This window comes from Bufo gargarizans, chromosome 4 (assembly GCF_014858855.1).
Source record: "Bufo gargarizans isolate SCDJY-AF-19 chromosome 4, ASM1485885v1, whole genome shotgun sequence".
In the NCBI taxonomy this organism is placed as follows: domain Eukaryota; kingdom Metazoa; phylum Chordata; class Amphibia; order Anura; family Bufonidae; genus Bufo; species Bufo gargarizans.
This window is the reverse complement of record NC_058083.1, coordinates 297,016,768-297,229,690: the sequence shown is the minus strand read 5'-3', so window position 1 is coordinate 297,229,690 and position 212,923 is coordinate 297,016,768. Positions and strand designations below refer to the sequence as shown.

At 45.8% G+C, this 212,923-nt stretch overlaps 2 protein-coding genes across 3 annotated transcripts; one reads left to right on the top strand and one right to left on the bottom strand.

Annotated features, from left to right (window-relative positions):
• The first annotated feature begins 33,770 nt into the window (after positions 1–33,770).
• On the top strand, positions 33,771–172,528 carry LOC122936196 (amine sulfotransferase-like). Of its 2 annotated transcripts, XM_044292284.1 has the most exons (7): positions 33,792–33,899; positions 33,981–34,144; positions 45,291–45,499; positions 93,808–93,934; positions 118,148–118,242; positions 158,858–159,038; positions 171,977–172,528. In XM_044292284.1, exons 2-7 carry the CDS (start codon positions 33,997–33,999, stop codon positions 172,108–172,110), a joined length of 894 nt encoding a protein of 297 aa, XP_044148219.1. In that variant the 5' UTR covers positions 33,792–33,899; positions 33,981–33,996; the 3' UTR covers positions 172,111–172,528. The 2 variants fall into 2 exon arrangements, with proteins under 2 accessions (XP_044148220.1, XP_044148219.1); XM_044292285.1 differs by lacking the exon at positions 33,981–34,144 and having other exon boundaries at positions 33,771–33,899.
• Positions 38,297–43,798, bottom strand: LOC122936197. Its single transcript, XM_044292286.1, has 3 exons — positions 42,085–43,798; positions 39,974–40,059; positions 38,297–39,027 (listed from the first exon to the last, which is right to left on the bottom strand). Exons 1-2 carry the CDS (start codon positions 42,715–42,717, stop codon positions 39,991–39,993), a joined length of 702 nt encoding a protein of 233 aa, XP_044148221.1. The 5' UTR covers positions 42,718–43,798; the 3' UTR covers positions 38,297–39,027; positions 39,974–39,990.
• Positions 172,529–212,923: the final 40,395 nt, after the last annotated feature.

Genomic DNA, 212,923 nt, shown 5'->3' with positions numbered 1-212,923 from the left:
GGGGATCTGCGGATGACACACTGTTCTGGGGGATCTGCGGATGACACACTGTTCTGGGGGATCTGCGGATGACACACTGTTCTGGGGGATCTGCGGATGACACACTGTTCTGGGGGATCTGCGGATGACACACTGTTCTGGGGGATCTGCGGATGACACACTGTTCTGGGGGATCTGCGGATGACACACTGTTCTGGGGGATCTGCGGATGACACACTGTTATGAGGGGGATCTGCGGATGACACACTGTTATGAGGGGTGTCTGCGGATGACACACTGTTATGAGGGGTGTCTGCGGATGACGGTCTGTTATGAGGGGTGTCTGCGGATGACGGTCTGTTATGAGGGGTGTCTGCGGATGACGGTCTGTTATGAGGGGTGTCTGCGGATGACGGTCTGTTATGAGGGGTGTCTGCGGATGACGGTCTGTTATGAGGGGTGTCTGCGGATGACGGTCTGTTATGAGGGGTGTCTGCGGATGACGGTCTGTTATGCGAGGGATCTAACAAATAAACAAGAGTTGCATACAATCTTATATGTTGCTAAAAAAACAAGTCCAAGTACCGTAAGTCCTTCTGAAACAGACTGAATATTGAACAAATTAGAACAATAAAGCCTGGACCTGGAGCAGTTTTCTTTGATTAAATACAGTTAGGTTCATATACATTTGGACAGAGACAAAATGTTTCTAATTCTTGTTCTGTACATTACCACAATAGATTTTGAACAAAACAATTGAGATGCAGTTGAAGTTCAGACTTTCAGCTTTAATTCAGTGGGTTGAACAAAATGATTGCATAAAAATGTGCAAAACTAAAGCATTTTTTAAACTCAATCCCTTCATTTCAGGGGCTCAAAAGTAAATAAAATGTTAATTTCTAATACTTGGTTGAAAAGCCTTTGTTGGCAATGGTTGCCTGAAGTCTTGAACTAATGGACGTCACCAGACGCTGTGTTTCCTCCTTTTTAATGCTCTGCCAGGCCTTTGCTGCAGCGGTTTTTAGTTGCTGTTTGTTTGTGATCCTTTCTGTCTGAAGTTTAGTCTTTAACAAGTAAAATGCATGCTCTATTGGGTTCAGATTAGGTGACTGACTAGGCCATTTAAGAATATTCCCCTTCTTTGCTTTAATAAACTCTTGGGTTGCTTTGGGTCATTGTCCATCTGTATTATGAAACGCAGAGCAATCGGTTTGGCTGCATTTAGCTGGATTTGAGCACACAGTATGTCTCTAAAAACCCCAGAGTTCATCTGGCTGCTTCTGTCATGTGTCACATCAATAAACACTAGGGACCCAGTGCCACTGGCAGCCATGCATGCCCAAGCCATCACACTGCCTCTGCCGTGTTTTACAGATGATGTGGAATGCTTTGGATCATGAGCTGTACCATGCCTTCACCATACTTTTGTCTTTCCATCATTCTGGTAGAGGTTGATCTTGGTTTCATCTGTCCAAAGAATGTTCTTTCAGAAGTGTGCTGTTTTTTAAAGATTTTTTTTTAGCAAAGTCCAATCTAGCCTTCTTATTTTTGAGGCTTATGAGTAGGGTTGAGCGAACCTGAACTTTACGATTTTGGGACCCCGAACTTTTCCATAAAGGTTCGGTGTTCGGCGCTTTCTTGGTGCTTTTTGATAGGCTGCACAGCAGCCAATCAACAAGCGTCATGCTACTTGCCCAAAGAGGCCATCACAGCCATGTCTACTAATGGCATGGCTGTGATTGGCCAGAGCAGCATGTGACCCAGCCTCTATATAAGCTTGAGTCACGTAGCGCTGCCTGTCACTCTGCTGTTACAAGTGTAGGGAGAGGATGCTGCTGGACTTGTGATTTCAGGGAGAGCATAGGAGAAAATCTAACTCAGCGATCTACAGACAAATAGTTGTGTGGGTGCAGGGCACTATCATTTTACCCTGCCCTGAGCTCATTGACCAAAAAATACTAACTTTTAGAATTCTGTTAGGTGGGTGGCGGCAGTGGCCATTTTATGCATGCTCAGTGCACCAGCACTGCATCTGAGCTTTTGGGACCTTGCAAATCACCATTTTTGGGGGGCAAACTACAACATCTGTATTAGTCAGTGTGCAATTTAAGGTAGAAATACACCCATCATTTTCTGGAGTTTGAAAAACACACTCTTTTGACAAAAAAAAATATTTTCAGGCCTTGCAGCATCAGCACTTGTGAAATTACAGGCTTATATACTGCTGTCAAATTCAGTTTTTAAACAAACACTCATTTGGGCACAAAAAAAGTACCGTATTTTTCGCCCCATAAGACGCACTTTTTCTTCCCCCAAAACGGGGGAGAAATGCCCCTGCGTCTTATGGGGCGAATGCTTGCCGTTTTACATCGCAAGCTGCGATGTAGATGCGAGCTGGGACTCGGGGAGGGACTGGGAGGAGGAGCTAGGGCCGGCAATAGCGGCGGGGCGGTGCAGTCAGTGTGGTATCTCCGCCCCGCCGCTCCGGTATAGTAATATAAGATGTCATTATCATTTATTGGTTATTAAACATGCCCCCTCAGTCGTATTACTACCTTATATCCTAATCGCATCTGTAGAATTCATGCAGGCCGGGCGGGCAGCAGCAAGTCTTGTCATGTGCCTGCGCCGCCTACTTTATGAATGAAGCAGGCGGCGCAGGCAAGTGACGTCACTGAGGGACGCTCCGGCCGCCCGCCCGCCCGGCCTGCATGAATTCTACAGATGCGATTAGGATATAAGGTAGTAATAGGACTGAGGGGGCATGTTTAATAACCAATAAATCAATATAACATCTTATATTTGTATACTGGCGGCGGCTGTGATCTGTGGATGGCACAGTTATGGGCTGGGGGGGGTCTGTGGATGTCACTGTTATGGGCTGGGGGGGTCTGTGGATGGCACATATATAACAGTGCCAGCCACAGATCCCCCCCCCCTGTAACAGTGTCCGTCATCCACAGATCCCCCTGTAACAGTGTCCGTCATCCACAGATCCCCCCGTAACAGTGTCCGTCATCCACAGATCCCCCCGTAACAGTGTCCGTCATCCACAGATCCCCCCCCGTAACAGTGTCCGTCATCCACAGATCCCCCCCCGTAACAGTGTCCGTCATCCACAGATCCCCCCCCGTAACAGTGTCCGTCATCCACAGATCCCCCCCCGTAACAGTGTCCGTCATCCACAGATCCCCCCCGTAACAGTGTCCGTCATCCACAGATCCCCCCCCGTAACAGTGTCCGTCATCCACAGATCCCCCCCGTAACAGTGTCCGTCATCCACAGATCCCCCCCCTTAACAGTGTCCGTCATCCACAGATCCCCCCCCATAACAGTGTCCGTCATCCACAGATCCCCCCCCATAACAGTGTCCGTCATCCACAGATCCCCCCCCATAACAGTGTCCGTCATCCACAGATCCCCCCCATAACAGTGTCCGTCATCCACAGATCCCCCCCCATAACAGTGTCCGTCATCCACAGATCCCCAGTAATAGTGCCATCCACAGACCACCATTAGTTCCAAACACACAGCACACCTTTTTGGTTAAAAATATTTTTTTTCTTATTTTCCTCCCCAAAAACCCAGGTGCGTCTTATGGGCCGGTGCGTCTTATAGGGCGAAAAATACGGTAGTTGGCAGCCTTTGATGCAGATGTCATTGTGAGATACACCCTTAATACATTTGGGTTACATTCAGGAATTTTAAATACTGCCATTTTGTGCACCAATATTGAATTCAGGCCTACACTGGTTCAGGCCCTGTGAGATACCCCCTCTACATACAGGGGTTTGAATTAGGCATTTGAAATTTAGCCATTTTGTGCAAAGATATATTTACTTCAGGCCTACACTGATTCAGGGCGTGTGTGTTCCCCCTATACATACAGGGGTTTGATTTAGGCATTTAAAATGCAGCCATTTTGTGCAAAGATATATTTACTGCAGACCTACACTTATTCAGGGCGTGTGTGTTCCCCGCTATACATACAGGGGTTTGAATTAGGCATTTGAAATACAGCCATTTTGTGCAAAGATATCTTTACTTCAGGCCTACACTGGTTCAGGGCGTGTGTGATCCCTCCTATACATACAGGGGTTTGAATTAGGCAGTTGAAATACAGCCATTTTGTGCAAAGAAATATTTACTTCAAGCCTACACTGGTTCAGGGCGTGTGTGATCCCCCCTATACATACGGGGGTTTGAATTAGGCATTTGAAATACAGCCATTTTGTGCGAAATATAGATGAAAGAAAGCCAGCAGCACACCATGGATTTCAACGGAAAACGTGTAGTTTATTCACCCAGAGTCAGCAGCGATGTTTCAACAGCTTGTTGCTGTCTTTCTCAAGCTATGTGCACATGTGTTACAATCATGCAATTTAAAGGTGCATCAATTGAAAATACAATTAAAATTCATATGATCCATGGTTCATCATACTACACAAAATACATGAAGTGTGTCCCAAAGTTACAGAATACAGTACAAACATTAAGTGTCCAATAAAAGTACATATAGGGCAAGTACTGTAAATACCCCTAATTGGTGCAGGTGTGTTATACATAGTCATCACATTAAAAACTCACAGTCAGCTGATGTTCAGTCTAGAGCTGGTATCATGATCCCAGCGGCGTCCCTGTTCAGTCTCTGCGCATGCGCGAGAAATTCAAATCGCGCGATACTACATGCGCAGAGAAACTGACCAAAATCCACAGCAAAGATGGCCGAATCTGTCCCCCGGCCAGTGTGCGCATGTCCATGTGTAAGTATCGGCCTCCCATCGATGGTCATGTGATACAAATCACATGATCGGATGTCAACTGGTACATAAACTGTATTAAGAAATCCACATATTGGAATCTAGGTCTGGACCACTGTATACCCTGGCCCCCCACAACAGAACAAATGCGGGAATCCAGGACCCAGTGTCCTGTCAACCTAATCACTGGTCACACTGACACCCTAACGTGCGCATATTGAGAAGGACTGGCGTCCAGCGGCAGCGATTGTCGCTATCAGCGAACCAATCACTGTCGAGCTAAGGAGGTGGTGACGTCGCAAGGGGCCTCCCTGCGAACCGTCGCCCACTCCAATGGATCACCCCCAAAAAACGCACAGGGTGTGAATGCCAGAACTGGATAAATAGGAGATAAAATAAACATTAACATTTTATAGGGAAGACCATATAGATATAATATATGGGTAGGTTCCGAACTGTCATGGATCATGCTCCGGAGCTGCAGTCGGGCCATCATGCACGCGGATGAGGTCAAAAAAAACTGTGGGTATTTACTGCAGACCTACACTGATTGAGGGCGTGTGTGTTACCCCTATACATACAGCGGTTTGAATTAGGCATTTGAAATACAGCCATTATGTGCAAAGATATATTTACTTCTGGCCTACACTGGTTCAGGGCGTGTGTGATTCCTCCCCCTATACATACAGGGGTTTGAATTAGGCATTTGAAATACAGCCATTTGAAATACAGCCATTTTGTGCAAAGATATATTTACTGCAGGCCTACACTGATTCAGGGCGGGTGTGAGTCCCCATATACATACAGGGGTTTGAATTAGGCATTTGAAATTTAGCCATTTTGTGCAAAGATATATTTACTGCAGGCCTACAGAGGTTCAGGGTGTGTGTGATCCCCCCTATACATACAGGGGTTTGAATCAGGCATTTGAAATACAGCTATTTTGTGCAAAGATATATTTACTGCAGGCCTACACTGATTCAGGGCGTGTGTGATCCCCTCTATACATACAGGGGTTTGAATTAGGCATTTGAAATACAGCCATTTTGTGCAAAGATATATTTACTTCAGGCCTACACTGGTTCAGGGCGTGTGTGATCCCCCTATGCATACAGGGGTTTGATTTAGGCATTTAAAATGCAGCCATTTTGTGCAAAGATATATTTACTGCAGACCTACATTGGTTCAGGGCGTGTGTGATCCCCCTATACATACAGGGGTTTGATTTAGGCATTTAAAATGCAGCCATTTTGTGCAAAGATATATTTACTGCAGACCTACACTGGTTCAGGGCGTGTGTGATTCCCCCTATACATACAGGGGTTTGAATTAGGCATTTGAAATACAGCTATTTTGTGCAAAGATATCTTTACTTCAGGCCTACACTGGTTCAGGGCGTGTGTGATCCCCCCTATACATACAGGGGTTTGAATTAGGCAGTTGAAATACAGCCATTTTGTGCAAAATATAGATGAAAGAAGGCCAGCAGCACACCATGTATTTAAACGGAAAACGTGTAGTTTATTCACCCAGAATCAGCAGCGACGTTTCAACAGCTTGTTGCTGTCTTTCTCAAGCTATGTGCACATGTGTTACAATCATGCAATTTAAAGGTGCATCAATTGAAAATACAATTAAAACTATTTATCCATACAAGGGAAAAATTCATAAGATCCATGGTTCATCATACTACACAAAATACATGAAGTGTGTCCCAAAGTTACAGAATACAGTACAAACATTAAGTGTCCAATAAAAGTACATAGTGTTCATAATATAGGGCAAGTACTGTAAATACCCCTAATTGGTGCAGGTGTGTTATACATAGTCATCACATTAAAAACTCACAGTCAGCTGATGTTCAGTCTAGAGCTGGTATCATGATCCCAGCGGCGTCCCTGTTCAGTCTCTGCGCATGCGCAAGAAATTCAAATCGCGCGATACTACATGCGCAGAGAAACTGACCAAAATCCACAGCAAAGATGGCCGAATCTGTCCCCCGGCCGGTGTGCGCATGTCCATGTGTAAGTATCGGCCTCCCATCGATGGTCATGTGATACAAATCACATGATTGGATGTCAAATGGTACATAAACTGTATTAAGAAATCCACATATTGGAATCTAGGTCTGGACCACTGTATACCCTGGCCCCCCACAACAGAACAAATGCGGGAATCCAGGACCCAGTGTCCTGTCAACCTAATCACTGGCCACACTGACACCCTAACGTGCGCATATTGAGAAGGACTGGCGTCCAGCGGCAGCAATTGTCGCTATCAGCGAACCAATCACTGTCAAGCTAAGGAGGTGGTGACGTCGCAAGGGGCCTCCCTGCGAACCGTCGCCCACTCCAATGGATCACCCCCAAAAAACGCACAGGGTGTGAATGCCAGAACTGGATAAATAGGAGATAAAATAAACATTAACATTTTATAGGGAAGACCATATAGATATAATATATGGGTAGGTTCCGAACTGTCATGGATCATGCTCCGGAGCTGCAGTCGGGCCATCATGCACGCGGATGAGGTCAAAAAGAACTGTGGGTATTTACTGCAGACCTACACTGATTCAGGGCGGGTGTGAGTCCCCATATACATACAGGGGTTTGAATTAGGCATTTGAAATACCGCCATTTTGTGCAAAGATATATTTACTGCAGGCCTACACTGATTCAGGGTGTGTGTGATCCCCCCTATACATACAGGGGTTTGAATCAGGCATTTGAAATACAGCCATTTTGTGCAAAGATATATTTACTTCAGGCCTACACTGGTTCAGGGCGTGTGATCTCCCCTATACATACAGGGGTTTGAATTATGCATTTGAAATACAGCCATTTTGTGCAAAGATATATTTACTGCAGGCCTACACTGATTCAGGGCGTGTGTGATCCCCCTATACATACAGGGGTTTGAATTAGGCATTTGAAATACAGCCATTTTGTGCAAAGATATATTTACTTCAGGCCTACAGAGGTTCAGACCGTGTGAGATACCCCCCTACATACAGGGGTTTGAATCAGGCATTTGAAATACAGCCTTTTTGTGCAAAGATATATTTACTTCAGGCCGACATACGGTTCAGACCGTGTGAGATACCCCCCTATATACAGGGGTTTGAATCAGGCATTTGAAATACAGCCTTTTTGTGCAAAGATATCTTTACTTAAGGACTACACTGACTCAGGGCGTGTGTGATCCCACCTATACATACAGGGGTTTGAATTAGGCATTTGAAATACATCCCTTTGAAATACAGCCATTTTGTACAAAGATATATTTACTTCAGGCCTGCACTGATTCAGGGCGTGTGTGATCCCCCCTATACATACAGGGGTTTGAATTAGGCATTTGAAATACAGCCATTTTGTGCTAAGAAATCTTTAATTGAGGCCTAGTCTGGTTCAGGCCGTGTGAGATACACCCTTTACATACTGTCGTTCTTTTCTACTATTAAACACCCATTTAGGGCAAGATCCTAAATTAAAAAAATATGAGGAGAGTGTCAAATAAGGGACGTGGCTCAGGTCATGGTGCTGTTGGTGGAGCGCCTGTTGCAGGGAGAGGACGTGGTCGATCTGTGCCAGCTACACGCACAAGTGAAACCCCTTCCTCAGGTGTGAGTAGGCGACAAAACCTGCAGCGGTATTTGGTCGTGCCTAATGCTGCTCTACGAATGGTGAGGCCTGAACAAGTACAGGCGATAGTAGATTGTGTTACTGATAGTGGATCCAGTTCCTTCACATTGTCTCCCACCCAGTCTCCTGCTGAAAGACCACAGTTGACACCTGCAGCCGATGTCCATCAGTCTTTCACCTCACCCCCTTGCAAATCAGCCAAGCAGTCTGAGCCCCAAGTCATACAACAGTCTCTTCTGCTTTTTGATGACTCTGTTAGCAGGGTTTCCCAGGGCCATCCACCTAGCCCTGCCCCAGAAGTGGAAAAGATTGAGTGCACCGATGCCCAACCACTTATTTTTCAAGATGAGTACATGGGAGGACCATCGCAGCACGTCTCGGATGATGACGAAACACAGGTGCCAACTGCTGGGGCTTTCGAAAGTGTGCAGACCGACAAGGAAGTCAAGGGTGAAGACTGGGTGGAAGATGATGTGGAGGGTGATGAGGTCCTCGACCCCACATGGAATCAATGTCATGGGAGTGACCAATGTAGTTCGGAGGAAGAGGCGGTGGTCGCACAGAGCCACCAGCACAGCAGAAGAGGGAGCAGGGTGCAAAAGCGGACGGCCGTCCTCTAGACAGTACACTTCCTACTGCCCACCGCAGCAAGGGACCGAGCACACCAAAACCAGCTCCAAGGAGTTCCCTGGCATGGCAGTTCTTCAGACAATGTGCTGATGACAAGACACGAGTGGTTTGCAAGCTCTGCAATCAGAGCCTGAAGCGAGGCATAAACGTTCTCAACCTCTGCATAACCAGGTATTTAAGTGCAAAGCACAAGCTGCAGAAAATTCTCTGGCTCCTCCTGCTTCCTCTTCTGCTGCAGTCGCGGCCTCTTCATCCTCCTCTGGAGTGACAGTGCCACCTGGCACCCCACAGAGGATCTGCCAGCAAAAACCAACACTTGGGTCACCAAGCATCTCCACAATGTCCCACGGAAGCGTTCAGCTCTGCATATCCCAAACGATGGAAAGGATGAGGAAGTACCCCCCTACTCACCCGCGATCCCTAGCCCTGAATGCCAGCATTTCTAAATTACTTGCCTTTGAAATGCTGTAATTCCGTCTGGTGGAGACGGATAGTTTTAAAAGCCTTATGGCGGTGGCTGTCCCACAGTACGTTGTGCCCAGCCGCCACTACTTTTCAAGGCGAGCCGTCCCTTCCCTTCACAACCAAGTAGGGGACAAAATCAGATGTGCACTGCGCAACACTATCTGTGGCAAGGTGCACCTGACTACGGATACGTGGACCAATAAGCACGGTCAGGGCCGTTATATCTCCATAACAGAACACTGGGTAAATGCTGTGGCGGCCGGCCCTGAGGCGGATAGCAGTTTGGCGCATGTCCTTCCACCACCGAGGATTGCAGGGTGCTTCAGTTTGCCTCCTGTTGCTTCCTCCTCCTACTCTGCTTCCTCATCCCCTACCAGCAACTCATCCGGTCAGTGTAACACCTTCACCACCAACTTCAGCACAGCTAGGGGTAAACAACAGCAGGCAGTTTTAAAACTTATCTGTTTGGGGGTCAAACCCCACACCGCGCAGGAGCTGTGGACGGGCCTTGAACAACAGACCGATGAGTGGTTTGTGCCAGTCAGCCTCAAGCCCGGCCTGGTGGTGCGCGATAATGGTCGAAATCTCGTAACAGCTCTGGGACTAGCCGGTTTAACGCACATCCCTTGCCTGGCGCATGTGCTGAATTTGGTGGTGCAGAGATTCCTTAAAAATCCCCCGATATGTCAGAGCTGCTGCATAAAGTGCGGGCTGTCTGAGCGTGCTTTCGGCGTTCTCATCCTGCTGCTGCTCGCCTGTCAGCGCTGCTGCGTAACTTCGGCCTTCCCGCTCACCGCCTTATATGCGACGTGCCCACTAGGTGGAACTCCACCTTGCACATGCTGGCCAGACTGTGCGAGCAGCAGCAGGTGATAGTGGAATTTCAGCTGCAGCACGCACGGGTGAGTTGCTCGGCGGTACAGCACCACTTCACCACCAATGACTGGGCCTCTATGCGAGACCTGTGTTCCTTGTTGCGCTGTTTCGAGTACTCCACCAACATGGCCAGTGCCGATAACGCCATTCTCAGCGATTACATGCTGCAGTGTGTCCTCAACGACCGCTGAGTTACCCTCATTCTAACTTGTGCTGATTACTGGGTGACCACGCTGCTGGATTTTAGTTACAAGGACAATATACCATCCTGGTGGGATCTGGGATCCCTGGTGTTGTCCGTGGCTGGGGGGGAAGAGACCGAGGATGACATTCTCCTGGGTGATGAGCAGGAGCCAGGGAGCTCCACCGCTTCCAATTTAGTGTGAATGGGGGCCTTCGTGCTCCAGTGTTTGAAGAGAAACCCCTGTATAAAAAGCATAAAGGTCAAAGACCTGTACTGGGTGGCAGCGTACTTAGTCCCCCGGTACAAAAACAAAATGGCGGACATGTTACCAGCATCACAGAGGGCTGTCAGAATGCAGCATTTCCAGGCCTTGCTGCAAGAGATACTGCATTCTGCTGTTGCGGGCACTGGCAGAGGAATTTCCACCTACAGCGAAACAGGTACCAATCCTACCGCGCCTGCAAAAATAGAGTGGTTTGAAGATGTGTTGGTCACTTCGGATATGAGATCATTCTTGCAGACAACCCATTGACAGCCGTCCTCCGGATCCAGCCTCAGGGAACGCCTAGACCGACAGGTGTCCGATTACATCGGGTTAACGGCCGATGTGGACGCTCTGAGAAGCGAGGAACCCCTTGACTACTGGGTGTGCAGGCTTGACCTGTGGCCAGAGCTGGCACAATTTGCCATGGAACTCTTGGCTTGCCCCTCGTCAAGTGTTCTGTCCAAAAGGATGTTCAGCACAGCAGGGGGATCATGACCGATAAATGCACTTGCCTAGCTCACGACAGTGTGGACTGCCTCACATTTTTAAAAATAAATGAGGCATGGAATTCAACACCTGTGATGACCATGTGAAATTTAATTTCCTCATGCCAGCCCACACATATCCGCCACCACCCAGAACAAAGAATGGCCCTTGCCTTATGTATATACAGCGGAATAAAGGGCCTTTATATCAGGTGAATACCTAATTTTTGGGGCCTGTACTGGACAACAGTTACATATTTATCCTGTGACCGCCTAATGTACTTCCAGCAACAGAATCCAAAGTTCTTTGCTGTCAGGTGAATGCCTATTGCCTAATTTTTGGGGCCTGTACTGGCCTACAGTTACATTTTTAATCTCCAGCCACATAATCGCACCCTAGTCTCACTCCTCTGCCTCTCATTATGGTGGCGTATGAACCGCATTCACCATAAGGACCTTCAAATGTTACAGGGTCATATAACTGTGCCCCTCACCCCGTACTGTGCCCCCTTATACCCTGCATTTTGCCCTCTTACCACACCACGTGCAGTGCCCCTAGTCAATCTCTTGTACTGTGCCCTCTTATACCCTTTTTATTCGGTCACGGTATGGCAGTGTTATCTGGTCACTGTACAAAGGTGTTATCCGGTCAATGTATGGCGGTGGTATCCAATAACTGGATGGCCATAACTGTATCCCTTTCCCTGGCCACGTTATCCTTTTTTAGACCTGGCATGAGCGGGAAAAATATGCAGATTGTGGTGCTTAAGGACCTTTGCACCACAATCTGAGTCAAAAATACGCTATACTGTGCCCTGTATTTCCCAGTAGAAAATGATCCTTGGGAAACACAGTGCTCATTCCTGACCACCAGGACCAGGTAGCGCTCTGTCAGTACATGACGGCCTTACCTCTCCGCCACGCTGCTCCGCTGTGTACTGGTTCTTATTCTGACACTAGGGCTGGGTTCACATCCTATTTTTGCCATTCATTTAATGCATACCAAAAATGTATGTGTTAACAGATGCTTCAGACCGATGCCGTACAGTGGTATCCATTCACCATACAGTTCCATGGTAGAAAAAAAAATTACGTTAACGTATGCATTTTTTTAATGGACTCTGCAGGATACAAAAACGTGGAGTGCTGCACATTTGTATACATCAATCCGATAGGAAATAAAAAAAAAAATGTGGGCTCCATCAGGGCACATTTTTGAGAGTTTCCCTTTAAGATGCATAAAAATGGCCCCTGATTAAAATACATATTTTTTGTGGGAATTTTTGCCAATGACCCCCCTATGGTATATCACTGTCCATATTGTGGGACTATTTGTGTACTTCTAGTAAGTGTTTGCTGGCTGCAAATATGACCTTTTTCAGGTCCGCCTGCCATTAAAGTTAATGGGGCCCGCCATGAATGCGCGGTTCGCGAACATTTGATCGCGAATGCGCATTCTCGAATCGTCCTGGCCGATGTTTGTCTATCACTAATTATTTTGCTGTGCTTCCTGGTTTTATAAACACCCTACATGTAATCTTTTGCCTGATCATACAACTGGGCTCAGGAGTAAAACAGCAAAAACAGCACCATGCGGATTTAAAGAGGACCTTTCACCCCTCCTGACATGTCCGTTTTAATAGCTCCACTTATTACCCATGTAATAACAATTATGGAGTGTCTATTCTTATGGCTCTATGTTGTGCCATTCCTTTATTAAAGTTATGAATGAATTGCTATTAGCCTTCAGTAAGGGTACAGAGGGGAGGTAACCAGTTGGGGGGGGGGGGGTGTACCTGCACAGACTGACTCTATCCAATCAGTGCTGCCATTGTCAGACTGTGTAGGTACACACCCCCAACTAGTTACCTCCCCTCTGTACCTTTACTGAAGGCTAATAGCAATTCATTCATAACTTCTAGTAGAAATAATAAAGGAATGGCACAACATACAGACATAAGACCAGATGTTCCAGAATAGTTATTACATGGGGAATGCAAGATGCTATTAAAACAGGCATCTCAGGAGAGGTGAAAGGTCCTCTTTAAGCCCAATGTGATTTACGCATCTTGTGCTGACAACTGTAGAGACTCTGGGGTGACATAATAAATGGAACCCCCTGAGAAGTGACCCCATATCAGAAAATACACTCCTAAAGGTATTTATTGAGGAGTGGAGTAAGCATTTTGATGCCTCAGATATTTTGCAGAAGTTAATGCCCAAATGCAAATTGAACATTTTCCACATATATGGCATTTCAGTGCCCAATATGCTGTGCCCAGATTGTGCCATCTGAGACCCACACCACACCCTTTAATTGTTAGGCGGGTACTGCTGGATATTGAAATGCCATATATGTGGATGTAAACTGCTGTTTGTTTATGCTCAGGGTTCAGACGGGAAATATCACCTTTTGGCTTTTGCAGTACAGAATTTAGTGCATTGTTTTACGGGTGCCATGTTGCAATCGAACAACCTCTGGGTACCAGTACTTCCATTTTCTGACAACCATACATTTTTCCATTTTAATTTTTCTCTCAACAGAGCTGTGTTAGGACGTAATTGTTGCAGGATGAGTTGCCATTATCATTAGTACTATTTTGGGATACATACGACTTTTTGATCACTTTTTATTTAGCTTTTTGGGGAGCAGGATAAAGTAAAGGCAGCAGCTATTCCATTGCTTTTTTTTGTTTTGTTATTGTGGCGAACACCATGTGGGAAAAATAACATGTTATCTTTATTCTGCTGGTCAATATGATTACAGAGATACCAATTTTATATATTTTCTTTTACGTTTTACCACTTTTACATAAAGCATTTTTGAAAAAAATAACAGTTTTTGTGTCACTATTTTCTAAGATGTTTTTTTTTATTTTTCTGCCAATCGTCTTGTGTAGGAACTCATTTTTTGCGTGATGAGTTGAAGTTTTCATTGGTACCATTTTGGGGTACATATTACTTTTTAATCGCTTGCAATTATGCTTTTAAAGGCAAGGAGTCAAAAAATGACATTTTTTTTTTTTTACCTGACAAAATAGATCATATGATATTTTTATATAGCCGAATATTTTTTTTAAAAATTTTTAGGCCGAATGTGAGCGGTCCGTGGTATCCCGGCCTGGCATCCAGCTGAGAGCAGGAGCGCACGGCGTCATTGGTTGCTATGAAGCCGTGCGCTTCGTGCCGCGGCTGCAGTACAGTAATACACTCCTATGATCTATACGAGTGTATTACTGTACTGCAGCTGCGGCAAGAAACGCACAGCGTCATAGCAACCAGTGACGCCGTGCACTCCTGCTCTCAGCAGGATGCCTCGACGGAATACCACGGACCGCTCACGTCCGTGTGCATTTGGCCTTATTTGCAGTATTATGCCTCATTCACAAGTCAGTGTTTTGGTCAGTGATTTCCATCAGTGATTGTGAGCCAAAACCAGGATTGGAGCCTCCACAGACATAAGGTATAAGGGAAAGATCTGCACCTGTTCTGTGTTTAGAGCAGCACCTGGTTCTAGCTCAAAATCACTGATGGAAATCACTGACCAAAACACTGACGTGTGAATGAGGCATTACACAATAAAATAATTTTGGTGTTTGTGTTGGCATTTTCCGGGAGGCATATTTTTTTTAATGTCCTGTCAATAGTCTTGTGTAGGGTCTCGTTTTTGTGGGTTGAGGTGATGTTTTCATTGGTACCATTTTGGGATACATAATACTTTTTGATTGCTCGCTGCTACACTTTTTGTAAGGCAAAGCTACCAAAACATGGCTATTTTGGCACCTTTTTTTTTTTTTGCATAGTTCTTCTGATGGGCTAGATCATGTGATATTTTTTATACAGTCGATTGTTATAGACGCATGATACCTAATATGTCTATTTTTTATTGTATATGGCTTGATGAGGCTTTTTTTTACATGAAACCTTTTTTTATTTTTTTACTTTTATTTTTGTCCCACTATGGGACTTCAACTTTTGGGGATCTGATCCCCTCTACAATGCATTACAATACATCATGTATTGTAATGCCTTGCCTGACAAATTTTTCACTGGCAAAGTGCCTATGAGACCTAACCTGGGCACAGGGCCTCATAGGCTTCCATAGCTGGCAGGCTATGTCTGTTTATGGCTTTGGGCTGCTATAGCAGGAGCCCCACCATTCGCGATCACCATAGTTGTTGCGATCGGATTTGACCACGCATCTAATGGGTTAATGCGCCGGCATCTATGCATTTATGTATTTACCAATGCCGGCAGATGCAGCAGGAGCTTGGCTGTCAGTAACAGCCGGGCCCCTGCTGCTGATTAAGTGGGCGCAGTTTCTTCTTCTGACCGATCAGAGCACCGTAATTTACGACGGCTGTTGGGAAGTCACTTCCCCGGCGCTGTACATGTACAGTGGATGTCGGGAAGGGGTTAGTGGTACATATTTTGGTTTCTAATAGCACATAAATCACAGAAGAAATGCACCAAACGGATATGCCACTGACTATACTGGCTAGTCATAAATGCAGATATTAAAAGCTGAGACTTTCGCCAATATATTCCTGTCAGGAAGATATCGGAGCCCAACATGCACCACGTCACAGTTCTCAGCATGGCAAGGGGTCCTACCACTAAGCTACCTATGGTGTGAACAAGGTCTGAAGGTGATGTAATCCAGCTCACAGCCAAGCTTCCACACAACCGCCTAGCAGGACAACTAGTGCAATGTGAACAAAGCCAGACTGTAAGCCACACCCATATCAGACCATGTGATGGAGGTTACCAGGTGCAAAGGAGAGTGTTTGAATGCCAGTTAACCACTTGCCGCCGCGCTAACGCCGAAAGGCATCATTGCGGCGGCTCTCCCAGGCTACGCTAACGCCAATAGGCGTCATCTCGCGTGAGCCGAGATTTCCTGTGAACGCGCGCGCGCTCACAGGAACAGAAGGTAAGCGAATGGATCTCCAGCCTGCCAGCAGCGATCGCTCGCTGGCAGGCTGGAGATGTGATTTTTTTTAACCCCTAACAGGTATATTAGACGCTGTTTTGATAACAGCGTCTAATATACCTGCTACCTGGTCCTCTGGTGGTCCCTTTTGTTAGGATCGACCACCAGAGGACTCAGGCAGCTCACTAAAGTAGCACCAAACACCACTACACTACACTACACCCCCCCCGTCACTTATTAACCCTTTATAAACCACTGATCAGCCCATATAGACTCCCTGATCACCCCCCTGTCATTGATCACCCCCCTGTCATTGATCACCCCCCTGTCATTGATCACCCCCCTGTAAGGCTCCATTCAGAGGTCCGTATGATTTTTACGGATCCACGGATACATGGATCGGATCCGCAAAACGCATACGGACGTCTGAATGGAGCCTTACAGGGGGGTGATCAATGACAAGGGGGTGATCACGCATATAGACTTCCTGATCACTTCCCTGTCATTGATCACCCCCCTGTCATTGATCACCCCCCTGTCATTTTTTTTAATCAAATCGTTTTTATTAAACCCCTAAAGACAGTAGTTTACAAATCAATACAGTGCATTTTCTTACTCCATCCACATTACAGAATCAGTGTACATCAGTATCATATCAGTACCAACACACTTACAAAACTAGTATCTGCATGAACTATATACTCCTAAGAACACAATAGACACCAGGAATTTATATATGTCCAAACCCTCCCAGAACCCCTCCCACCCCCCCCCCCCCTGTAAACTAGTCTTGTATCTGTCTGAGCCTATATGACCACATGGGTATGAGATAACCAATCACTCCACAGTTTATCAAACTTCTGAGGACACCCTCTTTTCACAAACACCCCTTTCTCTAATATCAACATATCATGCACCTTCCTCTCAAACTCCTCCAATGTAGGCGGACTCCCCTGGATCCATCTCATAGCCACCAGCTTCCTGGCCACATACAACAACCTTCCCACTGCCACCTTGACAGAGTCATTCCCTCCAATCTCAGATACATAACCCAATACGCACACCTTAGGGTCATTTTGAATTCCCAACGTCATTTTACCATTAATCATATTCCTTACAGCATCCCAATATTTCCCAATCACCGGACAAGACCACAACATATGCAACAAGTCCGCACCATCTTCCATACATTTCGGACATCTGTCATCAGATCTTACTCCCACTTTTTTTAGGAATACCGGTGTTTTGTATACTCTATGTATGATAAATAGTTGGGACAATTTACCCTGTTCACTCAAGGACACCCTGGGGACACCTTCCAGAATATCCTCCCACTCATCCTTAGACATATCACCCAAGTCAGCCTCCCATTTCTTCATTCTTGAGAGCGGAAACCCCTCTAAGAATTTACCAAGTAAAAGAGCGTATACCTGCGATATCAGCCCTCTCTTCCCCCCCCCTGTCCGAAGGACAAGCTTGTGAATTACCTCCATTTGGGCTATCACACATCCTTTCCGCAACGTAACCTCAAGAGCATGCCTCACCTGAAGATATTTATAAAACCATCCCTTAGGGATATTAAATTCCTGCTGCAGGGTCTGAAACGACTTACATAACTTGCCCTCAATCAATTGGCCAATTCTCATCACTCCCTGAGTTTCCCAACTTCCAAGTCCAGACATGTTAAAGAATTCAGGCAATAGGTGATTATTTCTAATAGGAGAGAGCTCACTGATTCCACCTACCCCTCTCAGTTGCTTCACCCTCGCCCAAATCTTTTTCATGAGGTCGATAAGAGGAAGTTTTCCCCTCTCAGCATGCATACCTGACCCTTCCAGAATACCCATGAGGTCCCGACTACCCAACCAATGCTGCAAAATCTGTCCCGTCATATCCGGCACCTGGAAACTAATCCATCCCTTGAAATGCTGACACTGGGAAGCCAAAAAGTAAATCAATGCATTAGGAACAGCCAGGCCTCCTTCAGACTTAGCGTACTGCAATGTTTCCAATTTAATCCTAGCCTGACCGTACTTCCAAATAAGATCCCTAAATATAGAGTGAATTTTCTTAAATCTATCTAGGGGGATCCATACGGGAGCATTATTCAATACGTAGAGCAGCTGAGGCATCATAACCATTTTTAACAGGTTCACTCTACCTACCACAGAGAGAAAGAGCCTACACCATGACCTCACCTTAAGCCTGAAAGTAGCCAGCAACGGGGACAGATTGAGGACCTCAAAATCCGTTATTCTAGGTGTTATAAACAGTCCCAAGTATTTAAATTTATCCACCCAAGGAACCAAACTATCTGCTTGTCTTCCTGTCAGGGCCTGCCCATCAATTGGCATCAAGGAGGATTTTTGCCAATTTATCCGCAGACCAGAAAAGCCACCAAATCTATCAATCAATGCCATGGCCGCATCCAGGGACGCCTCAGTATCACCCATAAAAAGCAGAGTGTCGTCTGCGTACATAGCCACTTTGTTGTGTAGCCCACCATATTTAAATCCCTGTATATTCGTTGATAAACGAATGTGTGCCGCAAGTGGCTCTATTGCAAGAGCAAATAATAAGGGCGACAAAGGGCATCCCTGTCTGGTGCCCCTGGTCAGGGCAAAACGGTCCGACAACCCTCCATTGGCTCTGATTCTCGCCTTGGGACTAGAATACAGGACCTTAACCCACCGAATGAACCGCTCTCCAAAGCCCATGATTCTCAAGACCCCCCACAGGTAACTCCACTCCACACTATCAAACGCCTTGGCGGCGTCTAGAGCAAGCAAAGCCCTATCTCCACTATTATCTGCCGGAATACTCAAACTAGTATATAACCTACGGAGATTAATAGCTGTCGATTTCCCAGGCATAAACCCCGTCTGGTCCGGATGCACAATAGTCAGGATCACCTTGGACAACCTGTTCGCCAACACCTTCGCCAGGAGCTTAACATCAGCCGTAAGAAGCGAGATCGGTCTGTAGGAATCCGGAACTTTAGGATCCTTCCCAGGTTTAGGTATAACCACAATTATAGCTTCCTGCATCGAATGTGGTAGCGAACCTGCCTCCAATGAGTGCTCAAGCACCTTAAGTAATTCAGGAAGTAGTATCCCCTGCAACTTTTTATACACCTCTACTGGGAGTCCATCAGCTCCAGGCGCCTTACCGTTCGCCATATCCCCAAGCGCGGCTTCCAGTTCCTCAAGTGTAATTGGCTCCTCCAGCCTTTCTCTATCCTCCTCTGACAGCGCCGCTAACTGTGCCTCCCCTAGAAAATCAGTCAGTGCCTCTTCAGAGCCAAAACCAGTGGAAGTATACAGAGATACATAAAAACTTTTCAGAATATCTAATATTCCTTCTGTGTCCTGCCTACTATTCCCAAAGTTATCTTTCAATTCCTGAATACATGAGGAGCCTCTCTGGGCCTGGGAAACCACCGACAACAGATGTCCCACCCTCTCACCCTCTTCAAAGGACCTCTGACGATAAAAACTCCTCTTTCTCTCTGCGGCCTGCACTAAATGACACCTCAGCTGCTCCTGGGCTACCGCCAGCGCCTCACTGTTAATCAGGGTGGGGGATCTACTAAACACTCTCTCAGCCTCCACCACCAGGACATGCGCCTTAACATCCGCCTCCCCAGACCTAGATTTGTGCTTGCTAATTTCCTTCATCAAGACTCCCCTCAGGAAAGCTTTCATGGCGTCCCAGACCCCGGGTACCGAAGCCGTCCCTGTGTTAATAGCAAAAAATTATTTAATCTCCAGAGAGATCCCAGACAAATCGCCCAACACATTCAGCCAATGTGAATTACATTTCCACAGCCTAGGTCCCTGTCTGAGCACCCCCAGGCACAAGTCAATCTGCACCAGAGAGTGGTCAGACAGCGACCGAGGATGATAGAGAACATCCTTAACCAGTGGCAGCATAGCATCGTTAACAAGGGCCATATCAATACGCGATAACGAGTGATGTGTGGCTGATCTACACGAGAATTCCAGCTTATCAGGGTTACGCAATCTCCAAACATCATGTATCCCTACTTCACACATAATATTCCTGAGAGCCCTGCTCCCCGGTAAACCTCCTGCACCGTCCACCCGACATCTATCCAGGGAGTCATCTAGCGTGCAATTGAAGTCCCCAACCAGTAGCCACGGCAACCCAGGGAAGTCCGCCACAAAGTCCATAACCTCTCTCATCAATGGGGAAGCAAATGGTGGGGGCACGTACACGGACACAAGCACCACTTGTATTCCATCCAACTTACACACCACACACACATACCTGCCATCAGCGTCCACACAGTCCTGCAAGTGTTAATACCTTATGCTACTATGCACAATCATGCTTACACCTCTAGAGTAAGAGGAATGAGTTGAATGTAGCGCATGGATCACCCAATTTTTACCCATCCAGTGTAAATTATCTCCAGTCAGATGCGTTTCCTGAAGGCAGCATATAGCCGGCTGAAACCGCCCTAAGTATTGAAAAACACACTGTCTCTTCCGCGCATCTGCCATCCCCCTCACATTCCAACTTAAGACTCTAATCACCTGTGACATGATAAAACTTCAGACCATACTTGAATCTCACAACCCACTCAGACTTCCTCTGCGCACAGTTCAAGACCATAACCCTTCCCCCCAACTGCCCATCCACCCCCCCATCCCCCTCCCCCCCTCTCATAACCAGTTTGCTGTAACTAGGGAATGCTATCCCTTTGGTATCATCCTCACATGTTAAAACAGGGCAATCCGAGAGCACTTTGCCCCTCAGCATATAACAATCAAAACAGATTATAACACAGTTCCTCAGGTAGAGAATCCTCCCCACATCTGAGAAAAACATTTTCCTCCCTTATCTACCAACTCCCTCCACAGGATCTACCTAATGGTAGCATTACATAATACACTTCTTAACTGGTGCAACCTGTATAGCAACCTTAGAATGCAAATGCAGATAAAAATTGAACATAAGAAACAATCTCTTAGCCTCCTTCAAGTATTCAGGGTCCCACTTCTCAGTTGTCGCTCGTGGACGTCCAGCCACTGCGCCGCCTCCTCCGGATCTTCAAAAAACCTGGTGGATCCCAATGCCACCACACGCAATTTAGCAGGAAACAACATAGCATATTGAACTTGTAGATTTCTCAACCTTTTCTTTATGTCCATAAATCTGCTCCTCCTCCGTTGTACTTCATTGGAATAGTCCGGAAATATGGACACTTTCACCCCATTCAGGACCATCTCCTCATTGTCCCTTGATTGCCGCAGGATAGTGTCCCGGTCTTTAAAATGCAGGATCTTCGCCAGTATAGGCCGAGGCGGTCTGCCGGGCGGAAGCGGCCTCATGGGGACTCTGTGCGCCCCACCCCCCTGTCATTGATCACCCCCCTGTAAGGCTCCATTCAGACGTCCGTATGATTTTTACGGATCCACTGATACATGGATCGGATCCGCAAAACACATGCGGACGTCTGAATGGAGCCTTACAGGGGGGTGGTCAATGACAGAGGAGTGATCACCAATATAGACTCCCTGATCACCTCCGTCATTGATCACCCCCCTGTAAGGCTCCATTCAGACGTCCGTATGATTTTTACAGATCCACGGATACATGGATCGGATCCGCAAAACACATACGGACGTCTGAATGGAGCCTTACAGGGGGGAATCAATGACAGGCGGGTGATCACCCATATACACTCCCTGATCACCCCCTGTCATTGATCACCCCACTGTAAGGCTCCATTCAGATGTCCGTATGTGTTTTACGGATCCACGCATCTATGAATCGGATCCGCAAAACACATACGGACGTCTGAATGGAGCCTTACAGAGGGGTGATCAGTGACAGGGGGGTGATCACCCCATATAGACTTCCTGATCACCCCCCTGTCATTGATCACCCCCCTGTCATTGATCACCCCCCTGTCATTGATCACCCCCCTGTCATTGATCACCCCCCTGTAAGGCTCCATTCAGACGTCTGCATGTGTTTTACGGATCCACGCATCCATGGATCGGATCCGTAAAACGCATACGGACGTCTGAATGGAGCCTTACAGGGGGGTGATCAGTGACAGGGGGGTGATCACCTCATATACACTCCCTGATCGCCCCCTGTCATTGATCACCCCCCTGTCATTGATCACCCCCCTGTCAGGCTCCATTCAGACGTCTGCATGTGTTTTACGGATCCACGCATCCATGGATCGGATCCGCAAAACGCATACGGACGTCTGAATGGAGCCTTACAGGGGGGTGATCAGTGACAGGGGGGTGATCACCTCATATACACTCCCTGATCACCCCCTGTCATTGATCACCCCCCTGTCAGGCTCCATTCAGACGTCTGCATGTGTTTTACGGATCCACTCATCCATGGATCGGATCCGCAAAACGCATACGGACGTCTGAATGGAGCCTTACAGGGGGGTGATCAATGACATGGGGGTGATCACCCGATATACACTCCCTGATCACCCCCCTGTCATTGATCACCCCCATGTAAGGCTCCATTCAGACGTCCGTATGTGTTTTGCGGTTCCGATCTATGTATCCGTGGATCCTTAAAAAACATATGGACGTCTGAATGGAGCCTTACAGGGGGGTGATCAATGACAGAGGGGTGATCAGTGACAGGGGGGGTGATCACCCCATATACACTCCCTGATCACCCCCCTGTCATTGATCGCCCCCCTGTAAGGCTCCATTCAGACATTTTTTTGGCCCAAGTTAGCGGAAATATATATATTTTTTTGTTTGTTTTTTCTTACAAAGTCTCATATTCCACTAACTTGTGTCAAAAAATAAAATCTCACATGAACTCACCATACCCCTCACGGAATCCAAATGCGTAACATTTTTTAGACATTTATATTCCAGACTTCTTCTCACTCTTTAGGGCCCCTAAAAAGCCAGGGCAGTATAAATACCCCACATGTGACCCCATTTCGGAAAGAAGACACCCCAAGGTATTCCGTGAGGGGCATATTGAGTCCATGAAAGATTGACATTTTTGTCCCAAGTTAGCGGAAAGGGAGACTTTGTGAGAAAAAAAATAAATAAATAAATTTCCGCTAACTTGTGCCCAAAAAAAAAATTTCTATGAACTCGCCATGCCCCTCATTGAATACCTTGGGGTGTGTTCTTTCCAAAATGGGGTTACATGTGGGGTATTTATACTGCCCTGGCATTTTAGGGGCCTGAAACCGTGAGAAGAAGTCTGGGATCCAAATGTCTAAAAATGCCCCCCTAAAAGGAATTTGGGCCCCTTTGCGCATCTAGGCTGCAAAAAAGTGTCACACATCTGGTATCGCCGTACTCAGGAGAAGTTGGGGAATGTGTTTTGGGGTGTCATTTTACATATACCCATGCTGGGTGAGAGAAATATCTTGGTCAAATGCCAACTTTGTATAAAAAAAATGGGAAAAGTTGTCTTTTGCAGAGATATTTCTCTCACCCAGCATGGTTATATGTAAAATGACACCCCAAAACACATTCCCCAACTTCTCCTGAGTACGGCGATACCAGATGTGTGACACTTTTTTGCCGCCTAGGTGGGCAAAGGGGCACACATTCCAAAGAGCACCTTTCGGATTTCACAGGTCATTTTTTACACATTTTGATTTCAAACTACTTACCACACATTAGGGCCCCTAGAATGCCAGGGCAGTATAACTACGCCACAAGTGACCCCATTTTGGAAAGAAGACACCCCAAGGTATTCCGTGAGGGGCATGGCGAGTTCCTATAATTTTTTATTTTTTGTCACAAGTTAGCGGAAAATGATGATTTTTATTTTTTTATTTTTTTTTCTTACAAAGTCTCATATGCCACTAACTTGTGACAAAAAATTAAAAATTCCAGGAACTCGCCATGCCCCTCACGGAATACCTTGGGGTGTCTTCTTTCCAAAATGGGGTCACTTGTGGGGTAGTTATACTGCCCTGGCAATTTAGGGGCCCTAATGTGTGCGAAGTAGTTTGAAATCAAAATCTGTAAAAAATGGCCGGTGAAATCCTAAAGGTGCATTTTGGAATATGTGCCCCTTTGCCCACCTAGGCTGCAAAAAAGTGTGACACATCTGGTATCGCCGTACTCAGGAGAAGTTGGGCAATGTGTTTTGGGGTGTCATTTTACATATACCCTTGCTGGGTGAGATAAATATCTTGGTCAAATGCCAACTTTGTATAAAAAAAATGGGAAAAGTTGTCTTTTGCCAAGATATTTCTCTCACCCAGCATGGGTATATGTAAAATGACACCCCAAAACACATTCCCCAACTTCTCCTGAGTACGGCGATACCAGATGTGTGTCACTTTTTTGCCGCCTAGGTGGGCAAAGGGGCACACATTCCAAAGTGCACCTTTCGGATTTCACAGGCCATTTTTTTACACATTTTGATTGCAAACTACTTCTCACACATTTGGGCCCCTAAATTGCCAGGGCAGTATAACTTCCCCACAAGTGACCCCATTTTGGAAAGAAGACACCCCAAGGTATTTCGTGATGGGCATAGTGAGTTCATGGAAGTTTTTATTTGTCACAAGTTAGTGGAATATGAGACTTTGTAAGAAAAAAAAAAAAAAAAATAAAAATCATCATTTTCCGCTAACTTGTGACAAAAAATAAAAAGTTCTATGAACTCACTATGCCCATCAGTGAATACCTTAGGGTGTCTACTTTCCGAAATGGGGTAATTTGTGGGGTTTTTCTACTGTCTGGGCATTGTAGAACCTCAGGAAACATGACAGGTGCTCAGAAAGTCAGAGCTGCTTCAAAAAGCGGAAATTCACATTTTTGTACCATAGTTTGTAAACGCTATAACTTTTACCCCAACCATTTTTTTTTTACCCAAACATTTTTTTTTAATCAAAGACATGTAGAACAATAAATTTTGCGAAAAATTTATATATGTATGTCGTTTTTTTTGCAAAAATTTTACAACTGAAAGTGAAAAATTTCATTTTTTTGCAAAAAAATCGTTAAATTTCGATTAATAACAAAAAAAGTAAAAATGTCAGCAGCAATGAAATACCACCAAATGAAAGCTCTATTAGTGAGAAGAAAAGGAGGTAAAATTAATTTGGGTGGTAAGTTGCATGACCGAGCAATAAACCGCTAAAGTTGTGGAGTGCCGATTTGTAAAAAAGGGCCTGGTCACTAGGGGGGTATAAACCTGTGGTCCTTAAGTGGTTAAAGGCACATACACTACATATAAAACAAGACAAAAACACAGAAATATAGTGGCAAATCTGGGGGAGCTGCTCAACCCCTAACACTGTAGCATGTTTTTCATTGGGGGAGCAGCCCCACCGCATGTGGACCGCAGCAACCGACTATCCCCAGCAAAAAAATTTTTGCATACGGTGGAGGATGACGGCGCGGTCCACATGCACCACAAAGGCATCCTACACAAAACGCAGCATTGTGCGGATGAAAGTATAATCATAAATCACAGAAGAAATGCACCAAACGGATATGCCACTGACTATACTGGCTAGTCATAAATGCAGATATTAAAAGCTGAGACTTTTGCCAATATATTCCTGCCAGGAAGATATCGGAGCCCAACATGCACCACGTCACGGTTCTCAGCATGGCAAGGGGTCCTACCACTAAGCTACCTATGGTGTGAACAAGGTCTGAAGGTGATGTAATCCAGCTCACAGCCAAGCTTCCACACAACCGCCTAGCAGGACAACTAGTGCAATGTGAACAAAGCCAGACTGTAAGCCACACCCATATCAGACCATGTGATGGAGGCTACCAGGTGCACAGGAGAGTGTTTGAATGCCAGTTAAAGGCACATACACTACATATAAAACAAGACAAAAACACAGAAATATAGTGGCAAATCTGGGGGAGCTGCTCAACCCCTAACACTGTAGCATGTTTTTCATTGGGGGAGCAGCCCCACCGCATGTGGACCGCAGCAACCGACTATCCCCAGCAAAAAAATTTCATCCGCACAATGCTCCGTTTTGTGTAGGATGCCTTTGTGGTGCATGTGGACCGCGCCGTCATCCTCCACCGTATGCAAAAATTTTTTTGCTGGGGATAGTCGGTTGCTGCGGTCCACATGCGGTGGGGCTGCTCCCCCAATGAAAAACATGCTACAGTGTTAGGGGTTGAGCAGCTCCCCCAGATTTGCCACTATATTTCTGTGTTTTTGTCTTGTTTTATATGTAGTGTATGTGCCTTTAACTGGCATTCAAACACTCTCCTTTGCACCTGGTAGCCTCCATCACATGGTCTGATATGGGTGTGGCTTACAGTCTGGCTTTGTTCACATTGCACTAGTTGTCCTGCTAGGCGGTTGTGTGGAAGCTTGGCTGTGAGCTGGATTACATCACCTTCAGACCTTGTTCACACCATAGGTAGCTTAGTGGTAGGACCCCTTGCCATGCTAAGAACCGTGACGTGGTGCATGTTGGGCTCCGATATCTTCCTGACAGGAATATATTGGCAAAAGTCTCAGCTTTTAATATCTGCATTTATGACTAGCCAGTATAGTCAGTGGCATATCCGTTTGGTGCATTTTTTCTGTGATTTATATGATTATATTTTCATCCGCACAATGCTCCGTTTTGTGTAGGATGCCTTTGTGGTGCATGTGGACCGCGCCGTCATCCTCCACCGTATGCAAACATTTTTTTGCTGGGGATAGTCGGTTGCTGCGGTCCACATGCGGTGGGGCTGCTCCCCCAATGAAAAACATGCTACAGTGTTAGGGGTTGAGCAGCTCCCCCAGATTTGCCACTATATTTCTGTGTTTTTTTCTAATAGCACAACCACATGTGACTGGTCTGGTTTTCCACAGCAGAAAATCTGTATCAGATCTAATTGAATTCTTCTGCCACAAAATGAGTTGTATTTTTTGAAGTGGTATTCTGCTGCTTTCAAAGTTTGCATTAGGGCTCATTCACATGGCCATTGCCCCTCCGTTGCTGTATTGCGGCCCGCATACGGCGGGTCTACAATACACGGGGCCCGGCTGTGTGCATTCCGCATCATGGATGCGGACCCATTCACTTGAATTGGTCCGGAGATGCGGTGCGGAACGGAATGGAACCACGGAACAGAACCCTACGGAAGCACTACGTAGTGCTTCCGTGGGTTCCGTTTCGTGCCTCCACACCGAACAAGCAGTCTTTCAAATGAACATGCGGTACCACAGAATGGGTAATCTGTTCCTTAGCGCTCATCAGCACTCCTGGCAGACATCCTCTGACTCCTGAGCAGCAGTACTCCTCTTTCTGGATGAGATCCGGGTCCTGGACATGATCAGCTTCACTTGGTTGCAGTCCTGATCGCAAAAGGGTGAATCCACGCTAGGATGGATTTCTTCTCTCACACACTTTTCCAGTCTGCAACTAAGATGGACGCCAGCTTCCTTCCTTTAGACACACAGCTCTACCTCCTATGAATATTTTAATCTGAGCAGTCTGTTTAGCTGTGTGGGGAAACAGCGGCCTCTTGTGGCCAAACAACTAAAAAACAGTGTTCATGCAATAAGAGCTGTTTCACAATCTCACATATACTAACTTTTGCATTAGCATTTTTTTTGCCAGCTCCAGATGTTCGCTGAAAATCTATGGGAAATATGAAATGCATAACACATGCATTTTTTTGTTAGCGGCTTTGTTTCAATTTAGCGGCTTTTTGACTATGATGTCTTTAATTTTATATATTTTTTAAAGCACAGAATGTTGAAGCCAGGGGCATAACTACCATAGCGGCAGACCATGCGACTGCTGAAGGGCCCAGGGCAAGAGCGGCCCAGTCTTAGTTGGGATTATCTCCTCTTCTACTGGAGGTGAAAACTTGGTCAGGACTCTACCCTCTTAAGGAACAACTTTTAGCAGTGGAAAAATGTCCCAATGGTCATTGAAAATGGTTTAGGCAGAAACCCTTCTGTTCTATGGGGGGGGGGGGGGGGGGCCTGGTTTGATCCTTGCTATGGGGCCCTTACTTCTCTATGTACGCCACTGGTTGAAGAAATGTTTTTTTTATACATTTTTCACCCTCTTCTCTATAGGGAAAAAGCGGCTGAATAAATTCCATTCAGACATGTCAAAAGAGGAAAATGTCACTAAACAACATGATAAAAAAAATTATTGTGACATGCAAAGAAAAACATATAGTTTGGCACAAAAATTTGTGTGTGAAGGGAGCCTAAAACCCCTGACAAATGAAGGGAATAACATTGATAATCCTGTGATAATGGCACCCATCAAGTGGTGGGATATATCAGGCAGGAAATGATCAGTTCTTGAAGTTCAAGTGTTGGAATTAGGAAAACTTAGCATGTGTATGAGGGACTTTGTTGATAGCCAAATTGTGATGGCTAGATGACTGGCATCTACAAAACGACAAGCCTAATGAAGTGTTCCCAATATGCATTGGCTCGTACATACCAAAAAGTGGTCTAAGAAAGGCTAACTGGTGAACCAGCAAAAGGATCATGTGCACCCAAAAGTCATTGATTTGTGTGGAAAGCAAAGACTAGCCAGCCTATCCCACAGAAGAGCTACTAGAACACAAATTGCTATAAAAGTTAATTCTGGATATGAATTTAACAAGCTCTGCGCTACAGAATTCTTGTTTCAAAAAGTCACAAAATAGGCCTTTGCAACTGTTTGGACTTAATTGTGGAAATACTTTGTGACATTTGCATTTTAACACCTCTCTAACTCCAGTATTAAGAGTGGGGGCAATGTGGCCCTGGTTAGTAATGTCAAAGGGGTTGTGTCATCTCATACATCGATGTTATATCACTAGGCTATGCCCCTAGTGTCTGATAGGTGCGGGTCCCACCTAGAATGGAGACTGCAAAGTGAAGGAGTGTGCACTGTACATTTGCGTCTGCCCTCCATTCATTTCTGTGGGACTGCCGAAAATAATGACTCTCTTGGCTATTTTCCAAACTCCCACTGAAATGAATTTGAAGTGCACCACGCAAGCGCGGCCACCACCCCATTCACTTTTATGGGACTGACAGAAATTGCTGAGCCAGTGCTAAACTATTCTTGGCAATCCCATAGAATTTAATAGAGGCAGCCGCGCATGCACAATGCGCCCTCCTTCACTTTGCGGGCTCCATTCTAAAGATATGTGCAGGTGCCAGAGGTGGGACCGGCACCTATCAGACACTAAGGGGCATATCCTAGCAATATGTTCCCAATGTATGAGATCACACAAACCCTTTGGAGACTATGTACATCTTCTGAGGAAATTTTTATTATGATTGCATTTTACTCATTTGGGTCTGAAAATCATTTCCAGTTGGTCTTTATTAAAAGGGTTGGCAGTTTTTCTAACTGTGTGACTGGTACTTTCACTGCCACTTTGTGCCAGTCACCTAATAACCCTTATCTCTAAATTACTAAGAGGGCATAAACACTTATTTAAGCCACATTCTTGTCAGTAAGATAAGGATTGAGCTTTGATGAGTGTTTATAAGGTCTGAGAGCAGAGATAAGTCATCTCCCTGCTTGATGTAAAAGAGAGAAAATACAGATCCTGTTAAAAGAGCATTTCAGCTCTGTACAGAGAAAAAAAACCTCCATATTTTGAATAAATACAAATTGGAAAACGTATTTTTAGCTCATTTATAAAAAAAAAATCCCCCAAAGGTGTACATAGCCTTTAACCTTCTCCCGACTGCCTAACGCAGGGATGCCTCCTGCAGGCGGCCGGGTTATTCCTCATGGACGCATTGGCGCGTCATCTCGCGAGAGCCGAGATTTTGCGTTAACGCGCGCGAGCATGAGTGTGCGCGCACAGCGACGCGCGGCTGAGAAGTTAATCTACAGCCTGCCAGCAGCGATCATTCGCTGGCAGGCTGTAGATGCGATTTTTTTAACCCTAAAAAAGTATATGAGACGCTGTTTTGTTAACAGCGTCTAATATACCTGCTACCTGGTCCTGAATCGACCACCAGAGGACACAGGTAGCTCTGTAAGTAGCACTAATCACCACACTACACTACACCCCCCCTGTCACTTATTAACCCCTGATCACCCCATATAGACTCCCTGATCACCCCCCTGTCATTGATCACCCCCCTGTAAGGCTCCATTCAGACGTCCCTATGTGTTTTGCGGATCCGCGGATCCGCAAAACACGGACACCGGCAATGTGCTTTCCGCATTTTGCGGATCCGCACATTGCCAGAACTATATAGAAAATGCCTTTTCTTGTCCGCAATTGCAGACAAGAATAGGACATGTTCTATAGGCTCTACAAAAAACGCAGTGTTCGCCCGATCAGGCCTGATCTTGTGCGCACACTTGCGTTCAGTCCGCCCCACCGCAGTGACAGACATTTTTTTTTCTGATCACTGCAAAAACACTGTAAAATCGTTGCGGCGCTATAAAGATCATTTTTGAGGGGCATGGCGAGTTCATAGAAGATTTATTTATTTTTGGCACAAGTTAGCGGAATTATTTTATTTTTTTTATTTTTTTCTTACAAAGTCTCATATTCCAATAACTTGTGACAAAAAATAAAATCTTACATGAACTCACCGTACCCCTCACGGAATCCAAATGCGTAAAAATGCCCTGTGAAATCCTAAAGGTACTCATTGGAACTTGGGCCCCTTTGCGCATCTTGGCTGCAAAAAAGTGTCACACATGTGGTATCGCCGTACTCAGGAGAAGTAGGGCAATGTGTTTTGGGGTGTATTTTTACATATATCCATGCTGGGTGAGAGAAATATCTCAGTAAATTGACAACTTTGTATAAAAAAAATTTAAAATGTTTTCATTTACAGAGATATTTCTCACACACAGTATGGGTATATGTAAAAATACACCCCAAAACACATTGCCCTACTTCTCCTGAGTACGGCGATACCACATTTGTGACACTTTTTTGCAGCCTAGGTGCGCAAAGGGGCCCAAATTCCAATGAGTACCTTTTAGGAGGGCATTTTTAGACATTTGGATTCCAGACTTCTTCTCACGCTTTAGGGCCCCTAAAATGCCAGGGCAGTATAAATACCCCATTTTGGAAACAAGACACCCCAAGGTATTTGGTGAGGGGCATGGCGAGTTCATGTAAAATTTAATTTTTTTGTCACAAGTTAGTGGAATATGAGACTTTGTAAGAAAAATAAAAAATAAATTCCATTTCCGCTAACTTGTGACAAAAAAGAAAAACTTCCATGAACTCACTATGCCCATCAGCGAATACCTTAGGGTGTCTACTTTCCAAAATGGGGTCATTTGTGGGGTGTTTTTACTGTCTGGGCATTGTAGAACCTCAGGAATCATGACAGGTGCTCAGAAAGTCAAAGTGTGTAAATTAATTTTTTTGCACCATAGTTTGTAAACGCTATGACTTTTACCCAAACCAATAAATATACACTTATTGCATTTTTTTTATCAAAGACATGTAGAACAATACATTTAGAGAAAAATTTATATAGAAATGGAGTTTTAGTTGAAAAATGTCAGCAACAATGAAATACCACCAAATGAAAGCTCTATTAGTGAGAAGAAAAGGAGGTAAAATTCATTTGGATGGTAAGTTGTATGACCGAGCAATAAACCGTGAAAGTAGTGTAGTGCCGAAGTGTAAAAAGTGGTCTGGTCATTAAGGGGGTTTAAGCTAGGGGGGCTGAAGTGGTTAATTAACTTCAGATTTATCACTGTAACTTTTTAAAAAGTCACAAGAAATTCCAAATTTACCCACAGTTTTGGTGTGGCATAGAAAAACTGGAGTAACATATCTAGACAAAAGGTACCTTAAATGTATTTGCCATAAATTACCCCCACTGTGTAGTGCGACTTGCTGCTTAGCCACAGACCTGTCTGAGTGTCCTGATGACCACATGCATAATGTGACTACAATGGAGTATGGCAACTGGCTGGGTTTAAATTGCATACCTGGGGAAGAGAAAAAACCACTACACACTTTGAGAAGAAGGCAAGCTAAAGGAGGTAATGCTCTGGGCAAGGTTTGGATGGGAAACATTTGGTCCTGACATTAATGTGGATGTAACTGCTAGTGTCTTGCTGCCACATTTCACAGGACACCTTCAGGAGTCTAGAACAGTTCATGCCTGAATGGGTTACAGCTGTTTTGGAGGTACAAGAGGGCCTAATAAAACATGATTATGATAATTATCATTAGTTCATCTAAAATACTAAAGATGAAAAGTCTGATAAATTATATGGCATGTACTGCAAAGCATTCAGAAGTTTTTGATGATAAAAGCAACCCTCCAGTTCAAGAAAAAACATTCACATTAACCGGGAAACAAACAGAAACTTACATTGAGACCTGCTTTCCATCTTTTAGCTGGAGATCCACTGATCGGATGCACACTGAGTATCGTTAGCCCAAGACACTTGCCACTTCTACAGTGGCTCTTGGATTGGCCAGCACTGTTCACATGTTCAGTCCTGGTCAATCCAAGGGCAGAAGGAAGTGTCTTGGGCTACCAAATACAAAGTATGCATAAGCCTGTGTGAGAAGAGGAGCCCAAAAATTGTGGACCTGCAGCTAAAAAGTTAAAAAGAAGGTCACCAGGTAAGTATTCAGTTTTTTCCCCAGTAAGGGTCCATTCACACGTCCGTTGTTTCTTTCCTGATCTGTTCCGTTTTTTGCGGAACAGATCAGGACCAGTTCTGGACCCATTCATTTTCAATGGGTCCTGGAAAAAATCGGACAACACAATTTGTGCTGTCCGTTTCCGTTGTTCCGTTCTGCGTGTCCAATTAAATATAAAACTTGTCCTATTCTTTTCCGCAAAAATCGGATCCTGGTACAATACAAAGTCAATGGTTCCGCAAAAAATGGATGACATTCGTATGTCATTACGTATGTCATCCGTTTTATGCGGAATCCGTTCCTGGAAATTAAATCCTGCCCACAGAAATCACTTATTCCCTTTTTTTTTTTTTAAATTTCAAAGAAATCCAAACAACTTTATTTGCTTTGTGAAATTTATACATGTTTCCGTTTTTTGCGGATCCGCAAAAAACGGGTGACATACGGATGACATACGGAAACATTTTCAGGAACAACGGATCTGCAAAAAACGGACCAAAATTCGGGATATAGAAAAATACTGATGTGTGAATGTAGCCTTAGGGTCCATTCACACGTCCGTTGTTTCTTTCCTGATCTGTTCTGTTTTTTGCGGAACAGATCTGGACCAGATCTGGACCCATTCATTTTCAATGGGTCCTGAAAAAAATCGGACAGCACAATGTTTGAATTTTTTTCAGGACCCATTGAAAATGAATGGGTCGAGATCTGTTCCGCAAAAAACGGAACAGATCAGGAAAGAAACAACGGACGTGTGAATGGACCCTGAATGTGAATTTTTATTTTTCTTGAACCGGAGTATCACATTAAATCAAGTGAGTGCAGAACAGCAAAGAATACTAAGGCAGCAAAAGAGTTAAACCACTAGAATTAATTTTGCTCTCTAAAAGTTTGACTCAATTCTAGTCTGATTAATGATTCACAAATGTCTTTTATTCTATTGATTTCTGAGTTCCTTCTGGTTCAAAACATCAAAGTAAAAGGGCAGGAAAAAAAAATATTTTCCAGAGAATCAACAGTTCAGTTTAATATAAATGGATATTACTCTGGCTTTTGCATCTATTGCCACAGTTAACAAGCAGAAAAACCCCAATAGTAAGGACAAAGGTAATGCCTTCTTAACAAATTATTGCTGCCTTAGCTATCAGGAAATATTTTAACAAATTTGTGCAAATTATACATTTCTAGATTTCAGAAAGTTGCAATGGCCCACCAGGCACTAGAGTCTTTAATATTTAAACATAAGGGCATATACTTCATGAAAGACTTGGCAACTCCCGAAGTTGTAGATTCTATTGAACATATGAAGGTTCGGGACAGTGACGTATTTCTTGTCACCTACCCAAAATCTGGTAAGTTCGACTGATAAAACATTTATTGAATGTTGACTATAAGAAATCCAGAGATGCAGTATTTAGTCGCTTTATATGGTATTTTATGTAGGTGTCATCTTTGGTGCATTTACATAAGAGTTTAATTTTAATTTTTCCAAAAATGCAGGGGAAAAAATTCAGCAGTTTTTATTTATTCATTTCTGCAAGGAGAACATTGATCCTCCTAAACAATGTTAAAAATTTAAGTATACTTTGTTATGTTTTAGAACTTATATTTTCAATGTTATATTTAGCTCATAAACAATATACAATAAATATCATAATATCCCCCCACCCCTTTGGCTCAGTCATGGAGAGAATAAAAAAAATATACCCCTATCATGTTATAACCAAAACTCCTATATCTTAAGAGAATTTATCAATTTGATTATTTGTTAGAAAATTCTTTCATAGTCATATTTCTTCACCAAATTATATAAATTTTCCAAACGCAGGGCCAAACCTCTAGATCAACGACACACACACACACAAAAAAAAGCATTTCATAAGAGATATCCATATCTTGGAGTCAATTACTATTCTTGTGTGTTTTTATTTCAACATTACTTTGTTTTATTCATCTGCTTTTTCTCATTCCCATAGAGGGACATTTCATTTAGATTTTTTACTATAATGTACAGGCATATATCTGTTTATGAGTACATTAGCTTGTGTACTAAAAGTTGTTAGGGCATAAAACTGAGAATTATGGTCAGACAACTCTGGGACCCTTCAGCCCTATAATGGACTCTGGATGTCTACCTATACTAGAAATGAGCCTCAGTCACCTCAAATGTATTCACTGTCCCCCAGTTAATGCATTAATTAGCATTCAAAGGCTAGAATGGGCACCTGACTCACTGACCATGTATTCATACAGATTCGGTCAGGAAAATTATACTGGTTGAGACCTGAGAACCTTGACAACTGTAATTGTAATTTGTGAAGGGAAGATGGTACATCTATTTGGTCTGCTGTAGGGCTGAAATGATTGCTGAATTGAATCGAGTAACTTGACACAAAAGAATCCTTGATGCAAATTTTTGGCATCAAGGATTGACTTGTGTCATGTGACCATGGAGCGTGAGTGAAGCACTTGCTGTTACTCACGCTCCATGGTCCCCCGCCGGCCCGCACTGCACTAGAAGCTGACATACACACATCTTCAGCACATAGTGCACCTAAGCGCGCACTATGACCTGATGCTGTGTGACGTCAGGTCCCAGTGCAGCGTGTGAAGGAAAGGTAAGTATTTATTTCACTGGCACTGGGGACATGGCTAGGAGGGGGAGATGGTGGAACTGGGGGGGGGGGTGGCCTGATGGCACTAGGGGGGAAGCTGATGGTACTGAAGGGGCAGCTGATGGCACTGAGGAGGCAACTGATAACACTGAGGGGGCAGCTGATGGAACTGGGGGGCAGCTGATGGCACTGGGGGGAAGCTTATGGCACTGGGGGAGAATCTAATGGTACTGCGGAGAACCTGATGGCACTGGTGGGAGCAGCTGATGGCACTGGTGGGAGCAGCTAATGGCAATGGAGGGGCATCTAATGGCACTGGGGGGAACCTGATAGCACTGGGGGGAGCCTGGTGGAACTGGTGGGGGGGGGGGCTGATGGCACTGGAGGTCAGCTGTTGGCACTGGGGGGAGCCTGATGATACTGGGGGGCAGCTGATGGCACTGGGGGGAGCCTGATGATACTGGGGGGCAGCTGATGGCACTGGGGGGAGCTTAATGGCACTGTTGGGGCAGCTGATGGCACTGGGTGGCAGCTGATGGCACTAAGGGGGGAGCTTGATGGCATAGGGGTAAGCTGATGGCACCGGGGGGGGGGGGCAGCTGATGGCACGGGGGAAAGCTGATGGCACTGAGGGGGGGGAGCTGATGGTACAGGGGGCTGATGAGTTTTGAAATAGAAATATTAATATTTGAAATCCGCTCTCATCAGGCTTTGTGTAAGGAAAGGTAAAAATCCCTCAACCGCAGTCAGTCAGACACAGGTGTTACCATCTTGAATTCTTGCTGAGCACTCCTCCTCCTCCACAGTCTGCTCACCTTTTATTTAGTCACAGTAACAATAGAAAAGCGGTTGGCCCATTACCCGACCACTTACTTCATGTAACAAGGATGCAGGAAGTGATGACATACAGAAAGTGATGACATAGGAAGACAAGACACCATCATTTAGAATAACATAGCCAGCTAACAAACACATGTATCCTATAACCACTGGAGCAAACTTTATCCAGCCTTGTTCAGTGATCAATGCCAAATAAAGTTACTATGATCCTCATGCATGTTTATTTACAGAACAACGTCATTATCTCCAGCTGCTGATCAGGCGCAGTAGAGACAACAAACGCACGTTCCTTTCATATATTGTTCTCTTAACGAATGCATCCACGCCAAACCAATAAATCCGCATCTTGCGTGGGGGCCCTAGCCGGCGTCCATACATCAGCCAACAAAACACTGCTCTGCTGAACACATCAGTCTCCCCCAGCCCACAGCCCAGTGCTTAGCACATGGACCATTCACCGACGGAGACCTCTGCGCCCAGCAGCTGTGACAGGACATACATAGGAAGATATCCACTCCAATGGTTTACCCTGACACTGAGAGACATGATGACAATACACAATATATTAAAAACACATCCTAATAAAATTTCCACAACAGTCCCTCCTCTTTGTCATATGCTCCCCAGTATCCCTCGACGAATCTCAATCTTCTTCTTTGAAAAAAACTGTCTTGTCTACGAAAAGTGTTAAATCTATAAAACAAAACAGATGATGGAAAACAGAAAGTCAATCTTGACACGTAGCTCAAAAACAAATCTTGACTCAGAGATTCTTTTCTTCGGGAGCTGACTCAGGAGGTGGTGTTTCGTGCTGGTTGCCGGCTGGTTTGAAATCCTCTGCATCTGGTCCATGGTTTGGTCTTTAGGGCATCTTGTCTGTTCGGGCTTCAGTAACTCAGTCGATTAGACATCAGGAACATCTCACTCCAGCGTATAGAAGGAATGGAAACAAAAAACCATAAGTACATGTCCTATTTCCTTTCGCCCGGATCCAATGGAAAACCAGTGAGCCCCAAGACCTCCCAAAGCTTTAAAAAGGATTCCAACCCTCACTAGTCATAGCTCCGCCACTGCCCTGCTCCTGTCAGTATGGGCCTGACCCTTGTCAATGGTGTCTGCTAGCCAGGCATAACCATCATCTAATTCACAGAAACCCTCCTCTGGATGCTCTACTGATGTTTCTGGGGTGATCTCTCTCACTGCCTCAACGGTTTCATTGAACATCTCATCCACTATGGATGAGAAATTGTTCAATCGCTTCATAAGTCCAACTCCCCATCCCATCCAGCCAGAAAACAAATCCCTTCTTGTTCTCCCTTCCCTTCTTACCTCCTTCCACACCATCACTTTCTCCCAATTGGCTGCAATGCAAGATACAGGGACAAGCTTCACCAGGACCCATGAACCTCTGGCATTAGGGGTAATTACCTTATAAGTGGCTAACCCGCTTAGGAAATAGTATGGACCCGTCAACTCCACACAAGAACTTCTGACGGTCATGGGCCTCCAGTAATAACTGTAAAGACTGAGGGATCGCTCCCTGAGTCTGAATGTCACACCCTTCTTTCCAGCAGATATAATCTGCTCTATGGGTGTTATTAAAGAGATCGGGGGTTTCATTAGTAAGGTTGACCGTTATACTTTCCTCACAACTGGAGGATCCCACACAATTATGTCCTTTACCACATCTACGGGCCGCCTAGCTGCCCAGACATCCATACAGGATTAACAAGCAAGGAGCAGGAGCCAGAGCTATTATTAAACCTATAGCTGATATTACCCTCTAGGAATGTAAAACCAGTGCTATCAACAAATGTCTTCCTGTGGCCCTGGCTAGTTTGAGGTGCGTTTCCCTCCCTAAACATTAAACTAAACAAATAAACAAAAATGATACTCTTCATTCTTTGACGTAGTTGAGCAGCTTCTTGCAGTGACCCGTGTGGATCCAGTTGTCTCGTCCCTCTAACTTCAGAGAGGTTGGCGTCATCAGCAGCACCTGGAATGGCCCAAGATATCTTGGCTCTAGTCCCGTCCTCTGATGTTTCTTTAGCACGACCCAATCACCTCGTTGACTAGAATGAACACTGGTTATTGAGTCTGGGTCCGGGAGAAACTCCCGAACCCGGTGGTGGACATCGGGTGATAACCCGTGGGGCTGCCTGTGGGCATATCTGATGGAATAAAGGGTTACAGCGGAACATTCAGGCCATGGATCGGACGTGATTTTTATTACCTTCTATGCAAAAATCTGACCTAAGTACTGTCATAGAAAAGGCAGTTGTGATGGTTCTCAACGTAATTCTCTACTAGGTTAGAAAAATTATTGACATTTGAGAGGTTAGAATGGTTAGTAAAAATTTTGAAGATCTTTGTTTTCGGCACCACTTTCCCCCCTGCTCATCGTCCTTAAAACCAGGATGAAGAGAAGCTGGATTCAGCATGTTGCATCATCTCAAGGTTAGATCGAGAGATGAGAGAGGGATGAGAGAGAGAGAGAGATAGAGAAAAAGAAAAGTGACCCTGTCAGTAGTGGAGGTGGAAGTGACAGTTAGGGACTCACTTACCTCGGGTACTGGTTGTTTCAGTAGGCCCAGGTTTAGTGGATCCGGCCTGTTTCAGCAAAGTCAGCCCAGATAGAGCCTCCTCTGCTTCCTGCATCGGATCCCTAAACTCAGTTTACCCCTCTGGCCAGGCGCACATCACTCGGTTCTTCCGGATTAAAATTGGGTTCTGTACGCCCTGCTTCATTACCATGATTTTTGCAGACACAATTGCGCTACCTAACTTCCAGAGGGATACTCCAATTAGTTAAATACATAAAGGTAAAAGAGGAGAGAATATTTAAAAGAAGAAAAATTGCTACAAGAGGACATAGTTTTAAATTAGAGGGGCAAAGGTTTAAAAGTAATATCAGGAAGTATTACTTTACTGAGAGAGTAGTGGATGCATGGATTAGCCTTCCTGCAGAGGTGGTAGCTGCAAATACAGTGAAGGAGTTTAAGCATGCATGGGATAGGCATAAGGCCATCCTTCATATAAGATAGGGCCAGGGTTATTCATAGTATTCAGTATATTGGGCAGACTAGATGGGCCAAACGGTTCTTATCTGCCGACACATTCTATGTTTCTATGTTTCCCTTGGACCACCTACTCCATTCTTTAAGGGGCTTTGTGGCCTTCACCCCATAACTAGATCTCATGTCCTGAGCAGCCATCTGACCCCACGAGGGGACTATTTCTCCCCCCCCCGAACATGGATCTACCACAACCCATCCTTGGTTAACCAAGCCTTGCCAGTGTTGCCTGCGTCCAGGGACACGCTTTTGACCGTACACGGAGGGTACCGCCCGGCTCATTCTTACGGTACGTCTGTCTGACCCTGACTTTTACACAGCCTTCTGTACAGACCTTCTGTACAAAGTTTGGACACACCTTCTCATTCAAAGAGTTTTCTTTATTTTCATGACTATGAAAATTGTAGATTCACACTGAAGGCATCAAAACTATGAATTAACACATGTGGAATTATATACATAATAAAAAAGTGTGAAACAACTGAAAATATGTCATATTCTAGGTTCTTCAAAGTAGCCACCTTTTGCTTTGATTACTGCTTTGCACACTCTTGGCATTCTCCTCATGAGCTTCAAGAGGTCATATGTACAGCGCTATGGAATGAATGGCGCTTAAATAATAAATAAATAATAATAATAAAGAGGTAGTCACCTGAAATGATTTTCACTTCACAGGTGTGCCCTGTCAGGTTTAATAAGTGGGATTTCTTGCCTTATAAATGGGGTTGGGATCTCCTGCTGATAAAATAAAAATAAATACAGGGTTAACCTCTGGTTGTTAAAGAGAGAAGAGTCCTGGAGTGTATAACCGTCACTTGGAAAAGAGAAATAGAAGGAAAAAAGTATGCTAAGATTGAATATAGAACTGCAGAAAAATGTAAATATAAATTAATCAAAACCCAATACCCAAACAAAAATAGACTAAAATAACTGAAAATAAAACCAAAAAAGATGCCAAAATATGAAAAAGGAAAAACTTGATTATAACAATAAAACCTAAAAATAAAAATGGATTAGTACAAGAAGACCTGTAAAAAGGAGAGAAAAAAAACAACATAGAAAACTTCAGTTACAGAAAGTCTTGCTATATACACTCACCTAAAGAATTATTAGGAACACCTGTTCTATTTCTCATTAATGCGATTATCTAGTCAACCAATCACATGGCAGTTGCTTCAATGCATGTAGGGTTGTGGTCCTGGTCAAGACAATCTCCTGAACTCCAAACTGAATGTCAGAATGGGAAAGAAAGGTGGGCTACAACAGCAGAAGACCCCACCGGGTACCACTCATCTCCACTACAAATAGGAAAAAGAGGCTACAATTTGCACGAGCTCACCAAAATTGGACTGTTGAAGACTGGAAAAATGTTGACTGGTCTGATGAGTCTCGATTTCTGTTCAGACATTCAAATGGTAGAGCCCGAATTTGGCGTAAACAGAATGAGAACATGTATCCATCATGCCTTGTTACCACTGTGCAGGCTGATGGTGGTGGTGTAATGGTGTGGGGGATGTTTTCTGGGCACACTTTAGGCCCCTTAGTGCCAATTGGCCATCGTTTAAATGCCACGGGCTACCCGAGCATTGTTTCTGACCATGTCCATCCCTTCATGACCACCATGTACCCATCCTCTGATGGCTACTTCTAGCAGGATAATGCACCATGTCACAAAGCTCGAATCATTTCAAATTGGTTTCTTGAACATGACAATGAGTTCACTGTACTAAAATGGCCCCCAAAGTCAACAGATCTCAACCCAATAGAGCATCTTTGGGATGTGGTGGAACGGGAGCTTCGTGCCCTGGATGTGCATCCCTCAAATCTCCATCAACTGTAAGATGCTATCCTATCAATATGGGCCAACATTTCTAAAGAATGCTATCAGCACCTTGTTGAATCAATGCCACGTAGAATTAAGGCAGTTCTGAAGGCAAAAGGGGGTCCAACACCGTATTAGTATGGTGTTCCTAATAATTCTTTAGGTGAGTGTACATTGAGATTCAGTAAAAAGTAAATTTTAACTTAAAAACTGAAACTCAAATATGAAAACAAAAGCCTTTTGGAAAACATACAACTGTATAGGACTGAATTAACAAATCAATGTCTTGGAGGGTTCAAACCGTACAGGAGAATTTCTACCCACCCAGTCATTGAAATGCTAATTTGCCAGCCCCAAACCAAGAAGCAGGATGTAACATTACAAGGTCCCAAAGCCGTTTTTTTTTTTTTTTAGGGGAAGGGAAAAATCTATTTAAATTAGGTCTCAGAGTTCCTCCATTTTCTTTAAATACAAACAGTAAAATGGTTTACAAAAACCTTAATTTACCCTTCTCTGGCACACAAAAATTAGAAACTCTACTGAACTCCAGGAACCGATCTCTTACCTCTCTGAGTTTCACATTTTCACATTTTAACAGTTCATATTGTGATTTTAAATCTGTTTCATTGATCGAAGACCTTGGCTGTCCCTGGCTTCTATGCCTTTGCAAAGAACCGTGTCTGGGACCATTACTCCACCTTGCTGAATAAACCACTTTACTTCTAGGTGTGGTTCTGGGGTACTTAACATACCTGTGTGTTGCCATTAGCAACATCACAATATTGTGCAATGTGCCCGTATTCCCTGCATGCAAAACAACGAATAGCTTGCCTCCCTGCACAATACCTTGTCTGGGCACATGGTGATTTGACTTGGTGAACAACATTAACCATCCTAGCATGACTAGATCCCACACTACTATCTGTATTGAGTCCACTTACCACTGACTCATCTGAGGAATCTTCTGGCATTGTGTTGATACTTCCAACTCCAGGATCAGACACATTGCCCATCTCCATCCGTGAGTCGGATCCACTATCTGAACCACAGTCCTCCATGTTTACAGCCCATACATTTCCTATAATCCTAGACACATTATTCATTAACGGTTGCTTCAATGACTCCGGCTGCACTAAGCACCGAGAATGCTCATCCTCTGTCCTCCTGCAGAGAGCAGACAACTCCTCAACAGCACCCTGTGCGTGTGTCAGGCTTTCAGACAACCATTCATTCTCCTTGCGCAGCTCAGTATCACACCTCGCAGTACATTCGTAATTAGCGCTAGCTTCAGCTGCCTGCTGGACAAGAGTTCTCAATTTAACAATTTCCACTTTTAAATCTTCCACTTCTTCCAAACTCAGCTTCAGCCTACAAGACTCCTGATATTTATCCGCTATCCACCCAGCAGCAAAACTCAGAGCATACTTGCCTTTCCTTTTGCGCCATTTTCTGGTACTGATCAGGTTTGCCACACAATTCTGAGCCTGCAGCCATGGATCAGTAGATCCCTGCATAGCTTGAAGAATGGCCGCCGTGTCCTTCAACTTTGCAACTTCTTTAAAAATGCTTTCCATTGCACAGCAAAACAAATACCACAATGGTTGCTACAAAAAATACACTGCTATCGATCTCTAGGAGTTGTCCCAATACATTTGGCACAGAACTACAAGCACCTCCTTTCTACACTATAGTGCCCGTATTAATTATGCCAAACAAGTCTACAATTCAGTGTAACAGCCACAGATATACAAACATTAAGCAGAATCAACTATAGGACAATTTCACCGCTATACTGCCACTAATGTTCACACAATGATTCCCCTATCAGACTGTTCACTGAGCTATAACATAACCAAACACTCAACTGATATCCAGCACAAAACTTATCAACACAAAATCAGACTGTCCATAGAAAGGTTAAAAAAAGACAAGATAACTATTCTGGACAAAACTAACATTTCAGGCAAAAACAACCAAATCGCTTTCCATAGACACCAAAACTAAAAATGAACCAGCTCAAACTTAAATTAATTCCTTGTTAAAACCTACAGCACTAACTCACCAAGATGTCTGCCAAAGCCACATGTTCTTCACACAAAGGAGATTAAAGATGGCCGACAAACCCACGTGGCTTGACACAAAAGAAATCAAGATAGTGTCTACAAAATCCAACAATAGGAAGACCAAACGAAACAAAATGCTGTCTCTAATGTACAAACACTAAAACCAATTGCTGCCTCTATAAACCTTTACAAAATCACAGTAATATAAAAGTTAAGAAGTTACAACAACAAAAAAAACACAATACCCTGTACTGCAAACACATCACTATCTCATCATACAATCTCTGTACAATCAACTCAGATCCACCAAAAACTACACAACAGAAAAACACTTACCTTATCCTTACACAAATAGAGCGAAAAATGTTCTTTTAACAAGCAGAAATTTTCTCTGGCGCAGCAGACAAAACTACAGTTTACATTTCTCTCCCATTTTACCTGCTGTGCAGAGAAAAACACGTTTAATCCTTCCAAGCTCGCCATCTGAAATAGAAATATTAATATTTGAAACCGCTCTCATCAGGCTTTGTGTAAGGAAAGGTAAAAATCCCTCAACCGCAGTCCGAGTCAGACACAGGTGTTACCATCTTGAATTCTTGCTGAGCACTCCTCCTCCACAGTCTGCTCACTTTTTATTTAGTCACAGTAACAATAGAAAAGGGGCTGGCCCATCCCCTGACTTACTTCATGTAACAAGGATGCAGGAAGTGATGACATACAGGAAGTGATGACATAGGAAGACAATTTAGAATAACATAGCCAGCTAACAAACACATGTATCCTATAACCACTGTAGCGAACTTTGTCCAGCCTTGTTCAGTGATCAATGCCAGATAAAGTTACTATGATCCACATGCATGTTTATTTACAGGACAATGTCATTATCTCCAGCGGCTGATCAGGCGCAGTAGAGACAACAAACGCACGTTCCTTTCATATATTGTTCTCTTAATGAATGCATCCACGCCAAACCAATAAATCCGCATCTTGCGTGGGGGCCCTAGCCGGCGTCCATACATCAGCCAACAAAACACTGCTCTGCTGAACACATCAGTCTCCCCCGACACATAGCCCAGTGCTTAGCACATGGACCATTCGCCAACTGAGACTTCTGCGCCCAGCAGCTGTGACAGGACATACATAGGAAGATATCCACTCCAATGGTTTACCCTGACACTGAGAGACATGATGACAATACACAATATATTAAAAACACATCCTAATAAAATTTCCACAACAGTTTTTATATAGGAAAACTTATTTTAATTAGTTTTTTGTTATTAGAGCACTCGATTAATCCTTGGATTAATCGGTAGAATACTCGATTACAAAAATAGTCGATAGCTGCAGTCCTAGTCTGCTGATACCCAACCCACTTATGATATGTTGTAGCTTCAGTAAATATTTGATATCAAAGTCAGTAAAGGGAAATGTGTATGCAACTAGCCTCTGCGTGGTTAGTAAATACAGTACATGTCTTGTTGTACAGAGGAACACAAAGTCCATGCAGTTCTGAACCACAATATCGTAGGTGATGTGTTTGGCACTGTCTTGTATAAATAGGCTCAGTAATATGTAAAATCTCAAATAAAACTAAAGCAACATTGAGCACGCTGCTGATTTTCAAATTTAAACTGTTTTTTTTTTCTGATCCACGGACCATAACACAATTCCATGACGGAATGTATAATGGAATGCCTTTAGAGGCATTCCGTTATTCATTCCTTCATAATAGAAGTTTATGGCCTGCATAATGGATCCGTCCTGTTTCCGTTATGCAGGAGAGGACTCCAGCATAACAAAAACCAGATGGATCCGTTATGCAGCCCATAGACTTCTATTATGACGGAATGAATAACGGAATGCCTCTAAAGGAATTCCGTTATGCATTCAGTCATGGAATTGCGTTCTGGTCCATGGTAATGGAATCCATAACACAATTCACTAAATTTTAAAAAACAGGCTGCAAACAAATTTCAAAATATGAAATTCGCTCATCTCTACACATGACCTAATGGGACATTCAGGTCGCTGACTTTTTATTTTTTTAACCATATTAATTCTTGATAATAACTATTTTGCAGGCACAATTTGGGCACAGCAAATTTTGAGCCTAATATTAAATGAAGGCCATCGTAATGAAACAGAAAATATTGATAATATAGAAAGAGCGCCATGGATTGAATACAACATTTACAACGCTGACTTTAGCAGCCGACCATCTCCTCGTCTTTTCTCATCTCATCTGCCTTATTATCTACTGCCAAGAGATCTGAGGTCCAGGATTGGAAAAGTAAATCTCATAAGTATTGTTTTACAATCATATTTACATAGTTACAGTCATATTACTTTTTAACTATAATTGATAACTAATAGATGATTTTATAATGCATGCTGGACTTTTTACTTTGTGGTGCGTAATGTAGTCTTGAACCGAGACAGAAATATATCGTTATAACTCAGAAGCAAACACAGGCAGCTTAGGGCCTCGGTTCAAGAATAGTATACAGAGTCCTTGGTCTTGAATAGTCAACATTCCACCAGTAATTGTGAGTCATGATTAGAGATGAGTGAATTTAAAAAAAAATTGATTCGCCTGTTTGCCGAATGTTTTGGGAAAAATTTGGTTCAATCCAAATATATTCGCGGCGAATTGAGTTAAAAAACAGTTATTTCCTGGCTGCAGAGAGCCTCTATAGTGGTGTAGAACACTGTGCCTTGCAGTAACACTGCTGTGGTAGTGAAATAATACTGTGAGTCAGTATGACATGCAGATGACAGGCGTCGCTCTTAGAATCACTGCACAGTGCACACTTCACTTATTTGGGCAGTTACGGTGCTGACCAAATAACTCAAGTATGAACTCAGCCTTACAGGTTGATGTTAGTGCCAAGAATAAGCAAAATCCTTTTGCACCATCATCAGCGGATTCCACATAGATGTCTACAGAACCTGTTCTATTAAACGCTTATACAAGTAGAGCCCCCTGATAGAGTGGAGAGGGTGTCAGCAGTAAGTTTGTGTTGGCATCACTGATTATTTAGCCCTTCCTCTGATCCATTAGAACAATAACTGAATGAACCGAATTCCATTATCCTTTCATTGGTGAAATTCTTTTGTGAAACAGGTTTTTTTTGGGGGAAAATTGATGGGTGATTGTAGACCTCATTTCGCTATATGGACCGAGTTGCGTAGTGGTGAAATTTTTTGGGTGAATCAGGCTTTTTGTGAAAATTTATGGGTGATTGTAGACCTACTTTTGTTGTATGGATCATCATGGTCCTGCAGTAAACATAATGAAGATGCTGATGACAACACCAGCAGACTTTGCCTTTACCATCTATTCACAATTAAATCAAGCAACTTCAGTAAGTTGAAAATATTCATGTGTTTTTATCTGCTCCGTCTGCATTCAATCTCCACAGCACACAAGACATGACAGGAGAACCTCTGATTTAGAGTCCAAGTCCAGTTTCTTAAGATCAGGAGTTCCATCAGAATTGTGCATAACATTCTTGCTCCCTGTGCAAAGACATAACAAAAGGACTCCTTGGGCATACACATCAGAGGAAGCTGAAGCTGGTTGCCCCAATTTTAATTCAGGAGCAGTAAACAGCGGGAAGCAAATAGAGGTGGCTGAAATCCACTGCTCTGTATTTCTTGTGAAGTCAATGTCTCCAACTATGCCCCTCTCGCCATTTACAGCAAATACATTATTTTATGTACAGATCCAAAAATTATGTTGGAGGCATGTAGTGTATGCAAGCCATGTGCGACCCATCACTGTCACGCTGTTCTGCACCTGGTTTGCCTGGGAAAACAGAGTCAAACTAAAGGCTACACTACACTAAAGGCTTTTCAGCACATAACATCGGTTCATACAGAACAAAGTCTACAATCACCCATCAATTTTCCCCAAAAAAGCCTGTTTCACATAAAAAATTTAACCACTACGTAATTCGGTCCAAACCGCAAAAAGGACTTTAGAACATATAACTGCACCGCTGAACGGCAATTGGGTGCAGTTATAGGCAAATACAGTTGCAAGAAAAAGTATGTGAACCCTTTGGAATTATATGGATCTGTGCACAAATTGGTCATAAAATGTGATCTGATTTTCATCTAAGTCACAACAATAGACAATCACAGTCTGCTTAAACTAATAACACACAAAGACACCAGATTTTATAATATTACATTATTATATAAAGAAAAAAAAAATGAAGCCCCTTTGTCACCCGGATCCCAAGTGCGATCAGTTACATCATCATCATCGAGTACTGTCTGCACATCACTGATGTCCTCCTTAACTGTCTCTGGGTCAGGAGCCTGACCGCTTGCAACACCAGCTCCCATGCCATTCTCCTCATCCCTACTTGCCCGCCTAGTGGAGGAAGTGGCAGATGTCTCCTCCACATCTTGGCTTGCCAGTAGCTGCTGACTGTCTTCAAGTAGCTCGTCCTCACTGTATAATGGAGCTGAGCTCACAGCATACAATACTTCTCTGGCTGAGGGAACAGAAAAGGACAGAGGCAGGTTGAGGACAGGTGAGGGCACAGGGACTGCTCCCGGGCCATGCCAACTAAGGGTTGTATCTTACGAACCCACAGACTCTTGGCTTGGGGGTGTCTGATGTCACTTGCGACGAAGTCGAAGATCGAGTCAACCATTCAAGAACCGCTGGGTTGCTGGTCAAGACACGACTGCTAGCTGACACTGGGAGCTCAGGCCTCTTGAAGTGACCCCCTGCTGCCATGGCCCCTTACTCTGCATTTAGGCTTCTGCTGCGACATGTGCCTGCACCAGAAACATTTAGGCTTCTGCCACTCCCCTGTGCAGGGCCTGGCACTTCTCTGTCTGACATACTGTTAGAAAAAAAACCTGCAATTTTCTCACTTCAGCACACAACGGCTAATAAGCCCCCTTTTTTTTTTACCTCTAATACATGCCAAAAAAGGGTTGTAGTTTTCTCACTTCACCACACAACGGAAAATACTTTTTTGTGCCAGTAACACGCCAAAAAGCGCTTTAGGACATATAACTGCAGCAGTGAGCGGCAAATATATTTTTTATTTTTACAGTAATACATGCCACAAAAGGCTTCCAATCATATGACTGCACAGCTGAGCGGCAAATATATTTTTGGTTTGCCACTAATACATGCCAAAATTGGCTTTAAAACAGATAACTGCACCTCTGAGTGGCAAATATATTTTGTCTTTTTCCGCTAATACACGTCACAAAAGGCTTTACCACAGATAACTGGACTGCTGAATGGCAAATATATATATATATATATATATATATATTTTCTTTTTACAGTAATACACGCCAGAAAACGCTTTAAAAGATATACGGTAACTACACCACTACACAGCAAATATATTTTGGTTTTGCCACTAATACACGGCAAAAATGGCTTTAGAACAGATAACGGCACAGCTGAATGGCAAATATATTTTTGGTTTGCCACTAATCACTAATACACAGTAAAAAATGGCTTTAAAACAGATAACTGCACCGCTGACCGGCAAGTATATATATATTTTTTTATGGTAATACACGCCACAAAAGGCTTTAAAACATATACGGTAACTGCACCGCTAATCAGCAAATATATTTAGGTTTTGCCTCTAATAAAAAGCAAAAATAGCTTTAGAACAGATAGCTGCACCGCTGACCGACAAATATATTTTACTTTTGCCATTAATACCGTACATGGCAAAAATGGCTTTAGATCAGATAATTGCACCGCCGACCGGCAAATATATTTTACTTTTGCCCCTAATACACGACAAAAAGGGCTGTAATTTTAGCACTTCACCACTCAACAGCTAATAAGCCGTTTTCTTCCCACTAATAAAAGCCCAAAAATGCTTTAGAACATATAACTGCACCGCACAAGGGAAATAAGATGTAGAAATATTTCCTTGTAATAAACCCTTTTAATGGCTGTTTCCCAGGCTGTAACCTCCCCTACTGAACCATTTTCAACATAAAAGCTGTGGAATGATTCCTCCCTATCCTTTCCCTACACCTTCAATTATCTTTCCCTGCACTGGTAAATTGCTTTTTCTGCACTATTAAATAGTTTTTTCTAACACTGTCCCTAGTGCCTGCAGACGTCTCTCCCTGCATTCAATACACTGGTAAATGGCTGAATCTAAGATGGCTGCCGCTATTTATAGGGCTATGACATAACAGGGCTGGCTGGCTGGCTGCTGATTGGTTGCATGCATGTCAATCTGGGTGATCCCACCTTACCAGAGTTCCTTTCTCCATGTCCTCACACGTGCAGCAGCCATTTTAGAAAATATGCATTTAGTTACCACTAAGCGCGAGGAAATTCGGTATCAGTGCGAATCAAATTTTTCCAAAAATTCAGATCAAATTCCACTTCGTCAGCTTTGATTCGCTCATCTCTAGTCATGATATTCATTGGCTCAGTCCATCATTTGCAATCTAACCGACATTAGGAAGCTGCCCTTAGGCTGACTTCACACATGACTGATTAGCTGCAGATTTTTCTATTATATTCTATTTTCTTTTCTGTTCTATTAGGGGCTGGCCTTCTGTAAAATGCGGAACGCACAAAGCCAGTATCTGTGTTTTGCGGAACTGCAATTTGCAGACTGCAAAACAGCCAATGGTTATGTGCATGAGCCCTTAACCTCTTCAGGACCTCAGCCGTACATTTATGGCGGAAGTCTGGTCTTTAAACATTGCGCCCGCTGGCACATGCAGTGGGCGCTAGAGCTTCCGGGTTTCTGCTATTTCAAATAGTAGAGACCCGTGGCATATGTATGCGATCAGCCATAAGGTTGATCGCAAACATTTTCCCCTTCAGATGCCGTGGTCAAATGTGACATCATCAGAGCAGTCCAGAAGTGGAAGTGGAAGCCACGCGCTTCCGCTCCGGTAACAGCGTTCCCCAGCTGACATCGGTCAACCTCTTACTTTGCTCTAACAGACCGAAGCCTCAAGCAGGCTTCAGAGTCTAATAGAGGAATATACCAAGACAGGCTAGGTGGCAGCACTGTATTGTTATATTGAAAATTAAGTGTTCAATGATGGCTATATAGCCATCAATGAAGACAATGGGCAGTCTAATGATTGCCAGTTATAGTCGGCCAGGGTGACTTAAAAAAAGTTTTAAAAAATAATAATTTTTTACAAATATAATTTTTTTTTTTACAATATATAGGTTCAAATCACCCCCTTTCCTTAAAATAAAAATACTTAACCCATTAAAAAAATAAACATCTCCGTGTGCAAAAATGCCCATAAAATTAAAATATAACGATATTTATGGCATACGGCAAATGGCTTAATGAAAAAAAAAAATAAAATGCCAATTCGCCATTTTTTGTCACTTTAACTCCCCAATATTTTTTTTTTATAAAAAGCGATCAAAAAGTCGCACACACTTCAAATTGGTATCTCTGAAAATTACAGATTGTCCCGCAAAAAATTTGCCCTCACACAGCCCCATACACATAACTACAAAAAAGTTATAGGGGTCAGAATATGGTGATAATTTTTTTTCTCTCAAAGGTTATAATTTTTTTCAGTATTAAAACGCAAGAAAAATGATACAAGTGTTGTATCGTTGTAACCGTACTCCCCTGGAGAATGAAGATAACAGGTCATAGTGTACAGTGTAAAAAAATTAAATAAAAACCTTTGTCAAAATTGTGTTTTTTCCCAATTCTAGCCCATTTGGAATTTTTTTCAGCTTCCCACTACATGGTATGCAACCGTAAATCGTGTCATTAGAAAGTACAACTCCGCAAAAAATAAGCCCTCATAAGGCTATGTGAACGGAAAAATAAAAAAGTTAGGACTATGATAAGGCGGGGAGTGAAAAATGGAAAATAGCAGGGTCCTTTAAGTGTTAAGGTTTCAGTGGGCCCCCATACCTGCTGGGCCTCTATATCAAAGCACAGGTTGTACATATGGAATGTCTGCTGCTGGCATGCCTTAAAGGAGTTGTCCTCTTTTTTTATATTAATGACCTATCCTCAGGATAGGTCATCAATATGAGATCAGTGGGGGGCCAACTCCCGGCACCCCCACGATCAGCTGTTTGATTTTCCATCTTAAGTAAATAGCTAATGAAGTAATATTATTTTAGATATTTACTGTAGGTAGCATAGACATCAATGCAAATACACAAGACTCTCTGGTGGGTTTGCTCCTGGTGAGTGTATTGTGACAAGTGCAGAGAGACAGTTTTAAAAATTGCAGTACTTGGAGAAAGTGAGTAAGGCAATATTAAGCTGTATTGATTGTAGATAGGAACAGACGATGACAGTAAGTCCCTGAACTAGAGCCACTGCTGCGTCAGTTTTGCGGACAAGACTAGTCAGTTATATCAATGGCTGTCCGTGCAGTTCTGCAAATTGACAGAGGGAAAAGAAGAAGTATGGACAAGGACAGACTGTTCACACTTACGCTCTCCTAATTGCCAGTCAGTTCAGATAGCTAGGCACATAACTTGCCTAGGAACCCTGGAGGCCCAATCTTTCAGAACTCAGCAATATTCGTCTACCAGCCATCTGCCTTGATGCAAGGAGAGGAGTGCAAAAAATAAACAGTCAACAGGATAAAGCTCAGGGGAATTGGGTGGAAATGAGAACACCTCACTCCTGGGGGTCACCTTGCAACAAAGACATAACGATACTGACTCTCTGTGCTTCAGTACCCGAGGAGTGAGGTCTCAAATGAAAATAAACTTTTCTCCCTGAAAGTTGCAAAACCCTTACGGTAACTAGAGAAGCACAAAAACAGAAACCAAAAAAATCCAATTTATTTTAGCTTGTTTAATTTGGTTGTTACTAAAGTTGTGTGTTTTTGTTTTGGTTGTTGTTATTCTCTGATTAGTTGCTCATTGAACAGGTTGTAGCTGTTAGTTCTAGACATGGTGTGGGTTGAATACGGTGTGACCTCATTAACATAAGAATTAAGCTAGCATAGGTCATTTGCCTAAATCAGCTGTACCTGTATTTAAAGAAGGTCCTAGCTCTGGAGAGTTTACTCTTATGAGTTACTCCTGGTGAGTGCATTGCAATATAAGGACAGGGACACAGAAGACACAGAAGTGCTTGTAGTTGTAAAAACTGCAGTACTTGGAGAAGCTAAGTAAGGGAATATTAAGCATTTTACTTTTATTGCTTTAAAAAACTTTTTTTAGCATGTTTAATTTGCTTATTACTGCTAAAGTTGTGTGTTTTTATTTTGGTTGTTGTTTATTTTGGCTTTAGTTTAACCTCTTCAACCACAGTGATGTAGCCGTATGTCACTGTGGTTGAGGGAATTTATGGAGCGGGCTGCTGCAGTGAGCCGCAATGACAGGCAACAGCAATCCCGCCAAACTTTGTCATTTAAACCCTCATGTGCTGTGATCAACACCGATCGCGTACGTGTGAGGCAAGGCAGAGGGAATCAGCTCTACCCATTGTATCTAGATTGCATTCGATTTTTACGCTCGTGAAGAAAACCTGAGGAATCTACATCTCCTAGCAACCATCAATGAAAAACACATAGCATCTGGATGCTTTCTGTTTTTCACGCAATCCCAATTCACTTCTATGGAGCCATAGCTGTGTGAAAAACGCACAATATTGAATATACTGCAATTTTTCGTGAACACAAAGAAGATGCTACACGTATTGCATCTGGACAGAAAAAACTTGCTTATGTGAAAAAGCCCTTAGGCCAGAAACAGACAATCGAGTTCAGTTTTGGGAAACTCGCTAGCGTGAGTTGTCATTCTGTACTCTGCTCCTCTGACAGGATTGCATGACATTACATTGATTTATAATGCTGTGTGACCCTGAGAGACCTGGAATATACGGAATTACGAGTCAGCATTATGTCAGTATAATTTAATAGATTCCAGGTCTCACATACAGCATTATAAATAATTGTAAAGCCGTGCGATCCTGTCAGAGGAGCAGAGTTCAGAATGGGAACTCGCCCTTCCACACACAACGAGTTTCTCGTGATTAACTCACTCATGGGGGATTTCTACTAACCAGATATAGACTGGAAAACTGAAAGCTGTAGATCTCATAAAGGAAACAGTTTCTTGGCAATAACCAAAGACAGTTACCTTTCCCAACTGGTTCAGGAAACGACTAGAGGGACATCCACACTGGACTTAAAATTAACCAATACACCTGACAGAACAACAGATGTGCAGGTTAGGGGACACCTGGGAAATAGTGACCACAAAACAATAATCTTCCAATTGTCAATCAAGAGAGTGTTTCCTCAGGGAAGCAGAAAAATGCCAAACTTAAAAAAAAAGCTAAATTTCACCAGCTAAGAGAGACCATTGGCCTCACTAACTGGGACACTGTCCTCAAAAGTAAAAAGTCAGCCACAAAATAGGATATTTTTAAAACCATCCTAAACTCTAATTGTGAAAGGTATATACCTTATTGGAATAAAAGGGTGAGGAACAAGAGAAAAACAATGTGGATAAATAGAAATATAAAGGAAGGATAGCAAGGAAGTGTTGAAAAATGTGAATATGTAAAAGACAAATATAAGCAGCAAAACTGGAGACAGAGAGATAAATTGCCAAAAAGAATAAAACTAACTCTAAAATGTTCTTCAATTTAGAGAATGAGGAGGAGGGAGTTGCAGACAGTGAGGAGGAGAAAGCAAAGCTATTAAATATTTTCTCCACTGTATTCACTGATACACTGTCAGATGACCTGCAGAGTGTAAAAGTTGATTCCTCATTCAAAGTGGCCTGTCTAACCCAGGAAGAAGTGCAGCAGCGTGTTGAAAAGATTAGTAGATAAATCACCGGCACCAGATGGCATACACCCCCGTATCCTAAGAGAATTAAGTAATTTCATAAACAGACCCTTATTTTTGATCTATAAGGACTCTAAACTGACAGCATTTAGGAGCATTCCACAGGATTGGCACCTGGCAAAAGTGGTGCCAGTCTTCAAAAAGTGGTCAAAAACATAGGCCAGTAAGTTTAACATCTGTTGTGGGTAAACTGAACTGATTTTCTAAGAGATGCTATCTTGAAGTACCTCAATGAAAATAAGCGATAAATGCCATATCAGCACGGCATCATGATTAGTGTTGATCGAGCACCATAGTGCTTGGGGGCTTGGGCCGAACACATTTATGGAAGTCAATGGAAGAACCTGAGCATTAAACCAGGCACCCCCTGCTCTGAAAAGGGGAGGGTGCCTGGTTCATAGGAAAAGGTCAGAAATTGATGAAAACACCACCAAAATGGTTCGGGAACCGCATGGGGAGGATGTCTGGATGCATCTTGGACTCCCAGGTCGCTGCTGGGAACGATGTTGTCCGAGTAGTACACCACTTTTACAGACTGACAATAATACGCACAAAACCGTAGATAAAATCAATTTTAGAGGAAAAATTGTTAGGAAACATTCTTTCCTGTATATTTACTTGTATATAAAGGGCAAGTGCTGCCAAAAATTAAAGAGGGACTCTGATATAACCTGTATATCACATAAAGGAGGGCCTAATTCACATTGTGGTACAATTGTTCATGTAGTGGGCCTCCTACACTCATAAAGCCTATGCACTAAGTGAAAGGGCTGCCAAAAACTACAAGAAACCGGCACTACAATACACTCTTTGTTATACATAAAGGAGGGCATCATACACAGCCTTAAAAAATATGATTAATGGTCTGCTGGTGACCCTCAAAAAAATTTGGAGCAAGGGCCTGCTGATCTGACCATCTAAAACATTATATGAGAGGGCCTGCTGCCACTTTGGTGACTCTAGATAACCTGGGGCCGAGCGCACGTCCCTGTGACGGTGACGATCCATTCGGATGTCTGGCCTATCAACTTTCGATGTTGTTGTCAGCGCAAACCATGGTGACTACGGGTAACGGGGAATCAAGGTTCGATTCCGGAGAGGGAGCCTGAGAAACAGCAATGGCTACCACATCCAAGCAAGGCAGCATGTGCGCAAATTACCTATTAGGTATAATTAGGTGAGGGCCTACAGGTGAGCTGATCCTGTGAAAGATTTTAGGTGCGGGCCTGCAGGTGAGCTGACCCTGTAAAAGATTTTAGGTGCGGGTCTGCTGGTGAGCTGACCCTCTAAAATATTATATGCGAGGGCTTGCTGGTGAGCTGACCCTCTAAAAAATTATATGTGAGGGCCTGCTAGTGAGCTGACCCTGTAAAACATTATATACGAGGGCCTGCTGGTGAGCTGACCCTCTAAAAAATTATATGCAAGGGCCTGCTGGGAAGCTGACCCTTTAAAAAATTATATGCGAGGGCCTGCAGCTGAGCTGACACTGTAAAACATTATATGCAAAGGGCATATATGCGAGGGCATTATATGCGACAAATAAGCATGTGTTGATATGACGGAAGAGGAGAAGGAGCGTGAGAAAAGGAAGATTCAACCATATACCCTTGTTTGTGGTGGAAGAGGTGCATGGGAATACAGTGTATTCAGTAGATTATAAACAACACATTTAAAGTGTCTTTATGTTCATCAACTTTCCTCTGGTGGAGTCGAGAAGTCATGGTCAATCCAGACCTTGTTCATTTTTATAAGAGTCAACCTGTCAGCATTTTCAGTTGACAGGTGGATACGCTTATCTGTTATAATGCCACCAGCAGCACAAAATACCTGCGCCTCCAAGGCGTAGAGCGCCAGTTCGTGCCACTTGTCCAGCTTGGACACCCAGTAGTTGTAAGGCACTGAGGGATCATTAAGGACACTGACAAGGTCTGCTATGTACTCCTTCACCATCTTCCCAAATTTTTCCCTTCTTGTGACAGTAGGCCGCGCATCAGGGTGAGGGTGCTGCGGGCCATCATGAAACTGTCCCAGGCTTTGGAGAGTGTTGCCCTGCCTCTGTATGAACTGCTGTGTGTTCCCCTTGTCTCCCCTCCTCGGTTGACCAAGGAACTACGGACTCTGCCGCCAGCGTTGTCAGATGGAAATTTTTGAAGCTATTTTTCAACAAGGATCTTTTGCTATTGCACTGTTTTGCTCGTCCTCTCCGCCACAGGAATGAGAGATGAGAAGTTCTCTTTGTAGCAGGGGTCGAGAAGGGTGAACAACCAATAATCCGTGTTGTTTAAAATGTGTATAACGCGCGGGTCGCGGGAAAGGCAGCCTAACATGAAGTCAGCCATGTGTGCTAGAGTACCAACAGTCAAGACTTTGCTGTCGTCATCAGGAGGATCACTCTCAATCTCCTCATCCTCTTCTGCCCACCCATGCTGAACAGATGGAATTAAACTTCCATGGGTACTACCCTCTGTAGCGGAGGCAACCGTCTCCTGCTCCTCCACCTCCTCCTCTTCATCGTTCAATTCGCTCTGAGAAGACGAACTGAGGGTGGTCTGGCTATCACTCTGTGTAATGTCTTCCCCCATTTCCACCACTTCCACATGCAAAGCGTCGTCCTTAATTGTGAGCAGCGATCGTTTGAGTGGACACAGAAGTGGGATAGTTACGCTGATAATAGTATCATCACCGCTCACCATCTGTGTTGATTCCTCAAAGTTTCTTAAAACCTCACAGAGGTCAGACATCCATGCCCACTCCTCGCTTGTGAATAGCGGAAGCTGACTGGAAAGGCAACGACCATGTTGCAGCTGGTATTCCACTACTGACCTCTGCTGCTCACAAAGCCTGGCCAACATGTGGAACGTGGCGTTCCAGCGCATGCTCATGTCGCACAACAGCCGGTGAGCTGGCAATTTCAAGCGCTGCTGCAGCGTTGACAGAGCGGCTGAAGCTGTCGATGACTTGCGGAAATGTGCACACGATGCACACCTTAATCAGTAGCTCAGGCAAATTGGGGTAGGTTTCGAGAAACCGTTGAACCACTATGTTTAAGACGTGGGCTAGGCATGGGATGTGCGTGAGCTTGCCGAGCATCAAAGCCGCCACCAAGTTACGGCCTTTATCAGACACAACCATGCCTGGTTCTAGGTTGAGTGACGAGAGCCACAGCTCAGTCTGGTCTTTTATCCCCTGCCACAGCTCTGCGGCGGTGTGCTGTTTGTCCCCTAAGCATATCAGCAAGGCCTGTGGCCGCTACCCCACTGCAGTGCTACACTGCCTCCAGCTACCGACTGATGACTGACTGGTGCTGCATGCGGATAAATCGGAGGTGGAAGTGGAGGAGGAGGCTGAGGAGGAGAAGTGGGGGTTAGAGCCACTAATGTAGGTGCTGGCGGAAACCCTGATCGACGTAGGGCCTGCAATACTTGGCGTTGGTAGCACCTGTGCCATCCCAGGGTACGACTCGCTCCTGGCATCCACAACATTCACCTAGTGTGCCATCAGGGAAATGTAGCGCCCTGGCCAAATGCACTTGTTCATGTGTCCATGGTTAAGCAGGCCTTCCCTGTAACTGCGTTGGTCAGGGCACATGTGATGTTACGGGACACATGTTGGTGTAAGGCACAGCACACCTTGAAAAATAGTGGAGGCTGGGGAATGCATAACGCTGGACGGCCGCCCACATCAGGCTGTGGAAGTCCTCAGTGTCCACAAGCCTAAATGGCAACATTTCCAGGGCCAGTAATTTGGAAAGCTGCGCATTTAGTGCTATGGCTTGTGTGTGGATGGCTGGGTATTTTCGCTTGCATTCAAAGGCCTGGGATAAGGACATTTGGACGCTGTGCTGGGACATGGAAGTGGATGTGGTCGCTGATGGTGCTTGCGAAGGTCCAGGTGCAGGGCGGGAGGCATCCGGGCCTGCGCCTTCGACAGGGGATTGGCCAGCACGTAACATAGGGGAAGAGGAGGCAGTGGTGTGACCCGAAGACACAGATTCATCCCACTTATTACGGTGCTTGGATGCCATGTGGCGGATCATGCTGGTGGTGGTGAGATTGTTAGTAAACAGTACAATAAAGGTCAGTCCTGTGTCCCAGTGAGGACAAGTACTTGCGCTGCTGCAGGCTCCGTGGTAGTGTGGTAGGTATTCACACTCAATGCAGTTAATAAAAAGGGGGTTGGAGCCGCGCTGCTCTAGATTAGGTTCCCCGGTCAGTGATGAATAGTATTGGGCTCCACACGCCTTTTCTCTGTCACTCTAACAGGGTCCGATCTTCCAAACACAGTAGCCTCTGTGAGGTTCAAAGGACAGGCAAAATAGTGAAGTACCCTTTACCAGATGGTATAAAAAGGTTTTAATCTACTCACAACAAAGTTGTTCAACAAAGGCATATAGTAATTCCACTTTACAACGTCTCGTTCCTGCCCGACCCGGGTTTCGCTGCCTCGCTTCTTCAGGGGCGAACTGCGCATATGCGCAATCAGGCTCCTTAAGTAGCCCAGCTGCCTCATTACATTCAATGTTTCACCGGATCGTATCCGGGAAATACAAATCAAACTTTCGTCTTATACACTTACAAAACAGCATTACTTTCATCTTAATTACTCTCATCAGTTTTGTCATAAATCATGACCGCACGTCTCTTATATTACAATATCATTATAGTCAGCCTAATCATAATCCATTATTACATTTGTCTAATACATCAATTCCCGCTAATAGCCGCACTTTAAACACATTTTCTAAGAATTGTTACACATTTTCCTTCTCGTAGTTTTGTCCATCATCTCCTTTCATCTATCAGTCATCATGACGTCGTCATTTCGCCCCACCCTCTCCTTTTTTTGTGAGATTGTTAGTGTTCATTTTCGTATGGCACAGGTTGCAAACTACTATTCTTTTGTCATCTGCACTTTCCTAAAAAAGTGCCATACTGCGGAGCACATACCCCTTCGCAATTCCGCAAGGGGGTGCTCTTTGGAACAGTTGTGGTCCTGTTTGGTGTGGCCCGCCTTCTCCCTTTTGCCACCCCACTTCTTATTCCAGCCTGTTGCGGTGCTGCAAATCTCTCCCCCTCTGTACTGCTGTCCTCGCTCGGCTTTCCACCTTCATCGTCCATCACCTCCTCTTTCACTTCCTCACTCTGATCATCCTCCTGATTTGTTTACCTAACCACAACCTCAGTGATTGACAACTGTGTCTCATCCTCTTCATCAACCTCTTGAGACCGTAATTGCGGTTGACTCATTGGCAACTGTGTCTCATCATCATCCACCTCATTAAACACTAATTGCCGTTCCCCACCGTCATGTTCTTGTGACTGTGGATGCTCAAGAGTTTGGGAATCAGGGCACAAGATCTCATGTCTCTCTTCAAGTGTGCTTGGCGAGAGGGCCAAATCAAGTAATGGCGTTGAAAAAGAGGTCCTCGGAATATCAGAGTGTCGGATGACTTGTTTGGCCAGAATGTACATGGTGGGAGGAAGGAGAATCAGGGTGAGGATTGTGTTGACCAGACTCCTGGCTACTGAGACTGGACTTGGTGGAAGACAGGGTGGTGCTTAACTGACTGGAAGCATTATCTGCTGCAATTCAACCGACCACCTGGTTGCACTGGTCTGACTTCAAGAGTGGTGTCCTGTGCCGCCCTGCAAACTGGGACATGAAGCTAGGTATCGTGGATGATTGTTTTTCTTGTGCTCTGGCAGCAGGCACAGTTTCTCTATGCCCAGGGCCACGGCCTCTGCGTGCACCAACAGCATCACGGCCACTTCCCCGTCCTTACTGCTTGCCTTCTTCATTTTAAATGTGATATATGCTTGAAAGTATGTCACACGTACAGTAGCGTAGGATTTGGAAGTGTATGCGCAAAAAAATTTACAAAGGTATTTGCGATTAGGAAACGTTATACTGGACAGGTACCACAGGTAATGTCACGGTTTGTAGTGTCTACGGAAAAAGGTGCACTGGATGTCACTGATATTTCAGGGATGCGCACACTTTACACAGGAGATGTGGCGCGGATAATTTAACTGTCCGCAGCGGACCCCGTCTACGGAATAAAGTACACTGGATGTCACTGATATTTTAGGGATGCGCACACTTTACACAGGAGATGTGGCGCAAATAATTTAGCTGTCCGCAGGATGCGCTATAAATATATTTTGCTGCTGTCACACATAATAGTCCTTAAAAGGACTTTTGGGTCTCTGAAAAGTTTTTTGTATAAAAATCTTTGTATTACACTCCCTACACTGTCTGTCCCTTCCTATGCACAACTCTCCCTAACACTGAGCAATTTAGCGCAGGTTGTGCTACAAACATATATTGCTGCTGTCACACACAATAGTCCTTACAAGGACTTTTGGGTTTCTGAAATGTTTTTGTACAAAAAAATATTCAATTACACTCCCTACACTCTGTGTCCCTTCCTATGCTCAGCTCTCCCTGACTACGAACGAGCCTAACATGCACCCGATGACACGTTCAAGCCAGTCAATCACTGTAATGCCAGTAGCTAACATGCAGCACTTAGATGCACGTTTAGTGGCTGCATAGCAGCCGAGAAACATGCGGGGAGGAGACTCGAGCATGGCGCTCGAGCACACGGCCAAGTACCGCCATATGCCGAGCATCGAGCATGCTCGATCATCACTACTCGTGATGGATCGGTCATGTCAAACTAATTTAATCAGTTTCTATAAGGAGAGTTCTAGACCTGATGACTGAGGTGTGTTAATGGATGTCGTATATCTTGACTTCTCCAAAGCATTTGACACTGAACCGCATGAAAGGTTAGTATATAAAATGATAATGCTTGGACTGGGAGAAAATGTCTGTATGTGGGTAAGTAACTGCCTCAGTGATAGAAAACAGAGGGTGGTAATCATCGGTACGTACTCAGATTGGGTCACCGTCACTAGTGGGTACCACAGGGGTCAGTATTGGGCCCTATTCTCTTCAATATATTTATTATTGATCTTGTAGAAGGCTTGCACAGTAAAAAAAAAATCAATTTTTGCAGATGACACTAAACTGTGTAAAGTAATTAATAGTGATGAGCGAATGTCTAAAAATTTTGATTCGGACACTTCGCCGAATTTCCCAAAAAGAATTTCCCAGAAACATGCATAGGGAGTCCGCTGTGACAGGCGTCATTCTTAGAATCACATCACACTTCACTAATTTGGTCAGTGACGGGGCCAAAACTGACCAAATAACTCAAGTGTGAACTCAACCTTACAGGTCAATGTTAGCATTGGGTATAAAGAACTGTGCAGTGGCCCAAGATTCTACTATAGAGTGAAATTGCACTCCTTTTACACAGTCGTCACTGATTCCACATAGTGATGAGCGGGAGGTGCCATATTCGATTTCGACGAAATTTGCGAATATTCGCTAGAATATTCGTCTCCTATTCGTCGAAATCGAATATTCGTCATTATTCTAGTTATCGCGATTAAAATAATCGCGTATTGCGATTTTAACTTAAGGCAACTTTCCTATTGGTTTGATATCTAGAATTAGCGAAGATGATGAATATGACGAATGTATTCGTCATATTCCTCAAAACGAAGATAACAAAATATTCTCCATCTTCGTTTTAGCTCCATATTCGTCAACTTCGCTAATTCTAGCAATCAAATAGGAAAGTTGACCATAGAGACAGCTGTGTTTAATTCGCTATGCGATAATATTACTTTGCTTTTTTTTTATAAATAGAATAATTATAACACTTGATAATTATTATAATTATTCTATTTATAAAAAAAAAAAAAGCAAAGTAATATAATCACATAGCGAATTAAACACAGCTGTCTCTATAGTCAACTTTCCTATTTGATTGCTAGAATTAGGTAAGTTGACGAATATGGAGCTAAAATGAAGATGGAGAATATTTCGTTATCTTCGTTTTGAGAAATATGACGAATACATTCGTCATATTTGTCATCTTTGCTAATTCTACCAAGCCAACCATAGTAAACCAGGTCTAAGTTGAAATCGCAATGCGATTACTTCAAGTTATATTATTCGCATTGCAATTTCAACTTAGAGCTGTGTTTCTAATGGGTCAGCTTGCTAGAATTAACGAAGTTAACAAATATGGACTATAGCAGTGCTAAGTGCTAATTTTAATTGCGAATTAAACTTAGAGCTGGGTTCCTAATGGTTGTTGCTAGAATTGACGAAGATCACGTCATATTCGTTAATTCTAGATAGCCAGGGGCGGTCACTCTTAAAGGGGTGGTCAAAGTCACTTTTAAAATGGCAGTCACCGTTAAAGCGGCGGCCATAGTGAAAGTCACAGTTATTTTAAAATAAAATTACAATAAATAAATACCCAAGCAACGTCGGGTCATCAGCTAGGAGATGGACAAAAAGCACCGTAAAGGGATGCAGAAAATGGAGGAGCTACTTTCCCAACTTACAATGTTGCCATAGAGGCCTTTTTTTATTTTGTTAATAAATTTCATTTTTTAAAATAATGTTATGTTATGGTGTAATTCTTACTGATAACGTTATTGTAAGGCCCCTTTAGTCCAGTGAAGCAAAGCCATGTGTAGGCCTTGAACTACAATGGAAACTTACCATCTGCCTGCTGCTGCTGTTGTCCTGATTTTTGAGAGTTATGTGTAGGCCTTATACTCCACTATTACCAATAACTGCTGCAATTATCCTGACCACTATGAGTTCTGCATAGGCCTTATACTCCACCGTTAACAAAGACTGCTGCTATTATCCTCACCACTATGAGTTCTGTGTAGGCCTTATACTACCCAATTTAAATGTACCTGTGGCTGCTGTATGTCATGATACTGATGAGTTTCGGCTGAAAAAAATGTGCCTTAATGTAATCAGAGTAAAACAGAAAACCAAAAATGATTTAAAACAAAACCACACTTTATAAATAAAATATAATTTTTTTTTTTAACAAACAGAAAATAAAAAAGAAATAAAACTAAGGCAAGGCTTTCACGACATCATGCTGGTTGAGCAGCTCCGCTATGGCCTTCTGATGCCACTCCTCCATGGCCTTCATTTCTTGACTAAACTTCAGCCTGACAGCCCTCATCCGCCTGGAGTGCTCCCGCTGCAGCATAATAGTTTTTTTTTTTCATTTCGTACTGTACTTTTAGTACTGTCCCAAAAAAATAAATTATTGACAATCAGATTAAATAACTTTTATTGATTAGTGTATAAAGTAGCTGGCCAATAAAATCGCAATCAGTTATATAGTACTTTACTTAGGAATATTTGAATAGAGTATTTTTTTAATTTTTTTTTGTGGGATGAGTTGACTGTTTGATTGGTACTATTTGTGGGGGCAGACATCTTTTCTATTGCTTGGTGTTGCTATTTTTGATATGTAAGCTGACCCAAAAATGACGCATTTTTTGGGGCGCTGTTTTATTTTTTATTTTTTTCAGTGTTTAACAGAGGGGTCATGTGATAATTTTTAATGAGCACGTTAATAGGGACGCGGCAATTCCATAATATATCTACTTTTTTAATATTTAACTTTTGCACAATAACAACAGTTTAGAGGCCCTGAAAAACTGATTTTACTGTCTCCATTGTCTGAGAGTCATATTTTCTTTTCATATTGTCTCAAGTAGTGTATCATTTATTGCTGGATGAGGTGACTGTTTGATTGCTACTATTTTGGGGTGCATATGCCTTTTTGATCGATTGGGGTTTGAATTTATGTCATGGAACGTTACAAAATAGGTCTATAAAATATGTCTGTTTTTGACACTTTTTTTTATAATTTTTGTATGGGATTTGCCAAAGGGGTAGTTTTTACGGATGCGGCTATACCAATTATGTGTACTTTCATTATTTATGTAATTTTTAGATTACATAAATGAATATATATGAGAAAATACCATTTCTAATTTATTTTTCTTTTAAATTTATGACTTTTTTATATATATATATATATATATATATATATATATATATATATATATTTTTTTTTTTTATCAAGACCCATCTGGATCCTGAAGATCCATTGGGTCTGATCACTACACAGTGCATTGCAATAGTCATCTATTGTAATAAACTGTATAGTCAGTGCTACACTAACACTAAGGCTGATCAGACCTCAGGGTCTGATCAGCCTTAGGTAAATGGCAACTAGGACGCCTTTGTAAGGCGTCCGGGTGCCATGGCAACCATCTTGACGTTGCGGCAGCAGTGACGGCAAGATGGAAGAGAGAGGGAGCTCCCTCCCTCTCAACCACATCCATGTCGCTGGATGAAACAGGCTTTTTTTTTTAAAGTGCTGCACTGCGATTGGTTAGTCTGAAGAGACAAAATAATTGGAGAGCTTACTAGCAAGGGAACACTCTGATTGTTCCTTTGCCGGCTTACCATGTGTGTCTGCTTCTGGGGAGAGCGGAGACTCCGGGGCTGTGACACTTTATAGTGTCACAGCCCCGGGAAGCAGTTTGGGCGTGGCCGTACGTTGAAATGCAGCAAGTCACTTGTTATTTGGTCGTACAGTTATGTCAGAAAGCATGAAGGGGTTAAAGGATAAAGATTTAACATGTTTATTATTGTTTGCTGGAGTTAAAACACCCACAACACATATTAGTTACCCTCCTGGCGGGGGTGGTCACCAGCTCCTCCTCCTCATTCTCCTCATGAGAACCGGGGTGGTCTGGGGGTCCGGCATCCTCATGCCGTGGGGTAGGATCAGAGGGTCCGGCCTGCTTCTGCTCCTCCTCCTCCTCCACCACCACTGCCTTTTTTGAAGGCCTGCAGCGGACCGAGGGGACGGGATCACCTATAATGACCAAATTTTCATAAGTTATAAAAACCTCATAAAGCATATCTGTACATATATATTACAGAGTGTTGGTGAAAGATACAAAAGTTATGTAAGCATTGTACCTGGGGAGATTTTGTTTCGGATCTCAGTGATCCGATCCTGGTGTCTCCGCTTCAGGTCGGACCACTTTTTAACCCTTTCATGACCAAGTGTCATTAACAGATTGGCTAACACACTAGACCAGTTCCCAAACCACTGTTCTAGCCTTGAAGTAAATGGGTTGTTGATTCCAGAGTTTTCCTCTAGTTCATTTGATAAAGCAGTCAGTCCTTTCAAAGCCTTTGTGATGCTTCCGTCAGGGGCAGTGTTGTTCGGAATAAAGGTGCAGCAGGAATTTCCAATCATCTTGCAGATGTCTCCTTTTTCCGCTAGGATCATGTCGCGGGCCAGTCGATTTTGTAACGCCATCACCGATGAAACGCTCAGTTGTTCCGCTATTCCTTTTACTGCATCTTGGGTATAATTTACAAATCTCTGTTGATTATAGTACAAATAGTTAATCCAGCCTACATTTTTATTTGCGCCAATTATGGGAAATATTGATTCAAAACCAGCAGCTATCTGGTTTCTAGCCTTGAATTCATCAGGAACTCCTCTAGGGACTCCTATAGCATCTATGTATACATGAGAATCAAAAGATGTAGGGAGTGACCTCTTTAGCCGTGACCGTACACTGGTTTGCCTATTGACTTGATCCCACTCAAGAGTCGAAAATAGAACAAATGGCATCAGCACCTTAATCAAGGTACATTGGCCAATCCATTCCATTCGTATACTGGGTCGGAGCTTCATGTCTCCACACAACCACCAGATATCTCAATGTTGATAATCTTGGTGGACAAACCATTTGTCAGGGTAAGCATCAGAGTCACTACTTGTCTCATTTAAATAGATGTTATAGGAACAATATCCTGTAGGGAAAACACCAATGTCTTTGCCTGTACTGTTACGATTGAAACAGGTAAAATTTTCGGGGTATGGCGTTATACTGAAACCCATATGATCTTTATCATGAACAATAGTATAAAGTAATTCTAATGTTCTACAGCGGGAGGTGTCATTACTAGGAATGGTTTCAGTGTACATCTTAAGGATGCACTTGAAACCCTCAGAATCGGTAACCTCACTCAAAGGGAAAGGTACTGTACCCAAATGAGGTCGAGCTGCAGCACATGCTATGCAGTTGGATCACTTCTGGGAAAGAACCGTATAGCGGATCCACTCTAGCCATACATTTGTGTCTGAAAACCCTGTCTCTAAGGCCATTTTGTCAATCATGGGTGAAGCTGTAGGAGATACAAATGCAATTACACTCTGATTCCCTTGTATTAATATTGCTCTAAATACGGAATTTGGCACTTGATCTGACTGTGCATTTTCCCCTGTACAATATAAAATGAACAGTAAGACATGCAAAAATATTACGGCCCTTGCAGTCATTCCAGCACTTGAGGTTCTGGTACTTTTTTGCAGTGAGATGCGTGGACCCAATTAGGCTTTCCTTCCAACTTGACAGCAGTGGCGGTGGTTAACAGTACTTGATGTGGACCTTCAAATCGTGGTTCTAGGACTTTCCGCACGTGTCGTTTCACCACTACCCAATCTCCTGGTTGTAGAGAATAAGTCGCCTCTATGCTGTCTGGATCTGGAAGAGAGGCAAAAACTTGGGAATAGACATTAGACAGTCCGTTTGTAAGACAGATAAGGTACTTTGAAAGACTATTATGCTGCATCTGGAGTTGTGGAAAATAGAGTCCTAATCCAGGGGCATTCCCAAAGAGTACTTCATATGGACTCAGGCCTGTCTTCCGGTTAGGTGTATACCGGATGGAGAAAAGTGCCAAAAGGGAGACACTCTGTCCATGGCTTATTCAGTTCAGCCATGGCCTTCTGTATTTTTGATTTAATTGTGCCGTTGAGTTGTTCTACTCTACCGCTGCTTTGTGGGTGATACGCAGTATGGAAGGTTTGTTCAATATCCAGGGCTCACATAATTTCATGCATGACCTCCCCTGTAAAGTGAGAACCTCGGTCACTCTCAATTGTCTCTGGGACCCCATACCGGCACACTAGCTCATTCAGAAGTTTCTTGGCTGTGTTTTGTGCAGTGGCTTTGGCCACAGGATAGGCTTCTGGCCACCCTGAAAACATATCTACACATACCAAGATGTATTCTAGGGTCCCCACTTTGGGTAGTTGGATGTAATCTATTTGCAGTCTTTGGAAGGGGAAATCGGGCCTGGGAGTGTGCCTCAAAGGTGTTTTTACCGTCCTTCCTATGTTGTGATGGGCACAAATCATACAAGCCTGAGTGAATTTGGCTGCAGTTACACTGAATCCTGGGGCATACCAGTGATTATTAATAAGAGCAGTCATCGCAGTTTTGGACAGGTGAGTATTTCCATGAGTGGCCTGGACTGTGACTGGGAACAAGGCACGGGGCAAACACAGCTTTCCTATAAGTTCCCATGTTCCTTTTGGGGTCATCACAGCTCCTTTCTCTAGCCATACTGCTTTTTCCTCTTTGGTTGCTTGAGACTGTAAGGTTTTAAATGTTTCATAGTTTACTGGCAGGGAGATTTGCTGTTGTTACAAACTAAAAAGACAGGGTGGCATTAGCAGGAGGTGCTCAAACCCACATGCAGTCGTGCATATATACAGGGGAGCAAATCCTGCACTTGTGGCCCGTTGCTAATGGCGATCCCCAGCAAAATGCATATGGTGGAGGATGCCCGCAGCGAACCACAAGTACCACAATAGACATCTCACACAAGGTAACAAGTGCGTATGTCATAATCAATATAACAAAACAATAACAAATACAGGTGCACTCTGCAGTCTCACTAAACCCTCAAACTGATTTTAAAATTGAGAGATTAGTCAACATGTCCTACGGTGTAGAACATGTCTAAGCCCGGGCACCACGTCAAGGTTTCTCAAGTAGCCCAGGACCTAACACTCTCCTACCTGAGCCGTATGGGCGATACCAGGAGCCAGTGGGCAAATTACAGGAGCATGAGGCCGACTCACAAACAGCCCACCAGTTACCCCCAGCATGTAACCATGCTTACAATGGGAGGAGGGAGGAGTCTGTGAGTCCCACTCAAGACTGACTGATATGGCCCAGGCCTCACAGGTGCACCTAAATGTGGCCTGTAGATGGAAAACAGGCACATTTAAATTGGAGTTTATACACCTCCAGGAATCTATAAATACAAACTAAAAAGACAGGGTGGCATTAGCAGGAGGTGCTCAAACCCACATGCAGTCGTGCATATATACAGGGGAGCAAATCCTGCACTTGTGGCCCGTTGCTAATGGCGATCCTCAGCAAAATGCATACGGTGGAGGATGCCCGCAGCGAACCACAAGTACCACAATAGACATCTCACACAAGGTAACAAGTGCGTATGTCATAATCAATATAACAATATAACAAAACAATAACAAATACAGGTGCACTCTGCAGTCTCACTAAACCCTCAAACTGATTTTAAAATTGAGAGATTAGTCAACATGTCCTACGGTGTAGAACATGTCTAAGCCCGGGCACCACGTCAAGGTTTCTCAAGTAGCCCGAGACCTAACACTCTCCTACCTGAGCCGTATGGGCGATACCAGGAGCCAGTGGGCAAATTACAGGAGCATGAGGCCGACTCACAAACAGCTCACCAGTTACCTCCAGCATGTAACCATGCTTACAATGGGAGGAGGGAGGAGTCTGTGAGTCCCACTCAAGACTGACTGATATGGCCCAGGCCTCACAGGTGCACCTAAATGTGGCCTGTAGATGGAAAACAGGCACATTTAAATTGGAGTTTATACACCTTCAGGAATCTATAAATACAAACTAAAAAGACAGGGTGGCATTAGCAGGAGGTGCTCAAACCCACATGCAGTCGTGCATATATACAGGGGAGCAAATCCTGCACTTGTGGCCCATTGCTAATGGCGATCCCCAGCAAAATGCATACGGTGGAGGATGCCCGCAGCGAACCACAAAATTTGCTGTTGTACTTCAAGGGATTTTCCTGACGAATGGCCTTTAATTTCCATAATGGCCACCCTCGTTGGCAACAGCAGAGCGTCCATTAGGGCTTTCACCCCTTTGCCATTTTTAATTGGCTTGCCATCTGCTGTAAGGAAGTCTCGAGCCTTCCAAATTGGACCATAATCATGGGTGATCCCAAAAGCATACCTGGAATCCGTATAGATGTTTGTAGTTTTTCCCTCCGTATACCTGCAGGCCTCTTCCAAAGCCTTAAGTTCAGCTTCCTGTGCAGACATGTGAGAGGGCAATGATTCTGCTTTGATTGTATCGTGCCGAGTGACAACTGCATACCCAGTATAAAACTTCCCCTGGACACCATACCACGATCCATCCACAAAGAGCTCTAAATCTGGGTTTTCTAAGGGAGTATCTACCACGTGATCAAACCCTGCTGTCTCTTGGGACATTAATTGGAGACAGTCGTGTTTATCTTCCAGGTCAGGAAGATATTCAGCTAGATGACTCATACTACTACTACTCCCTCCCCCCTCCAGAGGCAGCAGAGTAGCTGGATTCAAAGTTGTGCACCTTTTGATGGTGACATTTGGTGGCATAAGTAGTGCACATTCTAGTCTAAGGTGTCTGGCAGTGGACAGGTATTTAGGCTGTACTTGTGTGAGAATGGCCGAGATGTCATGAGGGACAAAAACAGTAATTGGATAATTGAGCACAATCTCAGAGCTTTTGTCAAGCATGAGTTGTACGGCCACTACCGCACGGACACAAGATGGCGCTCCTCTAGCCACTGGATCAAGTCTGGCAGAGTAATACGCCACTGGACGCTGTTGGCCAGCCCTAGCTTGTGTGAGCACAGCTGAAGCATGGCCAAGACAATCAGTGCAATAAAGTCTGAAATCTTTATTGTAGTCTGGTAGACCCAATGCTGGTGTGGAACTGATGACTAGTTTTAATGTATGAAAGTTCTCCACGGCCTTATCTGTCAATGAAAAAGGAAGAGCGGTGAGACAATCATACAAAGGTTGCAAAAGAGCAGAGGCATTTCTGATCCAAGGCCTACAGTATGAGACTAGACCCAAATAGATTCTCAAAGCCCCCACTGTAGTAGGCAAAGGAATTTGTTTGATTGCACTTATACGGTCTGGGGTGAGATGTCTATTTCCAGCAGATATACAGTGCCCTAGAAAGGTGACAGTAGTACAACAACATTGAAGCTTCTTGCGGGAAGCTTTACAGCAATTTGCAGCCAGGAAGGTGAGAAGAGACACCGAAGTTTGTTTACACACCTCCTCTCCCGGACAGCAAAGAAGTAAGTCATCTATACAGGTCCTTCTCAAAAAATTAGCATATTGTGATAAAGTTCATTATTTTCTGTAATGTACTGATAAACATTAGACTTTTATATATTTTAGATTCATTACACACCAACTGAAGTAGTTCAAGCCTTTTATTGTTTTAATATTGATGATTTTGGCATACAGCTCATGAAAACCCCAAATTCCTATCTAAAAAAATTAGCATATCATGAAAAGGTTCTCTAAACGAGCTATTAACCTAATCATCTGAATCAACTAATTAACTCTAAACACCTGCAAAAGATTCCTGAGGCTTTTAAAAACTCCCAGCCTGGTTCATTACTCAAAACCGCAATCATGGGTAAGACTGCCGACCTGACTGCTGTCCAGAAGACCATCATTGACACCCTCAAGCAAGAGGGTAAGACACAGAAAGACATTTCTGAACGAATAGGCTGTTCCCAGAGTGCTGTATCAAGGCACCTCAGTGGGAAGTCTGTGGGAAGGAAAAAGTGTGGCAGAAAAGGCTGCACAACGAGAAGATTGTGGAGAAGGACCGATTCCAGTCCTTGGGGGACCTGCGGAAGCAGTGGACTGAGTCTGGAGTAAAAACATCCAGAGCCACCGTGTACAGGCGTGTGCAGGAAATGGGCTACAGGTGCCGCATTCCCCAGGTCAAGCCACTTTTAAACCAGAAACAGCGGCAGAAGCGCCTGACCTGGGCTACAGAGAAGCAGCACTGGACTGTTGCTCAGTGGTCCAAAGTACTTTTTTCGGATGAAAGCAAATTTTGCATGTCATTCGGAAATCAAGGTGCCAGAGTCTGGAGGAAGACTGGGGAGAGGGAAATGCCAAAATGCCTGAAGTCCAGTGTCAAGTACCCACAGTCAGTGATGGTCTGGGGTGCCATGTCAGCTGCTGGTGTTGGTCCACTGTGTTTTATCAAGGGCAGGGTCAATGCAGCTAGCTATCAGGAGATTTTGGAGCACTTCATGCTTCCATCTGCTGAAAAGCTTTATGGAGATGAAGATTTCATTTTTCAGCACGACCTGGCACCTGCTCACAGTGCCAAAACCACTGGTAAATGGTTTACTGACCATGGTATTACTGTGCTCAATTGGCCTGCCAACTCTCCTGACCTGAACCCCATAGAGAATCTGTGGGATAGTGGGAAGAGAAAGTTGAGAGACGCAAGACCCAACACTCTGGATGAGCTTAAGGCCGCTATCGAAGCATCCTGGGCCTCCATAACACCTCAGCAGTGCCACAGGCTGATTGCCTCCATGCCACGCCGCAGTGGCGTAGGGATCGCCATAGCAACCATAGCAGTGGCTATGGGGCCCTACGCCACTGGGGGCCCGTCCAGACTGCATCATTTTTTTAAATTTTTTTTATTAATACACTCACACAGGCAGACAGGCCCGACCGCCCGCCCAGTGTAGTGGGCGGGGCGCGGGCGGTCCGCGGCTCGGGCCTGGCTGGGGGGAAGGCGGAAGCTAAGGAAGGAGGAGAGGACAGTGAGTGGACTGTAGAACTGTGGCACTAGCACTGCCGGCTGCCGCACAACTTAAGGAGTGTCTGGAGAACATGAGGTAGGCGGACGCGGTGGAGGGGGCCGGAACGGGGGCGTAGCGGAGGCGGAGCCAGGCTGGCGCAAGCGCCGCAGACCGCACTGCACTTGCCTCTGTGGAAATTGAAGAGAAGCGCCGTAATCTCGCACAGGCGCACTGGCAGAGGCATGCACTGTCTTCCTGGCCTCTGCCAGTGCGCCTGCGCGAGATTACGGCGCTTCTCTTCAATTTCCACAGAGGCAAGTGCAGTTAATAAATTAGGTAGGAAGCGGCTCTTGGTGGGGGGGATATCTGTGGAGGACACTGAAGGGGGGGGGGAGATATCTGTGGAGGACACTGAAGGGGGGGGGGATCTGTGGAGGACACTGAAGGGGGGGGATCTGTGGAGGACACTGAAGGGGGGATCTGTGGAGGACACTGAAGGGGGGATCTGTGGAGGACACTGAAGGGGGGGATCTGTGGAGGACACTGAAGGGGGGGATCTGTGGAGGACACTGAAGGGGGGGATCTGTGGAGGACACTGAAGGGGGGGGATCTGTGGAGGACACTGAAGGGGGGGATCTGTGGAGGACACTGAAGGGGGGGATCTGTGGAGGACACTGAAGGGGGGGATCTGTGGAGGACACTGAAGGGGGGGATCTGTGGAGGACACTGAAGGGGGGGATCTGTGGAGGACACTGAAGGGGGGGATCTGTGGAGGACACTGAAGGGGGGGATCTGTGGAGGACACTGAAGGGGGGGATCTGTGGAGGACACTGAAGGGGGGATCTGTGGAGGACACTGAAGGGGGGGATCTGTGGAGGACACTGAAGGGGGGATCTGTGGAGGACACTGAAGGGGGATCTGTGGAGGACACTGAAGGGGGAATCTGTGGAGGACACTGAAGGGGGGAATCTGTGGAGGACACTGAAGGGGGGATCTGTGGAGGACACTGAAGGGGGATCTGTGGAGGACACTGAAGGGGGGATCTGTGGAGGACACTGAAGGGGGGATCTGTGGAGGACACTGAAGGGGGGATCTGTGGAGGACACTGAAGGGGGATCTGTGGAGGACACTGAAGGGGGGATCTGTGGAGGACACTGAAGGGGGGGTCTGTGGACGACACTGAAGGGGGGGTCTGTGGACGACACTGAAGGGGGGATCTATTGGACGACACTTAGGGGGGGATCTGTGGACGACACTTAGGGGGGGGATCTGTGGACGACACTTAGGGGGGGGATCTGTGGACGACACTTAGGGGGGGGGGATCTGTGGACGACACTTAGGGGGATGTTCGGGTGGGAGGTCCTGGAGGGGTGTTTGGATGGGAGCTCTGGAAGGGGTGGGAGGTCCGATAGGTATGTGGGGGTGGGAGATCCGGGAGGGGGGGCCCATAATTTTTTTGCTATGGGGCCCAGTCATTTCTAGCTACGCCCCTGCCACGCCGCATTGAAGCAGTCATTTCTGCAAAAGGATTCCGACCAAGTATTGAGTGCATAACTGAACATAATTATTTGAAGGTTGACTTTTTTTGTATTAAAAACACTTTTTTTTATTGGTCGGATGAAATATGCTAAATTTTTTAGATAGGAAATTTGGGTTTTCATGAGCTGTATGCCAAAATCATCAATATTAATACAATAAAAGGCTTGAACTACTTCAGTTGGTGTGTAATGAATCTAAAATATATGAAAGTCTAATGTTTATCAGTACATTACAGAAAATAATGAACTTTATCACAATATGCTAATTTTTTTAGAAGGACCTGTATATTGAAGTAAGACAACTCCTTCAGATGGAATGGGCCAATCTGCTAAAACCTGGGCTAAGGCAGTACTGTACATACTGGGGGAATTATGTGCACCTTGTGGTAAGACCATCCAGGTGTATTGCTTCCTGTCATGTGTGAAAGCAAAAAGATATCTGCAATCTGGATGTAATGGAACTGAGAAAAATGCATTTGCAAGATCCACCAAAGTGAAATGGGTAGCACTATGGGGAGCCTGTGCCAACAATGTATGTGGGTTTGGTACCACAGGGGTATTAAAAACTGTAGCTTCATTACCAGCCCTAAGATCATGTACCATTCCATACTGCACTGGCTGACCTTTTTCCCCCCTTTTCTTAATGGGGTACAAGGGAGTGTTACATGGAGAGGTGGTTTCAATTAGTACCCCATTACTGACAAAATCATGTACTATTTTGGTAGTGGCATCCGTTTGTTGTATACTGAGGGGATACTGCGCCTTTCGAGGTAAAGGAGCACCAGGTTTACGTTTTACTATCATTGGAGCGACAGATAAATGGCCAACATCTGTAGGTCCGGAGGCCCATAGATGTGCAGGTACTGCAGAGTGTAGACACGTACATGTGGAATGGATTATAATCACAGGCCGCTAAGAGACATATATCCTCTTCTCCTAGTTTGCCTTGCAACTTCACAGTGCAATCAGGAAGAAATGTTATCTGCGCATATATTCTCTGCAACAAATCTGCTCCTAGCAAATTAACAGGGGCGGTGTCACTGACTAAGAGACGACTTAGCATTTGTTGGTTTGGGGCAAATGCAATGTGTATTGGCTTTGTGAGAGGAGTAGGAACCTCATTACCATCTACTCCTACACATGGAATACTATCCTTAGACATGAGGGATCTTTTTACATATTTGCTGCGAATAACTGTTTTGACTGCTTCAGTGTCAATCAAAAAGGGGATGGGCTCCCCCCCATTGATTGCCAAGGAGACAACTGGGGCAGGCCCTATGGTTTGAATTTTTAATAGGGGCACAGCATTTGACTTTGAACCCTATGGGCGTCGCACTTGAGGGGGCTGAGCATTCTCCTCTTCTTCCTCTTCCCATGGATTAGGAGATTGGCAATCCCACATAAAGTGCACCACCCTGCCGCAGTTATAACATCTTAAGAGATACCTTGGTTATCTTCACCCTTTTTGGGGAGAGGGCTGGTAAGCGGCCACACCCGCCTTAGGTCTTTTGTTCAATTCAGCTTCTACCCCCTTTGCTACTTGTAAGAAAATGTAGGGCTGCATAGTTCTCCATTCGGGCCTAGCTGATACCAGACCCTTGCAAATGCTTTCCCTAAGACCATCCGCAAAAGCAGCACTCAAAATTCTCTCATGCATGTCTGAGGTATACTCAAAGCCCAAATCCACCCATCTTTGCTGGAGTCTAGTGTAAAATTTCTCCACACTTTCCATTTTATCCTGATGCATATCCGACAACGTAATAGACTGATTGCCTAATCGCTTTCTTCCCCATTCCATGAGCTTTACTATGTATTGCTCACCGGAAAACAAAGTAGTATCATCTCCCTCATAAGATACCACTGCAGAGGCTATAATATGAGAGAAGGAGTCACCAGCTTTACACTGGACTAAATCTTCTAAATCCCTCCAGCAACATGAGAAAGCTTTCAGTATCTTTGCTAGCTCTCTACAGAACGGCATGGGTAAATCCTCTGGATTGGGGATTCTACTCATGGCCAGCATCTCACTAGGGGACCAAGGGCGATACACAGGCTCATCAGGGATGTCATTTGGACCTCTGAGAGGAGCAGCTCCAGGGGTTAGGTGCCTGGGCGAAGGATAGGGTAGATTTGGTCGGGGTGGATTTGGTGTAGATGAGATAACAGGGTAAACTGGGTGCATCAGATTTTGCATATCCAACAATTATGTTGGATAGCCCATACTTTCCTGTGATTGAAATCCACTCAAGTCTGAAATCGGACTTAAAGTGGGTGCATTCCTAGATTGAGTAGACTGGTCTGGAATATTTCTAGTAGGCATCATAGGGGCAATTACTGCAGGTACATTTTTAACTGCTGGGACATACAATTGGGAAGGGTTATTTGCAGACATCACTGGATATAATCCAGTGCTGGGAACTATGATAGGAATCGTGCCCTGTCTTTGAGATCTACAAACAACACACATGTTACTCGTTTCAGCATTTTTGTGTCTGCACACACACTCCGATCCCCCATAAGGAGGAGGTTGGTGTTCTAAGGAGGGAGTTTCGAGGGATGGGGAAGGGATGGAAGGAGCAGAAGGCACAGTGGGAGGTGCTGATAAGCATATTCCAGAACATGGTGTAGAGGAGGAGCTGACAGAAGAAGCAATAGTATTGTTTGGTGAACCACAAGACCCAGGATTACTTTTTAAAGTTATAACAGATGTGGTGGGGGAAGGGATGCCACATGGCAGACTCTCCTGTTCATTGTTCCCTACCACACCCAAATCCTCCATCTTACTATACCAATATTGTCCATTCTTCTCAATTTCTTTCAACTTTCCATCAGTCACATCTGCAGACAACTTCCACCATAATTCAGTCTATTATTATCTCTCAACCAACTTTTCTTTTCCTGCAATATATTTTTCCATAAACTTTCATCTAATCTTGCAGTTTCAGGCATAGCAATTGCCTGCATGAACGATTTTAACTTAGGCCTCTTTCACACTTGCGTTGTCCGGATCTGGCGTGTACTCCACTTGCCGGAATTACACGCCGGATCCGGAAAAACGCAAGTGAACTGAAAGCATTTGAAAATGGATCCATCCTCAAAATGCTTTCAGTGTTACTATGGCAGCCAGGACGCTATTAAAGTCCTGGTTGCCATAGTAGTAGTGGGGAGCGGGGGAGCAGTATACTTACATTCCGTGCGGCTCCCGGGGCGCTCCAGAATGACGTCAGAGCGCCCCTTGCGCATGGATGACGTGCCATGCGATCACGTGATCCATGCGCTTGGGGCGCCCTGACGTCACTCTGGAGCGCCCCGGGAGCCGCACGGATGGTAAGTATGCTGCTCCCCCGCTCCACACTACACTTTACCATGGCTGCCAGGACTTTAGCGTCCTGGCAGCCATGGTAACCATTCAGAAAAAGCTAAACGTCGGATCCGGCAATGCGCTGAAACGACGTTTAGCTTAAGGCCGGATCCGGATCAATGCCTTTCAATGGGCATTAATTCCGGATCCGGCCTTGCGGCAAGTGTTCAGGATTTTACAGCAGCATGCTGCGGTATTTTCTCCGGCCAAAAAACGTTCCGGTCCGGAACTGAAGACATCCTGATGCATCCTGAATGGATTTCTCTCCATTCAGAATGCATTAGGATAAAACTGATCAGGATTCTTCCGGCATAGAGCCCCGACGACGGAACTCTATGCCGGAAGAAAAGAACGCAGGTGTGAAAGAGCCCTTAGTTACTGAAACTTTTCCTTCTCTTTCTCTCATCAACTGAGCTGCTGTTAACATCTCACTTGGTCCTGCAACATTAGAATTTACCATTATTGTAGTTACACTAAGATCAAACAATTTCTAATTATTAATCGAGCCCGCTAACTTAAGCATAGTTGCACAAAGATCAAACGATATCCGATTACTATAAGTAATTGCTATCGAACCCATTAACTTAAGCGCAGTTACACGTAGATAAAACAATATATAATAGTATTGAGCCCACAATCTCTCTTGGTGAAGACCCCTAGTCAATTCACCGGGATACAAAATCTTAATAACATCCAATTGCCTATGATAATTGGTGTTAACCCTTTCCTCAAGATTCTCGTCAGAACTTGGCTGGGATCAAATTCTACGTCACAGGATATCCGACTCAGCTGTCTAACAACTTCCGTTTAGTTCCAGCATGTCCCACCACACAAAGAAGGAATATTTCAACAGGTTATTTTGCTATAAGACAGATCAGCAATAATTTGAACCCTTATATCGCGATAACACCAATTCAACTCTTGAGAAACCACTTGGGCAAAAGACTCAGAGGAGGTTGTAAGAATTAAAGCTTCTTACCTTGCTGCAGCTTGTGACCTCGTCGGAAATTGCGCAAGCTGTTTGCCCCACGTTGGGCGCCAATTTGTTGTCGCAAATTCTGCGACACACTTCTTTTTTTGTGTGGCTCCAAATCAGTCCGGTTTCTGGAACCGTTCTCAAGTCCCAGAAAGCGGACTGAAACGTTGCATGGGTGAATAAAGGACCTCACATTTTTTTCACCGATTAAAAGTGCTGCAGTCTTTTCTTCTTTGTATTTCAAGACGGTGGGTTGCGTATTTGCGGGCAATCCATACTTTGGTTACAATTTTGTGCTGCCTTGAATTTTCCTTTTGATATATATACAGTATATAAAAAAAGCAGTGTCACATCTAGGTAAATTGAAAAAAGTGGCGTCCTTTAGTGATGTTTCCGTTCTCTTACTGGAATATAATCTGCTTAGTACCAGAAAAAGAAATGAAATATCGCTACTTGGGTGAATAAAGGACGCCACTTTTTTCACTTTATCTGGATGTGACGCCGATTTTTTTCATTTTTTATACAGCAGATAATTGGTGTGAGAGACAGGATTTTATTTCACTCTCTCTGCTGTAGTACACATTATTCTCCAGTAGATGGCAGAAATCAATTAAGTGCCTCGTGTACATTTTCTTTGTTATAAGATCATTAGTGAAAGAAAGGAGGAGTTAAGTTGCTAGTTTCAAATGTGCCAATCAAACTCAGGAATAAAGTTAGTAAACTACTCCCTTTTTGTCACAAAGCCAAAAAACTTTCATCTAGGACCACCCTTTTGTCTACCTCATATTGCCTATATAAGTGTATGTAATTGTAATAAAGTACGGCATATTTTCCATGATACCAACCTGTATTGGTCTCATTGAGAAAGCTGTATGAGCTCATACTTTTAATCCTAACTGATTTGGAGCCACACAAAAGAAGAAGTGTGTCGTAGAATTTGCGACAACAAATTGGAGCCCAACGTGGGGCAGACAGCTTGCGTAATTTCCGATTCAAACGCCAGGAGAGGACTTGCGTAAAACCATCAGACGAGGTCACAAGCTGCAGCAAGGTAAGAAGCTTTAATTCTTACAACCTCCTCTGAGTCTTTTGCCCAAGTGGTTTCTCAAGAGTTGAATTGGTGTTATCGCGATATAAGGGTTCAAATTATAGCTGATCTGTCTTATAGCAAAAGAACCTGTTGAAATATTCCTTCTTTGTGTGGTGGGACATGCTGGAACTAAACGGAAGTTGTTAGACAGCTGAGTCAGATATCCTTTGACGGAGAATTGGATCCCAGCCAAGTTCTGACGAGAATCTTTAGGAAAGGGTTAACACCAATTATCATAGGCAATTGGATGTTATTAAGATTTTGTATCCCGGTGAATTGACTAGGGGTCTTCACTAAGAGAGATTGTGGGCTCAATACTATTATATATCGTTTGATCTACGTGTAACTGCGCTTAAGTTAGTGGGTTACTGGGGCTAAGCAGATTATCTTCCAGTAAAAGAACTGAAACATCACTAAAGGACACCACTTTTTTCAATTTACTTGGATGTGAAGTGTATATATATATATATATATATATATATTTATATACACACATATACACACACACACACCTTGAGAAAATGAGGAGGCAGCACACTATGAAAGCGAGGGGTGCGCGTCCGGCCAAAGTGGACCAGCACCTAGGTCCAATGAACTAGAAGTAAAAAAGGCAGCCAGCAGCACTCCAGGATTAGCAAAAAAGCGTGTGGTTTATTGACCCAAAGTCAAGTGACGTTTCAACAGCTTGTTGCTGTCTTTATATAAGCTTGATAAAGACAGCAACAAGCTGTTGAAACGTCGCTTGACTTTGGGTCAATAAACCACACACTTTTTTGCTAATCCTGGAGTGCTGCTGGCTGCCTTTTTTACATATATATATATATATATACACACACACACACACATACACTCACCTAAGGAATTATTAGGAACTCCATACTAATACGGTGTTGGACCCCCTTTTGCCTTCTGAACTGCCTTAATTCTACGTGGCATTGATTCAACAAGGTGCTGATAGCATTCTTTAGATATGTTGGCCCATATTGATAGGATTAGGATAGCATCTTGCAGTTGATGGAGATTTGAGGGATGCACATCCAGGGCACGAAGCTCCCGTTCCACCACATCCCAAAGATGCTCTATTGGGTTGAGATCTGGTGACTGTGGGGGCCATTTTAGTCTAGTGAACTTATTGTCATGTTCAAGAAACCATTTTTCAAGTCTTCAACAGTTCAATTTTGGTGAGCTCGTGCAAATTGTAGCCTCTTTTTCCTATTTGTAGTGGATATGAGTGGTACCCGGTGGGGTCTTCTGTTGTTGTAGCCCATCCGCCTCAAGGTTGTGCATGTTGTGGCTTCACAAATGCTTTGCTGCATACCTCGGTTGTAACGAGTGGTTATTTCAGTCAACGTTGCTCTTCTATCAGCTTGAATCAGTCGGCCCATTCTCCTCTGACCTCTAGCATCAAAAAGGCATTTTCGCCCACAGGACTGCCGCATACTGGATGCTTTTCCCTTTTCACACCAATCTTTGTAAACCCTAGAAATGATTGTGCGTGAAAATCCCAGTAACTGAGCAGATTGTGAAATACTCAGACCGGCCCGTCTGTGCACCAACAACCATGCCACGCTCAAAATTGCTTAAATCACCTTTCTTTCCCATTCTGACATTCAGTTTGGAGTTCAGGAGATTGTCCTGAGCAGGACCACAACCCTACATGCATTGAAGCAACTGCCATATGATTGGTTGACTAGATAATCGCATTAATGAGAAATAGAACAGGTGCTCCTAATAATTCTTTAGGCGAGTGTATATATACACACACACACACATACAGTACAGACCAAAAGTTTGGACACACCTTCTCATTCAAAGAGTTTTCTTTATTTTCATGACTATGAAAATTGTAGATTCACACTGAAGGCATCAAAACTATGAATTAACACACGTGGAATTATATACATAACAAAAAAGTGTGAAACAACTGAAAATATGTCATATTCTAGGTTCTTCAAAGTAGCCACCTTTTGCTTTGATTACTGCTTTGCACACTCTTGGCATTCTCTTGATGAGCTTCAAGAGGTAGTCACCTGAAATGGTCTTCCAACAGTCTTGAAGGAGTTCCCAGAGATGCTTAGCACTTGTTGACCCTTTTGCCTTCACTCTGCGGTCCAGCTCACCCCAAACCATCTCAATTGGGTTCAGGTGCGTTGACTGTGGAGGCCAGGTCATCTGGCGCAGCACCCCATCACTCTCCTTCATGGTCAAATAGCCCTTACACAGCCTGGAGGTGTGTTTGAGGTCATTGTCCTGTTGAAAAATAAATGATGGTCCAACTAAACGCAAACCGGATGGAATAGCATGCCGCTGCAAGATGCTGTGGTAGCAATGCTGGTTCAGTATGCCTTCAATTTTGAATAAATCCCCAACAGTGTCACCAGCAAAGCACCCCCACACCATCATACCTCCTCCTCCATGCTTCACGGTGGGAACCAGGCATGTAGAGTCCATCCGTTCACCTTTTCTGTGTTGCACAAAGACACGGTGGTTGGAACCAAAGATCTCAAATTTGGACTCATCAGACCAATGCACAGATTTCCACTGGTCTAATGTCCATTCCTTGTGTTCTTTAGCCCAAACAAGTCTCTTCTGCTTGTTGCCTGTCCTTAGCAGTGGTTTCCTAGCAGATATTCTACCATGAAGGCCTGATTCACACAGTCTCCTCTTAACAATTGTTCTAGAGATATGTCTGCTGCTAGAACTCTGTGTGGCATTGACCTGGTCTCTAATCTGAGCTGCCGTTAACCTGCGATTTCTGAGGCTGGTGACTCGGATGAACTTATCCTCTGCAGCAGAGGTGACTCTTGGTCTTCCTTTCCTGGGGCGGTCCGCTTGTGAGGCAGTTTCTTTGCAGCGCTTGATGGTTTTTGTGACTGCACTTAGGGACACTTTCAAAGTTTTCCCAATTTTTCAGACTGACTGACCTTCATTTCTTAAAGTAATGATGGCCACTCGTTTTTCTTTACTTAGCTGCTTTTTTCTTGCCATAATACAAATTCTAACAGTCTATTCAGTAGGACTATCAGCTGTGTATCCACCTGACTTCATAACGCAACTGATGGTCCCAACCCCATTTTTAAGGCAAGAAATCCCATTTATTAAACCTGACAGGGCACACCTGTGAAGTGAAAACCATTTCAGGTGACTACCTCTTGAAGCTCATCAAGAGAATGTCAAGAGTGTGCAAAGCAGTAATCAAAGCAAAAGGTGGCTACTTTGAAGAACCTAGAATATGACATATTTTCAGTTGTTTCACACTTTTTTGTTATGTATTTAATTCCACACGTGTTAATTCATAGTTTTGATGTCTTCAGTGTGAATCTCCAATTTTCATAGTCATGAAAATAAAGAAAACTCTTTGAATGAGAAGGTGTGTCCAAACTTTTGGTCTGTACTAATTATATATATATATATATATATATATATATGTATATTTTACCCATATAGAAATATCTTTTCATTTTTTTATTTTTTTTTCCTACCTGATTAATATATACTATGTATAAAGATATATAGAGAAGTGTCGTGTCTTCTTCAGTCCTCCTTCACTGGATCGCTGTGAAGTGAAGGAGGAAGAAGAAGGAGGGCTGAAATAAGGACAGGAGCACTGGGTCATGTAAACTTTCGACCACCACGATTAGACAATTGTGGTGGTCAACAGAAACTACTTTGCCCAGGAACCGATGCTATAGGCTTGGTTATCCCTGGGCAGAAGAAGGAAGCAGGGGAAGATCGTAGGTATGTCTTTATTTCTTAGCGATGTCAAGGAGGAGGAGGGAGGAGGAGGGATGGGGAGGCAGGCGGAGGCTGAAAAAAAGCAAGGGGAGCGCCGGTTCATGTAAGCAATATGACCACCACAATTGGACAAAAATCGTGGTGGTCAACAGATACTATTCTGCCCAGAAACCGATGCTAAAGGCTTGGTTCTCTTTGGGCAGAAGAAAGAAGCAGGGTACATTGTGGGGAAGCGCTGCATAGAGCAGTGAAGCAGCGCTTCCTCTCTGTAAGGCTCCAGACGTCTATACACGTGATAACTTCATGGGGCATGTGAAGTTATCACGTATATAGATGGATTGCAGACGGGAAGAGGTTAATAATGGCCATCCGCTTGTGCTTTCCATTGTGGTTACAATATAGCTCGTAACCTATTTTTCGCAGGATCTGCTGCTTCTCCAAGCGGCACCTGGTGGTGTCGTATTTCATCTGTAACATTCACGGCAGGATAAAAATGCAACCATATAATCCCACATTTTTTAAATAAAAGTATTAGAAATTAATGTCATCATCTCAACACAACAAAAAATATTTAAGTGTTTGAAAGTAAAATATTAGATTTAATGTTACAGTTATAAAATTGGATTATATTGAAATTGTATGTGTGTGGAGTATGAGCAATCTGATATTGGCCATCTGAGGAGAGGTGTACCTGTCTAGTGAGGTGACGGTACAGTATGGGGTGTACAGTGGGTCGCCTCCCCGTGGTGCACCCTAGGTAATGCTAAAGGAACCAGCAAATAATGACGTTCAAACATTACTTCTCCTGACCAACCGGATGCATATTAGAATCCGAAGACTGTGTGTGCGTGTGTGGGGAGGGATATACACTGTGGGGTATACGGTGTGGGGTATATAGTGTGGGGTATACACTGTGGGGTATATAGTGTGGGGTATACAGTGTGGGGTATACAGTGTGGGGCATATAGTGCGGGGCATACACTGTGAGGCAGGAAAATGCATGTGCAAAGTGCATATGAGAGATATTTCTCTGTTATCCATACATACATGCTACCGGACATAGTGGTGGGATGTCATAACAATACTTAGTGCACCTATCATTAACCCCATCACACCCAATGACATAGCTGTACGTCATCGGGCGGTTGTTTAAACATGGCAGCCGCTCTTGGCTGATGCGGGCGCCATAGCCGCGACTGCCAGTAATGTTGATCAAGAACTTTGAACCCCTCAAATGCTGTGGTCAATCGTGAACATGGCGTCTGCATGCAACAAAAAAATAAAGTTTTACTTTAGGTTTTGCGCCGGACCCCCGTGTGGCAATCTGAGGAGCCGGAGCCTGTATGCAGCAGCCTGGCTCTTTGTGAATGACACGAGGCTGCTGCATAGTATTTCCTTTAGAGCCCTTGCCTGTAATAGGGCTCCATAGGAAAGTAGTAAAATCATCATAGACTCCAATACAAGTGTATTGGAGTTTATGATAGAAGCAATTAGATGACTGATTGTTATAGTTCCCTATGGGAACTATCTAAAAGTAAAAAATAATAAACCCAAAAAATTCAAATCACCACCCTTTTCCCAAAATAAAAAAAAATAATAACTAAACAAATAAAAAAATACACATCATGGGATGGCGCAGAAGGGAAGGAATGCCATACGGTTTTTGAAAGGCAGATTTTCCTGGACTGGTTTTTTGACACCATTTCCCATTTGAAGCCCCCCTGATGCACCCCTACAGTAGAAACTCCCAAAAAAGTTATCCCATTTTAGAAACTACGGGATAGGGTGGCAGTTTTATTGGTACTATTTTAGGGTACATATGATTTTTGGTTGCTCTATATTACACTTTTTGTGAGGCAAGGTAACAAGAAATAGCTGTTTTGGCACAGTTTTTAATTTTTGTTATTTACAACATTCATCTGACAGGTTAGATCATGTGGTATTTTTATAGAGCAGGTTGTCACGGACGTGACAATACCAAATATGACAACTTTTTTTGGTTGTTTGTTTTAGTTTGACATAACAAAGCATTTTTTTTTATGATTCTTTATTGTCTCGACATTCTGAAAGCCATAGTTTTATTTATTTTTTGGGCGACTGTCTTGTGTAGGGGCTCATTTTTTTGAATATGAGATGACTTTTTGATTGGCACTATTTTGGGGTGCGTATGACTTTTTGATCGCTTGCTATTACACTTTTTGTGATGTAAGGTGACAAAAAATAGTCACAGTGGCCTCTGGTGGCCGGAGGGAAACATGACAGTCTGCATAGATATAAGTGCTGGAAATGCTGCTGGTTGATTCAGGTCTGCCTCTTACAAGGGACTCAGAGGGACTCTCTGCCTCCATCTCTACTGCATACTGCCACTGTGTCTCGGGATCATCTGCCTGGTCTTCCTCATTGCCCTCTACCTCCTCCTGCTCCACCTGCTCCACCTGCTTCTACTCTCCTGTCACATGTGCAGAAAAACCACCCATTTCTGTATACATTGCTTGTGTGTTAATGTCCCCCTCCTTCTCCAGTTCAGCCCCCACAGGGCTCAGGTGGCCATGAGATATAGGCAGTGGCATACTGCCAATATAGGCAGACCACGCAGCTGCTATGGGGGCCACGGCACAGTGGGGCCCAGAGTGAATGGAAGGCCCCTACCCTATGTGACACATCTACTCTGCCAGTTTATTCATAATTTACTCTCTACTTGTGTTCCGTTCCTAACTTCCTATGCTCAGTCAGGGCCCCCCTCTGGCTCCGTGGCCCCCTGTGAACAGGTAGCACGCGCAGCGCCGCCAATTACGACCCCTACCTGTCTGACCTGCTGTCTATGATCTAGGCTCCTTCCCAGGCACTATGTCTGCTGCACTGCACACTAGCATTTAGTAGGGCAAAGATCCTGCTGCTGATTGGCCAGTGTATCGCTGACAGGCAGCAGGAGCAGCACAGCAGCTCAAGCACACACAGAACTTTGAGAGCGCACCTGGTGCAGTAGTTGTCCTCTGCACTCACGTGCTGCCCGCCACCTGCCTCAACTCAAGTCTAAAGTAATCAGCTACCCCCTCGGCCCGGACTGAAGAAGCACTCCAGCTCCTCTGATCACTGAACACAGAGCCGACCTGGCCAGAATAAACAATACTGCCCATGTAGTGTGCCACAGGCAAGCTAGCCGGCCGCCCGCCCACAGTAAGAGCACAGCAGTCTTAATAAAAAGTTATGGCTATTTTTGATGGGGGGAGGGCAGCAGCAAATATAGTTCCTGTAGGGTTGGGGGGAGGGGGGGGGACACTGTAGATTTATATAGGACTCAGGACAGTGTGAACCCCTCCCATGAACTATGCTTGCTGATAGAGGACAGTGTATCCAGCAGCACATCCCCACTCAGTGGGGGGGGAGGGGAAATATGATTGGTGGCTATGCACACTAGGCATCAGCAGCAAGGAATTAAATGGGTTATCCAACTCTATAATGGCTCCCAAAATGCCAGAGCACCTTACTTACCTCACTCCCCGTCACCCGCATCACTCCTGATGCTCACACAGCCGCCACTGCATTCCCCCTGTCACGCGAATGAAAACATCCATCGACTTTGGGGGCAATCCAAAGCAGGTCACGAAGGGAACAAGCCTCCCTAGCATCTCAGGAAACGCTAGAGAGGCTCATTTCAGACACGGCCTGCTATTGGCTGCACCCCCCCCCCCCCCCCCCCCCCATCAGCCATAGGTATTATCTGTATGCAGTGCCAGGGGAATTTTAGGGGCATAATATGGGTTAGATAACCCCTTTAACCCTTAGGATACCAGAGGTTTTATTGTTTTTGCATTTTCAGTTTACTTCCCTATTTTCCTTGAGCTATAACTTTTATATTTTTCCATTCATATAGCTGTATGAGGGCTTAGTTTTTGCAGGACAGGTTGTACTTTAACATGACATACAATGTAGTGAGAAGCAGGCAGAAAATTCCAAATGGGGTGGAATTGGAAAATGGGGGTGTGGCAGGGGAGGAGCCAGGAAAAGAAGTTGGGATGGGCCAGGGGTGGCTAGTGGCGGAGTTAGGGGGCCCAATCCAGATTCTTGCTATTGGGCCCAATGATTTATATGTACACCTCTTGATGTAGGCGCCACGTCTCTTGTCCCCTGGCCAGACAGATTTAGCAGCATCTGTTCCAGGACATGAAGCAGTGGAATGATGTTGTTCATTCCATAGTCCTGGCGACTGACAAATAAGTTGGCCTCCTCAGGGCCTGAGAAAATGGCAGGTGTCACGCATGAGCTGCCACTAACTAACGTCAAAGTTACACAGGGGAGTGCTCCTGTCCACCTGGATCATCAAAAAATCATTTCTGGCCTTCCTCTGCTTATATAGTCAGTCCAACATATGGAGGGTGGAGTTCCAACGGGTGAAAACGTTGCATATGAGGCGATGTTGGGGAATGCCATTCTGCCTTTGCAGCTCAAGGAGGATGTACTTTGCAGTGTAGGAGGGGCTGAAGTGCATGCAGTTTCCTGGCCATTTTCAGGATGTCTTGCAGATGGGTTGAAGACTTCAGGAACCGCTTTACAATCAGACTAACCACATGCACCATGCAGAGAGCATGGCTCAGCTCTCCTTGACGCAGTGCCGACGCAATGTTCTTCCCATTGTCTGTGACCATGGTTCCGATTTTCAGTTGACGAGGAGACAGCCAGGATTGAAAACTAGGTACAGAACAGCGTGACACCGATGTGCACTCTCAGGGCCGGCGTCAGCACCCGGCAAACCCGTGCACTGAGCTGCTATGAGCACTTCCATCAATACAGATGGAAGCACTCATTGCTGTCATTTCACTTACGCAAAGCCCTCTGGAGAGCCCTCTGAGTCACATGAGGCTGTCTGCTTCAGAGCTTCAGACAGATTTACTACATTCAGCAGAGCAGCAGGTTACCTTACCAGCTTCAGACATGCAGAGTTTGCCAGTGAATCTGCACTGTTACTGTCTTTTCTCTGTGGGACAGGAGTTTTTTTTACTGCTTCATTAAGGCTACTTTCACACTTGCGGCAGAATGATCATGATCCATCTTAAAAATGCATTGAAATGCCGGATCCATCTTTCCGGTGTCATACGGAAAAACTGATCCGGAATTAATTTTTTTCACGTTTTTTTCGGTCTGCACATGCGCAGACCGGAAGGACAGTTCCGGCATTCCGGTATTTTGAATGCTGGATCTGGCACTAATACATTCCTATGGAAAAAAATGTCGGATCCGGCATTCAGGCAAGTGTTCAGTTTTTTGGGCCGGAGATAAAACCGTAGCATGCTGCGGTTTTATCTCTGTCCTGATCAGTCAAAAAGACTGAACTGAAGACATCCTGATGCATCCTGAACAGATTGCTCTCCATTCAGAATGCATGGGGATAAAACTGATCAGTTATTTTCCGGTATAGAGCCCTTAGGATGGAAATCTATGCCGGAAAAGAAAAACGCAAGTGTGAAAGTACCCTAAGCAGTTTGCCTCCATGACACCTGCCCCCCCCCCCCCTCCCATATCCTGTCCTAGCTCATCCTCATTGATCCCCTTCTGTCTTCTTTCCTCCCTCGTGTATCCAGAACTCCTGTTCCACCCTTCTATCTTCTGTTGCTGCCCTGCACAGACCTCCTACCACTACTTCTTGTATGAATCCCCCTCAGAGCTCCTTCCAACTACTTGCTGTGTTTACCCCTCCTGTCCATTCAGGGTCCCTGTCTCACTCCTCTGCCTCTCATTATGGTGGTGTCTGAACCGCATTCACCATAAGGACCTTCTAACGTCACAGGGTCATGTGACTGTGCCCCCCACCCCCTACTGTGCCCCTTATACCCCTTATACCCTGTATTGTGCCCTCTTGCCACACCCTGTTCAGTGCACCTATTCATTCCATGTATTGTGCCCTCTTCTACCCTTTTATCCAGTCACTGTATAGCAGTGTTATCCGGTCACTGTACAGAGGTGTTATCCGGTCACTGTATGGTGCTGGTATCCAATAACTGTATCGCTATAACTGTATCCTTTTCCCTGCTCACGCCACTGTTTTAGACCTGGCATGAGCGGGAAAAAGATGCAGATTGCGGTGCTAAGGACCTTTGCGCCACAATCTGTGTCAGAAATATGCCTAATATAGACATATTTCTATATAATAAATGACCCCCTAATTGTATTATTATTTGGGAGTAGGGCTAATATCTTTATAGTATATAGATTCTAGTGTATTATACTGTGCCCTGTATTTCCCAGTAGATAAATGGTCCTTGGAAAACACAGTCTGCATCCCTGACCACCAGCACCAGGTAAAGCTCTGTCAGTACATGGCAGCCTCCCCTCTTCGCCCGCTGCTCCGCTGTGTATTGGTGCTTATTCTGACACTAAGGCTGGGTTCACATCCCATTTTTGGCATCCATTTAATGCATACCAAAAATGTATATGTTAACAGATGTCTCAGACTGATGCTGTACAGTAGCATCCGTTTACCATACAGTTCCATTGTAAAAAAAAAACATATATGTTAACGTATACTTTTCTTTACTGGACTTTGCAGGATACAAAAATGTGGAGTGCTGCACATTTGTATACATCAAACTGATAGGAAAAACGTGATGTGAACGCACTGGGGGGCGTACAAAAATTTTCTGTGGGGCCCAGTCAGTTCTAGCTACATCACTGCACAGTTCCTTCTCTCCTCCAGGCCCGGCCCGGCCCAGCAGTGACGTCATGACATGTGTCTCACTGCTGAAGCAGGTCTGAGGAGAGAAGGAGCGCCAGGAGCTGCAGTTAGTGAATGACAGGATCACCGGCTCCCCTGCACTCCAGCAATGATAGGTAGTATGTGCTGGTGTGGCTGGGCAGGAACCACATTTACCCAGTGGACTGTAAAGGAAATATATTGTCCTTGACCGTAGTTACAGCTCCACACATCGGCGCTGCCATGAACTTTAGCACACACCCAGGGCCGGTGCAAGGATTTTTGTCAACACAAGCGAAGCTACATTTTGGCGCCCCCCCCCCCCCCCCCCCCGCGCACCGGTCCACTGGCCCATAAGACGCACCTAGGTTTTAGAGGAGGAGAGGAGGATAATATGAAAAAAATATATTCCATTACACCTCAGGTCAGACCAGCCAGCAATCAGACCCCCAATGCCTCAGATCAGCCCCCCCATGTCAGCCATCAGCCCCCCATGTCACATTTCTCCCCCTCAAGGCCTCCATGTTAACACCTGAGTAGGGCTGTGACTGTCTGACTTCTGCTGCTGGCTGCGTCTTCAGTCTGACTGACGGCTGTGTCTGTTAGTCAGACGAGACACAAGTTATGGTACGTTCACTCTTGCCATATCGATTGCCACTCAGCTTTCCCAGGAACAGATATGCCTAGGTGATGGCCCAATAGAATGAGAATAGAAGCAGAATAAAACAAATCAAGGAATCATTGTCTATTCTGAATCTTAAGAAGATGGCCGAGATGAGTTTCTCCGGGGTTGTATAGACCTCTAGCTGCCATCATAGACGCTAAGTATGATGATGTTTACTGATGACACTTATAAATGGACATTAGTGATCTCACCTTCCTCCCCCGTAAGTATTATTACTCATCCCACAACTCTGAATGCTGCAGGACGGTGAGCGCAAACACAACACAGACACAGTCAGCTCGCCTCACCTCTAGTCCCTGCTTCAATTTATTGGTCCCACACCTCGGATTCAATTTCTTGGCGGGCGCAGGCCGCGGCTGCCTGTGTCTACTCACGCCCCCCCTGTGCAGGTGACTTGTAAGTTGTCACTAGTGGCAGCCAGAGCGGCACGCTGAGCCAATGAATGAATATCATTCATCTATCTATGATCATCTATCTCTGCCTAAGTGCCTAGCTAGCTATGTTGCCCTGCCGGCCGGGCGGCCCGGCACACAGCCGCACACGCAGGCTCGGGGGGGGGGGGGGGGGGGGCGGGCCTTTGATATCTGTTGCCCTGAGTCCCTGACTACTCTAGACTAGACGATCGCCGCGGCCGGCACTCGCAGGGCGGGCGCGGCGGGTTCAATAAGTCAAGTGCAAAAAAAAAAAAAAAAGCATTCATTCATTCTTCCATTCTTCCGCCCTGCGCAGGGCGCGCCCTAAGGCGGCCGCTTGGTCTGCCTTATGGTAGCGCCGGCCCTGCACACACCGACAGGCTCAAGGACTGGCGCACCTTCTGTTCAACATACGTATGGAGGGCTGGTACTGCCTTTTTGGAGAAGTAATGATGGCTTGAGACTCTCCCCTTGCCTCAGCACAAGCCATCAGTTCTCTGAAAGGTGCAGAGTCCACCACATGGAAAGGGAGGGACTGTAGTACCAGCAACTTGGCCAGGAGCATGTTCAGCTTCTGTGCCATTGGATGAATGCACGCATACTGTTGTCTATTTGCAATTGCCTCTGGGATTGATTGCTGATGAAATGACTGACGGGGAGTAGAAAGAGCAGCAGCATCAGGACCGTTAGATGATGGGAAGGAAACATAGTTCCATTCTGCTGAGGTGGTGGAGCCTTGACTTACAGAAAAGGGGTGCGGGCCACTGGGTGATGCAGTGGTTGGTGCCTTAGGCTGTATCACTACATTAGAACCACGGTTTTCCCAGGCCACTTTATGGTGACACTGCATTGGCACCATGGTCATGCTTCATCTTCTGTCCACAGATTCTGCAAATGGCCATGTTGACGTCCTCCTGTGGTTTGATAAAAAATTGCCACACCACCGAGTATGGCATTTTCCCCCACCAATCCGTGCTGGCTGCCTGGTACCGCTGCCTCTATGAACCCCTGCACCACTACTTCTATCCAGACAGGTAGGCTCCTACATAGCGGGCAGTCTACCTCAGGGCATATTTTGGCTCCCGACCTCCCACTGCTGCCACCCTACTGACTCACGGCCACGCTACCACCCTGCTGGCTCAGCCGCTGCCACCCTCTTCTCCTAAAGATGATGAAGCCCCCTCTTCACCCGGCTCCCACATGCGATCGGCCACATCATCATCCACTACTGTCTGCAAGTCACTGATATCTCCGTCACCAGTCTTAGGGCCATGTGCCTGATCGCTCGCAATACCAGCTCCTGTGCGACTTTCATCATGACTACTTTCCCGCCTACCGGAGGAAGCAGAGGATGTTTCCTCCAGATCTTGGCTGGGTAGTAGCTGCTGACTACCTCCGCTGAAAAGTGGAGCCAAGTCGACGGCATACAATACTTCTTGAGCTGAGGGAACAGAAAATGACAGAGGCAGGTTGAGGACAGGTGGGGGCACAGAGCTTGTTACTGGGCAATGCCAACTAAAGGTTATGTGAGAGGAACCCACCGACTCCTGACTGGGGCTGTCTGATGTCACTTGCGATGAAGTAGAAGACAGAGTCAACCATTCAAGGACCACTGGCTTGCTGGTCAAGACACGACCACTAGATGACACTGGCATCTCAGGTCTGTCGCTGTGACTCCTGCTGCCACCCCTCCTTCTTCTGCTGCTACTTCTGCCTGTTCCGGAAACATTTTGACCACTGCCCTTCCCCTAGAAGGGCCTGTCACATGTCTGTCCGACATACTGTAAATTAAAAGAAACTGCAAGGGGAAAAGTGTCACGGTCTCTCCTGTGACAGGGGTCAGAAGATCTAAGAGACTCGCTGCTTGTGATGTGATCTGACAGCCTCTTTGGTTTCACTGTTTCTGTGTTGTTGCTGGTTATGACCACACCTCTTGTCTCAGGTGAAGCTCTAGGTCATTCCCGCTCCTCTATTTAGTCTGGTCTCATCCATCATACTATGCGGTTGATAGCTCCTTCTGGTTGCGGACATGCTGGTGTTTGGTTCTCCTCTGAGTTCCTGCTCATCTGCGTACTTCGGAGTTAAGTGTCTTTTCCCTATTTTTTGTTTCTTATATTCCCCTATCTTTTAGTATTAGGCCTTAGGGAGTCTCCTGTTCATTCAGCTGGGAAGGAACAGGTCGTCTTTTGTTCTGACACTATTTCCAGGGTACTTTAGGGTCAGATTGGGCTCTAGGTTCTTCGGTGTGGAGTTTACTACCCACACCACGCTGTGACAAAAAGAGCAATACTATCAGACTGCAATTTCACCCCAAAAGCAAGGATTAATGGAAGTACTTTTATATATTTAAAATTAACACATCGCAAAACTGGTTGTAACAGACTGCACATTCACCTCAAAAGCAAGCATGAATGGAAGTACTTTAATATATGAAATAAATACACCCCAAAACTGGTTGCATCAGACTGCAAATTCACCCCAAAAGCAAGGATGAATGGACGTACTTTTATATATATAGAAAATACACCCAAAAAGTGGTTGTATCAGATGACACTACCAGCCCAATAACAGATGCTAGGATTACTGCAATTACTATTTAAAACATAAAATCTGTAGTAATAGATCACTTCACTTTTAGTAACCCCAATTAGAGCAGCAAGGTGTAATATAATGGCTCCTATTACCTAGGCTTTAAACTCTCATATTAGTCCCTTATCTCTCCCTAGAGTGTGGATAATGCCTCCCTATCCTTTCCCTATACTATGGATAATCTTTCCATGAACACCTCAATCGTTTATGTTTTTTTTTTTATTTTATAAAGTTTTTCCTAATCACTTTGTAAGATGTGCAGCAGCCATTTTAGGAAAAATGTGATTCGTTACCACGAATCGCTAGGAAATTTGACTTCAGTACTAATTAAATATTTCCTGAAATTCGGATCAAATTCCACTTCGTCAACTTCGTTTCGCTCATCTCTAGTAACTAATACGGAAGAGGACAGTATACTGCTACAGATGGATCTGGATAGATTGGAGGCTTGGGCAGAGAAGTGGCAGATGAGATTTAACACTGACAAATGTAAAGTTATGCACATGGAAGGAATAAGGCAAGTTACCAGTACATACTAAATGGTAAAACACTGGGTAACACTGACATGGAAAAGGACTTAGGACTTAGCAGCTCCTACCAAGGTCAATAAGATAATAGGTGGCATCAAAAGGGGCATAGATGCCCGTGATGAGAACATAGTCCTGCCAATTTACAAATCACTAGTCAGACCACACATGGAGTACTGTGTACAGTTCTGGGCTCCTGTGAACAAGGCAGACATAGCAGAGCTGGAGAGGGTTCAGAGGAGGGCAACTAAAGTAATAACTGGAATGGGTGGACTACAGAACCCAGAAAGAAAAAGGGATGACTGAGGGGAGATCTAATAGTATAGTATAAATATATCAGGGGTCAGTACAGAGATCTCTCTGATCATCTATTTATCCCCAGGACTGTGACTGTAAAGAGGGGACATCCTCTTTCCCAGTCCTCCTGGAATCCTGCTTTGAACCTCACTTAGTATCTCTAATGGATGTACTTTGTTAAACAATCACAAAACAATATTACAATAGCTCTAATGAAATTAAATGTTATTTTTTACAGGTTATATACGTGTACCGAAACCCAAAAGATGCCATGGTCTCCTTTTACCACTTCTACCAAATGTTTTCCAAATTAAGTTATCCAGTTGATTTTGAAACATTCGCAGACTTCTTTATGTCTGGAAAAGGTAGTATATTAACAAATACTGTATGTAGTAAAGTGTTTTTAAATGGTGATTTTTTTTTTTTATTGATAAAAATTGAACCTTGGTAGACCAGTAAGTGTGCTGATGTTCTGGAGTATCTCCATGGAAATAAACATAGTTTAGTACCTACATTGGCAAGACTGATAAACCAATCTGATAGTCTTCTACAAAAGTCCCAGGTTGTCCACCTTTTAGATAATAATAACATATAAGGATATGTCATCAATAACAGATTAGTGGGGGTCCAACACCTCAGATCATGATTATGGAGAAGCCACCAGCACAAAAAGAATAACAGTGCAAGGAACTGGAAGCAGATGGTTCCCTCCACTGTGTAAGAGTTGTGCTGGCATACTGCCGCTCAGCTTCCTTTGCAGTAAATGGGAGTAGAGTTGCAGTATGTCTGCATGGCCACTACACAGAAGACAGAGCATTATGCTTCCATTTCCACCTACTGTTAAGTTTCTGGTAATGGCAGCTGCCCTAAACACCTGATAGGTACTGTAGGGGTGTTGGGTGTCAGATCCCTACCAATCTGATACTGATGTTGTATCCTAAGGATAGGACATCAATATTTTACCCTTTCACAACTGCCACTGTACATGTATAGTTTAAACCATGACTTTAAAAAATGAGGATAATAGCGTGCAGCATAGCCATCTGGTTTCTGCTGTTTTACACAGCAGACATTCAGAGGGCACCTATCAGCAGATTTGTAATTTTTGAGACTGGCTGACCTGTTGCTTGTGTGTTTGGCAGCTGAAAGCATCTGTGTTGGTCCCATGTTCATATGTGTCCACATTGCTGGCATAAATACAATGTTCACACAATGAGAGCTGTTTCCTCATCTCACACACATGACCGTTTTTTTTGTCATCATCCAATCCACATTTTATGCAGGTCAGATGTGGACCTATTCATTCAAATGTGGCCGCTAAAGATGTGGACAGCACACTGCGTGCTGTCCACACCCGTATGTCCATTCCGCGGCACCCACAAAAAATAGAACATGTCCTATTCTTGTCCACTTTATGGCAGGACGTTCCTTTTCCAATTTTCAGACAGCAACGGCCGTATGCATGAACCCTAAGATGCACCTGCCCATAAGATGCACTTTTAGAGAAGGAAAATAAGAAAAAAAAAAATTTCATCAGACCTCAGCTAAAAGTCACAATCAGACCCCCAATGTTATGAAGACCTCAGATCAGACCCCCAATGTTATAAAGACCCCAATCAGACCTCAGATCAGACCCCCAATATTATATGACCCCCATTAAGACCTCAAATGAAACCCCTAATGTGAATGACTGCCAATCAGACCTCAGATCAGAGCCCAGATTTGCATAAGACCCCCACCCAATTCAGACCTCAGATCAGATTTCCATGGTAATCAGACTGCAGTGCAGAGGTCACAGAGCGCCGACGTTCTAACGCTGTGCGCAGGTCACAGCACAGGGAGAGGAGCCTGCAGCAGATGACCAGGATCGGTGAGTACAGAGCCCAGGGATCACTGCATTCAACACATCCCGGTCCTCCTGTATGAGCTTTTTTCCATCTAAAAAAACAGATCTCAGATGGAAATGGCTCAAACAGATGCCAAATGTGTGTAACTGGTTCACAGAATCAATTTTTTTCTTTATTTTTCTGTTCTTCTGGTGGATCAGAAGAATGTAAAAATAATGGTCATGTGAACTCTCCCTAACTCTGTTTCTGCAGTTTTTAGCAGAGAAAACATCTAAGGAGAGTGCAGAAACTTGGGTTAAAATTGGGTTAAGAACTGCCCAATGCATTATTAAAAACTGGAAGGATAGTGGAGACCCATTGTATTCGAGTAAGAAATGTGGCGGGGAAAAAAATCCTGAATTATCGTGATCGGCGATCACTTAAACATTTGGTGAAATCAAATTGAAGAAAAACAGTAGAACTCAAGGCTATGTTTAATAGTGAAAGTAAGAGCAAGGGATTGGGACTGAACAGAGTGCAGCCGTTAGAAAACCACTAATCAGTGAGGCAAACCAGAAAAAAGGCTTCAATTTGCTAGGGAGCATAAAGATTGGACTCTGTAGCAATGAAAGAAGGTCATGTTGTCTGATGAGTCCAGATTTACCCTGTTCCGGAGTGATGGGCGCATCAGGGTAAGAAGAGAGGCAGATGAAGTGATGCACCCATCATGCCTAGTGCCTAGTGTACAAGCCTGTGGGGGCAGTGCTATGATCTGGGGTTGCTGCAGTTGGTCAGGTCTAGGTTCAGCAACAGTATGTGCTCCAAGAATTAGGTCAGCTGACTACCTGAACATACTGAATGACCAGATTATTCCATCAATGGATTTTTTCTTCCCTGATGGCACGGGCATATTCCAAGATGACAATTCAAGGATTCATCGGGCTCAAATTGTGAAAAAGTGGTTCAGGGAGCATGAGACATCATTTTTACACATGGATTGGCCACCACAGACTCCAGACCTTAACCCCATTGAGAATCTTTGGGATGAGCTGGAGAAGGCTTTGTGCAGCGGTCAGACTCTACCATCATCAATGCAAGATCTTGGTGAAAAATTAATGCAACACTGGATGGAAATAAATCTTGTGAAATTGCAGAAGCTTATGAAAACAATGCCACAGCGAATGCTGTGGAGGGGCACAGTGCTGTAATCAAAGCTTAAAGGTGGTCAAACAAAATATTAGAGTGTGTGACTTTTTTTTTGGGTGGCAAATTTTTGGGGGGACAGGCAGCGTAGTAATGGTAGGCTAAAGATCCTTTTGATGATGTCATCATGTCACATGATCGCAGCACCTTTAGCCTTCAAAAGACACCAGAGGAGAATGGAGAACCTGCAGAATCTGCAGCCTGTAAGTAAACACCTGTGTGTGTGTGTGTGTGTGTGTGTATATCTGTGAGATATATATATATATCTATATATATATATATATATATATATATATATATATACACTGTATATATACAGTGGCGATAAAAATTAGAGAATACACAATTTCCGAAATGTCAAGGTCATAGTGTAGTCCTATGTGAATATATCCTAACATGAGTAAAATAGCAGTATTTTAATATTATTTCATAAATTGTATTTATTCTAAAGAACCGAATAAAAATGAAAATGAGATAATTGAAATAGAGCACTGATCAAAATTAGAGAACACTTTCCGATACCTTCAAGTTGTTGGTGTTAATCTGGCAGCTGGTGCTAATTTCCTTAATGATCTGACAAACCCTATTTAACTGGCAGCCTAACTTTCCAGTTTTCACTGACTTTGCCAAAATAGTGTGCCATTCCAAAGTGACTGAAACCCTCCGGCAGCAGGTTGTCCAGATGAAGGCCAAAGGGATGACCCTATCAGCCATGGCAAGAGAAGTCGGTCGTTCCAAGTCTGTGATTTCTAGAGTATCTTTACAACATCACAAACTCATTTAAGTCCCCCAAGAAGGCTGGTTGCCCTCGAAAGACAAATGCAAGAGAGGACAGGATAATGCGGAGAATCTCCCTGGGGAATCGTTTCAACAATGCAGTTGGAAATGCTCGCCAGTTCAGCACTGAACAGGGTAAGGATCTATCTCGTCATACAGTGTCTCGACGTTTAAGAGCATTTGGACTGAAAGCCCACTCTGCAGTGACCAAATCCATCATTAGCAGAAAGAATCAAAAGGTTAGACTCACCTATGCTGAGGAGTATGCTGTGTGGACAGAGGAGAAATGGTCCAGAGTTCATTTTAGTGATGAAAGCAAGTTTAATTTATTTGGGTCTGATGGGAAACATTATGTTTGTCAACAAACTGGGGAAGGACTGAACCCAAAGTGTGTAAAGAAGTCAGTGAAAGGTGGAGGAGGAAGTGTCATGGTTTGGGGACTGTTTTCTGCAGCAGGAGTTGGACCTCTCATACAGCTACATGGCAGAGTGAATGCAAGTGTGTATCAGAACCTTCTTCAACAACAAATGGTTCCTTCCTTCACCAATGTTCATCATTAAATCAACCAGTCATTTTCATGCAGGACAATGCCCCCTGTCACACAGCAAAACGGGTAAAGCAGTTCCTTGAAACTGAAAACATTGAAACAATGAAATGGCCAGCCCAGAGTCCTGATCTAAACCCAATAGAAAACCTCAGGAAAATCCTTGGTGACAAAGTTATGGTCAAGAAACCCACAACAGAACTGTTGAAGAGACTGGAAGAACAGTGGACCAAAATCACACCAGAGCAGTGTGAGAGACTAGTGATGTCCAGTAGGGCTGGACCAGGCGTAAAGCTGTAGGGGGAGGCCATCATGACGATGGTTGGGTTAGTGAGGGAAAGGCAGTCAAGGGTTAAGTGTAGGAGGCAGTTGGGAGGGGGGCGGAGTTTTTGTTATGGTAACGGAGAAGGGGTGGGCAGGCTAGTGGGCTTAAGTTAGAAGGAGTAGTCTGAGCAAGGTGCCATTTTATGCAGCCAGCCAGGCGAACTTGACCATGTCAGTGGAGGAGCTACATGGGCAGCTACATCGGGAAGCGGAGGTGCGCGGTCCTAGCTAGCTTAGGGAGTGGATGTGTGGGCTGTTAGAGGAGGCGATCCCTGATGTGCGGGCTAGATGGCCGTGGCGGGTCCACCTGCCGACGCGCTTATGCCCGGTGAGCACCCCCAGGGTCCGGCACCGAATTAGGAGCCCCTCAGGGGACCCTCCATGGCAGGGAGCAGTAAGTCAGCCGTCAGTATGCTGCTCCCGTCGTGGGAGGAATCCGGTTGGAAGGCGGGACCCAGAGCACAGTGGGGCGGCCCCTTCACCCCCGCACTCTGCGACTCAGTCGGTGGGATCAGGACCAGGTTCTGTGGACCAGCCCAGCCAACCTGCAGTCGGGCGGTCCACTTGGCAAGGGCAAAAGTACCTGGAGTTCGGGCTGCACTGAGGAGGGAGGATCAGTGCAGGCCCAGCGCATCTGGTAGTGATGGAAGAAGCTCCACCCACCATGTGGCAGGAGCCATGTTGCCATCAGGATCCGGACCCTCTAAGGGCGACCGATTTTCCTCCCCTGTTGACAGTGAAGAGAGGCCATCGACATCCAGGAGCAGCGCCTATGGATTCCAGGAGCGTCAGGACGCAGGATCTATGGCAGCGGAAGTCACAGCACCCGTGGTGCCTGGTGAGCTAAATTGGGGTACAGCGTTATAACTGTTGGGCTGCCCAGGGGGGAATGGGGGTGGGCAGGTTACAGGGGATTTAGGTAGGAGGTTAGGCCAATTTTTAGAAGGTCTGGCGGGGTGGTTGACCAGTCTTGGGGAGGTAGGGGGGGCCCTGCTGCCTGCTTGGGGGCGGTTCCTGCCGAATATGGTATTAGGGTCGGTCGGTAATGCTGCGGCTTCGGTGTCAGTCCCGACTCAGGCGGGTGGAGAGGAGGATAGATCAAGGGTGGATGATAGGGCAAGGGGCGAGGTATACGTGTGCTTTGAAGGTCCATTGGGGGCTCATTTGAAGCAGGAGGTTAAGGAAAAAAATCTGGAAAGGGGAGTATGTGGAAATTTTTTCCCTTCTACCCTCAAATTTAATCTGTTATCGCTTGATTCCGCACACTTTAACCAATTGGCTACAAGCGAGTGTCATTGGGGAAAAGGCACCGTTGGTAGGCGTTATTTTTGCTATCAGGATGCGATTGGGGAGGCTTACCAGGTTTATGGTGGGGTGGGTTGGCTCCTCTACGATGACGGAAGGCAGTGAGGCCCGATATCCGGTGGGATCACAAAGACATCGGGATTTCGTTCAGGGTGGTGGCGGCGGTCAGGTCGGGTCAGCCCTTTCGGGGTGAAGCGGCCTTTTTGTTATATATAACGGTTTTACCTTTGGTTTTCATATTCCGTCGGTCGCATTGGGGGGGCCCGGGTTCACAAGAACCTGAGGTCGGCGCTCGTCCATTCTGGGATAGTTGAGAAGACAGTAGGACCTGTGACGGAGTTGTGTTTTTTAGGGATTGTCATAGACACGGTTAGAATGGAATGTCGGTTGCCGGAGGACAAGCTGGTGAATTTGCATCAGGAAGTAGGTAGAACCAGGAGACGTGAGAAGATCACGTTGCGGGATCTTCAATCCCTGTTAGGTAAACTGAACTTTGCTTGCAGGATTATGCAGATGGCGTGGATTTTTTGCAGACGATTGGCCGCTGCCACGGCGGGAGCAGTCGCTCCCAATCACTTTATCCGGTTGGGTAGGGAATTAAAAGGGGATCTGAGGGTGTGGGCGACATTTTAAGAGCAGTATAACGGTAGGACGGTGGTAATGGGTGACGCATGTAACGATTTTGACTTTTATTTGGATGCGGCTGGGGGTGGTGGTTTTGGGGCCTTATGTCAGGGTCAGTGGTGCGCAGGTAAGTGGCCAGAGAGCTGGGTGGCCAGGGGTTGGGTTAGGAACCTTGCTCTCTTGGAATTGTTTCCCATAATTTTGGCAGTGGTGTTGTGGGAGGAGCGATTCACCAATAGGAAGGTGCGGTTCCACTGCGACAATCTGGGGGTGGTGCAGGCTATTAACGGTTTATCGGCATCTTCCCCGCCAGTGGTTAGGCTCTTGCAGTTTTTAGTTTTGAGGTGTTTGTCTATTAATACTTGGGTGGTCGCTGTGCATGTTGCTGTGGCTGCTAACTCAGTGGTGGATGCTTTTTCTCGTTCACAGTGGGAACGGTTCCTGCTTCTTGTGCCAGAAGCGGAGGACGAGGGTCTAGAGTATCCAAATTGGCTGTGGGAGATCTTGGAGGAGTGGTAATGGGTCTTTTGGGGGACTCGTTGAGTTCTGGAACGTGGACTGCGTATGGTAAGGCGTGGTTGACGTGGGAGAGTTGGGGCAAGGGGTTGGAGGTGAGTGCAGAGGACGGTAAGATGGCGTTATTACTGTTGTTAGGTTATTTTAGGGAGGGGGTGGTTGGTCTCCCAGTTAAACCGTTTTATGGCTGGTCTAGCGTTTGGTTTCCGGTTGCGTGGTTTACCGGATCTTCCAAAAACTTTTCTGGTTTGGTAACGGGGTGCCGAAGGCGCACTCGGTCTCCCATCAGCCGCTGACCGCATCACATGACCCTCACTTCCCACTATAAATCCAGGCAGCCTGCTGGCCACAGGTTGCCTGTTAATTTAGGTTCCTGGCAGTTGTTGGATACCTGTGTACTTAAGGAGTGAAAATGGAATAGGCGGCTCTACTAAATCAAGCAAATGATCAAGGTGCAAAGCTGCTAGGACTCACCCAGAGGCAAAATGAATAATAATAATAAATAGGTAAGCAGGCACAACCCTTTTCTGGAGACCGGAAGAAGTTTCTCTCTTTTAAGGAGAGTTGCAGACTTTACTTCCGTTTGCGCCCTGTGTCCTCTGGCCCCGAGAGTCAACTCGTGGGCATTATCATTTCCCGACTACAGGGTGATCCCCAGGACTGGGCATTCTCTTTACCTGCTGGCGCCAGTTGTTTAACTTCTGTGGAGGGGTTCTTTCAGGCCCTGGGTACCCTCTATAATGAACCAGACAGGGCTCTAGTAGCCGAGACGGCTCTAAAGGCACTGGTTCAGGGCAATCTACCTGCGGAGGAATATTGAACCCAATTCAGAAGGTGGTGTGTCCCCTCAGGATGGAACGAACCAGCCCTGAAGAGTCAGTTCAGGTCAGGTCTGTCTGATAATTTAAAGGATCTTCTGGTCAGTTATCAACTTCCAGAGACCTTAGAGGAGATGATGACCCTTGTTGTCCAACTTGACCGACGGGTTAGAGAGAGACGACAGGAACAACAGTTCTCTATCCCAGAGACAATGCTGAGGTCTCCACCGAGGAACCCATGCAGGTTGGCATGACCCGAGGGAATCTTCGCCGCAGACGTGGAGAATGCTTTTACTGTGGAGATCCTGACCATTGGATCAACCAGTGTCCTAAGAAGGTCCTCTCTGTCAAGTCTCCTAAGGCAAGGCAACCTAAAGACCAGCCAGGTACACCCTGATTTTTCTAAATGTAAGCTTTTGGTACCCATTACGATTTCTCTGGGGTAGATAAATGGCCGGGTAAGGCCTTTATTGATTCTGACTCAGCGGCCAGCTTTATTGACTCTGAGTACGCTGTAAGATTGGGTATTCCAATGTTTGCTTTACCAACTCCTATCCATGTCATAGCTATTGCTGCTACTCCTCTTATTGGTGGTACGGTGAGCTCATGTACCTCAGAGATTTCTCTAACCGTGGATGTGTGCCACTCAGAGAGATGTTCCTTTCTAGTCCTGGAGAACCTACCAGCTGAGGTGGTACTAGGGTTGCCTTGGCTCCGACTACATAACCCAACTATAGATTGGTCCAAGGGGGAGTTGGTGAGATGGGGGCCTAAGTGTGACTCGTGCTTGTCCGTGTTACAGGCTGGGATCTCAGTAAAGTCTGATGCTTTACCCACTGTTGTTAGGGAATATTCTGATGTATTCTCAACACCAACCCCAGAGGTTCTATCCCCCCCCCATAGACCTTATGATTGTACTATAGAGCTAGTAGAGGGGGCCAAGTTTCCTAAGGGGCGAATTTATAATCTTTCTAAGCCTGAACGCAAGGCCATGGAAGATTAGATTAAGGAAAGCCTTGGTAAAGGGCATATTAGACCTTCTGTCTCTCCTATGTGGGCGGGGTTTTTCTTCGTTAAGAAAAAAGATGGTGGCCTTAGGCCATGTATCGATTACCGGAGATTAAGTAAAATCTCTGTCCAGAATAGATACTCCCTCCCATTGATTCCGGATTTATTTAACCAGGTTCTGGGGGCAACCTGGTTTTCTAAGATTGACCTGAAAGGGGCATACAATCTAATCCGAATCAAGGAGGGAGACAAATGGAAGACGGCGTTCAATACTCCGGTAGGACACTTTGAATATCAGGTGATGCCTTTTGGACTCAGCAATGCCCCAGCTGTGTTCCAAAACTTCACGAATGACATTCTTAGGGAGTTCTTAGGTAAATTTGTTATTGTCTATCTTGATGACATTTTGATATTCTCTTCTGACTTCGAATCCCATGTGTCTCATGTTAAACAAGTATTAGAGGTGTTGAGGGAGAATCAGCTATCCGCTAAGCAAGAGAAATGTGTCTTTGGTGTACAGGAGATTCTGTTTCTAGGGCATGTTCTAACTCCTCACGCCTTAAAGATGGATCCTGGTAAGGTACTAGCAATTAAGGAATGGGTAAGACCTTCATCCTTAAAGGCCTTACAACGGTTCTTAGGTTTCGCCAATTACTATCGTAAATTTATTATGAATTTTTCCGTAATCGCTAAACCGTTGACCGAACTTACTAAGAAAGGGGCTGATTTGGAGAATTGGTCTACTGAGACCATTTCTTCATTTGAAAAATAAAAAAAGGTATTCAGTAGCACTCCCATTCTGATCCAGCCTGATCAGGAGAGACCATTTATTGTGGAGGTGGATGCGTCCGAAGACGGCGCAGGAGCAGTCCTTTCACAAGGTCCTGCTAGCCTTACTAACCTGAGACCATGTGCCTTCTTCTCCAGGAAATTCTCTCCCACGGAGAGAAGCTACGACATAGACTGTTGGGTGAGTGTCACGATTCTGCCTTTTGTGGACATCCAGGTGTTGAGGGCACTAAGGATCTGGTTTCTAGATCTTATTGGTGGCCACTCTAACAAGGGATGTCAAGTCCTACGTGTCAGCCTGTGAGGTTTGTGCCAGGTCCAAGACACCTAGGACTCGCCCTGCTGGTAACCTACGACCCCTACCCATTCCCAGTAGACCCTGGTCCCATATCTCGATGGACTTTATAGCTGACCTACCGCCGGCGGAGGGTAAGACTGTAGTTTGGGTAGTGGTCGATAGGTTTAGCAAGATGGTCCATTTCATTCCCCTGTCTAAACTCCAGAATGCCAAAACCCTGGAGTCTATTTTTGTGAAAGAAATTGTTCGATTGCATGGTATCCCGGAAAATATTGCTTCCGACAGGGGTGTGCAGTTTGTGTCCAAATTCTGGAGAGCCTTCTGTCAAAAATTTCAAATTTCATTGTCTTTTTCCTCTGCCTACCACCCTGAGAGTAATGGGCAGACCGAACGCCTTAATCAGTCTGTGGAACAATTCTTGAGGTTGTATATTTGCTGATGACCAGCAATTATGGGTGAAATTTCTTCCATTGGCTCAATTTGCTTTGAATAACCGTGTCAATTCTTCTGCTGGGGTTTCACCTTTCTTTTGCAACCATGGTTTCCATCCCCGTTTTCATTCTGGGTCATCCGTCTCCTCCTCTAACCCTTAGGCGGTTAGGCTCTCCTCTGAACTGTGCACAGTTTGGGCCTGGGTTCAATCGAACTTAGAAAAGGCTCAAAGTTCTCAGAAACTCAAGGCTGATAGGAGACGTTCAAGGGGGGTGAATTTTCAGGTTGGGAATAAGGTATGGTTGTCCTCCAAGAATCTCTCTTTTAAGGTAGACTCTAAAAAGTTTGCTCATATAAGACCATATAAGATCATGGAGGTGATTAACCCAGTATCATTTAGGTTGGAGCTGCCCGAGTCATTCCACATTCATAATGTGTTCCTTAAATCTCTACTTAAAAAATATTTTGAACCGGTAGTACCATCGGAAGCCTCGCCTCTGCCGGTTCTTGTTAATGATGCTGTCGAGTATGTGGTGTCTAAAATAGTGGATGTCAGGAAGGTGCGCAAGTCCTTGCAGTACCTGATTCACTGGAAGGGGTATGGATCTGAAGAGAGATCTTGGGTACCTGCCAGGGAGGTTCATGCTCCTAGACTTGTTCGAAAATTTCATTTAGAACACCCTGAAAGGCCATCGCCTGAAGTCTTGGGTCCGGTGGCCCCTCGTAAAAGGGGGGTACTTTAACGGGGTGCCGAAAGCGCACTCGGTCTCCCATCAGCCGCAGACCTGCTGCTTCGCTTCGGGAGCCAGGATCTGTGTTTGACGTCGTTCCCAGGGCGGCTTTGCTAGCTGGGAGGCTCCCTGCTCCTAGGTCTGCCTTGAGCGCTGAGCTGATCACTCGGTGCTCGACTGGTCGGTCTGTCGGTCATGTGACGCTGGCCACGTCACATGACCCTCACGCCCCACTATAAATACAGGTAGCCTGCTGGCCACAGGTTGCCTGTTAATTTAGGTTCCTGGCAGTTTTTGGATACCTGTGTACTTACCTGATCCTGTTCCCTGACGATCCTTTGCCTGCTCCTCCTGTACTGCGCATCCTTCCTGGTATATTGACCTTGGCTTCCACTTGACTATTCTTTGCGGACTCCTTTGGTACTTCTCGACTCTCCTGGTATTTATGACCCCGGCTTCTCCTGACCTTTCTTTGCTTATCCCTCTGTACTGCGTTGTCCTCTTGGTTTTGACCCGGTCCATTCACTATTCGTTATTTGTCTTGTCTGTCCTTCCTGCACGTATCCTAAGTTAGGGACTGCCGTCCAGTTGTCCACTGTCATCAGGACTCGTGAGGCAAGTAGGCAGGGCCAGGGGTGAGGGTGGAGCGCAGTGGTCACTATCCTCCCCCCTGTGTGTGTGTGTGTGTTACCGTTGCAGGTTTGGCAAGTTCTTAAAGTTCTTGAGGATCAGAGGAGACCAGTTTCTTTTAAGTTACTTTTGGAAATGGGTGAGGAGTTGGGTTCTGTGGCGAAACCAACCTCACCACTGGGTTTTGGAGGGGCCTGGCTACCAGCCTCTTGCCCCAGGATTATGGGCCCTCTCATCAGCCAGGCTTCCTTTGTTCACAAAGGATTTGTACTAACTTGAACCCCTGGTCTACATTGTGCCATTTTGGGATGTTAAATGACTATGTGTATTGAAAAGGGTGGGACATTGTATACGTTGAGTAATAAGGTCTGTTCCATTGTCTCTCTGTGTGTATTGGCGATGTCCTTTGTCCTGAGAGATAATTGAATTATGTCTCGGTTGTCTCCAGGACAGAAGACATTGTGTATTCACCTGCCTGTGATGATTGCATCAACCCAGAGTAAGGTAATTGTATCGCGGGCAGAGGGGAGGATTTTGTGTGGGAGTGTCTGAGTGTATTGTGCATGGTTATTGGCTGTTTTTACAAAAACCTGTGGGTGGTAACCTTGTTGGAAAATATGTATAAATCAATGCTTATGTGTTCAAATAAAGAGTTCCTGTTTTACCCTTTACCGTTGAGGCTGGTGTTTGGGTAACTAATCGACACTGGGGGATTGCTATACGCTGAAGATTTGCTATACTCCCCTGGCATAACTACTAGCTCTTGTAAGAGCTGTTCCTGCTCTCGGTTCACCCACTGGAAGCTGAAGCCCGGTCTTGGGTCCAGCGTGGGTGGAGGACGGTGAGACCCCAACCAAGCTGCGGTGGTTCGTGGGGTCTGTGGTGGTTATGGTGTCAAGTTGAGTGCTTGGAGCCCTCGGAAAGAACTAGGAGCATCCATCGACGGAGGTACCCGTTACAGGTTCGATTTGTAGTTCAGCATGGGAGGTGTGGGAGGTGGGGCTGTTCAGGGTGGCATTTGCATTAGCCTTTTTTGGGGCTTTTAGGTTGGTGGAGTTGGTGAGCAGCAGTGTGTCTAGAGCTGGGGGGTTGAGGTGTGAGGATGTAGATCTATATCCAGATAGGGTGGTGTTAAGAATATGTAGGTCTAAAACGGATCCGGAGGGTAAGGACCAGTGGCGGATCCAGAGCCTGGTCTCGGGAGGGGCACTTCCAGATTATTTTCTGTCGGCCGCCACAAAACAATGGTGCTTATAGAACAGACTACACAGTGTAGAGGTATACTGTATATTGTGTGGCACAGTGTATGCTATATGTGTATAACATAAACATATTTCACATGAAAACTTACAATTACTTGGCTCGGCCCTTGGGGATCTCGGACACCACTTGAACACTTTGGCTGGGGGGCTCGGAGCTGATGTTGTGTTTTATCTTAATGCAGTGTTTCCCAACCAGTGTGCCTCCAGCTGTTTCAAAACTACAACTCCCAGTATGCCCGGAAAGCCTTTGGCTGTGCGGGCATGCTGGGAGTTGTAGTTTTGCAACAGCTGGAGGCACACTGGTTGGGAAACACTGTCTTAATGGGAAAGATTTCATAATAAGGGATTTGGATAAGGGGCAGAGGGATAGCAGAGCATTGAGAGGCTGGTGATGCTACTACCATGGGGGAGTAATAAAGCCCACAATAATTCCCCCACCCCACAGTAGAAATAATTTCCCTTATAATGTGACCCCCTTGTAATGCCCCCAGTTGAGCTAATGTCCCCATAGTGCCCCCATAATGTGACAGAATAAAATACCCCTATATAGTGCCCCCAGTAAATGCCGCCATAGTGCTCCTCTCCCCCCTTCCTCCTAGTGCCCCCTATTATGTACCAGTATAAAATGCTCCATATATAGTGCCCCAGTAGATGCCATCAGTGTCCCCCATAATTTGCAAGTATAAAATACCCCTTCTTAGTGCCCCCCGTAGATGACCCCATAGTACTCCTCTTCCCCATAGTACCCACCATAATGTGGCCCAGTATAAAATTCTACTGTACAGAGCCCCCCATATAAAATGCCATTCTTTGTGGCCACAGTAGATGCCGCTATAGTGCCCCCAATAATGTGCCAATAATAAGTGCCCCCAATAATGTGCCAGTAATAGGAGCCCCCCCATCATGTGACAGTAATAAGAGCATCCCCCATCATCTGCCAGTAAAAAGAGCCTGTTCTGTTCCAGTATCTTGCATTGTGTATTGGTATGCCCCCCCCCCCCCCCCCCCCCCCCTTGCTCATAGTGTGTTCAGCTTCTTAGTAGCAGCATCCATCTTCTGAGTTAGGAGTTATTGTTGGCATAATTTGTTTGCCATCTGGATTACCCTGCAACATCTTGTAATACAATCTCCGGATTAAAAGGCTACTTGATTAACGCCTGGGTGTCTGATGCGTAAGAAGTAAGTGGAGAAAGTCAAATTCAACAAGTCACTCCCGTGCGCATAGAGGCTGTTTTACACAGGTGCATGATTGTATATAGCTGACTTTTGAAACGCCACAGTAAAAGAATTGCCTTAGTACTCTCCTTCTCTTGCTAAGGATGGAATATTGCCCTTCTCCAAGTAATAAGACATCATCATTAGTCTCCTGCTTGCTGCAGTGGAGGGTAATTGCACCGCTTGTGTAAGACTTTTCATCATATCCTGCTCTGCACTGCATTCACTGAGGATCGCAGAAGCTTCTAGCAATTGCAGTTTTCATACAGGCAAGGAACTGCATTCAGCCCTGTTTTTCTGAGACAAATGTAATCTGCCTGCTATTAAGTTACTGGACAGAGCCCATCATATTGATGCATTGCAAGGCTTAACTCAAAACAACACCTGCAGTAGGAGGTCATGTGACTGCCTTTATGGCACCCGGCCAACATTGTAAGCTACTAAAAGACTGAACTACCACTAGAGGTAGCTGCTGTGTAACAAATGGAAATGGAAGACACAGCTAAAAGGGTTTCCAAACCCTCTTTAAAAATGAAAGAGGCCCTCCTAACTAACAAAATTGAGATATGTAATAACCTATCCAGTTTGTGGGAAAAGACTAAACAATGTATAGATGCAGCATATGGATCAGGCTATAATGAAGATCAGCTAAAGGCCATGTGTACAAAATTGAATAAGACCTATAAAAGTTATAAGAGACTGTCTGAAAAATATTCTTCTCTGTTATCAATAGTGATGAGCGGCAGGGGCAATATTCAAATTCGTGATATTTCGCGAATATTTGGGTGAATAGTCGCCATATATTCGAGAATTTGTGATCTCCAGGTATCATTTTATTGATTGCGAAAATTCACAAAAAAAAAAATCGCGATTACGAATATATTTTGGAATATTCTAAATATTCGTGAAGCGTCGAAGTGTCAATATTCGCGATTAAAATTTGCAATTCGAGTATTTGTGATCAACACTACTTCTCAGCACAAATTCGATGATGATGATGAGAAGGAGGAGCAGGAGACGGTTGCCTCCGCTACAGAGGGTAGTACCCATGGAAGTTTAATTCCATCTGTTCAGCATGGATGGGCAGAAGAGGAGGAAGAGGATGAGGTGATTGAGAGTCATCCTCCTGATGACGACAGTGAAGTCTTGCCTGTTGGGACTCTTGCACACATGGCTGACTTTATGTTAGGCTGCCTTTCATGCAATCCACGCGTTTTACACATTTTGGACAACAGAGGATGAGCAAAATGGTGCAATACCAGAAGGTCCTTGTGGAAAAATAGCTTCAAAAATCTTCAGCTGACAACTCTTGCAGCAGAGTATGTAGTTCCTTGGGCAACCGAGGAGGGGAGACGAAGAGAACACACAAGTTACAATCCTACAGGCTCACCTGAGTCAGAGGACAGCTGGCTGGAGGTGGGAGCCCAGTGGCAAGGACCGCAGGCAGGTTGTAGTTGCAGGAAGTCAGGCAGAGGCGTAATCGGTTTGCAGGCAGTGGGTCAGGGCAGGCGGCAGTGAGCGTGGTCAGACAATCCGGATCGGGTACGGTGGTAGCAGTTCAGTTTGTAGGGACAAGCAGAAGAGTAGTCGGGGACAATTCCGAGGTCGGCATCAGTCGAGTTGGTAGCAGTAGCAACAGAGGAACAGCAGTAGATGCAGCAGGATCAAGTCCAGAAGAACAATAACCAGCAGGGATCTGGTGCAAGAGGCTGGGCTTATAAAAAGGAAGTAGCAGGTGAAAGGAATCACAGAGATTAACAAGGCAAGGCTGGAACAAGGTAGATCAAAGAGTTCAGTAGAAGGAAAAGTCCAGAAGGTTGGTAGTCTAGTGGCTAGAGCTACCGCCTGGGACATGGCCGGTCATGGGTTCGAAACCTGACAGTACTCCCCCCCCCCGCCAAGGTGACCTCTGGGCACCGCAGATGATGGTTTATCGGGATGTCTTTGGTGAAAAGCTTTTACCAGTCTGGGGACATGGACATTTTCCTCCGGCTCCCAGGAGTTATCCTCGGGGGAATAGCCCTTCCACCCAACTAGATACTGCAGCCTTACACGGTGGAGTCTGGAGTCAAGGATCTTGGCCACAATGTATTCCTCCTGGTCTTGTACTCTTACCGGAGGAGGAGGAGGGGGGTGGCGGCCTGGGAAAGTGTTCTCAACATGTGGTTTCAGGAGAGAGCAGTGGAAAACCGGGTGCACTCGGATGGAGTCGGGAAGGTCGAGTCGGAAGGTGACTTTGTTGATTCGAGCCGTGATCTGGAAAGGACCCATGTATTTTTGGCCCAACTTCCGGGAGGGAACCTTTGGGCTTAGGTTTCTGGTGGAGAGCCACACCATGTCTCCTACCTGGAATTCCGGAGCGGGTTTGCGGTGTTTATCCGCTGCCTGCTTGAAGCGGCTCTGGGCTCGATGTAAATTGTCCCGAATATTTTCCTGTGCCTGTTGTAAACTTGCAAGACGTTCAGCCACAGCTGGGACTGTGGTGGAAATGGGCAAATGAGGGATGAAGGTTGGGTGTAGGCCGGTTTTAGCGTAGAACGGGCTGTATTGGGTAGAACTGTGCTCCGCATTGTTATAGGCGAACTCGGCCATGGAGAGGTGGTCCAGCCAGTCGTCCTGCAGATGGGTGACAAAACAGCGCAAATACTGCTCGAGGATTTGATTTGTTCTCTCGGTCTGCCCATTGGATTGCGGGTGGAACGCAGAAGACAGGTTCACCTTGATCCCAAGGGCTTGACAGAAGTTTCTCCAGAACCTGGAAGTGAACTGTACTCCCCGATCCGAAACTACATCGTCCGGGGCCCCATGTAGCCTAAAAACCTCTCGGAGTACCAGATCAGCCGTCTGTTTGGCGGTAGGTAGGCCCTTGCAGGGGATGAAGTGGGCCATTTTGGTGAGACGGTCAACGACGACCAGAACTGTGTTCATACCCTTGGAGGGAGGAAGGTCCACAATAAAGTCCATGGAGATTGAACCCCAGGGGCGGGAGGGAACCAGGAGTGGACATAGCAAGCCCACGGGGGAGGAGCGGGGGGTCTTGTTGTGGGCGCACGTCGTGCATGAGGAGACAAACCTCTCGGTATCTTTTCTGTAAGTTGGCCACCAGAAGAAACGGGAGAGGAGCTCCTGGGTCCTTCTGATACCCAGATGGCCGGCCGGTTTGGAATCGTGGTTGAGTTTAAGTACGTCAAGTCGTGCAGATTCTGGTACGTACAACTGCTGATCCCGGTACAACCAGTAGCCACCCTTGAGAGTAAGGTTTACAGCTCCAGGTGGGTAGGTGAGAAGGTGATCGTTCTCATACCCTTCCTTGAGGGAACCCAGGAGTTCCCTCAAGTAGGCGGCTCCTAGGATGCTTCTGTCGGGAAGGATACCGGCCGGAGCCTCATTGATCTGAGAGGGTACAGAGAACATCCTTGAGAGAGCATCTGCTTTGCCGTTCTTCGACCCAGGGCGATAGGAGATAATAAAATTGAATCTGGAGAAAAACAGACTCCACCTGGCCTGTCTGGCGGTGAGTCTCTTGGCGCTGCGGATAAACTCTAGGTTACGGTGGTCGGTGTATACAGAGATGGGATTGTGGGCCCCCTCCAGCAAGTGTCTCCACTCGGTGAAAGCGTCCTTGATTGCCAGCAGTTCCTTATTCCCGATGTCGTAATTCCGTTTAGCGGGGGACATCTGGCAGGAGAAGAAAGCGCAAGGGTGTAGGAGCATCTTTTCCCCTGAACGTTGAGACAGAATTGTGCCCACCGCAGTGTCGGAGGCGTCCACCTCGACCGTAAATGGTAATTCAGGGTTTGGGTGGGCCAGGATCGGGGCAGAGGTGAAGAGGGACTTCAGTTTAGCAAAGGCCTCCTGTGCCTCCGGAGTCCACATGAAGGGGACAGTCTTTTTTGTTAGTTGAGTGATTGGGGCGATGATTTTCGAAAAGTTCCTGATGAATTTCCGATAAAAGTTTGCGAAACCTACAAATCTCTGGACCTCCTTTTCGTTCTTCGGGGCGGGCCACTCAGTCACGGCCTGGATCTTCCGGGGATCCATACTTAAGCCCTCCGGGGAAATAATATAGCCGAGGAATTGGGTGGAAGTCTGTTCAAATTCACACTTCTCCAGTTTAATATAGAGAGACTGTTCACTGAGTTTCTGTAGAACCCTGCGGACATGCCCACGATGTTGTTCAGGGTCTTCTGAGAAAATCAAAATATCGTCCAGATATGCTACCACAAATTGGTCAAGCATGTCCCTGAGGACGTCGTTGATAAAATGTTGGAAGGTAGCAGGGGCATTGCAGAGGCCGAAAGGCATGACCAGATACTCGAAGTCTTATAATACAGTGAGGAACCGCACTCTATTCAAGTGTGTCACCGGTGCCAATCAAGGGCTTATTAAGCCATTTATCATGAGAATGAAGTATTGAGGCACTCAGATACTCGAAGTGACCGTAGTGAGTTCAGAAGGCGGTTTTCCACTCGTCCCCCGGGCGAATTCGGACCAGGTTGTAGGCTCCTCGGAGATCGAGCTTAGTGAAGACTTTTGCCGCCCGAAGTCTCTCAAGGAGTTCAGAAATCAGGGGGAGAGGGTACCGGTTCTTCACAGTAACGTTGTTGAGCTTTCGATAATCTATGCAAGGGCGTAGAAAAGAGTCTTTTTTTCTCCACGAAGAAGAAAAGGGGCCCCTGCAGGAGATGTGGAAGGTCGGATAAAACCTTTTTTTAGATTTTCGTCTAAGTACTCCTTCAGGGCCTTGAGTTCTGGCTCGCAGAGGGAGTATATACTGCCGAAGGGTATTTCGGCTCCAGGTAGCAGCTCAATCGGGCAGTCATAAGGCCGATGCGGGGGCAGTTTGTCTGCATTTCTTTTGTCACAGACATCCTGGAACTCCCGATATTGAGGGGGTAAAAGCTCCTTGGTGGATAGTCCGAATATGGTAGGTTCTTCGGGCGGAGGAGGGACGGATTCACGTAAACAGTTCTGAGAACAAAAGTCAGAGCGAAACCGTATGCAGCGGGCGTCCCAGTCCACCAAGGGGTTGTGGGTTTCCAACCAAGGGATGCCTAGGATCACCGGAAACTTAGGGGAGGTGATCAGGGAGAAGTTAATGGTTTCCTGATGATGGGGTTTGACGAGGAGTTGAAGATCATCGGTTTGGTGCGTAACCGGCCCAGAAGAGAGCGGGGTCCCATCGACGGTTTCCAGATCGATGGGGGCTGCCCTAGTTACCAGTGGTATGTTGTTCTCATGGGCGAAGGTCAAGTCCACGAAATTTCCGCCGGCCCCCCGAGTCAAGCATTGCAGAGCAGGGAAGCTGTCGTTCCCCAATGGTGATAAGGATGGGTACAATGAAGTGGGACCCGGTACCTGTAATGTCCATGGTTTCAGAGGCCAAGGGTGAGATTGTGGCTTGTTGTAATTCCCGTAATTTAGTGACAGCGATGGTTCGGCGAGTCTTATTGGGGCACTTAATAGCGAAGTGCCCTGGCTCGCCACAGTAAAGGCAGAGGCCTGTCGTCTCTCCTTTTCAGCAGCCGATAGAGTCTTGCGCAGTGTGTCGACCTGCATCGGTTCGGTGAAGGGTTGGTGAGCCGGCTGAGCCGTTGGAGTGAAAGGGTACGCAGGCCTGTTATCTAAGGACCAGAGTCTTTCTCTCCTTCTTTCCGTAATTCTCCGGTCAATTCGGATGCACAGTTGGACGAAGTCATCCAGATCGTCTGGGGCGTCTACCCTGGCGAGCTCATCCTTTATAAGTTCGGAGAGTCTGCGGCGAAATTGACTTTTCTGAGCAGCGGGGTTCCAGGTGGTATCCGTGACCCAGCGGCGGAACTCGGAGGTATACTCGGCTACAGAGCGTCTTCCCTGCCGTAGACTGTGCAGCCTAGCCTCGGCAGTCGCACAGCGGTTAGGGTCGTCGAAGACTTGGCTCATGGCTGCGGTGAAGTTGTCTAGGTTATTTAATAAGGGACTGTGGGATTCCACATGCCCATGCCAGGGCCTCGTCAGTTAGAAGGTTAATGATGACCAGGATCTTCTTTCTGTCTGAGGAAAAGGAGCCCGGCTGCATCTGAAAGTAGATACGGCACTGGTTGAGGAACCCCCGAAACTGGCGCCGATCGCCGTTAAACTTTGACGGGAGAGGCATGCGGGTGTCTGTGACCGCGCCGCGTACGTCCAGTAGTTGACGCTTCAAGTCAATAATTTCCCTCTGTTGGCTCTGGATTTTGCCTTGAAGTTGAGCCATTTCCTTTTGGGCAGAGGTGCCAAACTCCTGAAGTCCGGAGACTTGTTTGCGCAGGGTGGCCATCGTGGACTCCATTTTTAGGCTGGTTATTCTGTTACAATCCTACAGGCTCACCTGAGTCAGAGGACAGCTGGCTGGAGGTGGGAGCCCAGTGGCAAGGACCGCAGGCAGGTTGTAGTTGCAGGAAGTCAGGCAGAGGCGTAATCGGTTGACAGGCGGTGGGTCAGGGCAGGCGGCAGTGAGCGTGGTCAGACAATCCGGATCGGGTACGGTGGTAGCAGTTCAGTTGGTAGGGACAAGCAGAAGAGTAGTCGGGGACAATTCCGAGGTCGGTAGCAGTCGAGTTGGTAGCAGTAGCAACAGAGGAACAGCAGTAGATGCAGCAGGATCAAGTCCAGAAGAACAATAACCAGCAGGGATCTGGTGCAAGAGGCTGGGCTTATAAAGAGGAAGTAGCAGGTGCAAGGAATCACAGAGATTAACAAGGCAAGGCTGGAACAAGGTAGATCAAAGAGTTCAGTAGAAGGAAAAGTCCAGAAGGGTTGGTAGTCTAGTGGCTAGAGCTACATGGCCGGTCATGGGTTCGAATCCTGACAACACAGCAGTTCCAACAGAGGCAGGGAAACACTCTCCGAAGCCTGGGACAGTTTCATGACACCTCGCCAGCATACTCACCTGGATGCGCGCCCTAGTGTCACAAAGAGGGAAAAATTTTTGAAGATGGTGAAGGAGTACGTAGCAGACCGTGTCAGCGTTCTCAATGATCCCTCTGTGCCTTACAACTACTGGGTGTCCAAGCTGGACACGTGGCACGAACTGGCACTCTACAACTTGGAGGTGCTGGCCTGCCCTGCCACCAGCGTTTTGTCAGAACTGGTATTTAGTGCTGCTGGTGGCATAATAACTGATAAGCGTATCCGCCTGTCAAATGAAAATGCTGACAGGTTGACTCTTATCAAAATGAACAAGGCCTGGATTGCCCCTGACTTCTCTACTCCACCAGAGGAAAGCGGCTGAACATAAAGGCAGTTTAAATGTGTTTTTTATAATGTATTGAATACACTGTATTCCCACGCACCCCTTCCACCATAAAAAAGTGTATATGGTTCAATCTTCCTTTCCTCATCCTCCTCCTTTTAAACATGCTTATTAGTCTGCCCTCGCTCCTAATGTTGTGTAGGGTCAGCTTACCAGCAGGCCCTCACCTACAATCCTTTAGAGGGCCAGCTCACCCGCAGGCCCTCGCATGTAATGTTTTAAGGGGTCAGCTCACCAGCAGGCCCTCACCTACAATCTTTTAGAAGGTCAGCTCACTTGCAGGCTCGCACCTACAATCTTTTAGAGGGTCAGCTCACCTGCAGGCCCTCACCGACAATCTTTTAGAGGGTCAGTTCACCTGCAAGCCCTCGCATATAATGTTTTAGAGGGTCAGCTCACCTGCAGGCCCCTCACCTACAATCTTTTAGAGGGCCAGCTCACCATCAGGCCCTCGCCCATAATTTTTTCAATGGTTAGCTAAGCAGCAGGCACTCGTACATTTTTTTTTTTTCGATGCTCAGATCAGCAGCCGGCACTCGTCCCTAATGTTTTAGAGAGTCAGCTCTGCAGTAGATCCTCACCCCTAATGTTTCAGATGGTCAGATCAGCATCAGTCCCTCTCCCGTAATGTTTTAGAGGGTCACCAGCTCCTAATGCTTTTGGCAGCACTTGCACTTTATATAAGTAAATATATAGGAAAGAATGTTTCCTAACAATTTTTCCTCTAAAATAGATTTTATCTTCGGTTTTGTGCGTATTACTGTCAGTCTGTAAAAGTGGCGTACTACTCGTACTACATCGTTCCCAGCAGCGACCTGGGAGTCCAAAATGCATCCAGACATCTTCCCAATGCTGTTCCCAAACCATTTCGGTGGTGTTTCTATCAATTTCTGACCTTTTCCTATGAACCAGACAACCTCCCCTCTTCAGAGCAGGGGGTGCCTGGTTTAATGCTCGGGTTCTCCCATTGACTTCCATTGTGCTCAGGTGCTCGTTAGAGCACCCAAGCATCCCTAGGTGTTCAACCCGAGCACCCGAACACCCGAGCACTTTGGTGCTGGATCAACACTAATTACCACCTATTATAGAGCAGTGTAGTGAGGCCCTGTCCTCTTATCATTCTAGGTAGCTCTGCAAGTGGAGACAACCAGCCCTACTCACATACTAGGACAGATTGCTGGAGGCTATATTTAAGTCATTGCCAGAGAGGCCCTTTAAACAGCTCTGTAGACAAAACATATGAAAAGTTATGGCAATGTAAAGAATTTTCTTTTCAAAATGTTTATTTTTTTAAATCTTTTTATTTCCATTTCACAAAAACATGTACATCTGCACTCAAAACACTTAAACTCTGCAATAGAAAAGTCCATAATAACAATTAATAATTACAATTTCCAATTTATCAGAACAGCTGAATTTTCTGTGCTTACAAAACTATTTTCAAATTTTCCATTACCCACGCACCACCCTTAGGGAGAGGGAGGGGGACGAGAAAAAAAAGATTTTTTTTTATCCAGCCCTAAAGTAACATTTTTTTCCACACTTCGTCAACCTTTTGTGATTTTTTACTATGGTCCTCCATCACCGGTTCTTCTTTAATCAAATTATCAACTGCTTTTCTCCACTGTCCCACTGTCGGAGGGTCTGCCTTTATCCATTTCTTAAGGATAAGAAGTCTAGCTTGGAATAACACTTTGCTCAAAACCAATCGTATATTTTTATTTATCTTCAGATGTTCGGTTGCCCCTAATAAACAAGTTACTGGGTCTTCTAATATTTTAACCTTCAAAAATAGAGATACAGTCTCTGCTATTTCTGTCCAATACCTGAACAATCTGGGACATCTCCAGAAACAATGTATTAAGTCTGCATTCTCTCTCCTACATTTTGGACAATTATCCGAGGTTCTCACGCCCATTCTTTTCAACATCCATGGGGATCGATGCAATCTGTGAACTATAAAGAACTGTGAAATCTTATGTGAACCCCTTTCCGAAACCCTAGCATAACTTCTAAGAGCATCTTTCCATTTCTCTTCCGTAAAAGATTGTAGTTCATTTTCCCATTTTTTCCTGGGAAGTATTATAACCCGTTTTTTCTTTCCCTCCATCAAAATCCTATAATTGTTTAAAAGTATTAAAACAGAAGTAAAATTATATACATTTGTTAACAGTGTAATTATACTGGCCCATAGAAAATAAGATTTTTACCACACAGTCAAGGATGCAAACCCATAAAACTATGGTGGAATTTAGTTTTTTTCCAATTTTTATTATGCTATGATTAGGACCGAAACCTACCGCAATAATGCTACCTGTCTGACCTATGCAGTGTATCACATAAATAAATAAAAGTACATTTTATTAATCCTATTGCTCCTGCTGCTAGATGCTGTCTGCTATATAGTACAGGTGAAACTCTAAAAATTTGAATATCGTGCAAAAGTCCATTTATTTCAGTAATGCAAATTAAAAGGAATTGCATTAATGCAGCTTAAAATTAGAATTTAGTGAAAAGGTTCAATACTCTAGGCTCAAAGTGTCACACTCTAGTCAGCTAATTAATCCATACCCCGCTGAGCAAAGGGTACCTCAAAATTGTGACTTTGGGGTTTCATAAGCTGTAATCCATAATCATCCATATTATACCAAATAAAGGCTTGAAATATCTCGCTTTGCATGTAATGAATCTATCTCATATATTAGTTTCACCTTTTAAGTTGAATTACTGAAATAAATGAACTTTGCACGATATTCAAATTTTTTGAGTTTCACCTGTATATTCTATTCCATTTATACTCCATTTAGAATTTTTTTCCCAGCTTCCCACTGGAATAAATGGTGCCATTAGAATTTCAACTTGTCACACAAAAAAAGGGGAAGGAAGGGGAAAAATAGAAAATGGCTGTTGAGGAAGGAGTTAAATACTTAACATGATTATTTTTCAACATATGCTGTAAGTGTATTAAACTGATATTACATTTTATTTTATTGTACCTTGCAGTTATAGGTGGCTCGTGGTTTGATCATGTTAGAGGCTGGTATACACATAAAGAAGATTTCAATATTCTGTTTTTGACATATGAGGAAATGAAAAAGGTAGGTAGGTATGGTCAGGTGGATAATCATACCTTTAGTATGGCTTTTATTATTGGCATGATCAAGAAAATTTAGTTTTATTTTGCAGGTGCCATGCCTGCAAGTTCCCAGGAGTCAGTGCTTTCTACTAACTGCAGTGAGTGGCTTCCCTATGCTCTGAGTGACCGCTGTAGTGATCTCCTTGTTGGATTTTGCAGCTGTCGCTAAGAGCATGCGAAGGGGGTATGAACCGCAAAGAGAGATCATCACTTAGTGTTGGGCGAGCATGCTCGGCAGAACAACTTTTTCACTTCGGCCGAACACCGCGTGTGCTCGAGTGCGATGCTCGAGTATCCTCCCCGCACGTTTGTTGGCTGCGTAGCAGCCAACAAACGTGCTGGGAAGTACTGCCACTCACTGTAATGCCATAGCCATGTTGGTTACTGGCATTACAGTGATTGGCTGGCCAGAACGCGTCATCGGGTGCTACATAGCACCTGATAACACGTAGTTCGGCCCAGACTTAGTCAGGGCGAACTGCAGCAGAAGGGACAGATAGTGTAGGGAGAGGAATTGTGCTTTTTTTTTTAGGGAGTTTTGAGTGTTGAAAGGTGTTAGAGACCCAACAGTTCTTTTAAGGACTATTCTTTTATCTGGCTGTGAAATATGCTATCGCAACGTGTGCTAAATTGCGTGAATCTCCTGTATAACGTTAGCCGCTGGTGACAGCAGCAACATTACCTGCCCTACATCTCCTGTATAATGTGAGCTGCTGGTGACAGCAGCGAAGCAGCGACATTACGTGCTCTACATCTCCTGTATAACGTTAGCCGCTGGTGACAGCAGCGACATTACCTGCGCTACATCTCCTGTATAACGTTAGCCGCAGGTGACAGCAGCAACATTACCTGCGCTACATCTCGTTTATAACATTAGCCGCTGGGGACAGCAGCAACATTACCTGCGCTACATATCCTGTATAACGTTAGCCGCTGGTGACAGCAGCGGCATTACCTGCGCTACATCTCCTGTATAACGTTTGCACATCCCAAATAGCTGTGACATTCCCTGTCATTTTTTATTAGCCGCTGGTGACAGCGACACGAGCTGTGCTACATCTCCTGTATTACGTTTGCACATCATAAATATCAGTGACATTCAGTTTAATTTTTTCGCCGCTGGTGACAGCGATATTACCTGCGCTACATCTACTGTATAACGTTTGCACATCCTAAATATCAGTGACATTCAGTTTAATTTATTTGTGCATACACTTACAAAACCTGCGTTACTGTACGTGTGACATACTTGCAAGCATATATACCATTTAATATGCTGAAGACGAGCAGTGATGGACGGGGAAGTGGGCGTGCTGCTGATGGTGTGTGCAGAGGCCGTGGCCCTGGGTGTAGTGAAACTGTGTCTGCTGCCAGAGCACAAGAAACACACTAATCCACAATACCTAGCTGCATGTCCCAGTTTGCATGATGGCGCAGGACACCACTTTTCAAGTCAGACCAGTGCGACCAGGTGGTCGGTTGGATTGCAGGAGATAATGCTTCCAGTCGGTTAAGCACCACCCTGTCTTCCACAAAGTTCAGTCTCAGTAGCCAAGAGTCTGGTCAACAGAATCCTCACCCTGATCCTCCTTCCTCCCACTATGGAGAGTCTTGCCAAACAAACGATCCCACACTTGGGTATTCCGAGGAGCTCTTTTCATCGCCATTCCTTGATTTGGTCCTCTCACCAAGCCCGCTTAAAGAGGGACATGAGGAAATCGTGTGCACTGATGCCCAACCTCTTGAGCATCCACAGTCACAAGAAGATGACAGTGGGGAACGGCAATTAGTGTTTCACGAGGTGGATGATGATGGTGAGACACAGTTGCCAATAAGTCAACGGCAATAGTGTCTCAAGAGGTTGATGGTGAGAATGAGACACAGTTGTCAATAAGTGAAGTTCTTGTTAGGTCAACAAGTCAGGAGAATGACCAGAGTGAGGTGGTGGACAATGAAATCACTGACCAAACCTGGGAAGGTGGCAAGCCGAGCGAGGACAGCAGTACAGAGGAGGAGGGATCTGCAGCACCGAAACAGGCTGGAAGAGGCAGTGGGGTGGCAAAAGGGAGAAGGCGGGCCACACCAAACAGGCCCGCAGTTGTTCCCTGGAGCACACCCTTGCAGCAATTTCCCTTGCCAAGGGGAAGGTGTTCCGCAGTCTGGTGCTTTATTTGAGGAAAGTGCAAACGATAAATGAATTGTCATTTGCAACCTGTGCCGTACCAAAATGAGCAGGGGTGTGAACACTAGCAACCTCACCACCACAGCATGATCTGCCACATGGCATCAAAGCATCCTAATAGGTGGGCCAAACTCCTGGGTCCACAATCAGTGTCTGCGAGTCACACCACTGCCTCCTCTTCCCCTGTGTTACCTGATGGTCAATACCCTGTCCAAGACTCAGGCCTAGATGCCTCCTGCACCTGGGCTTTTGCAAGCACCATCAGCTAGCACAGTATTTCCCAACCAGTGTGCCTCTAGCTGTTGCAAAACTACAACTCCCAGCATGCCCGCACAGCCAAAGGCTGTCCGGGCATGCTGGGAGTTGTAGTTTTGCAACAGCTGGAGGCACACTGGTTGGGAAACACTGAGCTAGCACATCCACTTCTGTGTCCCAGCATAGCGTACAGATGTCCAGACCCCAGACCTTTGAACGAAAGCGCAAATACCTAGCCACCCACCCACAGGCCATAGCACTAAATGTGCACCTTTCCAAATTGCTGACCCTGGAAATGTTGCCATTTAGGCTTGTGGACACTGAGGCTTTCCGCAGCCTGATGGCAGTGGCCGTCCCTCGTTACTCAGTCCCCAGCCGCCACTATTTTTCCCGTTGTGCCATCCCCACCTTACACCAGCATGTGTCCCGTATGTTTAGGTGACAAACAGCACACCGCCGCAGAGCTGTGGCATGGTATAAGGGACCAGACTCAACCCAGAACCAGGCATTGAGTCACCACTCAACCCAGAACCAGGCATGGTTTTGTCTGATAATGGCCGTAACTTGGTGGCGGCTTTGGCGTTCGGCAAGCTCACACACATCCCCTGCCTAGCCCACGTCTTCAAATTAGTGGTTCAGCGGTTTCTCAAAACCTACCCCAATTTACCTGAGCTACTGGTGAAGGTGCGCCACGTGTGTGCCCATTTCCAAAAGTCATCTACAGCTGCCGCCGGGTCTTGCAACGCTGCAGCAGCGCTTGCAATTGCCAGCTCACCTACTGTTGTGCGATGTGAGCACGCGCTGGCACTCCACGTTCCACATGTTGGCCAGGCTTTGTGAGCAGCAGAGGGCAGTGGTGGAATACCAGCTGCAACACGGTCGTCGCCTTTCCAGTCAGCTTCCGGCAATGACGCTATTGTCAGCGTAACCATCCCACTTCTGTGTCTACTGAAACGCTCACTGCTCACAATGAAGGAGGACGCTTTGCATGTGGAAGAGGTGGAAATTGGGGAAGCCAGTACACAGGATGATAGCCAGACCACCCTCCATTCGTCTTCTCAGCGCAAATTGGATGATGATGATGATGATGATGATGAGGAGCAGGAGACGGTAGTACCCATAGCAGGTTTATTCCTTCTGTTCAGCATGGATGGGCCAATGAGCAGATTGAGAGTCATTCTCCTAATGATGACAGCGAAGTCTTGTCTGTTGGGACGACTTCTGAGTACGGCGATACCACATGTGTGACACTTTTTTGCAGCCTAGGTGCACAAAGGGGCCCAAATTCCAATGAGTACCTTTAGGATTTCACAGGGCATTTTTACGCATTTGGATTCCAAACTACTTCTCACGCTTTAGGGCCCCTAAAATGCCAGGGCAGTATAAATACCCCACAAGTGACCCCAGTTTGGAAAGAAGACACCCCAAGGTATTCCGTGAGGGGCAATTTTTCTTTCTTTCCTACAAAGTCTCATATTCCACTAACTTGTGATAAAAAATTACATTTTACATGAACTCGCCATGCCTCTCACGGTATACCTTGGGGTGTCTTCTTTCTAAAATGGGGTCACTTGTGGGGTATATATACTGCCCTGGCATTTTAGGGGCCCTAAAGCGTGAGAAGTAGTTTGGAATTCAAATGCGTAAAAATGCCCTGTGAAATCCTAAAGGTACTCATTGGAATTTGGGCCCCTTTGCGCACCTAGGCTGCAAAAAAGTGTCACACATGTGGTATCGCCGTACTCGGAAGAAGTAGGGCAATGTGTTTTGGGGTGTATTTTTACATATACCCATACTGTGTGTGAGAAATATCTCTGTAAATGACAACTTTTTTCATTTTTTTTATACAAAGTTGTCATTTACAGAGATATTTCTCTCACCCAGCATGGGTATATGTAAAAATACACACCCAAAACACATTGCCCTATGTCTCCTGAGTACAGCGATACCACATGAGTGACACTTTTTTTGCAGCCAAGATGCGCAAAGGGGCCAATGAGTACCTTTTAGGAGGGCGTTTTTAGGCATTTGGATTCCAGACTTCTCACGCTTTAGGGCCCCTAAAATACCAGGGCAGTATAAATACCCCACAAGTGACCCCATTTTGGAAAGAAGACACCCCAAGGTATTCAGTGAGGGGCATGGCGAGTTCATAGAAGATTTTTTTTTTGCCACAAGTTAGCGGAAATTGTTTTGTTATTTTTTCTCAAAGTCTCCCTTTCCGCTTACTTGTGACAAAAAGTTAAATCTTTCATGGACTCAATATTCCCCTCAGCGAAAACCTTGGGGTGTCTTATTTCCAAAATGGGGTTATTTGTGGGGTGTTTGTGCTGCCCTGGCATTTGAGGGTTTCCAAAAAACTAAATGGCTGCACACCATTATACATGCAAACAATAGAGCTAAGAAATGGGGGTCATTCTAGATAAAAGTGGTACAATACCGACTATAAATGGGTATAAATGAGTAATGGAAGCTCTTAGCACACATACGTGTCGGGCCCACCTACCAAGCGTCAAGGTGGCTTCCGCAGATGGGTCCCTATCACTAAAGATACTGCCTCACTTTGGACTTACTAAAGCCTCCAATATTCAGGGCTGTGTAGGAACCAGCTACAAAAGTACTCTGCTGAGAAGTCCCAGGTAGATGGGGGTGTCCAGTCTAAAAGGGGTGCCACCCCCAATATATTGCAAGAAAATTTAGACTAAAACCTTCAGAATCACAGGTGCATATCCATGAAGCAAACATAATTACAAAAAACAAAATGGCTGCACACCATTATACATGCAAACAATAGAGCTAAGAAATGGGGGTCATTCTAGATAAAAGTGGTACAATACCGACTATAAATGGGTATAAATGAGTAATGGAAGCTCTTAGCGCACATACGTGTCAGGCCCACCTACCTAGCGTCAAGGTGGCTTCCGCAGATGGGTCCCTATTAGGGATGAGCGAACTCGAACTGTATAGTTCGGGTTCGTACCGAATTTTGGGGTGTCCGTGACACGGACCCGAACATTTTCGTAAAAGTCCGGGTTCGGGTTCGGTGTTCATCGCTTTCTTGGCGCTTTTGTGACGCTTTCTTGGCGCTTTTTGAAAGGCTGCAAAGCAGCCAATCAACAAGCGTCATACTACTTGCCCCAAGAGGCCGTCACAGCCATGCCTACTATTGGCATGGCTGTGATTGGCCAGAGCACCATGTGACCCAGCCTCTATTTAAGCTGGAGTCACATAGCGCCGCCCGTTACTCTGCTCTGATTAGCATAGGGAGAGGTTGCGGCTGCGACAGTAGGGCGAGATTAGGCAGATTAACTCCTCCAAAGGACTTGATTATTGATCGATCTGCAGCTGTGGGTCATTGAGCTGCTGATACTCAATTGCTCACTGTTTTTAGGCTGCCCAGACCGTTTGTCAGTCACTTTTTTCTGGGGTGATCGGCGGCCATTTTGTGTCTTGTGCGGTGCTGCGACCAAGTGCATCCAAGCTGCGACCAAGTGCATTTAACCCTCAATGGTGTGGTTGTTTTTTGGCTAAAGCCTACATCAGGGTGAAGCTGTCACACCAAGTACATTTAACCAGCAATTGTCTGTTCATTTTTTGGCCATATATATACTACATCAGGGGCAAGCTGCGCCTGTCACCAAGTGCATTTAACCCTCAATGGTGTGGTTGTTTTTTGGCTAAAGCCTACATCAGGGTGAAGCTGTCACACCAAGTGCATTTAACCAGCAATTGTCTCTTCATTTTTTGGCCATATATATACTACATCTGGGGCAAGCTGCGCCTGTCACCAAGTGCATTTAACCCTCAATGGTGTGGTTGTTTTTTGGCTAAAGCCTACATCAGGGTGAAGCTGTCACACCAAGTGCATTTAACCAGCAATAGTCTGTTTATTTTTTGGCCATATACTACATCAGGGGCAAGCTGCGCCTGTCACCAAGTGCATTTAACCCTCAATGGTGTGGTTGTTTTTTGGCTAAAGCCTACATCAGGGTGAAGCTGTCACACCAAGTGCATTTAACCAGCAATAGTCTGTTCATTTTTTGGCCATATACTACATCAGGGGCAAGCTGCGCCCATCACCAAGTGCATTTAACCAGCAATAGTCTGTTCATTTTTTGGCCATATACTACATCAGGGGCAAGCTGCGCCCGTCACCAAGTGCATTTAACCCTCAGTAGTGTGGTTGGTCAAGCTGTCACACCAAGTGCATTTAACCAGCAATAGTCTGTTCATTTTTTGGCCATATACTACATCAGGGGCAAGCTGCGCCTATCACCAAGTGCATTTAACCCTCAATGGTGTGGTTGTTTTTTGGCTAAAGCTTACATCAGGGTGAAGCGGTCACACCAAGTGCATTTAACCAGCAATAGTCTGTTCATTTTTTGGCCATATACTAAATCAGGGGCAAGCTGCGCTCGTCACAAAGTGCATTTAACCAGCAATAGTCTATTCATTTTTTGGCCATATACTACATCAGGGGCAAGCTGCGCCTGTCACCAAGTGCATTTAACCCTCAATGGTGTGGTTGTTTTTTGGCTAAAGCCTACATCAGGGTGAAGCTGTCACACTAAGTGCATTTAACCAGCAATTGTCTGTTCATTTTTTGGCCATATATATACTACATCAGGGGCAAGCTGCGCCCGTCACCAAGTGCATTTAACCCTCAGTAGTGTGGTTGGTCAAGCTGTCACACCAAGTGCATTTAACCAGCAATAGTGTGGTTATTTTTTGGCCATATCCCAGTCTAATTCTGTCACTAAATCCATACCGGTCACCGAGCGCCTAAATACTAGGCCTCAAATTTATATCCCGCTAAATCTGTCGTTACCGCTGTACTGTTGTGGCTGGGCAAGTTATTTAGTGTCCGTCAAAGCACATTTTTTGTTCAGGGTTGAAATACAATTCCCAATTTAGCAATTTCATAATTTAGTGGTTTCTGCTATATCAGAGCTATTTGAAATCTATCCCTAAAAGGGTATATAATATTCAAGGTGCACATAGGGTCATTCAGAATAACTTCACACACACGCTACTGTGCATTTCCAAGTCTAATTCTGTTAGTAAATCCATACCGGTCACCCAGCGCCTAAATACTAGGCCTCAAATTTATATCCCGCTAAATCTCTCGTTACCGCTGTACTGTTGTGGCTGGGAAAGTTATTTAGTGTCCGTCAAAGCACATTTTTTTGTTCTGGGTTGAAATACAATTCCCAATTTAGCAATTTCATAATTTAGTGGTTTCTGCTATATCAGAGCTATTTGAAATCTATCCCTAAAAGGGTATATAATATTCAAGGTGCACATAGGGTCATTCAGAATAACTTCACACACACGCTACTGTGCATTTCCAAGTCTAATTCTGTCACTAAATCCATACCGGTCACCCAGCGCCTAAATACTAGGCCTCAAATTTATATCCCGCTGAATTTGAATACAATACATTGGGCCAAATAATATTTTTGTTGTTGTGGTGAACCATAACAATGAGGAAAACATCTAGTAAGGGACGCGGACGTGGACATGGTCGTGGTGGTGTTAGTGGACCCTCTGGTGCTGGGAGAGGACGTGGCCGTTCTGCCACATCCACACGTCCTAGTGTACCAACTACCTCAGGTCCCAGTAGCCGCCAGAATTTACAGCGATATATGGTGGGGCCCAATGCCGTTCTAAGGATGGTAAGGCCTGAGCAGGTACAGGCATTAGTCAATTGGGTGGCCGACAGTGGATCCAGCACGTTCACATTATCTCCCACCCAGTCTTCTGCAGAAAGCGCACAGATGGCGCCTGAAAACCAACCCCATCAGTCTGTCACATCACCCCCATGCATACCAGGGAAACTGTCTCAGCCTCAAGTTATGCAGCAGTCTCTTATGCTGTTTGAAGACTCTGCTGGCAGGGTTTCCCAAGGGCATCCACCTAGCCCTTCCCCAGCGGTGAAAGACATAGAATGCACTGACGCACAACCACTTATGTTTCCTGATGATGAGGACATGGGAATACCACCTCAGCATGTCTCTGATGATGACGAAACACAGGTGCCAACTGCTGCGTCTTTCTGCAGTGTGCAGACTGAACAGGAGGTCAGGGATCAAGACTGGGTGGAAGACGATGCAGGGGACGATGAGGTCCTAGACCCCACATGGAATGAAGGTCGTGCCACTGACTTTCATAGTTCGGAGGAAGAGGCAGTGGTGAGACCGAGCCAACAGCGTAGCAAAAGAGGGAGCAGTGGGCAAAAGCAGAACACCCGCCGCCAAGAGACTCCGCCTGCTACTGACCGCCGCCATCTTGGACCGAGCACCCCAAAGGCAGCTTCAAGGAGTTCCCTGGCATGGCACTTCTTCAAACAATGTGCTGACGACAAGACCCGAGTGGTTTGCACGCTGTGCCATCAGAGCCTGAAGCGAGGCATTAACGTTCTGAACCTTAGCACAACCTGCATGACCAGGCACCTGCATGCAAAGCATGAACTGCAGTGGAGTAAACACCTTAAAACCAAGGAAGTCACTCAGGCTCCCCCTGCTACCTCTTCTGCTGCTGCCGCCTCGGCCTCTTCCTCTGCCTCTGGAGGAACGTTGGCACCTTCCGCCCAGCAAACGGGATGTACCACCAACACCACCACCACCTCCGTCACCAAGCGTCTCAACCATGTCACACGGCAGCGTTCAGCTCTCCATCTCACAAACATTTGAGAGAAAGCGTAAATTCCCACCTAGCCACCCTCGATCCCTGGCTCTGAATGCCAGCATTTCTAAACTACTGGCCTATGAAATGCTGTCATTTAGGCTGGTGGACACAGACAGCTTCAAACAGCTCATGTCGCTTGCTGTCCCACAGTATGTTGTTCCCAGCCGCCACTACTTCTCCAAGAGAGCCGTGCCTTCCCTGCACAACCAAGTATCCGATAAAATCAAGTGTGCACTGCGCAACGCCATCTGTGGCAAGGTCCACCTAACCACAGATACGTGGACCAGTAAGCACGGCCAGGGACGCTATATCTCCCTAACTGCACACTGGGTAAATGTAGTGGCAGCTGGGCCCCAGGCGGAGAGCTGTTTAGCGCACGTCCTTCCGCCGCCAAGGATTGCAGGGCAACATTCTTTGCCTCCTGTTGCCACCTCCTCCTTCTCGGCTTCCTCCTCCTCTTCTTCCACTTGCTCATCCAGTCAGCCACACACCTTCACCACCAACTTCAGCACAGCCCGGGGTAAATGTCAGCAGGCCATTCTGAAACTCATATGTTTGGGGGACAGGCCCCACACCGCACAGGAGTTGTGGCGGGGTATAGAACAACAGACCGACGAGTGGTTGCTGCCGGTGAGCCTCAAGCCCGGCCTGGTGGTGTGTGATAATGGGCGAAATCTCGTTGCAGCTCTGGGACAAGCCAATTTGACGCACATCCCTTGCTTGACGCATGTGCTGAATTTGGTGGTGCAGAAGTTCATTCACAACTACCCCGACATGTCAGAGCTGCTGCATAAAGTGCGGGCCGTCTGTTCGCGCTTCCGGTGTTCACATCCTGCTGCTGCTCGCCTGTCTGCGCTACAGCGTAACTTCGGCCTTCCCGCTCACCGCCTCATATGCGACGTGCCCACCAGGTGGAACTCCACCTTGCACATGCTGGACAGACTGTGCGAGCAGCAGCAGGCCATAGTGGAGTTTCAGCTGCAGCACGCACGGGTCAGTCGCACTACAGAACAGCACCACTTCACCACCAATGACTGGGCCTCCATGCGAGACCTGTGTGCCCTGTTGCGCTGTTTTGAGTACTCCACCAACATGGCCAGTGGCGATGACGCCGTTATCAGCGTTACAATACCACTTCTATGTCTCCTTGAGAAAACACTTAGGGCAATGATGGAAGAGGAGGTGGCCCAGGAGGAGGAGGAGGAGGAAGAGGGGTCATTTTTAGCACTTTCCGGCCAGTCTCTTCGAAGTGACTCAGAGGGAGGTTTTTTGCAACAGCAGAGGCCAGGTACAAATGTGGCCAGACAGGGCCCACTACTGGAGGACGAGGATGAGGTGGAGGAGGATGAGGATGAAGCATGGTCACAGCGGGGTGGCACCCAACGCAGCTCGGGTCCATCACTGGTGCGTGGCTGGGGGGAAAGGCAGGACAATGACGATACGCCTCCCACAGAGGACAGCTTGTCCTTACCCCTGGGCAGCCTGGCACACATGAGCAACTACATGCTGCAGTGCCTGCACAACGACAGCAGAGTTGCCCACATTTTAACCTGTGCGGACTACTGGGTTGCCACCCTGCTGGATCCACGCTACAAAGACAATGTGCCCACCTTACTTCCTGCACTGGAGCGTGATAGGAAGATGCGCGAGTACAAGCGCACGTTGGTAGACGCGCTACTGAGAGCATTCCCAAATGTCACAGGGGAACAAGTGGAAGCCCAAGGCCAAGGCAGAGGAGGAGCAAGAGGTCGCCAAGGCAGCTGTGTCACGGCCAGCTCCTCTGAGGGCAGGGTTAGCATGGCAGAGATGTGGAAAAGTTTTGTCAACACTCCACAGCTAACTGCACCACCACCTGATACGCAACGTGTTAGCAGGAGGCAACATTTCACTAACATGGTGGAACAGTACGTGTGCACACCCCTCCACGTACTGACTGATGGTTCGGCCCCATTCAACTTCTGGGTCTCTAAATTGTCCACGTGGCCAGAGCTAGCCTTTTATGCCTTGGAGGTGCTGGCCTGCCCGGCGGCCAGCGTTTTGTCTGAACGTGTATTCAGCACGGCAGGGGGCGTCATTACAGACAAACGCAGCCGCCTGTCTACAGCCAATGTGGACAAGCTGACGTTCATAAAAATGAACCAGGCATGGATCCCACAGGACCTGTCCGTCCCTTGTCCAGATTAAACATTAACTACCTCCCCTTAACCATATATTATTGGACTCCAGGGCACTTCCTCATTCAATCCTATTTTTATTTTCATTTTACCATTATATTGCGAGGCTACCCAAAGTTGAATGAACCTCTCCTCTGTCTGGGTGCCGGGGCCTAAATATATGCCAATGGACTGTTCCAATGTTGGGTGACGTGAAGCCTGATTCTCTGCTATGACATGCAGACTAATTCTCTGCTGACATGAAGCCAGATCCTCTGTTACGGGACCTCTCTCCTCTGCCTGGGTGCTGGGCCTAAATATCTGACAATGGACTGTTGCAGTGGTGGCTGACGTGAAGCCTGATTTTCTGCTATGACATGCAGACTGATTCTCTGCTGACATGAAGCCAGATCCTCCGTTACGGGACCTCTCTCCTCTGCCTGTGTGCTGGGCCTAAATATATGCCAATGGACTGTTGCACTGGTGGCTGACGTGAAGCCTCATTCTCTGCTATGACATGCAGACTAATTCTCTGCTGACATGAAGCCAGATCCTCTGTTACGGGACCTCTCTCCTCTGCCTGTGTGCTGGGCCTAAATATATGCCAATGGACTGTTGCACTGGTGGCTGACGTGAAGCCTGATTCTCTGCTATGATATGAAGACTGATTCTCTGCTGACATGAAGCCAGATTGTCTGTTACGGGACCTCTCTCCTCTGCCTGGGTGCTGGGCCTAAATATATGCCAATGGACTGTTGCAGTGGTGGCTGACGTGAAGCCTCATTCTCTGCTATGACATGCAGACTAATTCTCTGCTGACGTGAAGCCAGATTGTCTGTTACGGGACCTCTCTCCTCTGCCTGGGTGCTGGGCCTAAATATATGCCAATGGACTGTTGCAGTGGTGGCTGACGTGAAGCCTCATTCTCTGCTATGACATGCAGACTAATTCTCTGCTGACATGAAGCCAGATTCTCTGTTACGGGACCTCTCTCCTCTGCCTGGGTGCCGGGGCCTAAATATCTGAGAATGGACTGTTCCAGTGGTGGGTGACGGGAAGCCAGATTCTCTGCTATGGGACCTCTCTCCAATTGATTTTGGTTAATTTTTATTTATTTAATTTTTATTTTAATTCATTTCCCTATCCACATTTGTTTGCAGGGGATTTACCTACTTACATTTCCGGGAAGTTCGGCCGAACTTCTCGAACCCGAACATCCAGGTGTTCGCTCAACTCTAGTCCCTATCACTAAAGATACTGCCTCACTTTGGACTTACTAAATACCCATTTATAGTCGGTATTGTACCACTTTTATCTAGAATGACCCCCATTTCTTAGCTCTATTGTTTTCATGTATAATGGTGTGCAGCCATTTTGTTTTTTGTAATTATGTTTGCTTCATGGATATGCACCTGTGATTCTGAAGGTTTTAGTCTAAATTTTCTTGCAATATATTGGGGGTGGCACCCCTTTTAGACTGGACACGCTCATCTACCTGGGACTTCTCAGCAGAGTACTTTTGTAGCTGGTTCCTACACAGCCCTGAATATTGGAGGCTTTAGTAAGTCCAAAGTGATGCAGTATCTTTAGTGATAGGGACCCATCTGCGGAAGCCACCTTGATGCTTGGTAGGTGGGCCCGACCGGGTGCCAGGTCTCCCTGACGGGGAAGATAGAAGAGGTTAGGGTGGACCTGGGCCTCTTGCGCCAGGATGTGCAACAACTGCGCAAAAGGGTTCAGCTCACCGAGACGCGAGTATCGGACCTAGAGGATCTGACCAGCCCCTTACCGGCAAGTTTTGCCGCTGTGGAGGCATCTGTGGAACTGTACCGCCAAAAATGCGACGCACGGCGCAACAATGTGCGTATCATCGGCATGCCAGAGAGGGCAGAGGGCCCAGATCCAGCAGCTTTCCTGGAAGGATGGTTTAAAGAGGTGTTCCCCAATGCTGTTTTCTCATCCACATACGCAGTTGAAAGGGCGCACCGAGTTCCAGCCAGACCACTTCCTCCTGGTGCCCCTCCACGGCCCCTTCTAGCCCGCATGCTAAACTGGCGCGACAGGGATCTTATTCTGGCGCAGGCTAGAGTCGCACAAACCATCTTGCTGGGATCTGCGAATGTCTCTCTGTATCCAGATTTTTCCGCTGATCTGCAGAAGAAACGAGCTACCTTTGTTTCCATTAATAGACGTCTCAGGGAGCTGAACTTCAAGTATTCGATGGCGTATCAGGCACGTTTACGGGTCGTGGACGGCAACAAGTCACTTTTCTTCTCCACCCCTGCGTCTAATATACCTTTCTGATGCGATTTTATATATATATATTTTTTTTAAACATCTACAGCATGCCAGCGAATGATCAGCGCTGGCAGGCTGTAGGTTAACTTCAGAGCTGTGCGCCGCTGTAAATGCGTGCTCATGCGCGTGCGTTTACGCAAAATCTCGGGTCTCACGAGATGACGCCAATAGGCGTCATTGAGACCTGAGAGTGCCGCCGTCCTGACGCCTATCGGCGTTAGTGTGACGGTAGGTGGTTAAATGTGGCTTTTATGGTGTATTAAATGCGCTGTTTTTCTATGCACCTCTTCCACCACAAAAAAGGGTATATGGTTCAATATTCCTTTTATCGTCCTCCTCCTCCTCCTCCATAATATCAACATGCTTATTAGGCTGCCCTCACTACTAATGTTTTAGAGGGTCAGCTCAGCAGCAGACCCTCACCCCTAATGTTTTAGAGGGTCACCAGCTGTCACAGAGTGGTTTGGAAGGGGAACTCCACACCAAACACAAAAGGGAGAGAGGAGGTACCAGACCTGCAAACTAGGGAAAAAGGGTAAGGTCACCACTTAATAAATCTCAACCCGAGCCCTGACTGCTAACAGAATGAACTGAACCTGATGGTAGGACTGTTCATCCGCAGGAACCTAAGCCTGGCTCACCCTAGAAGGCCCTGAAGATAGAGATTGGGCCACAGATGACCTGTTCCTTCCCAGCTTAAGGTACAAGAGTCTGCCTCAGGTCTGGTACCAAGAGACAGGAAAATTAATCACAATACAAAAAGGAAAGAGACTTAACTCCGGGTAAATGGAAAGCAGGAACTCAGCCAAGATCCAGACACCAAACAATCCACAACCAGAATGAGCTATCAACCGCAAGGAGTGATGGGTAAAGACAGACTAAGAAGGGAGTAGTAATGATCACATAATCTACACCTGAAAAGGAGGTGTGGACATCCTAGCAATAGGCTAGGTCGGTTGGTGGCGAACTTTGCGCGTCCGCGATTCTGCGAACATATGGCGATATTCGCGACCGCCATATTCTTTTACATTGTAAAGAACTTTGAACCATGGCACATCCATCAGGTGGTATAGGACAGCCAACTGAAAAGTTTCAGCACATGGATATACCCCCTAACTTATAAATAGACCTGATCTGGCCGCCATTTTACATTCAGTCTTTTGTCAGTGTAGGGAGAGGTTGCTGTGTGGAGCAGGGACAGACTGTTATGGACACAAATTGCTAGCTAATAGGTCCACAAAAGTCCTTTTAAGGACTGGTATAGGTGTACTATTGATAGGTGTGCAGTACAGAGGGGTGTAATACACTTATAATATACTTTCTAACATATAAAGCATATTATAGTGGATTTGTATTGTGCAGCAGTGGTGGTGAGTGGTTCTGCTGCGATACTGCAGCTACACAGAGTGAAAAACGCAATTACAGAAAATAATTATAACTGGTGTGATATACCAGTTGCCCCCTGAAAAAAACTGATAGAAGTGGGGTGTTATATACCAATAATGTACTTTCTATATAGTGCATTTGGGAACTGTAGCATTTGTTTGCTGTTTTGCTTCGTTCCCTCTGCTACACACAGTGACAAACGGTATTGGAAAAAATAATTATAACTGATGTGATATACCAGTCGTCCCCCAAAATGACAGATTGAAGCAGGGTGTTATATACCGATATACTTTCATAATAGTGTATTTGGGTACTGCAGCATTTGTTTGCTGTTTTTCTCCGTTCCCTCTGCTACACACAGTGACAAACGGTATTGTAAAAAATAATTATAACTGGTGTGATATACCAGTCGCCCCCCAAAACAAGTGATTGAAGCAGGGTGTTATATACCAATATACTTTCTTTATAGTGTACACTCACCTAAAGAATTATTAGGAACACCTGTTCTATTTCTCATTAATGCGATTATCTAGTCAACCAATCACATGGCAGTTGCTTCAATGCATGTAGGGTTGTGGTCCTGGTCAAGACAATCTCCTGAACTCCAAACTTAATGTCAGAATGGGAAAGAAAGGTGATTTAAGCAATTTTGAGCATGGCATAGTTGTTGGTGCCAGACGGGCCGGTCTGAGTATTTCACAATCTGCTCAGTTACTGGGATTTTCACGCACAACCATTTCTAGGGTTTACAAAGAATGGTGTGAAAAGGGAAAAACATCCAGTATGCGGCAGTCCTGTGGGCGAAAAATGCCTTGTTGATGCTAGAGGTCAGAGGAGAATAGGCCGACTGATTCAAGCTGATAGAAGAGCAACGTTGACTGAAATAACCACTCGTTACAACCGAGGTATGCAGCAAAGCATTTGTGAAGCCACAACACGCACAACCTTGAGGCGGATGGGCTACAACAGCAGAAAACCCCACCGGGTACCACTCATCTCCACTACAAATAGGAAAAAGAGGTTACAATTTGCACAAGCTCACCAAAATTGGACTGTTGAAGACTGGAAAAATGTTGCCTGGTCTGATGAGTCTCGATTTCTGTTGAGACATTCAAATGGCGTAAACAGAATGAGAACATGTATCCATCATGCCTTGTTACCACTGTGCAGGCTGGTGGTGGTGGTGTAATGGTGTGGGGGATGTTTTCTGGGCACACTTTAGGCCCCTTAGTGCCAATTGGCCATTGTTTAAATGCCACGGGCTACCTGAGCATTGTTTCTGACCATGTCCATCCCTTCATGACCACCATGTACCTATCCTCTGATGGCTACTTCCAGCAGGATAATGCACCATGTAACAAAGCTCGAATCATTTCAAATTGGTTTCTTGAACATGACAAGGAGTTCATTGTACTAAAATGGCCCCCACAGTCACCAGATCTCAACCCAATAGAGCATCTTTGGGATGTGGTGGAACGGGAGCTTTGTGCCCTGGATGTGCATCCCTCAAATCTCCATCAACTGCAAGATGCTATCCTATCAATATGGGCCAACATTTCTAAAGAATGCTATCACCTTGTTGAATAGATGCCACGTAGAATTAAGGCAGTTATGAAGGCAAAAGGGGGTCCAACACCGTATTAGTATGGTGTTCCTAATAATTCTTTAGGTGAGTGTATTTGGGTACTGCAGCATTTGTTTGCTTTTTTGCTGTGTTCCCTCTGCTACACACAGTGACAAACGGTATTGGAAAAAATAATTATAACTGGTGTGATATACTAGTTGCCCCCCCAAAAAAACTGATAGAAGCTGGGTGTTATATACCAATAATATACTTTCTATATAGTGCATTTGGGTACTGCAGCATTTGTTTGCTGTTTTGCTGCATTCCCTCTACTACACACAGTGACAAACGGTATTGGAAAAAATAATGATAACTGGTGTGATATACCAGTCGCCCCCCAAAACAACTGATTGAAGCGGGGTGTTATATACCTTCTTCCACAAATACTGCTCTTCTATAAACACTTTTTTGTCACAGGGTCTTAAAAAAAATTACAGGCAGAGGAAGAGGCAGGCCCTTCCGCAGTGGTGGTAGGGGTCGGGCAGGAGCACCATGCCAGAGTCTAAGTGGGAAGTTGCAGAAGGTGCGTGCGATTACGTCAAAGGACGCACCAGACTTGGTTGAGTGGCTCACTCAGCCTTCCGCTTCTGCACCCTCCTCATCCTCTCTATCCGCACCCTCTTCACTCTCTGCTGTGTGCACCCCTAAAGACACCACCACCAACACCAACACCACCACCATATCCCCTCTGCTCGAGTCAGAGGAATTATTTTCTGATCCATTCCAAGACATTTCTGATGTGCAGCCATTCTTGGCATTGGATCAGGAAGAGGAGGTAGCAACAATTTTGGGCAAGGAAATATTTAATTTAGACCTACACTGGTTCAGGCCCTGTGAGATACACCCTCTACATACAGGGGTTTGAGTCAGGCATTTGAAATACCGCCATTTGGTGCACCAATATTGAATTCAGGCCTACACTGGTTCAGGCCCTGTGAGATACACCCTCTACATACAGGGGTTTGATTCAGGCATTTGAAATACAGCCATTTTGGCCAAATAAATCTTTAATTCAGGCCTACACTGGTTCAGGCCGTGTGAGATACACCCTTTGCATACTGTCGTTCTATTCTACTATTAATTAAACACCCATTTAGGGCAAGATCCTAAATTCGAAAAATATGAGGAGAGCGTCAAATAAGGGACGTGCCCCAGGTCGTGGTGCTGCTGGTGGAGCTCCTGTTGCAGGGAAAGGACGTGGGCGATCTGTTCCAGCTACATGCACAAGTGAAACCCCTTCCTCAGGTGCGAGTAGGCGACAAAACCTGCAGTAGTATTTGGTCGGGCCTAATGCTACTCTACGAATGGTGAGGCCTGAACAAGTACAGGCGATAGTAGATTGGGTTGCTGACAGTGGATCCAGTTCCTTCACATTGTCTCCCACCCAGTCTCCTGCTGAAAGACCACAGTTGGCACCTGCAGCCGATGTCCATCAGTCTTTCACCTCACCCCCTTGCAAATCAGCCAAGCAGTCTGAGCCCCAAATCATGCAGCAGTCTCTCCGGCTTTTTGATGACTCTGTTAGCAAGGTCTCCCAGGGCCATCCACCTAGCCCTGCCCCAGAAGTGGAAGAGATTGCACCGATGCCCAACCACTTATCTTTCAAGATGAGTACATGGGAGGACCATCGCAGCATGTCTCGGATGATGACGAAACACAGGTGCCAACTGCTGGGGCTTTCGAAAGTGTGCAGACCGACAAGGAAGACAGGGGTGAAGACTGGGTGGAAGATGATGTGTAGGATGATGAGGTCCTCGACCCCACATGGAATCAAGGTCATGCGAGTGACCTATGTAGTTCGGAGGAAGAGGCGGTGGTCGCTCAGAGCCACCAGCACAGCAGAAGAGGGAGCAGGGTGCAAAAGCAGAGCGCCGTCCTCTAGACCAGTGTTTCCCAACCAGTGTGCCCCCAGCTGTTGCAAAACTACAACTCCCAGCATGCCTGGACAGCCTTTGGCTGTGCGGGCATGCTGGGAGTTGTAGTTTTGCAACAGCTGGAGGCACACTGGTTGGGAAACACTGCTCTAGACAGTACGCCTGCTACTGCCCACCGCAGCAAGGGACCGAGCACACCAAAGCCAGCTCCAAGGAGTTCCCTGGCGTGGCAGTTCTTTAGACAATGTGCTGACAAGGCACGAGTGGTTTGCACGCTTTGCAATCAGGGCCTGAAGCGAGGCATAAATGTTTTTAACCTGAGCACAACCTGCATGACCAGGTATTTAAGTGCAAAGCATGAGGTGCAGTGGAGTAGACACCTCAAAAACCAAGACAGGTCTCTGGCTCCTCCTGCTTCCTCTTCTGCTGCAGTCTCGGCCTCTTCATCCACCTCTGGAGTGACAGTGCTACCTGCCACCCCGCAAACAGAGGATCTGCCAGCAACACCAACACCTGGGTCACCAAGCATCTCCACAATGTCCCACGGAAGCGTTCAGCTCTCCATCTCCCAAACGCTGGAGAGGAAGAGGAAGTACCCCCCTACCCACCTGCGAACCCTAGCCCTGAATGCCAGCATTTCTAAATTACTGGCCTTTGAAATGCTGTCATTCCGTCTGGTGGAGAGGGATAGTTTTAAAGGCCTTATGGTGGTGGCTGTCCCACAGTACGTTGTGCCCAGCCGCCACTACTTTTCAAGCCAAACCATCCCTTCCCTGCACAACCAAGTAGGGGACAAAATCAGGTGTGCACTACGCAACGCCATCTGTGGCAAGGTGCACCTGACTACGGATATGTGGACCAGTAAGCATGGTCAGGGCCATTATATCTCCATAACAACACACTGGGTAAATGCAGTGGCGGCTGGGCCTTCCACCACCGAGGATTGCAGGGTGCTTCAGTTTGCCTCCTGTTGCTTCCTCCTCCTACTCTGCTTCCTTATCCTCTACCAGCTCCTCATCCGGTCAGTGTAACACCTTCACCACCAACTTCAGCACAGCCAGGGGTAAATGACAGCAGGCAGTTTTAAAACATATCTGTTTGGGGCACAAACCCCACACCGCGCAGGAGCTGTGGACGGGCCTTGAACAACAGACCGATGAGTGGTTTGTGCCAGTCAGCCTCAAGCCCGGCCTGGTGGTGTGCGATAATGGGTGAAATCTCGTAGCAGCTCTGGGACTAGCCGGTTTGATGCACATCCCTTGCCTGGTGCATGTGCTGAATTTGGTGGTGCAGAGATTCCTTAAAACTTACCCTGATATGTCAGAGCTGCTGCATAAAGTGCGGGCTGTCTGAGCGCGCTTTCGGCGTTCTCATCCTGCTGCTGCTCGCCTGTCAGCGCTGCAGCAGAACTTCAGCCTTCCCGCTCACCACCTCATATGCGACGTGCCCACAAGGTGGAACTCCACCTTGCACATGCTGGCCAGACTGTGCGAGCAGCAGCAGGCGATAGTGGAGTTTCAGCTGCAGCACGCACGGGTGAGTCGCTCGGCGGAACAGCACCACTTCACCACCAATGACTGGGTCTCCATGCGAGACCTGTGTTCCTTGTTGCGCTGTTTCGAGTACTCCACCAACATGGCCAGTGCCGATAATGCAGTTCTCAGCGTTACTATCCCAATTCTATGCCTCCTTGAAAAAACGCTCCTGGCGATGATGGAAGAGGATGTGGCACAGGAGGAGGAGGAAGAGGGATCATTGCGTAAGGTTTCTGGCCAGTCATTCCCAAGTGGCTCCGAGGGTGGGTTCCTGCACCCACAAACCCAAGGTACACAATTGTCCAGCCAGGGCACAGTTCTGGAGGATGACGAGGTGGAGGATGAGGAGGAGTAGATGGAGAAGGAGTAACCATGTTCACAGTAGGGTGGCACCCAGACCAGCTCATGGCCATCACTGGTGCGTAGATGAAGGGATACAGAGGACACAGAGGATACACCTCCCACAGAGGACAGCTTTTCGTTGCCTCTGGGCAGCCTGCCACACATGAGCGATTACATGCTGCAGTGTCTCCGCAATGACCGCATTTTAACTTGTGCTGATTACTGGGTGGCCATGCTGCTGGATCCCCGTTACAAGGACATCGTACCGTCCTTAATTCCCTCACTGGAGTGCGATCGCAAGATGCGCGAGTACAAGCGCACACTGGTAGTCGCGCTGCTGGTGTCATTCCCACCTGACAGCAGGGGCACAGTGGAAGCACAAGGCGAAGGCAGAGGACGAAGGAGAGGTCGCCAACGCAGCTGGGGCACCGCCAGCACCTCAGAAGGCAGGGTTAGCATGGACGAAATGTGGAAATGCTTTGTCAGCATGCCACAACAACCAGCACCACCAGCTGATATGGAACGTCTTAGCAGGAGGCAGCATTTCACTAACATGGTGGAGCAGTATGTGTGCACACGCCTACACGAACTGAATGATGGGTCTGCCCCCTTCAACTTCTGGGTCTCCAAATTGGGCACATGGCCTGAGCTGGCCCTTTACACCTTGGAGGTGCTGGCCTGCCCTGCAACCAGTGTATTATCTGAACGTGTTTTTAGCACAGCAGGGTGCGTCATCACAGACAAGCGCAGCCGCCTGTCCACAGCCAATGTGGACAAGCTCACGTTCATTAAAATGAACCAGGCATGGGTCCCTCAGGATTTGTCCGTACCTTGTCCAGAATAGACATGTATACCGGAACTAACCAGCCATTGTTAAACTGCAGCGCAATTGCTCATGTTTGTATTTTGGATATTTAACATTCTTTTGAAGTGTACCCTAATTTAAAAAAATAAAATTAAAACCAAAAACCTGTGATTGACTACCTCGTCCACCTCCACCGCCGCTTCCACCTACACCGCTACATCCACCGCCTCCTCAAACTCCTACTCCATATGGCGCTCCACCTCATAAATCAAATTTTTATTTTTATTTGTACGTATTTTATTTTATATCATTTCACTGCGTTATTTACATTTTCGGGTGAAATTCACCAATTTTTGGGTGTATAGTACCACTGCTATACCTAGTAGGCCGGTTAAAAAAATAAATAAATTGTCAGTTATATATTCTGGTGAAATTCAACAATTTTTGGGTGTGATGTACCACTGCTATACCTAGTAGACAGGTTTAAAAAAAAAAAAAACATTTGTCAGTTACATTTTTGGGTGAAATTCACCAATTTTTGGGTGTAATATACCCCTCCTCTACCTAGTTGATAGCTTAATAAATTTCAATAATTTTTCTGTTACATTCGTGGGTTGACATTATATAATTTTAGACTTGAATAAACACCTGCTATGCATAGGTGACAGGGAATAAAATTTAATATATTATTCAGTAATTAATGCGCACCACATCCTTTCATTCAATGCTTAAACTTTGAAAAGTTTTCACACTTTTTACACTTTTTTACACATAATTTCTCCCATATTTCAACTCTATAATTTTAAATTAGAAAAAATGAATCCTACCTTGAATGTGGTCTCTCTTTCTCACGCTCACTCTCTGGCCTGAAACCCTGATTCCCCGTCACCCGTGATCACCATGGTAGGCGCATAAAAGAACATCGAAAGTTGATAGAGCAGATATCAAATTGGATCGTGAACATCACGGGGACGTGCGACATGGTGGGGTTGTAAGTGTGCACATGCCTATACCAACTGACTGACAGGGGTCAGCCCCTGCAACTTTTTGGGTCTCCAAATTGGGCACATGGCCTGAGCTTGCCCTTTACCCCTTGGAGGTGCTGGCCTGCCCTGCAGCCAGTGTATTGTCTGAATGTGTGTTTAGCATGACTGGAGGGGGTTATCACAGGTTATATTACCCAATGTTTTGGGGTGTACCCTAATAAAAAAAATACAAATACATTTAAAACCAAAAAAAAGTGTACTCCACTCCATATGGACCTGGTCCTCCTAGAGCAAGATTATAATTTTTTATTTTTACGTATTTTATGTTATTTTAAGTTATTTCCCTATCCACATTTGTTTGCAGAGCACTTGCCAGGCTCTTAACCACATTTTGAAGACATTTTCAGCCCTCTAGCCCTTTCTATGACATTTTTAGAGACATTTTAGTGCTCAAAAGTTCGGGCCCCATTGACTTCAATGTGGTTCGGGTTTGGGGTCAAGTTCGGGTCTCAAACTCAAACCTTTTTCCGAAGTTCAGCCGAACCCGTCGAACCCGAACATCCAGGTGTCCGCTCAACTCTACCTATTGGCTAATTTTTGGGGCATGTACTGGCCGACAGTTACATTTTTATCCTGTGATTGCCTAATGTACCTCCAGCCACAGAATCCAAAGTTCTTTGCTGTCAAATAATGCCTATTAGCTAATTTTTGGGGCCTGTACTGGCCGACAGTTACATTTTTATCCTGTGACCGCCTAATGTACCTCCAGCCACAGATTCCTAAATTCTTTGCTGTCAGGTGAATGCCTATTGGCCAATTTTTGGGGCCTGTACCGGCCGACAGTTACATTTTTATCCTGTGACCGCCTAATGTACCTCCAGCCACAGAATCCTACAAAGTTGTGTGCTGTCAGGTGAATGCCTATTGGCTAATTTTTGGGGCCTGTACTGGAGTGGCAAGTTCTCACAACAGTACTTAGTGCACCAATCACTAATATCTCATGAGACCTTATAAAATGTGAAGTTGTGTGTACCGCAAAAAAAAAATATCGGATCATTAGGGATTTTTGCAATGGCACTTTTTTTAAACACTCGATCTGCATATACAGTGATTGTTATAACATGCATGTGAAATGTAATCAAATACACTGCTTTAATGTCAAATTACAGTGATCAGAAATTCTTCCTCAACGTCGCGAAAATAGTTGCCAACCATCTTTTCTGATCGCATCCGACTTCGGTCTGGTGGAAACCCAGTTGCTGTAGTAGGCCGCACATATTTTGCGCATGCACATAGGCAAAAATTACATTGCTGATATTTTGCATTGAAAAAAATAATGAATGGAGATCGCAAATTCGAATAATACATCTGGTATGTCACTGTCCATGTTGTGGGATGATTTGTGCACTTCTTGTAATTATTTGGTGGCTGCAAATCTGAGCTAAAGGTTTTTCAGGTTCGCCTGTCATAAAAGTGAATGGAGCCCGCCGCAAACTTGCGATGTTTATCCATCACTATCTAGCAACACATAGACAAAGTGAAACCAAAATAAGCTGTCAGATCACTGACGTGCAGTCAGTCTTTCAGATCTTCTACCGCCTGTCTTCTAGCGCCCGTTCTACGTGTGGCCTTCGGACACCCAGGACCCACTTTATCTGGATGAGCTCTGTGAAAAGCTTTCACCAGACGCTTAGCATTAATGTCGGCCACTGGGATCCACATCCTCTCCTCCGGTCCATAACCCTTCCAGTGCACGAGATACTTGAGGGATATACAGATAACTCGTGAGTCAAACATTCTGGTGATTTGAAATTCAAAATTACCGTCCACCATCACAGGAGCAGGGGGCAAGGTAGGCAGTTCAACATAACTCTTCAACGACTTATGGAACACATTATGAATTTTCAAAGCTTGGGGGAGCTTAAGACGAAAGGCTACCAGGTTAACAATGGCAGTGATCTTTTATGGACCAATAAACCTTTGACCCAACTTCCAAGAAGGTATTTTCAACTTAATGTTTCTTGTGGACAGACACACAGAATCACCCACTCTCAGGCCCGGACCATTCATTTGTCTCTTGTCATACATTTATACTTCTTGCCCATCTTTTCCAGATTATTTTGAATTTTTTGCCAAATAGCTGACAAAGAAGAAGAAAATCTTTCCTCTTCAGGTATACCAGAAGTCACAGTGCCAGAAAATGTGCCAAATTGCGGGTGGAACCCATATGTCCCAAAAAACGGCGACTTATCAGTAGATTCCCGTCTACGGTTGTTTATGGCAAATTCTGCCAAAGACAAGAATGAAGACCACTCCTCTCGATTCTCTGAGACAAAACATCTAAAGTAAGTCTCCAAATCCTGGTTCGTGCGTTCAGTCTGTCCGTTCAACTGAGTGTGAAAGCCCAAAGAGAAGGACAACTGTACCCCCAGACGAGTACAGAACACCTTCCAGAACTTGGAAACAAACCGAGTCCCTCTATCAGACACCACATCAGATGGAATACCATGTACTTTCACAATGTTATTGACAAACACCTGTGCAAGAGTTTTAGCATTGGGAAGACCTGGTAAAGCTATAAAGTGCACCATCTTACTAAAGCGATCAACAACCACCAGAATCACAGTTTTCCCCGAAGAATTATGTAAATCTGTGATAAAATCCATTGATAAATTAGTCCATGGTCTAGAAGGAATGGGCAGTGGAAGTAAAGATACAGAAGGCCGGGTATGTGTCACCTTAGCACGTGCACAAGTACTACAAGATGACACATAGTCCTTAACACACTTGCTTAAACCTGGCCACCAGAATCTACGAGATATGAGATCGACAGTGGATCTGCTCCCTGGGTGTCCTGTGAGAACAGTACAGTGATGTTCCTCGAACACCTTGTGATGTAGAAGGAACAAACAACTTCCCCGGAGGGCAAGAATCTGGTGCTTCTCCCTGGGCCTCCAACACCTCTGCCTCAAGGTCGGGGTATAGGGCGGATATTACTACCCCTTCGGACAATATCGGGCCAGGATCTTCAGAATAACGTCCCTCAGGAAAGTTTTGTGACAAGGCATCAGCCTTGATATTCTTATCTCCAGGGCGATAGGTGACAATGAAATTAAATCTGGTAAAAAAACAATGACTATCTGGCCTGTCTTGGATTCAGACGTTTAGCTGACTCCAAGTAAGCCAGATTTTTGTGATCAGTGAGCACCGTAATAGGATGAATTGCTCCTTCCAACTAATGACGCCATTCTTCAAAAGCCAACTTAATGGCCAGCAATTTTTAACAACATGATAAGTTTTTTCAGAGGCTGAGAGTTTCTTAGAGAGGAATGCGCATGGATGCCATTTACTAGGTGAAGGACCCTGGGACAGGACCGCTCCTACCCCAACTGCGGATGCGTCAACTTCCACAATGAACGGCTGTGACACATCCAGTTGCACCAGTATAGGGGCAGAAACAAAACACTCCTTCACCGCTGAAAAGGCTTGTAATGCTGCATTTGACGAGACTGAGATATCCGAACCTTTCCTAGTTATGTCCGTTAAAGGTTTAACCACAGTCAAGTAGTTCAAAATGAATTTATGGTAGTAGTTAGTCAACCGCAAAAAACGCATAAGGGCTTTCAAATTTTCGGGACGATCCGAGCACAACACAGACCTTCTCAGGATCCATCCAAAAACCTGAGTATGAGAGTAGATAACCCAGGAATTGCACTTCCTGAACTGCAAATACAAACTTCTCCATCTTAGCATACAATTTATTCTCTCTTAGGATCTGTAACACCTGTCTCACATGATCCTGATGGGTCTTCATATCATGAGAATAAATTTATATATCATCTAGATATACAACAGCAAACCTCCCCGATAGATGATGAAAGATGTCATTAACGAAGTGTTAAAAAACTGCAGGCGCATTGGTTAACCCAAAAGACATGACTAGATTCTCAGAATGACCTTCAGTGGTATTAAATGCCATCTTCCATTCATCCCCTTCCTTGATCCTTACCAGATTATATGCCCCCCTCAAATCCAACTTCGAGAACACCTTGGCACCAACAATCTGATTAAACAAATCTGGGATCAAAGGAAGGGGATAAGGATCACGGACAGTGATACGATTAAGTTCACGGAAGTCCAAACATGGCCTGAGAGTACCGTCCTTTTTCTTAACAAAGAAAAATCCCACGGCCACTGGGGATTTAGATTGTCTGATATGTTCCTTAGCCAAACTTTCGGTGATATATTCTCATATGGCCGTTCTTAGGGTTCAGAAAGATTATTTGTGGTCGTGGCAACCAGGGGAGCGTCCCTGCCCTACCTAACTACCCTGTCCCTCAGCGGTTAGAGTTGTGCCGCAACCGCGCCGTAGTGGGGACGCCTGAAAGAGGGCAAAAGACACACTGGTTAGCAGGAATAATTTATTACAACATAACTCACAAAACCAAAACTTTGAAAAGCCATAGACATCTCAGTTTTGGGATGAGGTACATATCGGCTAAAACACGCGGAGCGCCAACGCCCTAACTTCTGGATAACATGCGCTGGCACCTGATTCTTAGAGGCTGCGGACGCGGCACCTATACGAAATGAGTGTCCTGAGATTGCGGCTGGATCACCGCCCAGACTGGCCACTAAGGAGCGTACATGGGACACGAACTGATGAGTGGTGAGTGGCATCACTCCGAATGGCAGTAAAGGACTATCCGGCCCGTGCCCAGATAACGCTGACTGCAACTGACGGAGGACTGCAACGGGGCACCACTGATGAGCCGTGGGGAAAAAAGACACCGGAACTGGGGGACCCGTCTGCGAGGTTTTGGACGTCCTGAGTAGTAGCACGTAACCCTCGGTGCACTGAACCAACTGGCTGACCGTGAGAAACCTGTCACTACCAGGAGAACAAGTGAACTCCCCCGGTCTTAAGAAACCATAGAAGGCTAAATAAATAGCGGACTTAAGCACCAGGCTAGGCAAGGCCCCGAAAGGGCTCCTATCCAGGACGTCGGACAAGTTGCGGAAAAGGAGCCCGGTGACAGCTTGTCTGCGCACATGGCCTCCAGATCCACATCTGCCCAGACCCCTCAATGCAGCTTTGACGGCATGTATGGAAAAAACCGATGCCCGTTCGGGATGACTGACCGAAAGGAAATGCTGCACCCCCGACAAGTATGTCTTCACTGTGGTATGGGATAGCCTAAGCTCTGCGTGGCAGTAGCCAATGAAAGTAAGGATATACTCCACGAAACTGGACTCCCCCTGAGGACACTCCTGCTGAAACCTACAAAACACCCTCCACCCGGTGTTATACGCCCTGGTCGTGTTTTGTGACAGGGACTTGGCTATTAAGGCGTGGGCCGTCTCTAGGTGTCTGGTCACATTAGTACTAATGACTCGTGGGGAGGGACGGTAGCACCCACGACATCTGCCTCTGGCATGACCTGAAAGAAAAGGGAGAAATTAGCCCTAGATAAGGCGTCAGCAGCCACGTTTTGTGAGCCTGGTACATGCGTGCTACAGACACGGAAATGATAATGAAGGGAGAGTTGAACTAAACGTCTCAAGAGACACATGACATGCAAGGATTTAGACAACCCACTATTCAAAATGTCAGCCACCGCAGCGTTATCAGTAACAAACAAAACAGAGCGATTGACCCAGTCACTGCCTCACACATGGGCGGCTACCACGATGGGGTACAGTTCGAACAGCGCTGAGGTATGTAGGAAACCTGGGATCTGTCTGAGCTCAGCCGGCCATTCGTCTGCGACCCAGTGGATGTCAAAAATAGCAGAAAACCCTGAACTAGCAGCCGCATCAGAAAACACTACCGGGGATTGGCTGGTCAACTCAGGGATAAACAAAGACACCCCATTCCATTGGCAAAGAAAGTGGTCCCACATGTGAAGGTCTGCCAAGGCCTGACTGTCCAGACGCACTGGGCTGTCCTGTTCCGGGGCCGTGGCGAGAAGCACCAGCAACCGGGAGATGAAAGACCTGCCCTGCGGGATAATGCGCATGGCGAAATTCAACATGCCCAGTAGCGACTGTAAGTCCGCCTTGGTGACCACCGTTGTGACTGAAAACCTGTGGATGACTTCCCTAATCCTAGCCAACTTGTCTGGCGGCAACCTGGCTAACATGCCCTGCGAGTCAAGCTCAATGCCCAGGAAGGTGATGACTGTGGACGGGCCTTCGACTTTCTTGGGGGAGACTGGTACACCTAGCTGAGAGAAACACCTCAGTAACTTCCCCAAGCCTAGGGGAGCTGCCCCTGGCCTCTCAATCAGCAGGAAGTCATCAAGATAATGGATGACAAACTCGCAGCGGACTTTTTGTTCTAAGATCCAATGAAGGGTCTGAGCCAGCTGATCAAAGAGCCAGGGGCTGCTCTTAGAACCGAAGGTGAGCTTGGTGGAGAAATAATATTGGTCTTTCCACTTAATGCCGTGCCACTGCCAGAGCGCTGGCATAATGGGGAGTAACTTAAAGGCGTCCGAAATATCAGCCTTGGACAACATCGCTCCGGGCCCTAACTGTAAAATAATGGCGATGGCCTGATCGATGGAAGAATACCTCATGCCCACTTCCTCAGAAGGGATAAGGGAATTAAGACTAGGGACATGGGAACCATGTGGGGCTGACAGGTCAATGATGAGCCTCTCCTTCTTACTGAATTTGCCCGTGACTACCCCCACAGGACTGACTCTCCATCGCTGAAAGGGTGGCACCTTGAAAGGACCAATCAAGAAACCCTTACCCAGCTCGGACTCGATTAGTTTGTCAACAGACTCGGGGTTCCTGTCGGCAGACTGGAGATTCCTGCACTCATACGTGTATTCGGGTGTCGTGATCAACCCCGTATGAAAGCTCTTGCAGAATCCAGCAACTAGAAACTGCACGAACCCTGGATTATGGTGTCCCTGCAAAAGCTCTAGTAAACAATCGGTATTGACCACACTCATGTAGGCTTTAACTGATTTTAATGAGCATGCGGCTCTGGGGTAGGCCCTAAAGCAATTGGTACAGATATGTAGAAGACGGCATTGACCAAAATTACAAGACCCGAAATTAAAATTATTACAAATCTGTGACCTACCCAACTGCACGATGGGCCGGCCTAACTTGTCGACTGAGCTGGGAGGTCTGAACACATCGAGAGGCCCAGCCGACGAGCCGGAAGGGAAAGACTGAGCACTGCTGGCTGATTTGTGGCACCACTCGGTAGAGTGGAAGATGGACTGACAGGCCGAACAGGAGGGAGCTTTAAGACCTGCGAAATGCCGGCAAAATAATTCAGTATCCAAGTTGGACCAATCTGTAACATAACCAAACTGAGTAAAAGCCGCTGCTGCCTTGGCCGAAAAAGAACAATGGTAGTCATAAAACGAAACCCCTCCATACTTATGACCCAACTCCGTTACACGAAAAAGGTACAGATCAAGCTCCTCCCTCCTATCCGGCCTAGCCGAACATATCACATCTCTGAAAAGGCTAAAAGCCATGACAAATTCGGGAATGGTTAACTTGCGGTTAAGCCTGTGGTCGCGGCCTCTCAGTACCACCGAGACTTCCCCGCAAGCTATAACCTTATTATCGGACAGATCCCTGGAAGCTATCAGTAAAGATGCAAGGTTAACATCCCTACCCTCTAGGATGTCTTTCCTGACGTTGGTCGGGACAAAATTAGAGGGCGCCACATTGGGAACAGCCAGGGCAGTACGGGTTTCCCCTAGAGCAGAGGTAGTGGCTACCGGAACGTCAGGGGGGGGAGCAGGAACGACCGAGTCACGAGACTCAACTGACTCCAACCTCGCTTGTATGGAATTTACAGCTGCCGTTAGGCCGTTCAGCATGACATGTAGCTGCGCGAGCGATGTTTGCACCGTAGACATGGGGAGTACATCTTGACTGGAGGCCACAGAGTCTTTCCATAACCAATATAATTCCGCCTTCCTGGCGGCAGCCGGGAAGGGGATACCCTTCTTTGTCATTTCCGACATGAGCCTAGGGATAGTCCAAGCTCGTAGAGACGGTAAACTGCCCCCTTCAGATACTCCTGCCACATTCTCATCCACGGACGCCTCGACAATGTCCGACGCGTGCGACATCACAGCTGTGGAAACAGTAACGTAAATGACCAGCTACACTGGACGACCGCCAGCACCAGTGACCAGCCCAGCCGTGTATAGAAAGGTGACCCGCCCCCGTGAAGCTTCGCACATTGACACCAGAAGGATCGTGAGGAAGTGGACCGTAACCGACACCCGTAAGTACCATGCAGAGAGAACATGATATACTTACCAGCTTGGAAAACTACAGAAAGACCACCGCGGGGAGTTAGTAAACAATGAAACCTGAACGTGAGACAGAGCATGAGACACGACCCCGCCAGTACAGCCTCTTCACCCCATACCCCCGCCTGTACCCCTACTACCTTACCGACAGGCCACAACCTCAGGACGTAAGTGAGACCGACTATGACCTAGAAGCAAAACAATAAGCATCAACTCTGGATGTGCACGCGTAGCAAACAACCAAACGAAAAGTAAGACATGAAGACGTGGTAGTGAACCTAGAGAGCAGCCGGTAGGGGGAGGCCAGCCGACGGCTAGCACCCGTTCCCCCTGTCCGACCTTAGTGTAATCACGGATCCCTGCCTATCTAAGCGGCACGGCGGCCCGTGCCAGACTTTAAAGCGGGTGAGGGGCGGGACCACCGCACCACCCACGCCCCCCAGCGATGGCCACATGGGGAGCGCGGGACTCCCAGGCATCGAGGGATGGCACGGGGGAATTCTCACTGCTCGGTGGCCTCCGCCCCACACGGACGCCATTCGTGAGCCACGTGGGGAGCACGCGCGACTCCCTGATAGAGCGCCCGGTGCGGGGGGGCCCTTTGATCTCCACGGGCCGACCCACCTGCCGGCCGGGCGCTTCTATCACGTGGGGAGCAGCGCTGCTCCCTGGCATGGACCGGTAAGGGGGGAAGCCCAGCTAACGTAGGCCCCGCCCCCACCAGTCAGTGAAATGTTGCCACGTGGGGGGCCGCACCGTTCCCTGGCAGAGCGCCCAGTGCGGGGGAGTCCCCCATAGCCTGAGGGACTGACCCTCCGCCGGCTGAGCACCCTACCACGTGGGGACACGGCGCAACCCCCTGACATAGAGCCGGGCAGGGGGCGGCTCTAAATATCAAAGCCCCGCCCCCCGCCGAGAAATAAGCGTGCCACGAGGGGGGCAGCACTGCACCCAGGCAGAGCACCCAGAGCGGGGGACCCCCATAGCCTAAGGGGCTGACCCTCCGCCGGCTGGGCGCTCCACCACGTGGGGACCCAGCGCAACCCCCTGACACAAGCCGGGCGGGGGGAGGCCCGAAACATCCTGACTCCGCCCCCCGCCGGACAAACGAGCGTGCCACGTGGGAGGCCGCCCTGCTCCCAAGCAGAACGCACAGTGCAGGGGAGCCCCCCTTCGCCTAAGGGGCTGGCCCGCCGCCGGCTGCGCGCTCCGCTGCGAGGGGAGTCAGCGCGGCCTCCTGACACATTGCCGGAGCGGAGAGCTCCCCGGCGTGCACCGCCCCCAGCTGCCAGCGGTCTCACCGGCACCACGAGGGGGGGAGGAGAAGAGCTCCCCTCCGGTCATGCACTGTCCGGAGCATGGGGTCCCCACTCACCAAGGGGCCGACCGTGCTGACCGGACCCGAGTGTTCCTTACCGTCGCCTGCAGGATCGATGCCAGGTACGTGCTCAACCAGAACGCTGAACGACGTACAAGGTGGGAGGGGCGCAAGCCGTTGAAGTAGGTAGGCCAGCCCCTCCCACAAATCCAGGCCAATGAATCGGCCTTTCACATAATCGAGATTTGGGCAATTTAGCTCCAGGAATAAGATTGATGGGACAATCATCATCCTGATGCGGAGGTATTTCCTGGCCTCCACTTTCAGAAAATACATCAGAGAATTCAGATATAAATGAGGTTACAGCTTTAGTGGTTACAACAGAAATCGATGTATTAAGACAATTTTCTGTGCAATAATAACTCCAATCGAGAATCTGTCTCGCTTGCCAATCGATGGTAGGATTATGTTTACTTAACCATGGCAAGCCCAAAACCAACGGAGCAGTCAGACCCTCCAACACAAAACACAAAATGATTTGCTTATGAAAATCACCCACCCTCAATTTGATGTTCTGCACCATCTATGATAAGTATTTTTCAGTAAGTGGAGCGGAATCAATTGCAAACACAGAAATATTTTTTTCTAATGCACTTGTTGACAATCCATACATGCGAACGAACTGACCATCAACTAGGTTAATCCCCGCCCCACTGTCAATAAAGGCCTCAATTTTCACAATTTTGGACTCGAGCATCACCTCAGGAGACAGGAGAAATCAGGTACTACCAGTAAATGATAAATGTAAGTTCTCTGGCTCTCCACCCACACAACCAAGAGTAAAATGTGAATTAAACGTTTTATTTTTGTTTTCACCTTGACGCTGAACGTAGGGACATACATTAAAGGGGTTGGCCACCATAAGTATAAACACATAAAGTGCCCCAGACAATAACTAAAGCCAAGAGGAATTTGTATCATGACAGATATACTGTATATACAGTACAGACCAAAAGTTTGGACACACCTTCTCATTCAAAGAGTTTTCTTTATTTTCATGACTATGAAAATTGTAGATTCACACTGAAGGCATCAAAACTATGAATTAACCCATGTGGAATTATATACATAACAAAAAAGTGTGAAACAACTGAAAATATGTCATATTCTAGGTTCTTCAAAGTAGCCACCTTTTGCTTTGATTACTGCTTTGCACACTCTTATTAAAAAATACAAGATGTTCCGGATCTAAGAGGACGTGGTCGGAAGCCAAAAGTGACACCTGTGCTGGCCAGGAGGATAGTTAGAGAGGTGAAAAAGAATTCAAGGACCACCACCAAGGCCATTCTGGTGAATCTGGGCTCTGCTGGTGACAATGTCTCAAGACAGACAATCCAACGGACACTGCACACTGCTGGGTTCCACAGATGCAGACCAAGGAGGACGCCACTTCCCAAAGTAAGGCACACGAAAGCTCACTTGGCCTTTGCAAAAGCTCATCTGGACAAAGAAGAAGACTTCTGATCTTATGGTCAGATGAAACAAAAATTGAATTGTTTGGTCACAATGATGTTTCCTTCATTTGGCGTAAAAAAGGAGACGCCTTTAACCCAAAGAACACCATCCCATCCATCCAAACATGGTGGTGGGAACCTAATGCTTTGGGGGGGGGGGGGGGGGGTTTAGCCAATGGACCAGGGAACCTAATCACAGCAAACGGCACCTTGAAAAAAGGATATAAGCCATAGTTTTTTCAGTTTTTGGGCAAATATCTTGGGTAGGGTATGATTTTTGCGGGATGAGATGGCGGTTTGATTGGCACTATTTTGGGGTGCCTATGACTTTTTGATCGCTTGCTATTACACTTTTTGTGATGTAAGGTGACAAAAAATGGCTTTTTTTTGCACCCTTTTTTTTTTTTTCAGTATTCACCTGAGGTTAGTTCATGTGATATTTTTATAGAGCAGGTTAATATGGAAGCGGCAATACCTAATAGGTTTACTTTTTATTTATTTAAAGTTTTACACAATTATTTCTTTTTTGAAACAAAAACAAAAAAAATCCTGTTTTAGTGTCTATATTCTGAGAGCCATAGTTTTTTCAGTTTTTGGGCGATTATCTTAGGTAGGGTCTCATTTTTTGCGGGATGAGGTGACAGTTTTATTAGTATTTTGGCGTACATACAACTTTTTTGATCACTTTTATTACCTTTTTTGGGAGGTAAGGTGGGCAAAATTCCAATTTCATCATAGTTTTTTATTTTTATGGCGTTCACCGTTCGGGTAAAGTAACATGACCGTTTCTTAGATCAGGTCGTTACGGATGCGGTGATTTCAAACATGTGTAGGGAATTTTAGTTTTTTCATTTTTAAACAGTGATAAATGTGCTTTTTGATTTTTACTTTTTTTAAAAACTTTTTTTAAACTTTTTTTTTACCCAGACCCACTTGGTTCTTGAAGATCCAGTGGGTATGGTGTCTGTATAATACAGTACAGTACACTATATAGTGTACTGTACTGTATTTTCACTTTACAAAGTCTGATTCAGCACCATGGACAGCCTCTGATCAGTACCATGGACAGCCGGACGCCTGTGAAGGCGTCCAGTTGCCATAGTAACCATCACTCGCTGCCACAGCAGAGCAGTGGATGATGGGGAGGGAGGGGGCACCTCCCTCTCCCATCGGGGGCTGAAAAGGCAAAGCAGCCCTCGATGGGAGAGGGAGCTCCCTCCCTCTTAACCCTATGGACCGCGGCATGGAAGGGGTTAAACGCATGGCATCTGTGCCAGCACAGATGTCAGGCATTTCGAGCAAAGTGTCAGCAATGTGCTGACACTCTGCAAACCGCTCGCCTATCCTGAGAGAGGGGGCTGGCTGATGATCGCATGCCTGCCCGCCCCCCAAGCACCCGCACCCCCCCCCCCCGCTGCGCCCGCTGGCAGATAACAAAGAGGGCAGCAGGGGGGTGTTAAACATTAAAACAAAGCTTATTTGAAGCTTCTGATCCCCGCGGTCACAGACAGCAGGGATCAGAAACTTCCGAAACCGCAGCAAACCGCAGGTCTGAATTGACCTGTGGTTTGCTGCGATCGCCGACATGGGGGGGTCACAGGATCGCAGCCAAGGTGCCTGCTCAATGATTTGAGCAGGCTCCAGGTTCCGATCACCGCCCGCCGGGCAGTGGTGATTGGAACTATATATGACGTACCGGTACGTCATGTGTCCTTAAGTACCAGGACAACATGACGTACCGGTACGTCATGTGTCCTGAAGAGGTTAAAATATAATTTGCATGATTCATTAAACAGCATGAAATTGTCACTGCCCCTGGAAAATCTGTCCAGGAGAGCAACCTTTAGGTTCAGGGATGGACTGATTCCCACTTTCGGAACCAGCCTCCTGAGGTCTCTGGATCTGCGAGACAGTTTTATGGAGGTCAGCTACCTCCAGACAACCCCTCTAGTTTCCCGACTAGTGCAGAGATTGGATCAATCACCGCATTGAGACAAACAAAATGGCGGTTTTGGCAGTTGATAATGTCACAGCGTGATGTGGGAGGGGAACTCCACACCAAACACAAAAGGGAGGGAGGAGGTACCAGGCCTGCAAACTAGGTAAAGGGGGAAGATCACCACTTAATAAATCCCAACCCAAGCCCTGACTGCTAACAGAATGAACAGACCCCGATGGTAGGACTGTTCATCCGCAGGAATCTAAGCCTGGCTCACCTTAGAAGGCCCTGAAGATAGAGATTGGGCCACAGACAACCTGTTCCTTCCCAGCTGAAGGAACAAGAGTCTGCCTCATGTCTGGTACCAAGAGACAAGGAAAAAAAATCACAATACAAAAAGGAAAGACCCTTAACTCCGGGTAAATGGAAAGCAGGAACTCAGCTGAGATCCAGACACCAAACAATCCACAACCAGAATGAGCTATCATCCGCAAGGAGTGATGAGTAAAGCCAGACTAAGAAGGGAGTAGTAATGATCACATGATCTACACATGAAAAGGAGGTGTGGACATCCTAGCAACACATAGACAAAGTGAAACCAAAAGAAGCTGTCAGATCACTGACTTGCAGCCAGTCTTTCAGATCTTCTACCACCTGTCCTCGCCCATAATGTTTTAGATGGTCAGCTCAGCAGCAGGCCCTCGCCCCTAATGTTTTAGAGGGTCAGCTCAGCAGCAGACCCTCACCCCTAATTTTTTAGATGATCAGATCAGCAGCAGACCCCACCCCTAACTTTTAGATAGTCAGCTCAGGAGTAGACCCTCACCCCTATTTTTTTAGATGGTTAGCTCAGCAGCAGACCCTCACCACTAATTTTTTAGATGGTCAGATCAGCAGCAGGCCCTCACCCCTAATGTTTTAGCTGGCCAACTCACCAGCAGACCCTCACCCCTAATGTTTTAGATGGTCAGATCAACAGCAGACCCTCAGCCCTAATTTTTAGGTGGTCAGATCAGCAGCAGACCCTCACCCCTAATTTTTTAGATGGTCAGATCAGCAGCAGGCCCTCGCACCTAATGTTTTAGAGGGTCAGCTTAGCAGTAGACCCTCACCAATAATTTTTTAGATGGTCAGCTCAGCAGCAGACCATCACCCCTAATTTTTTATATGGTCAATTCAGCAGCAGGGCCGCGCCCCTAATGTTTTAGAGGGTCACCAGCAGGCCCTTGCTCCTTATGTTTTTGAGGGTCACCAGCAGGCCATCAATCATAATTTTTCAAGGATGTGTATGATGCCCTCCTGGTGTATTGGAGTGTCTGTTCCTTGTAATTTTTGGCAGCCCTTTCACTTAGTGCATAGGCTTTATGAGTGTAGGAGTCCCACTACCTGAACTATTGTACCACAATGTAAATGAGGCCCTCCTTTATGTGATATACAGGTTGTATCGGAGTGCCTCTTCCTTGTAATTTTTGGCAGCACTTGCACTTTATATACAAGTAAATATACAGGAACGAATGTTTTCTAAAAAAATTTCCTCTAAAATCGATTTTATCTTTGGTTTTGTGCGTATTATTGTCAGTCTGTAAAATTGGCGTACGACTCGGACAACATTATTCCCAGCAGCAACCTGGGAGTCCAAGATGCATCCAGACATCCTCCCCATGCTATTCCCGAACCATTTCAGTGGTGTTTCCTTCAATTTCTGACCTTTTCCTATGAATCAGACACCCTCCCTTCTTTAGAGCAGGGAGTGCCTGGTTTAATGCTTGGGTTCTCCCATTGATTTCCATTCCATCCCAAAGTGTTCTACTCGAGCACCTGAGCACTTTGGTGCTCGATCAACACTAATCATCACCTGGGCACTTTTGGGAGGAATGCCAGAGAAATAAAAATTCATTTTCATGATCATGCCATAACTGTGTGATTACCCATCACTCCCTGATCCCTGTTTTGATCTGTTAGCAGTTTTATAGGAACAAACTGATGAGCGACTCGCTTTAAAGTGAAATTACGTGCACATTTTCAAAATAAGTAAAATGGGCCTTATAGGGTTATGTTAAATGCAAGGATTGTTAATTATTTTAATTTGATCCCTCAAATGCAAGTTTGCAAGGTTCTCTATATGCAGTAACCCAGTGGATCACTGCAAAAGGGTTAAATATAGTATTAGGAGTGTATTTCGGTAGAATTATAGTATTTTCTGACATTATTCTGTTGCAAACTTCTTTTTCACTGTATAGACCTACAGGTGGTGTATATGGAGTTATCTCCTCCTTAGAGATAGTAATGAGAAGTGCCGAACCCCTGGGTTTGGCCTCCTCCTGTTAAGCAAGTCATTTTGTAGTGAAGTGAAGTACCTTAAAGCAAGCAGCTCTGTGAAGAGCAGGGAATCTGACAGCTAAAGGACCTAAGAAGAACAGATGGCATCCTTTGAAGGAAAGATGAGTAGTTTATTTCTTGATGGTAAAGCAGTCACTACCGAGAGATTGTGCCTGAAGCAGTCTGTGGAGGTAACGCTTGTTAAGGCTCCAGGACTCCACAGTGTTGGCTGAGTTTAAAAGTCTTGCCTCCCAGTCATACTTAAGGGACAGATATAGGTCTATCATAAAGTGAGCACCCCTGAGCTGGATTTGGACAATAGCACAGTTTATTGGAAAGTGACTCAGGGAGCTCCTGCATTGCACTCCACATACACAGCTTCTGACAGATTGTTTTTGTAACATTCAATTACTGTGTCTGCACCTCTTCTGGATGCATGTGAAGGCTTCTGAAGTTAAAGTAAAGACATGTTTGCTTGTTGAGCTTCACTACTTCTGCAGATTATTTTGAGCCACCAAGGTTCATGTTTCCTGTTGTGCACCTCACAAGCCACTAATGCCAAGGGCACCTCACCTTACATCAGGCAACAAGGGAATGTATTAGATGGCACTGACATAATGCTGCCAGTATTATCCAATACATTCCAGAACTGTAAGGGTTACATAGCATCATAAATCAATATAATGCTATGTGACCCCCATCAGTGCTGGGAGGTCAGGAGCTGCGCTGCAGACTTGCAGCATGACAAACACTCATCTGCGAGGGGCCTTACCCTGGGTTCACACCTGAGCGTTTTACAGCGCGTTCAAACGCGCTGTAAAACGCTTAAGACATGAAAACCAATGCTTCCCTATGGGAAGGGTTCACACCTGGGCGTTTTACAGCGCGTACGAACGCGCTGTAAAACGCCCGACGCTCAAACAAGTACTTGAGCTTCTTTGGGGCGTTTTGACGCGCGTTTGTGGCCATAGGACACTGCAGTCAATGACACAAACGCGCGTCAAACGCGCGTTTACTATTACAAAAAACGCGCATAAAAACGCGCGTAAAACGCGCGTTTGAGGAACGCTTAGGTGTGGACCCAGGGTTAGGGTACGGCCACACATTCAAGCTTCTTGATGCAGTTTTGGAAGCCAAAACTAGGAGTGAATAAAATAAAAAAAGGAGTGGTATTGTCCTTAATAATTTGCTCCTTTTATGATCCACTCCTGATTTTGGCTTGCTTCCAACATTGCATACGGAAACCTGAATGTGTGACTGATCCCTTATTCCTTCTAGAAATGTATGAATGATTTAATGACAGGGTTTTACCATTTGGGGTGTGTGACAGTGCCAGATTGCTTATGGACACCTCATTTTGAAAATAGTAACACTTGTCACCCCCAAAACTAATTTTTCATTTTTGGGCATATTAAAATCCTTATTGGACGACTATTCCCTATATAGGGCTCTTACCTTGTTCTGTGGCTTGGTTTCATTCGGCGCAGGCGCTCTGAGAGAAGGACGCTCGCTTCCTCAGCACTCCCTCAGTGCGCCTGCACCAATGACGTCACCTCTAAACCCGAAAAAGAAGACGTCATCGTCGCAGGCGTACTGAGGAAGTGCTGAGGAAGCGAGCGTCCTTCTCTCAGAGCGCCTGCGCCGAATGAAGACACGTAAGGTGCAGGCGCGGGATTTAAATTGCAGACAGGGCCAGCCAGAGGAGGAGAGCGCTCGCTGGCCCTGTCAATCAACAGGAGGAGGGGGCGTTTTTTTTAAAGGAGGATGCGGCGGCTACCAGCAAGTAGACGCCCTACTTTCTGGTAGTGAAGTCATTTGCATATTTTAAAAGCTCGATTTTTTATTAAACCAAGCCACAGAACAAGGTAAGAGCCCTATATAGGGAATAGTCGTCCAATAAGGATTTTCATATGCTCAAAAATGAAAAATGAGTTTTGGGGGGTGACAGAAGCCCTTTAAGTTAATGTGAATACAAGTATTTACGAATGTAGACATGTCAGGAGAGCTGACTGCTCCGCTTAGGGACCTATAGTGTGCCCAGCAGCTTGAAAAATAACAGTTAAGGGATCAGGCTTATAAAAAAATTCCTTGTCATATTACATGACACAAATAAGACAACTGTATTCCATTTTGCTCCATTAATATACAGAAAATACTTACCAGCTCTGCAGTCGGTAAATTGGGTCAAATGGGCCCTAACGAGGGAACAGTCCAAACCATGTTGTACTGCTCATTTGTGCACTGGTTTACATACAATAAAATCCACCTATTTTCAGCTGGGGACAGTCCTAATTTACAGGGACTGTCTCTGAAAATTAAGGACAGTCCCTGCAAATTCAGGACTGATGGCAACTATGACAAAGCAAGATTAGAACTATTACCAAAAGATTTTAAAAAGTGCTTACTGGTGGTGGATTATATAAACGTAAGCCTTTTTATATATACTGTATTCTTTGCCCTATAAGATGTAACTAGGTTTAGACAAGGAAAATAAGACTTTTTTTTTTCATTAGACCGCCAAAAATAATCAGACCCCCAGTGATTCTCAGATCTCAGGTAAGACCCCTAGTGTTGAGACCACCCAATTAGACCCCCAGTGTGTCTCTTACCACAAATTAGACCATCAGTGTTGCTGAGACCCCCCAATGAGACCCCCAATGATTCTCACACCTCAGATCAGACAAAAAACAACAACAACAAGAAAATATTACCTCTCCTGCTCCGAATAACGCCGCTACCTGGGACATCCACTTCCTGCTATGCTGTGACTTGACGTCGCAGAGCATGAGGTCACAGAGTGCGAAACCAGGAAGCGGTGAATACATTAAGCACAGGGAGCACTGTATTAAATGCTTCCCAGTCCTGCCGTACTAATGACGCTTTCATAATGGAAGCAGACATTAATATATTCCCCCTAAGATGCACTTTGGAGGGAAAAAAATCTTATAGGGGAAAAATATGATAATTTGGTAACCTATAACAAATGGTGCTTTTTATCAAACTTGATTGTAGTACATTTAGAGCTAGAAAATGTCTCTCACTTTGCATATTTTTCTTTTTTAGGACCTTCGATCGGTTGTGCTGAAAATATGCAAATTTGTCGATATAAGACTTGATGAGAAAGCAATAGACATAGTGTTGGAAAAAGCAACTTTTAACAATATGAAGTGCGATCCTCATGCTAATTATTCATTTTTTCCAAATGATATTCTAGACCAAAGCAGAGGAAAATTTCTACGTAAAGGTACTACTACTGATATTTAAGAGCATAAATGATCATTTTATTAGTAGGATTATAAGAAGTTGATTAGTTCAGAGGCTTATATCCCCTTCTTATTGGTCAGAAACTGTAAGAGGCAACCTTGTGTCTCTTGAGTGCACACAACTAATTATTAGCAAGACATATAATATAATTCATACTGTACTTCCATGTGCCTCTGATGTTTTTTTTGGGTAAATCAAATGTCATGGTGGCACTCCATGTCCACAGCCATCCCCCTATCAGAGGTGGACACTGGCACTGCATTACTCACCTATCCCAGCTGCTTGTCCCTGCTGTCTCTCCTCTGCCTTCCAGAAGAGAGGATAGCTGCTGTAATAAAGTGTCCAAAGGTGAAAGGCCATTACTGGTAGGGCACATGCATCTCCCTTCTCTTAAAGGTAGCCCAATTACATCAATATCTGTCAGTCAATGGCTTGTTTTCTTGGGCTATTTAAAGGGATTCTCCAGGAATAAATAAAAAAAATGAAAATACTTAAGTATTTCTTTATTATAAATATATTCCTAAATACTTTTCATTACTTGTAATGGCTCGTTTTATCTAGGGAGCAATCATTAGGGGGAAAAAATGGCTGCCATCCTATTAGTACATACAAAACCTGTCCTAATCACACAGCAGGACAAGTTACTTCACCACACTGAGGTAAAGAGCTGCTTCATTCCCCTCTCTGATCCTAAATACAACTGATCTTTAGCTGAATGTCTGTAAGAATTGAGTTTATGATTATCATTAATATGAATGAAACCACACACTCTCAAAATAGAATGCAAAGGTAGGTTTAATTTAATGCTCCTAAGATCTTCTCCCGTTTCAGCGTCCTCCACGTGGGACGCCACCGTCAACATACCCACTTCTCCTATCTTAAGCGATGGAGGTTGCAATCGCAACCTTAACTGCTTCATCTATAACACATATGGAGATTTGTTCATCATTTTGAATTTTTTTGATTTTTTCTTTTTTCTTATTTAAAAATATTTTTTTTTGATTGAATTCCTGAGATATATACCTACTCAGTATAAAGGAGCATTAAATTAAACCTACCTTTGCATACTATTTTGAGAGTGCGTCTTCCCTTTTCTCTAACTTTGGATTGGAGTTTATAATGAGACATGAAGTGCAGAGAGGAGGGTGGGGATGAGGCTAATGAGCAGCAGCACTTGTATGCAGTCTCCATCACCACAGCCCCACATTACCACAGTCTTTCCTGTCTGTCATCTCTGCACTTCATGTCTCCTCATGAACTCCATTCCTACAGAGATTCAGCTGAAGTTCTTATCTGTATTCAGGATCATAATTACTGACAAGTAGAGCAGAGAGGAGGATGAGGCAGCTCTTTACCTCAGTGTTGTGAAGTAACTTGTCCTGCTGTGTGATTAGGACAGGTTCCGTGTGTACTAATAGGATGTCGGCAATTTTATCTCTCCTAATGATTGCTCACTAGATAAAATGAGCCATTATAACTAATAAAAGGTATTTGGAAAAATATTTATAATAAAGTAATACTTAAGTATTTTTATTTTCTTACATCCTGGAGAACCCCTTTAAGGCATCTTCCTATAGGGAAATGTGCCTGAGCTTAAAGTTCCTAGCTTGCTTGTTTACCAGTGAAAGTGTGTTATTTTGATTGTCTTCCCATGAACAGTAGTCTGCCCAATTATCGCCTCTGACTTTCCGCTACCTGCCTGACTGCTGCCTGTTTACCGTGTTGACCCTCTGCTGTTTACCCTGACCTTGGACTATTTTATGTATACGCAAAAACTCTGCCTAGCCTGACCACTGCCTGTCTCCTGACCACTAGTATTGTCGGATCCCTACATGCTCCGCTGCTACTGGGACTATTCCAAGAGTTAGCAGCCTGGTGGCTCCCCTGCAACGAAAGCCAGATCCCAGTACAGTGGTTAAAGGCTGAAAGCAAAGGACTGCCAGGGCAACACCCTTAGGTCTAGCCCAACACCAAAGCAGTTAGTTGGTACAGTGGATCCATGCCCAGTGTCCGTTACACCAAATTTATGGTATTTTCCATCATATTGAATGAATAAATTTAGGGGAATTTATGAAGCCTCCTGCACTAGAAAAGTAGTGCCGAAAAGTCACACAATTTTTACAAGCCGCCTTTTAAAAATAAATCTTTGTGATTTTTTTTTTTGTTGGTTTACGCTGCATTCTACAATTTTTTACAAATTTGTTGGAGGGAGGGGATGGGTCCTATGTGGCTCCACAGATTTAAGATTCTGACACTAGAGATGAGTGAATTTCCCAAAAATTCTATTTGGTCCGAATTTTTTTGTGACGAATCGCATTAAAAAATGCTATTTCCTGGCTGCCTGTATAGAGATGTAGAACACTGTGCCTTGCAGAAACATGCATAGGGAGTCCGCTGTGGTAGTAAAACAGTACTGTCAGTCAGTGATGGCCAGTTCGCAGTGTTCGCCGACGAACACATGCGATCTGCCATCTTTATTCCCATGCCCGGTGATGCAGAGGTAAGTCCTTACCTGTGCCTGCGCCGCAAGCCGCTCTGAAACACATGCAGTCACCGGGAGCAGGCAGTTCCGAGAACAGCCCGATGTTCATCAGCGAACACTGCGAACTGGCCATCACTGCTGTCAGTCAGTATGACACACAGATGACAGGTGTCACTCTTAGAATCACTTCACTTATTTGGTCAGTTACGGGGCAAAAACTGACCAAATAATTCAAGTGTGAACTCAGCCTTACAGGTAATGTTAGCGTCAAGTATCAAGATCCTACTATAGCGTGAAAGAGTGCACTCCTTTTACACCGTCAGCTGATTCCACATGGATATATACAGAACCTGTTCTGTTAAACTCTGATACAAGTTGAGCCCCCCGACAGAGTGGAGAAGGTGTCAGCAGTAAGTTTGTGTTGACCTCACTGATTATTTTGCCCGTCTTCTGTTCCGTCAGAAGAACAACCCTATAAAACGGATCCTGTCTGTTGAGCATCTGCCTTCACTCAGTTAGAATTTGGTCAGCAATTCATCAGTATTGCTAATGCCCCCCAAAAAACAGGAGTGGATCCAAAACAGAGATGACACATGAATGGAATATTTGCATGTATTCTGTGTTTTGTACCCACTCCTGCTTTTGGCTACCAAATCATGAGCATACCTGGATACAAAATAGGGACCATGTGATACAAGCCTTATGGCTGCTCCAAAGACAGGATCTGATCAGAAGGGTAAAATAAATGGTGAGGTCAACAAGGCTAAAAAGGAAAAATGGCGGCCCCGTCATAGAGTGGGGAGGGTGGGGACAGCATAAGAAGTCCACAGAGTGGCCCAGTGACAAAGTGCTGAGGTGGCAGCAGCATGAGGAGACCACAGTGTGTTGAGTTGGCAGCAGCATGAGGAGACCACAGAGTGGTCAGAATAGTAGCTGAAGCAGGTAGCCAGAAGAAACAGGTCTCTTTTGACAAAGTTTTGGGGTGGCACCATGGATGACCCAGTCTGATGCATCAGGCACTGGAGTGTGGAAATCCTGGCTGATCCACGCCTGATTCATCTTCACTTCACAAAAGGTCAGTTTCTCCACATTTTGGGTGGAAAGGCGAGTTTTACTTAGGGTAGCTATGGCTCCCCCTGAACTAAACACCCGCTCTGATGCCACACTACTGGCCGGGCAGGAAAGTTTGACCATGGCAAACGGCCAGTTGTGGCTACAAATCAAGTTTTTTTGCCCAATAGTCCAGAGGATCTTCGATGTGGGGTGGAAGGGTGCAGTCCAAGTATGCCACCACCTGCTGGTTCAGGTTCTGCTCCATGTCTAGCTGTTGCTGCTGGTGAGTAGTTTCTTCACTAGGCAGGTGAAGAAAACTGCTCATCAGAGACTCTATACTTAAGATGCTGCTGATGGAGCTGGTACTTCTCCTGCACCCCCCCAGAAGCCATGGCAGTGGAATATGAGCGCAGAGGGCCCCCTGGTCAGACCTTCATGAGCACAGGCAATGGCGCACATAGGAAGTGGCCAACTAACTACATAGTCTCGATAGTAGTTCAGTTTGTCCTCCCTTTCACCAGATGGAAAAAAGTCCCTTATTTTGGTCCGGTAGCATGCGTCTAACATGGTGGAGAGCCAGTAGTCATCCCTCTGCTGAATGGCGACAATTTGTCTCTCTCTATGAAAGCAACTGAGCATGCATTGTGCCAGTTGCTAAAGTGACTCGGAGGGACTCCCTGTCTCCATCTCCGTTGCATACTGCCACGGTGTGTCTGGGTCATGTGCCTCGTCTTACTCATCGCCCTGTAGCTCCTCCTGTTTCTCTGGCTCCTCCTCTCCTGTCACCTGTGCAGAAAAATCACCCATTTCTCTACACATTGCTTGTGCGTGAATGTCCTCCTTCTCCTCCGGTTCAGCCCCCACAGGGTTCATGTGGCCGTGAGATGTAGGTGCCATGTCTCCTGTCCCCTAACCAGCCAGATTTAGCAGCATCTGTTCCAGGACATGAAGCAGTGGAATGACATTGTTCATCCCCTAGTTCTGGCAACTGACAAATAAAGTGGCCTCCTCAAATGGCCCAAGCAAACGGCAGGTGTCACGCATGAGCTGTCACTGGCTAACATCAAAGTTACACAAGGGAGTACCTCTGTCCGCCTATATCATCAAGAAATCATTTATGGCCTTTCTCTGTTCATATAGTTGGTCCAACATATGGAGGGTAGAGTTCCAATGGGTGGAAAAGTCGCATATCAGCCGATGTTGGGGAACGCCATTCTACCTTTGCAGCTCAAAGAGGGTGTGCTTTGCAGTGTAAGAGTGGCTGAAGTGCATGCACAGTTTTCTGGCTATATTCAGGATGTCTTGCAGATGGGTGAAAGACTTCAGAAACCTCTTTACAATCAGAAACGCATACAGGGCGCATGCCTCAGCCCTTCTTGATGCAGTGCCGACACCATGTTCTTCTTATTGTCGATAATCATGGTTCCGATTTTAAATTGGCAAGGAGAAAGCCAGGAATTGAGTTCTTGATGGAGGACACAGAGCAGTTCCTCCCCTGTGTGACACCGCCGTGCCCTGCACATGTGGTATGCTGGAGGAGCACTCTGAATTGTCCCTGCAGTGGAGGCTGAGGACATGGTGGAGGATGAGGAGGCAGAGGCGGACATTGGCGCAGGACCCAAACCTCGAGAACGTGGCGTCACCTGGCCAAGTTGCTGGTGTGGCTGGGCAGGAACCACATTTACCTAGTGGGCCGTAAAGGACATATATAAATAACATAAATGACCATAGTTACAGCTCCACACATCGACCCTTTTTCGCAAATAAATTACGGCTTGGGACTCCACCCTGGCTCGGCACACGCCATAAGTTCTCTGAAAGGTGCAGCGTACCACCAATTTGGCCAAGTGCACATTCAGCTCCTGCGCCGTTGGATGAGTGCATGCGTACTGGTGTCTTTTTGCAATCTCTTTAGTGATCGACTGCTGCCGAAATGACTGATGGGAAGTAGGAGAAGGAGGAGCAGGAGCATCAGGACCAGTAGATGATGGGAAGGAAAGACAGTTCCCTTCGGCTGAGGTGGTGTAGCCTTGACTGCAGGAAAAGGAGTGCGAGCCACTGGGTGATGCATCGGTTGCTGCGGGAGGCTGGACCACTACATCGGAGCCATGATTCTCCCAGGCCACTCTACGATGATGCTGCATGTGTTGATGCAGGGCCGTGGTGCACCCTGGCCACAGATTTGACAAATGGCCATGTTCTCATCCTCCGGCTTGATGAAAAAGTATGGCATTTTCCCCCCAATTCTCCACACTGACTACCTGCTATCGCTGCCTCTATGAACCCCTGCACCATTACTTTCCAGGCAGGTAGACTACTGAAAAGCACGCAGGTAGACTACTGGGCATGTATGGCTCCCGACCTCGCACTGCTGCCACCCTGCTGGCTCAGCCGCTGCCTCACTCGCAAGCTGCCACCCTCTTCTCCTGATGATGATGAAGCCCCTTCTTCACCCAGCTCCCAAACGCGATTGGCTACACATCATCCCCTACTGTCTGCATGTCACTGATGTCCCGCTCAACAGTCTCAGGACCAGGCGCCTGACTGCTCGCAACACCAGCCTTCCATGCGACTCTCATCATCACTATTTACCTGCCTACCGAAGTAAGCAGCAGATCTCTCCTTCAGATCTTGGCTGGACAGTAGCTGCTGACTGTCCTCTAGAAGTTTGTCCTCGCTAAAAAGTGGAGCTGAGCCTACAGCATAAAATACTTCTCGAGTTGAGGGAACTGAAAATGACAGAGGAAGGTTCAGGACAGGTGGGGGCACAGGACCGGCTCCTGGGCCATGCCAACTAAGCGTCGTGTCCAGAGGAACCCACCGACTCTTGGCTGGGGGGTGTCTGATGTCACTTGCGACTAAGTAGAAGACCGAGTCAATCATTCAAGCACCTCTGAGTTGCTGGTCAAGACACGACCGCTAGATGACACTGGGAGCTCAGGCCTGTCGTTGCGACTCCTGCTTAAATTAAAAGTAAACACTCCAAAAATGGCTGTATCACATGTTAAGTTCACCACAGAACGGCTAGTAAAACGTACTTGTATTTTCTATAAATACACCCCAAAAAAGGCTGTGTCACAATGTAAATTCACCGCAGAACGATTAATAAGACTTACTTGTATTTCCTATAAATGCACCCCAAAAATGTCTGTATGACAATGTATGTTCACCGCAGAATGGCTAATAAAACGTACTTAGATTTCCTATAAATATACCCCAAAAATGGCTGTATGACAATGTAAGTTCACAGCAGAACGGCTAATAACATACTTAGGTTTCCTATAAATATACCCAAAAAAATGGCTGTATCACAATGTACTTTCATCGCAGAACGGCTAATAAGACGTACTTATATTTTCTATTAATACACCCCGTAAATGGCTGTATCACACAAAACTTGCACCCCAATAACAAGCAAGGTTTGCTGGAATTACTGATGTCTCATATAGTGCAAACAACCTAAAAGCAGCAGTAGAACAGCAATTTGGATACCCGATTAGTGCAGCCAGGTGTAATAAAATTGCTCCTATTACCGAGGTTGTACACTCCCCTATAGGACCCTGTTCTCCTTGTATAGTGTGGATAATGCCTCCCTATCCTTTCCCTACACTTTGACTGATCTTTCCCTGAACTTCTAAATACATTTTTTTGCTGAATAAAGTCTTTCCTAACACTGTCCCTAGCGCCTGCTGATGTCTCTCCCTGCACTAAGTACACTGGAAAATGGCAGAATCCAAGAAGGCTGAGGCTATTTATAGGGCTGTGACATCACAGAGCTGGCTGGCTGCTGATAGGCTGCATGCATGGCATTATGGGTGATCACGCCTTCCCAGAGTTCCTTGCTCCATGTCTTCACACATGCAGCAGCCATTTTACGAGAAAATGCGATTCGTTACCACGAAGCGTGAGGAAATTCGACTTCTTTGCAAATCAAATTTTTCCTGAAATTCAGATCGTATTCCACTTCGTCAACTTCAATTTGCTCATCTCTAACTGACACCAGAAAACTAGTGCACAATAAATGACACCTGTACAGTGTTCATTTTAGGACATGGTCAGATATCATAGTCAAGTATCAAAATAATGCCAATGTGACACCTGACCCCTGACACTTGACCCTGACACCTGACTCTGACATCTGAGTGACTTATGCTCTTCATAGATCAGGGTCAAAGTTAAAATTAGTTATAGATATACTATGTACTGTATTTGTATGCTAAATCACACAACCAAAGTATGTCTATTGATCAGCTTATAGCTCTGTGCCAAAAATGCTGTAAGCTAACACATTACAGTGTTATACGAGCACATAGCTGATAGCTCAGTGGTAAAACAATTGCATCATACCCATTGTTTCTGTGTTCAAAACCCCTTTAACCACTTGCAGTCACGGTAACGCCGATAGGCGTCCGGATGGCAGTCTCTCAGGTCTCAGTGACGGCTATTGGCGTCATCTCGTGAGACCTGAGATTTCCTGTGAACGTGCATTCACAGGATTGCGCAGTATTCAAGTTTAACTACAGCCTGCCAGCGCTGATCATTGGCTGGCAGGCTGTAGATTTTTTAAAGAACCAATCAAATAGGTATGTCAGACGCTAACCACCTGCTTCTCTGGTGGTCCCTTTTGCTTGGATCCACCACCAGAGGACACATGCAGCTCTGTAAGTAGCACCAAGCATCACACACACATTACACCTCCCCTGTCACTTATTAACCCCTTATTAACCCCTGCTCACCCCATATAAACTCCCTGATCACCCCCCTGTCACCCCCTAGCTACTTGCTAGGTAGTTAGCGCCCAGCCCACCGCACCGCAGTCGCTGATTAGCGTCATCGCTGTCGCTAATCATCACTAGTACTATATAGTATCTGTAAGTGATCAAGACTGATCGCAATCAGATCTATATCAGTACATTAGGGTCACCTTAGGCTCTACAAAAAACGCAGTGTTCGCCCGATCAGGCCTGATCTTGTGCGCACACTTGCGTTCAGTCCGCCCCACTGCAGTGACAGAATTTTTTTTCTGATCACTGCAAAAACACCGTAAAATCGCTGCAGCGCTATAAAGATCACTTTTGAGCTTTTTGGATCTTTATTAGCGATCGAAGCTTCGCAAGCACTCCTTTTTACTAGGCAGGTGTGCTCTTTTTCCTAGGTAGGCTCAGAGGAATACCCCCTAAATTTAGTTAGCCCAAAATGTAAAAAAAGGGGTATTCCGCTGAAGAGGCCTACAGGATTCTGGCCCTGATGGATGAAAGTGATGAGGACGCCTCATCCGCTGAATTTCTGAATATGAACCTGTAGACAGCAGTGGCACTCTAACCGCTAGTGAAGATGACGAGGTTAAGGTCCCTGTTATGGTCAGGCGTACCCGACCCCATGTCAGCGTTCTGCATACCCCGCGTGATGAGCCTCATTTGCAGCAGAGTGGTGCTAGCGCTGATCCTTTTATGGTGCGGCATACACCAGCAGCGCAGCACATCCTGGACCTTCTACCAGCACTGCCGTATTCCCCGGTGAAGTGGAGAGCACCAGAAGGGCAGTTCAAGCTGGTACGGTGGCATGTGCAGTAACTCCCCTGTTGCAGCCACCACGTTCACAGGCCCATAGAGCCCTTAGTCTCCCAGAGATGCTGGCAAACCCAAATTTGCAATCCCCTGCTTCCGCCGCACCTGTATTGCCCCCTTTCACCGCCCAGTCTGGAATTTGCGGGGAGACAGCTCATTTAGGATCAGCCCTTCAGTTTTTTGAGCTGTCCTTCACTGCGGATCTCTATGACTTAGTTGTGGCAGAAACCAACCGCTACGCCACACAGTAAATAACCGCCAATCCGGAAAGCTTCTATGCCCAGCCTTTCCGGTGGAAACCAGTCACAGTTTCCGAATTTTAAATATTTTTGGTCTTATCCTTAGTATGGGTCTAACTAAAAAAAAATGTATTGCGGTCCTATTGGTCTAAAGACCCAATACATTACATGCCCATGTTCTCTGCTGCTATGTCCACGGCACGTTTTGAGGTCATCATGCGCTTTATGCATTTCACTGACAATAAAACCTGTCATCCAAGAGGCCACCCTGCTTATGACCGGCTCTACAAAATTCGGCCCCTCATAGACCATTTGTCATCCAGGTTTGCAGATGTGTATACCCCCAATCAGAACATCTGCATAGACGAATCCCTTGTACATTTTACCGGGCGCCTTGGCATCAAACAGTACATCCCCAGCAAGCGCGCGGTATGGGGTCAAACTGTATAAGCTCTGTGAAAAGGCCACAGGCTATACATATCGTTTTAGGGTTTATGAGGGAAAAGACTCAAAACTGGAGCCGGTCGGATGCCCTGACTACCTGGGGAGCAGTGGCAAGATTGTCTGGGACTTGGTGTCACCCTTACTCCACAAGGGGTACCACTTATATGTGGACAATTTTTCCACAAGCGTGGCCCTCTTTCGGCACTTACATATAGTCGGAATTCAATGCTGTGGCACCGTGTGACCTAATCGCTGGGGCTTCCCCCAACGGCTCGTTAATACCCGACTTGCACGGGGGGAGAGGGCTGCCTTGTGTGACCAAGAACTGCTTGCGATTAAGTGGAGGGACAAGAGGGACGTTTACCTTCTGTCCACCATTCACACAGACACGACTGTACAAATTGAAAGGGCAACTGGAGTCATTGAGAAACCCCTCTCTGTCCACGACTATAACCTTCACATGGGAGGGGTGGACTTCAATGACCAGATGTTGGCTCCCTATTTAGTGTCCCGCCGCACCAGACGCTGGTATAAGAAGGTGTCTGTTTATTTAATTCAATTGGCTGTGTATAATAGTTTTGTTCTCTACAGTCTGAGAGAACGGGATCCTTCCTAAAATTCCAGGAAGAAATCATTTCGGAACTCCTTTATCCAGGAGGGTCCGTGCCCCAAGTCCCTGATGTAGTTAGCCGGCAACATGACACACACTTCCCGAGTGTCTATCCTGGTACCCCAACTCACCGTTCCCCAAGAAAAAGATGTAATGTCTGTAGCAGGGCTGGAATAAGGCGTGACACCGCAGTTTTTTGTCCTGACTGTCCTGACCAGCCTGCCCTATGCATAGTAGAGTGTTTCCGCAAGTACCACACACAGGTACACTATTAGTGTAGGGATCGCGTGGCACAGGACAGGCACACAGGGGTCTTAGGGCCCTTTCACACAGAGCTGCTACAAACCTCTCCTTTCATCCGGGACAAAGTGCATAATGTACTTCATGACATCACTGGGCGCTTTGCGCTTTGCACATTGTCCCATGCGGAAGGAGAAGTTTGTCCTCTAAAAGGTAAAAAAAATATAAAAAAATCACAGGTAAGCAAAAAAGTTAATGTTCTGTTTCAAATGTTATATAAAGTTTATAAAAATGGATGTTAATAAATTTATTGCGTTGCTGCCTGTTTTTTATTTTTTTTAGCTTCTAGGTGGACCAAGCGATCAATCAGCTGCAGCACTGATGTGCATTCTGACAGAAGCATTGCGCTGCTGTCAGATTACACAAAGTCGGTGTATGCGGCGCTGCAAGACAAGATTTCTCCTCTGCAGTAAATAAGATAAGTTTGCCAAGGCTTATGAGCTGAGGGGCGGTGTTCATATGCTTTGGCAAACACTTTGTATATATATAAAAAAATAATTCTGGCATGATTTATTCATCCACATTGATTGATGTGAATGCAGAAATCGGGTTTGCCAGGGCATACGAGCTGAAGTGGGTTTGGATGTTGGGCGGAGCTCCTATGTCCTGGCAGACGCCTTTCCCCACGTCTGCCAGGACAGAGATTTTTTCATCCACATTGATCGATGCGAATGAATAATCTGTGCCGCTCATTCTTTCTTTCAGCCCAGAGGCTGAACGGATAAAAAAATCTTATTACCCGTATGCTCAATATAAGGAGAATAGCAGAAACTCCTAATGCTAGCCATACATGTGATGATTGTGGAGATCCTCAAATGCCAGGGCAGTACAAACACCCCACAAATGACCCCATTTTGGAAAGAAGACACCCCAAGGTATTCGCTGAGGGGCATATTGAGTCCATGAAAGATTGAACTTTTTGTCACAAGTTAGTGGAAAGGGAGACTTTGTGAGAAAAAAAATAAAATAAAAAATTTCCGCTAACTTGTGCAAAAAAAAAATATCTTCTATAAACTCGCCATGCCCCTCACGGAATACCTTGGGGTGTCTTCTTTCCAAAATGGGGTCACATGTGGGGTATTTATACTGCCCTGTCATTTTAGGGGCCCTAAAGCGCGAGAAGAAGTCTGGAATCCAAATGTCTTAAAATGTCACTGGATGCAGTGACCTGCTGCATCCAGTGATTGGCTGAGTGGTCACATTTTCATATTGATAGGGAACAAAAAGTCAAGGGAGCAGCAGGGAAGCGGTTAGTTAGGACTTCTTTTCTTATTTAAAGCCTTCTTACGTAGCTATTTTTAAAACATCTTAAATGGCTGGACAACCCCTTTAATTGTGGGATACAGTGGGAAGGCTCCATAACACCCTATGGTCTTCACCTGCATGTTCAGAAGACTTTAAAGGGATTGTCCCACAAAAAATATTCTGCAGTTTTCAAACCAGCACCTGGATACAATTGTAACGGCATATAATTAGAAATGTATTATAGCTACTGAGTTATTCAATGAAATCTATCTTTATAGCACCAACTGCCATTTGTTCTTTTTCTAATTTGTCCTGCTCACTGAGACGGAAGCTAACGCTCAGTTCCATCCTTCAACTGCCACCTGCTGTAGCAGAAAGGACACATCCCCTAAGAAAGGACACACCCCCTAAGAAAGGACACATCCCCTGAGCTGCCAGCTTAACATGAATCTAGCAGAACAACTGGAGCAATAAATGAGATCTTTGGATTCATGTGAGGTCCCTCTATCTTGTTCTAACTTTGTTAGAAACAAGTTTTCATACTAGTTTATGTATGATTTTCATTTTTTACATTATTTAACTGCAACACTTTCTGATTTACATTAACAGAACTGCGAATCACATCATTGCCAAACATCTAATCCTTACTTTACTGTTAGTACCCTCAACCTCTGTATTGATCTTTATGGTAGTAGTGTACCATTATGGTATATAGTAGACTACAGCAGGTACACCATAGTATGTGACATACAAAAATTAGATTAAAGCCATAGATATGAACCAGTTATGACATGGATTATATTACAGCAAGTGTCAAAGAAAGAAATAGATTTTAAATGTATTGTATAAATTAAAACTGTTGATATTTTGTGAGCTCTTGGTAAACTATTTCTAGGCTTTAACACTTTGACCTTGTAACTATTATCGGTGCTTTATTCTAATAATTCTGACTCAGAATTCTTCTATATTTTTAACTAGGGACTATTGGTGACTGGAAAAATTTGATGACCGTGGCACAAAATGAGAAGCTGAATCAAATCTGCAAAGAAAAGTTGGGAGATCTGCCAATCAAGTTTGTCTGGGACATCAAGGAAGAGGAGACTGCATCCTAGAGTTCCATTTGTCCATAAAGTTAGAAATGATAGGCTTTAGAATGTGGCATAAACTAATCAGAAGACTTTATTAAGGGAATGTGTCAAGGGGTTTTCTGCACAACCTTTTTTTCTAATCTGTTTTTCAAATTTTGTTATCGCAGATTTCTTAACCTCCTTCCGACTGCCTAACGCAGGGATGCGTCCTGCGGGCGGCCGGGTTATTCCTCCTAGACGCATCGGGGCGTCATCTCGCGAGAGGAGAGATTTCACGTGAACGCGCGCATGCGTGCGCGTTCACGGCAACGCTAAGCTGAGAAGTTGATCTACAGCCTGCCAGCAGCGTTCATTCGCTGGCAGGCTGTAGATGCGATTTTTTTAACCCCAAAAAGGTATATTAGACGCTGTTTTGATAACAGCGTCTAATATACCTGCTACCTGGTCCTCTGGTGGTCACTTTTACTTGGATCCACCACCAGAGGACACAGGCAGCTCTGTAAGTAGCATCAATCACCACACTACACTACACCCCCCTGTCACTTATTAACCCCTTATTAACCTCTGATCACCCCATATAGACTCCCTGATCGCCCCCCTGTCATTGATCACCCCCCTGTAAGGCTCCATTCAGACGTCTGTATGTGTTTTGCGGATCCGCGGATCCACAAAACACGGACACCGGCAATGTGCTTTCCGCTTTTTGCGGATCCGCACATTGCCAGAACAATATAGAAAATGCCTTTTCTTGTCCGCAATTGCGGACAAGAATAGGACATGTTCTATAGGCTCTACAAAAAACGCAGTGTTCGCCCGATCAGGCCTGATCTTGTGCGCACACTTGCGTTCAGTCCGCCCCACCACAGTGACAGACATTTATTTTTTCTGATCACTGCAAAAACACTGTAAAACTTTTGAGGGGCATGGCGAGTTCATAGAAGATTTTTTCTTTTTTGGCACAAGTTAGCGGAAATTGATTTATTTTTTTCTTACACAGTCTCATATTTCACTAACTTGTGACAAAAAATAAAATCTTACATGAACTCACCATACCCCTCACGGAATCCAAATGCATAAAAATGCCCTGTGAAATCCTAAAGGTACTCATTGGAATTTGGGCCCCTTTGCGCAACTTGGCTGCAAAAAAGTGTCACACATGTGGTATCGCCGTACTCCGGAGAAGTAGGAAAATGTGGTTTGGGGTGTATTTTTACATATACCCATGCTGGGTGAGAGAAATATCTCAGTAAATTGACAAATTTATATAAAAAAAAAAATGGAAAAAGTTGTCATTTACAGAGATATATTTCTCTCACCCAGCATGGGTATATGTAAAAATACACCCCAAAACACATTGCCCTACTTCTTCTGAGTACGGTGATACCACATGTGTGACACTTTTTTGCAGTCTAGGTGCGCAAAGGGGCCCAAATTCCAATGAGTACCTTTAAGGCTACTTTCACACTTGCGTTCGGAGCGGATCAGTCTGGTGTCTGCACAGACGGATCCGCTCCTATAATGCAGACGATGGGATCCGTTCAGAACGGATCCGTCTGCATTATATTTTAGAAAAAATTCTAAGTGTGAAAGTTAGTCAGACGATCCGTCCAGACTTTACATTCAAAGTCAATGGGGGACGGATCCGTTTGAAATTGAGCCATATTGTGTCAACTTCAAACAGATCCGCCCCCATTGACTTACATTGTAAGTCTGGACGGAACCGTTTGGCTCCGCACGGCCAGGCGGACACCCGAACGCTGCAAGCAGCGTTCAGGTGTCCGCCTGCTGAGCGGAGCGGAGGCCAAACGGTGCCAGACTGATGCATTCTGAGCGGATCCGCATCCACTCAGAATGCATTAGGGCAGTACGGATCCGTTCGGGGCCGCTTGTGAGAGCCTTTAAACGGAACTCACAAGCGGAGCCCCGAACGCTAGTGTGAAAGTAGCCTTAGGTATGCTTTTTGGCCAGTGGGAAAACAGCTGGATTTTAGTTATTTTTATATGGATATTAATATGGGAAATTATGAATAACATCACCAAAACTTCTTAAAAAATTTGTTTAACCCATTGTTTAAATCGCTTTTTTATGTTATTTTCTGATAACACACCCTTTAAATTTTCTTGAGTAAAAATGTAGCTCAGGGCAAGACTCTTTTTATTAGCACACTTTTGCATTAGGTTAAACAGTCACAGTAAGTTTTTTTTTCCCATATCATATAAGTAAAATATAACTTGATTTCTCTATATTAATGCTGGAACATATGATTTCATATCCTTCTCATTTTAAGAAGTAAACTTGCCACTAGTACACCACTTTTCCTTGTTCTTGTGGTTATTTATCTCCCTTGCTCAGTTAAGTTGAATAATTATGTATGTATATCATATAACTTTCTAATATATTTAGATTTTCATGATACCAGGCCCACCCCTGCAGATGCCCCATGGTGCATATGTCCTAGTTTCACTACTGAGCAATATGTCAGTTTTTCAGTCATGCGTGCATGCATAGAGCAAAGAAACTACTGTACGTGTCCCTGAAAAAAGGCCACACTCACTGATCAAGGACAGGTTAAAACACTAGTTCACTGCAAGACATAGCCAGGCCACAATGGTATTTGACAGAGGTTTTACAGGTTATAGTGTTAAAAAACAAACAAAAAAGAAACCTGACCTAGAAGGGCAACATAAATCTTAAAACATCACTTATAAAAAATATTTGTATGCCCAAACCATACAATGATCACATCCAAATGTAGTTAAAAATATATCTTTATTAATACCACATAAAAGTATTTAAAAAATATATATATATATAAAAATAAACACAGTACATGAAGAAGGAACAACTGGAAAGGGGCTGGCCAAATTACATACTCTGTGTATATCAATGATCAATTCCTCTATTGGTGACATAACATAATGCAAGTAGTACATAGCCTATGTATCAACAATATAGCGTGCATATCATAAGAAAGCACCAAAGGCTGTAATGCATGCAATCAATCACATAATTATAAATATAAATATAAAGAGGGCCTGTTAACCGTAACAGGTAAGTATCCGTTGCATGAGAATATTAAATCAAGGACACAAAATATTTGTACAAAACATCTAACATACAAATTATAAGTGCAAAAGCACAAAGATATATACTATTTAAATCTGCTACGCAAAAGCCCATACACCAAGAAAGGATCAATTCGTATTATATAAAGTGCAAGTGTATGTCCGGCCTTAAGGGTGCCAGAATCCACCGACTATCTCACAAGCCAGCAGAAACCTTCCCATTGTCTCTCACTTATCCAACGCGTTTCGCTGATTGGCTTCGTCAGGGGAAAGTGAGGGAGAGTGGGGTGGCTGTCTATTTATACAGGTAAACAATTACAGAAATATAAATCACCTGTGTGGCGTACAATACATCCCAGCATCCCGGATTCCCAAGTTTATCTAGACACGCCCCCAATGCTACGCAACTGATACTTACCTGTTACGGTTAACAGGCCCTCTTTATAATTATGTTTATAATTATGTGATTGATTGCATGCATTACAGCCTTTGGTGCTTTCTTATGATATGCACGCTATATTGTTGATACAAAGGCTATGTACTACTTGCATTATGTTATGTCACCAATAGAGGAATTGATCATTGATATACACAGAGTATGTAATTTGGCCAGCCCCTTTCTAGTTGTCCCTTCTTCATGTACTGTGTGGATTTCTATATGTTTTAAAAAATATATACTTTTATGTGGTATTAATAAAGATATATTTTTACTACATTTGGTTGTGATCATTATGATATATTTTTACTACATTTGGTTGTGATTAGAGTTGAGCGGACACCTGGATGTTCGGGTTCGAGAAGTTCGGCCGAACTTCCCGGAAATGTTCGGGTTCGGGATCCGAACCCGATCCGAACTTCGTCCCAAACCCGAACCCCATTGAAGTCAATGGGGACCCAAACTTTTCGGCACTAAAAAGGCTGTAAAACAGCCCAGGAAAGGGCTAGAGGGCTGCAAAAGGCAGCAACATGTAGGTAAATCCCATGCAAACAAATGTGGATAGGGAAATGAATAAAAATAAAATAAATAAAAATTAACCAATATCAATTGGAGAGAGGTCCCATAGCAGAGAATCTGGCTTCACGTCACCCACCACTGGAACAGTCCATTCTCAGATATTTAGGCCCCGGCACCCAGGCAGAGGAGAGAGGTCCCGTAACAGAGAATCTGGCTTCATGTCAGCAGAGAATCAGTCTGCATGTCATAGCAGAGAATCAGGCTTCACGTCAGCCACCACTGCAACAGTCCATTGGCATACATTTAGGTCCAGCACCCAGGCAGAGGAGAGAGGTCCCATAACAGAGGATCTGGCTTCATGTCAGCAGAGAATCAGTCTGCATGTCATAGCAGAGAATCAGGCTTCACGTCAGCCACCACTGCAACAGTCCATTGGCATATATTTAGGCCCAGCACCCAGGCAGAGGAGAGAGGTCCCATAGCAGAGAATCAGGCTTCACGTCACCCAACATTGGAACAGTCCATTGGCATATATTTAAGCCCAGGCACCCAGGCAAAGGAGAGAGGTCCCGTAACAGAGGATCTGGCTTCATGTCAGCAGAGAATCAGTCTGCATGTCATAGCAGAGAATCAGGCTTCACATCAGCCACCACTGTAACAGTCCATTGTCATATATTTAGGCCCAGGCAGAGGAGAGAGGTCCCATAGCAGAGAATCAGGCTTCACATCACCCAACATTGGAACAGTCCATTGGCATATATTTAAGCCCAGGCAGAGGAGAGAGGTCCCGTAACAGAGAATCTGGCTTCATGTCAGCAGAGAATTAGTCTGCATGTCATAGCAGAGAATCAGGCTTCACGTCACCCAACATTGGAACAGTCCATTGGCATATATTTAGGCCCCGGCACCCAGACAGAGGAGAGGTTCATTCAACTTTGGGTAGCCTCCCAATATAATGGTAAAATGAAAATAAAAATAGGATTGAATGAGGAAGTGCCCTGGAGTACAATAATATATGGTTAAGGGGAGGTAGTTAATGTCTAATCTGGACAAGGGATGGACAGGTCCTGTGGGATCCATGCCTGGTTCATTTTTATGAACGTCAGCTTGTCCACATTGGCTGTAGACAGGCGGCTGCGTTTGTCTGTAATGACGCCCCCTGCCGTGCTGAATACACGTTCAGACAAAACGCTGGCCGCCGGGCAGGCCAGCACCTCCAAGGCATAAAAGGCTAGCTCTGGCCACGTGGACAATTTAGAGACCCAGAAGTTGAATGGGGCCGAACCATCAGTCAGTACGTAGAGGGGTGTGCACACGTACTGTTCCACCATGTTAGTGAAATGTTGCCTCCTGCTAACACGTTGCGTATCAGGTGGTGGTGCAGTTAGCTGTGGCGTGTTGACAAAACTTTTCCACATCTCTACCATGCTAACCCGGCCCTCAGAGGAGCTGGCCGTGACACAGCTGCCTTGGCGACCTCTTGCTCCTCCTCTGCCTTGGGCTTCCACTTGTTCCCCTGTGACATTTGGGAATGCTCTCAGTAGCGTGTCTACCAATGTGCGCTTGTACTCGCGCATCTTCCTATCACGCTCCAGTGCAGGAAGTAAGGTGGGCACATTGTCTTTGTACCGTGGATCCAGCAGGGTGGCAACCCAGTAGTCCGCACACGTTAAAATGTGGGCAACTCTGCTGTCGTTGCGCAGGCACTGCAGCATGTAGTCGCTCATGTGTGCCAGGCTGCCCAGGGGTAAGGACAAGCTGTCCTCTGTGGGAGGCGTATCGTCATCGTCCTGCCTTTCCCCCCAGCCACGCACCAGTGATGGGCCCGAGCTGCGTTGGGTGCCACCCCGCTGTGACCATGCTTCATCCTCATCTTCCTCGTCCTCCAGTAGTGGGCCCTGGCTGGCCACATTTGTACCTGGCCTCTGCTGTTGCAAAAAACCTCCCTCTGAGTCACTTCGAAGAGACTGGCCTGAAAGTGCTAAAAATGACCCCTCTTCCTCCTCCTCCTGGGCCACCTCCTCTTCCATCATCGCCCTAAGTGTTTTCTCAAGGAGACATAGAAGTGGTATTGTAACGCTGATAACGGCGTCATCGCCACTGGCCATGTTGGTGGAGTACTCGAAACAGCGCAACAGGGCACACAGGTCTCGCATGGAGGCCCAGTCATTGGTGGTGAAGTGGTGCTGTTCCGCAGTGCGACTGACCCGTGCGTGCTGCAGCTGAAACTCCACTATGGCCTGCTGCTGCTCGCACAGTCTGTCCAGCATGTGCAAGGTGGAGTTCCACCTAGTGGGCACGTCGCATATGAGGCGGTGAGCGGGAAGGCCGAAGTTATGCTGTAGCGCAGACAGGCGAGCAGCGGCAGGATATGAACGCCGGAAGCGCGAACAGACGGCCCGCACTTTATGCAGCAGCTCTGACATGTCGGGGTAGTTGTGAATGAACTTCTGCACCACCAAATTCAGCACATGCGCCAGGCAAGGGATGTGCGTCAAACCGGCTAGTCCCAGAGCTGCAACGAGATTTCGCCCATTATCGCACACCACCAGGCCGGGCTTGAGGCTCACCGGCAGCAACCACTCGTCGGTCTGTTGTTCTATACCACCCCACAACTCCTGTGCGGTGTGGGGCCTGTCCCCCAAATATATGAGTTTCAGAATTGCCTGCTGACGTTTACCCCGGGCTGTGCTGAAGTTGGTGGGGAAGGTGTGTGGCTGACTGGATGAGCAGGTGGAAGAAGAGGAGGAGGAAGCCGAGAAGGAGGAGGTGGCAACAGGAGGCAAAGAATGTTGCCCTGCGATCCTTGGCGGCGGAAGGACGTGCGCCAAACAGCTCTCCGCCTGGGGCCCAGCTGCCACTACATTTACCCAGTGTGCAGTTAGGGAGATATAGCGTCCCTGGCCGTGCTTACTGGTACACGTATCTGTGGTTAGGTGGACCTTGCTACAGATGGCGTTGCGCAGTGCACACTTGATTTTATCGGATACTTGGTTGTGCAGGGAAGGCACGGCTCTCTTGGAGAAGTAGTGGCGGCTGGGAACAACATACTGTGGGACAGCAAGCGACATGAGCTGTTTGAAGCTGTCTGTGTCCACCAGCCTAAATGACAGCATTTCATAGGCCAGTAGTTTAGAAATGCTGGCATTCAGGGCCAGGGATCGAGGGTGGCTAGGTGGGAATTTACGCTTTCTCTCAAATGTTTGTGAGATGGAGAGCTGAACGCTGCCGTGTGACATGGTTGAGATGCTTGGTGACGGAGGTGGTGGTGGTGTTGGTGGTACATCCCCTGTTTGCTGGGCGGCAGGTGCCAACGTTCCTCCAGAGGCGGAGGAAGAGGCCGAGGCGGCAGCAGCAGAGGAGGTAGTAGGGGGAGCCTGAGTGACTTCCTTGTTTTTAAGGTGTTTACTCCACTGCAGTTCATGCTTTGCATGCAGGTGCCTGGTCATGCAGGTTGTGCTAAGGTTCAGAACGTTAATGCCTCGCTTCAGGCTCTGATGGCACAGCGTGCAAACCACTCGGGTCTTGTCGTCAACACATTGTTTGAAGAAGTGCCATGCCAGGGAACTCCTTGAAGCTGCCTTTGGGGTGCTTGGTCCCAGATGGCGGCGGTCAGTAGCAGGCGGAGTCTCTTGGCGGCGGGTGTTCTGCTTTTGCCCACTGCTCCCTCTTTTGCTACGCTGTTGGCTCGGTCTCACCACTGCCTCTTCCTCCGAACTGTGAAAGTCAGTGGCACGACCTTCATTCCATGTGGGGTCTAGGACCTCATCGTCCCCTGCATCGTCTTCCACCCAGTCTTCCTCCCTGACCTCCTGTTCAGTCTGCACACTGCAGAAAGACGCAGCAGTTGGCACCTGTGTTTCGTCATCATCAGAGACGTGCTGAGGTGGTATTCCCATGTCCTCATCATCAGGAAACATAAGTGGTTGTGCGTCAGTGCATTCTATGTCTTCTACTGCTGGGGAAGGGCTAGGTGGATGCCCTTGGGAAACCCTGCCAGCGGAGTCTTCAAACAGCATAAGAGACTGCTGCATAACTTGAGGCTCAGACAGTTTCCCTGGTATGCATGGGGGTGATGTGACAGACTGATGGGCTTGGTTTTCAGGCACCATCTGTGCGCTTTCTGCAGAAGACTGGGTGGGAGATAATGTGAACGTGCTGGATCCACTGTCGGCCACCCAATTGACTAATGCCTGTACCTGCTCAGGCCTTACCATCCTTAGAACGGCATTGGGCCCCACCATATATCGCTGTAAATTCTGGCGGCTACTGGGACCTGAGGTAGTTGGTATACTAGGACGTGTGGATGTGGCAGAACGGCCACGTCCTCTCCCAGCACCAGAGGGTCCACTAACACCACCATGACCATGTCCACGTCCGCGTCCCTTACTAGATGTTTTCCTCATTGTTATCGTTCACCACAACAACAAAAATATTATTTGGCCCAATGTAATGAATTCAAATTCAGGGCTTTTTTTTTTTTTACTGACACCTAACACTATCTGGCTATCTATTTAGGTACCGTATTACACTAATACAGGCACAGCAGTAACCACAGATTTAGCTGAATATTAATTTGAGGCCTAGTATTTAGGCGCTGGGTGACAGGTATAGGTTTACTGACAGAATTAGACTTGGAAATGCACAGTAGCGTGTGTGTGAAGTTATTCAGAATGACCCTATGTGCACCTTGAATCTTATATACCCTTTTAGGGATAGATTTAAAATAGCTCTGATACAGCAGAAACCACTAAATTAGGAAATTGCTAAATTGGGAATTGTATTTCAACCCAGAACAAAAACTGTGCTTTGACGGACACTAAATAACTTGACCAGCCACACCAGTAACGACAGATTTAGCTGGATATAAACTTGAGGCCTAGTATTTAGGCGCTGGGTGACAGGTATACGTTTACTGACAGAATTAGACTGGGATATGGCCAAAAAATAACCACACTATTGATGGTTAAATGCACTTGGTGTGACAGCTTGACCAACCACACTACTGAGGGTTAAATGCACTTGGTGACAGGCGCAGATTGCCCCTGAAGTAGTATATGGCCAAAAAATAACCAGACTATTGCTGGTTAAATGCTTTTGGTGTGACAGCTTCACCCTGATGTAGGATTTAGCCAAAAAACAACCACACCATTGAGGGTTAAATGCACTTGGTGGCAGCTTGTGCTGGCACACCACAAGACACAAAATGGCCGCCGATCACCCCAGAAAAAAGTGACTGAAAAGCGCTCTGGGCAGCCTAAAAACAGTGAGCAATTCAATAGCAGCAGTTCAATTATCCACAGCTGCAGATCGATCTCTGAATGAAGTCATTTGGAGGAGTTAATCACTGCCTAATCTCGCCCTAACGTCGCGGCTGCAACCTCTCCCTATGCTGATCAGAGCAGAGTGACGTGCGGCGCTATGTGACTCCAGCTTAAATAGAGGCTGGGTCACATGGTGCTCTGGCCAATCACAGCCATGCCAATAGTAGGCATGGCTGTGACGGCCTCTTGGGGCAAGTAGTATGACGCTTGTTGATTGGCTGCTTTGCAGCCTTTCAAAAAGCGCCAAGAAAGCGACGAACACCGAACCTGAACCCGGACTTTTACGAAAATGTCCGGGTTCGGGTCCGTGTCACGGACACCCCAAAATTCGGTACGAACCCGAACTATACAGTTCGGGTTCGCTCATCCCTAATGACTACATACATGATTATGTAACAGTAAATAATATACAGTGGGATGCAAAAGTTTGGGCAACCTTGTTAATCATCATGATTTTCCTGTATAAATCATTGATTGTTACAATAAAAAATGTCAGTTAAATATATCATATAGGAGATACACACAGAGATATTTGATAAGTGAAATGAAGTTTATTGGATTTACAGAAAGTGTGCTATAATTGTTTAAACAAAATTAGGCGGGTGCATAAATTTGGGCACTGTTGTCATTTTATTGATTCCAAAACCTTTAAAACTAATTATTGGAACTCAATTGGCTTGGTAAGCTCAGTGACCCCTGACCTACATACACAGGTAAATCCAATTATGAGAAAGAGTATTTAAGGGGGTCAATTGTAAGTTTCCCTCCTCTTTTAATTTTCTCTGAAGAGTAGCAACATGGGGGTCTCAAAACAACTCTCAAATGACCTGAAGGCAAAGATTGTTCACTATCATGGTTTAGGGGAAGGATACAGAAAGCTGTCTCAGAGATGTCAGCTGTCTGTTTCCACAGTTAGGAACATATTGAGGAAATGGAGGACCACAGGCTCAGTACAAGTTAAGGCTCGAAGTTGAAGACCAAGAAAAATCTCGGATAGACAGAAGCGATGAATGGTGAGAACAGTCAGAGTCAACCCACAGACCAGCACCAAAGACCTACAACATCCTCTTGCTGCAGATGGAGTCACTGTGCATCGTTCAACCATTCGACGCACTTTACACAAGATGATGCTGTATGCGAGAGTGATGCAGAGGAAGCCTTTTCTCCGCCCACAGCATAAAAAAGTGCCGCTTGAGGTGGACTAAAGCACATTTGGACAAGCCAGCTTCATTTTGGAATAAGGTGCTGTGGACCGATGAAACTAAAATTGAGTTATTTGGCCATAACAAGGGGCGTTATGCATGGAGGAAAAAGAACACAGCATTCCTAGAAAAACACCTGCTACCTACAGTAAAATATGGTGGTGGTTCCATCATGCTGTGGGGCTGTGTGGCCAGTGCAGGGACTGGGAATCTTGTCTAAGTTAAGGGACGCATGGATTCCACTCAGTATCAGCAGATTCTGGAGACCAATGTCCAGGAATCAGTGACAAAGCTAAAGCTGCGCCGGGGATGGATCTTTCAACAAGGCAACAACCGTAAATACTGCTCAAAATCCACAAAGGCATTTATGCAGAGGAACAAGTACAACGTTCTGGAATGGCCATCTCAGTCCCCAGACCTGAATATTATAGAAAATCTGTGGTATGACTTAAAGAGACCTGTCCATGCTCGGAAGCCATCAAACCTGAAAGAACTAAAAGATGTTTTGTAAAGAGGAATGGTCCAAAATACCTTCAAACCAGAATCCAGACTCTCATTGGAACCTACAGGAAGCGTTTAGAGGCTGGAATTTCTGCAAAAGGAGGACCTACTAAATTATGATTTCATTTCTTTTTTGTGGTGCCCAAAATTTATGCACCTGCCTAATTTTGTTTAAACAATTATAGCACACTTTCTGTAAATCCAGTAAACTTTATTTCACTTCTCAAATATAACTGTGCGTCTCCTATATGATATATTTAACTGACATTTTTTATCGTAACAACCAACGATTTATACAGGAAAATCATGACGATTAACAAGGTTGCCCAAACTTTTGCATCCCACTGTACATAATCACCTCATATACATACAACCATCCTCCCATGTATAGGGTGAATCTCTAAGGAACACATACCTCCATGCAGCACGCTTGTATCGCGTTCCCCTGCTTCAAGAGCGCATGTCCAGGGAGGTGGAGTCTTGCACTCACGTGCCCAGCTCTGGTCACATAATCGCAGACCAGCCCGTCCTAGCGATCAACAGTGCCGCCGAGCCGCCTCCAACTCCTCCCTCAGAACGTGCTCTGTTGCTAGGGACGCTTAAGTGACCGCCCGCCCCAGACTGCTGACGTCAAACATCCCCAAAGTGTATTTAGAGCAGAGCGATCATACATCAATCTCCCGCAATGGAGGGGGGCAACTTCCTCCACTGCTTCCTTCTGCGTCATGGAGCCGTGTTCGGTGTGCAGAACAATGTGACATAAATGTGTATAACTCTACAATAAAAACAAGGACGTATTAAAAATCACTAGGCTGAGTACAAAATTCAGCATTCTGTCACATGGACCACCTATATTTTGCCCACATTAAATTCAATATTCATCCCATATGGTTGGAGTGCCTTCAATTCAAAAATTCACTTCAGTTCCTTCTTGCACAAAATACGGTCCCCATCACCCCCTCGTCTCATTTTACCGACCGAATCAATAATCCGGAACTGCAGCTGATTGAGTGTCCACACTGAAGAAAATGCTTAGCTACAGGTTTATCCACTTGTGCCCGTCTAATGTTACTCTTATGGGAATTAATGCATTCGCGGGCCTCCATTGTGGTCTCACCTATATAGATGAGGCCACAAGGGCATGTAATCATATACACCATGTCACAAGATCTACATGTATAAAACTCTTATTTTATAGGGTTTACCACTATAGGGATGGGCAAAGGTATCACCCTTCACCATATTACCACAGTTGCAGCAACCAAGGCAGGGATAACAACCCAACCTCCTTGGAGCCAGATACCTTTGTCCATCCCCCCGGGCATCCCCCATTTCTGTCTTCACCAACTTCTCGTAAATTGGCACCTCTTTTGTAAGCCATCATGGGGAAATTCTCAAACTCGCCAATTGCTAAAAATCAACCCCCTACCCGATACAATCGGTCAGCCAGGGGGATCGACCAGGCTCTTATGAATCTTGGGAAGTACATAGAACAGGGGAGTGACCGGGTGTTTAATCCTGAGAAACTCACTAACATCCTTGTCAATGATGCCCTCCACAAGGGCCTCACTGATGATGTCCTCCAGGATACGCATAATGTCCCATTTGGGATCATTCTGTAATTATATATATATATATATATATATATCTCCCGGTCACTCAACTGTCTATGCACTTCCCGATTATAGCCAATCGTGTCCATTACCACCACTGCCCCTCCCTTGTCAGGCGGTTTAATTGGTTGTGCCTCGTCGTTCTCCCCCTTGCACCCCTGTGAGATTTCTGATACGGTGGAGGTAGACTTTCTGGGATCTGTGATGTTTCCTTCCCCCCCTACAGCACCGTCGCTTGCGCCTAATGGGGGAGGTCCTAAAAAATATGTTTTATTCACATCATCTGATGAATCAGAATCGCCAGTCGTAAAACCAAACCGCTTCTGGTCAAATTTCCTTCCATTCTTCCTACGTGGCTTATTCGGCATCTGTTGTTGCCAATTATATACCTGGCCCACCTGATAGTCCTCTAAATCACTGTGCCATTTATCTCTCTTGATTTTCTCCACATCTGTTTTATGCCGAGGTGTATAGCCTTTAATTTTTTCCATGAAGGCCATAGCTTCCTCACTACTCAGTAAACCCTGAATTTGTATTTCTAGAGCAGTCATGGATCTTTTGACTCCCTCAATCTCCTAACTGAGAAAGTCTATATTCAGCAGCATAAGTTCAAATGCATGTTTGTTATTAATCATCTCGAATTTCTTACAGAATTCTTCATTATTTGGGAATAAAGTCGGTCTGAGATGGAACCTCAGTCCCCTGGGTATCCGCTGTAAATGATAGTATTCTCTTAAAGTATTCAGGTGCAAGTCCATAGTGACCGGTTTCTTAGACTCATACTCAAACTTTCTCTTGAGGTCTACAGACGGGGTACTTAAAAAGGATACATCCCCGCTGTCACCATTAAGGAGTCTCTGAATTTGTTCCTCAGTGTATAAGCACGTATTCACATTAGCAGTTTCGCTGACCTTACCTTAAGTATGGAGGGAACCCCAGGATCTGGTATCAGGTCCCGGTGCTGACTTCTTGAATCCAAATCATGCAATACATCAATCAGAAGTCGCTTTCACCAGATCTTGCGGTCGACCAGAATGCAACAGCCCACCTGGAGCCTTAGATCCACACAGGCTCCTGAGTATACAGCCCAATGAGCAATAGCGGAGGCAGCATAGCATTTATTGGGTACTGCTTACATGTAAAAACGTGGTTACAGGAAAATTGCTAAGTTTCGGCTATGACATAGCCTTTGTCAAGCATACAGTGATCCCCAATTACCCCTGCTTAAAAAGTAGAAGCCACAGCTCCACAAACGGACGTGGTCAATGACATACTTCCATAGCGTGAATACATAATCACCTCATATACATACAACCATCCTCCCATGTATAGGGTGAATCGCTAAGGAACACATACCTCAATGCAGCATGCTTGAATCGTGTCCCTCTGCTTCAAGAGTGCATGTCTTGCACTCACGTGCCCGGCTCTGGTCACATGATCGCAGACTAGCCCATCCTAGCGATAGACAGTGCCGCCGAGCCGCCTCCAACTCCTCCCTCAGAATGCGCTCTGTTGCTAGGGACGGTTAACTGACCGCCCGCCCCAGACTGCTGATGTCAAACATCCCACTCCGTGTGACCTTCTTTATTTTTTAATCACAAAAAATCTTTTGGAGACTGGCCTATTTTGCTATTCCTGATTTAGACCCAGGAGTCTGAATAGTATACATTTTATGTGCACTCACTTGGTTTTTATAGATGTTAAATTTGCACCAATGTTAATTTCAGTTACTCCTATTGGCTGTGCTGCAATCAGCTCCTGAAGGTGGGAGGAGAGGTTGCGACTAGCCTATATAGACACAGCCAGTTGGATTTCTGATCGGTCACGACTAAGAACATATTTGTTCGAAACGCGTAAACATTCATTTGGAACACTGAGGTGATGCTGTCACCGTATGGATCTGTACTACACAGAATAAAGGAACCCACAATATTTTCCAACTTCGATGCTGGATTCATCGCTTTATTTCTACTATTTCACGGTCTTACCAAGGTCTCCGTGCATCAGGGAAGTAGATACAAGGGATAGAGGCAGCAGGTGAGCTGGACATTGTTTACAACAAGAATTATATATGAGGGGTGCGATATACCCGTTTCTACAAAATACTGATTAAGGGGTTCTATATACCTGCTGCCACACAATACTGACTGAGGGGTGCGATATACCTGCTTCCACCAAATATTGATTAATGGGTTCTATATGCCTGTTTACACAAAATACTGCTTGAGGGGTTCTATATACCTGCTTCCACAAAATACTGATTATGGGGTTTGATATACCTATTTCCATAAAATACTGATTAAAGGGCGCAATATACCTGCTTCTACCAAATATTGATTCAGGTGTTTAACCTGCTCAGGACCGCCGTACGCAGGATTGCATCCTGGCGGCGGCCCTGCTCTTCTGGGTGGACGCATATACGCGTCCTCCCGCGATAGCCGAGATTTCCTGTGAACGCGCGCACACAGGCCCGCGCGTTCACAGGAACGGAAGGTAAGCGAGTGGATCTCCAGCCTGCCAGCGGCGATCGTTCCCTGGCAGGCGGGAGATATCGTCCAACCCTATCAAAAATATACCCACGATAACGATATTAAGAAATTTATCGCGATAACGATATATATCGCGATAAATGCCCATTTAGAAGAAAAAAAACACTTGGGGCCACAAGGAGACGTTACACTGTATGGGGGCAGCCACAAGGAGACGTTACACTGTATGGGGTCAGCCACAAGAAGACGTTACACCGTATGGGGGCAGCCACAAGGAGACGTTACACCGTATAGGGGCAGCCAGGCAGCCACAAGGAGACGTTACACTGTATGGGGGCAGCCAGGCAGCCACAAGGAGACGTTACACCGTATAGGGGCAGCCAGGCAGCCACAAGGAGACGTTACACTGTATGGGGGCAGCCAGGCAGCCACAAGGAGACGTTACACCGTATGGGGGCAGCCACAAGGAGACGTTACACTGTATGGGGGCAGCCACAAGGAGACGTTACACGGTATGGGGGCAGCCACAAGGAGACGTTACACTGTATGGGGGCAGCCACAAGGAGACGTTACACTGTATGGGGGCAGCCACAAGGAGACGTTACACTGTATGGGGGCAGCCACAAGGAGACGTTACACTGTATGGGGGCAGCCACAAGGAGACGTTACACTGTATGGGGGCAGCCACAAGGAGACGTTAATTGTATTAATCATTGGTGGCAGTGGCCACAGGGTCCCCCTCCCATCATTGGTGGCAGTGGGCCCCCCTCCCTCCCCAGTATTAATCATTGGAGGCCACAGGGTCGTCCCCCCATCATTGGTGGCAGTGGGCAGTTCTGATCGGAGTCCCAGCAGTGTAATGCTGGGGCTCCGGTCGGTTACCATGGCAGCCAGGAAGCTACTGAAGCCCTGGCTGCTATGGTATGTTAGTAAGCAGCATTATACTCACGTGCGCCGTGGCCGCCGGGCGCTCCTTCTTCTGTCTGTGCGGCGCATTGCTAATGCTTATAGCATTAGCAATGCGCCGCACAGACCTATGAGAAAAAGGAGCGCCCGGCGGCCACTGCGCACGTGAGTATAATGCCACTCACTAACATACCATAGCAGCCAGGGCTTCAGTAGCTTCCTGGCTGCCATGGTAACCGATCGGAGCCCCAGCATTACACTGCTGGGGCTCCGATCGGAACTGCCCACTGCTGCCACCAATGCAGGGACTTAAGAACATTCCCGGCACCCGACCTCTGAGAGGACGCTGTGATCACCGCGCTGGGATTAATTGCGCGGATCACAGAGTCCTCTCAGAGGTCGGGTGCCGGGAATGCGAGTCACAGTATTCCTTCCCTCCCTCACGTCGGCCGAATGGATAAGAGCGCCGCCGCAAGCGTGCAAGTACTCTGTAAATGTGCCGTACGGTTCATGCTGGGGCGGGCGGCCGCGGATTTAGAAGCGGTCAGCGAACATGACCGCTTCTATGACTTCACGAAATACCGCGATATTTAGGAAACGGCAATATCGCCGTTTTTTTAATACCGCGGTATATCGTGATACCGGTATATCGCCCAACCCTAGCGGGAGATGCGATTTTTTTAACCCCTAACAGGTAAATTAGATGCTGTTTTGATAACAGCGTCTAATATACCTGCTACCTGGTGGTCCCTTTTGCTTGGATCGACCACCAGAGGACACAGGTAGCTCAGTAAAGTAGCACCAAACACCACTACACTACACCCCCCCTGTCACTTATTAACCCCTTATGAACCACTGATCACCCCATATAGACTCTCTGATCACCCCCCTGTCAGGCTCCATTCAGACGTCCGTATGATTTTTACGGATACATGGATCGGATCCGCAAAACACATACGGACGTCTGAATGGAGCCTTACAGGGTGATCAATGACAGGGGGGTGATCACCCTATATAGACTCCCTGATCACCCCCCTGTCATTGATCACCGCCCTGTAAGGCTCCATTCAGACGTCCGTATGTGTTTTGCGGATCCGATCCATGTATCCGTGGATCCGTAAACATCATACGGACGTCTGAATGGAGCCTTACAAGGGGGTGATCAATGACAGGGGGGTGATCAGGGAGTCTATATGGGTGATCACCCACCCCTGTCATTGGGAAAAAATGGAAGGCCACAGCAGCGTCTCGCCAATAATCTTCTTTATTCAGGATCACACCTCACAACAAGGCATACAAAATCTTTGCGGCAACGTTTCGGCTAGAGATAGCCTTTGTCAAGCATGTTAACAATTAAAATCACAGCCTATAAATAGCACATGATAAACCCACCCACACCGCTAAGCAACCAATGGAGTTTTAGTATATGTGTAACACACCCGTATGATAAATCAATGAGCAATGACATGATGAAACAAATCGGCCAGCTGCAACAAATCGCAATCATACCTGTGTGGGGTCACCATGCACAGACCTCCTCCGTCCATCCAGCGTCCCATAGTCGGCAATGCGCATGTCCACATACGTCATCGCATGCGTCACCACAAGGCGACATGCGTATGACGTGCCCAACTGAATCCCGATGCATAGTCTGCGTCGGACTACTTGCGTCATCAAGCGGCGGCCGGCAGACGTCACAAGGCCACTCCCACCTGGCGCTCCAGGCTGACGTATGCATGAGGATTCAATGGGACTGTCAATAAAGGGCGATCGCACCACTGTCAAACTTGAACAGTGTGCAGAGCGCTCACTGATTAAAATCATAATTAGACATTAAAGGCGCATTGCACAAACTATTAGCGCGAGGAAAGACCAAGGGAACATGAAAGGATATGGACACCACACAAGTATAGGCGCAGCAGGCATAATGAAAAACGTGAAAAATCACTATATGTTAACAACAGATAACACTCTTATTAGGCACAAATTCTCATTGATAAATCATGTACCATATCAAGGTGTTTGTGGAAAAAACCACAATATTCATCGTGGTGCTATACAGCGGTGTGATTAAGGCATATAATTAAAAAACATAGCAAAATACTATAACAGAAGAGAAATATATGAAAACAGCCCTGTTAGAAATTTGATTAGATCCAGAATTAGCTGATGCCAGCCACATTAAACTCTAGATTTAAACCAAATGGCTGTAAAGATTTCAATGTGTAGATCCATTTGAGCTCCTTCTTCCTTAATATTGCGTCCTTGTCACCCCCTCTCCGTAACGGGCCCACACTGTCAATAACTCTAAAGCGAAGCTGGTTAACAGAATGCCCCGCCTCCACGAAGTGTTTCGCAACGGGCTTATCCATGTTTATCTTGCGTATGGTACTCTTATGTTTGTTAATACGTTCTCTGACCTCCATGGTGGTCTCTCCCACATAAATAAGGCTGCAAGGGCACTGGATGGCATAAATCACATCCCGTGACCTGCAGGTGTAATAGCCCTTGATTTTATATTTTTTCCCACTGTAAGGGTGGGAGAAATGTTCACCTTTGAGAACGTTACCACAATTACAACAAGATAAACATGGATAAGTCCCGTTTTTGCGCGGTGCAAGTAGTTTTTGTGTCGGTGACTGGCCGCCTATGTCGGATTTAACCAGTCTATCACGGAGGCTAGGGTTCCGCCTGTACGCCATCATCGGTGGGGACTTGAATTCTTCTATATCTGGCAAACCCCTTTGGAGTATATGCCATTCCTTTCTAAGGATATGGGCGATGTCGCCACTGTCCCGGCCGAAGATGGACACAAACGGAACCCTAGCCTCAGAGTTCGCTTTTGTTGATTTCCGTAGTGCAGTGCGTCTGTAAGGCTCCATTCAGACATTTTTTTGGCCCAAGTTAGCGGAAATAGTTTTCTATCCAAATGCGTAAAATTTTTTAGACATTTATATTCCAGATTTCTTCTCAAGCTTTAGGGCCCCTAAAATGCCAGGGCAGTATAAATACCCACATGTGACTCCATTTCGGAAAGAAGACACCCCAAGGTATTCCGTGAGGGGCATATTGAGTCCATGAAAGATTTAAATTTTTGTCCCAAGTTAGCGGAAAGGGAGACTTTGCAAGAAAATACAAAAAAAATACAAAAAAATATCCATTTCCGCTAACTTGTGCCAAAAAAATAATAATAACTCTATGAACTCGGCATGCCCCTCATTGAATACCTTGGGGCGTCTTTCCAAAATGGGGTCACATGTGGGGTATTTATACTGCCCTGGCATTTTAGGGGCCCGAAAGCGTTAGAAGAAGTCTGGGATCCAAATATCTAAAAAAGCCCTCCTAAAAGGAATTTGGGCCGCTTTGCGCATCTAGGCTGCAAAAAAAGTGTCACACATCTGGTATCGCCGTACTCAGGAGAAGTTGTAAAATGACACCCCAAAACACATTCCCCATATACCCATGCTGGGTGAGATAAATATCTTGGTCAAATGCCAACTTTGTATAAAAAAAAAAAAAGGGAAAAGTTGTCTTTTGCCAAGATATTTATCTCACCCAGCATGGGTATATGTAAAATGACACCCAAAAACACATTCCCCAACTTCTCCTGAGTACAGCGATACCAGATGTGTGACACTTTTTTGCAGCCTAGGTGGGCAAAGGGGCACACATTCCAAAGAGCACCTTTCGGATTTCACCGGTAGGGATGAGCGAACTCGAACTGTATAGTTCGGGTTCGTACCGAATTTTGGGGTGTCCGTGACACGGACCCGAACCCGGACATTTTCGTAAAAGTCCGGGTTCGGGTTCGGTGTTCGTCGCTTTCTTCGCGCTTTTGTGACGCTTTCTTGGCGCTTTTTGAAAGGCTGCAAAGCAGCCAATCAACAAGCGTCATACTACTTGCCCCAAGAGGCCATCACAGCCATGCCTACTATTGGCATGGCTGTGATTGGCCAGAGCACCATGTGACCCAGCCTCTATTTAAGCTGGAGTCACATAGCGCCGCCCGTCACTCTGCTCTGATTAGCGTAGGGAGAGGTTGCGGCTGCGACAGTAGGGCGAGATTAGGCAGATTAACTCCTCCAAAGGACTTGATTAACTGATCGATCTGCAGCTGTGGATCATTGAGCTGCTGATCCTCAATTGCTCACTGTTTTTAGGCTGCACAGACCGTTTGTCAGTCTCATTTTTCTGGGGTGATCGGCGGCCATTTTGTGTCTTGTGGTGCGCCAGCACAAGCTGCGACCAAGTGCATTTAACCCTCAATGGTGTGGTTGTTTTTTGGCTAAAGCCTACATCAGGGTGAAGCTGTCACACCAAGTGCATTTAACCAGCAATAGTCTGTTCATTTTTTGGCCATATACAAAATCAGGGGCAAGCTGCGCCTGTCACCAAGTGCATTTAACCCTCAATGGTGTGGTTGTTTTTTGGCTAAAGCCTACATCAGGGTGAAGCTGTCACACCAAGTGCATTTAACCAGCAATAGTCTGTTCATTTTTTGGCCATATACAAAATCAGGGGCAAGCTGCGCCTGTCACCAAGTGCATTTAACCCTCAATGGTGTGGTTGTTTTTTGGCTAAAGCCTACATCAGGGTGAAGCTGTCACACCAAGTGCATTTAACCAGCAATAGTCTGTTCATTTTTTGGCCATATACAAAATCAGGGGCAAGCTGCGCCTGTCACCAAGTGCATTTAACCCTCAATGGTGTGGTTGTTTTTTGGCTAAAGCCTACATCAGGGTGAAGCTGTCACACCAAGTGCATTTAACCAGCAATAGTCTGTTCATTTTTTGGCCATATACAAAATCAGGGGCAAGCTGCGCCTGTCACCAAGTGCATTTAACCCTCAATGGTGTGGTTGTTTTTTGGCTAAAGCCTACATCAGGGTGAAGCTGTCACACCAAGTGCATTTAACCAGCAATAGTCTGTTCATTTTTTGGCCATATCCCAGTCTAATTCTGTCACTAAATCCATACCGGTCACCCAGCGCCTAAATACTAGGCCTCAAATTTATATCCAGCTAAATCTGTCCCTAGTGCTGTAGCTGGGCGAGTTATTTAGTGTCCGTTCAAGCACATTTCTTGTTCTGGGTTGAAATACAATTCCCAATTTAGCAATTTCATAATTTAGTGGTTCCTGCTATATCAGAGCTATTTGAAATCTATCCCAAAAAGGGTATATAATATTGAAGGTGCACATTGGGTCATTCAGAATAACTTCACACACACCCGCTACTGTGTATTTCCAAGTCTAATTCTGTCACTAAACCCATACCTGTCACCCAGCGCCTAAATACTAGGCCTCAAATTTAAATCCCTCTAAATCTCTCGTTACCCACCGCTGTACTGTTGTTGCTGGGCAAGATATTTAGTGTCCGTCAAAGCACATTTTTTGTTCTGGGTTGAAGTACAATTCCCAATTTAGCAATTTCATAATTTAGTGGTTTCTGCTATATCAGAGCTATTTGAAATCTATCCCTAAAAGGGTATATAATATTGAAGGTGCACATAGGGTCATTCAGAATAACTTCACACACACGCTTCTGTGCATTTCCAAGTCTAATTCTGTCACTAAATCCATACCGGTGACCCAGCGCCTAAATACTAGGCCTCAAATTTAAATCCCTCTAAATCTCTCGTTACCCACCGCTGTACTGTTGTTGCTGGGCAAGATATTTAGTGTCCGTCAAAGCACATTTTTTGTTCTGGGTTGAAGTACAATTCCCAATTTAGCAATTTCATAATTTAGTGGTTTCTGCTATATCAGAGCTATTTGAAATCTATCCCTAAAAGGGTATATAATATTGAAGGTGCACATAGGGTCATTCAGAATAACTTCACACACACGCTTCTGTGCATTTCCAAGTCTAATTCTGTCACTAAATCCATACCGGTGACCCAGCGCCTAAATACTAGGCCTCAAATTTAAATCCCTCTAAATCTCTCGTTACCCACCGCTGTACTGTTGTTGCTGGGCAAGATATTTAGTGTCCGTCAAAGCACATTTTTTGTTCTGGGTTGAAGTACAATTCCCAATTTAGCAATTTCATAATTTAGTGGTTCCTGCTATATCAGAGCTATTTGAAATCTATCCCAAAAAGGGTATATAATATTGAAGGTGCACATTGGGTCATTCAGAATAACTTCACACACACCCGCTACTGTGTATTTCCAAGTCTAATTCTGTCACTAAACCCATACCTGTCACCCAGCGCCTAAATACTAGGCCTCAAATTTAAATCCCTCTAAATCTCTCGTTACCCACCGCTGTACTGTTGTTGCTGGGCAAGATATTTAGTGTCCGTCAAAGCACATTTTTTGTTCTGGGTTGAAGTACAATTCCCAATTTAGCAATTTCATAATTTAGTGGTTTCTGCTATATCAGAGCTATTTGAAATCTATCCCTAAAAGGGTATATAATATTGAAGGTGCACATAGGGTCATTCAGAATAACTTCACACACACGCTTCTGTGCATTTCCAAGTCTAATTCTGTCACTAAATCCATACCGGTGACCCAGCGCCTAAATACTAGGCCTCAAATTTAAATCCCTCTAAATCTCTCGTTACCCACCGCTGTACTGTTGTTGCTGGGCAAGATATTTAGTGTCCGTCAAAGCACATTTTTTGTTCTGGGTTGAAGTACAATTCCCAATTTAGCAATTTCATAATTTAGTGGTTCCTGCTATATCAGAGCTATTTGAAATCTATCCCAAAAAGGGTATATAATATTGAAGGTGCACATTGGGTCATTCAGAATAACTTCACACACACCCGCTACTGTGTATTTCCAAGTCTAATTCTGTCACTAAACCCATACCTGTCACCCAGCGCCTAAATACTAGGCCTCAAATTTAAATCCCTCTAAATCTCTCGTTACCCACCGCTGTACTGTTGTTGCTGGGCAAGATATTTAGTGTCCGTCAAAGCACATTTTTTGTTCTGGGTTGAAGTACAATTCCCAATTTAGCAATTTCATAATTTAGTGGTTTCTGCTATATCAGAGCTATTTGAAATCTATCCCTAAAAGGGTATATAATATTGAAGGTGCACATAGGGTCATTCAGAATAACTTCACACACACGCTTCTGTGCATTTCCAAGTCTAATTCTGTCACTAAATCCATACCGGTCACCCAGCGCCTAAATACTAGGCCTCAAATTTAAATCCCTCTAAATCTCTCGTTACCCACCGCTGTACTGTTGTTGCTGGGCAAGATATTTAGTGTCCGTCAAAGCACATTTTTTGTTCTGGGTTGAAGTACAATTCCCAATTTAGCAATTTCATAATTTAGTGGTTTCTGCTATATCAGAGCTATTTGAAATCTATCCCTAAAAGGGTATATAATATTGAAGGTGCACATAGGGTCATTCAGAATAACTTCACACACACGCTTCTGTGCATTTCCAAGTCTAATTCTGTCACTAAATCCATACCGGTGACCCAGCGCCTAAATACTAGGCCTCAAATTTAAATCCCTCTAAATCTCTCGTTACCCACCACTGTACTGTTGTTGCTGGGCAAGATATTTAGTGTCCGTCAAAGCACATTTTTTGTTCTGGGTTGAAGTACAATTCCCAATTTAGCAATTTCATAATTTAGTGGTTCCTGCTATATCAGAGCTATTTGAAATCTATCCCAAAAAGGGTATATAATATTGAAGGTGCACATTGGGTCATTCAGAATAACTTCACACACACCCGCTACTGTGTATTTCCAAGTCTAATTCTGTCACTAAACCCATACCTGTCACCCAGCGCCTAAATACTAGGCCTCAAATTTAAATCCCTCTAAATCTCTCGTTACCGCTGTACTGTTGTAGCTGGGAAAGTTATTTAGTGCCCGTCAAAGCACATTTTTTGTTCTGGGTTGAAGTACAATTCCCAATTTAGCAATTTCATAATTTAGTGGTTCCTGCTATATCAGAGCTATTTGAAATCTATCCCAAAAAGGGTATATAATATTCAAGGTGCACATTGGGTCATTCAGAATAACTTCACACACACGCTTCTGTGCATTTCCAAGTCTAATTCTGTCACTAAATCCATACCGGTCACCCAGCGCCTAAATACTAGGCCTCAAATTTATATCCCGCTGAATTTGAATACAATACATTGGGCCAAATAATATATTTGTTGTTGTGGTGAACCATAACAATGAGAAAAACATCTAGTAAGGGACGCGGACGTGGACATGGTCGTGGTGGTGTTAGTGGACCCTCTGGTGCTGGGAGAGGACGTGGCCGTTCTGCCACATCCACACGTCCTAGTGTACCAACTACCTCAGGTCCCAGTAGCCGCCAGAATTTACAGCGATATATGGTGGGGCCCAATGCCGTTCTAAGGATGGTAAGGCCTGAGCAGGTACAGGCATTAGTCAATTGGGTGGCCGACAGTGGATCCAGCACGTTCACATTATCTCCCACCCAGTCTTCTGCAGAAAGCGCACAGATGGCGCCTGAAAACCAACCCCATCAGTCTGTCACATCACCCCCATGCATACCAGGGAAACTGTCTCAGCCTCAAGTTATGCAGCAGTCTCTTATGCTGTTTGAAGACTCCGCTGGCAGGGTTTCCCAAGGGCATCCACCTAGCCCTTCCCCAGCGGTGAAAGACATAGAATGCACTGACGCACAACCACTTATGTTTCCTGATGATGAGGACATGGGAATACCACCTCAGCATGTCTCTGATGATGACGAAACACAGGTGCCAACTGCTGCGTCTTTCTGCAGTGTGCAGACTGAACAGGAGGTCAGGGATCAAGACTGGGTGGAAGACGATGCAGGGGACGATGAGGTCCTAGACCCCACATGGAATGAAGGTCGTGCCACTGACTTTCACAGTTCGGAGGAAGAGGCAGTGGTGAGACCGAGCCAACAGCGTAGCAAAAGAGGGAGCAGTGGGCAAAAGCAGAACACCCGCCGCCAAGAGACTCCGCCTGCTACTGACCGCCGCCATCTGGGACCGAGCACCCCAAAGGCAGCTTCAAGGAGTTCCCTGGCATGGCACTTCTTCAAACAATGTGCTGACGACAAGACCCGAGTGGTTTGCACGCTGTGCCATCAGAGCCTGAAGCGAGGCATTAACGTTCTGAACCTGAGCACAACCTGCATGACCAGGCACCTGCATGCAAAGCATGAACTGCAGTGGAGTAAACACCTTAAAACCAAGGAAGTCACTCAGGCTCCCCCTGCTACCTCTTCTGCTGCTGCCGCCTCGGCCTATTCTGCTGCTGCCGCCTCGGCCTCTTCCTCCGCCTCTGGAGGAACGTTGGCACCTGCCGCCCAGCAAACAGGGGATGTACCACCAACACCACCACCACCACCTCCGTCACCAAGCGTCTCAACCATGTCACACGCCAGCGTTCAGCTCTCCATCTCACAAACATTTGATAGAAAGCGTAAATTCCCACCTAGCCACCCTCGATCCCTGGCCCTGAATGCCAGCATTTCTAAACTACTGGCCTATGAAATGCTGTCATTTAGGCTGGTGGACACAGACAGCTTCAAACAGCTCATGTCGCTTGCTGTCCCACAGTATGTTGTTCCCAGCCGGCACTACTTCTCCAAGAGAGCCGTGCCTTCCCTGCACAACCAAGTATCCGATAAAATCAAGTGTGCACTGCGCAACGCCATCTGTAGCAAGGTCCACCTAACCACAGATACGTGGACCAGTAAGCACGGCCAGGGACGCTATATCTCCCTAACTGCACACTGGGTAAATGTAGTGGCAGCTGGGCCCCAGGCGGAGAGCTGTTTGGCGCACGTCCTGCCGCCGCCAAGGATCGCAGGGCAACATTCTTTGCCTCCTGTTGCCACCTCCTCCTTCTCGGCTTCCTCCTCCTCTTCTTCCACCTGCTCATCCAGTCAGCCACACACCTTCACCACCAACTTCAGCACAGCCCGGGGTAAACGTCAGCAGGCCATTCTGAAACTCATATGTTTGGGGGACAGGCCCCACACCGCACAGGAGTTGTGGCGGGGTATTGAACAACAGACCGACGAGTGGTTGCTGCCGGTGAGCCTCAAGCCCGGCCTGGTGGTGTGTGATAATGGGCGAAATCTCGTTGCAGCTCTGGGACTAGCCAATTTGACGCACATCCCTTGCTTGGCGCATGTGCTGAATTTGGTGGTGCAGAAGTTCATTCACAACTACCCCGACATGTCAGAGCTGCTGCATAAAGTGCGGGCCGTCTGTTCGCGCTTCCGGCGTTCACATCCTGCCGCTGCTCGCCTGTCTGCGCTACAGCGTAACTTCGGCCTTCCCGCTCACCGCCTCATATGCGACGTGCCCACCAGGTGGAACTCCACCTTGCACATGCTGGACAGACTGTGCGAGCAGCAGCAGGCCATAGTGGAGTTTCAGCTGCAGCACGCACGGGTCAGTCGCACTACAGAACAGCACCACTTCACCACCAATGACTGGGCCTCCATGCGAGACCTGTGTGCCCTGTTGCGCTGTTTCGAGTACTCCACCAACATGGCCAGTGGCGATGACACCGTTATCAGCGTTACAATACCACTTCTATGTCTCCTTGAGAAAACACTTAGGGCGATGATGGAACAGGAGGTGGCCCAGGAGGAGGAGGAGGAGGATGAGGAAGAGGGGTCATTTTTAGCACTTTCAGGCCAGTCTCTTCGAAGTGACTCAGAGGGAGGTTTTTTGCAACAGCAGAGGCCAGGTACAAATGTGGCCAGCCAGGGCCCACTACTGGAGGACGAGGAGGACGAGGATGAGGAGGAGGTGGAGGAGGATGAGGATGAAGCATGGTCACAGCGGGGTGGCACCCAACGCAGCTCGGGTCCATCACTGGTGCGTGGCTGGGGGGAAAGGCAGGACGATGACGATACGCCTCCCACAGAGGACAGCTTGTCCTTACCCCTGGGCAGCCTGGCACACATGAGCGACTACATGCTGCAGTGCCTGCGCAACGACAGCAGAGTTGCCCACATTTTAACCTGTGCGGACTACTGGGTTGCCACCCTGCTGGATCCACGCTACAAAGACAATGTGCCCACCTTACTTCCTGCACTGGAGCGTGATAGGAAGATGCGCGAGTACAAGCGCACGTTGGTAGACGCGCTACTGAGAGCATTCCCAAATGTCACAGGGGAACAAGTGGAAGCCCAAGGCCAAGGCAGAGGAGGAGCAAGAGGTCGCCAAGGCAGCTGTGTCACGGCCAGCTCCTCTGAGGGCAGGGTTAGCATGGCAGAGATGTGGAAAACTTTTGTCAACACGCCACAGCTAACTGCACCACCACCTGATACGCAACGTGTTAGCAGGAGGCAACATTTCACTAACATGGTGGAACAGTACGTGTGCACACCCCTCCACGTACTGACTGATGGTTCGGCCCCATTCAACTTCTGGGTCTCTAAATTGTCCACGTGGCCAGAGCTAGCCTTTTATGCCTTGGAGGTGCTGGCCTGCCCGGCAGCCAGCGTTTTGTCTGAACGTGTATTCAGCACGGCAGGGGGCGTCATTACAGACAAACGCAGCCGCCTGTCTACAGCCAATGTGGACAAGCTGACGTTCATAAAAATGAACCAGGCATGGATCCCACAGGACCTGTCCGTCCCTTGTCCAGATTAGACATTAACTACCTCCCCATAACCATATATTATTGGACTCCAGGGCACTTCCTCATTCAATCCTATTTTTATTTTCATTTTACCATTATATTGCGATGCTACCCAAAGTTGAATGAACCTCTCCTCTGCCTGTGTGCTAGGCCTAAATATATGCCAATGGACTGTTGCAGTGGTGGCTGACATGAAGCCTGATTCTCTGCTATGACATGCAGACTAATTCTCTGCTGACATGAAGCCAGATTGTCTGTTACGGGACCTCTCTCCTCTGCCTGGGTGCTGGGCCTAAATTTATGACAATGGACTGTTGCAGTGGTGGCTGACGTGAAGCCTGATTCTCTGCTATGACATGCAGACTGATTCTCTGCTGACATGAAGCCAGATCGTCTGTTACGGGACCTCTCTGCTCTGCCTGTGTGCTAGGCCTAAATATATGCCAATGGACTGTTGCAGTGGTGGGTGACGTGAAGCCTCATTCTCTGCTATGACATGCAGACTGATTCTCTGCTGACATGAAGCCAGATTGTCTGTTACGGGACCTCTCTGCTCTGCCTGTGTGCTAGGCCTAAATATATGCCAATGGACTGTTGCAGTGGTGGGTGACGTGAAGCCTCATTCTCTGCTATGACATGCAGACTGATTCTCTGCTGTCATGAAGCCAGATTGTCTGTTACGGGACCTCTCTGCTCTGCCTGTGTGCTAGGCCTAAATATATGCCAATGGACTGTTGCAGTGGTGGGTGACGTGAAGCCTCATTCTCTGCTATGACATGCAGACTGATTCTCTGCTGACATGAAGCCAGATTGTCTGTTACGGGACCTCTCTGCTCTGCCTGTGTGCTAGGCCTAAATATATGCCAATGGACTGTTGCAGTGGTGGGTGACGTGAAGCCTCATTCTCTGCTATGACATGCAGACTGATTCTCTGCTGTCATGAAGCCAGATTGTCTGTTACGGGACCTCTCTGCTCTGCCTGTGTGCTAGGCCTAAATATATGCCAATGGACTGTTGCAGTGGTGGGTGACGTGAAGCCTCATTCTCTGCTATGACATGCAGACTAATTCTCTGCTGACATGAAGACAGATTCTCTGTTACGGGACCTCTCTCCTCTGCCTGTGTGTGTGCTGGGCCTAAATATATGCCAATGGACTGTTGCAGTGGTGGCTGACGTGAAGCCTCATTCTCTGCTATGACATGCAGACTGATTCTCTGCTGACATGAAGCCAGATTCTCTGTTACGGGACCTCTCTCCTCTGCCTGTGTGTGTGCTGGGCCTAAATATATGCCAATGGACTGTTGCAGTGGTGGCTGACGTGAAGCCTCATTCTCTGCTATGACATGCAGACTGATTCTCTGCTGACATGAAGCCAGATTCTCTGTTACGGGACCTCTCTCCTCTGCCTGTGTGTGTGCTGGGCCTAAATATATGCCAATGGACTGTTGCAGTGGTGGCTGACGTGAAGCCTCATTCTCTGCTATGACATGCAGACTGATTCTCTGCTGACATGAAGCCAGATTCTCTGTTACGGGACCTCTCTCCTCTGCCTGTGTGTGTGCTGGGCCTAAATATATGCCAATGGACTGTTGCAGTGGTGGCTGACGTGAAGCCTCATTCTCTGCTATGACATGCAGACTGATTCTCTGCTGACATGAAGCCAGATTCTCTGTTACGGGACCTCTCTCCTCTGCCTGTGTGCTAGGCCTAAATATATGCCAATGGACTGTTGCAGTGGTGGCTGACGTGAAGCCTCATTCTCTGCTATGACATGCAGACTAATTCTCTGCTGACATGAAGACAGATTCTCTGTTACGGGACCTCTCTCCTCTGCCTGGGTGCCGGGGCCTAAATATCTGAGAATGGACTGTTCCAGTGGTGGGTGACGGGAAGCCAGATTCTCTGCTATGGAACCTCTCTCCAATTGATTTTGGTTAATTTTTATTTATTTAATTTTTATTTTAATTAATTTCCCTATCCACATTTGTTTGCAGGGGATTTACCTACATGTTGCTGCCTTTTGCAGCCCTCTAGCCCTTTCCTGGGCTGTTTTACAGCCGTTTTAGTGCCGAAAAGTTCGGGTCCCCATTGACTTCAATGGGGTTCGGGTTCGGGACGAAGTTCGGATCGGGTTCGGATCCCGAACCCGAACATTTCCGGGATGTTCGGCCGAACTTCTCGAACCCGAACATCCAGGTGTTCGCTCAACTCTATTCACCGGTCATTTTTTACAGATTTTGATTGCAAACTACTTACCACACATTAGGGCCCCTAAAATGCCAGGGCAGTATAACTACCCACAAGTGACCCCATTTTGGAAAGAAGACACCTCAGGGTATTCCGTGAGGGGCATGGCGAGTTCCTAGAATTTTTTATCACAAGTTAGTGGAATATGAGACTTTGTAACAAAAAAAATAAAATAAAAAATAAATCATTTTCCGCTAACTTGTGACAAAAAATAAAAGGTTCTATGAACTCACTATGCCCATCAGTGAATACCGTAGGGTGTCTACTTTCCGAAATGGGGTTATTTGTGAGGTTTTTCTACTGTCTGGGCATTGTAGAACCTCAGGAAACATGACAGGTGCTCAGAAAGTCAGAGCTGTTTCAAAAAGCGGAAATTCACATTTTTTGTACCATAGTTTGTAAACACTAACTTTTACCCAAAACATTTTTTTTACCCAAACATTTTATTTTATTTTTATCAAAGACATGTAGAACAATAAATTTAGCGAAAAATCTATATATGGATGTCGTTTTTTTTGCAAAATTTTACAACTGAAAGTGAAAAATGTCATTTTTTTGCAAAAACAATCGTTAAATTTCGATTAATAACAAAAAAAGTAAAAATGTCAGCAGCAATGAAATACCAAATGAAAGCTCTTAGTGAGAAGAAAAGGAGGTAAAATTAATTTGGGTGGTAAGTTGCATGACCGAGCAATAAACGGTGAAAGTAGTGTAGTGCAGAAGTGTAAAAAGTGGCTTGGTCATTAAGGGGGTTTCCGCTAGGGGGGTTCAAGTGGTTAATATACCTGTTTCCACAAAATACTGATTGAGGGTTGTGATATACCCGCTTCTACAAAATACTGATTAAGGGGTTCTATATACCTGCTTCCAAAAAATACTGATTAAGGGGTTCTATACATCTGCTTCCAAAAAATACTGATTGAAGGGTGCGATATATCTGCTTTCACAAAATACTGATTGAGGCCTGCGATGTACCTGCTTCCAGAAAAGGAAACCACGGCACTCGTTTTTCGTATTTTTGAAAATTTATATTTTCATTTCATATCATATTTCATTTCATCATTTGTAATTTCATTTTTTTGTTAGCATCCAGAAATATGAAATTTGCACAGACTGGCCAACGTTTCGGTCCTAGTATGGAACCTTGATCACGACCTGGAGTAAAATACAATGTATCAGGATACATTATACATGATGAAAAAGGATTCAAATTTAGTTCATAGTATATATATATATATATATATATATATATATATATATATATATATATATCAAAATGTCCAGTGTCTAGTCAATGGGGACACAGAGGATAGTAAAGAAGCGTACTTTCATTACATATTGACATTATCAATTGTGGAGTTACATTGAGAGAGATATACCAAGATATATACAGTTAGATGCATCATTGATTAGCAGTAGAGAGAACAGTAGAGAATTCAGCAGCAGACACGATATTGATGTGTTTGGCGAAGTTCATAATTAGCAGGCACAGGCAGAATAGTGCAGGGCAGCAGAGCGTCTCAGGGGTGGCGTGGCCTGTAAAGTGTGGCATAGGTTATACCGTTTACCAGTAGCTTAATGGCAGGTTATGGTAAGGCTAGGTATATATATATATATATATATACACACACACACACACACACACAAACACAAAGGCAAAACTGCAAATATATCAATGGGGAAGGGCCATGGTCCCGTCCCCTGAGGGCATCTATCTGGAGCTGCCGGTGGTGGAGAGAACATAAGGGGTGTAGACAGAGCGGCAAGTAATTAGAGGATCCAGTGTTTACCTTAGTCTTAGCTGCATGTTGCCTGTGTAGGATGTGCTAGTGAGTACTGCGCTTGTGCTTGCTTTTAAAGCGTGCCGCTGGTGTGGGCGAGCGTCCTGTGCGCGCTTCCGGCTCAGTCGCGCGCATGCCGTCATCGCGCTCAGGCGAGTGACGTCACTGCGGCAGCGGCATCCGTGCGCATGCGCATTTGGCCGGCCGAGACCCGGGCTGGCAACGTAGTATTGGCAGAGGTAATGCAAGGGGCATAAGATCGCATAAACATAAAAAGAGCCAGACATAGACCCAAATTGGATAAGTAGTGCGATTCTGATCACAAAGGGCATGTCAGGTAATGCAATATGTCGCCTAAGAGAGAGATCGGTTAGAGCAGACTTAGAAATAGGATATATGGTGCCCCAACCAGGGTAGACATATGCTAATAGACATGATTACTTGATTAGTACCATCATTCTATATTTATAGAAATAGTAAAGACTATCCTTTTGTCCCTATGGTAATCTACGTCGCTTCACACTTGAACAGGAACTTCAAAGATTTTACAGGTCCATACGACTAAAGGCACATTTCTCCACACAGCCAACAATACCGTCAACAGCTCCAATACCCAGTACCACCACAGAACTCTCCCTAAACTTAAGCAATAAAAGTAAATATATGCCCCCTAAACACTATCACGCTGCAGAAACGTTTATTAATCTCGTACAAAATGAGATCACTAAAAACATAAGTGACCTTAAGACAGGAGTTATACGCACTCCCCAAAACCTGAAAAGCGAGGAGCATATGGCACTTAAATTTCTTCAAGATGACAAATCTATAACCATCAAACCAGCGGACAAAGGAGGAGCCATTGTGGTAATGGATACCACAGCCTATATAGCTGAAATCAGACGGCAACTGACTGATGTCTCCACGTACAAAAAAGTGACACTTAACCCACTCTTCCGCATTAAAAGAGAAATTGGTAATTTCCTTGATCACCACCTCCAGATAGGCACCATTGATAAGGCCACCTACACGTTCCTCATTAATGAAAATCCTGTTACCCCAGTATTTTACACACTACCTAAAATACATAAGAACCTGTCCAACCCACCAGGTAGACCCATCGTAGCCTCCACAGATTCCATACTCTCTCCCCTGTCCATTCTTCTCGAAAAAAAATTGACCCCACTAGTGAAAAAGACACGTTCCTTCCTCCTAGACACATCACATTTCCTATCCATTATCCTTAACACCACTAACATCACTCCTGAGGACCTACTGATAACGCTTGATGTCAACAGTCTTTACACCTCAATTTCACACGATAAGGGCATTCAAGCCGTCGCAGCACTCCTAACTACTTCTGACTACTCCACAGACACGCAAAGGTTCTGTACGGATCTACTTAGATTTGTATTGGAGAATAACTACTTCATGTTTGGGGACGATTTCTATATACAGCAACGGGGCACGGCTATGGGGGCCAACGTAGCGCCACCATACGCTAATGCATTTATGGCAAAATTTGAGGAGGACCTAGTCTACACACACACCCTTTTTCAGACTCATGCCAAAATTTGGCACTGTTACATTGGAGGATGTTTTCTGTATCTGGCACGGTGATGTAAATTCATTTACAGAATTTACTGAATATATCAATAGTCAGGACCCCGACCTGACATTCACCTCCCACACCGATGTGCTATCCATCAGCTTCCTGGACACAGTAGTTCTGAAAACGGAGGCAGGTACCCTTACAACCGATCTATACACCAAACCTACTGACCGTAATACCCTGTTACACTATTCCAGCTGCCATCCTAAAAACACCCAAAAATCTTTACCACACTCGCAGTTCAAACGAGTAGCTAGGGTCGTAGAAAATCCCATTTTGAGAGAACAACGCCTTACAGAAATGTCTCACAAATTCCAAGACAGGGGCTACCCTACCTCTTTGCTCACTAAAGAACTTGCAATAGCCACATCCACAGAACCCATACCGCCTAAGACTGCGTCCCCACCACGTGTCCCCCTAGTGATGACTTACCATCCGTTTGTTCCCAAGATCCAGTCTATTGTCAAAAGACACTGGCCCCTCCTCCAACAGTCTTACCCTGAAGTCATTGAATTCAAACATCCCTTCCGTATGTGCTATAAGAGACCGAATAATCTCAAAGACAAATTAGTACATGCCGACATTTTTTTTCACATGTAGCTCCTCATTTGTAGTATATCTCATCAAATGCCCTTGCGGCCTGGCTTATGTGGGAGAAACTACCCAAAATATACGCGACCGAATTTCCAAACATAAATCCGATATCCGTTGTAACAGAACAGAACAACCCATCCCACATCACTTCTCCCTTGCAAAACATCAAATCAGCCAACTAAGGTTCCAAATATTGGAACAAATACCCGCGGGAAGAAGAGGTGGGAACCGGATGAGCGTCTCAAAGAACGCGAATCCTTCTGGATATTTGAACTTAATACCCTTTTTCCAAATGGTATGAATCGGGACTTTGACTTTTGTACATCGTGATAATACTACCAGATCTATATCACTATATCGGACGACATGTAGGATTGGACACTAAAATCTCATAATTTCTTTCCCCTTTTTTTGTATCACTTGTCAATGCCTATATTTTCAACCTGTTATGATATGCTTACTAACACCATATTTTCTCCTTTACCTTCCACAGACAAAATGACTCATAAAGTCCATCCCAACCAGGTAGTATGAGACATAACATAGCCATATAGTACTTTATGATATAGTTTTTACATAGTTATATCGGTGTCTATAAAATATACAACAATAATAATAATATGTATTACGTAGTATATAACTAAGATAGACTGTACTATACCTATAACATGTCTTTACTATTTCTATAAATATAGAATGTTGGTACTAATCAAGTAATCATGTCTATTAGCATATGTCTACCCTGGTTGGGGCGCCATATATCCAATTTCTAAGTCTGCTCTAACCGATCTCTCTCTTAGGCGACATATTACATTACCTGACATGCCCTTTGTGATCAGAATCGCACTACTTATCCAATTTAGGTCTATGTCTGGCTCTTTTTATGTTTAGGCGATCTTATGCCCCTTGCATTATCTCTGCCAATACTACATTGCCAGCCCGGGTCTCGCCTGAGCGCGATGACGGCATGCGTGCGACGGAGCCGGAAGCGTGCACAGGACGCTCGCCCACACCAGTGGCACGCTTTAAAAGCAAGCACAAGCGCAGTACTCACTAGCGCATCCTACACAGGCAACATGCAGCTAAGACTAAGGTAAACACTGGATCCTCTAATTACTTGTACCGTGCCGCTCTGTCTACACCCCTTATGTTCTCTCCACCACCGGCAGCTCCAGATAGATGCCCTCAGGGGACGGGACCATGGCCCTTACCCATTGATATATTTGCAGTTTTGCCTTTGTGTTTATGTATATATGTATATATATATATATATATATATATATATACCTAGCCTTACCATAACCTGCCATTAAGCTACTGGTAAACGGTATAACCTATGCCACACTTTACAGGCCACGCCACCCCTGAGACGCTCTGCACTATTCTGCCTGTGCCTGCTAATTATGAACTTCGCCAAACATATCAATATCGTGTCTGCTGCTGAATTCTCTACTGTTCTCTCTACTGCTAATCAATGATGCATCTAACTGTATATATCTTGGTATATCTCTCTCAATGTTAATCCACAATTGATGTAACTCCACAATTGATGATGTCAATATGTAATGAAAGTACGCTTCTTTACTATACTCTGTGTCCCCATTGACTAGACACTGGACATTTTGTTATATATACACTATGAACTAAATTTGAATCCTTTTTCATCATGTATAATGTATCCTGATACATTGTATTTTACTCCAGGCCGTGATCAAGGTCCCATACTAGGACCGAAACGTTGGCCAGTCTGTGCAAATTTCATATTCCTGGATGTTAACAAAAAAATGAAATTACAAATGATGAAATAAAATATGATATGAAATATTATGAAAATATAAATTTTCAAAAATACGAAAAACTAGTGCCGTGGTTTCCTTTACTATATTACCTCAAATTACCATTGAGCACCGTACCAAAACGACACAAGAGGAGTGCCGTCCAACCCAAGAACTTCCTGCTTCCAGAAATACTGCTCTTCTCTAGGGACTTTGGCACAGGTTCATTTTAAGAAATGATAGGCAGAGGGAGAGGCAAGCCATTCCACAGGAGTGGTAGGGATAGAGCAGGTGCACCAGGCTGGGGCCTAAGTGGGAAGTTGGAGAAGGTGCATGTGATTACTTCAAAGGCTCTGCACCCTCCTCACTTTCTGCTGTGTGCACCCCCCAAAGACACCACCACCACCATAGCCCCTCCACTTGAGTCAGAGGAATTACCAATGCACAGCCATTCTTGGCATCGAATCAGGAAGAGGAGGTAGCAATGGCCGCCACCCAGCGGTCTGACGACAGTACCCAGATCAGCCCAAGGAGGTGGTCCCCGCTGTTGCTGCCTACTCTGAGATCTCTAATGTCAATGGTGGTGAAGGTGACGATGATGACGTGTTGAGGGACGTCACGTGGGCGACAACAAGAGAGGAAGAGGAGGGGAGTTCAGAGGGAGAGACGGAGCACCAGATAGGGAGGAGAAGCAGGCAGAACTTGCAGACTGCAAATGTATCTGGAGCGAGCCATCCACCATGCACGGTCTCATCTTGCACTCCAAGGACGCCGACACATGGCTCCGCAGTGTGGGCTTTTTATAACGTGTCAGCTGCTGACAATAGTTTTGCCATCTGCAGCCTGTGCTGTCTCCCATCACAGAGCCCAGTGGGAGCAACGCCATCAGAACCCACAAAGCCACACTCCCTGCGCTCCGCGTCCTGCCTTTTCTCCTTCTAATCCAATTTGTCCTCCACTCCACCTTCCATGTCGTTGCGTTCATCTAACAGAAGTGTTCGAGCGCAAAAAGTTGATAACACAGGATAACCCTCTTGCCCAACGGCTGACCACTGGCTTGTCGGAACTGCTAGCCCGCCAACTACTGCTATATAAACTGGTGGCCTCGGAGGCCTTTAGAAAATTTGTGGCCATTGGCACACTGCAATGGAAGGTCCCCAGATGAAAATATTTCTCCCAGAAGGGCATCCCAGAGCTGGCAACATTCAGCGGCAATTGAATATATCTCTGGCGCATAGTGTTGGTGCCAAGATACATCTGATGACAGACACGTGGACTAGCAAACACGGGCAGGGAAGGTACATAACTTTTACTGCCCACTGGGTGAACCTTCTGATGGCCGTCAAGCATGCAACCCTTGGCACCCATGTGGATTTGGTGTTACCACCACGGATTGCATGCAGGCCTGCCTCTTCTTTAACTCCTCCTACTCCATCTTCTGTCTCCTCCTCGGCTGACTCATCCTGTTCCACTGCTGCCGCCTCTTCCGCTGCACCCCCCCAAGCTCCCCAGAACCGATATGACGTGCCAGGTGAGACGTTGCCATGCTGTGCTGCGGTCACAGGTCGATCAGTGGCTAACCCCGCTCAATTTGACAGTTGGTAAAGTGGTGTGCGACAATGGTGCTAATCTGCTGAGCACGCTGAAACAGGGCAAAATGACACATGTGCAGTGCAAGGACGTCTTGCGGCAGGCCAGGAAAATTTCTGGCCATTTTAGAAGATCTTGCTGACGTTCAGCGGCAACACCACTTGCCTGTCAGACGTCTGATTTGTGACAGCCGGACGCGTTGGAACTCCACCTTGTATATGCTTGATAGGCTGCTCTAGCAGCAACGTGCCGTTAACGACTACCTGTACGAACTCTGCAGCAGAACAGTTTCTGGAGAGTTTGGTTTCATTTCACTGCGCCAGTGGCTGCTCATGCGTGAAGCATGCAGACTTCTATGGCCATTTGATAAGATCACCAAACTGGTCAGTCGCAGCCAGGGTGCCATCAGTGACATCGTACCTTATGCCATCTTTCTTGAGCGTGCATTGCGTCGTTTCATTGATCAAGCCGTGAAGAAAAAGGAGCTGGAAGATGAGGAAGTCATAATGCTGAATTAATTCCCAGGGGGGCCATTCCCATCTGAGACAAGTCAGCAGGAGTCTGAAGAGGAGTCAGAGGAGGATGGTGGCTGGGGGTAGAAGGAGCAGCAAGAAGAGCAGGCTTTGAGGGAGAGTTCAAACTTCGGATCCATGCTGCTGCACGGGGAGGAGACTGAGGACAATATTCTTCTGGGGATGAGCAGGAGCCTGGGCACTCCACTGCTTCCAATTTAGTGCAAATAGGAGGGGTGGAGCCAGCAGAGCATGGTGGAAGACGTGTGAGCTTTGAAGCTCCTCACCACAGCACTCGATCTCTCAGCTTTTACAGCACTCCTGCCAGTCTATGGGCAAACTCAGCAAAGAGAGGAGCGGAGACATGGGGCATGCCGTTAGAGCTAAGAAGCCCCATGGGGACATGAATAGATACCTATATAAGAAGATGGCCTCGCCAGCGGAAAAATGACGCCTGCTCTAATGCTCATTCAGACTTACCGGATGACAGCGATCCTGCACCGATCACCAGATCCTTTCTGCAGCATTCTCTGGCAAAAGCTCTGTCCCCTGTGCTGAAGGAATTAGCAGCCATTAAAACAGAGGTAACGCATGTGGGGCAAAGGGTAGAGGAGCTGGAGGACTTTCAGTGTTGGTGCAGCACAGTAAGGGACTCCAAACCCAAATTAGATCGCTCAGCTCTCAAGTAGACAGCAATTTTCTTCACCTGGAAGACCAGAAGAATAGAGGAAGAAGGAAAAATGTGAGGCTAAGGGGCATTCCCCAATCTGTGGCAGCAGAGGCACTGATAGACAGTGTAAGTCAGATTTTCACCATCCTGGTGGGTGCAGAGCGGGCTGAAAACATCACCATAGAAAGAGCGCACAGAGCGCTCAGGCCAAAGCCTGCAGCAAGTGACCCGCTTAGAGATACAATATGTGCCCTACTGAACTACTTTGACATGGCTGCAGTACTCAAAGCAGCAAGGGAGCGGGAAGATGTCCTATTGGAAGGCAACAAAATCTTGCTGTTTCAGGACTTGGCTGCTAGCACCCTAGCTAAACTTAAAGCGCTGAAACCCCTTACAGCAGAATTGAGGGCATGGAGACTCCCCATGAGGTGGCTTTTCCCCTTTGGCCTCAGCACCACAATTAACGGTCGACAGATAGTCATCCGTCACCCAGATGACCTTCCCAAGATTTGGGAGGCACTTGAGATTTCCCTGCTTGATGTCCCATCATGGCTTCCTTCCGCCAACATTGAAAGGCTACCCAAGCTTGCTGCCCCAGCGCCATGGCAAGCAATGTCCAAGCAAAAGCAACCGAAGAAGAAGCCACCAGCAGGGGACTGAAATATTAAATCCTGAGGTTATTGTGTTTAAAGTCTCTCAGGGCCAGCTTTTCTCAATGCCGTCCCTAGTAGTTCTAGTAAGATATGTAATCTCCCCCTTGCTATAAAAGTGACTTATGTTGTTTAGGGGTTGCCAGTGCTTACATGTGAGCAACCCCAGCTATTTCTTGTTATACTTTGCTCATATGCTTAATGCGATCTGCTTTGGAAGTGAGGGGCGGTTTTGGTGCTTTAACAAGGCCCCTTGTCTTTACTAGACGGTGCGACAGCAGTCTTAAACAGCTTACACCTCCCGCCTATCACTTCCTAAGCCTAGCTTTTTGAGTCAGATTGGTCAAATGTTTGATTAGACATTGTAGATCGGGTGAATGGAATAACTGGATTTTTCTAGAAGTCTTTACCTGTGTCCCCTGCACCAATCTCTTATCTTCAGTATTTTACAGCTCCAATGTGTTATGGTGCACCTTGGGGGCCTTTGTGCCCTTTCACCTTGTTAATAACTGTTTTAATGTCTTTTTACTTAGTTTTACTGAGTCGAGTAACATGGTTCACACCCAATACAATGGAAGTAGGTGCTTGTGTAATGGTACAATGACATGGCACACATCACACTTTTCTCGCGTAATGTGAATAGAATGACTATACCACAGAAACGTAGCCAGGTTTATCATACACTTAGGAAGGAAAACCCAGATATAGTGTTTTTACAAGAGACGCATTATAGACACATGTTCCCAATATGGCTACTAAACATTAGATTGGCACCACGCCATCCACTCTTCGGCATCAAGAGATGTCTCCATTGGCAAAAACCTTCCCCTTCAGGTAACAGCGAAATTGATAGACCCTAATGGAAGGTTTCTGTTTCTTAAAGGGAAAATCCTAAATACACCAGTCACTTTGGCTGCTATTTACACCCCGAATACGGGACAGAGTAAATGGCTCTTTCAGTTGTTTGATTCCTTGAAAAGCTTCCCTGAGGGTATTTTAATATTAGGAGGTGATTTTAACCTCCCGTTAGATCATATGGTTGATTCCACTTCTGCCATGTGCCATCTATCAGAGAAACAAAAGCGCAGACTTCAAGTGACCCTGGCAGACATGGGATTATCTGATATATGGAGATTTCACCCGGAGGATAAAGACTTTCTACTCCAAAGTCCATGGCACTTACCAGAGCCTAGATTATGTATTTCTCTCTAATAGCGCTATATCTGCGTTCTTGAAAGCCACCATAGGGTCTATCACAATTTTGGATCATGCCCCTGTGAGCATGAAGTTACAAAAATAGAGATATGTCCTGGTCTTGGAGGTTTAACACCACTCTGTTAGAGTAGAATGCACATAGGGAACGTGTTAATAAGGTAATCTTGGATTACTTTAGCCTGAATGAGTCTCCCCAAACCTCGGACCCGATTTTATGGGAAGCCCACAAGGCTGTAGTTAGAGGAGAGCTCATCAGCTTAGGGACTAAAGTTAAACGACAAAGGACTCAGGTTATAGACTCCCTGCTTTTACAAATTTCCACTTTAGAAAGAATACATAAAGCAGCTCAGACAGCCGAGGTGTTGAATCAGCTTAAATCCCTTAGATCTCAGCTGAAGGATAAACTGAATGTAAAATCAGCTAAAATACTTCAGGCATTGCGTTTTAAATATTACTCTCATGGGGAAAAGGGTACCATATTAATGTCGAACCTGTTGAAGTTTCAGAGAAATAAATCCTTTATCCCGGTAATTAAATCTAAAGAGGGGCTTAGATTA

What these genes read in the sequence shown, in the direction of transcription:
- LOC122936196 (XM_044292284.1), top strand. Translation starts at nt 33,997, where the DNA reads ATGGCCCACCAGGCACTAGAGTCTTTAATATTTAAACATAAGGGCATA. An exon ending in TGTCACCTACCCAAAATCTG is followed by an intron (nt 34,145 to 45,290) that starts GTAAGTTCGACT and finishes ACTATTTTGCAG; the next exon opens with GCACAATTTGGGCACAGCAA. An exon ending in CTTCTTTATGTCTGGAAAAG is followed by an intron (nt 93,935 to 118,147) that starts GTAGTATATTAA and finishes TGTACCTTGCAG; the next exon opens with TTATAGGTGGCTCGTGGTTT.
- LOC122936197 (XM_044292286.1), bottom strand. Translation starts at nt 42,717, where the DNA reads ATGGAAAGCATTTTTAAAGAAGTTGCAAAGTTGAAGGACACGGCGGCC. An exon ending in ATTCCTCAGATGAGTCAGTG is followed by an intron (nt 40,060 to 42,084) that starts GTAAGTGGACTC and finishes TTATTTTATCAG; the next exon opens with CAGGAGATCCCAACCCCATT.